We start from the raw sequence: 288,358 nt of genomic DNA, 5'->3' as shown, positions 1-288,358 counted from the left end.
TAATTCAGAACTAAAAAAAATATTGCTCCGTAGTTTCCAGCAAACAAACTGACACTTAATGCTAAGAAAACTAAATACACTAGTTTCCGCTCCCGTTATCGAGATATAAGTAATGAGTCTATTTGCATTACAATAAATTACTGCGTGCTTGAGCAGACGAATGATTTCAAATATCTGGGAGAAATTTTCGGTAGCCATTTAAACTGGCAAAGCCATATTAACTTTGTATGCGCTAAACTAGGATCTGGATGCAGTGCGTTATTAAGCGCTGGAAATTATTTCAAAAGTAGTATTCTCAGAATTCTCTATTTCGCTTTTTTTCATTGTCACCTATCACATTGCATAGATTCATGGGGATGGACTTTTAAAACATATCTAGAAACCTTATGTACACTACAAAAGCGAGCACTTCGAACAATTAACAATGCTAGACATGATCAACACAGCGCGCCATTGTTTCATAATATGGAAATCATACCATTTGATAATTTACGACAGCAAAAAAATTGCACTTACCGTCCATATTGTCATTTCGTATAACCTGCCCTTTCATATAACAGTATTTTCATCCTCTTCCCGCCTTACCAGACGTGCCATATTACATAATTTCAATCTTCCGCCTACTAACAATGTTTATGGAAAACGATTACTACAATTTGCTAGAGTTAAGATCTGGAATAAAATGCCATGTCAAATAAAAGAAAGCAAAAGTTTTTCCTATGCGTGTAAAAAATAATTTCTTCAGAAAAATGAACAGGAACACTAGCACACACTTTGTTGTAATCTCTGCTTCGTTATATATTGATTATATGCCTAACAGAATCATACTTGACATGGTTTCCGTACTTCTGTGTATTTATATTTGCTGTATTTTACACATACAATCCGTTACATGCATGCAACATGTTACACGATAGTGCAATTTACCTATCACATATACGTTTCCTTTTTATATTTTGCTCCATTTTTTTTCTTCTTATGATTGAAGTGTACTTTATATTACAAAATATCTGTTTTGTTAACACAATCTGTTCCTTCAAATGTATATTATTTAGACCCCTTACAAGCCAGTGGCTATGGGTCTAATCAGTGTTGTGTATTTTCATGTAATAAGAGAACTTGAATTAAAAAATGATTGTTTGATTGATTGAATGACTCGCCTCTACGGACACTTGCCAACGCTTTGATGAAGTGGAGACCCTGCAGTGCAGTGCATTTAAAGTACAGCGGTCCGCGGGAGGAACTACTGAGCTGCTACCACACGCACGGGCTGCCGCCGGCCAGTGCCGAGGCACTCCTAAAGGCACGTGGGCAGGACTTAAAGGCTCCCTTTATTCAGGGGGGGGGGGCGCCGCCTAGGGCAGCGACCTCTCTCTCTCTCTCTCTCTCTCTCTCTCTCTATATATATATATATATATATATATATATATATATATATATATATATATATATATATATATATATATATATATATATATATAGCTGGTCCCGTGTTCTCTTTTTTTTTGCATTTTGAAGGCTTCCTTTGCAGCTTGGAAAATGGTACACGTTGAGACCTTCTTTATTGCAAATAATGCAATAGGGGCTTGTAAAGACGGTCTAGAACTTTGCAAATCCCATCCATTTCTTGCCTAAAGTCGGTATTTAGCAATTTAATTAAATAATCATATTGAGAAAATTAATTACAACACAAAAAAATTCTGTAGAGGGCAAGGTGGCTGTCAACTATACCCCCTTGGCACAAGTTAGCTGGCACAAGTGTGTGTGTGTGTGTGTGTGTGTGTGTGTGTGTGTGTGTGTGTGTGTGCGTGTGTGTGTGTGTGTGTGTGTGTGTGTGTGTGTGTGTGTGTGTGTGTGTGTGTGTGTGTGTGTGTGTGTGTGTGTGTGTGTGTAGTCGCCATTCTCACAGGCCACAGATGTTCTGTCTGGGACGATCACAGTGTACTGAAGGAGCCAACTGTCTCTAGAACCGAACAAACGCTTATGAAGGTTATACGAATACATGCATTATTCCTAGCGTCTTTCCGGTATTTATTCAATGTACCCATGCAATGAAGAACTAAAAAATTGGTGGTTTGGATACGATTTTTTAAAAATAACTCGGGATGTAAAGGATTATGGTATGAGGTCAAGTGGAAAAAGCGAAAAAGCGAGTGGAAAAAGCGAAAAGCGGAAAAAACGGGCAACAGACGAGCGAGAGGACAAGGACACAGCGCATTCTTCCAACTAAAGTTTATTGGATTGGGACGCATGTATATATACACACAGGGAAAGCAAGAAAAGAAAAAACCAGGAAGTAAAAACCAAAAGGTGAAATCAAGAAAAGTGCTGATAAGTCACACACGTGTGCCAACACCTTTTCTTGCTTTCCCTGTGTGTATATATACATGCGTCCCAATCCAATAAACTTTAGTAGGAAGAATGCGCTGTGTCCTTGTCCTCTCGCTCGTCTATTGCCTGTTTTTTGCGCTGAACTACATTATGACTGACTCGTTCCAACTCGCCCAACAAGCAACGATGCTGAGAGAGAGAAAATGAGTATTAAGGGGAAAAAAACAATCACAACCACACATTCACACGAGAGCGTTCCGCTCAGAGGCGCTCTGACAGGCCAGTAGATTGCAAGAAGGCTAGTAGTGCTTGTAAAGCCTTCTGCTGCGACGTTATGTCCGGACGATGGCGTAGAAGTGTTTCTTCTGACAGGGGCTGGTCGTTTAACTTGTTGAAAGCAATCAGTATGCTGTGCCAAATAGCTTATTCGAACAGGGTGATAATCTGTAGTGCACAGTGTCTCGGGGAACTGCATTCAGCTCTACGAGAATACGTGTTTTTTTTGTGTGTTTTGCTGACGCCACGTCAACCGAATAATCGCGATTAAATCAAATATATTCGGAAAATTGGGAATTCTAATTTCCCCGCACAAATTACTACTATATATGTGTTATATATGTGGTATATATGTGGGATATATGTGGTATATACGTGGTATATATATAATCCACATATATATGTGGTATATATGTGGATTTAAACCTAGGATTGTTAGTCAGCGCCGATGCCGTAGAGCCGCCGCCGTAGCTCAGTGGTAGAGCATCGGACGCGTTATTCGAACGTCGCAGGTTCGGTCCCTGCCGGCGGCAAGTTATCTTTTCGTCCACTTTATTTTCTTCACATTTATATCCTAATTACTACAAATAACATCCCCTATACTTTCCTTGGCATTATTGTCGGTAAGTTCTCATTAATGTAACCAACCCGTGACACAATCAGCATAGAGTAAAGAAACAGTAACAGCGCAGCAAAAACTAAAAAAAAAATATTCCTCATGCATGTCACTGAAATTCCGTCCGTACGGACTAAAGAAATTCCTAATATACTCCAAAGGTGCCACGCAGTCACTCCAGCCAGCCGTAGCGGAAGAACAGCGAAAAATACTTCGAAGGTGCCACCCAAGAACTCCAGCCCGTGTTTGCGTACCGCATTTCTTTAACCTGCTAAAGCACTCTAATTACTCATACCACGACCAAAAGACCGCCCGCTGAAAGATCCCCGGAGTAGCTTACGAAGTGCGCCCTGCTGACTGCCACGCCGCTTACTTCGGCGAGACGAAAAACTTTCCAGAAAGAATACGCCAACACTGAAACCACGAACGCTGTTTCAATGCCGAACGAAACGCTCTCGCAAAACAGTGAGAAGCAAGACCATCGCATCCACTTCGACGGCGCCCGGACCATTGCAACCGAATGTATACAGTCTCACAAAAAGAATGTACTTGGAATCGTGGCACGTGCAGGCAAGGCGGGGAAACATCAACAGGTCACTTGGGATGCTATAGAGCGCACGTGTACCCGGCATTCAGAAGATGTCGAGGCACACAAAGACCACGGTGGTGGAAAGAACGACGGTGGAGCCCGGGTGTTTTGCCGGATAGTTACCAGTTTTTTATAAAACTGAAAACTACACTTGGCTGGAGATTCCGTTTTTCCATCTTCGACAGAGGTCTGTCGAACACCTCTGTCTTTGGCTAGCTTGGCTGCGAAGCTGGATGCGGGCGTCATTTTCTGCTTTGTACGCTGCGCAGGGAGACGGCCCTGCGTATATACAGGGACAGGTTTCGTTTATTGAGGTTCAAGTTATTTGGAGTCGTTTGAACAAACTCACAGGGTGCCTTGTGTACACACCTAAGACGACTGGAGGGCGAAGGCTATCTTCTTTTTCTTCTCAGTGGATGAATTGATGCTGTGCCGCCACCTACCGAAAGCTTTCTGCACTTATTCTGGTTTTGCATTGCCTCCAGGATCGGAGGCACCTCACCTGGCTTTGCACTGCCTCCATGATCGGCCCACGGTTGACCAAGTCAAAATGCATGTAATGACGTCATCATGTGACGCCACAATGACGTTGTGGATACAGGCAGACAGACGTCGATGCTGTGCGACCACAAATATATATTCTGTCAGAAGCCATTCAGGCAGACGCGAACAAGAGGCGCAGCAATCTTGTGCTTAGCGCGTCGTCGTCGTCTTCTCCTGGTCGGATTCATGTGGCACGTACTAGCACGCTGCAACGCCAAAGTGACGTCACAAATTTTGGCGATCTGTGACGTCAAGAGGATGTCATGTGGTGACGTCATCACGTGATGATTTTTTGCATTACTCCTATGGACGCCGAAAATTGACAACGACGCGGGATGCCGGTGAATTATCGCGTTTGATGACAGATCTAAAGCTTTCGCCTTGATATGCCGGAAGTCGAGTAACAGTCGTTTCCCGCTATTGGTTTCAGTTGATATGACCATTGTGTCAGAAGAATTGACTCGGTGGTCTGTGTCTTCGGAGTGTGCGGCTATTGGGTTGCGATCTCTTGCAAAACTGCGGATGTTGTTGTGCTGTCGTAGTCTTCCTTTGAGATGTTTTGTTTCGCCAATGCAGCTCGACTCGCAGCCAGTGCCAGGAATCCTTGGGCTCACTCTCTCGGTGGCTTGTTTTCGGGAACAGGTAAAGAACGCACAACGGTGTGTTCGTAGGCTTGTGAGCTACTCAGATGCCTTCTGTTCTGAGGACACGGGCGATGGTTTCGCTGGCGCCTCCGGCATGTGAGAGAGTGAGGCATTGCTGTGGTGGTGTTGATTGGGGGGCCTGACGCTGAATTTCTCGGCGTGCGTAGCTGTGCTTTGGAATCGAATTGCTTTCCGAATAAAGGTTCTTGGATGGCCGCTCTTTGAAAATGGTGGACTAATGAACGAATATGTATCGCAGGTGCACATAGGTTATGTAGTATATATAGGCCTTTTCACAGGAGAGAAAAAGCACCGCCATATTGGGCTGCGCGCGAGAGTACAAAGGCTGACCTCACAGCCTCGGTAGTGCATTTTTCGGGAGTCACGTCTATTAGGCGCAGCCCAGAGAGGCTTATGGCGGCGCCCAGGGAGCCGCCTGTGAAAACGTCTATAGAGTTCTTGACAAACACAAGTAATTAATGAACACTCCAGCTAACAAGTCCGTAGGAACATAAATGTGCAGTAGTTTTTCCTTGAAGCGGCAGACCGAAATTGTTTATTACTGTTACTATATTACCATATGAGCTTCAAGTAGTGGAATCTGGTTGAAGGTGAACAGTACGGACAGCTTCATTTTCTAGCGCATCTTTTGCGTTTGTCCTGTTTACACGAGAACACGCGCCATGCGTCAGTATGAGAAACCAGCGCGTTGCGTCAACATAGGTTGGGGGCTGCGTGCTATCCACGCATTTGCCATTACATTCATTCAACTTCGTCACTCCTTCTCTGCAGGAGCGCCGCTCGTTGCGTTGAGGGGGGGGGGGAGGTGATTCTTAAAAGGAAGAAGGAAATGAAAATGGAAATTGGGTGTGGAGTGCACGATAACTGTCTCTCAAGTGAGGACACCTCAACCGATACACTCACGGGGGATTGGGGATTAAAGGGACAGTGAGAGTGAAAAGAGTATGGTAAAAGAAGAAAAAGAAAGGTATGAGTGAAAAAAAAAAAACAGTGAGGGGGTGGGGGGCAGGAGAACGGGCGTCCGAGTCACCGTGGTGAGCGGCTAGAAAATTCGTTCGACTAGGCCGGCATCCTCGAGAAAAGCTAGTAGGGCCGCAAGGGCTGATCGGCGACGGTGTACGTGGCCGGTGGGATGGAGCAAGTCCTGTAGGGTCGCACACGGCAGTCCGACGAGGCGGTACTTCATGGCGAGCCGCTTCCGCGCAGTGTTGAGAGACGGACAGTCAAACAATAGGTGGCACAGGGTTTCGATCGCGCCGCAATCGGTGCAGTTTGGTGCAGCGGCGCCGCGAAGACGATGCCTGCGTTCCGCGGGCCACACAGAACCGGTCCTCAGGGCAAGAAGAAGCGCGCGCTCGCGGCGAGTGAAACCAGTGGCTGGGATGGGAGGAGGGGGGTGTCCGGAGGCGACCCGTGCGTCAGGATGCTCGCGCACCAGCTCCCGGCGAAGGTTGTTGCGTGCCGAGTCGAACGAGCTGGCGTAATCCGTCAGCGAAGTCTCGGCGGAGTGTGCTCGTTTTGCGAGTTCGTCTGCAGCCTCGTTGCCCGCGATGCCGACGTGTGAAGGGAGCCACTGAAGGACCACATCACAGCCTCGTTCCTGGAGGGCCAGCAGGCTGAGAGCGGCACGCTGAGCAAGAAGGGGGCCTCGTTCCTCCCTCGCGAGCTGGCGGAGTGCAGGTTTCGAGTCGCAGAAGATTGCTGCGCTCGTGACGGCCGGCGAATTGCGCAGGAGGTCTGCAGCCAGCTGGAGCCCGACTAGCTCAGCTGTTGTTGAGGATGCACAGTATCGCAAGCGGCACTGTCGTTCCGAGCTGAGCTGAGGGGCTATGCAGGCGGCCGCGGCTGAGCGATCCTGCAGGACGGACCCGTCGGTGAACACCTGCGTCCTCCCGGCCAGGTCCTCATACATCCGCGCCGCGGCCTCCTGAGCAATGGCACTGATGGGGGTGTGGCGTTTGGATCGAATGCCCGGCAGGTGCAAGTTCACTCGAAGGGGCACTCGACGGTGAGGGGGTGGCCAGCGCGAAAGGCGTGCGGGGTCGTCAGCCACAACACCGTCGTACACGTCGATAAGTTGGCCGACACGTGAGTTTGGCACAGCACGTAACCGCGAGAGGAGGGGACCTGCATCAGGCGCTCGGTGGAGACGCTGCAAGTGGCACAATGCGCGCAGGTCCGCCGTGAGCGACGCAGGCCACGCACGAGCCTCCGCGAGGGTCTCGGCCACACGAGAGCCACGAGGCATTCCGTGACACATGCGGATGACTCGGCGATGGTCCTGGTCAATCAGTCGCCACTGTGGCGCCTGGAGTTTGCAGATCGGCAGTGCGTAGTGGATGGCAGACAGAGCCATCGCCTCGTAGATGGTGCAGGCGAAGGCAGCGGGGCAGCCGTTGCCGCCTGCGAGTAGTTGGCGCACGGCCGATTCCACGCGACGCGTCGTCTGTCGTACACGTCGCACCGCCGGGAACCATCGGAGGCGATTGTCTATCGTCAGGCCGAGGTAGCGGACGTTGCTACTCCAAACAATTGGTGCACCATCCAGCTGAAGGCACGGAAGACGTCGTCGGGCTTCAGCACGAGGGTGGACGACGAGGGCCTCGGTTTTCGGCGCCGAGATCGCGAGTCCGATGTTTCTCACGAAGGCGGCCACACATTGGAGGGCCTCCTGCATGCAAGCGCGCACCACCGAGCACTTTCGGGTCGGACCACGCACATACAATGCGACGTCATCAGCGTACACCACTGCGCGAACAGGGAACACAGCCGTTTCTGGTAGGCACTTGACGAGCGGCGCGAGCACCAGATTAAACAAAAACGGGCTGAGGACGCTGCCTTGTGGGACGCCACAGCTGACAGATCGCGGCGCACTTGTCGCCCCGCCCACGCGCACAGTAAACGTTCGGTCAGTGAGGAAGGCCTGAACGTAGTTCAAGAGTTTGCCCTCAACACCTAGCGCGCGCACAGCACTGATGATAGACGAGTGGGGGAGCGAGTCGAATGCCGACTTTATGTCAAGGAGGAGTAGGATGGCCATTTCTCCATCGTGAAGGGCCTGCTCGAGGGTGCTCACGACTGCAGCAATGCAGTCGATGGTCGCGCGATGTGGCCGGAATCCACACTGCTCTGGTGGGAAAGCGTTGCGCACCTCCGCGATCCACTGTAGCCGGTAAAGAGCCATCTCCTCCATAGTTTTGCCCGCCACGGAAGTGAGAGAGATGGGCCTGTATGACGTCACCGATCGCGGCGGTTTGCCTTGTTTGAGGACAGGAATCACAGTCGCGGAACGCCATTCTTCCGGGAGGACAGCACTGGAGAAAACTCTGTTGAATGCATCCAACAAGAGTGGGCGCTGGGAGGCATCCAGGTTTCTCAACAGCTGATGAGTGATTTTGTCCGCTCCAGGGGCGCTGCGCTTGCGCTTTCTGAGGAGAACCCGTTCCAGTTCGTAGAGGGAGAAGTCCTCCTTGCAGAGAGAGCGAATGTCAGCTGAGGTGATGGGATCCACGGGAGGGAGCGGGGGTGCGGCGTTTGTCGTGACACCGCCAGCGCTCCCCGCTCTAGGAGGGGAAGGAGGCGCGAAAGAGGCGGCAAGCAGTTCAGCAAGCTCCCTTTCAGTGATGCCCTGCGCAACGGCTATGGCGAGCACTGGGTAGCGCGACACTTTCGGGTTTATCAGGACGCGCATGATGTGCCAGCCGCGGCGACGTCCTCGTGGATCACTCAGAGAGGAACAGACGCCCGTCCAGCTGCGGTCGCGTAGCCGCTGGGCGTGCCGCTGGGCGTGCCGCCGGCACACAGCGTCGAGTCGGTTGTACTCTGTCCATGCGCCGGGGGCCGAGGAGCGCAGCGCCCGCCGCTGTGCTCGCTGGCGAACTGCGCGGAGGTTGAGCAGCTTGATGTCAGGGCAGGGTGTGCCGGCGGGAACAACACAGCGCGTTGTGGCACGCTCAGCACAGTCCGCGATGCGCGAAAAGAAATCATCACTGCTCTGCACGCTCGCGCACAGGTCACGGAAAAGTGGCCACCGTACAACACTGTATTCACGAACAGCACCACGGCTGGGGTGGCACGGGAGGAGTGTGATCGGGTAGTGATCAGAACCAGCAGTGTCAGCGTGGCGTTTCCACTCGTAGGAGCAGCGTTCTGACACCAGCGCCAGGTCAATCACTGTCGAGGCCGCACTGCGACGGATGAAGGTGGGTTCTCCGGAGTTTAGTACGAGGAGTCCCACCGAACTGATCGCGTCGCATAGGTCCCTACCGCGCGCATCCGTGGTACGGCAACCCCAGCTGACGTGGTGCGCGTTGAAGTCTCCACACAGTACGTGGTCACGCGCAAGCACGGCGACAAGGCGCGGCACAAACGCGCAGCTGGCCGCGACGACTGGGCGCACATAAACACTCGCGACAGAAGTGTCCACGCCATCCACACGGACCGTGGCAGCAACGCACTCACTCGTCGCACAGCATAGATGTTCTGTGGGGACAAGCGCATGAGCGAGTGTGTCACGAATGTACAAACCGGCGCGCGGCTTCCCGGGCGGGTGGGCGGTGTCACAGCACGGCGCATTATTGCACTCAGCGAGCGCACACTGCGTGGAACTGCTGTAGCCGATGTAGCCGGGCAGCGAAACATCCTCCACGCGAACATACGTCTCCTGCAAAGCAAGGACGTCGTAGTCGCGCAGGGGAAGGATCGCTGCGAGCTCTGCTTGTCGGCGACGCAGTGAACGGCAGTTCCACTGCAGTATGCGTGGCCTAGACTCGTGTCGATCACTCGCCATCATTTGTTAACGCAAGGTGGGTGGCCAGCGCTGCAGCACAGAGCGGGCGAACGGGGCAGCCGAGAGGGAGAAAATCCATAGCGGCTGTCAGCGCTGCCGAGAGCACAGCGATCACAGAGTTTCTCTTGTCTGTGGCGGTTTGTGAGCTCTTTGCAGACGGAAGACCAGCGGCCGCCGCGTACGAAAAGTTCTCGCAAACCAGGGGGTGGGCACGGGACATGGTGGTAGAGCCGGGTGTTGCTGGGTCTCCTGTTTTCTGTCCACGCGCGATAGCGAGCGCCTCACGGCGCGAGATTGGGAGCGACAATTCGGCGCGCACTTCCAACAAGCGCCGCTCTTCCTGCCAACGAGGGCAGCGGGGCTCGGTAGCAGGGTGAGCTGCGCCACAATAGAAGCACCTCGCCTTCTTCGCGGTGCACTCACCGAGGGAGTGCGGTCCGCCACAACGCACACATCGCCGCTCAGACGTGCACGTTACGTCCGTGTGCCCATAGCGTCCGCAGAGCTCACATTGGGTTGGTCGTGGACGGCGAGCACGCACGGGCCGGCGCTGTTTGAAAAGTTCCACATCAGGGGGAGCCTTGTTGCCGGCGAAGCGCACAATAACGTGGCGACCAGAGCGAGAGCACTGAAGGACAGGCAACCGTGACGCGATGTTGGCGCGGATGGAATCCTCGTCTAGCGCGGGGTCGACGTTATAGATGACGCCGCTGCAGGTGTTCGTCGACGCCTGCTTCGCGCGCACTGCAATGCCGCAGATGTCAGCCACAGCGAGCAGGGGGTCGAGTGGAGTTCCGGCGGTGACGTCGACCGCGACGACGTTGCGACCGAAATTTACGCGGACGCGACTGACGCCCTCCAGAGGAGCCAAACAGGAGGAGATGGCTTCCTGTGTGGCTGTTCGGAAAGTTCCTCTCCTCACAGCCGGTCTGTAGAGTACCGTCTCCAGCTGGGTGCCGGGGCTTGTGTGCCGTGGGGGCCGGGGGCGTGGGTCGCTGGCAGCGGGCTTCTCAGCACGCTGAGACCGACGCCCGGTGTTGATGGGAACACTTGGTGCGCAAAGCTCTGTAGCGCTCGGGGCTCCAGTGGGGGAGAGGGCGGGGAAATCTTCAGCCGTCAGCTGTCCCAGCACGCGGCTGGCGCGAGGGAGTGGGGAGGAGGGCACGCCATTCAGGGGCTCCTTTCCCTCAAGAATGGGCAATGGCTCGCCTGACCTTGCTGTGCACGTGTGAGCGGGAGCTGGGTTCCCTGAAGTCAGCTGTGCTTCCTCCGTGACGTCAGCAAAGGGGGAAAGGGGCCTGATGGGCGCTCGTGTGGCTTCATTCCACGAAGCTGATGAGGCAGTGATTTCTTCGCTCCCCCCTGCGATGGGAGGGGGAGGGTTCTTGTTTGACAAGGGGTATTGTCCCTCCTGGTTCCCCTCTGGAATGCCAATGCGGTCGTTACCCTCCTGATCCACCGTGACTTGCTCGCTGGAATCTGCCTCGGCGTTAAAATGGCCGACTTGGGAGGGAGGACGAGGGGCCTTGAACGCGCACCAGCATGTTGGCGAGGGGGGAGGTGTTTGGCATCAATTCGCTCGGCTGTTTTTGTTCGCACCATTCCTAGTCTTCGATTTCCTCTTGTCATGAGCTACATTCTGCGCAGTTTTTCGTTCAATTCATCCATTTGTTATTTGCAGTGGTCCTGGGGGAAAGGAACCTTCATCGAGGAATGGAGGGAGGGGGGTGGCCAGCTAACTTTACCAGAGGGGGGGATGGTCAATTACCCCTGTGCCCACCCGTACTTGACGCCTATGTTTTTCTCAGTTTCAGTCAAAATGGCCTTAGTTCTTTTAGAATCCAAACGCCGCAAATATCAAGGCCATTTCGCTGAGTAGCTGGCAGCGTTCGCACCAATCGTCATAATTAAGCTCCCTTATTTGTTTCGGTTGTACCTAAAGGTTTGTTTGAAAAATTTACGCGTTTATGCGGTGCTCAACGAACATGTTTACTTCGCCAGAGGCGCTGTGCAACGACACTAAGGTATTTACAACTACAATTCTGCGCTGAGTTTGATTACACTGTAAGCGGCAGAACGTTCGAGGTAATTCTGTTTTAGTTATAATGTGGATTTTGAACCTCAGTTGTCAGACTATACCTGTACAAATTTGTATCATATAATGTATTAATTTTTATTTAAAGGAACACTAAAGGCAAATGTTATTCTAAAAAGACAGGGCGTGCAAACATGGACACAAGAAAGAAGTCACGACACCACAAACGTCGGCCAACAACTGAAGAGACGCGCAACGGCAAAAAAAAAGAGAGCAGGCACGAAAACTTATCTACGCATGCCGAAGCAATATGCGAACTTATCAATCCGGCACGCGTGGGGGTCTACGTGAAAGGTAACTGTTTATACATTTGATTGCATCTTTATGCAAGTTAATCAACGGTTGGCTCACGCATGCGCTAGCACTATTGTCGATATGTCATGCCTTAATCATCAGGCGCATTTCTTCATTCCTATGCCGGCAAAAAACTGCGCATTCATCTAATTTTGGGGTCCGCTTACATTGTCGTCAATGTGAAGATAGATTAGAAGGTGAGCCTCCGGTTAGAGATCTGTAATGTTAAAATAATCTCTGGTTGATGCAGCGGCCGGTATCTCCTATATAGAAGCGGCCGCAGCTGAAAGGCACCTTATACACCAGACTTGTACGGCAGTCAGTGAAACTGTTGGTGTGTTTTACGAAAGAAATTTCGGTACGCTTCTTGTCTTTTACTCGCATAACCTTTCTCTGCACAGCGGCACAAATCTTACCTAGAATGGCAGCCGTAAAGCCAACACTAACGCCATATCTACTTCCGACTTGCTTTAAGCCTGTGAGATACACCATGAATGTACCCTATACCTACGACACGTTTGTTCCTATCGCTTTCTGGAACCATGCCTGTACTTAACATAACGGACTTCTCTTAACGTTCAGCGACAGTGGCCACTGCAACACGAGGATAACCTACATCTAAAAAAAGCGTAACCGTGCGTTAAACCTATCAATCATTTTGTGCTCGCATGCCTTGGTGAGGGCAGACTTAAGGCAGGGCATGGCTATACCGTTTTTTACAACCTTCGAGTGATTCGACAAAAAATTTAACGGTGGTCTAAAATATCTATGACAACACTACCAGCATACGTGCTCCTTCTGAAACGTTACGGAAATGACTAGAAATTGTATTCCATTATTATGAAGCAATTCTTTACTAAAGTTCAGTCCTCCTCCATTCATTTCAAATTTTTCCCTCATTAAGGTTACCCTAGTTTCAATGCCCTCGTCACTACAAAAAATCGAGTAATCGTCTAAATAACAAAAAACCTTAATAATAGAATTAAGGAAGGCGCCTTCGAAGCGTTTGTCAATATTGCTAAGGTATAATCACTAAGAACCTGAGAAACTTTAAAACCAATACATATACCTGATTTCTGCACATAAACGCCTTCCTTCCAACCTACCAGCGTCGACTTTAAATACATGGACAGAATTTCTAAGAAGTCCGCGTAGAAACACCGCACTTATGGGTGAAAACCTTTTCGTGTCCTTGGTCGCTGACACAATCATTATCAGATTTCACATTTGAACAAGCCCTCATGCGGCAAAGAGTAATGAAGGTCTTCAATGTCCATACACTCTAATCACGGTAACGTTTACGACAACATAAGAAGGCCAGTAATTTATAATTTATAAGTTACATGGCTGTTACAACAATTTTATCTTTGTGTTTCCTTCATTTCCTTCTCCCATAGAGGTCACATTAAGAGTAGCGTGCCATTTTAAAGGCTAAAGCACCGCGATAAGTTTTCTGGCAGCATGTGTTGGGGCCACGTAACGCCAGACGGAGACCACGTGTTGTCGCCTTCAGCAATCGGGTCCATTGAGAGTGGTGGCAGTCCGGCCAGTCGGCGGCTTCGGCGTAGCTCCAGATGTAGCGCTTCCGTGATCGTTCTCCCGGGATTGCTGTGCTGTACCAAACACCTCCACCTATATTGTATCGGTGAGATGCGTGTATTTACAGGAGAAGATGAATGCAAGAGCCCAGGGATCGAGCAGATCACAGTTCGAGCCAACGTCGTTCTCCTCTTCTTCCATGCGTCCCCCCTGTATCGTAGCAATAATAATCTTTTCAAGTTCAATATTTCTCTTCTTCAGTCTATCGTGGACGAAGCTTAGGTGTTCATGCATCGTGGAGTCATTGCGAAGAAGGGGTACTTGTCTTTTTGATGATCCGACTGTTCAATGATTGTCGGGAGGTCCACTTCGGCGTGAGCTTCCCCATTTTTATGAAGGCAACTCATAGTCTTCTGTTCATCGTTTCTGGGTTGTTCGGCACCAAAAATCGTGGGACCCTTAAGCTTCGCCTTTAAGAGTTGAACGCGATCAGGAAATCCAGCCCATAGTGCGCACTTCAACCACTAAGTGCATACTTATTAATGTGTGTTGTTACACACACACGCACGCGCACACAGACACACACACGCGCACGCACGACGTGGTCAGGCCAGGAAAGCGGAGGTCAAAGGCCAACAACGCCATGAAGATTCCTTGCTGAGAGCCAGGAAAGCTGAAATGAAGGGTCGTCGCCGTGATATCGATCCCCAGATACGAGCGCGCGAAGCCGATCACAGGCATAAGCGACGCCAAAATGACGCAGAACTTCGAGCTCGAGAAGCGGAGGCCAAGCGTCAGCGTCGCCAAGACAACCCTCACATGAGAGCGACTACTTGGCATGAATGTCCCGCCGGCACTCATCGAAGAGCAAGGGCTCTGTTGCAGTGGCATGACCTCAGGCTCCTAGATGGCGGTAGAGAAACACGCCGCGCGCCTGCCATCTCGGAGGCCATAGTAGTCGAGACATGATTTTCACAATGTCTCACAGATAGCAGCACATTATCTGCTGTTTGTTTGATATCTTTTCCGTTAGATGGACATAGCTGCCCATTTTGGAGCTGTTTTGTGTTTGTGTGTGTGTGCGTTTTTAGCATGGTTTTTAGCTCCGATGGGTGCACTACACCGGCTTTTTTGAAGCATGGCGTTGCGCAAAAAACGTAGTTTGATGGCCTCGCCAATGCGCCTACAAATTGCCGAATGGGCTCATTTTCGTCGTGACACCTGCCGAACAACATAAAGAAGAATCACTCAATGCTGTGCTTAGTTTGCATGGCACACGGCAAGAAGTCCGAGAGCCGATGGGAGTGCGAAAGATGTGAAGTTTGTCTACACATGTGTACTTCAAAGTTTTTCACACACGAAAATCGCACTGAAACACTTGATGCAGTTGAGTGTCGCCTTCCGCGATTGTGCGCTTCTGCCATGAAGCATTAAATGTAGTCTTTTTTTCCGCATTAGTTGCAAGTAACATCGTGGCTTTGTGGTAGGACACCTGCTTGACACGCAAACCTGCTTGACACGCCCGGGTTCGATCCTCAATGGGACCGAAGATTTATATTGTTCATTTTATTTGCGTCTTTCTCAATTTTTCGGTCACGGACGACTTTTGGCTCACAGCCAACGACGCCGTCACCGACGCCGACATCGGTACTTTTGCGACACGAGCTCTCTAACGCTATCGCGTTAAAATTGTGGAATATGGAGAACAGCAGCTGCAGAATACCTCGCTCCCATCGATATCGTTGAGAGATGCTTTAATACCACTTACCCAGGTCGAGAAGAGCCTGCTAAGGGTAAATAGTCTCTGTTTTCTCCTCTTGTGCTCACAGACACTTGTTTTGTTAATCTGCCGGCGCTTCCAAAGAAAACGACCTCACAAGTTTTACCAATCAGCAGCAAGCAACAAATCATTTATGTTAAAGTCCACTCTAGGTTTTACTGATGGTCGATTCCACGAAAGATCGAAAAACGGTGTATATTTGATGTTTCCGATTTTCCTGATAATTTTGTATGTTGTGCACATATGACTGCACAGCACGAAATCGCAGTTCGTTTTCAAATAAGAAATTTTTTCATCACAGGAAAATTCGACAAGTGTCGCCGGTTGACGACGACCATTTTACGAAGAGTGCGTTTTCGTAAATTCACAATCATGCTGGCAGCTACTGAAGCTATATATTACAAATATCTTTCTTTTTGGCGGAAGTAGAAGTAAAGAGGAAATAGCTGGTATGATTTCATGGAATTCTGAGCAAATTATGTATTTTTAAAAATTCACGAAAAACGCTGCGTTTTTGAAAATCAGTCAAATTTGGGACGCTATGGCTACTTCTGTGAACATCTCAGCTTGTTCATATTTGCAGTATGAATAGGCCTTTATGTGAATAATGAAGCTCTGCATTTGTATTTCTCTAATAATTTTCAAAGTAGTAAATTTTCATGCTCGAAACACCAAAAAGAGAAAAGGGCTCCTCGATTAAAAAATCTATAATAAAAAAAACCCAATCTCAATTTTGTTCAAAGTCCCCCAACATGTTCTCAAAGGACTGCAGAATGATATTATGAAAAAACATGTTGCATCATTTTTATTAGGACAAAAGCAGAAAATGTCAAACATTGTGTTTCCAGAGCGTGGTGGCTACAGCGTGAAGGACATCTCTAGTAACAAGAAAATACAGTAACACGTCTTTTTTCTTCTCTGTGCTTCGCTAAACAACAGTAATGATCTATTGTCGGAAAGTGGGAACTGTTTTGTAAAGAAAAAAAGATCGTTCCAATTAAATGCATTTGCGTGGTTTGCGACTTCACGCCAGTGTTAGACATCCCTCAGTCCACAGTAGGCACTTTCAGTTGTAGCCTCCTTTTCTTTCATCTATTTCAGTTGAGTATAATTCATATCTTGAGTGCTAAAGAACGCATTCCCTCCGTGCGTCTCTTATGATGATGTGGTGCGCCAGAATTGAGAGATTGGTATAAAAGCCAAGGTCTCTTCATGAATGGAAATGAATTTCTGGAAGGCGGTCGCCAAGACGTGTGGTTTTTGTTGGCCCAAATGTGTACGTTGTCAAACCTTATGTGATCAATGCAGAGTTTAAAAAGAATCGATTACGTGAAGATTGGTGGCAGCAATTTTGGCCACGGACAAAACACGTTTTGTTTGCATTGCATCTGCTTTGTTTTGCATCTTCCTTGTATGTCTTGAAGCAGTGCTGGCAGATCTGGTCTCCCTCTTGAATTGAGCGCGCATCCTACTTCATGACCCTCCGCAAAAGAGACTCGATACGATATCTTCTACAAAACGAAAATTCCGCTGCAGCGGAATTTTCTTTTTGTGCACCATGAGGCAGTCCGTACAAAATCTCGGTCATGGCTATAACGCCTACCCATAGCCACCTTCAGAGCGTAGGACAGTGATCGCATCAAGGTGAAGCACAATTTGGATGCTTAACTGCTATCTCAGGTGGTGTTTGGCTGACTGGCACAGCCGTGCTCGTTGCTGTCGTCTGCTCAGGCGGGCGTCTATCGCGCCGCCCTTTGCACCTATCCGCGTAACGCATGCTACTCCGTTAACACGAAGGCGTGTGGCGCGGGCCACTCGATCCGCCACACGATCCGCACGGTGCGGATCCAGAGACCGGGCGGGAGAGCGACGAGCGGTGAAAAATGTATCGTGTAACCAACGCAATCGACACCCCAGCATTTTCACGTGCAGAGCGACAAAGCCTGGCAAACAATGTGTGGCTGCTGTGCTTAGGTTGCATTGCGGTACTCGCCGTTCACCACTGTCGCTATTTGCGATTTCTCACATTCTTACAATGCATGATCGACTCAGCTACACAAATCTCGCGTTTAGCTTCGTTGCTTTTATATAGGTAAGCGCATTTACTTAAAAAAAAATTATCCAGAGGAATGAAAATGTCCGTGCTGCCTGTCGACGAGGAATATAAGTGGTGTCGCAAATGCATTTAATTGGAACGATCTTTTTTTCTTTACAAAACAGTTCCCACTTTCCGACAATAGATCATTACTGTTGTTTAGCGAAGCACAGAGAAGAAAAAAGACGTGTTACTGTATTTTCTTGTTACTAGAGATGTCCTTCACGCTGTAGCCACCACGCTCTGGAAACACAATGTTTGATATTTTCTGCTTTTGTCCTAATAAAAATGATGCAACATGTTTTTTCATAATATCATTCTGCAGTTCTTTGAGAACATTTTGGGGGACTTTGAACAAAATTGAGATTGGGTTTTTTTTATTATAGATTTTTGAATCGAGGAGCACTTTTCTCTTTTTGGTGTTTCGAGCATGAAAATTTACTACTTTGAAAATTATTAGAGAAATACAAATGCAGAGCTTCATTATTCACATAACGGCCTATTCATACTGCAAATATGAACAAGCTGAGATGTTCACAGAAGTAGCCATAGCGTCCCAAATTTGACTGATTTTCAAAAACGCAGCGTTTTTCGTGAATTTTTAAAAATACATAATTTGCTCAGAATTCCATGAAATCATACCAGCTATTTCCTCTTTACTTCTACTTCCGCCAAAAAGAAAGATATTTGTAATATATAGCTTCAGTAGCTGCCAGCATGATTGCGAATTTACGAAAACGCACTCTTCGTAAAATGGTCGTCGTCAACCGGCGACACTTGTCGAATTTTCCTGTGATGAAAAATTTTTTTTTATTTGAAAACGAACTGCGATTTGGTGCTGCGCAGTCATATGTGCACAACATACAAAATTATCAGGAAAATTGGAAACATCAAATATACACACTTTTTTGATCTTTCGTGGAATCGACCTGATATGTTGTCGTCCACTAGTGCGTGTATGATTAAAATCAATCCTTCACCCACTTGGTCTTGTTTCCATTTGCTACACTTCTCGCAAACAACTTCCTCCCCTGGTGGTGACTGTCACTTTACATTCAATAACTTGTACAATATCACAGCTCTCACCGGCCTAAGGAAATCCTCGATCATGTTCTCACATTTAATTTCACATGAATGATACCCGAGCTGACTCAAGGTGCTAGAAATCAGAAGTGTCAAATCTGGGCCATTTGGTTCATGTTACTTGAAGAAAAGCCAGCAAATTCACGGGACATGAGAAAGCAGCACACGCACACAACTCTGGAACTAAGAACAACAGTTGTCAGTTCCAGCGTTGTGTGCGTATGCTTCTTTCTCATGTCCCGTGAATTTGCTGGATTTTCTTCAAGTGCTACAATTCTTGATTTAGTTTCGGTTTCAAGCCCTGGCACTGTTTAATCATTACTGTGTATCGACTACCTAAGTGATCATAAGACGGTGTTATTTGACGTAACTTTTCAGGTAACAGTCAGCTTTCAGCCTAGTTTATCAGCAGTTGCCAAAAAGCAGACTTCTAAAAAAATAATCAGGAATTGGATACTTTTTTACGTCTTTTTAAGCGGTTCGCTTACTCAAGAAGTGTAGATAAAAGGGGCTACTTTATGAACGCAAAATGCTTTTTTGTCACGGTATACGTCCCAATTGTATGTATTCGTGGCAGTGTCCATAAAACATTGTTTGCCAAGTACCAGAAGTTTGAGAACTAAAAAGTTTTAGTTTCAAGCACCTGCACTCTCGAATTGTAATTTTAAAATGGGAGCAGTATTTCGCCTGTCTCTGCTAGTGGAATTATTTGTTGAGACAAATTACGACATTTTTAAATATTGAGCTTCTGGTATCATTTGTGAAAATCTTTGTGAACCTCGGTATCCTTCATGAAATTGTGGAAACCTCTACCTACGAACCACAGTGCTTCTCACAATATAACTTTGGCATGTTCAGATAGATCACATGTGCTACTGAGCACCAATATGATGTCATGAACCCTTATTTGTCTTCTGTTTTAACCCAAGAACACGCCCTAAGTAGAATATCAGTGCCCTTTTTGAATACAGCTATTCCCTTTGATCGCGTGCCGCGTGAATGAACAGTAATCAAAGTTAACAGCTTATGTATCCATTCACTAATCGCGTCCCGGATCTAGTGCTTACTAATTCTTCAATTGATTGGACACTCTCAATCTACAGTCACTGAAGTACCGCAAGGTTTAGTCCTCGAACCGCCTTTGTTTTTAATTTTCACTCATGACCTTCCTTAATGTATCTGGGCACCCATCCGACCCTTTTCCAATGACTGTATGCTACGAGGGTCGCCTGATAAGTGTGGTAAAAATGAATTGAAGATACCATGTTTGCCGCAAACAACGTTTTATTTTTCAACACATGTATGGTTTCCTTCCACCTCCAGTCAATGCTTGCAGCGGTGATCCAATTTTCTTATCCCCTCAGAAAAAAATGATGGCTCCAGGTCCTTAAAGTCGTCATTTACCACTGAGATAACCACTTCATCTCAATTAAATTTCTTTCCACCCAGCCAATTCTTCAGGTTTGAATGGAGAAAGAAGTCTCATGGAGCGAAATCCAGAGAATGGAATGGATGAGGCACGACCTCGAAGCCTAACTCATGCAATTTGGCCATTACAACAAGCGATCTGTGGGGCTGAGCATTCTCTTAGTGAAAGATGTGCTGTTTTCGTTGTAATGCTGGTCATTTGGTGCGCAATTTATTTACAGTTGATCCAGGAGTGCTGTATTATAGGATCCTGCAATTGTTTCGCTATAGTGCAAGTATTCTGCAAAGATTAGTCCTCGTGAATCGCAAAAGACAGTTGCTTTCACCCACGGTGTTAGGAGTATTATAGGTGGACCGACGGCGCCTCCGGAAGCGGCGAACTTCTGTCCGCGGTTTGTGGCGTCTTCTTCACAGGGCCCTAGATGGCGCTACACTACAGGTGGCTCTAAAGTCACTGGAACGGGAAAAGTACTGCGACCATCCTGCGCGCCGCCATATATGGTCCAGCGCGGGCGAAGTGGCGGCGGTGCGGTGGTGGTTTCACGTGGAGTAACGCATGTTTTACGCATTGCGTGCGCTTTTCCAGCCCCGAACGAAGCTTACCGTTGTTCTCTGACTGATTAGGAAAGAAATAGCGGCAGTTTTCACTTGCCTACATGCGCACGCATGCGTACTAACGCCATAAAGAAATGCGAACTGCACGGCGTTTACGCGCTCGGCTGTCTGCATTTATTAAATGCGAAGCATTTCTTAGCGAATTTCTGCGACTTTGTATCTATCTATCTATCTATCTATCTATCTATCTATCTATCTATCTATCTATCTATCTATCTATCTATCTATCTATCTATCTATCTATCTATCTATCTATCTATCTATCTATCTATCTAGCCGCCCCCGACTTTGTGCTCTCCTGGCTGCTTCGTTAATGGGACGTGCACCAAATTTGGTATGGCATAACATGACTGTATGACGAATATAAATTACAGGTAATAACATGAAAATAATGACATGCATGCCATGTACGGCATGAGTTACATGCCATGCTCATGGTGCACTCGCGGCCGCTTCGATAGCTTGATGCGCAACAAAATTTGTATGACATACGTGACAAGAGTGTATGACGAACATAAGTGACTGGCTATAACGTGCAAATCATGAGAGACATGTCATGTAAAACATGATTTACTTGACATGGTCTCGGGGCGCTCGCGGTCGTTTAATGAAATGCATATATACCAAAATTTTTATGACGAGCTATTTCTGTATGACGAACGTTAGTGATAGGTGGTAACATGAAAATCATGACTTCCATGTCATGTACGGCATGACTTACTTGCCACGCTCATGCTGCGATGGCGGCGGTTCGCTAGCTTGAAATGCACCCAAATTGGTATAGCGTGAGGTGACTGTATGACGAACACGAATGACAAGTGGTAACGTGAAAATCATGACTTGTGTGTCTGTATGGCATGACTTGGATGAAGCTTAGAATAACAGAGAGCTGAGCTAGTTGGTACGTATTCATTCTAAAAAGAGACAGGGCGTGCAAACACGGACACAAGAGAGAGATCAGGACACCACAAACGCCGACTAACAACTGAAGAGACGCACAACGGCTGAAAAGAAAGAAGGCACGAAAACTTATCTGCGCATGCCCATGCAACCGGCGAACCTATCAATCCGGCACGCGTGGCGGTCTACGTAGAAGATAACTGTTAAGGCATTTGATTTCATCTTTATGCAAGTTAATCGACGGTTGGCTCACGCATGCGCTACCACTATTCTCGATATGCCATGCTTCAATCATCAGGCGCGTTTCTTCATTTCTATGACGGTACAACACTGCGCATTCATCGAATTTTGGCGTAAGTGCACGCCAAAATTCGATGAATGCGCAGTGTTGTACCGTCATAGAAATGAAGAAACGCGCCTGATGATTGAAGCATGGCATATCGAGAATAGTGGTAGCGCATGCGTGAGCCAACCGTCGATTAACTTGCATAAAGATGAAATCAAATGCCTTAACAGTTATCTTCTACGTAGACCGCCACGCGTGCCGGATTGATAGGTTCGCCGGTTGCATGGGCATGCGCAGATAAGTTTTCGTGCCTTCTTTCTTTTCAGCCGTTGTGCGTCTCTTCAGTTGTTAGTCGGCGTTTGTGGTGTCCTGATCTCTCTCTTGTGTCCGTGTTTGCACGCCCTGTCTCTTTTTAGAATGACTTGGATGGCACGCTCTTGGCATGCTCGCGGCCATTACGTTAGCTTGATATATACCAAGATTGGTATTGCGCGCCCTGACTGTGTGACGAACATGAATGACAGGTGGCAGCATGAAAATAATAACATGCACGACATTTACGGCACGATTTGCATTACACTGTCTTCTCGCGCTTCCGGCCGTTTTGTTAACTGGATGTATAGCAAATTTGGTATGGCATGATATGGGTGCGTGACGAACATAAATTAGAGGTCATGCGTTGCATATACCATAATATACGTACGTTTCATTCACGTTGTGATTCAATATGTATGCATGTCAAACATGCATTGTATAGTGAACCAGATCTTACATGACATGCGTACCATTATTTTCATGTTACCGCTCGGTATTTATGTTCGTCATACAGTCACGTCACGCAATACCGATTTTGGTGCATATCAAACAAGCGAACCGGCCGCGAGAGCATCATGAGCATGGCATGTAAATCATGCCTTACATGACATGCGTACCATTACTTTCATGTTACCGCCTGTTATTTACGTTCGCATTACGGTCACGTCACGCAATACCGATTTTGGTGCATATCAAGCAAGCGAACCGGCCGCGAAAGCATCAGCCATTATTTTCATGCTACCACCTGTTATTTGTGCTCGTCATACGTCAGGCAGTACCAATCTGTAGGAATCAGTTTTCATGGCGCGCTGATCATTATATGTGAGCCCAAAGGCGTCAATTTTACGCCAAACATAATAAAGAGCCGCCCGGCAATGTTATTGTGCATGAACCGCCTGCGACAACCACGCGAAACAAGCTGCACTAGTTCAGGGAAGGCGCAAACATTCCCCGAAACAACATTCGCGAATTCTCAATGAAGCGCTTACCCCACAAAGGCGGGTATCAGTCGTAGGAACAAATTTTTCCCGCCTTATTCTGTGCAGCCACACAGCCCGTCGCTTGGCAACCTTTTTCCCGCTGGGAATGGCAAAGAGGGCCTTGCCCGTTTCCCGCCGGTTGCTGCACCCAAAAGCGCAGCACCCGGGCATTCTTCGATGCCTCGATAGGCTTTCGATGAAGTCTCAAAACAATACGGTATGTCGTAATGTTCCTGCACGCTTTCCTGAGCCTATAAAAACAATCGCCCTCCAAAGCGCCGTGCGTCTGCGGCCGGGAGACACTAGCGCGACGAGCGAGCTGGACCATTTATGTGGCGAAGCCGCCGAGAGGTCGCGGCGGCGAAGAGAAAAGGAACGCGGTACTTTTCCCGTTCCAGTGACTTTAGGTGGCTCAAGAGCGGTATCAGGCGTGGTCGCTTCGGAGCCGCGACCGCCCCTCGAAATGAATAAAAAACTGTGCGTTCGCGCGATAACGAGCGCAAAAATAAATAAATAAATAAATAAATAAATAAATAAATAAATAAATAATAGCTTCGAATAAATCGAAATTTGGACGATACAGCCGCTACCTGTTGAATATGTTGAATTTGCCACCGCGAAGGTTGGCGGTCGCAAATTCAACATATGCTTTCCTCATTCGGACAATTAAAGATATGACAGTGACGTCACGCTAAAATATGACAAAAATCAGTTCCATTTGTAGAAGTATAGTTTAGATAGTTAGAAAGAATACCACATTAGCCGTAGTATTACAACAGAAAATGCACACTGTCTTTGCTGTCGCGAACATTCGAAGTAATTTGCGGTCGTTGATCGCGGATAAAAAAAATGTGTCACGAATACGACTTTTTAGCTGGTCGTGCATAAAATACTGAATTTTAGCGAATGCCAGCAGCTAAGTTTGAGGCACCGACGAAGGATATAAAAAAGCATCCTGGTTTGGCACTGCGAGAAGGGGAGACATTATGAATGGTGGATATGTTTCCGATTCTTCTCTGTTGCCAACTGAGGAACATATTTCACTGTTTATGTCTCGCATAGTCACCCGAAGACAGCGTTACTACTTCGTCTTTCAAGGAACACGTCGATCGCGGTGTGCGGAGTCTTTACGAGCGTAGCCAGTCAACCGCGATGGTACACCGGTTACGGTACTCGGCTGCTGACCGAAGTTCCCTAGTTCGATCCCAGCCGCGGCGGTCGCATTTTGATGGAGGCGGCATGCTAGGGACCCGTGTACTCTACGATGTCAGTGCATGTTAAATAACACCACATTGCCGAAATTTGTGGAGCTCTGCTACGGCGTGCCTCATAATCATAACGTGGTTTCAGCACGTAAAACCCCAGATATTCTCATTGTTAACAAGCGTAGCTTTCGCACGGAGAGAGAAAGACTGCACACGCACGTAGGTGTTAAAAAAAAACGGGCCAACACACGGCGTGAATGAACTCAAGACGATGAACTCAAAACGAACTCAATACTTCGTCGGCACGGCGTCATTAGCCAGAGCCGCCTTTCGTGATGTGCTCACGAGAACGTGCCCTTTGTACACTGCTTCCCACGTCTTCGTTATGTACCTCGGCCCGAAGTGCTTCTAGCACACGTAATCAGTCGACTGCAGCACGCGGTCCTTGCGCGGAATCGCATGGCGCCAAACATTCAGGTGTTCCGCATCTCGGGGTGCAGAAAAATCGACTTTTCAGTGCAGGTCTTGTACACAGAGTTGCACCGCGGCACAAAACACTTTTTGCCCATTTCACGGCTTTCTCATTCGAATAGCATGACCTGCCATCGCACAAAAAGAATTAAACGAGGAAGCAATGTGGCGACAACTGCTTCGTCACCGTGGCTTTGTCGGAAGAGAGGCCGGCGCGCGCCGCTGTGAGCCTCTTGACTGCTCCTGCCATCTCGCGGCGTGAAGGCGCGGAGCAACCGAAGTTCGACGCAGCGAGCGCATGGCGCCGGTGCTGCGTCGTTCCACCTGTACTTCTAACACCGTGCTTTCACCTTTCCTGCTGAACAAACAATCTTTTCCCTTTTAGGGGCGCAGCTCCTTATGCCGTGGGTCTGTCCGTCCTCCGTTTGTTTGTTTGTAGTAGCCACCTCTAGTTCGTATATATATATATATAATATCGCTAGATGGTGCTACTTTTAGTATAGTTCCAAAGGAACCAAAGGAATTGGTTGGAGAAAGCGGAAAAGAAGAGGCTAGAAGAAGAGGTAGAAGAAGCCAGGAAGAATGTAAATAAAATGGCTGAAAGCAAACTGCTTTCGTTGGAACTTTGCATGCCCACGTAGACGATGTGAAACGGGACCCCACACTTACTGCGTTGGACGTTCTCTGTCTTACCGAGACATGGAACGCCAAAAGACCGTATATCAAAGGATACGCTCCAGTCGTGTGCATCGATGATGCAGAGCGTGCTGCAGGTGGTGGGGCAGTATACGTCAAACAAACAGAAAAGGCACAAGATCTGAAACTACTACCAACGACACACAGCCACAACGGTGAATATGCTGCCATCGATTTTGATGGATGCATCACCATGACCATGTACTTTGCACCCAATTTGTCGAGGAGGAATATCAAGACATTCATTGACACGGCATTGTGTAATTATGACAAGTACAAGAATAGACTATTTGTGTTAGCTGGTGACCTGAATGTCGATATTACCGAAACGAACAATGAGTGGTTAATACAACATATGGCAGCCAAATATGCTCTCACGTGCACGTCCTTTGATCATATGAAACCAACGACCATCCGAGGGACGTGTAGAGGCCTGGTATTTTCAAATTTCTGATCGCAACCCATACAGGAACCGCTATCCCTTCATTTCACGGACCATAAAGCCGTGATGATGAAGGGACAACGCAAGCCAAGCATCATCTAATTAAGAAAAATAAACGTTTGATGTTTGTAATATACACACAGTGTTTCTCACTCTTTATATGATGATTGATGGGGCGTTACACGGAAGATTCACGGTTTACCGATGATTTCCTCCGGAGCTTCGCCCCACTCATCATCAATCACCACGTGGATATGCTGTGATTTTTTTTTGGAGTGCCTTCATCAGGCCCAGTACATTCACTTGACTGTTTGACTCTCGAGTGCAATGTATCCACATCTCGTCAACTGTCGCGACTCGATGCCAAAAGTTCTGAGGATTGCTATCAAGCATCGATAAACACTCCTTCGAGGTGTCTGCTCTCATATGCCTTTGGTCGATCGCGAGCAGTCCCGGCACCCAACATGCACAGATCTTCTTCATCTCCAATTTATAATAAAGAATATTATGAATGTTATCTGCCTAGCTGCCTACAGTTTCAGCTATCTCATATGGACCTTCACTCGGCAGTTTTTCATTATAATTCCATGAATTCTTGATACCACTGCTTTGCGTGAATTGCTCTGGTGGTGGTGGTGGTTGTGATGTTGCAGCAGGCGGGGTTAGCCTGGCCTGCATGGCCGGTAATTGTTCCGCCTAAACATCTACGGAAATTTAGGGGTCTTTCACCACGTGTTGAACAGCCCAGTGTCTCGCAGGAAGACCATCAAAATTCGTTGCACGCTCCTCTTCGTTCCCGTGGACCCTTCACGAAAAATGGCATCTTCAATTGCACAGTGCCTTGGATAGCTGCGCGGCGGCTTTCTGCATACTCTGCCTTGACGTGTCATGGTCGGACCGCCTAGATCGTGTCGTTTCGTCCACAACGGTAGAAAGCGCCGCAATCACCTTGGCTTTGCGAAAATCGCTTTCCTTTTTTGCATGAGATGTAGTAGTGCTGACGGGCTCAAAGTCGGCGCTACAACGATTGTATCGCGGCCTACCTCAAGAAAAGTTCACAATTAAGGCAATCTCTGCCGCTCATTAAACCCCTGATTCGCAAGATGTTTAATGTAAAGTTCCAGTGGATCTTATTCCACGTTGGCATTGAAGGCAGTGAAAAGATTGATTACTTTGCATGCAAATCTCGGACATTTGTTCCAAAAGTACGAGGTCCTAAGACTTACGAGAAGAACAAAGATGTGATACGCAATCATTTCAGAGTTTCCACACCAAGCATGTGTAATCGCGAACTTTCTCGAGCAGAAGCGACGCTGTTGTACCGTATAGGAACCGGCTCCGCATACACCCGGCTTGGTTATTCAAGACTGGGCGTACGCTTCCCCGTTTTGCGTGAATTGCTTTTAACTGCATGTCTTTTGTGTTCGAATGTCACTGTATTCCACCATCTGTATCCTTCTAAATGTTATTGTTTTTACTTAATTCAGTTTGTTGGTAACAACTTTATTGGTAGTCCTGCAGAGCTTTTGCCAACCGGGCCTTAGGTCTCCCACGTGGGGATGCCGAGGCCTTGCGCCACCGCCGCCTCGCGTGCCTGCTGGACGCCCCAAAGTTGGTCGCCGAGGTTGGGGCTGCGCAAGGCAGCAAGCCAGCGTCCAATGTTGCTTTTTCGAATGTATACTCACCCTCATGCAATATTTTAACAGAAGCATTTAATGGTCAATAATGATGATGATGATGATTATTGTGACGTGTTGGCATCAAAGATGTTCATATTCACGCTTTCAGACGCACATACTCATCAATGCTGCCAATCTTCGAAGCCGACCTTCACCTAAATTGGACAAAACATTTCCCTAGAGTTCCGTGCATTTTCACTAAATCTAAGTTGATAGCAAAGGTCACATAAAAAATTACACCATTTCCCGCTAAAGGGGACCATGAGGCGATGCGAAGCCGGAGCACTTGCAAGATCGCGTTCCGTGGGCGTTCGTTGGGCATGCTACCGACCTCGCGTCGTGGAACGCGAAGAGGAACACTACGCGCGTCGTGCCTTCCCTCTGGCCTGGCCGTTAATTCTCAAAGGCGCGCGGTGCGACTTCGACGGCATTAGGTCAAAGCAGGTGCCACCGGGTTGGCCCTGACTGCAGGCTCCGAAGTGCCTGCGCGTCGCCCGGCGAAGTCCTTGAGCTCCTGAGATGGCGGAGCGCATCTACTTTCTTGTCGCGCCCAGAACTTTGGCGACCGCACGAAGGGATGGAAACGCCGCGGTGATGACCCCCTGATTGCCAAGCGGTGTCTTGCGGTTGCGCATGAATGGGCCTCTTCCAGGCCCAGGCGTGGCGGTGGCGAGATTTTGTATCGGTTCGGCCCCACTGTTTGCTGTTCGCGCTTCGCGGTCGCCACACAAGGAGCAATAAGACAAAGCGGCCTGCTATTTGGCACCGCGTGGTTGCCAGAGGCGTTCGTCACTGTGTGGCCTGCATCAGGTGGCTCAGACGACGGGCGGGCCCTTGACACTCGAATGCGTGGACGGTGAGGAGCGGGCCCATGTCTCGGGGCAACGGGCGCCCGGTCGGCACCTTTGATGATTGCTTTCGCGCTGGCATTCTTGCAGCGTGGTAAGCATTTCCGCGCTTTTATTTGCAGTCTGGTTCGGCAGAATCACTGGAGCGGAATATAGTGCAACGAGCTTGTAAATCACGTCATGTGTAAGGTTTTACGCATAGGGGGACCAGCAAAGTGGCTCGAGTGTGGTCGGAGAACCCCCAAGACAGGTGGTCTGCTGTCCCTTCAGCCATAGAGTTTCTCACAATAATACCTAGAGAGAAATCTGGCGCTACTGTCTACGCGAATTTCTTAAGGGGCGCTGTTGCCGCGATGGGAATGACGGTATACGTGCCTGCGAGGCTTGTGTTGGCTGGTGTTGAGCGAGGCTTCGGCTAAAAAGCGGATACGGCTGTGCAACTAAAGCTTCTCTGAAACAAAACTTTTATAAACGGATCTCATTTACGCGTAAAATATTCTAGAATAAAATCCCACTCACCTGTACGTCATAACCAAACGTCGAAAGAAAGAAACAAACGACGAGCAGTCGCCGAGTGAACGCTGACCTTGTCGTCTGCCTTCCAAGTTTAGCGGCCGTTCGTTACTTTTTACGCTTCGTAAAATTTTAAATGAACGCATAAGTTCCCGAAGTTAAATAAAACTCGTTTCTGTGCAATGGTAAAAAAGCAAATAGCTTACTAAGTGCACCCTCAGTACGAAATCAACCATTCTGACACAGGGAATGAGTCGAAGCCAGACGCGTCTTCGAGGTGTCCGGGCTCTTCGTGAACGATACCAAACAGAGCCAAGTCTGAAGCGCATATATACCGTCATTCCCATGCATACAACAGCTCACTAGCGCCGGATTTCCCTCTAGGTAATTGTGAGAAACTCTATGCCTTCAGCAATCTGTTTGACATGTCACCACGGACGCTTTTCTTCAGGCAATATATCACGGCACGCGTACATTTAGCACTGCGCACGTGCCGCGCCAGTTGAGTCTGCCCTTGCCACAACAACCTTGGTTTACTGTGTTTTTATTTGCCTATTGCTTGGGGCGAGGAGCATGAGCTCGCATATATGTATAAAAGTGGTGACTTTGGGTGGTACGCAGGATGGCCCGAGCTTCTCGGGCACAGGAGTTGGCTCCGAGCTCGCACTACGGCGGTCATGATATGAAGGCAGTGCGAAGCTCGCGATAGCAGCGTTGATAAAAAAGGCGTCACGAGCGCATTGGCGGCGTTTTCAAACCGCGGTGGTTTGCACGCGGTTTTCAAAGCAACACCGCGGGCGAACGCGTCAGCGCCGCACTCAGTCGCGTTATCTTTTTGCCAAATGAGCATCCCGCGTCCCACAGACGTGCTCGTTGGCGTTTGTCTTCTTTCGATCAAGTTCTTTTGTTCCACCTGCAGCCAAGAAATTTACACTCTCGAGGACAACAAGGGCGCACACGCAGCACTCTCGTGCAGCACGTTTCGCTTCTCTCGAATATTACGGATAAATAAATGGACAGGTTACTGCTACTTACATTACACGTCTGAAGATTTTTCTGCAGTAACGAATTGATAGAATCATTGTCTCCACAAACAAGTAAATAGCAACATTTCTCGTCGCAAATGCCACTAGGGGCGCTTGCTTCATGGCTGTGAGTGGTACGTTGTGAGTGCGGTGAAATTGGATGCGAGATATTGTAGCCACGTGATACAACATTTCGTTCTTGGCGCGTGTGTGCATAGTCTGTGCGATTGCTGTTACATGAATCCTGCCGCTCGCTGGCGTTGCGGCGTGAGCACTGCTCCTCGGCAAGAGCAAACACGGTGGTCGGACCCTGTCTTCGCCGCGGTCGTGTGTCAATCAAACTGATTGGCGCGCGAACTCGTGTACAAACTCGTTGATTGTCAAAAGGCCCGAGTTCAACTCGTGAGTGTCACAGTGCCAGTGTGCCTGTCAAACGTTTCATGCGGTGGACGCTAAGCAGAAGCTTCTTTGCATAGAAAATAATTTGGGCATCTTGCACTACTTGTGCAAGGCTGGAGCCATCGGAGGAGGCTGTGATCACCTAGGTTCTTTCAGCTTTTTATGTGGCTCGTCTACTCAGTCTGCTTCGCAGTGATGACCACGTCAGTTCGGTCTCAATTTTTATGTCAATAATTAGCTAGGTCTTCATTAACATGATATTGAAGAGGTCTGTCTCAATTGGTAGCATTTAATTAACATATTAATTTTCAGGTTTAATTAACAAGGTATTAATCAGTATTGAGCTAATTAGCATAGTCATAACTAGCACGACCCTAATTAGCGTGATCTTCTGAAAGGTCTTAATTTGCTTAGTTTTATTTTGCCATCCCCCATTAGCATGGCGTTAATTAGAATTCTCTTAATTACCTCGTCCATGGCTTTGCACGGTTTCATTAGCATGGTGTCAGTAAGACGTAATTGACTAGCTCGGTCTTACCATGGTTTGCCTTAATTAGCTTATTCATAGCACGTCCTGACTTAATTAGCTAGGTATACCGCCCAGCCAATTAGCTAATCAGCAGAGCGCACGTGCTCGGGGAGCGATCACACGATGAATGCGCTGGAATGTTCGAGCATGTTCATTCTATGTTCATAGAATGTTCTAGAATGTTCAAGCCGCCCATAATGATTACACACGTGGCCTCCGCGATTAGCTCCGACCGCGGTGTCCTAAGGCGCTCGGCCTGAGCTAATCTCAGAGGCCACAGTGCTAATTATCCTAAATGATACTAAGTGCAGACATTAAACTCGTGAAAATGAATTTAAACAGCCCGTGCGTCTAAAAAATATTGTTTGTAAAAGTTTCTTACACGCAGGGGTTGACTTCTGCACTCAGTGGAACGACAAAGGAATGAAAAAAGATGCCTCTGGTTTGAAGACACCACGCGACTTTGTCGACCGCCCTTGACGTGACGCCGCGTTCCATCGTAACCAACGGAACGCAGCGCGCTTAGAGATGGATTTGATCTTTTCGTACTATTAGCTCGTTCAAAAGCGAGTGTCGCCAGAGCTCCGAAAGATTCCGAGTTTCGGCAAACTCGGGCCATCCTGGATAGCACCCCAGGCACGTTGACGTTATCAGAGTAAAGCAATGATCCTGAGGTAGCTACTAGAGTGGCTTGTCCGCCACATGGCAATAAATATGTGAGTCAATCTTTACTTTGCTCTACGCCTAACGCATGACCTAAATTTGTAGATCACGGATGTTTCGTACACCTCTCAGCTGAGAGGTGTGCGAAAAACTGCGTGCACGTAAACACAAGTGTGATAGCGGGTAGATAAATGACAGCGGGATTGGCTGTGATATGAAGTTTGGGGTTTTTCTGAGGCTTACATTGATGCACCGTCTGGTGTGGCCTACGTAAACTTAACCACAACTAAGTGGTATTTTGTGCGCAATACTACTACCACAGGGCGAGAATCTTGAATGTGAAACAGCGAGTAAAAGAGGGACAACATCGTAGAACAGACCGACATAGTACTGGAATAGTGGGAATAAGAAGTGCCATTTCCGTGATGTCGCATGTTCATTATTTGCTATTTTTAGGTCGGGCGATAGCGAAGACTCACTTGTTAATCAGAGCTGCGTCTGTGCTCTAGTTTCTTGTCCTGTTTTTGTATGGTGTTTCACGCTCGGATATACAGCAAATGGCCCGCCTACAATCAGCAAACCCTGAATTGTTCTGGATAAGACAGTCAGTGTTCTGTATACACACGGTCGCGCTGTGAGCCTTCCTCGGAATGCACGCATGTTGCCAACTTTTGAATTTGAAGATAAAACAACTATCTTGTTGTACCTAAAAGACGCGCAATATAGCCCCTTCAGGCGCAATGTCCACATATCTGGACACAACTTGTTTTTGCGTGTCCATTCGACAAGCTCCCACGAAAGGGCAAGAAAAAACGAGATTGGGATTAATTTAACTCTCATCGTATTCAGCTTGCTTTCACTTTCGTTGAATGTGCGGTGTATTGCTGCAGACAGTCAATTTTCTGAAGGCATTACCATATTCCCGTAGTGGTTTCACGTGTTACGCTACGGGAGCAACGTCAAAAATACAATTTTCGTTGACTCGCCGTGAGTAAAACCAGTAACAAATTGCAGACGTATTTCAAGTCTGACTTCTGATTTTTTTTATGACAAAGTATGACATGACTGACTTCAGAATAAACATATATTTAATTACACTGTAAATTGAAGTAAGTACTGAAAATGCACATTTCAACATATAACCACATTCTCTCCCATGCAATACAATATACAGTGCCTCACAAGCGATGTGTGAAGGTTTGATACATTTGTAGACATTGCATCACAACTCGCGCCTGATTGGTCGAGGAGCCCTGTAGCTTCCTCGGCGCTGCACGAAACTCATGAAACAGAAGAGACGCGCGCTCGAGCGTGGACCTCCAGACCGGCAGGGGTTGAGGGTAAGCATTTTCTTTCTGGCAATCTGAGAGAAAAATAAGCGCTGTACGTGACCCAAAAATCGAAAAACAAGGAAATAAAATAAATAATAAAAACTTTGGACCGAGTGAGAATCGAAACCGGCGCTTCTGCGTGGCAAGTAGGTGTTCTGCCGCAGAGGCACGCCATTGCTCCAAATTGCATAGGAAAAAAACATTATATGAAGTTATGTATTGGGAGGACTCTCCTTAACGCGCGTAATATTTCGTGGCAATTGCGGAGAATCGCGCCAGGCGTCAAAATATATGAATTGCGCTATGAGCCGGTGTTTTAAACGCCCACTCATTCCAAAGCGACCTGCCAAATTTAATCACCATCTTCAGGAAAAGCATCAACAAAGTGAGCAGCTGCGTAGGTTCGCGTGTTCCCTTACGGACGCGTAGTGGGCCCTTCGATGATTCAAAATGATGAATAATGACGCAGTGGGCACCTCGCAAGTGCATTTGCAGTAGGAATTTTAGAGTATTTTGAAACTGCCAATGTTACGCGCACAGACGTTCCTTTCCTCGGGACGCGGTTGAGGCATCCACCGAGAACCGAAGCAAGGCTAGCAATGGAGAATGCGATGCGCACGGGGCCCGATTACGCTATCGCGTTCTACTCTTGAAGGCGAAACTCAAACGTCATCCAATTAGTTATTGCGCGGGGAGGTTTTTCTTCCTAATGCATTAGTTTCTTGCACCAATCCATAGAGGGTGCAAGAGGCTCCACTTTATGCTTCAATATACACCACTGCTCCACAGTTGGCGGTAGGAGCTTTCGGTCAACGCACGCAGCGATCCGGGCAAACTAGCCTATAAATGCTATCGTGTGAAAAACAAAAAGAAGAAAGAAAAACCGCGTGCCTCGTTGCTCCAGGAGCTCGAGTTTTGCTGTCATCACTTCGTCCTAGTGGTCTTCCTGCAACTAAAAAAATTAAATAAATACACGGGGTTCGCGAGACTCGGCTTACTGACGGTTACGGAGTAACACGGAAAGAGCGCGCGATGAACGATACTGAGACAGGACACAGTGCATTGTGTGGTTATGCAGCGCCAGAGGAGGCTCGATAAGCCCGAAATAGGGCACAGTGAGCCAAACGACTCGTCGCATCCCGTGAAGGGACGTTTAAATCTTCAATCCATCGCCACTAAAGCTTTCGCCTTCGAGTCGTCTTAGCCATAATACAGAGACTCTCGCATATTTTTCACTTTATCCCCTGTAGATGTGCGCTGCGCTGACGTCACTAGCGCGCACGTGTGGCTTCACTAGCACCGAGCGAAGCTACGCGAAATCCGCATGTGGAAAGATACATCGCCCATCCGTAACCTTTCGTTATAGCTAAAGAATTGATATTGGCATTTACTATTTGACATCGTCGACTAACACATCCGCAATTTCGAGTCCAATTAGCTAAGAAACATGGCACAGGTGGCAAAGCCGACAAAAAGTATTGCTTAGGTGCACTTGACTGAGGCGCAACATACATTTTGTGACAAAAGGAGGGGGGGGAAGGAAAGAGAAGCAAGTGAAGCGCTTCACATTCTAAGGAATGCAAGCACCAACTCGCCTAAAAAGAAGCCTTTTTGGCTGACAACAGCATTTTCCGGATGCCGTGGAAACATATCGCGTGTCAGCATCTGTTTGGTGTTCGGCGATAAATACGTAGCATAACTCATTTGCTAACTCAAAGCACAGGTGTACGTGGCAGCTAAATTTCAGTGCCTTACGAACAGGAAGACGCTTGCGGCTTCCTCCACCTTCTAGAGAGGAGCTGCAAATCGCGAAGAAGAGGAAGAATATACACCATCTCCCGCTAAAGAGGACCATGAGACGATGCGAAGCCGGAGCACTTGCACGATCGCGTTCCGTTTGCGTTCGTTGGGCATGCTACCGACCTCGGGCATGCTACCGACCTCGCGTCATGGAACGCGAAGAGGAACACTATGCGGGTCGGGTTTTCTCTCTAGCCTGGCCGTTAATTCTCACAAGGTGAGCGGGGAAACGCGGTCCACAGGCGCGCGAGAGGGGGGCAGCGTAGGAGAGGAGAGAGAGGGGGAGGGGACACGCATACGCTGGAACTCATCGTGGCGCTGCGCAGGAGAGAATTTCGGCATGTCGAGCCCGCATTTCAGAGGAGTCAATCGAAGCAAGCGCTGGGCTGAACGCGCGCAGCGCTCTACCCGCTTTATATTCACACTTAAAGGAGAGGAGACTAGAGGAGGAGAGTAGCGCATGCGCCGCGAGAGCAGAAGCGAGAACGCAGGAGAAGCGCAAGCAGGTGATGGGAGAGAAGTGGAAAGTAACGCGCAGCTGTTGGAGAGAGGGAAGGAGGACAGTTGCGCATGCGTAGCGTGAGTGCGGACGCCAAGGCCGCGGGACATACCACCGAGCAAGAGATTCTTCTCATCTAAAAAAAAGTGTGACTCGCAAATTCACGGCGCCTTTCGCACGTGGTGGTTAGCGCTTTTAGCCGGTATGTTTAGAGAGAGAGAAATAGATGAAAAGGAAACGCAGGGAGGTTAACCTGGTGCGAGTGACCGGTTGCTACCCTGCACAGGGGTGGGGATATAAGGGTCGGAAAGAGGTATGTGTGAATGAGACACAGAAGTTAGGCGCTTTGGCAAAGTTGGTACTATGCGGGAAATGACAAGCCCGGATTTTCGCCTTCAGTAATTTTATACTCTAAGCAAGATAAGCGCGAGACACGTGTTTGCGATGAACTTCCTGCATTGCAGCCGACGCCTCGCTGGTATGTCTGCTCGTATACAACGCTTAGCGGAGGCGTGCAGTTCTTGAAATAGCCACAAGACACCATGGCAGTCAAAACTTCGGTATCAACTAACACCAAATTAACTCTAGACAGATACGGGGCAAAAACCAAGCCTGTTTTGGTACATTATAGGTGCGTTTGCCAACAAAGCGCATGTAGTTGTCTCTTCAGGCTGCAAATCTCAACTGTGTTTGTTATGGGTATAGATTTTTGCACATATCGCGTTCGTGTTGGCCGCTTCGCCTGTAGCGGCAGAGTTAAGCGAACATGTGCCATAGTGTAGTTGCGTCCGGCTACCATCTGTGCTAAAATTTGCGTTGTGGGGCGACTTTCTCTTGTGTTTTTTTTTGTGTAGCGCACCTGTTGCTTCGCGCGGGAGACGTCGAATTGAACCCTGGCCCTGACAAGGTCGACCAACTTCTCACCATTGTCAGGGATATGGTTGCGTCTAGCGAAAAGTTTCAGAAAGGCATCTTAGGGAAGTAAAAGACGTCCAAACGAACATAACCAAAATAAAGAGGCGGCTTTCCAAAATAGAAGGCCCTCCGGAACGGACGAGGTAGTTCAGATGCTTAAGGACACCCACAACAAAATGGAAAGCATAGAATCCAGACAATCGCAACACTCCACTTTGGTGGTAGACGACTGGGCAGGGCAGTTACTTCGTTAGTGGTATGGTCGAAGGTATATATCGTGTTATCTAGCAGAAGCTTATCAAACACAAGTCTGATTTTTTCACCGGGTTTACGTGTGGAACGAGCGAAATGTCGGAGCTTCGTCCTAATCAGTTGCATTCTCGGCGAAAAGTCTTCAATCCACACGCGAGATGATTCTAACTTTTTCAGTTTGAATGCATTTTTCAGTACGTTATTTTTTTCTTTGATGTTGAGGAATTTCACAATTATTGGCCGAGTATGGCCCGGTCTTTTCTGTCCTATTCGAAGAGCACGTTCAATTTCACCAGCTGCAATCCCTAAGTTTTTAGAAACAAACTCACTTGCCATGTCTCCGAGTCTTGCTCAACGATTCCTTTAAAGATAAGGTTATTTCGGCGCATTCTGTTAAGGTCGCCTACCACCAAAGTGGAGTGTTGCGAATGTCTGGATTCTATGCTTTCCATTTTGTTGTGGGTGTCCTTAAGCATCTGAACTACCTCGTCCGTTCCGGAGGGTCCTTCTACTTCGGAAAGCCGCCTATTTATTTCGGTTATGTTCGTTTGGACGTCTTTTACTTTCCCTAAGATGTCTTTCTGAACTTTTCGCTAGACGCAACCATATCCCTGACAATGGTGAGAAGTTGGTCGACCTTGTCAGGGCCAGGGTTCAATTCGACGTCTCCCGCGCGAAGCAACGGTGCGCTACACAAAACAACACAAGAGAAAGCCGCCCCGCAACGCAAATTTTAGCACAGATGGTAGCCAGACCCAACCACACTATGGCACATGTTCGCTTAACTCTGCCTCTACAGGCGGCAGAGATAAGCAAACTCTACAGTATAGGGGGTGTTATTTGTATTAATGAGGACATAAAAGTGAGGAAAGTAAAGTGGACGAAAAGATAACTTGCCGCCGACAGGGACTGAACCTGCGACATTCGAACAACGCGTCCGATGCTCTACCACTGAGCTACGGCAGGGGTCATCCCCTCGTCCACTTTATGGGGTATATATGTGCATTTATACCTAGGAGTGTTAGCGCTGATCGCAGCCATGGCGGCGAGTGTTGAACAATCTTTGTCTGCCTGTTGGCGTCACATAGCACGGGATCTTTTTACGAGCCAGCAGCTGACCAATAATCTCTCGCGTACTACCTTAAGGCATTTAGTCTGTTAGAACGAGACCCTCGCTATGAATGAAGAAACTAAGGTGACTTTTAAGAGCTCGTTTCCCTTTGTTAGACACAAAATTAACGAGAATTAACCGACAATAATGTCAAAGAAAGTATAGGGGGTGTTATTTGTAGTAATGAGGATATAAGTGTGAGGAAAGTAAAGTGGACGAAGAGATAACTTGCCGCCGGCAGGGACCGAACCTGCGACCTTCGAATAACGCGTCCGATGCTCTACCCCTGAACTACGGCGGCGGTCATCCCCTCGTTCATTTTATGGTGTATATATGTGCATTTAAACCTAGGAGTGTTAGTCAGCACTGATCGCAGCACGGCGACGAGTGTGGAACACTCTTTTTCTGCTTGTTGGCGCCACGTAGCACGTGATCTTTTTACGAGCCGGCAGCTGACCAATAATCCCTCGCATACTACCTGAAGGTATTAGGTCTGCCAGAACGAGACCCTCGCTATGAAGGAAGGAAAGAAGGTGGTTATATATATATATATATATATATATATATATATATATATATATATATATATATATATATATATATATATATATATATATACACACATATATATAGTAATTCCTCGTTACAACGAAGTCAGCGGGACGGCTAAAAATTCGTTATAAGCGGTATTTCGATATAAGCTACCACTCGAGAATAGCTAAAGCAGTCGAGCTTTAATGGCGCTACCACTGCGATGCAGTCAGAACACAATGTATTAAGTCAAGCAAAACTTTATTCAGGTGAAAACAAGAGCAGTCTGGAAAACACAATCACATTGCCAATCACAAAGCGCACCCCATGGAACGCTATGGCGCAGGTCAGCCCGCGGTCTTTTGGCCACTTTTCGGCATCTACGAGACCGTCGTTTTGTGCCGTCGCAAAGCACCAGCAAAACTTTATTTTCGTGTAGATTCAATCTTGGGGGACGCCAGCAATGCGATTACGACCGAAATTAATAGTTCTGACGCGCTGCACTATGGAATTTGACAGCTACCGTTCGCTCCGCAGTACTATCGCCGACCAATTTTGAGGACCTGCAGGGGACGGCAAAATAGCCATAAAAAGTTGTAATACATTAAAATGAAGTGTACTTGGATTAGAGCAGCCTAAAAAATCTCCAGTCATGTTCTGCTTCATGTTACGCTTGGGGACGAGCAGATTTGGTTGTATTCGGGCTAAAGCAACGTCGTCAGAGCGTTGGCGATCGCTGCCACGGACCGATGCTGGCGGCACATTTGGTGGCTCCATGGCACCAAGCACTCAAAATTTGACGCCGGTCACAAAAAGATGCACGTCACGTCTCGTCTGGTTGATGGGATTCAATGACGCGGTGCGGGGTTCTTAAGCCTGCACTGCCATCACACAGTACGCGAGCCTGCAGCATTTCGCCTCCATGGAAACGCGGCCGCGATCGAACCCACCGGTTTCAGGTCAGTAGCCAAGCGCCGTAACCACCGCGACGGCAGAGAAAAACCTGACGCGCACAACGTCTCAGACACACACCTGACACACCACAAGGACGACCACGTGTGGAATGACAAATGGAAAAACAAACGCACAAAAAAACCCTACCGGCGTAATAATCATGACGATAAGGCTGACTGAAAGTAGAAAGTTGAGCCCCGAGAGCGCTTTGCCAGCCAAGGAAGAGCGGGCATGGCCTCCGAAACTGCAAAAATTGTGCGCACTGCCAATCTTGGCGGATACACAATTATCCACTGGAAGCCAAGCCAAACTTCACTCAGGCAGCGGAAAATACAACATAGCGGCTTTCAAAACCGAGCGGTGTGGCTCGAAACGAGTGATTCAGTCCGAAAAATTGAACTTTAGAGCATAAAGTCTTCCGAAAAAATCGGTCGCGAAAATGTATTAGTGCTATGGGAACCATGGCGGCGCAGTTATGAAACATCCACGAAGTCCCCATTTTTGGAGTCCGAAAAATTCATTGGCGATTGTAAACAGCTGGGAACACTGGGCATTCGCTTCGTACCCGTTACTAAGCGGTAATCGGTCGTGGGTTTGGTACCCTTGTGGACTGTTCTGGGCCTCCTTGACACATCGGCGGCATTAATTTGACACTATGCGCAAAAGGGTCGCCGCCGCTCGGCGACACCTCCGCTCGCTACTTCGTTCTAAGCCCGTCAAGCTCTTCGTACGCTTCAAAAAATACGCCTTAATATGCATGCGTTTGGGTCGTGTCCGGAAGAAATTTCGAATAAAGCGATATTTAGAGTAAAGCGATTTCGTTATTGCGAAGGATTACTGTATATGTTATTTGGCAGGAGAGGCTTGTACGGGACGTTGTTGCTGCTTGGACTGGCTAGGCCTACCCCCATATACTGTCGCGTCTTCCAGTTCTTGTTGTCGACCGACACCGTACTTCAATTCTTTGTTATACAAGCACAAAAGCAATGCATGATATACAATGATAAGAATACCGGAAGCGAATGATATGTAAGAATGATTGAAAATACTCTAACGGAATACAAGGTGACATGCGTTAGACAAATTCAGACGAAGCTCAAGGCGTTAAGAGTAAGAGCGATCTGCACAAACCAGCCCTTGCAGCCATTGTCTCCAGACGAAAAGACAAGCACAAGAGACAAGTTAATAAAAGAGCGAAGGTTGCAGAATACGGAAAATAATTATTCAGAAAGATGAAGAATGCACCAAAGGAAACTGACGTCCAAAACAATGGAGCAGTAAGGTGTGCCAACATATTAATACCCTTAATACTAAACACATTTATATGTCGAATAGAATCAATGTTTATCAGTTGCGATAATGGCAAACTCTTCCGGTATATTCCGTATGGTCCGTTCCACCAGGGAGCTACATGTCAAGAAGAAAATGTGTCAGGCATATTGGGCTTCTGACTTATGCCGACACTGGTGGGGGAAAGTCGTCAGCAGTGTTGGCGGTAACGCGTTACAAGTAACCGCGTTACCGGTAACGCGTTACTGTTTTCGGTAACGTTACTATTTAGGAACTGTAACGGGTAACGTACTTAGGTTAATATTTTTCGGTAACGTGAGGTGTCACGTTACTTGTTACTTCTTTTTTTTCAATTATCCCTGAAGTTTTACACAAAAGTTCATCGTCTCATAGGCGCCACTATTGCAGAGCTCGCCCCGAGGTTCTATTGTCGCAGCGGTGTACTCATGCCGGCCTGCCAGTCGTTAAGAATAGCCTGTTGGGCGTGTTGGGCGCAAAAACGTGGGACGAGGCGAAGAAGGCGACAGCACATGCGCTTGCGCTGTAGCCTTCTTCGTCTTGTCGTACGTTTTTTCGCGCTATTTTCATTCATCATGCGTTAAGAGTACCATCAAATGCGTCCTTCGAGTGCCTATTTAGTGTAGGTGCGGACGCATTCATTAAGAAGAGAGGCAATGTGTCCGATGACAGCTTTGAAATGCAGCTGTTGCTTTATTTCTACAAGAAGCTGTAGTTATTAGAAAATTCTCCTTGCAATGATCTAACGATGGTTATCAACTTTGTTTTCAGAATGAAATTTGCTTCTTTCTATCGGCAACTGCGGGTACACGTTTCTATAGTTACCCAAATTTTCAGCGAACGAGGCTGACCTTGAACACTTTCACGTAAACTCTCGCAATTTTTGAGGCAAGTATGCAGATTTTTAATGGGGAAAAATGCATATGTGCGCAAATCTTTTTTTCCCCGAAACTAAGCCATTTAACTATTTCTTTATGACTATTTGATCATCTGTCTTGTTAGTAGAAGTGCACCGTCAGAATTACTGTAAATTTGTTGAGAGTTGTTGTGTTTTCTTTAAGGAGGAGCGTTGATGATGATATCTAATTTTGTGTTTAACGGCACGCTGAGAAAATGGATTTACTAGGTGCTACAGAGATAGCAGCCGTCATATGTAACTGTACAGCGACTTAGGTCACTCCGCTATTGCCAAGCACTGGCGTTGCCGGGGGGGGGGGGGTTCAACCCTCCTCCCCCCTCCCCCCCCCAAAATCTTTCAAGTTTCCATATGTATGTGTACAGGCACACATACAAAGGTACGCACAACTATACATAAAGTATGGCCTAACGTCCCCCGCCCCACCCCCCAAAAAAAATCTTTCTGGCTTCGCTACTGTTGCCATGGTACGACACATTTGTGCAACCTATTCTCGTTAAATCGGTACTTCGCGCAAATATTGTCGTTTGTGATAGAAGTTTTGTGTGAATTAGAAATATCAGCTTTGTAAAACTGCTATTTCGGGTTCCTACAGTGGAAATGCGGTGAATAAAATTTCTGACCATAGAGTAACGGCAGAAGTAACGTCCGTTACTTTTTTAGGGTAACTGTAACGGTGACGCGTTACTTTTTTTGAGAGGTAACGTAGGGCGGCAACGCGTTCCTTTTTTGGTTAGCGTAACGAGTAACGTATTTAGCTACTTTTTTTCGGTAACGCCTACAACACTGGTCGTCGGTGGCAAAAACATAAGTTTTTCCGTGTGGACGGCTTTCTCATTTCTAGTGGACCAGTGCTGAGCAGTGAGGCTTGCCGAATTTTTGTGGCACACACGCGCTAGGAGTTAATGGGCACATGGGACGGAGGAATTTTGGTTTCGCCTATAGCCATGCACAGCTTAGCTGTAAAGCTCCGTTCCCGTGGCTCGACCTATAGTGACGGTTATGGAGTAACGCGGAAACTGTGCGCTGTGGAAGATACTGAGACAGCAGCTAGTGTAATGTGTGGTATGCCGAAGAAAATACGCAACGCCAGTGGAGTTTTAAAGATTCAGCGCAAAAAAATACACAGCCGTCAAAGAAGCGAGGACATGCGCAGCTTCTAACTGTTGCTTATTTACAGCAGCGCACAAATATGTCTTACATACGTGATCACTTCTACATCTCGCTATGCAAGAGAGCGGTGATACAATCTTGTCGCTTATTTGTCTGCTGTGTACGTTTTGGCACTGAGCCTTTTTAATATGGAATACCAAATGGCCCACTCCCACACCTTGCGCCATTGGAGTCTTGACAAGCACGAATATTTGCATGACGAACAAAACGGCTAGTCGGATTCTGGGGTGACTTTTTAAACTTTAATCCATAACCACTGAGGATTTCTTCTTTGTGTGGTCTTAGCGACAGTATAAGATACCTTTGGATTTTCTTTAGTTTATGCCCTGTAGGTGTGCGCTGTGCAGAGGTGCAGAAGTCACTATGAAGCACGTGTGGCTTCACTAGCACCGAGCGCAGCCACGCGAAAAGTCACTCCGTTAGAGTCGTGACATCTGCATGTGGAAATATACATTGCCCATCTGAAAGACATCGTGATAGCTATGAAGAATTGCTGTTCACATTTAAGAATTGATTTCGTGTACTAACAGATTCGCAATTTCGGGACTAGACAGCAAAGAAACGTAGCACAGGTGGGAACGCTTGCAACAGCATTTCTTAGACGCCGTGTAAACATCTTGCTCGTCACCATCTGTTTAATATTCGGTGATGAACAAGTGGCGTAAATCAGTTGATCTCAGGTGCATGAAAGAAGGCGCGTCCTTGGCAGCTAATGTAGAGTGCCTCACGACCAGGAAGACGCTTGTTGCTTCCTTCACCTTCGCGACAAGAGCTGCAAAGCGCGAAGAAGAGGCAAAAAAAGAAATACGGCAGATCCCACGCACTGTGGGAATCGATGTAATGCGAAGCAGCTGGCAGAGAGCTGTTACATCGCCTTGTTTGTCTTTGAGACAAGTGAAGTCACTCATGCCATCGCATCTAGTTCACTATATATCGCATGTTTGACATGCATATATGCATGTACAATCCGGTATATGCCATGTTAATGAAACGTATATTCTGGAATATACAATGCATGACCTGCCATTTACGTTCATGACGCACTAGTATCATGCCATACCAATTTTGGTATATATCCATTTAACGAAACGGCCGGAAGCGCACCACGACAGTGGCATGTAAATCATGTCGTACACGACATGCATGTCATGATATTTATGTTACCACCTCTCATTTATGTTCGCCATACAGTCTCGTCGCGCAATACCAATTTTGGTGTATATCAAGCGAGGGAAATGGCCGCCAGGGTACCATGACCGTGGCATGTAAATCATGTCGTACATGACTTGCATGTCATGATTTCCACGTTACCACCTCTGATTTACGTTCATCATACAGTCTCGTCGCGCAATGCCAATTTTGGTGTGTATCAAGCGAGCGAAACGGCCGCGAGTGCACCATGAGCTTGGCATGTTAATCATGTCGTACATGACTTGCATGTCATGATTTTCATGTTACCACCTCTGAATTACGTTCATCATGCAGTCTCGTCGCGTAATAAAAATTTTGGTGTATATCAAGCGAGCAAAATGGCCGCCAGAGTACCATGAACGTGGAATGTAAATCATGTCGTACATGACTTGCATGTCACGGTTTTCACGTTGCCACCTCTGATTTACGTTCAGCATACAGTCTCGTCGCACAATACCAGTTTTTGTGTACATCAAGCGAGCGAAATGGCCGCGAGGGCACCGTGAGCGCAGCATGTAAATCATTTCGTGCATGACTTGCATGTCATGATTTTCATGTTATAATGTGTCAGTTATTTTCGTCATACAGAAATGTCTAATCATACCAGTTTCGGTATGTATCCATTATTTAAACGGCCACGAGCGTCCCGAGTCTATGTAATGTAAATTATGCTGTACATGACATGCTTGTCACGATTTGCACATTGAGACCTGTCATTTGTGTTCGTAATACACTATTGTCACTCCATACTAATTTTGGTATATATCAAATCAACGAAATGGCGGCAAGAGCCCCAAGACCGTGGCATGTAAATCATGCTGTTCATGACATGCATATCATGATTTTCATGTTCCGACCTGTCATTTATGTTCATAATACGGTCATGTTTTGTCATACCAATGTTGGTATACATCCCATTAATGAAACGGCCAGGAGAGCTCAAAGTCGTAGGCGGCTAGATAGATAGATAGACAGATAGATACGCTCAAAGTCGCAGAAGTTCGCTAAGAAATGCTTCGCATTTAAAAAAAGTCACTCGAAAAGGTGAATTCGCGGCGCCTTTCGCTCGCGGTGGTTAGCACTTTTAGACGGTATGTATAAATGAGACACAGAAGTTAGGTGCTTTGGCAAAGTCGGTACTATGCGGGAAACGACAAGCCCGGATTTTCGCGTTCAGTAAGTCTATACTATAAGCAAAATACGCGCGAGGCACGCGTTTGCGACGAACTTCCTGCGTTGCAGCGGACACCTCGGTGGCATGCTTGCTTGTATACAAGGCTTGGCGGAGGCGTGTAGCCCTTGAAACAGCCACAAGACATCACGACACCCAAAACACCGGTATCAACTAACACCAAAGGAACTCTAGACATGTATGTGGCAAAAACGGCGAAATTCGGCGTTAGTCCTCCGCCATGGTAGCTTATCAGCCTGATGTGTTCCTAATTTGAAGGTCTCGGGTTCGATTCTTAGCCACAGTGGCTGCATTTCGATGGAAGCGAAATGCAATAACAGGCTTGTACGCAGATTTAGGAACATAATAAAGAACGCCAGGTAATCAAAAATTAATCCATAGTTGCCCGTACAGCGTGCCTCATAACGATATCGTGAATTTGACCTGAAGCACCGCAGAAGTTATTAGTGGTGTAAGGCGGCATTTCTATGTAAACAAAAATCCATGATGTTAATAACAGACGAGCTTCGTATAACATTGATTCCCATATGTCGTGGGATCAGTATTCAAAAGCACAATATCTACATCATTAAGGGGAAGCACCTTGAATGCTTGTCATCAGGGGCGGATGAATTATTCGTATATTTTTTTTTGTGAAGTACCTCATCTACGCGGACTTTATGTATCTGCATATTCGAACACATACATGTTTATAGCACCACAGATATCGTCCAGAAATCGGTAAGGGTAGCGATGTGGGCTTGTTGGATGTCATTTTCACTTTGTAATAGTGCACCAAAGGACGTCCTCAAACCCACGAACGACGAACACGGCACCATACATTGAATTTAACCAATGTCCCTGATGTCGCTACCAACCACACACTGCGACTGGCATAGTTACCCCGAAGGTCGTACAATGCTCTCACTGCCACGCCTAACTAAATGAACACCGATAAATAAACGAATTCCTAACTACACTTGCCTAAAGCGTAGGTACTCATACTTGGGCATTTCATTATCAATTTCCCAGATGCTGCTCACTTTGAGTTCAAGAACTCTGTCTTCGGAACAAAACTAGCGTTTCTTCCGTCTCAAGTTCAACGACATGAAAGGTGCTCGCATATTCTTGATATTAGTTCTGCACAAATTCTTGCTCACCGAAATATTCAAGCAATTCACTCTTTCAGTGCAATAAATCAGTAAGATTTTTTTCGAATAGATTTGAAATGGTTGCCAAAATGGCTGGGCCGTTTAACATGGCATGACCCATACTGTAACACTGAAGGACGCCCACAGATGAGATAGACAAAGACTGGACAGACGCTATTATTTTTCAAACTTGCGCTAATCAGGCAGCTTTGTGCAGCTGTCAGCTGACACTTGTTCCAGTCCACAATTTGTGGAGTCTAGACACGGGAATGCTGCTAGCCTAACCAAAATATCCCTGGTACGTTCGTGCTTTTTCGGCCCAGTAATCGCTAAAATGAGGCACTAGAGGTTTAGCCAATCAACCACCACTACGGAATGAATGTTTGCAGCGAGAGGAGTACTATGTTTCTGCCCCCATGAGACGCAGTAACCACGACCTCTCCTATTGACGTGTAGACGGTATTAATGGCGGGAAGCTAATGGTGAGATTCCGGACAACCATCAAATCAAAAGATCTTTTCGTTCCGGTTTTTCTTCTGCGAAAACGGTTTGGAATTATAAATGCAGCGTTCTTGCTACATTTAATAAACTTTATATAAGCACCTTTCTAACTAGCTGGTGCTGGAAGACGTTCAAATTAATGAATAAATATTATTGATTATGAATATTAACACGAAATTGTTTTATGCCGCGGTCCCCAAAGACTTTCATTACGTATTTCTGTCACGGAAATACGACAGCACTATGAACGCCATCAGATGCCAAAGAAAAAATTTGCAGTGGCTTAGCTCGGCTATGCCAGGATATACGTAGCGTTAGCAAAGGTTCGGCTGATTATTCTTAGCTTTCCAGATTGTCTACGACTATTAGCCTTCTTCTGTTCATTCTTCGTACGCTGAACCGCTAATTGCTAGGCAACTACTTCGGCATCCGATGAGATAAGCCTTTGAGCAGCATTTGCGCTCTCTTTCTCCATGGCGTTACCCACCTGCAAACGCCAGTCAGAGGCGCTATCACGCGGCTCCAGCGCAGTGTCAGACTGCGACTGCACAGCGAAGGCGAATAGCTGCGCGCGCGCCGGCGCCAGTGTGTCTACCATGGCTACGACGTCACTCCTCTCAAATGCCCAGACCAGCAGCGGCGAGTCGCGCGCGGCGGTGGCGGAGTCTGCGCGCGCGCCGGCGCCAATGTGTCTCCCGCGGCTACGACGCCACTCCTCCCGAACGCGGAGGCCAGCAGCGGCGAGTCACACGCTGGTCTGCGCGGTGGCGGAGAGCGCGGTAGCGGAGAGAGCGCGGTGGCGGAGAGCGCAGAGAGCGGTGAGCCAGCTGTGTGACATCACTGATCCTTGCGCATGCGCGGCATGGCTCATGAGGATCCACGCGAAATCGGCTCCGGCTAGGCAAGTGTAGCTAACGCTACAAAATAACTGTAAGGAAGAGTGCCATTGACAGGAGTCGAACCAAAGCTCACGGTCCGCGACGACGGCTTGCGGGCATTTAGCCAACTGAGCTACCGACAAACACCCAGCGGAGGCTACATGAACACGCCTTTTGTCTTTCACACGCTCCTCTCACGGTGCTCTCGGATAGGTCGATGGATGCTATGAGCGCCCCTTTTTTAATGGGGCGGTGACATGTGTGCCACCAGGCTCGAAAAAAGAAAAAATAACTTGGACGTCTCCGCAATTATCTCAGGCAGTGCTGGGCAGTATCGAAGATACATGCATCTTAGATACTATCTTAGATACTGCCGCGAGTCTTATATTTCATGAGTGTAAGCTTCACCCACAAAGACTGTGGTCAACGCGCTGCGCAGGCCTCGCCGTGATGTGTAGGAAGCTTCGCGATTGTTTTGGAACAATCTGTTAAGATTGCGTGCCGCACGAGAATGTTCCAGCTTTGTCGAGAGATAACGCCGCCACCAGCGATATCGCTGGAAAGTTCGATAGCGCCTGTATAAAAGCCGACGCGCTTGACTGCTTGTCAGTTGATCGACGGACGACGCCCTGTTCGCCGCTATCATTGTACAGCGTGTATTGCTGTAGTTCTAGTTCTCATTTTCCTGGCCACAAGTTCGGCCAAATAAACAGTTTCATTCTGCAAACGCCGACTGCTGTCTTCGTCGACGTCACGACCACGTGACATCTGGTGGAGGTGCTGCTTCATGATCCGGACGCCACCGCGGAGCGCTGACCCAAGCCCAAGCCGCGAAGAAGACGACTCTAAGGACAAACCCGATCCTCGAACCAGCCGCCGGCAGAAGGGACTGCAACCAGAGTACGGGCTCCTTCCCGAAAACGCCAGGCAGCCGAAGACCATCACATCGACCGCCGAGACGATGACTGACGCAGTGCCCCCTACAGCGATCGTGATGCAGCCACCCAGGGAGCCGCCGACGTTCCGTGGTTCGCCATGTGAAGACCCCGAGACTTGGCTCGAGACCTTCGAAAGGGTCTCAACATTTAATAATTGGAACTGCGAGGACAAGCTGCGCCACGTATACTTCTACCTAGAAGACGCCGCGAGGACGTGGTTCGAGAACCGAGAATCCGCCCTACAAACATGGGATCTCTTTCGGACGACGTTCCTAAGCACGTTCACGAGCGTGGTCCGCAAGGAACGGGCCGCGGCTATGCTGGAGACCCGTGTGCAGCTGCCCAACGAAAATATTGCCATCTACACGGAGGAGATGAATCGCCTGTTTCGACATGCCGACCCAAGTATGCCCGAAGAGAAGAAAGTGAGGTTCCTCATGCGGGGTGTCAAACAGGAACTCTTCGCTGGATTGATAAGGAACCCGCCGAAGACGGTCGCTGAATTTGCATCAGAGGCTTCCACGATCGAGAAAACGCTTGAGATGCGAACGCGGCAATACAACCGCAGCTTCTCGGCTACAAGCTACGCCGACGTTCAAGCCCTAGGACCCGCCGACCTGCGTGAGACGATTCGAGCAATCGTGCAAGAGGAGTTGCGAAAAATCCTACCTCCGTCGCAACCTCAAGTACAGTCCATCGCCGACGTCGTGCGCCAGGAGATCCAGCATTCACTCGGCGCGCCTCAGCTAGCAGAGCCGCAGCCGCAAGCCATTAGCTATGCTGCTGCAGCCCGCCGTCATGCTCCTCCTCCACGCCCCCGCCAAGACGCCACACCGCCGCAGTACCGTCGCCAGACGCCGCCGCCGCCACCGACGCCCTACCGACCACCTGTCGGCCAGCGCAACACCCCGAGGAAGACCGATGTCTGGCGTGCCCCCGACAACCGCCCGCTCTGCTACCACTGCGGAGAGGCCGGCCACACGTACCGCCGCTGCCAGTACCGACAGATGGGACTACGCGGATTCGCTATCAACGCGCCGCGCCCGCAGCCAGGCCAACGGCCGCGCGACATCGACGACTACCTCACCGGAACACAGTGGCAAGAACGACGACCTTCCCGCTCGCCGTCGCCCGGCCGCTACATGTCACCGCACCGCCGGCCGTACACTGGCCCAAACCGGGGCCGGTCGCCTAGCCCGTATCCGGAAAACTAAGGGCAGCAACCGATGGAGGTGCGGTTGCTGTGCGACGAACTACCGAAGATCCTCCGCCGCCGACGACGACGCCGCGACGAAACCTTCGGAACACGACGCGAACCAGACAGACCCCTGACGACGAAATCTCGTGGACTGAAGAAGACCCGACGACGCAAAATGGAAGCAGCGGAACACACCGACGCAGCCGTGACCCCACGCCACGACCTAACTGCAACGCGAGACGACGAACTAGTGACCTCGACGTTCTTATCGACGGCCACAGCGTCACAGCTCTCGTCGACACCGGAGCCGACTATTCTATCTTCAGTGGACTGTTTGCCACCAAGCTGAAGAAAGTAAAGACCGCTTGGAGTGGACCCGAAATCCGGACAGCTGGAGGCCACCTGATAACGCCGATTGGTGTCTGCACGGCGAGAGTCACCATCAATAACCGGACTTATCCTGCGAGCTTTGTAATCCTACAAAATTGCTCTAGGGATGTGATACTTGGAATGGACTTCCTAAGTGACCACGGCGCCGTCATCGACCTGAGGTCTGAGTCGATAACACTAACCTCAGACAAAGCGCTCCCGCCCCACGCAACGCCAGGGAACCATGCATTGAACGTGATAGAAGAGCAGGTGACCGTCCCGCCGCGCTCCAGCGTCATTATTTCCGTTGGCACCGAAAAACCTGCGAACATTGAAGGCGTCATCGAGAGCGATCAGCAACTACTCTTGAATCGTCAAATTTGCGTCGCAAGAGGTATAGCCGAACTGCGCGACGGTAAAGCAAAGGTAGTGCTGACAAATTTTAGCCACGAATATCTATACATTGGTACGACGGTCGCCTACATCGACGAATGTGTGGCCGCCAGCAATGCTTTCGCCCTCTTCGATGCTACCGAACCTGCTTCAACCAATCGAGGTCCCGAACCAGATTTCAACGTCAACCGGAACCTCCCGAAGGTCAAGCAAGACCAGCTGAAAACCCTGCTCCTGCAATACAAGGACTGCTTCTCGTCGTCATCACGAATTCGACAAAGTCCGGTGGCGAAACACCGAATTATAACGGAGGAAAGTGCGAGGCCCCTCCGTCAGAGCCCCTACATAGTTTCGACTCGAGAGCGCGACGCGATAAAGAAACAAGTCGACGAGATGATACGCGACAACATCATCCAGCCGTCCAAGAGTCCGTGGGCGTCACCCGTGGTGTTAGTGAAGAAGAAGGACGGGACACTGCGCTTCTGCGTTGATTATCGGCGCCTGAACAAAATCACGAAGAAGGACGTATACCCCCTCCCACGAATAGACGACACCCTGGATCGACTTCACAACGCGACGTACTTTTCGTCGATGGACCTCAAGACCGGCTACTGGCAAATCGAAGTCGACGAGAGAGACCGAGAAAAGACTGCCTTTATAACACCCGACGGCCTCTTCGAGTTCAAGGTCATGCCTTTCGGTCTTTGCTCGGCACCTGCGACGTTCCAGCGTGTCATGGACACCGTACTGGCCGGATTGAAGTGGCAGACGTGTCTCGTGTATTTGGACGACGTCGTCGCGTTTTCCTCGACCTTCGACGAGCATCTCCGGCGGCTTGAGGCAGTACTTCAAGCAATAAAGGCCTCTGGACTGACCCTGAAGCCAGAAAAGTGCCGATTCGCGTACGACGAGCTCTTGTTTCTGGGTCATGTGATCAGCAAGTCTGGAGTGCGCCCAGACCCGCGGAAAACAGCTGCCATCGCCGACTTCGCGCCACCCACCGACAAGAAGGCCGTGCGCCGATTTCTCGGCTTATGCGCCTATTACAGACGCTTCGTCAAAAACTTTTCACGTATCGCCGAACCACTGACGCTTCTCACGAAGAATAACGTGGAATTCAGGTGGGAAACGGCGCAAGTGCAAGCCTTTCAAGAACTTAAACGACGCCTGCAGACGACACCCATACTTGCGCATTTCGACGATTGCGCCGATACGGAAATACACACCGACGCAAGCAGCGTAGGACTCGGTGCCGTCCTTGTACAAAAGACTGACGGGCTTGAAAGGGTTATCAGTTATGCTAGCCGGTCACTATCCAAGGCAGAAGCAAACTATTCCACAACAGAAAAGGAATGCCTTGCCATCCTCTGGGCTACATCAAAGTTTCGCCCCTACCTCTATGGCAGGCCCTTCAAAGTTGTCAGTGACCATCACGCCTTATGTTGGCTAGCTATCTTGAAGGACCCTTCAGGTCGTCTCGCACGATGGAGTCTGAGGCTACAAGAATTCGACATTACCGTCGTGTACAAGTCCGGACGAAAACACTCTGACGCCGACTGCCTGTCTCGTGCCCCCGTCGACGCGCCGCCGCAAGACGACGACGATGACTCCTCGGAACTATAAGTGCCGACGACTTCGCCGAAAGGCAACGGGCCGATGCGGAACTGGGGGGCCTTATTGAGTACCTCGAGTGCACGACCGCCGTTGTTCCGAGGATATTCAAGCGAGGACTGCCGTCGTTTTTCTTACGGAACGGCGTTCTCCTGAAAAAGAACTTCTCGCCACTGCGAACGGACTACCTTCTTGTCGTGCCCTCATCATTGCGACCAGAAGTCCTCCAGGCCCTACACGACGACCCGACGGCTGGACACCTCGGTGTTTCCCGCACGCTCGCCAGAATACAGGAAAAATACTACTGGCCACGCCTTGCTGCCGACGTCGCCCACTACGTCAAGACTTGCCGAGATTGCCAGCGACGGAAGACACCGCCGACTAAGCCAGCGGGACTTCTGCAGCCAATCGAACCACCGCACCGGCCGTTCCAGCAAATCGGGATGGACCTACTGGGGCCGTTCCCGACGTCGACTTCGGGCAACAAGTGGATTGTCGTAGCGACTGACTACCTCACCCGCTACGCCGAGACAAAGGCCTTGCCCAAAGGCAGTGCCTCCGAGGTAGCCAAGTTCTTCGTGGAGAACATCGTCTTGCGTCATGGTGCCCCAGAGGTCCTTATCACAGACAGAGGTACCGCCTTTACTGCGGACCTAACTCAGGCGATCTTGAAGTACAGCGAGACGAGCCACCGCCGCACCACCGCCTACCACCCGCAGACCACTGGCCTCACCGAGCGTCTAAATAAGACCATCGCCGACATGCTCGCCATGTACGTCGACGTTGAGCACAAGACGTGGGACGCCGTCCTTCCGTACGTGACCTTCGCTTACAACACGGCCGTCCAAGAAACGACGCAGATGACGCCGTACAAGTTGGTCTACGGAAGGAGCCCGGCGACGACGCTCGACGCCATGTTACCCAACGTCACCGACGAAGAAAATGTCGACGCCGCCGCTTACTTACAACGTGCCGAAGAAGCTCGACAGCTGGCCCGCCTGCGCATCAAGACCCAGCAGCACACCGACAGCCGTCGCTACAATCTTCGACGACGCTTCGTCGAGTACCAGCCCGGCGACCGTGTCTGGGTCTGGACGCCAATACGACGACGCGGACTGAGCGAGAAGCTTCTTCGACGATACTTCGGACCGTACAGGGTACTTCGACGTCTCGGCGCACTCGACTACGAGGTTGTCCCCGACGGCATCACGAACTTCCAGAGGCGCCGAGCTCGACCCGAGGTCGTGCATGTGGTGCGCCTTAAACCGTACTATGCTCGTTAGCGCACCTGAGGACTCTAGTGTTTGCTTTCTTTATTAGTTTTCTTTAGTATTGCATGTATTCATGTTCTGTTTTTAAGCATCGGGGCGATGCTTTTTCAGAGGGGGGCATTGCCGCGAGTCTTATATTTCATGAGTGTAAGCTTCACCCACAAAGACTGTGGTCAACGCGCTGCGCAGGCCTCGCCGTGATGTGTAGGAAGCTTCGCGATTGTTTTGGAACAATCTGTTAAGATTGCGCGCCGCACGAGAATGTTCCAGCTTTGTCGAGAGATAACGCCGCCACCAGCGATATCGCTGGAAAGTTCGATAGCGCCTGTATAAAAGCCGACGCGCTTGACTGCTTGTCAGTTGATCGACGGACGACGCCCTGTTCGCCGCTATCATTGTACAGCGTGTATTGCTGTAGTTCTAGTTCTCATTTTCCTGGCCACAAGTTCGGCCAAATAAACAGTTTCATTCTGCAAACGCCGACTGCTGTCTTCGTCGACGTCACGACCACGTGACAATACTCTATGGGTATCTTGTATCTGTATCGCGATACGTCTCGAAAGATGAGTATCTGTATTTCCGATACATTCGATAATGTATCGTGTATCTTAAGATACAAGATACTTCTATCGCAACACAACCGTGCGAAACGTGATCACTGGCCAAGCTCCGCTTCTAAAGCTGGTACTGGTGCCACTAAGCTATCTGAAGAAGTCTAAGGGCTGTGACGTAATTTTATTTTTCCGCCAGAGTCCTCCAGTGAGGGCAGAAGATGACGAAGACAAGCACGCAGACGTCTACGCCCAGCCCACGTACCTTTTGTTTTGTCGATTTCTTTTTTTTAGTTCCGCCAGTGCCGCGACACTTGCTCTTAGCCACTGTCCTGCGCCGCGTACTCCACTGCGTGTAGCGTCTATCGCGCAAATTCTGATGTTGCTACACTGTCGTTATTGAAGATTCTCTTGCGTCTTGCTCCGTAACGAAATGTGATGCGTGCAAGAATGGGGTTGCATTGTGTCTCGTGGATTTTACTTATCAGCGATTTGAAGGATCTCGTGGATGTAAAGCTTGACTTGCATGCAATGAAGTTAACTTAATGCAAATAAGATATGCAAGGAACTATAGCGCCACTAGTACTGATGCTAGATCTAATAGAGCAAGGGTTTACCTAACAGAAAATATCTTGGCGTACCATATTTTTCACTTCCTGCTACATTTATTCAAATAATTTATGAAATCGTAACTTGATTAATAGCACAAGCGCTTTTTTGCTGTCATTTTGCATCCCATACATTACCTAGGTCTCTGTACTGTTTTTCTGGTCTGGTCACTGCAGTATGTCTTTTGTAACGCATTCCGAAAATTAGATCTCTGCTTTATTCTTCTAACTCTCTGCTTTATATTTCTACTACTGTTTACCCATTTACACGTTGCCAAGGCGATTTTGAAAACACATATATAACTATGTAGGCGTCCCTTGAGTTACAGTACAAAGCATTCTGCTTATCGTTTAGGAAAATTGCGAAACTGAGTTTGCGTTATAATAATGGAAATCATTAGGAGCCATCTTAAAGATGTTAGGAAGGGGATTCGAGAAACGTTGTTTTACTGAATGCTCCGTTTTACTCATGAGCGTCCCGACGAGCCGTGTCAGGCGATTTCTCATAGGCACTGAATTTTCTATTTTCTTAATAGGTAAGTTGACGATACTTCATGCTCATAGCTATTAAGGGCGCCGTCTGTATTGTGTTTCTGTACTCATTCAATGCGAATGTTTGATACAGAACCACCTCTCTATTTTAGTTATATTAGTTTTCCTGTTTTAGGCCTTGTTAAATATTTTTCGTATTACTAATCGCCACCTAATGGGATCTATAAGCGGCAATAGCGCGAATAACGGCTGTGTCCTCCGACGCTTTGTGCAACCATACAATACGTCGGAGACGCCTCTGTGTTGCACATGTTTTCTCGTTGAAGAAAAATTGCTCAAAGATTACACGTTAGTGAGGTTATCAACAAAGAATCCTTTACGCCAGCAGATAAGTAGAATATGAAAATTCATTGCTGTTTTACGTCATCTACGTATACACCAGGGGTCTCAAACTCAGCTTACAGCCAGCGGGCCACAGTCTCGAAATTTAGTTCGAAGCGCCGGGACAGTGACGATGGTGGGAGATAGTTTGAATAAAATGGCGTTGCCATTCGAAAGGAAGCCTTTCCCATATCTCATATACAGGACATTTCTGAGGAGGATTTGGAGCCAGGATTCGAGACACATCGATACCGATGTGCACAAAGAGTGAATTCTGGAGGCGGATTCTGAAATATAGAGTTTTTGTTCCACGGTTATGTTTCAGCACATCGTGACCACGTGTTCCTCACGAAAGGAAAGCTTGAGACCTGTCATGTCTGTGCAGCTCACGAACATACTTATCTAGAAAATAAAAACAAATGGGACGAAGATGGTCATGTGTGTGGGCGGGGCCGCTAGCGAAATGTCTCAAACCCCTAGTATACACCATGCGTCCCCCCCCCCTCCACCCCAAAAAAAGTCGCTACCAGCGTTGTTGCTGCTGTGCACCGGTCCGGATATACGGTATTGTGCAAACTGTCTTTTACGGACAAGGCAAAAGTCCACGCCGGTATTTGTGCCATCGTGCGAAGGCTTCTTATAAAAAGTTATTGTTATTATATGGCAACCCGCTAGCTGGTCGGCAAGCTGAGCAGCGACTCCCATTAATTGCAAAAATGACAAGCAAGAACCACTGTCAGCGAACTGTATGAAGAGTTGTCCTGTGAAGAAGCTAAAGCAAATCGCAATAAATTGTTTTGGAAGGAAACTAATGTGCTTTGAGCAAGAAGGGCAAATTCTAGATACTAACAGAGATTTCATTAAAGTGAAACAAAATAGGTCACAGTTAGGAAATTTTCAAGATGACATTTTCGTGCATAGGCGTTCGCTGCTACATTATATGGATCGATTATAACAAATTAGATAATGTATCGAGGTATCTTAAGATACAATTGCCAAGTATCGTATCGGATACAATTATTGAGGCAGTATCTTGTATCGTATCGCGATACAATTTCAAAGTATCTTTTCTCAGCCCTGATCTCAGGGAATTTGCCGTTCTTGCGACCGTCCATTTCGGCGCGTTTCTAATAGGAGAAGTGCAATTTCGTCGACGCTTTAACACACCGCGAGGTGGCGGATTTAGCTCAAGCCTCGCTCATAATGTCCATCCATATCGAAAAATAGCTCTCAGACACTCGCCTGGGTGTCGCACCGCGTTCCCCGCACGTCCTTTGAGTATTAAAGACACGACGCTCGTCGCGTTTCTCTTCGTGTTTCACGAGGCTTTGAAATAGTGTATATCATGTACCAGTGTTTACTATGTGCTTGTTGATGCCATCTTTGTGTGGTATTCACCGCACAAAGGTGACACAAAGGTATATCTTGACAGCTTCAGCCAGCGCAATGGTTAAATCATGATCACGGGTGTTATTCGTCGGTACAGAGATGTGCCACTAGGCGTCAACGTAGGTGCGTCGACATCAAGCGGTGCTGCATCAGCCAAACAACAATAGACATTGTAGAAGCTCTTATATACCAATGCACTATAAACAGTGAACTACTTTTGTGTCGGAACGTTTCACTTTCGCGCTATACCTTCCCTATGACGGAGGGATCAGCCAACTTTTTTTAGGGGCGAACCACCTTAGGGTCTCGGCGTGTCGGCGTGCATCGTCGTCTGCTGTCGTGACGGTCCATTTGCTTGAGCGCAAGGGACGGCGCCACCGCCTCTGCTCTAGCCGTGTGGCGAGAGAGAGCGAACGGCGCGCGTTGATTATGAAAACGCTCTTTCTGCGGTGAACGCTGAACTACCAGCTCGCAAGGAACGAGAACGCGTCGTCGCCCGCGAAAGGCAACGCCGGCGCTGGCATTATCGGCCAGCGAGTTTCTTTATCGAAAAAGAAAAAAAAAAAACGAGTGATCGCGCTGCAAAACCTTTCATCAGCAACCCCGTATATGCAGGCACTAGATCTTGACCTGCATTGTAATGACGGTGGGAGTATTCTCTTGTGCGTAGTTGAATAATAAAGATTCGCAGCGTGCACGTTAACTAAAGCGGGATGCGGTAAGTATGTCTAATCTTTCTTCTGTCTCTCAATACCCATTAGCAGTGACTTTGCTGTGGGAAACACCGGTGGACATTGCATGATTCGCCACTCCACAGGTTTCACGTTAGTGGCGCTGAAACACTCTTCTCTACATGCTTTTTTGTAATGGGAACAACTTACTTACAAAGTGAAGAAACCCAACTCAGCGACCGGTGGAAGGCCGAAACTTCTAGGATATGACGACAATTGCTAAGTGCTAAGGCACCTTTCTTAACTCCCTCTCGCTCTTTATATATATATATATATATATATATATATATATATATATATATATATATATATGTGTGTGTGTGTGTGTGTGTGTGTGTGTGTGTGTGTGTGTGTGTGTGTGTGTGTGTGTGTTCGTGTATAATTCCACCCTACAGAGATTCGCAGGAGAGGTTCCTCCGGGACGTTGTTGCTGCTTGGCCTGGCTCAGCCTACCCTCTTATACTGTCTTTTCTTCCAGTTAGTGATGCAGAATTCTCGATAAACTGATTATCGATAGCATCAATAGTTTTGTTAACACTATCGATAGTGTAAACAAACTATCGATAGTCCAATCGGTGGTGCCATTGGTAATATTACAAGCGATATTACTGCCACGCGTGTTTATTGCTTTGTTTTCCTGCATTCGGGTTTAACCCACAAAGAATGCTCGCAGCGTTTGACGCAGACCACGCCGCAATCTTTGCGAAGCATCGTGATTGTGTGAGATGATTTTATTAAGGAATTCCTTAAAAGGAATTCCTTAAAATGTTCTTTGATTCTAGAATTTTCTCGCATCACTGACGATTATGAAGTTCTGACTCTACGAAGTGATCGTTATGTTATTGGTGTTTTATATCGCTCTCCTAGCGGCAATAAGTCAAATTTTCTAGAATTCTTAGATTCATACCTATGTTGGGCTGGTGACACTGGTTGTAAGGTAGTCCTTGCAGGCGATTTGAATATCGATCTTGCTAGATCGTCGCAGGCGCAGCTTGAGCTGTGTCATATAATCGAATCCAATGGCTTTGCCAATGTTATCACCAGCCCAACTCGCATTGAAAAAAGCAACGCAGTTTTACTCGACGTGTTCATCACTAACATAGAAGCTACGAATTCTTTATCTGGCGTATTGAGCATACCCATTAGTGATCATCTTCCCATATTTATGATGATAAACGAAACAGTGTGTCATGCACAGTCGCAACAAAAACAAGGAGTGGTTATTCAACACATTAATGAGCACACATTGGCTGAATTTCGCAATCAGATATCATTGACTGATTGGTCAGACGTTATTCGTGAGCAGGAACACGATCCTGCCTATAATTCTTTTCACGAAAAACTAACAAGAGTTTACAAGAAATGCTTTCCGTAGAAAGAATTGAAGCCTGCGCGCAGAGCTAAGAAATCTTGGGTTACTAAATCTTGCATCAAGGAAATAAAACGTTAAAATAAATTATTCGAACTGTTTTAGGGGCGAAGCTCCTTAAGGCGGCACCCGTTCGTCCCTCGTAGTCGTAGTCGTAGTCCGTAACCAGTCTTACGCTTTGACCTCCAAGGTGGTGCCGGTGGGAGATTTTTCCTGTGCGTTGTTGAACAATAAAAAAATCGCAGCGGTAGCTAAAAGCCGACTTCTTCTGTCTCTCATTCCCATTAGCAGCCATTCTTTACCTCCAAGGTAGTGCCTGGTGAGATTTCTCCTGTGCGTCATTAAACAATAAAAATTTTGTTCAAAACGCCGTTTATTGATGAAATAAACCAACGAAAGACGCCAGATGTTTTGTAAAAGCAAAACGGAAGAACGCCAGATGTTTCTAAAGCAAAAGGAAAAGACGCCAGCTGCTTAACGAAAGACGCCAGATGTTTTCTAAAGCAATGGTTTTCTAAACAATGAAAATTCGCAGCGTACATGTAAAATTAAAGTGAGCTGCAAGTCGTCATAACTCATCGAACCTTTAGTATAAACGCGCCCTATCTCGCGTCGGTGATGATGTACTGGGCAGAATTCACGGAAGATTCACGGTTTACCGATGAACCTCCGCAGCTTCGCCCACTCATCATCATGCACTCCGTGGATATGCTGTGATTTTTTGAAAAATAAAAATGAACACACGCTAAAACATTTCAAAGAATAAAGAAACAAAGTTAACAGTATGCTGAGTCACGAAAAGCGAAAGTATCTAAGCAGCACTTTCAACAATGACGTAAAGAACAAATCGGAGTTAGCTTGGTCAAGGCTAAATGAGTTTATTGGCCGTAACGGTAACAACTTCAGGCCCACTGAGCTTGTGGTGGATGGTGACACTATATTCGCAATGCTGATTTAGCGAACGTTTTCAATGATTATTTTGTGTCCTTAACAAAGCAAGCGCAAAATCCAGCTTTTACTACATATTTATCGAACAGTACCCTTGAGAGTGCGTTTTTGGCGCCGACAACAGCCAGCGAAATCGCGCACTCTTTCTCATCTGTAAAAAACAGCACATGCTGCGACGCATACGATATCCAGATTAAACCCATTAAGCACGTGCTGGATGTCATTGCTGATTTATTGGAACATATCTTCAACCTCATTTTTTCAACTGGAATCTTTCCACAAAAATTACAAGTCGCGAAAGTAATAGTGTTGTACAAGGGAGGAGATAAGAATTCACTAAACAATTACAGGCCTATATCTGTATTGCCAGTGATATCAAAGGTCTAGAAAAACTGGTTCAGAAACGTATGACTTCTTTTTTAGATAAGCAGCATATCATGACTTCTTCGCAATTCGGTTTCACTAAAGGCCGCACACCTGAGCATGCTCTCTTAGAGCAGAAGGAATTCATATTAGATGCTTTTGAACGTGAACTGCACACAATTGGTATCTTTATAGATCACTCAAAGGCTTTCGACACCATAGATCATGTTACACTTTTACAGAAATGCAATCATTACGGCTTCCGAGGTGTCTTTCTAAAATTACTTGAATCTTACTTAAAATATCGGCAGCAGGTGGTGCTCATCAACAATCACACCTCCAATTTACAAGCAATTTCAGCAGGTGTGCCCCAAGGTAGTATCCTGGGACCCCTTTTATTCTGCATATATATAAATGATATTGTAAACATTGACGCCTCTGTAAACTGTGTTATATATGCGGACGACTCAACCTTACTTCTCCCTGCGCAACACTATAAAGATCTGATTAATGACGCGAACCAGGTATTATTAAAGTTAGCTTCTTGGACATGCAATAATTCTTTAAAATTAAACACTTCGAAAACAAAAGCTGTTTACTTTAGGCCTAGAAATAAACCTTCCCCCTTGCATGCACCGTTAATGCTAGGCACCTCGGAACTTCAGAAAGTACCACGTATTAAGTGTCTGGGTGTAATTTTCGATGAGCACATGTCGTGAAATGCACACATTAAAAAACTGTCTTCGAGTGTGTCCGGGATAACCGGAATTTTATCTAGGATGCGTTTTCTGCTTCCTAAAAAAGTTAAGCTTCTCATTATAAATCTTTGTTTTTATCGCACATAAACTATTGTCATCTGGTTAGGGGCACGACAACCTTAACGAACATTCACAAATTGCATGCATTACAGAAAAGGGCGGTTCGCGCCATTGCAGATGTTCCGTATGGAATTCACACCTCCCCGCTCTTTGATGAAATGAACCTACTAACCCTACGAGATTACTACTACACAAGTCTTATGAAACGCTACCACACAGGATTAAAAAGTGATAACTTTTTGGGCACACTTGCTCGAATAAACCAGCGGACACTTTTCTACAACACTCGTCATCTTCACACGCGGTTTCTTCCATGCACGCGCACTAAATATGGCAAAGAAATGCTGCGCTTTCTCTTGCCGTTTTACCTAAGTCAAAGGACAATATAAAAATATTGCTAAAATACTTATTTGGCTTACATATCGTTTAATAATTTGTGTTTTTCGTTTGTGTGGATTCCTTCAGTTTTATGTTATTACCGAATTAAAGTTGACACATTTTCTTCCCGCTTTATATCTCTCGGTTTAACTTGCATTGCTTGTGGTGTTGGTATGTGCATATATATATATATATATATATATATATATATATATATATATATATATATATGCGCAGTCTGGTTAGAGTTATAAATGAATGTCATTGTGTTGTCTGACTTCTGTTTATGTTTCGATGAAATTTGAACTACATATCCTGTTTTTTCGCTCTGTACATTGTTTTATTGACCTGTACGCGTGCCTATCCCTGTCATTGTGTGCGGGGTCGTGGTCCTAGTCAAGCCCGTGAAGAGGCTTTTTTGACCCCGGCCCTCAGCATCCCAAATTATAGAATGTTGGAATGAATAATGTTTCAAAGTTTCAAAGATCACGCGGCGGACGCCAATAGCCAAGTTTATTTGAGAGCGTACGCGAGCACCAGCGATAACGCTGGAAGGTTCGATGACTGGTGTATAAAAGACGAAGCGTTCTAGCTATTATCAAATTAATCGATGGCCGGCGACTGCTCTCGCCGCTATCAGTGCGCAGCGTGTATCGCTTGTATTTTGAGTTTTGATTTTCTGGGCACAAGTTCGCCCTGCTAAAGAGCTACGTATTTCCCAGTCTTTCTGCAGCATTCTTCCCCCTCACAACCACGTGACAAACTATTCATAGCGGTGCGGATAATGATGCTGTTGCTGGCTGGTCATATTGCCAAACTATTTGTGATAGCCAGCTATCAGCTTCGCTTAATTTATGAGCAATTTTTTGGCGAGAGAAATTGTTTCCGCAGTGGAAATGGCGGAATATGTCCATCAATAAATTCATATTCAAGAGAAGGAAAGAAGTGGAAATTTTAAGGGCTCGTTTTTCTTTGCTATGTACAATATTAATGAGCACTAACCGACAATTATGCCAAGGAAAGTAAAGGGACGTTATTAGTAGTAAATGTAATGTAAATGTGCAGAAACAAAAGTGGACGAAAAGATAGCTTGCCGTAGGTTCGGTCCCTGCCCACGGCAAGCTATCTTTTCGTCCACTTTTCTTTCTTCACATTTACATTACATTTACTACTAATAACGTCCCCTATACTTTCCTTGGCATAATTGTCTGTTAGTGCTCATTAATATTGTGCATAACAAGGAAAAACGAGGCCTTAAAATTTCCAGTTCTTTCCTTCATTCATAGCGAGGGTCTCGTCCTGGCAGACTTGATGCTTTCAGGTAGTATGCGAGGGATTATTGGTTAACTGCCAGCTCGTAATAAGTTCACGTGCTACGTGACGCGAACAGGCAGAAAAAGAGTGTTCCACACTCGCCGTCATGGCTACTGGCGGCGCTGACTGACGCTCCCGCGTTTATATTCATTCATTCTCTCATTCTATTTATTTTCCAAAATAAAACGAAAACATTACATTCTGGATGGTCTCCTGGGCTAAAAGCTGTAATGAAACAGGTTGACTAGGGCCCAGAAGACCAACTACATGGTAACAAGTGACAGCTGAAAATATTTGCACCAAATGTACAAGTCATATCACACATGGTAGAAAAAACATATTTACAAAAACAAAGCATATAACAATACCCGTGTAAGCGTAACAGGGAATGATTTTTGAATAAACACATTTCTAGCAACAATCAACACTAACAGAATACCTCAAATTTATTTACAGAAAAGAAATTGTAATACTACAAGTATAAGAAAAGAAACAGCAATATTACACTTGTAATTCTGGCAGTAAACTACACGAAACAATAGTATCAACACAATTTAATAAAAGAAAAGCATGGTAGTTATTCAGATACAATATACAGTGAAATGTAGTACAACATTAAGAAATAATTGAAATGTATGAACACATTAGTAATTCCGAAATATTTCACGTAATGTATTTAGCGCAGGTTTATGGAAATGTTTAAGCTTATTAAGAATACATGGGAGGTTATATTTCAATGACTGAAGTTTATAGTCATTGCAAAAGCGCGGTAGAAGCCATCCTCCTACATTACGAGTATTGATAGCGTGACTGTTGCGTTGCAGTGCAGCAGTTAACTCGATAAATTGTTTAAATGAAAAAGAACACATGTAAAATGATCGCAGGATGCGGAACTCGTACATATATTGGATTTTATTTATACTGTACTTGCGAAAATATGTCGATGTCGGTGATAAGTAACCAGTGTTGGCAATGTGACGGACAGCTTTCTTCTGCAAAAGCAATATTCTGTTGATGTTACGTTGAGTTGTAGTAAGCCAAACCAGACTGCAGTAATTTATATGTGAATGAAACAGTGCTTGATATATGCTGACTTTTATTTGTGTAGGGAGAATTTCTCAACAACGCGACAGAGCTCCCGCTGCAAAAGAAAGTTTCTTGCACAAATGCCTTACGTGAGAGTTCCAACTTAGATGAAAATGTTACACCGAGAATTTTATGTTCTTCTACAATATCTATTTTTTGGTCTGCACAAATGATATCTTGTTTAACGTTCAGAATCTTATTTTTAGCTCTAAGTATTATTACATTCGATTTCTTAGGGTTAATTTTAAGTTTATTTGATAGTGACCATGAAATGGTATTGCAAAAGAAACGATTACAACTTTCCATCAACCTATCTGTATCTGCGCCGGAAAACAAGACAGTGGCATCAACATCATATATTATGAATTTTACCGACTTGTTGATATTAACAATATCATTTATAAGAATATTTAAAAGAAGGGTCCCTAATACACTTCCTTGCGGGACACCTCTACTGACAGGCAATGAAGATGAGTGATGGTTACCTAAACACACACATTGTGATCGCTTTGCTAAATATGATTTTATTAAAGCCAGGGTAGTGCCTCGAACACCATAGATTTCTAACTTATGAAGTAGCGTGCTATGGTCAATGGAATCGAAGGCAATGGAATAAAGTGAACGGGGGGATGGCCGCCGCGGTAGCTCATTTGGTAGAGCATCGGGCGCGTTATTCGAAGGCCGCAGGTTTGGTCCCTGCCCACGGCAAGCTATCCTTTCGTCCACTTTTCTTTCTTCACATTTACATTATATTTAATGCTAATAACGTCCCCTATACTTTCCTTGGCATTATTGTCTGTTAGTGCTCATTATTATTCAAATGAATTCAGTTACAGCTTGCAATTAACAAACTTAGTTCTTAATAAATTTTTATTTTGAAATCATAAAATGCAATATAAGCTTGATGCCGCGCAGTTCCACCCCATGTAACGGCTTTATTTCCGCTACAGATGAACAGTTCGACATTATGATCATGTGTCAGCAAAATATTCTGGTGGAGAACACAAGCATGTCAATTTTCTTGCCCTTCAGCCTGCTCCTCCGGCTCCACTGTGTACCACGCGCGCGGGGACCCAAGTTTATGCTGCAATGAAGTCGCGCTGTTGATTTCATACTATCGATAGTACCATCGACAGTTCTGCATCACTACTTCCAGTTCGTGTTGTCGACCGAAACCCTAGTTCAATTCTTTGTAATACAACCACAAAAGCAATGCATCTTATACAGTGATCAGAAAAATGAAAGCAATCAATAAGTAAGATTGAGGGAAAATACTCTAACGGAATACAAGGTGACATACGTTAGACAATATAAGACGAAGCTCAAGCCATTAAGAATAAGAGCGATGTGCACAAACAAGCCCTTGCAGCCATTGTCTCCAGACGAAAAGACAAGCTCAAGAGGCAATTTGATAAACGAGCGAAGGTTGCAGAATACGGAAAATAATAAATCAGGAAGATGAAAAATGCGTCAAACGAAACTTACGTGCAAAACAATGGAGCAGTAAGGTGTGCCAACATATTAATACCCTTAATAGTAAACACATTTATATGTCGAATAGAATCAATGTTTATCAGTTGCGATAATGGCAAACTCTTCCAGTATATTCCGTATGGTCCGTTCCAACAGGGAGCTATATGTCAAGAGGAAAATGTATCAGGCATATTGGGCTGATGACTTATGCCTACACTGGTGGGGGAAAGACGTCAGTGGCAAAAACATACATGTTTCAGCGTGGACGGCTTTCTAATTTCTAGTGGACCAGTGCTGAGCAGTGAGGCTTGCCAAATTTCTGTGGCACACACGCGCTAGGAGTTAATGGGCACATAGGACGGATGAATTTTGGTTTCGCCTAGCCATACCCAGATTCGCTGTAAAGCTGCGTTCCCGTGGCTCGGCCTATAGTGATGGTTATGGAGTAACGCGGAAAGGCACTGAGACAAGGCGTGGAAAGGCACAGGAGTAACGCTGTGGAAGGCACTGAGACAGGACCTAGTGTATTATGTGGTAGGCCGAAGAAATACGCAAAGCCAGAGGATTTTAAAATATTTCGGGCCAAAACATACACAGCAGACAAAGAAGCGACAAGGACGAAAACAGCTTCCAACTGTTGTTTATTACAGCAACGCACAAATATATGTCTTACATACGTGATCACTTCAATAGCTCGCTATGCAAGAGAGCGATGATACAATCGTGTCATTTATTTGTGTGCTGTATACGTTTTGGCGCTGAACCACTTTAAAATGGAATACCAAATGGCCAACTTCCACGCCTTGCGCCATCGGAGTCTCGACAGGCATGAAATTTGGCACGACGAAACAAACGGCTAGTCGGATTCTGACGTGACTTTTTAACCTTTAATCCACCGCCGCTAAGGATGTCGCCTTCGTGTCGTCTTAGCGACAGAATAAGAGACCCTCGGATTTTTTTTAGTTGATGCCCTGTAGGTGCGTGCTGCGCTGACGTCACTATGAAGCACGTGTGGCTTCACTAGCACCGAGCGCACCCACGCGAAAAGCCGCTCCGCTAGCGTCGTGAAATCTGCATGTGGAAAGATACGTTTCCCATCTGAAAGACATCGTGGTAGCTATGAAGAATTACTATTCAGATTTAACAACTGACTTCGTGTGCTAACAGATTCGCAGCTTCGAGACCAGGCAGCAAAGAAACGTAGCACAGGTGGCAAAGTTACAAGGGCATTTATTAGACCCATCTTCGTAAGAAGCGCTAAACTACACACAGGGACAGCAAGAAAGAAAGACATTACACTTTCTTTCTTTCTTGCTGTCCCTGTGTGTAGTTTAGCGCTTCTTACGAAGATGGATCTATACCAACTAGCCCGTTACACTTGTTTATTAAGTTCATTTATTAGACGCCGTGTAAACATCTTGCGCGTCAGCATCTCTTTGCTATTCAGCGATCAACACGTAGCGTGACTCAGTTGATCTCGGGTGCATATAAGAAGGCGCGTCCTTGGCAGCTAATGTACAATACCTTACTACCAGGAAAACGCTTAAGGCGCGCCCGTTTGTCTACTCGCCTTTCGTTTTCGTCTTTTGTGTGCGCGCCGAAATGTTTCCAAGAATGTCTTCAGTAATTCTTTACTAGGCGCAAAGCAAGTAACAGACAAGCTAGCAGCTAACTCCTGTAGCATCCAGCCTGGCGTAACTCAAAAAAACGCCGGCGTAAAGAAATATGACCGCTGCAGCGTTCGAAGCGACCTTCGTGATGTCTATGACTTCGTCGCAAAGCGTGCGGTGAGAGCAGCACGTAGAAATATATAAACCGACTGCTGAGGCCTGTAAAGATAAGATGGGCGAAGTGCGGAGCCATGCAGTTGCCCCTCCGCCCCATGGGCCTTTTGCGCGACGAAAGACGGCTGGCGCGCTTCTTCTCGGCCAGATGAGCGTTCGTCGTCAGCGTTCGCATGCTTTCACTCGCACGGACATTCGACGCGAGGTTACCTATTCGGTGCTTTATGCGGAACATCAAGGCGGCGTCGACGCTGACGCCGCCTTGATGTCCTTATTATTACAATGGCAATAAAATGCGGTTAGCGTACAATTTACACGGCACCTGAATATATGTGAACAATTTAATTCCGGCCGAACGCTCCTTTTTTGCATAACTGGGTATGGTTGAGAACCTTCGTAAGAAACCTGGTAATGTACTAGACGTTTAGTTAACTATGCATATCATATTTCACTTTCCAATGATCTCTATTATTTTGTATGCGCAATTTTCCTTTCATCTGGAAAGGACGGATTTGTTTGTGCTTCCTTGCCAATGGCACGTGTGCATGAGAGGCTACGGAAGTAGCATGGTTCATACATCGATCGCGTCAGAAAATCGCACACTGTATTTCTCTTAAATCAATCAATTAATGAAATCAACTTTTATTTTCGCTTCAGACAATACAGTGCATTGTCACTGCGAAAATAGGAAACCGGAGAAAAATGCTGCGCTTGCGCAGCTTTAATAAGATGTCGTTACCCGTACAGCACCAGTATCAGGATGAAACATCTAAACAAGTCTATATAGCCACAGTATATAAAATGCTATAAACAAAGGTAGTTATATAATCTACGATGTTGTACTGAAAAAAATCAATGTATGTTTTAATATACAATCAGTTTAGTAAAAGCGGCTACTGTATATATAAACATGAGTAGCTCCAATGTATTTCAATAAACAGATTCAGTAAGGTTTTACTAGCAACGTTAAGCACATAAACATTTCTTTGGTCTAGTTAATTTAGTGTGGTTGCGAGTACATATTGGAGTTTTTTTTCCCATAATGGGTGCGCGAGAAAGGAACGTGGTATGATGGATATTTCCTCGAAGGTTTGCTGTTGCTTCGAACTGCTCTGTTCTTTCTAGTGTCGCATTTTTGTATGTTCTCAGTGGTTTATGTTGGTATACGTTGTGAGTCTTCATCATTTTATGTTCTTGGTGTTCTTTGTGTTCTAGAAACGAGACGTTTTCTTTGAAGGAAGTGCTTTTTTCTGGATCAAGAATATTTGCTGTATGTGTGATAATTTTTGATAATTTGCTGTAGGTTTGAAAATGTCAGAGAACAGCTAATACTGCAACTGCCAACGTAATAAGGCTCTTAGATTTCGTTTTCATGTCTCCACCCAGTTGCTGTTCTTTCTTCAGTTCAACCAGCCCGGTTCCTATCATCCAAGATGCGCCAGCTTCTCTGCTTGACTATTATATTTTCGTGTGGATGTCATCTTTTCTCAAGGTAAGTCTCGCTCCAGCAGCTGCACCTCATCACTTTTCTGGCAATCTGAAAGACGAGGACAATGATTAATAGAAAAGTTTACAGTATAATATATGTAGCGTCAAGCTACAAAAGACACCTACACAAGTTATCAAAAAGAAAATTGTGTAGCATATGGAACATCCCTGTTTAAATAGAAAGTAGTGCTAGTAATTCAGGCATGTTATTACTTCGTGTCAACACTTTTTCTATTTCATTTGAGAAATATTTTAGTATTTTGGACGCACTTGACAGCAAGCAGTACATTACAGGAATGAGATTGCATGATGTTGCCTTTCTAAATGCAGCTTTCGGAGCTGCGCAGCCCTTCCTTGAGTTTATCTCTCGAAGAATGAGAGAGCTCGCTTTTCTGTGAGTGCGGCATCATTATCCTGCCGCATAGTCCAACCCCGTCGTCACTCTACGGCGTGTTCATCCATTTACTGGCGATTGTTCTTGTTTCCCTAATGTAACATGTATAGAAGTTAGTCTCAGTTGCTGTAGCGTTTTTTTAACAAAGGGTGTCGATATAGGCATTGATACAAGAACATGCAATAACCCCTTTGTGTCTTTCGTAAGCGTGGGAAGAAATGTACCAAGGGGGAGTATGGAGGCCACAGTGTATGAGCACTGATTTTCAGTAAGGAATAAGCGTAGCGCTTCGTGGTATAGCGAGAGGTCTGGTACACCAAGGCTGGTTTTTATGGTCATGACAAAGTGTGACAGGAGTGGATTGACAGCATGAAATGAGTGCAACGATTCGAAATGGATTCGAGGGTAAGGATAAGATCGCACTGCTTAGAGTCTCATATGACACATGAGCATCCATCTTAGGTCTAGAAATGGGAGGTTTATGAGGAGTTAGCTTGAATTAAGCGTGCTTGGACGTAAACATATTGCATAGGTATACGCTATGGTGCTATTAACTGCGCTATAGCTACGCTATCGGCATGTATTTTCTACGAAACATCTGGGGAAGCCAGGATACCATAATTGCTTTTATGAGTCGAGGATGGAATGATAAGACGATTAGGCAAGGAAAAAGGCATTTACGCGCATTCCAGCTGCCCGCTTTATGGTATACATGCGTGTTTTTACAATTGTAGTATTAAAGGGGTAGTGCCATCAAATTTCGAGGCTATAACAAGCCTGTTGTGGGGTTGCTCTGTATGCAAGGACACTCCACCCGAAGGGTCGGACACAGCAAACATTTAGAATATATTTTTAATTCACTTCCAAAGTGTGCCTAAATTCCCATTCTCCCGATCGAGACCCATCGCTATCACGTAGCTCTGTAGGAGGGGCAACGAAAGTTATAGTGACGTCACACCAGATCTGTTGCAGTGATGTGAGTGACCTCCGGACCTCCGCAACGTACGTACCGGCAAAGTATCGGTTGCTACATCACTCGCCGAGTTTCGATCGCTTCCTGGCTATGTACGCCACAGCCTTGTGTGGTCACGTGACCAAGCCCCCCCTACACTGATACGTCACGGCCCAACCTCAGCGCCCAGAAAGCGAAACCAAAAGTTGGCTACATAAAAACACGATATTACACTTCTTAGCTAGAATGCATGAACCTTGGTGCGTGTATCATGCTTCCTGGAGCTATAGGAAACGCTTACAGAAAAGAACGCGCCACCCACAAATTTGGTGGCACCAACCCTTTAAGGTTCGAGAGCAAGTTGAAGTACCAGTTTTGAAGATCCCGGCTGTTGGTAAGAAAAAGACAGTCGTCCACAAACCGCATTACCGTAGATAGCCTTACGCAGTTAGGAACATCAATTATATATATCATTAGAAAGTCCAGTTCGACAGGCTAATGATTATCTGGTGATCGGTTACAACATGACAGTTTTAAGTAATGGTTGCGCAGGCTATACAAGCTGAGACTTTGCTTCCCAAGCTATGACAGCGGGCTCTAGAAAACTTATGCTTAGTAACAGATGTCGTGCATCCCTTACCTTTTTTGATAAAATGTACAGCAATTTGATGGTTGGTGTCGACAGCGTGCCAAGTATACCTATTCGGCCCCGATCTGTAAATGTGAACCGGCGGACAAAGTGTCAGTCGTCATCGTAAAAGTGTAATGCATATAATGGAGGCATAAAAGCCAGGTTGAAGTTCTTCAGTGCTCTCGTGCAAATGCCCTCCGTGGTTGGCTCTCGTCATGTCGATCATGTTGTCGTCACGGCGGCTGGTCTCGAGATATTTAATATATACGGTTCTCAAAGGCCAGCCCGTTAAATAATTGCGAAGAAACCTCAAGCCGTGGTAGGTCTCGACCTGGCTGTCCCGTCGTGAAGTCGGCCCGCCGTGTGCTAGAGCACACGCCCCCGGACATTTATTATTAAAGCTTTTCCAAACCAAACAAATAAACCTCATACATGAGGAGAAATACGCATTCAGAAAATTCTATACTAGTTCGTGCGTAGTTTATTTAAGTTGACTATTGGGCGTGTATTTTTCTTTTCTATCTTTTTTAGTGTACAAGCAGGCTCATGTTCAAGTTCTAAGCCTACACGAGGACCTACTGACCACTGGTGTGTTGGTGAAGTAAGTCTTATTGCGTTCGCATACGCAGACCTGTGGCGAAAACGTAAACGTGCGTAACGTGTGGCATAATATAACCCTAAAGTTACCGCCTCGCACTAAAATTCTCGAGCGCCAAGAACAAAAAAGATGAACAGCGTGGGTTTTTATAGTGCCACTGTCTGTACACTTCTTTGTGTGCTGCCTTGATGATTTAGAAATCATGATGAGTGTATGCTAAATATCCCATGTTTATATACTTATGTATATAAATACTCAGGACGTTTTACGTACAACAATGAATGAAACCCGATGACATATTCTTTACTATTATGTTGCGCGATCGTTAGGGCATTTTAACAGCGGAGCTGTGGAAGCCGAGCGTCATTCCGTAATCTGTGAACAAAAGCTATCATCATCATGAACCGGCACGCGCTCTCTCCTTCCTCTTCGCTCACAGAACACGTGCGCCGATCTTTCCGGCGCACGATTCCTTGAACACGTTCTGAGAAAACAAGTGCAGGGAGAGAGAAAGAAATAGAAGGGTAGCACTTCTTGGCGAAAAATATCTTGAAGAGGCGTAACTCGAACCCGCATACCTAGGATCCGAAAGCGAGCATCGTAACCACTCGGCTATCCGGTCACGCTAGCAGAGCCTAACATAGCCTTGTATGTTATAATACAGCAAGGGGGTAGAAGAGGAAAGTGAGGGTGAGGAGGGGGAAGAAGGAGGGGAGAGAGTAAAGTATATCATAAAGAAGAGAAAGGGAAGAACGAGAGACACAGAAAAAAGAGAAATAGGGGGAATCAAAGATTGAGAGAGAAAGTAATGAAACAGAAGGAAAGAGAGATACGGAAGAAAGGCAAGAAAGATATAAAGAGCGAGAAAAAGAATGAGAGCTAGATGAAGAAAGAAATAGAAAGAAAACAGCACAAAAACAGATAGAAAAACAGTGGGAAAGAGAAAGAAAGAGAGGAAGAAATAGATAAGTAAACAGAAACAAGGCAGGCCGCCTACCTGCGTCGTTCCTTCAGGCTTGGCACCACTACTGCGAAGCTTTCCTAAGTTCTTTTATATCACACATGATTAGTTGTTTAACTAAGATATATTATGCAATATTTCCCACGAGTTATGCAACTACTTCGCACAAATATGACACAGCGTATTTTTCTGCGTGAGGCTTCTGTTTAGCATTGTTATACTCTTAGCAACTCCAGAACATGCTGCTTGTTCTGGTAACACGGCCTAAATAAAAAAAAGATGGCTGCGATATCCAGGGACATGGCGGCACTTTCACTTGGCGATGTGCTGAAGTTTCTGGATTGCGGCATTGAATCGAGGTGTTGCCTCGAAGGCATGAGAGTGCCGATACACCTTATGTTCTTAGGTCTGAAGAATCTCAGTGACAAAACAGGGGAAATAGTTGTGCTGTGCGTGGAAGCATGAAGCCTGTTCGGCGAGACGCATCAGATAACTTTTTTATGAGAGCCTCTCTAGTTTCAAGGTCAAGAAGGCAAGCGTTCGTGTGTAGCAGGCATCCCGACAGGAGCAATCACTTCTACGCGGGGGGAAATTCTGAGTTGGAAGAACAGTGCCCGACTCTTTTACTCACACACTTGAAGTCTGAAATGTTCATATTACTAGCACGCCATTTGTGTGTGAATTAGATATAGATTTAAAAGCCAGGTTCGCATGAGTCATGAAAACATAAATAATACCTTGTCACACGAGAAAGTTTAATGGCATTTGTACCTAACGACACTTACATTTAAGGTAGTTAGCTGGCTGCGTCACGGGGACACCTAGTGCCATTAAATGGGCATTACTTGTGCAAACAAATACGTTTGCTGAAATAATTAGAATGCGTTTTTGTCCCGAATCAATACCCTTCCTCCCACCTTGGAAGAGAGAACAATTTACATAATAAAAATAGATAATTGATTATAATAGTCAATGTGATTTTAGTTTCCAGCGCACTACTTCTTGTTTCCTGCAAAATAATGTTCTTCACCTTTATTATTGTTGCGTCATTATTTTGTATTTGTATTGCTACTTATTTTGTATTTGTATTTGTATTAACCACCCTGCATGGACCACGAGTCCGCAGTATTGAATAAATTATTAAAAGGAAATGAACAAAAAAACAGTTAACCTTATTCGCTCTCAAATGTTTGAGCATGATCATTCCCAGGGACAATGTCAAGAGCATCGCCGGCCATGTGATGCCATGTGCTCAGTAATAGCCGTCAGTAAGAAGTGCAGCTTGCCTACCGCCAATGGCGCCAACGCATTCTGATCAACATTTGCAAGAAACAATGTTTACTAGCACTTGATACGCGTATTATGATTTTTTTCGGATTTGTTGTGACTTTTTTGTTGATTCCTGACTCCACCGCATCGTGATTGTCATCGTCTGCAAACGATATTATCTCCGGTTGGGTAGCAGCACACGGCGCCTAATGTTAATTCATGTGTCAGATGCCATTAAACGCAAATGGCATTACACCTTCCCGTGTGACAGGGGCACGTTTAAAGTGAACGAATATTCAGGGCAAATATAATTTTTGAAATAGCTGCAACAGGCTTGCAGATATTCGTCATCGATTATGTTGATTACATTTATTTGTAGAAGTATAAATGGATCACACGGAAAGGGATCTATTGCAACATATTTCAGTTACGTGCAAAGTGTCGGAATGCAAACTAGCGGTGCAGTGCGCAGGTTGAATGCTGCAAAAGACTGAACAAGAGCTATTTGCATTTGCTTTTAAATTGCAAGACGGCACCGACGGCTACGCTGGATGCGTCCACCATCAACCGGGTAGGGGCGTTACTGCGCGGATAAATATGAAGCCTGTCGTTTGCGACGGCTTTCTTGGCAGCAGTAAAAATGACCTGGGCTTCTGATGACTAAGAAATGGCAGAAGACGGGCTGGTGGTTGACCGTAGGAGGTCGGTGAGAGGTCGAAGCAGTTGTGCGCAGTGCGGCATGAAGCGCCTGCTAAAATTTACAAGCACCAGGAATTGCCGTAACTGGCGCAGTGTTGTAAGCTGATGATAATCTTGGATTGTCTTAACGTGGGACCGTAAATGCATATACCTTCGGATATCTGATAACCCAAAAACTTCAGCTCGGATGCACCGAAAATAGAGTTGGAGACGTTCACAACGAGGCCATACTGCTGTAGACGTTGCAACAGAGCGCGTAGGTATTGCTCATGATCTTCAGGCGTCTGGCTGGCGGTGAGGACATAATCAAGGTACGCGAACACAGCAGGGAGTCCCCGTGTGACCTCAGAGATGAACCGCTGGAAGGTTTGAGCCGAATTGCGGAGTCGAAAAGGCATCCGCGCGGCCTCAAACAAACCAAAGGGCGTTGTGATAGCGGTCTTAGGTATATCGGCGGGCTCGATGGGGAATTCGGTGGTACTCCTTAACGAGGTCGACTTTGCTGAAAGTGGTGCAGCCGGCGAGGAGCGATGTAAAATCCTGTGATGTAGGGGATAGCTGTCGTGGACAGTCTAAGCATTCAACACTCGATTGTCTCCATAAGGACTCCAGTCACCGGGATCATGCTTGGGCACTAGATGCAGCGGAGAAGCCCACGCGCTTGAGGACTGGCTTATAATGGCGAGCTGCAGCATGTGGTAAACTCCCTTTTGGCGATTGCTAGTCGGTCCCCAAACAAGCGGCGTGGTCGATGGCTGCTGGTGGACGGGGGTGCGTCACCGTATGCTCAGGCGGCTGAGTGAGGTGGACGGTTTTATTAACAACGGAAAGCTCGCCAAGATTTTTTCGAACGGAGAGGAAGCTATCAGTATGCGGATGCCCGTAGGGGCAAGGTCGGACAGGACTCCAGAGATGGAAAACGAGTCTGACCGTCTATGAGGCGGTGACACCGCACGCTAAAATCCAAATCGAAGTATGACAGGAAATCGGAGCCGATGATCGGTTGAACAACGTCGGCGCTGACGAAAACCCACCGGAAAATACGGCGAAGGCCGCAGTCGAGGGTAAGAGATCGGAGTCCGTACGTCGCTATAGACGTGCGGACTCCGATTGTTGGCAGCACGAAGTGACTTCCCAGGTGACTTGGAGCGATCAGCCTTAGTCGGGGGCACAACGCGCATTTCTGCACCCTTATCTATAAGGAAGCTGGCGTCGGATAACGCCGGATAAAAAGGCGGCTGGGACGAGAAGCGAGATCACACGCCGCTGTCAGTGATCACGGCAGGCGTTTCCCGGCCACAAGCAGGGAGGTGTGCACGGTGTCGTGGCTCGGTGTCGGAAACGCCTCTGGCACCAGCAGAGAGGTGGACTGCTCGGAATCTGAGCCTGTCGTGAGTGTGGCAGAGTGAGATGACTGGAACGAGGCGAACGGGTCTCCTGGAGAGGAATCCGGAGTGCGGCAACTGAGGCGGCGAACTCGTCGATGCGGGCCTCAGGGCGTGAAATTTCTGCACCTTCAGGCGGTAAGACAGCTGTGACGGATGAGGAGGTTGATTGATGAACCTGATCGGCGAGCTCCGCCAGGCGATCGAGGTTGACGTCGCCGGCTACCGCGTGGACATGGCGGATGGGGCGGGACAGACGTTGTAGAAAGTGCTCGCGAAGCAATGCTGAGTTGGCAGAGACGTCGCGCTCCCCGAGAAGCTGCCGCATTCGGCGCAGCAGTTGGGAAGGGCGCCGGTCGCCAAGCTCCCCCTCCGCCAGGAGCTGCTGGAGGCGAGCTCGTTCTGACAGCAAGAATCGCTTTAGCACTTTAGTCTTAAGATGCTGATATCGCGTAGTAGCCGAGGGATTGGAGACGATGTCCGAGAGCTCACTGGCAGCATAAGGGCGAAGGACTAAGGCGACATGGTAGTAGCGCGTCGTTTCCAAGACAATTCGGTGCACCGAGAATTGTGCGTGAATCTGGTGAAACCAAACTTGCGGGTTCCGGGGCCAGTATGATGGGTGACGCAATTCTCACTGTCGAGACGTAAGGCTTGTTCAGTATGCGCTTTTAGCTGACCGTATTTCGCCTCCCGCTCCGCTCAGCCATTCGGTGGTGGCGTCACTGCGCATGCGCCAGACGGTCAGGCGCTGAGCGTGTGACCGGACCGTCGAGCGAGGGATCACGTGACACGAGGAGAAACAACCAAAATGGCAGCCTCTTGTGCCGCGAGTCCGCGCTGCTCGGAAAACAGCGGTTCGGCCAACACGCAAGACATGACGGCACTTCAGGATACACGAGGATATGTGGCTTCTCCGAGAAGTCGTCGCGGCCAATCCCTTTGAATATCCGCGCATGTGGGATGACGTTCTACGAAACGTCGTTGCAGCGATACATCGAGAGCTGACACTTCGGGCCATGAAGGAGCGTCTCGAGCTGCTTCGTTGGTACTTCCGTCAACAGGACTCCGCATACCTTCGCAAGTCAGCGATTTCATGTATACAATAGTAACAATTTAGCTTTTTAACAGCAGCCACTCTCCCGCCTATTCAGAAACGCTCTTTAGTTTGACTTGCCACAGGGCAACGCGCTGAACGCTGCCCCAGGGCACCGCGTTTCAAACGCGTTTGTGCTGCTTGAAAGTGCTGCCTTGAGTTCAAGCGCTTCTGAATACGGGGGTAAGCGTCTATACTGCGTGAGCTCATCTGAGCTAACTCATACTTTGCATTGCTAGGTCTGGAACGGAAGAATTTTCACCAACTATACCGCCGGCCTTTCTCTGCTGCACTTGGTGATAGGACTGCTATTGCGTTGCATTGCCTTCGTGATTGGTGCACCGAACACAGAGGCAATGCAACTGAACGATGTTATTTGATGAATTCGTAATGTGACGTGATGTAATAGGACAACATAGTGACGCCAAAGAATTTGGCGATCTGTGATGCCATGTCGATGTTCTATTTTTGCGAAAAACTGCTAACGTTGTGTTGTTCTCATAAATATTTTTTAGTGTTGTAGTGCTGGCTGCATGCTCATGGCTGTGCGTTATGTGAGCATTACGTTTTGCTTCCCATTTCGTGGTGCCTGTTCGTAGCAGTGTTCAGAGGGTCGAAAGCACTCAATCTAAAGTCATGGTTTTTGAAGCGCCGTGAGAAGGGGGACGAGCAAGTGCGTAGACATTGTTCATTCTCACTTGCTTTTCTCAAGGTTTGTCAAACTCAATATCAGCTTAATGCGTTATGCGCAACCTAAATTTTCACAGCAGCTCCACACAGGACAAGAAGTATGTTGTACCGGAAGTGATTTCCTCATTGCGAGATTTCATCGCTTATTGGCAATAGTGTTCCGCTGGGTAAGAATTTTTTTTTAAATTCCACTGCATTGCCCTCTATTTTGCTGCAGAAAACCAGTCACCGACATCACTCCTCTTGGGAATGACCGGAGATGAGGAACCTGAGCCACCAGTCCAAGGAAGTGGTGACACTGCAGTGCAGGTGGACAACAGACAAGATGTAACCACAGTCCAAGAGCCAGATGATGTCCAGGCATTTGTGCCGCACCGTCACCGTATCTGTACCCTTGTTCACAATAAAGAAAACAACACCTTTGCATCTCTGGGTTCACTCCCACTTTCAGTGATGTCATTGATCGAAGCAAATTAAATCCAACTTCTGGAGCAGATAAAACACCGCTTTGGAGCGGAAAATGAGCCCTTTCCAGCATTATTAATCCAATACCTTTGAATGTAAATATTTATTTCTGTAACATAAGCAGCTGCTCAGTTTTTAACGAAATGGAATACCCTTCTACCTGGATGCGCGTGCACTTCAGGCAGAAAATGACGGGCCTGCTGTATCTCAGCAGTTAACAAAATGGGTTCAAGAGTTTATAATCGTACTGCTCACTGTAATTACCGCAATAATTCACACAAGATGCTGTCGTTAAATAAGAACTGTAGTTGCACGAAGTATTATGCATAGTGCCTCTACTCCGAACAAAGCTACCCTTTGGGCTGTGTGGATTGTATCCGGTATGAGCAATGCAGCCTTCAGTCTACGAGTACTCGCTATACACAAAGGGTACAGGAGAACACAGCGGCACTTGGGCGGGCACAATGTATACCTAACAGCATCAAGACACCATGCACATAAGATTGGATAATTGTAGCTTATAATGCAGTCCAGCGCCCAGCCAAGCTAACAAAAAAATAAAAAGGCTGATACGTCAAGCACCACCGTAAATCAAAAATAAATCGATTGACACTGTTTTAAAACAGAATTTCCTTTCTTGCTGCAACAAAAGTACAATTTTTATTTCCATTTTCAACGTACTTGTGACTTTCATGCACAGGTGGCGTCGCGCTTGCCTTGACCGAAAGACGCTTGGCTAAAACCAAAAACGCGCGTTGCGCTCCGGTAACGTTGAGCGTTTGAGCGGAATGGGGAACGGACCGCAGAATCGGTCAGCTAAAAGCGCCTAGTGAAGGTTCCGTTCGGATCAGCCATTGTCTTCATCCGGGTTACTACTTGAAGGCTTATGCCACAGAAGCGAAGAAAAGAGACTGCTGAACCAGAATCGACGCAAGCTGGGAACGCGAGCCGTGGCTGGACGTGCCACCGCCAGGCGCCGTCTTTATTTCCCTCTCTTGCGGTCACGCGCTCTCCCCTATTCGCGGCACCCAAACGAGGGCGCTACAAGCATTCACGGTGACGCCACCACTTATGCGCCTACGTTCCTCCTTGGAGCGCTTGTATGGCTCTCGGTCCGTACCGCTGCAACTGGCCACTCTTAAAAACTACTGCCCAAATACAATGGCTCCTACCATGTCACCGAGCGCACATCCCCGGTTAACTGCCTCAGCGAACCCGTCGAAGCACCTTCGGACATGAGCCGTCGAGAGCGATACATTTTCAACCTGGAGCGCCCGAAGACCTACCATGACCCGCCCATGATGACTAGCTGTCAGGTCAGCCGCCGGCTCCCTTTTTGTATCCAGGGTAATTGTAGCGAAGCCTTGGAATGCTCTAGTGGGTAGTCCTCTCCGGCGTCTTCTAGTTGGCGTCCTCTTTGGCTCTCTATGAAGAAATGCCGCTAGTGCTGCGAGTTCTTGCTGTGCCGTGACTGTCACCATTGCACTTCTCCGAGTGCCGTTCATTAAAAATCTTTACAGTTCACCGATAAATGAGCTTGCACCGTTTGATGCGGATATACCTACGTGGACGCCTGGTGGCACATTTCCACCCCGACGAATAACGTCAATGATCATGATTAAACCTTTGTATAGCTCAAGTAGTTTACCCGCGGACACAGTAGACGCTCAGGCAAAATGGTGTTAAAAGGGTGTGTGGCTCGTCCCTTTGGGGACTACTGGGGCTGCCACAACCATTATTATCTTTAAGGACTAACGGCACCGGGTCTAACAGTTAGTCCCCACAGATCACCTCAATGGACTAACATTTAGTCCTCACATTTAGCCTTACCGGCCAACTCTTAGTCCTCACAGATCACCTCAATAAAATTACATTTATTCCTCACATTTACACCTTACCGGACAACTGTTAGTCCCCACAGATCACCTCAATGAACTAACATTTGGCCCTACATTTGTCACATTTACACCTTACCGGGCAACCGTTACTCCTGGCAGTTGCACCTCGCCGGACGAACAATCCTACCACTTAAATACTGCATTCGGATGAACTTTTTATCCGCAGGAAAGATTTTCTACAGTTGCTCTCCTTAACACTTTTTTCGTGTGTTTTCACGGTGAGCAACAAATGCCGCGGAAAAGAAGACGCAAAAATATTTAGCCGTCTGTGTATCACTGCTTTCGCAGTCAATGCGACAGCGACACACAAAAGTGAGACAACGAAACGTTTTATTTTCGTCATACATATGAAGTTTCTACTTCATTTCATTGAATTCACTGTGAAATGTCCAATGCAGGTCCAGCCGCGTTGTCATATCTCGCGCCGTCCTTTTTGTAAAAGTGCTCGAACGGAAGCGGCAGATGACTGGCATTGCACGCGCCAGCGCGCACAGCATTCTGCTCGCTGTGCACGACGGCTACATCCTGCAAAGCACAAAAATATTGCGAATAGTTGATCATACATCCCCGCAGGGGCGTCTGCGTAAGCAGGCGTTTGGTGTGCAGCGACACCACGGACCCGAGCTAACGGGGGGGGGGGGGGGGGGCTTTGACCTCCTCCCACGCCTAGCCGTGCGTGGCTTTGCCATGTCCGGGGAAAAGGGGATCCTGGGGGTTGAGCCGACGCCGGGTGATTGGACCTATAAGGCCCCCCCGGCTGAGGCAATACACCCCTTTGGCCCTGGCTTCACGTAGACGGCACCCCTGGGCTGACCCACCCAGGGGAAATCGGCAGTCGCCTTTTCCTATCTCTCTCTCTCCCCTTATCTTCGTATTTCCCTCCCGCATTAAATCCTTCCTGTCTACTTCTCTTTTCTGTTTACTTCCTCCTCTTCCTGGCGCCAAGGGTTAACCTTGTGTGGCTATCCTATCCAGGATAAACCATATTTGGTTATAGTAGCGGCGTACTGCTGTCGTAGTGCAGACTTTTCACATGTTCTGCCACGTCCCCTTGTTGGGCTCCGTGGTGGGTGGTAGGCGCCGTTGCCGAACAACTCACTCTTCTCATGGGACCTCCGAACCTTTCTCTAACCGATCGTGCCCCGAAAAGGGTACGCACCGACGTAGCCTCTCTTTTTTTGCCTAAAAACAAAGAGACTTTCCCGAAATACCATGTCCTCTACTGTGAACAATCTGCTATGAAAGCAAGAGCAATTTCACCTTTCATTGTGGCTAAGTGCCTGAAAGAGACCATCGGAACGGGTTATAAGGCTACAAAGATGGCAAGTGGGGATTTGCTCCTTGAGCTACAGGACCTGGAACAATACAACAAACTTTCACACCTTGTAGCGTTTGGCAACATTCCCGTCTCGGTGAGTCCACACCGTACCATGAATACAGTGAAGGGCGTAGTATCCGACGAAGACTTGATGGCGTTGAATAAAGAACTCCTTGATGGATGGAAGGACCAAGGTGTAACGCACGTGCAGCGCATCCTAATCAGACGCAGGAACACAGAAATTGCAACGAAGCATTTAATACTCACATTCAGTTCCACCACACTACCCGAGAATCTTGAAACCGGCTATGTGAAACTTAATGTCCGACCGTATATCCCGTACCCGAGACGTTGCTTTAAGTGCCAGAGATTTGGTCATGGTTCTCAGAGCTGCCGAGGACAGCTTACTTGCGCTAAGTGTGGCACCACCGGCCACAGTACTGACGATTGCAGAAATGATGAGGTCCACTGTCACCCCGCATATTCCGCATGGCAGTCACCCCGCATATTCCAGAGCTGGCCCGGCCTGGGAGAGGGAAAAAGAAATAATCACTGTAAAGGTAATGGAAAACATAACATTCCGCGAAGCAAGACAGAGGATCTCATTATTATTTCCACAGAGAACATCCTTCGCCGAAGTGGTGCAACGAGGGGCAGCACCACAACGGCCCCTGGCGGTAGCCCGGACCACGCGTAGCGTGCCCAGGCTAACGCCACTTGCCCCTACGGTGGGAGCAGCCAGTGCTGCCCTGCCCACTCCCAATCAGTCCACACCAGTGGCCTCGACAGGCTCTGGCAGCAGCCGGAGCAACGAAGAGGCCAAGGGGGTCCCATTGACCTCCGGCTTGGTGGGGGCCAAGGCTTCGTCAACCATGGCGAAGTCTACACTAAGCACCGCTCGGTAGAGCGACTGTCTGTCACCCCTCCAGAGGCGATGGACATTACTGGTGCACCGGCGCAGGCAGCGCCGAAGGAGCGGCGAGCATCGCTCGACTGCTCTAAAAAAGGCAAAACTCCAATCACAGGGCCTGACAAAGGCTCTGTAAAATAATTGACTCTTTCTTTGCGACACACAGCACACGTACACTACCAACATGGACACAATATTACAATGGAACGTCAGAGGGCTCTTACACAACCTCGACGATGTACAAGTACTCCTTAGTAAATTGTGTCCAAAGGTGCTGTGTGTACAGGAGACACACTTAAATCCGAAACACACAAATTTCCTACGTCAGTATGTTGTTTTTCGGAAAGACCGCCAGGATGGTCTCGCATCATCTGGCGGTGTAGCAATCATAATAGACCGAAACGTAGCATGCCAGCACTTTCCACTTCGAACGGCACTGGAGGCAGTAGCTGTTCGAGCTATACTCGCTAATAAACTCATTACTATCTGCTTTGTATATATACCCCCACACTACCAGCTACACAAACATGAATTCCAATCATTTATAGATGAGTTGCCCGAGCCTTACCTCCTCCTTGGAGACTTTAATGCCCACAGCAGCCTGTGGGGCGACTCCGGCACCGACGCGCGAGGCCGCCTCATTGAGAATTTCCTGTACTCGACAGGCGCATGTTTACTCAACAAGAAAGAGTCCACGTTTTTTAGCCTCGCGAGCAAAACCTATTCACCCATCGATCTCTGCATCACATCCCCATCCATTTTACTTGATTTTAACTGGGAAGTGGTAAAAAACCCCTATGGGAGTGTCCACTTCCCAATAATCCTCAAAACACACAAACAAAATGAAGCTCCACCCCAGTCTCCTCGGTGGAAGCTTGACAGAGCCAATTGGGAGGACTTCCACAAACTTACTAAGATCTCGTGGGCGGACATTTCTTCTTTTAGTATTGACGCTGCAGTTGAGTATTTTACCGCTTTTATAATTAACGCTGCTCTTAAATGTATACCAGAAATAACTAGGGGAACAAGCAAGCGTCGTGTTTCCTGGTGGAACGACGAGTGCCGCAAGGCTCGGAGGCAACAGAATAAAGCGTGGGGGCTTTTGCGCGATTCTCCCACAGCAGAAAATCTTATCAATTTTAAACAGATGAAATCGCAAGGCCGCGGAACGCGCCGGCAGGCTAGACGGGAGAGCTGGCAGAAGTTCATATCAGGCATAAACTCCTATAGAGATGAGGCCAAGGTATGGAATGGCGTAAAGAAAGTACGAGGTCTACAAGCTTATTCGGTACCCTTAGTGGACACCCAGGGGGAAAGCATAGAAGACCAAGCTGACTCCCTGGGAGCACACTTCGAATTCATATCGAGTTCTACACATTACTCTGAAACCTTCCAAAGGTACAAAACAAGGTTGGAACGAGAGAGGCTGGAAAGAAAATCTACACAAAATGAGGCATACAATGCACCGTTCCGCCTAGCGGAGCTACAGGCAGCACTGAACCTTTGCAACAAGTCTGCCCCAGGCTCTGATCGTATTGTATACGATATGTTAAAACACTTCTCCCACGAAACACAAAAAACACTCTTTTCCCTTTACAATACCATATGGTTTTCCGGCGAGATCCCTACCTCCTGGAAAGAAGCTATTGTGATACCTATTCTGAAAGAGGGAAAGGATCCATCCTCGGTGACTAGTTACAGACCCATCGCGCTGACAAGTTGCCTGTGTAAAGTCTTCGAAAAAATGATAAACTGCCGGTTAATACATTTCCTCGAAGCATACAAATTACTTGACCCGTACCAGTGTGGTTTCCGAGAAGGTCGATCCACAACCGACCACTTAACACGCATTGAAGCTGAAATTCGGGAAGCATTTGCTCATAAGCAGTTTTTTTTCTCAGTATTCCTCGACATGGAAAAGGCCTACGGTACGACTTGGCGCTTTGGAATACTCAGAGATCTCTCACATTTAGGTGTGCGAGGCAGAATGCTGATTATAATAGAAAACTACTTGTCCGATCGCACTTTCCGTGTCCGAGTGGGAAATGTTTTATCACGAACATTTGTTCAGGAAACAGGAGTGCCGCAGGGTGGTGTCCTCAGTTGTACACTTTTCCTGAGAAAAATGAATTCCCTGTGTGTGTGTATCCCGCGTACCATGTTTTACTTCGTGTACGTGAATGATGTACAGATAGGTTTTAAATCCTGTAATCTTCCAATGTGTGAGCGGCAGGTTGAACTTGGCTTGAACAAGGTGGCCAAATGGGCAGACGAGAACGGGTTCAATATAAATCCACGAAAAAGTACATGCGTCCTGTTCTCTAGAAAGAGAGGTCTGCGCCCTGATCCGGAAATAAACCTGTATGGTCAGCGGCTACCTGTCGAAACGGAACACAAATTCCTAGGGGTAATATTAGACGCCAAACTGACATTCGTGCCACACATTAAATACATTAAGGAGAAGTGCATGAAAACAATGAATGTTTTAAAGGTGCTGTCGCGCGCTACATGGGGTAGTGACAAAAAGTGTGTTATAAATTTATACAAGAGCCTCATATGCACACGGCTAGATTATGGGGCCATGGTATATCAGTCAGCGACACCAACCACTTTAAAAATGCTTGACCCTGTCCACCCTCTAGGCATTCGCCTATCTACGCGTGCTTTTAGGACGAGCCCCGTAGAAAACCCATACGTGGAATCAAACGAGTGGTCGCTTCATTTGCAGAGAGCCTACATTTTGTCCGCATATTTTTTGAAAGTCAATGCTAACAGTGAACATCCCGCATATTGTGTTATAAATGATCTGTCTAGTTCTCGTCTCTTTCGTAGCCGTCCTGCATTGAGAGAGCCCTACTCACTGCGCGTACGATGTCTTGCCGAGGAAGTGGGACTCCCACTCCTTGAGCACCGCGTGATGGCTCCCGCTGTACAGCTGCCACCCTGGCAGTGGCAGGTTATTGACTGCGATGTATCTTTTATGGAAGTCACGAAGCATGCACCAGTGACACACATCCGCATGTACTTCATCGAACTACAACAGAAATATCCTTACCCTGCATTTTTACTGACGCTTCAAAATCTGACGAAGGTGTGTCGTACACGTCGCAGTCGGTCCATCCTTCTCAGATGCTGGTGTTCTCCACCCCAACACGAGCATTTTCACAGCGGAGGCCTATGCGATACTTGCTGCTGGTAAACACATAAAGAATCCAAATTACACCACGCAGTTATATACACGGATTCCTTAAGTGTTGTGAAAGCTTTGAGGACTCTCAAAACACACAAAAATCCTGTCGTCGTCACGCTCTACTCACTACTATGCGCAATCTACGCAGCTAAACAGCATGTGGTGGTGTGCTGGGTGCCAGGGCACCGCGAGATTGAAGGTAATGTGTTAGCGGACGAACTGGCTGCATCCGCCCTTCGAAACAACACCGATTCATCCATAGCTGTTCCTGTTGTGGACCTGAAACCCCTGCTGAGGAAAACACTCAGGGCTTACTGGCAGCGGTTATGGGACGGTGAAATACATAATAAACTGCATATAATAAAACTGTGTATTGGAAATTGGCCACCAGTATCGAAGTCACGCCGCACAGAAGTCACACTTAGCAGATTAAGGATAGGACACACACGCAGCACACATTCATACCTTTTGTCCCGTAATGATCCACCCATGTGTGAGAGGTGCGGTGAACCGCTTACCGTGGTTCATATTCTAATGCAATGCGCAGAATTAGACGCTATAATAAGGAAACACTTTCCACTGCCCTACCGGCAACAAGTACCACTCCACCGGTCGATGTTCATAGGTCGGGAGCCGCTGTTTAAACATCAGTCATTGTTTCCGTTTTTAAAAGATGAGGATAACTTTTACGTCATTTACCCAGGTATACGTATCATGGCCTCCTAACAGAGGCTGCTGCTGCGGTAGCTACACTTAACAAAACACCCTCCTCGCATCTCTTGGACTCAAGGGCATTGATGAGGCATTCGTGCTCATGCCATATACCCGCAATTTTATTATTACGACCACTCGCCATTCATTTTCACAACACACATTTCGCATCACTCTCATGGTTTTAATTCTTATACGTTTTACCCGCGTTTTGCGCGAGGAATTTTAAGGCCCATTTACAGCCACTTACCATAACCATTGTCCACATTCTTTACCATGTCCTGGCGCTCTTTGGCCAACAAATGGCCCTTGCGCCAATAAACATCATATATCATCATCATCAGTTGATCATACATGAAAGCGACGGTGAATACGCACGCACACTGCAAATACGTGCCAGGTGAACCAAAACACGCGTCTAAAATATGGCATGCAAATAGTTTCACCCCTGCAAAGCACAAAAATATTGTAAATAGCCAGCGACACGACACAGGGATGATGAAGGCGCACGCACATAGCAAATACGAGCAATGTGAAATAAAAACACACGTCTAAAACATGGCATGAAAATAATTTCACCATGATGTCACAGACCATCAATGCCGCATTTCAAGCCACATAGCGCAACAGTTCAAGTGCGGCAGCACAGCGAGAGAAAGCGGGGTCGCCGCCACGAGCGCCGGCGAACTGCTTGCGAGCGAGCGTCGAGGAAGCCAACGGTAATGGCGGCCAATTTCCGCAGAGTTATGAAGCGCAGCTAAAGTCGGCTAGCTAAAGCACCCACCAACCCAAGCCGGTGAATTTCAAGCACGCGGCATACAATCGAGCTCGTTACCGGCGGCCGCACAGCGTTTTGGAAGAGTCGCAAAACAGCGGCTAGCGACCGTCCGGGTGGCCGACGACCATGGCGGCCAATATCCAGGCGGCCACAAAGCACAGGCGAGCTGACACCCAAGCCGGCCTCAATTCGTGCGCGTGATATACAACGCCATCGAGTCCGTTGCCGCGAATCGCGATCGGTTTCACGCACGCGATGGGTACGCCAGAAGAATGATCGCTTACTTGGGAAAGAATCCAGCGCTGATATCTGCCCAGAGTCGGACTGAAATTGTGGATTCGATAGACGTCACACTCTGTAGTTTCCAAGACGCCTGGCGTCACCTGTCGGAGAAGTATTGGGTAGTACAAAGACCGACTCCTTCGCACAGTTTGCTGTGGGACCAGCTGCAACTAGCGGGTGCGAAACAACGATTGAGCTTAATATCGCGTGTGTTTGCGCATTGAACACTCAGAATGAGAGCTGTGAATTTCTCTCCGCTAGTTGGTCGCGCCACAGAACCGTCATGAAATGCCTGCTGGATCACTCTCCAGAACGGCGGCGAAAACAACAGCAGACGAGACCGCTTCGCACGCTACGAAGAAACGCCGCAATCGACGCTACGGTTGCGTTGTGAATAGCCACGGACGTAAAAGACTGAATAAAAACGTTCAGTTTTACCGATTTTTATAGTTGTCGTACGAAGAAGAAAGGCGAGAGCGCTGGATACGGGCCGTTGCGAGCGTGTTGGGTAAGCGAAGAGCCCTCGTTCTCCACAGCCGGTCGCATGAGACAGTGTGATAATGTGGCTCTGCGGTTGTTTTGCGTAGCCCTGATGGAGAACAGCGGTAACCTTGACTATGAAGCTCAGCATAGGCTCTGACCGCGGTGCACGCCGTGTAACACGAAGTAAGCAGCTATAAGCAGACTGAACACGCGTTATACGCACGACACGATCTCCTATAATCTAAGTTGGTCGTCACCACACAAATCGCGCACGTACGTTTTGAAGGCTCTGAGTTCCGGTTCTAACTAGCGAACACGAGCGTCATACAAGTAAGTCGCAAAATGTTGGTCGTGAGTACCTTCAGGTTTTTTTGCCCGTGGCCTCCGCTGTTGCCGTAGCTATCTCGGTGGCCACGGTTTTGCCTTTGGTTGTATTCCGCGAACGTGGACACGCACGTGTCCCAATTTGCAGTATATGCAAACGGAAGACGACCATCAAGGGACCATTTGAGGATGCGCAATAAAACAGTCCAATGCACAGGAAGCGAGAGATGAATTAGGGAGAATGCAAGTGAAAAGGCGAAATTCGCCGGGGTCATTCGTCCCTAATAAAGCGAGTTTTGTATCACTGATCGTAAGATACGTAGCTAAGTAAATTGATCGTGTATGTGCTTCATCGCTTTGGCATTACGTATATACCCGATTTTAGAGCATTTAGCCGCTAGAGAACGGATGTTGGAGGGCTCGAACTCGATATCGTGCGATGCTCGCTTGTACTTGCGAGTTGCAGCGCGCGGGAATAACTAAAAGTTCTTTTTCATTGTACTCACAGCTCGATTTGATCTTTTTTACAAACGAGCGCTTTCAGGAACACGCGAAGGCATCCGCTATCACATGCGTCAGCTGATAAACAATGGGCGAGCAAGGGTAGCTCACTTCTCGCAACTTGTACTCCGTGACAACCTTCACAGGAATGTTCACTTGCTGAAATGTTGGATTCAGGCTAAGGCTTTCCTTATTCGCCAACAGTTACTGAATTGAAGTGTTTGTCACTGCAACCTCTTTTGAAACATAAATACATTTCCCTTTTCAACGTGATACCGTAAATGGTGTTTTCCCAGAATACACGAGCGTAGTTGAGCTTAAGGTTGCGCTAAATGGTCGGAATTCAAGGTAAAAAGATCGGCGCGCAGGCACGAACGCAAGCACAATAACGATAACCTGTTATGTACTGGAATATCTAGCATAACATCGCGGTTTCACTTTTTTTCAACGCAGTGTGCCTTCTGCCGATGTGTAGTCAAAACAGTACTTTGGTTCTCAGGCTAATCTTATTGGCACCGCATCTTTTGCGAGCAGTTGAACTCTGCGACTGACAGTGCTGCTTGTTTACATGTATACTGCTACATTCACGATTGCCAAGAAACAATGTAAGCTTACATGCATGGCGTGTTTTTTGCTAGTTGAGGTGTCTCGCTCACCTGGCGACATCACGGAAATATTTGTAGTAACCTTAGGCTGCCTCGCGCGCGAATACAACCACGGGACAGCAGTGAATAAACGCCCAGGCCAGCGGGACCACCCGCACCCGCCAGCAATGCGGCAGCCATATTGCCCCAGCGCAATGATGATGAGCGCCATCTCTTGGTCGGGTACTTTAGTTCACAACGCCACCTCTACCGTTATTTTCGTTGCACTGTCAAAGAGACAGTTTCGCTTCTCTAAGTGGTTGTATAAGTGGTCTGTGGGATGACTGACCCGAACGAGGAGGAAGGTCAGTTCCCTTGACAACGGTTTGCACACCGAAGATATCTCTGTACACGGCCTGCATCTCCCGCGCGGTTGATCCCTTTCCAGACTAACAGGTTTGCACACGACACGTATCCCTCTGCGCTTGCTCCTCAACGGTCCATCCGTTCATCGCGCGCGCCTATTCGGCTCCGTTTCTCCTCTTTCGGATAATTTTGCCTCAGAGTGTACATGGTGAACCCCGCGCAAAGATGGCGTAAACAAGCACATAATATACACTCCTACTTGATGTGCGCTTATCGGAAGCGTCTTCATTTTGGGAGAGAAATGGCAAGGTGTGCACACTCCAGTAATTGGATAACGTACACCTCTCCTCATGCATAAAGTTCCGCACAGTGCTTCAGTAACGTGAGAGGCAGTGCTCGTAGCTTGAGCCGTGAACGCGCGAAGGCGTACCGCTTCCTGCTGGCGTGTCTCTCTCTGAACCAAAGCACTTCCTCGCGCGACATTCGCCCACCGACCTCGTTGCCATTCTGTGGCGCTTAATGCAGCAGCCTTCATAATCGGTGCCAAACTTCACTGAAACAAAATGAGAGTGTAAATCGGGAAGCAGGCCTCCGCTGTGCTGACAATATCGAAGCGCTCCCTGTCAGCGCTCGTTAGTATCATGATCCAGTACTTCCGTTCACTCATACATAGGGCGCGTTTGTGAGTCTTTAAGCACGTGTGCCAGTAGCGCAGTAGGGAGAGCGCCTGGCATCTATTAGACAGAGATTGTGGGTTCGACTACCAGTTCATCCAAATCAACGAAACATTTACTTTTTCTTTGTCATCTGTATTTCACTGACGTATATCCGTTATGGCAGTACGTCAGCGAAGTCTTGGTGGATGCCGGCATCAAACACTTCATAACTGTGGCGGTGTAACGCCCCAAAACCACGATATGATTAAGAGAGACGCCGCAGTGGCGGACTCCGGAAACTTCAACCACCTGCGGTTGTTTAACGTGTACCTAAATCTAAGCACACGGGCCTCAAGCATTTTCACCTCCTTCGAAAGTGCGCCCGGTATTCGATCCCGTGACCTGCGCGTCAGCGGTCGAGCACCATAACGTCTAGACCAGCGATGCGGGTGGTATCAAACACTTCTGTGTTAAAAAAGAGCTTTATTACCAAAACACAGCCCTGAGGAACTCCAGGGGAGATGTTGTCGATGTGTCCATTAATAGACATGTTTATTTCTGCAGAGCGCATTCAGTTACTCGAGAAAGCGGCGAGGCGAGACGTCACCGCTCTTGACCACGTTGACGCACGGAAGCGACACAGGACACTCCCAACGCAAAAATAAATAAAGTCGCTGAAATGCAGTCCCAGAGCACTTAAGCAAACTTGATAAATCTGTCCTTGCATATCAGCGTATTAGACGCGTATTAAATGCGTATTAGACGGGCGGCCGCATTAAAGCTAATTCGAGGGCTAAGGCGATCACAAAATCAGAGTTCATGCACGGCCTCGGAGATTCGTGCGGCCCAAAGCGGACATCTGGAGGCTGCGTTCGTTGCGTTGAAGCGCATTCTGTCCCTCTAATCTGTGCCGCGAGTTGTCAAAATTCCGTAACGTCAAAATGACTTTGCGGAAGGAGAACCGGAAACAGGGGGTGCGCTGCACGCCGAACTCCAGCTAATCAGCGGTGGCCGAAATGGACAGTAGATTACATGGACACATCGAGAATAGCTTCCCAGTTGTAATTTCCTGTGCTTGAAAAGTACGCACATCGGTTGCAAGCAAACTGTTTTGTTTTATTATATATAAGTCTCTATACACGTAATAAGATAACATGGTGACTTTGATGCTTCTAATTTTCAAAATTTACAATGTGACGGCCTGTATAGCGCTTTGAAGAAGCAGCAGGTCACTTTATGCGGATCTCTGTGGTAGAGTACTAACCTTAATGCACCATTGCACCTTATCACCTACGATGTACGCTTAACGATGCATGTTTCACAGAACGTTGTTCGCGAACTCAGTCACTGGACAACGCAAAAAAATGAGGGATAAGCCAGCCACAACATTTAGGAATTTTACGTGTTTCCTATGAACCAACTTTTTTTTTAAAACATTGTGTGTCGGTAAGTTCCGAAGCAGCCCTTAAAGTATGTGCTTGCTGCTTTCGACATTTTTTTTTCGACACGTCCTTCATAAAAATTACAAAAAGCGCAAATTTCTCACATCTTCAATTTTTCATATTTTAGACAGATTATTGCGTGAAAGTGATCGCTACTGCTGTAAGAGACGCTAGTACTGTTAACAAGGGAATAAATTTTAGAATTGTAAGGTGTACAGCGGGCCGACGGTAAGCGAAAGCAAAGGAACCACGGAGACAAGCACCGGCGTTCTTGTCCGCCTTTAGACTTTGCCTTTTTTGCGCTGTACTCATTATCGTGGAATAGGTTGGTTACGCACCTTGCTTTAATGATCACCTGGAGGTTTCTTCACGCGTACAAAATGCCCAATACATGAACTTTTCTTGAACACCAGTCATTTCGCAATACGACACGAGTACTGGCAAATTAAACCTTGTACTGCGTAACGCGCAGCAAGAGACGTAACACGTAGCAAGAGGCAAGATAGTAATCAACTGTGGCAAGTTTCCAGCCGCTTCATAGAAAACTGTAGACAAGCGAATACGAACCATAAATGTCCTCATTATTTTTTTTTCTTTTTTGTAGCTCTGCGGGATCGCGGAGTGTCCAAGTCCTTGTAAAAGCTGCGTCAGGACTCATCCATGGTGCAAAGCATACTGTCACATATGATTGTCGTCGCGATGCACAGCACACAAGGAAAATCTGGTGGTGGAATTCCCGTTTCTATTCTCACTGTTTTAACGTGCACAATAAGTGCACTTTTTTTTTTTACATTTGTATGTTATGTCTCTTTAAAGACACTCAACTGTCTAGATAAAAAAAAATTGGTGCCCGTTGGCCAAGCCGTCTTCTATTACGAGTTAAATAAACCACATGTTTTCAAGTGACACATGTATGAGAGAATGAATTATCACGTCATTATGGTCGTGAAGTCATTTTGTTGTCCGACACTAAACATCAGTTATCCCTAACGCAACTCTTCCTGCACCTGTAGTTTTTTATCGCCTAGGCATCTGCTAAATCAACTTTGTTATACGGCATAGACGCTAGCTGTAAATCCAAAGGTAAAAGTACTCCATATATCGTTCAAGCAGAAGACACGTAAGCCACACACATAGCCTGCAGAAGTTTGAAACATCCAAAGTCGGTTACAGCCTAAGAAAGAATGCAAGCTTCGCCGACAGCCATCGTTCTCCCGCCGAGACATTAGTAGCTGCAAACGAACAAAATATATTCTCTAATAGGCCTCTTATTTACTTCCACAGGAAGAACATGCGTACGTTCCGAACGTAAACCAGCTGGCACTACTCCCTTCCAGAGGCGAAGCGCCGGCGCACCACCATTCTGTTTGTGGAGCGTATATTTTGCTCGAAATACAGCACTTCACCTGACGCAAAAGAGGCTACAGGTCAACTACGGGATTTTAATAGTCCCATTTTAATATTTGAAACTGATTGTTGCTAAAAGGTCCAATGGAGCAAAATGTTGCTAAGGTTTTCTACAGGTATTCATAAAAAAAGTAGAGATGTATACGAGGCAAAAGTACATAAACAAACGTTGTTATCAGTGATATAAGTACGTAATTTATTGCTAGTGGAGGCACAAGAGGCAGTCCGAACATACAGAGTACGGGCTGAAGTTATTGCAAGGCACAAGAAACAAATAGAATAAGACTTAAATTAATGCACGCTCTATAGCTGACCTCCTTTAAATGTTTGGGTGACACAATTCACTCCTTCCTGCCACTTTCACATGATGGTTGAAGTGATCACACTAAGCATTGTTCCTAGTAGCAACAACATACACTGGTTTAAAGTTTAACCAATGCAGCAGAAAGCCCTATGCAGGCATTCTCCATACCACTGCATTGAAGCTTAGGCTGCTGTTGATTTGCTTTCTCTTTCTAAATACTTATCTACAGTTTTAATTCATTCGGCAAAAGCACACATAAAATGTTCCTTTCTGTGCAAGTAACTCAAAATTACATATCCAGCAATTTCGGACACGGATTTGGTTCGCCGTGTTTCACACTACGTGGCGTACAGACTTTAAAGATTCAAAATTCGCGCGATGACGCCAACAGCGTAGCGGACACAAAGCCAGACGACAATATCGGCTTTCACGACCGAGCGCGAACCGGCCATCAACGACTGATAACAGCAACGAATACCACGGGCGGGCGACTGCTTAACTGTAAATCAGCAGTTTTGTTGCAAAGCGGCTCGCTTCTTCTTCAAGACGACCAAATTTGGAAAGGGCGTCCTGCCTTTTCTCTCATCTCTGGCCGCTTCAATATGTTTCGTCCGATCGTACTGCCGTTGGCCTCCCCCTGGTTCCATTTAAAGTTGGCGAAAACACCTTTTGTCGCTGCAGTGTTTTGAATCGCAGAAGCTAATTTTGAAAAATAATACCATCTTAAATTATGATGATGGTCGCGTGTATCGGAATATGCATACTCGGGCTTGACCTTCCTGATTTTTGTTCGCGTCAGTTTATAAACCCATTATATTGCACAATTGGGTAAAAGCGCCAAGCCGAGTGTCACAGTGCCTGACAGAGACTTCGCTTTTTAGCAATCAATAAGCGGCAGAACTAAGGCACAAATTTATTGAAACTGATTATTGTTCAGTAACCTTCGTTGAAGTATCTTAATTAGGGCGCCCAAGTTTAAACCGTTTTCCTTTCGTTTCTCAAACTCATAATAAAATGCACCCTAAGTAACTTATGTTCCTAGGCACAGTACACTCTTTACGGCCCATCCTCCCCTTACTTCTCAGTGTTTCTGAAAACGAAACGACATCGAATAAACTAAATAAACCCACCTAAAGGTCTCAGTGGATATCTGCGAGTGTGCAGATATGTACGAATTCGGGAATCGAAACAAGCTACTACAACATGTTTAGAGCACAAAAAAAAAAGAAAACAAAAGGTGTGTAGCGACACGCTCTGCACATTATTCTGCGCAACCTCCGCCTCGCTATCATTCAGCTCGGCGTGACACGGCTGCACGCTGCACTGCATACCGATAAGCCACAGCTCCACCGCAACGTCACCCGAGGCTTCCGTCACTGGCGGTGGCTACAAAACCAGGCTGCCACGTTCGGAAGATTATCATTGCTCCGCTACCCAGACGAGCGTAGCGTCAGAATGCTCGCCCGATGCTGCCGCGTGTTAAATAAACAGTTGTTACGTTTTTACGTTGGGATTCGATCCTTCCGTCGACACGATATCCCACATCTGGTGACCCGGAAAACGGACAGTAACGCACCGCCATGGACGAGCAAGAGACCCTACAACAACAGCTGGAACTACACCAGAGGCAGCTCCGCGCACAGCAGGAGCAGATCCAGAAACAAGAGCAACAGCTTCAGGAACGGCCGCGCCAACTCCATCATTACGTGCAGGAGCATCATGGCGACGCCTCCTCAACTCTCGCCATTCCTTCCGGCTCCGCTGAGGACGTCAGAAACCCTGAAGACAGTATTCCGCACGATGCTCCATACGGCGTCTGGAGCGTCGCTGTCAATCTTCCGCCGTTTTGGTCTGACTCGCCCGAGGTATGGTTGGCCCAAGTCGGGACCCAATTCTCCATTGCTCATCACACAAGACCGGATCCGTTACCCTTACGTCGTCGCCAACCTTGACGCCCGCTACGCCAACAAGGTCCGCCGGGATATCCTTCCCAAACCACTAACGGCCAGCCTTTACGAACAACTCAAGACCGAACCTGTCACTCTCGGTAGACCAGAAGGTGCAAGAACTTCAGTCCGTAGAACTTGCCATGCGCAAAGCTTCGCAGTTTTTCCGGCAGATGCGTGACCTTGCGGGCAACATGGAAGTACAGGAATCTTTCAGGCGAGCAAATTGGCTCCAACGACTTCCAGCGAATGCCCAGGCTATTCTGCAGGCTCACCTTACACAATCTCTTGACCGACTTGCCGAAATCGCCGATCGTGTCATCGAGGTGTCCTTGCCGCAGTTCTCGCCGGCCGTCCAGGCTGTCGCCACACCGCTGAGCACCGCAGAGCTTACGCGCCGTATCAAGGATATCGATCGGCAACTCAGCTCCATTAGAGTGTACTAGAACAGGAGAGTGCCCCGAACGAGCTTCGAAAAGTGAAGCCCAAACAGGGTCAATCTGCTTGCAGCGCTGCGATTGGTAGTCTGCAATGTGTCGTCATTTAAGAGTGGCGCGCGGCTCCGCCGAATTGATGCAGGGGTAGAATGCCCGCTTCTCACTCAAAAGGCCTGGGTTCGAATCGCAGCTGTACATGGTAGGTTCTTAATCTTAATGTCACCTTTTATAGCTGTATTGGTTTTCCTTTGTTTCTTAAAACTAGCTTCAGTTGCTACGTGTCGGTTCAAAAAGTAACGCAAAATGTGAAGTGAAATAGAATACATTTGGCAGTGAGCGCAGTTATTTGCAGCGCCACTGCCCGGGATTGAACAAAAAAGCCCCACCTCTCCGAAGGGGATCGTGAGGAAATGCGAATGCATTTGGGTGCACCCGATGAGTGTGTGATTAATTAATGAAGAGAGACGAGAGTGTGCACGTAGAGGCGTAATGCTCGAGTTGCATTGTGTTACACTTCGTCCTAGTGGTATCGTTGCCGCGAGAGATTCGACTTCACCGACTTCCATCGCTATGAAGACACCAAAGCGCGCGCTCCCTGCATGATATATATAGGTCTGAGCGCGGAGAGGAGGAGCGCCCGAGCTCTCTCTCCGCCGAGCGAGCTCCGCGATGCGAGCGCCCTCACCGTATACACTCCTCCTCCCTTACCCTCCGCTGCTCCGCGATGCGAGCGCCATCATACGCCTGCGCGCTCTTCCTCTCCCTTACCCTCCGCCGCTCACCACCTGCTCCGGTTGCTAGGCGCGGTGCAGCTGTTGCTAGGGGCGAGGAGGAGCGCGCGCGGAGAGATAACAGCTGTGCGCACGCCGGCCAGGGACGCAGGACAACCCCCGACTAAGGAATGCGTTCGCATTTAAAATGTAAAGGATGGCCTCCAAGATTTTCGTGAATACGAGACTTGAAACGAGATTTCACATTTTACGTTACTTTTTGTAGCAACCCGTAGCAACAGAAGCTAGTTTTACGAAACAAAGTAAAACCAATACGGCTATAAAAGATGACACTAAGAATAAAAACCCACCATCTACTGTTGTAATTCGAACCCGGGCCTTTTAAGTGGGAAGCGGGCATTCTACCCCTGCCCCACATTGGAGGAGCCGCGCGCAACTCTTAAACGACGACACATTGCAGGCTACCGATCGCAGCGCCACAGGTGGATTGACCTTGTTTAGACTTCACTTTCTGTACATTGGTGCTGCGGCCATTCCCAGCACTCCCCTGTTCTAGGGCACTCTAGCTCCATTCAGCGGCGCCTGCATGAACACCTTCCAACGCGCCCACGCAATCATAACACTGCCTCGTCGCAGCAGCCTGGTGAGAACGGCCGGTGTTACTACCATCGACGCTTCGGTGACAAAGCCCGATAATGCTGACCACCCTGCTCGGCTGGGCATAAGTGAAACGCCAACGGCAGCTCGTAGGCACGGCTGTGAGCTGCCAACCTGGAGGCCGTCGCACCTTCGACACCGACCAAATCACAAAGCTGCGGTTCCTTCTCAACAGTAGTTCCGATATTTGCTGCTACCCACGAGCCCCTCTTCAAGGTCCTCGTCCGCCGAGCTCAGCGCGGCGAACCGGTCAACAATCAAGACTTACGGCTCGCTCCGCCTGCACATCCAGCTTAAAAACCTTGGAATTTCGTCATCGCCGAAGTCGCCGAGATAATGATCGGCTCACACTTTTTGACACACTACAAACTTCTTCCGGACTGTCGCCATGACCGTCTCATTGACGCGACAACGGGACATTCTTCACCATGCCAGCAAACGACCACCCCCACAAGCATCAGAGTACTCAGCGTTGAAAATCATTTGCCGCAGCACGCAATCCTCGCCAAATTCCCCGGTTTCACACGGCCCAGCGGGCTACCACGCTATTTCCAGCACATCACCGTGCATTACATACGGACCACTCCAGGTCCCGCGGTTTTCTGCCGCGCCCGTCGCTTTGCCGCGGAACACATGCGCTTAGCCCAAGCAGAGTTCGAAGCCATGCTCCATGAAGGCATCGCCCGCCGCTCCGACGGCCCGTGGGCCTCGCCACTTCACCTTGTCCTGAAGAAGACCGAAGGCTGGTGGCCCTGTAGAGACTACCGTTCCCTCAACGCGCGCACCATCCCGGACAAGTACCCCGTTCGCCACATACAGGACTTCCCCATCGCATTCATGGCTGCAACGTCTTCTCCGTACTAGACTTGAAGGCCTAAACGCAGATACGCGTCAATCCAAACGACGAAAACTGCAATCATTACCCCATTTGACTTGTTTGAGTTTGCCTTCATGAGCTTTGGCCTGAGGTACGCTAGACAACCTTTCAACGCTTCATCGACGAAGTCGTCTGCAGCCTCGACTTCTGCTTCGTCTATCTTGACGATATATTGGTCTCTTCTCGTGACACCGAAGAACACCACCGGCACCTTCGTCTACTGTTCCAACGCCTCGATGACCATGGCCTGCTCGTCAACGCCGAGAAGAGGACGCTCGGCGATTCTATCGTCCATTTCCTCGGCCACGAAGTGTGATAGTGGGAATTCGACCCTTGCCTCAACACATCTCAGACCTATAAATTTACCCTCAACCCACCACTGCTAAAGGCCTTCGCCGTTTTTTAGCCATGCTGAACTTTTACAGGCGTTTCTTGCCGCACGAGGCTGACTACTAGGCTCCCCTCTATAACGCCTTGCCTGACCTACAAGGAAACCAGCCCGTCAAGTGGACACCGGCCTAAGCGCAACTTTTGAAATAATGCAAAGCTGCTCTCTGCACCGCCACGTTTCTCTCGCACCGTGTGCCAGACCCTCCCTTGGGGCTCTTCACACATGCCTCCAGCTTCGCCGTTAGCGCCGCCCTCATGCAACGCATAGAAAACACCTGGCAGCCCTTGGCGTTCTTCTCCAAAAAAACTTTCAATCCGGAAAACGACCTCTTCTACGACCAGTCCTACGACGAAACCACGACCACTACCCAGACGATTTCGCCAGCTTACTACAGAGAACTTCTGGCGATATTGGCCTCGAGGCCCACCACTGAAAACGCCGGCGCCACCGTCGGCGTGACGTGCTTGGCAGGATCACGTGGTCTCAGCGGCCGCGTCGGCTGCTTGTGGCGCACTGCCGCGTGCTTTCAAAACGAGTTTCAAGTCCCACATGCGCTGCTGTCTGTTCAAATTCGGAAGTTTTCTCTCATTTTCTACTCAATTGAAACCATTGTAATAGAGTGGCTGCCTACGAAGGCGACGAACATGGGGCTCTACCGCTCGGTGCCGCAGTGCCGCGCTTACGCAAAGGAGCCCAGTGTCAGCCTGCACTGGTAACCGCGGGACAAGAAACAGCGTGAAGCATGGGTTGTAAAGCTAAGAATCGGCAAGTAGCCATCCGCTACGAGTCTTGTGTGCAACAAGCACTTCCGCGACGAAGACTTTTGTTACTGCTTCGGGCCTGCGATGTTCGGTGAGTAGCAGACAGCGCGCACTGAGACGATGGCTCGCGCGCGCTTCCCGCCGGCAAATGATGCTTATCTGCCACAGGATGGTAAAAGCGCTACCTTTTACCACGTGCGATGCCATCTCAGAACCCTCCGATGCGACCTCTTGATCGTCGGCCCCGTGCTCAGCGTCCACAAAATCGGCTGCAGATGCGCAAGTCATTGTTTAGATACGTTAAATTAAAAAACGCACAGGGTCCCTTATGCATTCGTTAAAGATGACTAGAAGGCGAAAGCCACCTTCTTCTTGTCAGTCGGTGTACTGATTCTCCAGCGCCCTCCTCCAAAAGCGTTCTGCGCCTAACGCGGTTTTGCACGGCCTCCGTGACCGATCACAGAGGCAATGCAAAGCGACCATGACGTGTGAATACGTCATCATGTGACGTCACATTATGTGACGTCATAATGACGCTACATATTTTGGCGATCTGTGACGTCATGATGACGTCATATGGTGACACCATCACGTGACGATTATTTTTTGCATCACTCGTGTTGACGCCGCCGACGCGGGACGCCGACGGGCAACCTTCCCATTTGATGAGGCATGTATTGCTTCATAAGCTACATAAATTTTGCATTGCCTCCGTGATCGGCCCACCGGCCAACCCTATGTATTTTCTGGGAGCCTCATTTATTTACGTGGGAAAGATGCCACCCTGTTGGCGTTAGACACGACACTGCTGCCAAAATTGCTGGGGTACATGCCAAATAATTACTATCCTGTTTTGCGGCTGTTGGTTGCTGCAATAACTTCTATTTTATTCACCGCTATTTCAAGTTCATGTGGGTCCTAGTTCACAGCCGAACAAGTCCGCAAACGTTACTGTATTTTCTTTCTTCTCCTAGGCGTCGCATGCTACTACATGCTTGGTCTCGTAGACTGGTTCTTCTTCCACCAGCAATCTCGAAGTGGTGAAACTTTGGTCTATGAATTTGTTGATGACAGAGAGCGGCAAGTTCACTGGAATGCAAACGGAACGATAATTAAGGAGCATTAAAAAAAGGCGTCGCATTTGCTCACGTTTTGTGTGAGCACCAAACGAAACGAATGCGCGGAATAAAGAAACATAAGCAGCGGCATTTGCCCGCTGAGAAGACCGATCAATACGCAGTGCGAGAAAACTTGTCAAATGACATTGAAACGTACCCGAGTTTAGACAAAAAAGAAAAAAAAACACTGAATCGTCGGGACGGCAGGTCACAAAGTTGCCATGCCCACCGAAGCCGCAGTTGTAAGGAAATTGTTTTTGAACTGCTCTGATAGCGTCCGCGCAACAGTAGTTGTTTGTTTACTCACAAATTCTCATATTTTGCGGCCTAAAGTTCACAGCGCGGTGCCAAGATGCGCTCGTAGCAAAAGCGAAACCATCAGTACGAACATACATGCAGACGCTCATGCATGCAAAGGCACCGTCAGTCGTCGCGAACCCGTGCGATCGCTGGCTTGGGGCTTCTTTCTGTTATGCTCCGTTTGGTTATACAGGCAGTCTACTCTAACGAGATATTTCACATAGTTTGCACTCAGCGAGTGACTACCTTTCACGCAAGAAGCCGGTTCAGGAGTCTCCAACGCGGTGACAGCGTGAAGCGGGTGCTCGGTTTTCTGCAAAGAGACAGCGACTGTAGACTATCTTGTGCTTTCAGTTCGTCGAAAATGATTATGTTGACATTAAAGAAGACAGTTCATTTCGAAAGTACTTACAGAAATGCCCTGGAGGGCTTCCGCGAGGTGTTTTTGTAGAGCGCCGACAGCAAAACCTATGAAGAGCGCGCCGGCGGTGTCCTGCCTAGCACGCAATCGAGGCGCGTCCGATAGAGGGCGACTCCGTAACTCCTCGAGGCCAATAGGAAGCAGTACAACATTTTCGCCACAGTCTCGAAGCACAGCATTGCACTGTCTGTGCCGACCATAAACATCTGACCTACGCTTTCTCTCAGCGCCGCGACAAACTCCCGCCGGTCCAGCAGAACCAGCTCTCGTCCATTGCCCAGTTTACCACCAACATCGAACATGTCAGCGGGAAAGACAACGAGGTCGCCGAAGCATTTTCACGTGTGGCAGCTATCACCTCTTCTCAGATAACAGCTGACGTCCTCGCCGAGGCTCAAACTACGGACGCTGAACTGCAGGGACTTGCTTAGGGTGGGTCCTCACTACAGCTGCTGCAGGTCCCCACACCAGGGTCGACAACCACTATCTACTGCGGCATATGGACAGGACAAAGCCGGCCTTATGTGCCCCTTTCCCATCGCCGTGGCCTTTTCAAACAACTGCACAGTCTCCGCCATCCCGGCATACTCGCCTCTTCGTCCTTCAGTCGACGCGACATCCCTCACGTGTTTCTTTACGTGATAAAGTACGTTAAAATGTCCTTCACCAAAACCACTGAAAACATTTATTGCATTTTGAAAGTTTTCTGTTTACTTATGTAAACGAGGGAACTGCAAGAGTCTCGAAATGCATTTGTTCTTGTTCTCTCTGATGAATGTTTGTTTACCATGAGCAAAATGCGCGTCTCATGAAAGACATCGTTTCGATTACACCTAAACTTGTAGGTGCGATCAAGGTAAAGTTTTAACAATAATTACTTGTATACCAGTTAATTATAGGAACAGTTGCAAGACATTTTACTGTCCTGTTACCGTATTTTCAGGAAATCAGCACCACTGACAACTCAGGCAATCTGTGTCTTTGCCTCGGCACGAGTCCGCAAGCAGTGTTTTTCCCCGCTTTCTCGCGCATACCGTAGCCTCAGTGCTTCGTAATATACATGTGTTGAGTCCCGTATGTTTTTATTGCTATTTTGCATTGTGGAACCATTCTAGTGGCGGCACTGAGCGTCTCAGGTTAGAGGGTTAACTGAAATTGCGTGTCAGAGTCAGTGACTATACAACCACTGCGCTACAGTGCGCGGCTTACATTCGCAGAAAGCCCATCTCCCTCAGAAAGGCATGGCCTTCTGTATCCAAATTTTGGCCGCCTTTCTGCGAGGCAGCATCTCGTGTTTTGTAGACACGATCACTACAGAATGAGGTGCGCTGCCCATTTCTTTGCAGTGCGCAATCATAGTGAGAAAATCCAAACTGCATGGGGGGAATGAGGGCATAAGGCAGGCTAGCCGACGTTTTCGTAGGTGGACTTATCTTGGTCAACGCCGTCAATGACCAACCCTTCCTAATCGAATGCGCCTTTGACGAATATGCCACTCATCGGAACATCAGCCAACCTGTATGAGGTCCCTATTATGGCGAAAGCCTTAGGTGCCTCATCAAACGCTAAATTGACCGTCGGCGTCTGCGAGACTTGGCAAGATCATATTTACACCTACGGCTCAACGACCATCCATGATTCGTTCGGAGCAGTAGTTGTCCCCGCGAAAGGTGTAATTGTTAGCTTTAAGACCGACCACCCAACAACATCAACGGCTGCAGAACTCACAGCTCTTCGCGCTGCACTTTGTGTTGTCAATCGCGAACAACCACAGCGATGGTCAATTTTTAGTGACTCCAAAGCAGCCCTACAATCTCTCTGGTCAGCCCTGCGGCGTGTACCATACGAACAACTGGTATTCCAGATAAGACACCTCATTCATACGTCATTCGAGAAGGGACACCAAGTGGCATTTCAATGGTTGCCAAGTCACTGCGGCGTGCTTGGCAACGAACATGCCGATAATGCTGCTCGGTCAGCTTTGCAAGGCGACAAGGAGGAGGCTATACCCCTTTCAAGGTCTGATGCTGATGTCATGCTTCAAAGGATCGCAAAGAATATTTCGCACTCAGCACTGAATACCTCAAGAAGCCAAAACTATCGGCAACTTCACCTAAACGAGTTGTGGCGACTTCAACTGCCATCTGGACTCCGCCGAAGAGAGGCCACTGTGCTATGCCGCTTATGGCTAAGAGTGGCTTTCACGAAGTCATATTCGTTTCGACTACGGATGGCCGACAACGCTCTTTGCGACGCCTGCGGCACCGAAGAGACCTTGCAGCATATCTTCTGCGACTGTCCTCGCTACGCTACGCAGAGGCGATCCCTCATATTCGCTCTCGCTCGTCTTCACAACAGAACGATGACACTAGAAACAATTCTCCAGCGTCATCCTGAAAAGTAATCGAGAATTCAAGCAACCAAGGCATTGCTCAAATTCCTAAGGACAACAGACTTACACGAACGGCTGTAGACTCTTAATGATGCCGCATACCGCACAAGACTGCCGCTCTGCACTGTGAAGTTATGCGTGTGTGTGTTCCCCTCTCTTTCTCGCTTTCTTTACTCTTCTTTCAATCTCTCCCATCCCTTCCCCTGTGCAGGGTAGCATACCGGTTATGCCAAACTGGTTAACATCCCTGTCTTTCCTCTCTCCCGCTTTCCTTTCTTATAAGCGCCTGCCGTCTCGGAGTACTGCGGTAAAGGGTGTGTATATAACGAACGCCGTTAGCCACCTGGACGATCTGCGCTTTGTGGCATAGTGGCTAGAGCCACGCGCTGCGGATCGAGAAGCCGCTGGTTCGATTCCACGCTTCGGAAGCTTTTTTCGGAATTATTTTTCTCTGGGACTTTTATATGCGTATATACATATTTATACATATACGCAGCAGGACGACGGCGACGGCAAAAGCCAGCCAAGAATGTCCATGTAATTGCTATCGCAATAATAACATTCGAACGTTTAAACTGATTCGACGTATTTCATCAGGGCTGACAGCCTAGAACGCTAGGTTAGGTTAAATTCAGATAACTTGTACATATAACAGCTAAAGCACACTGGTATTTAAGCTGTGATAAGACCCTCTTTCGGTCAGTCCAAGAAACGCCTCTGTGATTATCATAAACATAATTATCATCATGCTCAACTTATTCCACTTCAAAACTGAAGTTTTCTCTAACGAACTACAATTGCCCCTATCCTGCGACAACTGATTGCACTCTACTCCTGCGATCTTCTTAATTTCATCACTCCGACCTAACATTCTGCCATCATCGACTTTGTTTCTCTTCTCTTGGTATCGATTCCGTCGCAAGTTTTCAGCACCGTATGTTAGTACTGGTAATACGCAATTGTTGTATACTTCTCACTTTATGTATAGCGGTGAATTGCCTGTCATGATTTAGGAATGCCTGTTTCAAGCGCTCTAGCCCATTTTTATTCATCGGCGAGTTTTCTTTTGATGAGTACGTTACCCTTTAATTATTGGTGTCGATGTGCATGCTCTCTTCCAGGATCGAAACACTGGTCGCTAATCTTGATCTCTTGAAAGAACGCAAAACTGCCGAGCACGCAACACGCCTAAATTTTCAGATGCAGCAAAATATATTTTATCCCCGCTCCTCCAATTTTGTTTGTTTGTTTGGGGTAAGGTGATTCGACACATCGTTTCCTTTCACTGCGGGCTGAATACAGGCAGCAGTATATAATTCCTCGAAAAAGTACTTCAAGAGTCTCGGTTTCATGCAGGGGCGTTTTACATCAATTTGAAGGAAATCTATGCATGTATGGCGTTTTTTGTATTCGCTGAAATGTATGTGAGAGTCGAAAGCCCCGAGACAAAAACTTGCAAGACGCGTAACCTTCGCCTTCAAGAGTAGAACTCGGTAGCGTAATCTGGCCCCGTGCCCATCGCCTTCTACCATGCCGCATGGAAAGGAACGTTTGTGTGGGCAACACCGGCCGTTTCGAACTGTCCTAGAATGCCTACTGCAAGTACAGTTGCGAAGTGCCCACTACGCCACAGTTCTTCTATTTGTAAATTGCGAAGTACCCAATGCGCGTCCGTAAGGTGCCACACACATGTGTGCAGCTTCACACTTTTTAATATATGGGCAGCTTTGAACCACCCACTAGTTGGACAATTCACATGGTTTGACTCCTGGTGCAATTTTATGATTCCGCCACGCAATACTACATGTGTTTAGCCCTTTCAGGCCCAGTGATTCCATTGTAGTACTTGCGCGAAAACAAACGGGGACGAAGAAAGGAGACACACGGACAAGCGCAATCTGACAACTGATTTATTTTTGAAAAAAGCGTTTGCTTAAAAGCCCAACGTGATCTGCGCGCTTCCGCCAGAGAGCACACACCATCCGCGCATATAACAATCAATAGACCACAACTCCCGAGATCATCGCGTCCACACACACAAACACACGACAAAAACCCATCAAAGGCACCTACATCGACAAAATGAAAAGGGAACGTCATTAAAGATACGCGGACAGCAGCGAAATCTCCTTATCTAATAAAGCAACAGATGGATGCCTGATGCACTTGTCTTTTAGTCTATTAATCCAAAGCGCCTCAACTATTTCCCTCGCAGTCTCGTTCCGGTGTTTGAACAGAATGCCAGTGCCTCCAGGCTGAGGTATGCACCCACATTCTTTACAGTGCATGGCCATATGCGTACTAGGGTGACCTTTCAGGCTGGACAAATGCTCCCTTAGTCTAGTGTTGCAGCAACGTCCAGTCTGCCCTACGTACGCATGACCACACGTCAAAGGAATGTTATACACAGCATTAGTCGCGCATTCCACAAACTGGTTCTTGCTCGGATGTTTGATATTGCATTTTTTTGTTCGTTCCTTGCATTTGAACGACTTTTTCACCTTGGCACACACCTTTCCTATTTTGTTATGGGCTGAAAACACCACTTTCACTCCGTAATTTTCGGCTACCTTTTTAAGTCGGTGTGACACGCCGTGCACATACGGAATAACTGAAACCTTAGAAAATGGTTCATTTTTTCTGGGATTAGCACCGCTTAAGTCATCTTCCTGTTTTAATTTCTTCATTAGCCTAGTGCATGAAGCCTGCAGAATGGTGTTTGGATACCCGGCTTCCCGCAAGCAATCAACTTGCTGTAAAAACATGGTGTTCACGGTATGAAAACATGACTTTCTTAACGCTGATATGAAACAAGACATTACAATACCGTTCTTAACAATTCTGGAATGATTAGATGAATAATTCAAAAGCGGCTTCCCCGCTCTAGGCGAGAACTGCCAGCACACATGCCCTGGTTGAAATTCTAACTTGATATCAAGAAACTGCAATTTGCTGCCTACAGGTACTTCAGACGTAAATATCAAGCCTTTTCCCCGAGAATTGAATGCAACAACCACCCTATTCTTGAACCTTTCCTTGTCCTCTTGTTTGCCCAATATCAAATAGTCATCAACAGCTGTATATCTTGTATGTTATACCTTCTAAATTATTTTTGAGATCTCTGTCAATACTTCCCAGAAAAATGCTGCTGAGGATAGGAGCCACCTTAGAACCAATGCACACCCCCTTGGACTGTATGCAAGTTCCATCACAGAATCCTACGTGCGTGTTCTGTAAATAGAAAAGCAAAAGTTCTAGGAAGGATTCAACTGTCATCCCACACGTGTTGCGGAAAGCAACTTCATCGTTGTCCTTTGTGATGCAGTCTTTAACTGAGCTCATGAGGAGTTCTTGCGGTAAGGAATAGAAGAGGTCCTGCACGTCTATGCTAAATCCCCAGTTTCAACCGCTTATACTGTCTGATGCCAAAAACTGAACAAGCCCGTCAGAGTTGTCCAACAAGAACGGGTCCTGTACTACCAAGGAATCCAGCTTTTTCTGCAGGAATCCCGCGACAAGTACCTGCCAAGACCCTCTCTCCGACACAATGGGCCTGAACGGAATTCCTTCCTTGTGTGGTTTAGCGGAAAAAAGTATGTCCAATTTCATTCCTTTCGAGTTCTTTACTTCTAGCGCGAGCGTTTCTTGGTTGCATCCTTTTAGTAGCTCAACCGCCTTCTTTTTCGCATCTTCTACCTTTACGTCACTTCTTTTGAAGCACTTGTGAACTGCTTGGACAGATTTATCTAAATAACACTCATTTAATAAAACCACAAAAAATTTCTTTGTCCGCCTGCACAACACGTAGTCTTTCATCAACCAAATACTTAGCAGTCCTCTCAACATCCGCCGTAGATCTACTGCTCACCTCAACCTTGGCAACCACGTCCATACATTCCACCACGCACCGTTCCTTTTCTTTCTCCGGGACACTCCTGGCAATGTCTCTTGTGAGTGCCAACTTGTCGACGATGCTGAGCCTTGATTCCATGCAGTACTTTGGCCCACACTTGAGGACCTCCTGATGTCTTTTGTCCACCTTTGCACCTTCTAGTATCAGAAGGCGTCCTTCTGGTACGTCTGTCTTCTTCTTCGGCGGCAAGCTTCGACGCACGTCGTTCTACAGAAAGGCCTTCACGTTGAGATGACCCTCGGAAGCAGACGACCAGGCCACCATCAGACAATCCTTGAAGTGTCTGACCTGTCTTCGCTCTCAGATCTCAAAATCTTAACCATTCTTCTTCCATGTCCTGCAGAGGGCGGCAGCCATCCATTCACCAGCAAAACGTCGTTTGGGCACTGACCGAGTTTTAGGAACCAGCTTAACACCCGTGCTCTGCATTCGCAGACCGCTATTAAAGGCACGAGAACAGCTGGGCTTCATAAGTCAAAGTTAGAACAAGTAGAAAGAGGGCCGGAAGAACTAGAAATGAACTGAAGCAAAACTGCTAGCCGGCCTAGTTGGAACGAATTCATTGTAGTACTTGCGCGAAAACAAACGGGGACGAAGAAAGGAGACACACGGACAAGCGCAATCTAACAATTGATTTATTTTTGAAAAAAGCGTTTGCTTAAAAGCCCAACGTGATCTGCGCGCTTCCGCCAGAGAGCACACACCATCCGCGCATATAACAATCAATAGACCACAATTCCCGAGATCATCGCGTCCACACACACAAACACACACACGAAAAAAAAAATTCGGCAGATCCTACGTACCGTGGGAGTCGATGTTATGCGAAGCATGTTGCGGGTAGGTGAGTGTGTCGTAACTTTTTTTACTGACGACACGTTACAAAATGACGCTAAATATTTGTATAACTTTCATACGCACACATATATATGTTGAAGAGCCGCATATGTGTTATATAACCAGTTGTTTACGGTTGGGTAACGCTGCAAATGGCAACGTGGGTATTACCAACACCACAAGGGGTAAGTTGATATGTAATGCTTATACGTGTCCCGAGAACGCACGCACGTTTCACGAACCCGTGTGCATGTGTGCAAGAAGTTCTTGACAGTTCTTGAACAAGGGCATCACCGTGATCAGTGAGCACCAGCAGCTGGTCATGACTTGTTATAGGATCCGGTCGTGATCGTGGTGACGAGGGGTCCATGTGTAGTGAAGTATGTGGTATAGTAGAGCTGTAGGAATTTGTGGATGCCTCGGTCATTTCGTCGACATATTGTCTGTAGAGAGAGCCGGCGACATGTCGGAATCTGAAGCCACCCTTCGTGTTGGTGAAGTATAGGCAGTCGAGGCTGGTAGGCCTGGATAGTGCTACGTAGACCAACATCAGTGGACGGTGTTTGTCGTATTCGTAGACTACCTGGGCGTATGTGGCCTACGTAGGCTAGTCTACAAAGCGGTTGTCAATTATTCTGGCATCATCCTCGGTCAGCATGAGCCCATCGCCCAGCCTCGCAAGAAATGAAGAGGCCACTGCGTCGTCCTGGTGGACGAAGTGCACTTTACGTTGCGGTGATGTTGATATCATATGTAACTTTCGTTAATGTATTCATTTCCTCCGGGGTCGAACAATGCTTCAATATAGCTTGCTGAATCATAGGAATACAAATGTAATGTTTATTAGACTGCTATAAAAGCGGAGCCAACACTTGAACTAAAGACGTTCATCTGATATGACACCTGTATCGTAGGAGTACACATCGTAGGAGTATCATGTAGTGTTTATTGCTTTCTTTTAAAATTGGATGGCCAGCACCACAACTAAAATTGACGTTGCACCGATAGTACGCCTGTGTAGGTCGTTTTTCCAAACCAGTTTATAGACCTGGCGTGGCTCAGTGGTAGAATACCTGATTGCAACGCAGAATGCTTGGGTTCGATTCCGGCTGGGATCCTAATTTTCATTTTTTCCATTCGTTGAGTCAACGCTGCCGATGTTGGCTTTCCTTAACGCTCTAGCATTTAAGTTACCAATGTCTGTTCTCACCGTTCCTGGGTAAATATAAACTGTCAATCACCTGTGGCGCATACCCGTACACCGCGGCCCGTGGTAAACGGGTATGTGCCACACGTGTCTAGTGGAAAGGGTCTGACGACGTACGCGACAAGATTTTAACGTTATTCATGTCATGACCCGGCAGTCATATTCGTCAAATCATCTTACCCTCCCATGCAAATTTTGGTCTACACCAAGTTAGGGAGGCGATCATGAGAGCACCTAGACCTAGGCGGCTAGATAGAAAGATAGATAGATAGATACGTAGATAGAAACGCTAAAAGTGCCCAGAGGTTCGCTAAGAAATGCTTCGCATTTAAAACCCATCAAAGGCACCTACATCCACAAAATGAAAAGGGAACGTCATTAAAGATACGCGGACAGCAGCGAGATCTCCTTATCTAATAAAGCAACAGACGGATGGCTGATGCACTTGTCTTTTAGTCTATCAATCCAAAGCGCCTCAAATATTTCCCTCGCAGTCTTGTTCCGGTGTTTGAACAGAATGCCAGAAATAAATCAGTTGTTAGGTTGCACTTGTCCGTGTGTCTCCTTTCTTCGTCCCCGTTTGTTCTCGCGCAAGTACTACAATGAATTCGTTCCAACTAGGCCGGCTAGCAGTTTTGCTTCAGTGATTCCAATTGGAATCATCAATTTTCTAGGTCACTCATCAATCACCTGCTAAAGATAAAGCGTTGCTCTTTTTCAAGAGCTCATATTTAGCATCTGCTCTACATGTGGTGCCAACCTGGTACATACAGCAAAGTGAGGTCACGTCTGAACAAAGAAATTACAGAAGCGATCATGCTGCTCGCGAATTTCGCTGAGGCAGCTTCTTTCACTATGCAGAAACAGGGCACTTATTTTAGTTTTGCGTCGAAAATTGGAATGTTGGCTATTGGGCATTATGCTATCCCTTCTAAATAACTGTTTGAGAATGAATTAAGTAAAAATAATGACAATATTAATAAATAATAATTAATAATTAAAATTTCGACATTAATTACTCTTCATTGAAAAGTGTGAGCAAAGAGCTCTTTTTTCATTTTTTTAATTAACATGATCATGCACACCTCAAAATTTAAAAACTTGTTGCTTACATTTAAAATAATTAATTTGGGACTGAATGGGTTAGGAGACTCGTTCCACTAAATGTTCTTTACGAAATTGTTCTTTTACGAAGCATTCTTGAGCCCTGTAGCGTGGCTGCGTGGTAGGACACCTCCTTGCCACGCAGATGGCATGAGTTCGATTCTCACTGGGACCGAAAATTTTGTTATTATTCTTGGAAACATTTCGGCGCGCGCACAAAAGACGGAAACGAAAGGCGAGAAGACAAACGGGCGCGAACTCACAACTAAGTGCTCTTGAGCTACCCAGGGTAGCTCTTGAGCTACCCTGGGTTATATATTTCGTGTACTTCCTTCAATAAACTTAGTTGTGAGTTCGCGCCCGTTTGTCTTCTCGCCTTTCGTTTCCGTCTTTTGTGCGCGCGCCGAAATGTTTCCAAGAATGTCCTCAAACCAACTCGCCCAGCTCTCCATATTGTTATTATTTATTTATGTGCATTTATGTGGAATTTTTGCTCATGAGCGACGCCGATTTTCGCTCACAACCAACAACACCAACGCCGACACCGAAATTTCTGCGGCACGAACTCTTTAACGCTGCCGCGTTAAAAGCTTTTTTTAAGCTGCCGAAAGCCTTATGCACAGAAGTGCGCATTTGGCTGCTAGTCTGATTTGGCTGCGAATTTATTTTGGGAGTTTAGAAAAGCGTTTACTTCTAGCGTAAACCTTAAGTAGTTTTCTGCGACGTAAGCTCAGAACTTTATACGTTGTATGCACAACATACCCACCAACATTCAGATATCGGGTTCCAACTGGTGACGTTGGAGGTAGTACGGAATTTGAGCAGTAGGAGCGCTGCACGCCCACAGCAGCGTTACAGCAGCGTTTTTTCGCTGCTAGCCATTGGTAACAGAAGCCGGGGTGCTTGGCTGCCCCTAATTCAAGAATAATTGAGGTTAGCTTCACCAATTCTTAATTTAGTTGCTTCAGTTATTTCATCTAAAGCAGGGGTCTCAAGCTCACCTCAGCGGGCCAGTCACGCCATTTTGTCCTGCAAGGGCCGGGACAGGAAAGAATAGTAGAGCGCGGGGGGGGGGGGGGGGGGGGGTCAATGTCAGCTAACACTGCCATTTGTGAGGCATTTCCCATTTCTCATACGTGGGTCATTTCTGAAGGGGATTTGACGTCAGAATTCGAGAAAATATATCAATACCGTCCTCCAGAACGACTAAAACTCGGCGACGTCGATTCCGAAATATACCTTTTTCTCCGCGGTTATGTTTCAGCACATGGACTACATGGGATCCTCATGAAAAAAATGCTTGAAATGAGTTCCCCCTGTGTATATTACCAGAAGTAACTAATCATTATTAAACGCAATAGGCGAGAAACTAATGCAGGTACCATATATCAAAGGCATAAATCTTTATTCCTTGTGAAGGACAAAATAACGGCTAAAGTTCTAAACACGCTGACTAGATGCCTGGCAACACATAGCTGCAATTAGAGAAGAAATGCCCATATCAACTCTCTTGCGGAGGCGATCCTCGTGGTCGATCGCAGCTATTCATCCTCAACCGGACTTGTTCACCTTCAGCAAGGAGAACAATTGTTCGCACATGTAAGTGATTGCGAACACTGCGTGAACTTAGTAGTCTGTCGACGTAGCAACGGGCCATGGCGGGCCGCTAGCGAAAGGTCCGCGGGCCGCATGCGCCACGCGTGCCGTGTGTATGAGACCCCTGATCTAAAGTGTTGCGCCCCTGCGATTTCTTCTACTTCAGCCATTTCTCCTATTACTCACTGTTGCTGCTAACGGTTATAAAACTGATGGGTAAAATTAACTGGTAGTAATATAAAGCAAGAAGAGGTAGAACTAGAACTACAATGAAAATTTCGCGTCAGATCCTGCGCATTGCGCGAGCCTAAGCGATGGGAATACTTTTATGTGTTTATATAACACGTTTGTGATGTGCCCTAAATTCCGACTCAATATACACGTAAATCGTAGGAGTTTACATTTCTGGGCTACTAATCGGGGTGTTCTTTTAAGGTCATAGCATTAGCGAGCTCGTTTCGCAGAAATTCTCGTGTCGGCGCCGGTGTCGTTGGTTGCGAGCGAAAAGTCGCCGTTGCACTTGAGCGAAAAATGGACACATATGCAAATAATTAAATAATAAAAATCTTTGGTTCGAGTACACTCTTAGCAAACGACCGCTTAAAACAACGCATATAAGGCGGAAAGTAGGTCACATTTTCGACGCTTATAAATGGCTCTCTAAGCGGCCTACTTATACGGCTCTTTCATGCGGCCCTTCTTTATACGGCCTCTGGCTAAGCGGCTCTTTCTTATGCGGCCTAGGTTTATGCGGCTCTTCCATATGCGAGGCCATCTCGTTGCCAGAAGGCCGTTTAAAAGTGACCGCTTAAAGTAACGCATACCGTCGATTTGGTTAAGCGGTATTTCAGGTCAAATCTGTCGGGCTTATATACGGCTCAAAAGGCGGTCGAAATATATGCGGTACTTCTCGCAAATTTTTAGAAAAAGAAAGAAATTCTTCTACATTGTAGTTGATCGTGCAGTGTTCCTCCTTTTTTTGTCTTTTGTTCTTTTCAGCCTTCCAACTCATGAATATGCATTTACACATCACAAAAACACTGCACAGAGAGTCACAAACCATAGCAACACACACACACTCCACCAAGGGGATTTGAACCCAGGCCAACCGCGTGACAAGCAGACACAGTAACCACTACGCCACCGCACCACACGATCTGGGTGGATTTCCGCGGCTTTATATATGCACTTCACGTTATCTTAGACGATTTTGCGATCGGCTACAACGCCATAATTTCGCATCCCGCACGGAGACAGAGGTGAACAATGAACGATGCGTTTCCGAGTGCATTTCCATTTGCCGGCATCATACAGCAGGAAAACGTGCCCTGTTGTGCAACCAGCCGCCAAAGAAAAGTTTTCTGCGATGTTTGACGCAGTACAGGCGGTGGAAGTCAGCTGATCTCATCTCCACTCGGCGAAGTAGTCTCCCACGTCCTTCGCGAGCAGCGCGTTGATGTCGGTGCGTTTATGCGGACAGTATTATGTAGAGGTTCATCTCAGAGAGTCGGATTAAAACACATAATCGCTTATTCGCGCAACAGATGGGTTCGGTGTAGTGCTGCGCGTACGAGGCGACGGACCAGCTTTCAGAACGGGCGCACTCATTTCTCTCCCGAGTATAGCATAGACGATGAAGAAACGTTGTTGTTGAGTCGAAAGAACAACGAGCCTTCGCAGAAAAAGAATGCAGTCTCCCGAGCTCGAGGCTGACGGCGCCGACGAGCGATGCCGTGGAATTGTCATGCTGGGGAGGACGGCGGGTCTGAGGTTGTTCGTTCTCGTGGTTCGTTCGTTGTTGACAGTTGGAAGTGATGCTCCCCTTGGCTTCCACAAACGATGAAACGTAGTGCATGACTGGCGCGGAAAGAGCACGCATGAAATCGCTTGCATCACCCGTTAGAACATATGTTTCCTGCCAAGCGTCGCATCAAAAGAAGCTAGCAATGCTTGAAATCGAATGAAGTCACAATATTATCCAGCTTTCAAGGATAAAACCATTCTATTTCTTCAAAAGTCAGAAGTGGCCTGAAGGATTCAGAAGGATCATGTGAACATTTATACTGAATAATGCAAATATTAACTTGAAGCATTCTAATATTTAATAGGCGCTGTTAAAGCTAAATAACAACTCCAAATTAAATATGCACTTGTTTTGCACCTTGAAGGTTCATGAATGTTAAGCTCTATAACATGCCTTAGTTGACCGCATATCAGCGCCGATGAGCGATCTGGTGGAGGCCCTGTGTTGGGGAACGTGGCAGGTTGAAGGTTGTTTTCCTATTCCACCCATTGTCGACGAGTGAAAGTGATTCTTTCCTTGGCTACGAGTTGTGATCGGAGCGACAAGGGCCAGTATTACTTCACTCCAGGTCATCCAGTCAATTATGCTTTGAGCTTAACGACGCTTTAACGTATAAACTAGCAAAATGCTAGAAGTGGCTGATCTCGGGCAGTAATCTTGACTTCTAGGAATAAATGTTCACCTGTCTTAAAAATGTGCAGTCAGTAGCATCCTGCTTGATTCGCATCATGGGACACGACATGCAAACGTATAATACTGAATAGTAGATATAGAGGAACAATTCTTATACTCAGTAGGTGTCATAATTACAAATAACAGCTGCAGATAAAAAGCACGCTTTCGCACTAATAGCACACCCATAAATGTTGAGCTTTACGTGTCTCAGTCAACCTCCCTCATGTTCGATATCAGGGGCGTAGCCAGAAATTTTTTTCAGGGTGGGGGGGGGGGGGAGTCATCCATGCTTTATGCATGTTTGTGCATGCGTTTGCATGTCTGTGTGTATATATATGCAAGTAAAATTGAAAATTTTCGGGGGGGGTGAGTTGAACGCCCCCCCCCTTTGGCTACGCCCCTGTTCCATACCAGGTAGCTTTACGTGCACCTTTATTTAAATATAAGCTGTCATGCAACATCCTTAGCGTTGGCTGGTACAGCAGCTAATACAAACTGTGCTTGAGAATTCAAGATTTATTGCCAGTACCAACACTAGCTATACACTAGTAAACATATTTGTAGCGCAAAAAAACCAGACGTAGACACAAGTAAGGAACACCTACACAGGACGGGCGCTAGAAAAGGCACAAGAAGCGATCACAAAGAACTTCAAAGCTGCAAAAGTTGTTCCAGCTAAAGCTAAGAGACAGGCGCAAGCACTATGCGAAAAGTTGAATTTGTGTCGCCTACGAAAGAGTGTACTTGCGGCTAAGAAAGGGTCACTTGAGATTTTTTTCACGGCAAAAACTCATAAAGATGGCGTTCCCTTTCGCGCAATAATCACAGAGAAGGGCACGTGGCAGGTTGAGATTTCGAAGTACCTCCAGCGAAATCTGTCGGGTCTGAAGGTCACAGATCCCTTTTTGGTAAAGAATTCTGATGAAGTGATTGAATTTTTCCGGAAATTAGAAAGTCCTTCGGAGGAAATTTTTGCCTTTTCCGTCGATGCCGAGGATCTTTTTTATTCTATTCCTCAGCAAGAAATTCTCAGGGTGGTAAGAGATGCCATCGAGGAGTCGGACCCTTTGAGCTTCCACAGCTCCTCCGGGCTATCGACTGAGAGTTTTTTAGAATTACTATCCTTTTATCTTGCGAACACATATGTATCTTTTAATGACGGGGTTTTTATACAGAGGGAGGGTGTTTGTATTGGATCGAGCATAGCTCCGATTTTAAGCACTTTGTTTTTAGCCGATTGTGACAGACGCATTGCTGCGCACATTGACCAGGCTCCCAGAGCAGTAATTTTTAGATATGTTGACGATTACCTGGTGGTGATAAGGGGGGTAGAACCTATTGCACGAGAAAAAAATGTGTCCAAAGTATTCTAAATGTGTTTAGTGCATGTGCAAAAGGCCTCAAGTTTACGCATGAAATGCCGGAAGGGGGGAGTATACAATTCCTCGATGTGTGTTTTGAGATGCTTGAGAAGCACGTGTGCTGGAGCTACAAACCACGTTCAAAAAAGGATATGCTCAGGTATGATTCGGCACATTCGAAACTAATAAAAAGGGGAATTGCTGTCAGCTGCCTTAGGGCGGCCCTCGCAAAGTCATGTGACCACCTTGTTGGTCAAAGTTTGCAGCGCCAAGTAGAACGCCTCGAGAGGGCGGGTTTTTCCAAGGAAATCATCAGTTCTGTGGCAGAAGTCCTCCTAAATGAGGCGAAGACTGAAGGGCGGGCTCGATCCAGGCCCTCTGGCAAGCCAAGTGCGTGGCCTGTAGCCTTGCCGTACATTCACCGCTTCTCCCATCGGCTAAAGAAGGTGGCAGCAAAATGCGGTGTGTCGGTGGTTTTCTCTGCTCCAGAGAAGCTGGCCCGTATGTGCCCTGTGGTGAATGGTCGCAAAGAAAAAAGTGCGTGCTCCAAAAAGCACGCGACACCGTTTGTACCTTGCGAGACGGGTGTCGTGTACAAGATACCCCTTACTTGTGGCAGATGCTACATAGGACAAACCGGGCGCTGTCTTAATGACAGATTGCGAGAGCACCGTGCGGCAGTTGATGCTCAGGCAGCGGGGGGACATTTGGCGGACCATTGCCGCCGGTGTGGCTGTGCTCCAGAACTCACCACTACACGTGTGCTTAAGAAAGGCAAGGACCAGGCAACGCGAGAAATTATAGAAGCGTTTGCTATAAGTGAGAATGAAAGAAAATGTGTCAGTGTTGCGTCGATAGCCTTGTCTCGTAAAGAGCTTGACTATCTGAAAGGAAATCTTGCGCATGTAAAGTGGTAAAACGTGGTGACGCAGGTATAAGGAAGCACCTTGGAGTGTGATGGTGCGCATGCGCTCATGTCCGACGGTTTTTTGGCTTTTTATGTTGTCTGTAGTAATAAATCAGTTGATGTCTAGCGCCCGTCCTGTGTAGGTGTTCCTTACTTGTGTCTACGTCTGTTTTTTTTGCGCTACAAATATGTTTACTAGTGATTCAAACCAACTAGCCCGCATCACCGCCTTGATAGCTATACACAATAACATTCTGTAGTAGTTCAAGCGCAAGTGTTGCAGCTTTTTTTCAGAATTAGCAGCTCATATAGCGCTCACATAAGCATGCAGACATACACGTCTAAATGTGCAGCTATTATTCTTTACGAAGAACTGCGCGAAATAAACTGGCACAAGGAGACGCACGGACAAGCGTCTTCCTTGTGCCAATTTATTTCGCGCAGTTCTTTGTAGTCATGAATTACCAACTTGCCCAGCGATCAATTATTCGATATTATCCTTTACATGCAGCCCACTTCCATGGCAGTTACCACGGCACACCATCTGTCAGGCATCGTGCCACATGAAGCGTATTCGCATATAGTACTAGACTTGTCCTTCACTAAATGTTGAGACCTGAAATGTATTTGTTCTTTTTCTGGCATCATTTCAAAACATGACCTTTCCCTTGCAGTGTTGAGACATATCCTTGCAGTAAGTTAGGCATTGTGTCCAAATCCATCACTGTGCCAGCCTGGCACTTAATTATGTATGCATGGGTCCCTTATTTCCATTCTGTGCTCCAAGCCCTTTCCTTCACCCATTACTGTAGAACTGTGGAATTTAGGTGTTTCATCTGGCAACGCTAATTGTTGTTACATTTTGTGCCATTTCTTCGAGTACCCATGCCAGTATTTAGTGCATTAAGTGAATGAAGGAACATGTTATGTTGCTGCGCAGCTGCACACTCAGCAGAACAATGAGATGCAGAGCCATGAAAGAAAATATAGAGAACATTGTCACGGTACAACGCAAACACAAGACAGTGAAAAGTTCTACAAGAGTAGGACAGCTTGTTGACACAAAAAAATGGCAGGCACAAACATGTCTAACAAGACAGAAACTTGGGCTAGTTGGTTGTCCTTCATGATGAACCAGCAGCACAACCACACACGGACAGAGGAAAGGTACACGAAACACAGCACTCTGTTGTGTGCCTTCTTTCCTATGTCCGTGTGTGGTTGCACTGCCGATTCACCATGAATGACAAACATGATGTTTTCGGCAAAATCCCGAAGACCCACTAGATCTTGATGTTCACTGATGTCCCCATTGTCTTTCTCGCCTGCAGAGCACACGCGTCAATACATATACAGTAGGATGCATCGTAAGGGTTCTTCACCTATATGCTCTATTGTTGGAGTAATAGGGCATTGTGTCAACTAAATAATCAATGTAATAATGAAATCACCCTAAAATATATGCCATATTCCTTATTGCTCAATTCTCAACCTCCACGTATTCCACTTCAGCACCTGTGAACATAATGGCCCCCTAAAGGATCTCGGCAGTAGTTTCTCTGAAGTAGTTTTCAAAGCTGTTATTGGATTAGATTAAGCTAACTGAATCTCATGAACTTATCCTTTCAAAACAAATAAGGGGGCAGTCCACTTGTTATTTTCTAGCAAGCTACCTTAGCAATTTGGCCTTGAACGTGTGCACTTTCCTTGCAGTTGTGTCCCAAAAGCAGTCAGTGGCCTATCGGTTATCAGTAAAAATTTTCTTTATGAACAGCCTTACAAGTTCAGTAATGCAGCATTGTAATGGATGTATCATTCTGACATATAGTTTATGCATTCAGAACCCTTCAGTTGAAATTCCTAACCAGTTTCTCTATCAGTAATGACCACAATTGCTATGCGACTCTCGGTACCATCATCTGCATGCATGGATTGATGCATTCTGCAATGGTTTAATCATGCATCTTATCACTGGCCCTGTGATCTCACAAGTCACCTGTGTCCTTGTCTAGACAGTAACAGCTATAAATATTTTGCATAACTTAACTAGTCTTTTTGCCAAACAGCATGACTTACCTCTATTTGCACAGTCAGTAAGCCTGAACACATAGTGCACGCTTTTGTAAATTGACATATTTTATTTTCAATTACAAACAAAACTGAGCAACAATGTATACACCAATAGAGCGTTTGTAAACTAATAAGTGAATCTTACACTTTTACAGAAACAAGGTAAAAAAAACAACTGCGAAAGAGGTGATCAAATAATTGAACAGAACGATTGTTGTTTTTCTATGCTTCAAGGGTTTCAGGCCTTTTCATCTGGCTAGAATTGATAATGACCTAGCTTGAGTTTCAGCACGCCTATACGTAGAAAAAACTCTACTTTATCGCAGAGTGCAGGTCAATACATACATAGAAAATTGCACTACATAAATGGCAGGAGCTACCTAAATGCCTTCAATTATAATAACTTTACTTAAACACAATAAGATAACACAGAATTGACTAGAGTAACAAAGAAGTATTGAAAGTAAGTGGGCCTTCATCGATGTCATATATGTAGCCTTGGAAACAGACGAAGGGCTTGAGGTGTGCTTCCTGCCTGTTTCTGGCACTTAATTTGCAATATATGAGTAGAATACACAGTGAAAAAAATTCTGTTCTATATCATGAGCTGTGTAGTGCACGTAGGTACTATGATTTATCACAAATGTATGACTAAACTAGATGCCCTCTATATTAGTAGGCCTGAAGTTTGAGGACGCAGCTTTTCTGTAGGTAGTGGCTAATAAAATTTCAAAGCATAGGTACCAGCTGTGCATGAACGACAAGTGATATGCTAATATAATGCCCTAATAAATAGGACTTTTCATAGTACATGCATCAGAAATAATATGATGACTGTATGTTATACTTCGAGGAAAACTACAAAATGAACAATGAATATGTATATATGAACACACACACACATACACACACACACACACACATACAGTTATTATTGCACATGATGTCTGCCACAGATTCCAATGCTAGTGTACCTGCTACTCAGGTATTCTCAAAAGAAAGAGCATTGAAAAGTGCCATGGACATAAAACGAACTTAAATGTCTCTAAAGTTTGTGAAGATTCAGCTAGCCAGCAGCCTTATCTACCCAGCCTAACAATGTAACAAAAAACACAAACAAAATAAAACTGCACAAAAAAGAACATAAGTTAGGCGTTGTCCTTGAGCTTGTCGAGAATCTTCAGCAGATTATTGCTTGCCCAGCAACGTGGAAAACTCTCTTCCTTGTGGAGTAAACTTTGAATTAGTCCCAATGTTTGGGCGAAAGCAGACGGGTAGGTAACATCCTTTATGTTATGTACGGTCAAACATCAGACAAGTGCCTTCTCAAGCGTGCAGTCATCTTTCAGGGTAACACGCTCGTCCTCACCACAAAAAATAAGCTTTGTTGCCGAGCTCCAAACAATCATGGGCCCTGGCAACCCATGGACATCTGCAAGATACTGGAAAAAGGTAATAAAAACTAATATATATTTTATGTTCTGCACAGCACATTTTATACAAAAAGCTAACAATTCAGAGGTTGGATGGATGAATGCCAGCACTAAAATATTACAAGCTTTATATGCAAAACCGTGCATAAATTGAGATTTTTGTGGGCGTGGTTTATGCCACAGTAAATAAAGCAGTTTCAGCAGCCCCGATAGACAGCTATAGGTGCCACTGCTTGAAATTTTGCTAATGCATTCAAAGCAGCCACAGGTACAATGTCAGATCTCACAAGTGTATAAGCAAGCGTTTCTTTGTGTTTCGCACGCAATGTTCATATCATATATCTGTTCCATGAAAATGGGTAAAAACAGCAGCCAAATGAGTGTACTGAGACCACAAGTTATGGAAAGCAGAGCCTTGGCTTGCTTCAATAGTAGGCTGAAGCCACCTCTCAGTGATGACATATCATAGGTGGTGACAGATGGCATGTGTGTAGGGCATGTCCTTTTGCACTAGACTTGAGTGCTGTAGTGTCAAGCTCACAGGGCAAACCTGGAAATACCTGGTTTCTGTTTCTGTTAGGAAATGGAAGAACCACAGGAGAATCAAAAAGGCCCGAATGGATTGCCTACATTGACTTACATGATTGCTTATGTGTGTACGCCTTTGTGCATACAGATGTATGCACAAAGCCCACGCCTAGCCGTGCGTGGCCTTGCCGTGTCCGGGGAAAAGGGGATCCTGGGGGTTGAGCCGACGCCGGGTGATTGGACCTTTAAGGCCCCCCCAGCAGAAGCAACACACCCCTTTGGCCCCGGCTTCACGTAGACGGCACCCCTGGGCTGACCCACCCAGGGGAAATCGGCAGTCGCCTTTTCCTATCTCTCTCTCTCTACCCATGTCTTCGTCTTTCTCTCTTATTTTGATCTTTCCTGTCTACTCCTCTCTTCCTTTATTTCACTTTTTCCTGGCGGCAAGGGTTAACCTTGTGTGGTTATCCAACCTAGGGTAAACCATATTTGGTTATAGTGGCCATGTACAGCTGACGTCCGCGTTTCCTTCCGTGTCTCGCTGCGTCCCCTCGTTGGGCTCGATGGTGGGCGGCTGGCATGGCTGCCGAACAACAACCTCTTCTCATGGGATCACCAAACCCTTTCTCCGTTGATCGCCCCCCGAAAAGGTGGCGCACCGATGTAAGCCTAGATTCCCTCGTGGAAAAGAAAGACAACTTCCCCAAATACCACGTCATTCACTGCGAAAGCACCGAAAAGAAAGCCACCAACATCTCACCGTTCTTGGTCTCTAGATGCCTAACTGACGCCATTGGCAGTGGTTACAAAGCCACCAAAATGGCAAGCGGGGATCTATTAATCGAAGTTAAGGACAGACCACAGTGCCAGAAACTCAACAACCTAGTAGTGTTTGGGGATTGGCCCATATCCGTTACACCGCATCGAACCATGAACACAGTGAAAGGTGTAGTCTCAGACGACGACCTCGTGGATCTCACAGACGAAGAACTGCTTGATGGGTGGAAAAATGAAAATATTTTACATGTGCAGCGTATCAAAATCAGGCGCAACGACAAGGAACTTCCTACCAGACATCTAATTCTCACATTTGGCTCTAGTACACTCCCGGAAACAGTCGCGACAGGCTATCTAAAACTACGTGTGAGAGCATATATCCCAAATCCCCGGCGCTGTTTTAAGTGCCAGAGATTTGGCCACGCGTCCCAAAGCTGCCGAGGGCAGCTCACTTGCGCAAAGTGCGCCACTACAGGACACTCAACCGATGACTGCAAGACTGAACGGAGGCCCATTGTGCGAACTGCGATGGCGCCCACCCCGCATACTCCAGAACATGCGCAGCGTGGAAGAGAGAAAAAGAAGTCCTCACAATCAAGGTGACAGAGAATATAAGCTTCCGGGAAGCGCGACAACGTGTCTCACGAGCTTTTCCTCACAAACCATCATTTGCCGATGTAGTGCAACAGGGGGCAGCACTACAACGCCCACAGGTAGTCGCCCATGCCACGCACAGTGTGCTGGGGCGACGGCCACCCGCCCCCGCGGTAGGAGTAGCCAAGGCTGCCCCGCCTGTCCCCGTGGTGGCAGCAGTCAAGACTGCTCCACCTACCAAGCCACTGATACAGGCGACTCCAGGGTCGTCGGGTCAAACGACCACGCCTCGCCAGGCGAGGTCGGAAAAACGAACAACCAGCTCGCACACGCGGGCGTCCAGTGTCTCAAACGAGGCAATGGACACAACTCCGGTACCCCTGGTACCGAAAGAGCGGCGTAGCTCCTTGGAGCGCGCAAAGAAAACGAAAAAGCCGATAATGGGGCCCGAGGACGGTCCTGTTACTTGAGCTCCAGCTTGCCACTGAAACCACAGCCACTTCTTTTCGTACACACAGCACCACTTTGCTTCCAATATGGAAACCCAAATTATACAATGGAACGTCAGAGGACTGCTGAGAAACCTCGACGATATCCAAGAAAGTTTACACAAACATACACCAAAAGTGCTGTGTGTACAAGAAACACACTTAAAATCCAAATACACTAACTTTCTACGCAGTTACATTATTTTCCGAAAGGACCGGGATGATGCCATCGCGTCATCCGGTGGTGTAGCAGTGATCGTTAATCAAGGAGTAGCATGCACACACTTACCACTCCAAACGTCCCTCGAGGCAGTGGCTGTTCGAGTGGTTCTTCTGAACAAACTCGTCACCATATGCTCTATCTACATACCTCCACACTACCACCTTCAGAAACATGAATTCCAGTCATTAATAGATGAACTTCCAGAACCGTATCTGGCACTTGGGGACTTTAATGCACATAGCTGTCTATGGGGTTATTCTCGCTGCGATGCGCGAGGTCGTCTTATTGAACATTTCCTTTTCTCTTCCGACGCATGTCTTTTGAATCAAAAAGAGCCAACATATTATAGCCTCGCCAACAATACCTACTCGGCCATAGACCTCAGCATCACATCTCCATCACTTGTACCCCTACTCAAATGGAAAGTCATTAATAACCCTTACGGAAGTGATCACTTTCCTGTAGTTCTCAGCACACCAATAGTAAATGAATGTCCTCCACAGGTTCCCAAATGGCAAATTGACAAAGCAGATTGGGAACATTTCGTAAAGTGGCTCTCTTAAGTTGGAACGACATGTGTGCTTTAAGCGTGGATGAAGCTGTAGAATATTTTACTGCTTTTTTGATTGATGCTGCAACTAAGTGTATACCACAAACAAGTGGACTGCCCGGCAAAAGACGTGTGCCGTGGTGGAACACTGAGTGCCGAAACGCGCGCAAAAAACAAAACAAGGCATGGAGGCTGCTTCGGGACTCCCCGACAGCTGAGAATCTGGACAGCTTTAAGAACATAAAGTCCCAAGGCAGGAGAACGCGCCGACAGGCCAGAAGGGAAAGTTGGCAGAAGTTTTTATCGGGCATTAATTCATATACACAGGAGGCCAAAGTCTGGAACATGGTTAGCAGGGTAGCAGCCCCCCCCCCCCCGACAAGCACATTCACTTCCTCTAGTAAACACACAAGGCGACAGCTTGGAAGACCAGGCGAACTTCCTAGGTGCACACTTCGAACAGGTGTCGAGCTCGTCGCACTATAGTGAAGCTTTCCAAAGATACAAAACAAGAATCGAAAAACAGAAATTAGAGCGCAAATCCACAAAACACGAAGCATACAATGAACCTTTCTGCATTGCTGAGCTACAAGCATCGCTTAACTGCTGCAATAATTCCGCCCCAGGCTCCGACCGTGTTGTATATGAAATGTTGAAACACCTGCCATCTGAAACTCAAAAAACCCTCCTCTCACTGTATAATGCTGTTTGGTCTTCCGGCGAGATCCCCTCGGCCTGGAAGGAAGCCATTATTATTCCGATTTTAAAACAGGGCAAAGAACCATCCTCCGTTACGAGCTACAGGCCCATTGCACTAACAAGCTGCCTGTGTAAACTTTTTGAAAAGATGATAAACCGCCGACTTATACATTTCCTCGAAGCAAACAAATCACTCGACCCATACCAGTGCGGTTTTCGAGAGGGTAGATCTACCTCTGACCACCTTATCCGTATCGAGGCACAAATTCGCGACGCTTTTGTCCACAAGCAATTCTTTCTTTCGGTGTTCCTCGATGTGGAAAAGGCTTACGACACCACATGGCGGTTTGGCATACTGCGAGACCTCTCACACTTAGGTGTCCGAGGAAAGATGCTGACCATAATCGAAAGCTATTTGTCCAATCGCACGTTCCGTGCTCGAGTGGGTAATGTCTTGTCCAGAATATTTGTCCAGGAAACTGGAGTGCCGCAAGGTGGTGTCCTGAGTTGCACACTTTTTATTATAAAAATGAATTTGCTACGTCTGTGCATTCCACAAACATGTTTTATTGCACATATATGGATGGCGTGCAGATCGGTTATAAGTCGTGCAACCTTTCAATGTGTGAGCGGCAGGTCCAGCTGGGCTTGAACAAGGTCTCTAAATGGGCAGACGAGAACGGGTTTACGCTGAATGCACAAAAGAGCACTTGCGTCTTATTCTCCAGAAAAAGAGGCTTTTCTCCCGATCCAGACATTGACCTACATGGTCAGCGTCTGTTGGTAAAAACAGAGCACAAGTTCCTAGGGCTAATTCTAGACACAAAACTTACGTTCATACCGCACATTAAGTACATAAAAAACAAGTGCATTAAAACTATGAATATTCTAAAAGTGTTGTCACGCACTATGTAGGGTAGTGACAGGAAGTGCCTGATGAACCTTTATAAAAGCCTTGTACGCACGCGCCTAGATTACGGGGCGATAATCTATCACTCTGCGACACCAAGTGCCTTGAAGATGCTTGACCCAGTCCACCATTTGGGCATTCGTCTTTCTACGGGCGCCTTTCGCACCAGCCCCGTGGAAAGCCTCTACGTCGAATCGGACGAATGGTCGCTACACCTTCAGAGATCTTACCTATCTTTTGTATATTTCCTCAAAGTGAACGCAAACAACGAACACCCCTCACACACTACAATCAATGAGTTGTCTGCTTCTGAACTTTTTCACAACCGTCCCTCGATGAGACAGCCGTACTCACTTCGTGTGAGGGGACTAGCTGAAGAAATGGGTGTGCCACTTCTCGAACACTGTCTAATGGCTCCCGCTGCCTATCTCCCGCCGTGGCAGTGGCAGCTTATAGATTGCGATGTTTCTTTCGTGGAAGTTACCAAGCATGCGCCACTTGCACATATCCGTACACACTTCCTCGAATTACAATACAAGTACCCACACCCTGAATTCTTTACAGATGCCTCAAAGTCTAATACTTCTGTGTCGTACGCAGCCGTTGGTCCATCCTTTTCCGATTCCGGTATTCTGCACCCCGAGTCCAGTATCTTCACGGCAGAGGCTTACGCGATACTTGCGGCAGTTAAACACATAAAGCAATTAAAACTACAAAAGGCAGTGATATACACGGATTCATTAAGCGTAGTGAAAGCTTTAAAAACTATGACAAAACACACAAATCCGGTCCTTGTCTCGCTCTATTCTATTTTATGCACGATCTACTCTCTTAAACAACATGTCGTAGTGTGCTGGGTGCCAGGGCACCGCGAGATACAAGGCAACGTGTTGGCGGATCAGCTAGCAGCATCCGCCCACGAAAACAGTCCCAATACGTCTGTAGCTATCCCTCCACTAGACTTAAAACCATTCCTCAAAAGAAAGATCAGGGCCTTTTGGCAGAGCACATGGGATAGGAACACACAAAATAAACTGCATGTTATCAAGCCGCAACTAGGTAATTGGACACCAGTATCAAAGTCACGCCACTCAGAAGTTACACTCTCCAGACTTAGGATTGGCCACACATACAGTACACATTCATACCTTCTGTCCGGAGGCGATCCACCTGTGTGTGACCATTGTGGCGACCCCCTCACTGTACTCCACACCTTACTGCAATGCAGGGAACTAGACGCTCTCAGAAAAAAGCATTTTTCATCTGTATACCTGCAGTACCCTCTTCATCCTGCTATGTTCATTGGCAGAGAACCCCTTTTTAAATATCAGTCCCTCTTTGAATTTTTAAAAAGTGTACATAATTTCAACGTTATTTTTCCAGGCGCTCCGTAGCACGGCCTCATGATTGAGGCTGCTGCTACGGTTTCCATCAAAGGAAGCACCTGCCTCCCGGCCTTTGGGATCAAAGGCCTTGAGGAGGCACTCGTGCTCTTATCCCGTTTTTCACTTGTAAATACCATGATCACTCGTCATTTATCCCACAACCATAGATCACACCACTTGTCACAGACATAATTTTATACTGTATACACATTTTTTACGCTTCTTTGTAGCGCGTGATTTTAGGCCTCTATACAGCCACAATACACTCTGTCATCGTAATCATGGGTCATCGCTAACACCACATAACAGACATGGCGCTCTTTGGCCACCCATGGCCCTTGCGCCAAAAACCCCACTAATCATCATCATTGAACTATCTTAAATTATTTTAAACAAAAGAATTGATTGGACCCTATTCAATGGCAGAAAAGGAACTCTGCTACAAACAAGGTGGACGTAGCGACAGAGTCCACATTGAAAAAACTAAAGGCCATGTCCACACTAGGATACACAGCAGTTCCCAGTCATCATGTAAGGTGGCTACGCATGTAAGGTGGCTACACATGGGCTAATATCAATATTCTTTGCAGCACCAAGGAAACAAACTTCAATCTACATGGATGTTCTAATACTGAAATTTGACATATAATCGTTCGTTGAGTGAATGATACAAATTACATTCAAAGTCAATGTCAGAGTACTTTAGCATACTCAAATGGCCCACTTTGTGTACACAGATGCATGCAGTGAATGGTGCTGTTGTATATAGACTAATATCACAACTTTGCAGGTCATTTCGGCTGTCAATGCACACGTCTGAGAGTGGCGCAACCACCTGCTTATTGAATATTGTCTTTCTTTCATTGAAATTAAAGCTCTTTTGCAGAAAAACATTCTTGTATTCAAAAGTATTTTGTGTTTCCATACAGCATAATTGGGCTTAAAATTACCCTGAATATCTCCTTTAAACGTAGTCTTGACAAACATATGTATTTTTTGTCTGGTGAGACATAGAATAGCTTTTTTTTATTTCATATGCTGCGCCGAAAATCGCTGCATAATTGTGACAAAATTGTCGTACGAAAGAAAATTCTTCAATGGAATGAGTTAGCTATAGACTTAATTGTAATTTATCAACTCTCCACCAGAAACAAATATCTATGTTTTATCTGTTGCAGTACCTTAACGCAGATAAATAGTTACATTGTTTACGAACGTTTTACGATAGTCACGCAAGTACAATACTGATTCCGTTTTTGAGCAATACAGGGTGTTTCAAGAAATGTGTCCAAGCTTCTCAAAAAATCAGGAAAATACGATATTTGCTCGGGGCTTTCAGAATTGCTTTTCCTGTAGCGGCAGGAATCTTAAGGTAGTTAATGACATCATTTAGGACAGTAATTAAGAATGTTACATTATTTACTTTTTAATTAGTGGAGTTCGGTGATTATGTCAAATGGGAGAATTGAAGTTCTTCATGCGAGGAACCCATCCGCGCTTTGAGATTTCGAAAAAGCGTCCTCTAGTAATTGTTGTGGCGTAATGAAATTCAACCAAATGCAACGGCTTTCAACAGCGAAAGCCATCGAATTCGGTTGAATTTCATTACTTTGTTATTATTACTAGATGCCGCTTTTTCGAAATCTCAATGTTGGGATGGGATTCTGGCACGAAGAACTTCAATCCCCCAATTTGAAACAGTCACCTAACTGCACTAATTAAAAAGTTAATTAATTTAACTTTCTTAATTACTGTCTCAAGTCATGTCTCTAACCATCTTAAGATGCCTAGCGCTGCAGAAAAAGCCATTCACTCATTTTGGACGTCTCAGAAGACTATGGCAGTTGCGTTCTTTCGTGTTTCTGTTTGGATTTCACCATTGAATTTGGTTGAATTTCATTACTTTGTAATTATTACTAGATGCCACTTTCTCGAAATCTCAAAGTTGGGTTGTGTTTCTGACATGAAGAACTTCAATTCTCCCATTTGACACAACCACCTAACTCCACTAAAAAAAGTTAATTAATTTAACTTTTTTTATTACAGTCCCAAATAATTTCTTTAACCATCTTAAAATCCCTGCCACTACAGAAAAACCAATTCTGAAGGCAGCAGTCAAATATCGCATTTTCCTGATTTTTTTTAGAAGGTTGGACACATTTCTTGAAACACCCTGTATATGCGAGATAGATCCGCCTCAGGTGCACAATTGCAGATGCTGCTTGATATTGTTCTTCATTCGCGAACCACATAATAGTGAGCAACAGTGTTTCGCTTTCTGACAATTTGCGACTTTCATGCATTTCTAAGAAAAGGTCCGAGCAAGAGGCTCTTCCGATGCGCGTTTCACAGATCTATAGAGACTCGTTAGAAGCGGTGCTTTGTTTCTAACAGCGCAACACAAGATTGGGAGCATCGAAATAAACTCACGCAGTCGTGCATGGTTCACAGGGCAGTGCCCGCAGTAGGAGCACCAGGTAACTTGATGTGGCACGCCTGGTTCCCCTGGCTGGCGGCTGTACGCGAGCAATCTGATGCACTCACACTCACATCGCACTGACACACTTTGCACTCACACGTGCCATCATAACTGCACGCTCCTCTCTGAATGTCTTTGACGTCGGTAGAGGTGTACATCCCACGTCGCACGGCCTGATCGGCACTGCCGAAACGTTGAAGCACGCCAAGACGATCGCGGGACCGAATTCTCAACGAAAACAGAGAGACCACGCAAGGAGGGGGCGCAAAAGAGACGGACACCGCTCGACGCGCATGGGAGAGAGAACTGTAGGGGGGATAAGTCAGCAGCGTGAGCAGGAAGAGAACGCGATCAAAGGTGAAAACTTCCTTCGCACGTTGAGTTTGTAGACGTCGCGGGCGTTGTTTGCGTGACAATTTTGCGTATTCACGAGTAAACAGACACAAAGGCACGTCTACAATACGAACTTGTATACTTTAAACAAAAACGGTGCGAGGCGAACGAGGCAGCATGAGGCGACTGACGTAACTCGGCACGGCCGCTGCGTTTCCAACGCACGTGCTTCGCACGAAATCAGATATGAATGCCAAGGTCAGGGAGGCGCTGGCTGTATTGGCTGTATGCTGTATATCGAGTTCACCGGCCGCATCTGGCGCCAACACAGGAAACACTACACGACGTCAACGTGGACTTCGAGCCTTGAGCACGCTCGCTCGGCGCTCTCTTGCTTCTCGCCGCGGCGCCGATCTCAATTTCCCGCATAAAACAGCGGGCCCTGTATAAGCGTTGCGTCCGCTCGAGAAATTTTCGCGTCAATAAACCGCGGGCTCCATATAAGCGTTGCGTCCGCTCGCGGCCGCAAATAGCGGGCCCAGACCGTCACCGCAGAATTTGTCACGCTTAATGGCGATTGAAGGGCCACTTATATGGAGTACCTTGTGGTGGAATAAAAATGGGCCGCTTATGTGCTGGACGTTATACGGGACTTGAATAAGAGTGTAGGAACCGAACCCAGGCCTGCTGCATTGGAAGCAGGCGTTTACCTCAGAGCCCCGCCAGGGCTTCAAGCAGTTTCAGAAAAAAAAAACTTGGAGAATGCTTGTGCTTTCGCTTCAAGAGTAGAACGCGATAGCGTAATTGGGCGCCGTGTTCATCGCACTCAACCGTGGCGGAAGGAAAGTTTGTGCGCGTAAGATTGGCTGTTTCAAGTTATCTTAGATTGACTACGGAATATTCAATTGCGAAGTGCCCACTACGCGTCCGTAGGGCGCCACGCGCGCCTGCACACTTTGTAATGATGGGCAGCTTTAAACCAATCGCTCGTTGCACAATTCACATGTTTTGACGCCTGGTGCGATTCTACGATTCTACCGCTCAATATTACATGCGTTAAGCAGACTCCTCCCACTACATGACATCCTTATAGCGTTTTTCTTTTCTTTTTTTCTTACGAAGCAGGCTCCGTGGCGAAACGCCTGCTTTCCACGTAGAGGGCCACAGTTCGATTCTCCCCCAGACCAAACATTTTTATTTTTAAATGCGAAGCATTTCTTAGCGAACCTCAGACACTTTGCCGTTTCTATCTACGTATCGATCTAGTATATCTGTCTATCTAGCCGCTTACGTCTGGGCGCTCTCCTGGTCGTCTCCGTAACTTGCAATATACCAAAAGTGGCGCAGCTGCGGATCAGTGAACGACGAACACGATTTACTGGTCATGACATGCATAACGCAGAACGCCTGTCGCGTACGTCATGAAACCATTTCCCTCAGTCACGTGTGGCCCATACCCAGTTAACATGAACTGTGGTATGCGGGTATGTGCCACAGGTGATTCACAGTCTCAATCAACACAGTAACCGCGAACATACACATGGAAACGCAAGGCAACTAAGTGAACTGAAGACAGAACACTCCTGGAGGATGGAAGACGCTCAACTGCCCTCCACTCGCCCACGTGGTTCACCAGAATGAAGAAGTATTCTGTTCATGTCTTATGACGCTGGGCGATGGCCTCACGCTGATCGAGGATGACGTCAGATTGATTGAGAACCGCTTTGCCACACGCGAAAAAGCTGCCGCTAAGTTCCCTGAGAGCATTCGGCTATACCACAGCAATGCGGACGTCGACCGCTCTAATGCAAGTTGCCTCGACGCTGCGGACAACGTGTTATGTCATCCCGCATGCGATAACATAATTGGCCATAAGAACAAGCAGGTACACAGGGATGCCCTGGCCAAGGTGGCCAAGATGAACGCAAGGGACATCGGTGGCCTGCCGGCCTCAATTTGCCTTAGCATCGGCAAGCCGTACATGATCACTGCCAACATCGACGTACGCGATGGCTTCGTTCGTGTAAACATGGGCACCTTGTGATACATCGAGAATGACGAACATGGCAACCTCATGCGACTGTGGCTTGAATTTCCTACGTCCACGGTCGGCCATTGTCGTCCCAGCCAGGTCGAAGTACATCACTAGCGCAGACACCTCAATAGAATTGAGAAGGGTGCCCATGGGACTGCGAACCACTGCAACCACGATATACGCCAGGCAAATATCTCGTGTAAGAAGACACAGTTTCCCCTTACGCAGGCAAATGCCGTAGCTATATACGCCCGGGTAGTCCACGGATACGATAAGTGCCATCCACTGAAGTTGGTCCACGTTGCACTTTCCAGGGCAACCAGCTTGACAGCCTACACCTCACCAACGCAAAAGGGGACTTCAGGTTCCGACATGTCGCCGGCTGTATCGACAGACAGTCTGTCGATGTCGCAAACCGACTAGCAAACAGGCCTCTACACGTTGTCTTGGACCGGGCTACCACCTTCATTTGGTGCCACAACCACAACAATCACCTCATGCCCGCCGCTCTCAACGTACAGTCTGCACGCGCACGAGCTCGAAAAAGACGCTGTGCTCCCAGAAATTGGCGTATGAACACTGTCCAAACCTGGAGCGATGAGCCCACTGAAGTCAAGGGATTCCTGTGCCTCGTCCACAGCAAGCATTGGAGATGCAGTGGCGTGGGCACATATTACAACACGGCGATTCGAAACGTCATCGTAGGCCGAATACCACTTCGCCGGCCGCCGGATACCGAACACACACAGACAAGCAGCGGAATCGGCGAGGTCTGTGTTACGCAGTCAATCACAATAACAAAGACATTGCCCTCCCCGCCATCTACCTGAGAACTGTCAAGAACCCCTTCCACGCATGCGCAATAGTTCGTGAAAAATGCATTCGTTCTCTATCATAGCCGACAAGTATAAGCACTGCATACCGCACACGCATGTGGTGTTTGTAATATCCATCTCGTTGTTGACATCGTTCCGCAACTGTAAACAACTTGTTATATAACACATGTGCGACTGTTCAATATCTGTATGTGCGGAAGCATTTGCACATTACTTTAGCGTAATTTCGTAACGTTTCGCTCAATGTAAAAATTACGCCACTGTCACCTTCCCGCCGCATGCTTCGCATAACAGGATTCCTATGGTACGTGGGATCCGCCGAATTTTTTATGTATTTGCATCTATCTCGAACGTTCGCCCAGGCAAAACGCCGGTTTTTCGCTCGCAACCAACGACGCCGTAACCGGAACCGGAATTTCTGTGAAACAAGCTCTATAACGCTATCGCGTCAAAGAACCATGTAAGAATGTCATGTAGTGCGAATGAAGGAATGAAAAAATTTATTGGTGCAAAGAAATTCTCCCGGCGAAGGTGGAGCCCTCAGTCCAGGGCCCCTGTGGCCTTTGCCATCTTGCGAGCTCTGTCGATCAGCATGAGCTGTTCTTCAGGCTTCGAGCAGGACAGCACAGCCTCCCACTGCTCCGGTGTTGGTGTGTTCTTTATTGGCACATCCTTTGAGTGTTGGCAGGCCCATGTAACATGATAAAGTTCCCCGCATAGCGGGCTTTTGTTGTCGTATGTAGTCGGATATATTTTGTCAAGTAGACTGAGATTTGGGTATGTATTAGTCTGCAGCTGTCTCCAGGCAACCGACTGCTCTCTACTGAGGTAGTGCGAAGAGTCTCCTCCACGGAGAAAGAAGTATTTGAGGAGGAGAAACTGCTCGGGCGCCGCAGCGCGCGAGGACGGCACAAATGCGCCACGGAGGAAATGCGGTTTTTGGCCGCAGCACGACAGATGACGCTTCCGGAGCGTTGCCATCGTTTACATTAAATCCCTTTGATCTAGAAAAGTAACGACACTCTCCTCCGCGCGCGCGTTTCCTCCTCGATTTTCCTCACCTGCCGCCGGCGCGCGCTGCGCACGGCACCATTTTTCGCCGGCGCTTCCGCGGGCGAGCCGCCGCAGAAATCAATGAAGGTGCGTGATATCGGGCCACTTTCGAGCCCCGGTGCTGTATAAAACTTTGAAAAATGGTGATAACAAGATCGAGGACACTGAAATGAACGTTTATTAAAATACTCGTTTTTTTTCCGAAAGCCGTGTAAATGGGGCATGGTAATTTAAAAGGACTTTTATGGAGCGTTCCATCAGGCAGGCGTTTTTTCTGCCACATGATAACATGTTTTACATTTGCGTCTGATATAGTTTAGCTTGCGTCATGTCCGCTTGTGTCCGGACTTTTTGTCTCTTCCCTGTGGGCGCATGTACAACAAGGTACTTACAGCGTCGCATCTTGAAATGACTTCGTGGATAAACATTGTCCATCCATGTGTTATCTTGACGTGAAATTAGACTAGCGTGGTGTCTCCAAACTGAACATGACGCTTGCGCAGTGTCACTACGATCAAGCGGCGCCAACAGTAACTCATCTACAGCAAGAACAGAAGCGCCGGAAAAAGATTTTTCAGAATATTATTTTGACGTTCGTTTCAAAGAAACTAGCACTTGGCTTGCCTGTGAGAGGAGACACTCCGTATCTTCAGGATAAGTAAACGCCTCTAGTAACGTATTATGATCGTTCATACGAAAATGCCGTTACAATATGTAGTAACAGAGTTGCAATTGTGATTTTTATTAGCAAAAAAAAATATAAGAGCCAGAATCAGAATGCAATACCAGCAGGATATTTTGTTTTCATGCACGCGCAAATCATTGGTTCATACGTAACCAAAAAGAGCATCGTATCATATTCAGCACCAGAATCATTGCTAGCGCATAACTAGTTTGAGGTTTGAAGTTTATTCTTCATTGAAGCATACATCTTATTCCAGTGGTTTAACGGTAAGGGGCGGCGAAAAGGCAACTAAATGCCTGACAATCCGCCGATCCCCGCCCAGACCAAAATAATGCACAACACTCAGTATGTCTTTAGAGCATGAACACAAATTCAATACAGTGAAAATACAATAGGTATAGATTTGTAGAAAGAAAACAAAGATACAGCGAAAATAAAGAGAGTGTAGAGGAAGAAAGAAACAGAAATTCTTAGACACTGATACATGCACTATTTAAACAAAAAAAACCTTTATTAATACAGTCGTAGTTTCGAACAGTGACAGGTCGCGAAGTGAACAGGACCGTGGCTGGCTTGTACAAATTTAAGGTGCATTACATTTCCTATATCTCTTTAGAACTCTTCCGCTACCTCAACTATTCTATCCATATTGGTTGTGACCTTGCCTTCCTTGTCCCTTAATGCATACATCTGATTTTTGCCTATGCACAGTTGTCTTCAAAGCTTTGAGGCTTCTTCCGTTCTTTAGAGCATGCTCAATTCTCTCCATATTATACCTTCTTATGTCGGCTACTTTACACCTATTGATTAACTTCGAAAGCTCCGCCAGCTCTATTTTCTCTGTTGCATTTGAAGCTTTCATGGCTTGACGTTTCTTAATGAGGTTTTTCGTCTCTTGGGATAGCTTACCAGTGTCCTGTCTAACGACTGTACACCCAGTCAGGATGATAACGTAAGAAGCAGTAATAGCCCAGAGGAATCTGACATCCCACCATTATTGACAGGAGGAGTAAAAAAAGCCCTAAAGGGAATGCAAGGAGGCAAGGCCGCTGGTGAGGATCAAGTAACATCAGACCTGTTGAAAGATGGTGGAGAGATTATGTTAGAAAAACTGGCCACCCTGTAAACGAAGTGTCTCTCGACGGGGAGGATACCAGAATCTTGAAAGAATGCCAACATCATATTGATCCACAAGAAAGGGGACGTCAAGGACCTGAAAAATTACAGGCTCATCAGCTTACTGTGCGTTGTCTACAAGCTATTTACAAAAGTAATTGCTAACAGAGTTAATACGACATTAGTGTTCAATCAACCAAAGGGCCAGCAGGCAGGATTTCGTACAGGCTTCTCAACAATAGACCATATTCATACTATCAATCAGGTGATAGAGAAATGCCCGGAATACAACCAACCCCTATACATAGCCTTCATAGATTACGAGAAGGCATTTGATTCGGTGGAGACATCAGCAGTCATGCAGGCACTGCGGAATCAGGGCATCGACGAAGCCTATAAAAACATAATGGAAGAAATGTACAGCGGATCCACAGCCACTATAGTCCTCCATAAGGAAAGCGACAGAATCCCAATAAAGAAGGGCGTAGGGCAGGGAGACACGATCTCTCCAACGCTATTCACCGCGTGTTTACAGGAGGTGTTCAGGGCCCTAGATTGGGAAGAGTTAGGGATAAATGTTAATGAAGAGTATCTTAGTAACCTGCGATTCGCTGATGACATTGCACTGATGAGTAACGCGGGAGACGAATTACTGATTACTGAACTGGATACGGAAAGTAGAAGAGTAGGTCTGAAAATTAATATGCATAAAACTAAAGCAATGTGGAACAATCTTGGCAGAGAACAGCGCTTTGCGATAGGTGGCGAGACACTGGAAGTTGTAAAGGAGTACGTCTACTTAGGACACGTAGTAACCGCGGATCCGAACCATGAGAGTGAAATAACTAGAAGAATAAGGATGTGGTGGGGCTCATTCGGCAAGCATTATCAAGTCATGAATGGTAGTCTACCACTATCCCTCAAGCGGAAGGTATATAACAGCTGCATCTTACCGGTACTTACCTACGGAGCAGAAACCTGGAGACTTACAAAGAGGGTTCAACTTAAATTGAGGACGACGCAGCGAGCGATGGAAAGGAAAATGATAGGTGTAACCTTAAGAGACAGGAAGAGAGCAGAGTGGGCCAGGGAACAAACGGGGGTTAAGGATATCATAGTTGAAATCAAGAAGAAGAAATGGATATGGGCCGGGCCCGTAGCACGTCGGCAGGATAACCGGTGGTCATTAACGGTTACAATCAAGCACCTGTTGTGGACATGCCCTGGCCTGAACCAGATACGGCGGCGCTACCTGAGAACAGTCGGCCTTCATCCGACAAGACCACCAGATTATGATTTGTGGCTCTATGGGCCCCACCATAGAGCATTGTTGATGTATATAGCGGAAGCCGGCCTCTACCTGTATATTTAACTATGTATGCCGTTGGGCAAACTCTCGAAATTAAAAAAAAATTAAGGGTAACTGACTGGATTCCAAGAGATGGCAAACGCGTGAGGGGGAGACAGAAAATTAGGTGGGTAGATGAGATAAGAAGTTTGTAGGTATAACGTGGCAGCAGAAAGCACAGGACCGGGTTGATCGGCGGAACATGGGAGAGGCCTTTGCCCTGCAGTGAGCGTAGACAGGCTGATGATGATGATGATGACATTTCCTAGACAGCACACGAGATGCCCAATCTTACACAGAAGAACAAAACAGACATATCATGTTTGAAGCGAGAGTATATAAGCATGTATCTTTTCTTTATACTGTTGTTGAACCACTTTCTTTCACTGTGCTGATAACCATGCTGATTGAAGTTAGAAATCAAGGAATCAGGTGTGGTAACTTCTTTCTGCCGTATTTCCTTCGAATCCTCTCACTGTAATAAGTGGTTTTTCTAAAGCTATACGTTTGCAGTTTCTGGGAGTAAGCATCCTTAAACTGATCTGCATTCGTTTTTATGTGATCATAGATGACTGAGGCGAGCTTTTTATAAAATATGTTTTCAAATTTTAGGATTCCATGCTAATCAAAAAGTGGAGCAGAAGGCGCTCGACGGGGAACATTTTCAATGGTATACGTAGCATTCTTTTTTGCAGTTTGTCAAGAACCCCAGATTAACACGCAGTAATGTATGCGCGAATAAACCAGAGTGTAGTAAAGCTGCCTTGTCACCCAGAGAGGTAGTCAGCATCTTATTTTTCCAATTACCCCAATGAACCGTGATGCCTGGGTACGAAGTTTATCTATGTGATTGGACCAATTCAGCGTTTCGTGAAAAATCACGCGTAGGAACTTTTGAGTCTCATCTCGCTCAATCAAAACTCCTCTAAATGTGAGCTGCGTATTACGGAAAATAGAACGGTTTCGCGGGTGAAAAATAATGTACTCTTTTTCTTAATATTTAATTATCACTGATTTGTTTACAACCATAGAGACACATTGTCAAGCCACAAGTTTGCTTGTTTTTCGAGATTCGACATATCACCGGAAAAAATACGATAGTGTCGTCTGTGTACAATACAATGTCTGGTGTTAGAGGTACATTTACGATATCATTAATATAGAAGAAAAACAAGCGGTCCAAGTATGGAGCCCTGTGGGACGCTGTAGTTCATTTTGCCCATTTGAGACTTTGAGTGCTTCATATCTCTATACTTATATCGATTAGAAAGGTAACTTCTTATTAAATTAAGAGACGAGCCCCTTATACCATATTCATTAAGCTTTTGTAGAAGAATTTCATGTTTAATATAATTAAACGCTTTCTTAAAATCAAGGAGAAATTGAGCGAACAGGAGAAAGTGCCTCAGACAGGCTGGCCGATGTTTCGATAGGGGACCTATCTTTGGCAAAGGCGCCTTGTCATCCCTGGCGCGTTAGTTTTAAGGGGTTAGTGATGACGTCGTGTCCAGCGGTGGCGCGTCTGTTGAACTACAAAAATTTGCAATTCGTATATATATGACACGTACTACAATTTTTGAGACAGTGGGCAAAACAGAATTGGGCGTATAATTACTCATGTCATTTTCATCACCACCTTTGTGAATAACAGATACTTTAGCTACTTTTAGTTTGTCCCGGAACGTTCCAGTTCTCAACATAAGGTTGCAGATATGGGCAAAGGATGTGCTAATATGCTCTGAAACTGCTTTTAAAGGTTCAGCTTTTATATCCTCAAAACCAACAGCACAGCTAATATTTAAATTTTTTATCAGTAAGGCTGCTTCCGATTCATTCGTGGGAGTAAGGAAAATGTATTTCGGGATGCATGCTGTAATATATGATTTATAAGACTGGGCGGCACCACTTGAAGCATCGGAAGCTCCTGATCTCAAAAAATGTTCATTGAACATATTGGCAAGTACAGTACCGGAACAAGATGTGCCCTCTATTTGAAGTTCAGAAATGTTCTTAGTATTCTTGCTTTGCAAAAGATCGTTGACAGTGTTCCAAATGGCTTTTTGATATCCGAGTATACTTGCAAACTTATTTTCGTAGTAACTAATTCGCGCCTTTTTAGTATCGCACGCTAGTTTATGTCTGACCTGCTTGAACTCAATTAGGTACTGTAAGCGTTTAGTTTTTATAAATTCAGTGAATAAGTTATCTCTTTCTTTCATCCTTTTTAGAAGTGTAGCATGAATCCATGGTTTTCTTGCCTTCTTGCTTTTTTATATGTAACAATTGGAAAGGCTAGATCATAAAGTTCTGGTAATTTCGCTATGAATATGTCGTATGCGATCACAGGGTCAGTGTTATCAAAATAAAATTGCAGTTCGTTTCTGCAACAACTTTCTGGAAAATCTCAATGTTTTCTTGGTTAATTTTTCGGCAAGGGATAGGGTTTACTGGACTTTGTTGCTTTACTGTCCAGGTTAGAAATGCAAAAATTGGCAGGTGATCGCTCACTCCCGGTGTCAAAATCTCCAAGTTTTCGGAATTCTCCGAAATTGGGCGACAGCAGTTCTATCCGGATTAATGCCGTCGCCACAATTCTGGTCCGTCTTCCATGCTTGAGCTGCCAACTCTATGCACTTTGCGTACCCAAATCTTGACTCTACGTTGCTAAATAAACTGAGATGATGGTGCGAACAATTATATTGAAGTTACGGTGTAATTCGAACGAGCTAGTGGGGTTTGCATGTATAATCTATCTTGGCATTCCTCGTCACATTGCAAGCACTTGCGAATTAATTTGGTATCTAGCATTTGTATACTACGTGCAGTTCTCCCAGTTTTAATCGTCACTTTCTTTGCTTCCAGGAGAGAGTCACGAAACCATACTACAAGGTCCTCACCGTCTCCATGGCCATTCTATTTGGCAATACATAGATTCCTGGGATCACTGCCTGTGAATGATCGTTCTCTTATTCAAGAGAGCTCTTGCACTACTGATGAAACTGTTGAGATGTAAGCAGTGCGAACACATGTGATGCTTTTACCCTTTGTGGAATATCAGCCATAAAATTTAGATTTCCTGCTTTTCTCACGAGTGCCGATATTACTTTTTAAAGACATGTTTCGCTAAAGAACTATGCAAACTGAGCAACCACCATTTAATCAATGGGATATGTTAGGCGTGTTGAGCTAGCCATTTGCAGCAATGGCAGGCGCTTTGTCATGTCTCTTTCACACAAGGTTACATTTGTGCTTGATTGTAACTGTGACCTGGGGTTATGCAAACTTGTGTACTATAGTAGAAATTGCAGCTGTAATTGCTCACAGAAAACTCCTACAGCATGAAAGACTGCATAGTATGTCTTGTACTTGTGAAGCCAGTAGAAAGCTGTTAATCTCTTGTTGCATGGCAAATACCTACGCATGTAAACGGCGCTTAGTTTTGCTTTTCTATTATTTTGCACTCAGAAGAACCAAAGAAAGAAATGCTGTTGAAGTCAAACCTTTATTTCATGAAATACAAAAGGTCCACCACCGTGTAGAACATGAACACCAGCTTCGAGTAGTGAAAGTGGAGAGTTTTTTATTAAGCCGTCGAGCTACCTTCCCCAAAGACATGTACGCATGAGCACAAGACGTTTGACCTGGTACCATCTGGAGAGTAGCTAGAATCTGAAAGCTCACTGGAGCTTCGAAAAACACCGATATCAACGGCAAATACCATTTTGTACACCTGTGTAGACCAGAAACACAAGGTCATAACGACATTTAGTTTGAATATCACTTTCCGAGACTGAAAATAGATGTGCTGTGCATCGGAGGCTATAAAATACTTCGCTCCGGTGTCCTTAAACTTATCACTGTAAAATCTATCTTTTTCTTATGAGACCAAGAACTGCAACATTTCATCTTTTTTCCCCTGAATCTCTCTTTTCATACTAATGTGCAAATGACAGCTGCTCAGTTATTCAAGGTATTGAAGGTTTGAGAACTCTAAAAGCTGCTAGTCGTACTTGCACTTCGTGAATGCTGGTAGAGTGGCACTCTATAGAAACAGAAGAGGAGTGGTTATTGTCTGACAGATTAGCACAATGGCTTTGCTGGCAAGTGTGTAAGGATGTCATCATAACGTACTTTTTAAAAAAAGAGGTAGTTGTGCGTGGGTGGCACGAATAATATTTTATTTATTCCAGATCATTTCAAGCATGGAGTCTGGCACATCTGGGGATGAACAGACACATATTCCTTCAAATGACATCGAGGACCGCACAACAACAAACAACACAGAAAGAGCAAAAAGTGCACCAGAGGCACAGAATGCACAGCCACAAAAGCGCCGTCCGGCAAAACGTAAGAGGACGTCTGCCACTGAAACGTTTCGCAACACCCTGTTGGAGCAGCAAAGCAAATTAATAGCTGCCTTGGAGGATGCCACCAAATCGGAACAGGCTTTGCGAGAACGGCAAGTCAACGCACAGGAGAAGTTAGTGGACCTGACGTCTACATTTTTAAGTAAATAAAGATCGAGCAATAGAACTTTTCCGCATCCTGTCTTGACTATTGGTTCATCTGTTGACGGAAGTGCCTGGCAAGCGCAGCTCAAATGTTCTTGCCAGTAGCAATGTGTGCGTCTGTGGTGTGCGCTGGTTGTGGAAATACTGCGTCATGCAGCTGTTCTTCGTTTATTCATTGCTGTGGCACACTGTCACTGTAGTGCTCGCAAATACTGTTGAGCACACAGCATGCCCTTATAATGATTGGTACATGGCTGATGTCACCCTCCATCCGCTTCATTATGAACCTGAAACGAGCTTTCAGCCGTCCAAAGGCATTTTCTACTATTCTGCGTGTTTTTGATAATTTGTAGTTGAAATTTTTCTGCTCGTCAGAACAGCCAGTGCTGGCAAATGGCTTTATTAAGTTCGGCGTGAGGGGAAATGCTTGATCACAAAGTAGCAGTGGCGGCACAGCAACGTTGCTCAATGTGGTTGTAGGCTTCCTGAAGGTAGGTCTTTCAATGAGGCGCGACAGATTTGACTGATGATACACATGTGCATCGTGACATCTTCCTGGTGACCCAACGTTGATGAACCGGAACATGTAGTTGTGATCCACTAGTGCGAGCAGTATCACACTGTACCTGCAAGACAATGCAGTGTCAATGTCAACGGACCATAGCAAAAAAGACTGGACATCTTATGCTGGAAGCACCCATGGCAAAGCAGCGTCTTTTAGGAAATAAACAGCATCAGACAGCAATGAATAGTTCATTCTGACTAGCATGGTGAACAAAACATAGTTACCAAGAACGTGTCAGGTATGTGGAACGTTATCTGGATTCAAAAACTTTCATGTCTACATATTTCATTTCAGTGAAGGCAGTATTGGGTAAAAGCCATAGGAAACTCAGCATACACGGTATTGGTATTTGACTTTTTTTATCAGGTGTGGGCATATCGAAATAGATGTTAGTGCCTGAGAGCATTCGAATAAAAATTACCCACAAAGCAATGATTCGCTCATGTGCTTACGTATCAGTAAGACTTGTGCTCATGCACGCACGTTGTCACTGTCCCTATCACTGTAAAACACGGAACCGATTACCATAACCAAACAATTCATCATCGCGCTTCACTGTGGAGGGCTGAAACAATCCCCATAACCAAAAATGAATCAGTGTACAAGGATGGGTCATGATAGCAAATGTGGAATGCTGCACTCTCTACTACTAAAAAATAGCGCTTGGGAACAAAACCAGAGCATGCACAATTGTATGCCACACAGCTGCTTTACTCTAGTGCAGCGTCGATCGCTCAGTCCACAGTTATGTGTTGGCACATTTCCTCTCGTTAGGTGGCGCAAGGGAACACTTGTGTGGCTTAATATCACACATGATCTAACTTAGCTCAATAACCTATTGTGGCGACGCTCACCCCTCATTCGTGCACTTACCAGCCTTTATAATTGAAGTAGTCATTGACGTATTCCTTCTGAGGAGAAACCGGAAAATGGCATCCGTCCAGAGCGCCCACACATTGCGGAAACCCGGTAGAAAGCTGCAACTCTGTAATGTGATCCTCCATATCAATTCCAGTTAGCGTTTTCACCCATTGGTATTCCAGTAATTCCACCACGGCTTCACAAAACTCGCGATAAATAACATTCACATTGGACCTGCCCAGGTCGAAAAGGTTAGTGATTGTTCTGTCCTCGGCGGACGAACAAAGCTTGTAAAGCGCTACGGCGACCCCCTTGTGCACTGGAATGGCTTCGCGCATGTTTGTAGTCTGGCGTTCCATCGTAGGCCTGCAAACATCCACCAGGTATTTGAATGTCGTTTGCGACACGCGAAGGGATTACCGGAAGTTCTGGTCCCCAAGGTTGGGTATCGTCTGCTCGAACCAACGTCCATGCCGAGCGTAGGCCCACACTTACCTTTGTCCGCGGAAGGAACACGATGCCAACGCATTAATGAAAAAGTGGTTAGCGTTTATTTGGCGCTTTATCGCTCGTGCTCTGCCAACCGAGGCTTCAATCTCAATGTCCGCATCAGTCACTGTGGCCATGGCGGGCGCGATCTTTCTTTTCATGTCCTCAGCTTCCTCACTTATTGTGCCACGAACACACACAATTTCACAGCGCACAACTATATTCTAGGCACTATAGCACAACGAAGACGGGCCGAACGATGCACACCGTGCTGGCCTCCCGTCCGCTCACCCAAAACAACAGCGCAGTGTGGCCAGCATTGCTTTTAACTTCGCCATGCTTGCGAAACACATTATTTGCAGTAACATCGCATATTTTCTCGATTTAATTTTATTTGATTACATGCTACACACACACAAAAAAAACACGTTTTGTTGCTTTAAAGGCAACTACACGCAAAAAATTTGACGTTTCTACGAGCGCAGCAGCGCTGTTTCTGCTCCATGCAGCAACCGTCGAAATCTTGCACCGAGCCGTGTAGCACGGCCGCAACTCCTTTCTCGTTAAGCTCCATTAAGGAGTTCAGTGCGGAACGGAGACAAACGGAGTTCGGTGGTGGCCGTGTGACAGGGGTATAAATTTCAGCAAGGAAGCAGTAGTAGAACTTATACAAATGAAAACACACATATACACAAGAATCACAAAATAATACATGAATCAATGGTATCTACATAGAAGTAAACTTAAGCCATGTTATTTAAATACTTATTATGAAGTTCTTCTCGAGAACAGGAGAACAAATCGAAATCAGTAAGAGCATAGCTATTAGGGAAAGACGGAAGAGTATAATTAAGGCGTTCTTTTCCAGGGTTAAGTCGAGGTGTCGGTACCATCCATTCCTCGCCATGTCTCGTTGGATAGCCCGCTGCTTTTTATATATACACTGCTTTCAATATAACAGCTCCTATATCGCGGCAGGTAGCGTCTGTGTGCAGGAGAGTCGGTGCGGTCTCATCAAAATGGCAGAGTACACGGTCTGGCGCGAGGGCTCCCTTCAGCAGGTCGAACGCCGATTGACATTCTTCGGACTACACAAATGGTACATCGGAAGCAAGTTGCTTGTGAGTGGCGCAGCCATTGAAGCGAAGTTCCGTATGAAACGACGAAAATAGAATGCGGGATCAAGAAAACTTCGCAAATCCTTAGGCCTTTCGGAGCGAGGAAAGTGAAGGACCGCAGCAATCTTGTCAGGGTCAGTGCGAATTCAGTCCTTCCTCACGACATGTGTTACGTTAGAGCGCAACTGCTGTGTTACGTTAGTCTGCAACTTCCCTTTACGGGAGAGTGGCGAACCTTCAATGGAGACGCAACGCAGCAGAATCGGGCCAGGAAAAATCCGGCAGATCCCACGTACTGTGCGATTCATTGCGAAGCAGAGAGCAAGGAGCTCCACAATTCGCTTTGTTAGTCTGAGGGAAATTAAGTAATTTATTTCGTGACGTATGGTTCACTATAGCATGTTTATCATGCATGTATACATGTAAAATCTGGTATGACCATGCTAATGAACCATATATTCTCGTAGGTACAAAGCAATTTCATTTATGAAATTGCAAGTGAGTTATGTTCCTCACGCAGTCATGTCATTCCATACCAATTTTGGTGTATATCCAGGTAACAAAACGGCCGGTAGCGCACTAAGATAGTGCCATATAAATCATGCCTTACATAACATGCATGTCATGATTTGCATGTTAGCACCTGTCATTTATGTTCGTCATACAGTCGTGTCACGCCATAACCAGATACATATCCCGTGAATGAAATGGCTGCGAGCGCTTCGAGAGTGCGTCTTATCGAAACAATCCCGTACATAGCAGGCATTTAACTATTTTCATGTTACGACCTATCACTTGCGTTCGTAATGCAGTTACGTAGCACAATGCCAATTTTGGTATATATCAAGCTAGCGAAACGGCCGCGAGCGCACCACGAGCGTGGCATGTAAGTCATGCCGTACATGACATGATTGTGAGGATTTTTATGTTACCATCTGTCATTTATGTTCGTCATGCAGTCAAGTCACGCAATACCAATTTTGATGTATTCAAGCTAGCGAAACAGCCGAGAGCGCACCATGAAGCTGGTATGGAAGTCATGCCGTACATGACATGCATGAGACGATTTTCATGTGTCCATCTGTGATTTATATTCCCCATACAGTCACGTCGCACAATACGAATTTTGGTGCATCTCAAGAGAGCGAAACGGCCACGAGCGCACCATGAGCTTGACATGTAGGTCATGCCGTACATAACATGCATGTCATGATTTGCATGTTTCTACCTGTCATTTATGTTCTGCATACAGTCACGCCGCATAATACCAGTCTTGTTGTATAATTTAGTGTTGTACACGTTCCTCTAACACAGGAACGAAAGCTCGTTCCCCGTTCTTTCCCAATTGTGAAACGAATTCCCGTTACAAGTTCCCTTAACGCGAATGGAACGCGTTCCAGTTACAATTGGAAAATTGGAACGTTTCGTTACATTAACGTTACATTTTACTTTTTTTATCACATATAGTTTCGGACAATCCAGCGGTGCAGTAAAGCTAGCAATTTAATACTACATCGAATTGCACATATTATGCGAATTCGAACATCGCTGACAGCATATTATCTGAAGATGAAAATACGCTCCAAGAAAAATATTTTTCATGTAGCACCGCATAAACTTCCGACATGTCTAACTGCAGCTTTGGCGCTCGTCTATTACAAGTGCAACGTGCATGAAAGTTTCCACATCAATCTTCAAGTGCTGAATCAATTTGAAGCAATCTTGAAATTTTGAAGTGCAAATAGAAAGTAACTCACAAGCATCAATATAACTTAATTTATTGCACTAGAAATTACATCGAAATAAACAATACACTGGCATTTAGTGAATTTTGTACGGTATGAGCGCGAAAAAAATATCGAGAATACATAATTGAACTTGAAAAGTTTATTGTTGGAACTCAGCAGCAGTTGCATTTCGATGTTGTTGTCCGACAGACGGAACCGTTTTTTCATAAGCACTTCGTTGGCAATGTTGAATAGCCGTTTGACTGAAGCGCTTGAGGGTACTGCCGTGTTGTATTTGAGGAAAAGTTCCTTCAGTACCTCAAAGGTTTTCATTTGAGACAGCGGGTAGTCACCTGGTACCAGCAAGTACCTCGACAGCTCATCCTGTGTCTCGGCTGGGAGGGTTTGGAGCCCGAACGAGAAGAGATCTTCAGGCGCTGACGAGGCGCCAACATCTGCCCTGGCTGGTTGGGAAACTGCATCCAGTTCTGTTGTTATGTTCATGGTCGCCTGGTCTCGCAATAGAACTGTCTGGAATCCATGACAGCATAAACTTTGGTATTAAGCAGCTGGCGATAACCAGCTCGCGCTTTACTCTGAGGTGTCCAAACCTGCAATCCCGAAGAAATTATTAGAAAACGAACCTATTTAAACTCTGATGCAGACATCGCTTACCTCTTCTCAATCCCGTCGAGAACAGCACTAGCTAGAGGGCCACAATATCACAGACCCTTCATAGCCTCGTATTTAATTCGCTTCTCCAGGACGGCCAGGGTTGGAAGCAGGTAACCGATGAACATGTGTTCCTGTCGCTGAAGTACGTCCAGCGCACAAGAGAGTGGCTTCATCACCTGTGAATGATATTAAATTTTGCACTTTGTTAATTCATCATGAAGGAAATAGCTAGACGGGGGCAAGTGCATGCGGCATTCTAAACTGATGTGAACGTCGAATAGAGGAACGCACATATTTGAGAACCAACGACCTGCGGGAGCTTAAAACTCGTTGGTGTCGCATTTTCTTTTTTTTTTTAGTAGGCGTTACTGCAAACAATGTGAAAAAGCCAGCTTATAAAAACAAAGTTTACGCCAATTTTCTTCAATTCAGCTTAACTCCTAAGCATAAATGCATTGCCGGGAAGACAATTTTCCAAGAGCAATATAATCCATCTTGTATAAAGATATGAAGGTTTTTTGTTGCCCCGCGGCGCGCGCGTGTCAAACCGGGGCTAAACGCACAGCTGGCGCTGAAGCCATCACACCAGACATGCAAGGGAAGGGCAGCCCCCCCCCCCCCCCACCCCGAAAAAAAAATCCTGGCTACGTGCCTGCATCACACCTACACCGAATAGCGTAACTAGGTTTTTTTGGAAGCATTGGCGTGCTTGTAGGTCACAGCTTTTATACCTCACTGATTATCAGCATACATTCACCAATAGGCGATGGGCACTTACATTGCAGTACTCTTCCATAAATTTGTATTCCCCAGGCAGGTGTAGGACCTGCAGTTTCAAGATGCAGAACAGTCGCTCGATGTCTTTCCCTTTGTTGTGCAGCTTAAGCAGGTGCTCCATGGCGTCATGAAGTGAATTCCACCTTGCTGGTACTGGCCCTCTCAGGTAGAATCCACACTGACTCTTGATTAAGTCAGCTGAAATGTTCGACTGACCCTGCTTGCTCCACAGTGCAGAACACTTCTTAAAAACAGATTTCGTGACTCTCGAATATTGTGCGTCAAGTTCAGCTGCAGCAGAGTCCGAGGTTGCGACCAAGTTCAGTGTGTGGGCTGCGCATCTAATGTGTGGCGGACGCACACATTCAGACCCGTCCGGTGTATTCAAAATGCCTGTCAGGTCCGCTGGTCGGATTTTACTTTCATCGTCTGTTTCGTTCTTCTGACTTTCGACAAACACCCTGGAGGGCAGAAAAAAAAGAAACATTAATTATGCAACCAGCACTGGAAGTGGCTAAACGTTTCCATTATCATTATTTAGTTTAGGAGATTTACCTGAACACTTTAACGAAGTTTCATCCATTGTCGGTTACCACGGAGGTTACCTTACCGTGGGTCCCGTATTCTGCAAATACCGAAGACAGCACTTCCGCCAGCTTATCATACCTTGTGTGACCGATGGCACGTCTGAACGCCAGCGCGGCAGTTTTTCTCCAGAGAGTGCTAGGATCCAACCACAAGGCAACAATGCCAATGAAGCTCCTGCAAAAATTAGTAAACAAACAAATATAGACAGCGGGCAATATAATGCCAAACAGTATACAACCAGGCAGTATAATGCTCATGTGAAGAACAGCTGCGGTATAAGACACACCTGTGAAAGCTCGACCAAAGGTCCGCTGAGACAGCGACGTGGTCAACGTTGATCAATTCCAATGACAGTTTCTGCTTCATGTCTTCAAAAGAGGCGTCAAGGCGGTCAGTCAGCATTCGTCGAGTGAGTGTTTTTCGCCATGGAGCGAGGTGTTCCACGAGATCCTTGAAGGCTTTTTCTTCGACAATAGAGAAGGAGTGCAGGCCTTCCACAACAAATGTCGTGACAAGTTTGTCGAGCGTGTGTTGAGAGACAGCTTGCTTGCTGGGCATACTATTCAGGCGCAACTGCTTCTGGCGTTCTTCAGCTGATTGTGCCTCTTCAGAGAGGCGTTTACGGCCTCCTCTTTTCATTAGGTTCTCGAATTCTTGAAGCTTGTGCAGATGTGCTCTCTAAAAAAAAAAAAGAATGTAAATTGTGCTACAAGTGTCGGCCTTTGCTTGAAAAATTCCTTAACAATAATACCACCTTACATAGAACGACCTATATTTAAACACAGAAAGGAATAACCTGCTCAACCTGACACAAACGTAAAACCAGACGCACGCACAAGCGCAGTGTGTGTGTGGTTTCGCGTGTGTGTCAGGTTGAACAGGTTATTCCTTTTTGTGTTAAGATGCACCAAAGCACTACTTCTCCACCACCTAATTGGAGGTTTGTGCGAGATTTCAAAAATATGTGGCTCTAATCGTTGCCACACCATTAAGCTTCTATGCGAAAGATAAGGCTTGAAACATTTTTATAGCAGGTGACGTTTTAACGTGCGGGCATTTTTGACACTCTCTCGCTTTTCCCTCTTCTTCTTTCTTTAGCCACTTTTATCACGTTTTCAGACATTATGTTCATATACGACAGGCCATTCGCACTTCATGTTTTTTTTCCACCTCTTACTTGCTGTTTCTGTGAAGTACATAGCCGTGTGGGCTTTACCAGCACACATGATTTGGTGAAGTACGGCTAAAATAAGTGCAGGAACCACTAACAAACATGTTATCAAAACTCTGCAACATAATCATAATATCTGGGGTTTTACGTCCCAAAACCAGGATATGATTATGAGAGGCGCCGTAGTGGAGGGCTCCGGTAATTTCAACCATCTGGTGTTCTTTAAGGTACACTTACATTGCACAATACACGGGCCTCTAGCATTTCGCTTCCATCGAAAATGCAACCGTCACGGTCCGGATCGAACCCGCGAAAAACACTGCAACATGAAGAGAGCCCAATCCCCGCATAAACGTACAAGCGTGCGTTTACTGAGCGTGCAGTTAATTCATTGCAGATCAAAACCTGGCACACACAATGTTTAACGTGAATGACACTGTAACGTGTGACTGACCCAGACTTAGCGTGCAGGACTCTTTCGTTATGTGAACATGAATGAACAAAAAGTAATCCTTGCCTTCACGTGCTTCTTCATATTTGCCGCCGATGTCTTGGATGCGCCAATCGTCTTCTTCGATGGAGCACAGGTCAAACATTGGTATGCGATGTTTACATTTCCTTTGTCTTCAACCGGTTTAAACATCGGTGATAGCCATGACCAGGGACACTCTACATCGACACTCATTGCAACAGAACCCAGATGCCGAATATGGGGTTTGATTACTCTCTAATGTCAAATAGAAGTTCTCCGTTTAAGGCAAGATAAGGCAATTTATATGTACAACACATGGCACAGGACTTACATCTCAACCGGCTTAGACACCAGATGGAACACCGGGGCCGCTTTTTATTGCACCAGTGCTCGCCTTAATACCACAGCCGGCCAATCGTCGCTGGTTTGCCCTTTGACTGGTGTTGTGGCACATCTCTTGCCCTCATGCAACCTTTCTTCCCACGGGCAGATCGGTCAGTCGCCAGAATTTCGGCGAACCCTTTTCTCCCCACCGACGCCATTACTCCGCAGTCCCGTGGGAACAGGTCCTCCTTCAACTGTGCCGTGACAGCTCACGACGAGCGGTCCTCATTTCTTATCATTTTCTGAAACGCTTGTCCTCCTGTTCCCAGATGCCCAGCCGTAGTTTCGGTTTCACGGAGCGCCGAGTGAGATGAGACCCAGAACCGCGTTCACCTGAACACGGCGCAGACAACTCTTTTCAGCGAAGTGTTGCAAATATGCGTGGTCCCCCTAAAATGCACCGCAGAGGTAAAGGCGTCGGCCTTTGTACTCCTATGCAAATCTGGCCCCTCTTTTCGTTGAAAATGTCTGCTAGGAGGGAGCGCTCGCAAGGATCGTGGCAGCCAACACATGCTCGTGATGCAGGTGCTGGATGGCTGTTTAGACGAAACCCAAAGGGCGCGTTTCGCGAGCATTGACGCGACACGCACTGTAAAAATCATTTTAGATATGTTCGAGGCTATATTATCCGTCCATATTTCGTAGATTATGCTTGTGTGTCCACAAAATCTATCCGACAAGTTATCTCGCCTTCATAGTATTGTGTCAGTACTTCTTTTAACTGACGTTTCATTCGTTGCCTCGCGTTCCCTCCACGGCTGTTAAGACATCTTCATCCCACGGTAAGGAAGTGCACTTGCGTATAAGGGGGCGGGGGATGTTTAAGCTGGCACGGCACTGTCGAAGAAGGACCTATTCCCACTGAACCGCGTTCTAAATGCGCTGGTGCAGAGAAAAGGTTTCGCCGAAAGTCTGTAGACTGACTAATCCCTCTGTAGGACGGAGTGTTGCACGTGGGCAGACAATGTGCCAGAACAATCGTCAACGGGCTAACCGGTGACTCGGCACCCGAGGTACGACGACCCCGCATTTCATTGCACTCACAAAAGTATGCACCATGCTCACATGAAAGGCAAGCGTTAGTCTTCGCGGTACACGTGGTCACCCATCCGCTTTGCATGATGTGCTCCGTACGCGCGTGCGTGGAACGTTTACGGAAGGAACGTCGTTCCCTATGCCGTTCCCTCGTAAACGTAACCAGTTCTAGCGCGCATCCCTATATTCTAGCGCATATAGCCAAAGAAAGAAATAGGCACCAAATATCGCACGCTACACGCACACGATCCGCTGGCTGGTGCAAGTGAGATGACTTGCCACTTTCCACGTCACACTACAGCCGCTACGCGCCTTCATTCGAAGTGCATCAGTTGGTGGAACACAGCGGCCGCATTTTCTGTATGCCCCACCTAGCGCGTTCGGTTTCGATGTCGGGGCGTTTTATAGATCACAAATACGTCAAATCATATGTTCCACTTTTAAAATTTCTAAAAATCTAGTACTATAAATTATGACGCCTTACAACTTTCCCATACACGCAACTGTCCATACGTTAGTAATAAAAAAGCTAGCGAGTTTTATTGAGTTAGTTACTTCGAAGTTACTGAGCGAGTTTATTGATGTAGTTGCCTTATCAGCAGCAGTGCATTTCCGCACAAAAACAAGACGAGCCTAACTCATAAAACTTTTTACAAAAAAAATGTGTATTCTAAAGAAAAAAGAAACACGCCGTAGACTTAAGTTGCCTTTGCGCCATACTCCACGCGTGAAAGAAGCTAGACTTAGTTGCCTTTTCCCACGTTCGCGTTAAGCGAAATCCAGAGATACACCTCCCTTTTTATCGCACTGCCCCCGAGTGTTTATCATAAACTGGACTGCGTCTACGAGGTACGCCGTGTCTGCTTCTAGCCCCATAATGACGTGCGACCACAAAAAAAAGTGACAGGGCCCCGTCGGCAAGCTTCCATGCCTGCTGAAGCGACTTCCTGGCAAAACATGCGAGTTACGTCATTGCGCTGACACAGTAGAGAATAGAGGGCCGTTCACGACCTGCTTCTGCGCTTTAGTGCAAGTGTATGCTCGTTTCTACCAAGAAATAGCTGCAAGGGCAGATAAGGAATGAGCGTTTATGACACCAATTAGTGGTAACGTCTACTTCCTTGCCGCAATCAGAAAATTGTTGAGGACCTAGTTGCAGCACGGACCGCGCAGTTTCCATCTGCGCAGTTGTTTGCAGGCGCAAGAGTGAACCGTGAGTCCATCTTGTGGCCTACTATGCTCTTCTAGAAGTTCTGTTTTTCATTTTCCATTTCTTTTCCTGCCCTGTTTTTACTAATATGAGTGAAAATTTGCCTATGTGAGAGAAGTATAAAATCATTTCCTCTAAGAAATACAGTTGCTCCGTTTACATTTTGTCAAAGCTTTATATTGTTTTTTGAAAATGCGCCGCATTACATTTGACAGCCTATGTTGGTTGGCTTCTCATTTATCGTGCTCACTCGTAAAGATGATGACGTAAGCTAGGACATAACATGCATTAGTACAAGTTATGCTGCATAAAAAAGAAGAAGAAAAAAAATCTCCGTAAAAATAAATAAGCCTCTTCCTTTAAACTCACGCATATATATGTACGCATAATATGCGGCACACTTCGTGGCTTGATGATTTAGATTTACTCGTGTTTATTGCATAAAACAGGCACAGAAACGAAAGAACTCATTCTGCTGACGTTCGTCACAAGAGTTTATCGCTGTGTTATACTGATTTCGTGCATTCTTCTGGTTTCTACCGTAACGTCTGGAACGTCAAGTTCATTGTCGAATCGTTTTATAAATGCAGCCGCCAGAACGTCATTGGTTTCCTAATTCGCACTCTGAAGACTCCATTCCATTAGGGAAGTTATGAAATGAAAATGAAGTATTTCAGGCAGAAAAGCGAGTAGGAAGTAAAACACCAAACAAAAACTCATCTATGACAAAGACGTACCGCTGTGACACCAAGCAGGCCATTGCGGTGTATATTTGTTGTTGTCTATAGACTTTGTTCATCGTGGTGCGCTCTGTTGTACAAATGAGGGTAGATGTTTGCTGTCTACTCGCCGCCTTGTCTTAAAGGAACCCTGCAACGTTTTTTAGACTGCATTATGAAACATTGGAGTGTGCGCAGTATTGAATAGCGAGATGAACGCAAAAAGAATTACAAAAATTGATGCAGGGGAACTGAGCTGCTTGGCCATCAAAGTTGAAAATCCAAGAAGACGACGAGAGACATTCCTTTTTCGCATATAACCCTGTCTGTGACGTCACTTGCTGCTTTCAATCATCCAAGCTCTTATTAGAATTAGCGTATTTTCCTCATCTCAACCTCACCCTTGTCCTGCTCCTCTTTTTACGAGGCGTACGGTAAGTCTCGCCTCATGGTGGCTCTTGCAAGCTAGGGTGCCTCGATGCGTACAATGCGCATCAAGGTACCCTATTTGCAATCTGTAGTACAGCGCACCTGGTGCTGTGCTGCAATTGTTTTCGAAGTATGTTATTTAGGAACAGAAATCTTTTTGTATCGAATAAAGTATGAAGGATGTTTTCAGAATTCTGTGTGCGCCATATTATGGCCTAGCTGAGATCATACAAATGCTGCGTGCTACTTGGCTTGCCATGCCAATATGAACACACAGCCATTGTCGTAATTGTCACATGACGTAACGCCACCTCCGACGCCAAAATTTACCGTTGTTTGTGTCGGCAATAGCTGCAGCGGGCCGTTTCTCCGTTCAAATAAAATAAAATTATAACTGCTCCGTTCAAGGCATTCCTACTTACCTTGGGTACCACGGTCACCTCCGAGTGCTTCCAGGCTTTTGGTAGCTCGCCCATAATCCAGCAGTCGTTATAATGCCGGAAAAATGCCGTCAACGCCCTGGGTGGTAGCTAGCTTTGGTGCTTATAGGTGACTCTCTATTGCGTGTAAGCTTAGCGAGGACCGCGTGTAAATCTCCCTGCGTGAAAGGCTGATCTAGCTATTCGTTCTTTGCTCATTGGTACTCCTTGGGGGTTGGAAGGTTGTTGTGTTGTTGAAGCTAACAGGTTGACAGGGTCACGTAACTTTGCCTGAAGTTCCTGGAGTAACTGGTCTTCTGTGCCTCCATAGGTGTGGAGGAGCCGTTGAATTGTATGTCTTTGTTGGGTTTTGGTGTGGGTCTCGCCGATCAGGGCTCGAAGATGTCTTCTTTGTACTCAGTGTCTGATGAAGTTGGTCGCAGAAGGACCGCCAGTTCTGGCTCGCAAGCTTTTCAGCATGCGCCTGTGCATGCACAGTAAGTATTGCAATGCGGCGTTTGAGCTTGTAGTTGAACTTTTGCCGTCGCCATCACTTGAGAAGCGATCTTCGAGCCTCCCATAGGTGATAGAGATGATTATCTATTGCAGGATTGTCCTTGACTAGTTGCATCGTATTGGTATGGCCGTCAGCAACCCCTACGATCTCAGACTGGAACGCGCACAGGAAGGGGAAATAGAGGCAGCAATAAAAAGAGCATGTTGCATAAAAACAGCTAAAAGAGAACTGTGCATACGAAAGGCCAAAATTCCCCTACTAAAAGATAAGCAGGGGTAACTTATTACCAACAGCATACAAAATTCTGCTCGGAAATGTGCACTTCGCAGAGAAGTCATTATTCCTCAAAATAAATCGTAGGAGCTCGATACGCTAATGAGGTTAGAAAAGAGACTGGAAAAGACGGCTTAATAAAAAACGTAGCGGACTTTATATTACAGAATGTTCCGGCACTCTATACTTATTTTTTCAAGACTCCAAGTGCGCCAGCGAGCTGGAAGAATGTCATCATTATATTAAGACGCAAGAAAGATGAAGTTAAATATTTCAAGAATTACAGACCCATCAGTTTGTCTTCAGTGCTATAAAAAAACACTTACGAAGGTAATTTTAAACAGGATAAGAGAAACACTATACTTCAACCAACCTAGAGAGCAGGCCGCTGTCTGGAATGATTATCTACAATGAATTACAGCAACGTGATCAATCAGGTAATAGAGAAATCTACTGAGCACAACAAACCTCTGTATGTAGCTTTCATAGACTACGAAAAAGCATTCGACTCAGCACAGATATCAGCAGTCCTGGAGGAGTCAAGTCACCGGGAGTACTTGAAACATATATAAATACCCTAGCTAACATCTACAGACTCCGCAGCTACCCTGCATATCGACAAGAACAGCAAGAAAATTGCGATCGAGAAAGGCGTCATGCAAGGATGCACAAGCTCTCCAGTGCTATTCACTTCAAGCACAGAATAAGTATTGAAACGACTGGACCAGGAGCAAAGAGTAAAAATATTAACAGAGGATATCTCAGCAACGTAATATTTGCAGATGACGTAGTGCTCTTCAGCAATGATGGCGACGAATTGCAAGAAATTATTCAGGACCTAAATCGAGAAAGTATTAAAGTAAGGCAAAAGCAAAAGAAAAAGCGATTGAAAGTCAACCCTTAGTCTGTACAAGAGCATTTATCCTCCTCAGTCCTTGGGTACCCATACAGGCACACTTGAAAAACGTGCGCTTTGCTCCGATTAAGCAAATAACGACGACATGACGTCGTAGGTCCATTCATGCGCTCTCAGTAAAAACAAGTGTGGCGGCGTTACGCAAAAAAAGCGCACGCAGGCGACCAGGTGAGATCAAAATTTTCTTCATTTACGAAATACTGAATTAAAGGAGTGATGACACGATTCTGAGGCACCCCACAAGGGACATCTTTCGTTTCGAATGTGCGCACTATCAACGCCCTCGACACACTGGAGCTAGACAACACGTATAAAATATTTTACTTTACTTTTAAATGTTTTCGTCGCCCAGCATCTGCAAGCCAGCCCCACCGCAATAGCTATTATCACGACAAGTCAACACAGTTCACTGGGTTTGCGAAATCTGCGTCCTGCATGCAGCCTCAATCGCAAAAATCGCTAGTAAATTCCCACACCTTCTCCCCACTGCCTCTTGATTCCAGAGCAGAGCTCTCTCAGCGGCGTAGCCGCTGTCAGTTGCAGATGGGAGTGGAAGGTTGGCCGTAGCTGCCTTGCCTCGTCGTAGTTGCTGCTACCTCTCAAGAACGGAGACGACTCCTTTTCTTAAAGCAAAACAACTCGATATTTATATACAGTAATATATACAAGGTTAAATGGCAGCTATGTACATTGGAACTTTCGCAACATCATTCGGCAGAGCCGACAAGTGCATAGCACTGCTCCTGCGACAAGAACCCCCGTGAGGAGCCGGGAGCCAGGATTTAACACCATCATTGCTCCTCCCAGTTTTCCCCACGGCAAATCAAAATCACTCAGACCGCTTATTGGGTGAAATGTAACTTGGTCAGCCGGAGGCCTCCACCCTCTCTCTCTGAAGCCTTTTGAGCCCCCTGCCTGAGGGAGAGACGTGGAAGACGTCCGGCAAACGACATTCTCAGAAGTGCACTAAAGAAACATACACGATGGTGGCGCCGTTCAGTTACCCTGCTCGTGTTCATACACTGTGCGGCCGGTTAACTAGCGGAGCCATGCCATCCCTCCTCGGAAACCTCTCGTATCCGTTGACAGGCTTTTAACAGACACTTTGCGAGATTTACTGGGCCACGTGCACCGTACTCGGCGACATCTCGTCTCTGTCGACAGGCGTTCACGGATCCTATGCGAGATTTATTGACGTCCCAGTCTTGGCTCCCTTCGCACTGCTTCCCAGACCCCCCGCGGGCTGCGGGCCGCTGCGTTGGTCGTTAAACCGATGGTCAATAGGGCGCGTCTTTTTGTTCGAATGGTTATGGGCAGCTGGGGAGTGTTCTTTTGTCCCCGCGCCTCCTACTAGAGCACTGCACAGGCCCGGGCCGGCCCGAAAGCCCGGGCCCGGCCCGGCCCGCGGGCCGGGCCGGGCCGGGTAAGGGATTGTTGGATCGGGCCCGGGCCGGGCTCGGGCCCGTGATGTTCGGGCTCGGGTCGGGCCTGAGCCAGGCCCGTATTAGGCCCGGGTCTCATACGTATCTGTATAATCACGCTCCGGACACCCGACACGTCACGTCGACGGGGATCGGGTTCACTTCGGCGCTCTAATAGACAGTTGTTTTGGAAGTCCTTAGTCCGGTCTCGCTTTAAGGCGTAACATTTCCAAAGATCGAAGGCGGTCACACGAAGACAACGAGACAGCCATCTTCAGGGAACAGCGAGGACGGTGGCTCGCTCTCTAACGGGTGTGCCTCGCTTTGACAGATCTGTGGCACTGCGGTGGCGGTGACTCGGGGAAGAAGGGTGGGACCAAGAACGTTCTTGTTTTGAACACGAAAACGTTGTGTACGTTGGGTGCAGTTGCCTGCCGAGGAGTCAACACGACAGCTTTAATTTTTGTAACGCTGCCCAGCCTGGTGTATTCCTACCAGAAGCAGCTAGAGCACGATTTTTTTTAATTGCATTGTGCAATAGATGAAGTTTGCAGACTTGCTACTTTTACTCAACAGTCCTAGCTCGTATGCAATTGATGTAAAACTTAAACTAAAAATGTCTGCCATGTTTTTTTTTTCAGTTTATGGAGGTATATTTTGTAGTCGTTCTTTGAAATGCAAAAAAATAAGATTGCGTGGTTAGCACTGCGTGCGTACATGAAACAGCCAGCTATGACTCCAATTATATTTTATATTGCCCTGCAATTATTTCGCAAGAGTGTTACGGGCGTAATTAACCGAAAGTATACACAGTACCAGTGAAAGTCGTGACACTGAAAGAAGTTCCCTAAACAATCTCTAGAAAATATCTTGTGTGTGGCAGGTATCTTCACAATAACCGAAGGTTAGACAGTGCCTCCTTTATGCTCAAGGCATAACTAGCTGAAACGGGTCGGGTCGGGCCGGGCCGGGCCGGGCCCATACCTTTCGGGCCCGGGCCGGGTACGGGCCACATTTAAGAACACCGGGCCGGGCTCGGGCGGGCCGGAGCATGGCGTTTTCGGGCCGGGCCGGGCCCGGGCCCGAAAAATCGGCCCGTGCAGTGCTCTACCTCCTACATCCGAATCGAGCGTCGCTGCGCTTCGACCCTCGACCTCGAGGCTGGCTTCTTGGAAGCCGCCTTCTGGGGTTAAGACACAACTATCCCCCCCGTTCTCGACACGCCGGACCAACATCGCTGTCAGGGTCTCCGGACGACAATTCAACCGTCGTCGTTTACGTGAACCACGTGCGACTGGAAGCAAACTGACAGCCGTTGGTTGCATGTCGCCAGTTGCAGTCTTCCCGAGACATCAGACTTGTGTTTACATGTCACTGCGAACAGCCCCCCCCCCCCTGATACCAAAACTAAAATTGCTGTTTGAAGGTAGCGGTATTACAAATATATATTCAATGCATGCTCAAGCACTACGACACTCTTTAGGGTTCTCGACAGCCGTGCTTTTATTTAGAGCAACAACCCGCAAATATTTAAAATTCGTGTCAGTACTCCTCTTAATTGTAAAGTTGTGAATAAGAACGATCGCGATGGACTAGAAAAGGCGCTTGAAAAGTTCTGGCGGACAGGTACAGGTCCAATTACAGGACTAAGAGTCGTACGAAGAGGTTGATCATTAGGGCATTTGTCCACTTACTGGTCCTAGCGATGCCAAATTCCTCGATCGAATACAGGAATGACGGCAAGCTCATGGATGTTGCAGCAAAGAACCTTCTCGAGCAATTCGAGCTTACGAACAGCTGTGGAAGCGCTGATTCGTGCACACGTGAAGCAAATGCAAGAAGTCGAAAATGCAGTAGGCCTGGATGTAGAAATTCGCGAGTCTACTGCAGCCCCTATACGTGCCAAGGTCATTTCAATAGCACCTAATAAGGCCCTATTTTACATGCATGGGCATTTTCCAGACCATGGGCCCCTACAGTACCTCATGAGGTGGCGCAATTAAGGTTGCAGCTGAAAAACCCGCGTTAGATGCGCTAAATGTGACCTGTTTCTTTGCCTTCTAAACAGATATTGCTTTTTTGATTTTCACTCAGCTTAGTCCATGTAGCCAAACGGGTACCACCATCTTCTCCTCGAAAATTGCAGCTTTCGTGTTTTCTCCTTTTGAGAAGAAAACACGAAACCTCGAAGGCTTTCCATGATGCAAAAACGCGCATTCCACAGAGGCAAGGACACTACTGCGTCTTCAAACCAGGACATCTATGGATATCTGTTGAAGAGAATTACACCTGTAAACGCTAGCACAGAAGACGAACACGGATACACATCTCTGTTATACACAGCCGGATATACACATCGAGCTACACATCGAGATAAAACCAAATAAATAAACAATAAAAATTAGCTTCGGTTCGAGTGCAATTCTAACCGAGATCTTCTGCGTGGTAGTCAGGTGTTCCACCGTAGAGTCACGCCAGTGCATGAAACTGCTTCTGAAAAAAAACTATATAGCCTCGCGTACTGCCAGGAGTCCCGTTAACGCACGTAATATTATTGCTTGGCAGAAGCGTAGAATCGCCACGCGTCAAAACACGTGAATTGCGCAACGACTGGTTGGTTTTGAAGGCCCACAAATCATAAAGCACATGGGCATAATAATCATTATTATCGGCACCATCAACCAAGAAGGCAGCTGGGCGCATTGTCTTGCGGAGGCGTAGTGGGCACTTCGCTGATTCCCAGTATTATGATGAATTATGGCGTAGTGGGTACTTTGCAACTTCACTTAAAACGGCCAATGTTACGCGCACAGACGTTCCTTTTGCTCGCGGGAACGTTGAGATGTCAACTGAGAAGTGAAGTCTGGCAAGCAAGTGAGACGATTACGCTAATGGCGCGCGATCACGCTATCACGTTCTACTCTTGAAGGCGAAGCTCAAGCATTTTCATTATTTTTCCCTCTACGTACTCTGAACAGACTATGAAATCAACCAAATAAACGCATTTTTTGGGCTTATATGAGTGTGTGCAAAAGTTTGTTAAACTGTCGCTTCGTTTAATATAATTGCTGTTACAAGGATTTTCTGATGTAGTCATTATGGTATGAAAACTAAGCGTTTCCGTTTGTCATATGTTAGATAGTAGGGAAATTCAATTTCCAAAACACCTTCCATCTCATTGGCTTTGCACCAGTCCAGTTTCACCTCTATGTTTTTTTTCAGCAATGATTTCATGGTTGTATTGAAGCCTCGATATAACTTAAACTTGACAGAAAACAGAAAAAGTGAGTAAACAAAACAAGCAACGAGTTTACTGTAGTGCCCGCTACTGTCAAAGGGCCGATGCTTCAATGAGTGCAGAAGAATGTGTCGCACATGTTGTGTGTATACAAGGAGTCGCCAGTGAGCACGGGCATATTAAAATCCAACAGCTGTTGGGCGCTAAAGACCATAAAGATAAGATTTCTGACACGCTACAGGAGGTCAGTAGTGCGAAGAAAAATGCGTGCAGGTCCACGGACATCATAACTTCGCTTAGGAAATCACTAAGGCTCCGTGTCAGATAAAGCTCTTAAAAGACGACAACCCCATTTAGATAACCTTGCCTAACACTGCTTTCTTCCTGGTGGTTGTTTTATTTATTTATTTATTTATTTATTTATTTATTTATTTATTTATTTATTTATTTATTTATTTATTTTTATTTGGTTATTTATTTATTGGTCGCCTTCTGATTTTCACATGACAATTGGGCATGTCTTGTTGGCGGTGACTTCGCTGAGTACGTTGAAAGATGCATGACAGGAGAGGGGCACGTCTTGAACAGGAATGGGAATCGAGTCCTTCGCTGGTAGAACGAAGATTTCACATAAGTTATAATGCGAGATGCATGGGGCTTTATAGACTTTCGGCGGCTATGACGGTATACACACCCTTGAAAACCACAACTTCTTATCGCTACCTTGGTGTTAACCTGTGTACTAAATTATAGAAACTTAGGTTACTTGAAGAGAACCTTCTGTATTGCCCCCCTGTCACTAAAACTGTTGCTTTACACTACTCACGTTTGGTCCCCGCTAGAATGCGCCTTATCTGTCTGGCACCCACATAAATCTACATTAATACAGGGTATTGAGGCACTGAGAAATCGCTCGGCTAGCTTTATTTGATATCACTGTAATCGCAATGCCATTGTCACGAACATGAAAGCTGCTCTTAATCGTCCTTCCCGAAAAACGCGTAGAAGAATATCACGCATTTGTCTTCCTCACAAAATGTACTACCACCGCCCCGCTCTTCGGTCTTTGTTTGTACGCCCAGTTCCATTTTGCTCACGCCGACTTGGTCATCACCATAAGGTTAACATACCATAATTCTCAACTACTGCAGGCTCGCAATCATTTGTTCCCAGAATATCACGGGATTGGCATCACTTACCTGCCTTCATAACTGACATAAGTGATCCAACTGCATTTAAAAATGTCCTGTCAAGCCTACTGTAGCAATACATGTCTGTTTCTTCAATGTCATTTAGTTTCCTTAACATTTGTTATTTCCTTCACTAGATATTTGCTAATTTGCTTTACTAGATGTTTACCCGAAGGTCGCGGGGTCGAATCCCGGCTGCTGCGGCTGCATTTCAGATGGATGGAAGCGAAAATGTTTGAGGCCCATGTACTTAGATTTAGGTGCACATTAAAGAACCCCAAATGATCAAAATTTCCAGATCCCTTCACTACGGCGTCCCTCATAATCATATCATGGTTTTCGGACGTTAAACCCCAACAATTATATCTAATATATATTACTAGATGGTTGTAGTTATTCTGCATATTGCTTCCCTTTTACTGTTAATACCGATGTTAAAGCATTTTTTTTTGCTGTGTATACCCCCGCCTCCCCTCTTCAATGCATTTTTACATGGAGGGTACTACATATAAATAAATAAATAAATAAATAATTAATTAATTAATTAAAAAAATAAATAAAGTGTGATGCGTAGGCGTGGTGAACATTTTACGAAATGGTGAGTAAGAGAAAAATGAAGTGGGATAAGAGATGTCGGCGTTTATTGAGGTGAAAGCCTTAGATTGCTCATCAAACGCAAAAATTGACCGTCGTGCGTCCCGCTGCGTCGGGGACGAGTGATGCAAAAAATCAACATCACGCGATGACGTCACAGATCGCGAAAATTTGTGCCGTTATGATGACATCACTGTGCCATCACGCCACGTTACGCCACATAATGACGCCATCACATGACATCATAGCTTGATCAAACGTGGTCCGATCTGGGAGGCAGTGCAAAATCACGTTAGCTGCAGAATGCTTTCGAAGTGTGGCGGTGCAGCATGAATACATCGACTGAGAACAAAAAGAAAATGGCCTTCGCCTTCGAGTCGTCTTAAGTGAATGCATAAGGGATGAGTTGTTACTTTCCTGAGCCATTCTCTGTAGATTCTCGGGCTGTTGAGCGGTTAGATTGTTATGGGTCCCAAGCTAACCATGCATCATAAAGCTTGGGCCGGATAAGTATTCAATATGCTGGAAGTTTGGAGGAGCGAGACTTAGATTGGGGGGGGGGGGGGGGTGTAATATACCACCTGAGTTACTTTGTTGTTAATGCTGGATATGTGAAGGTGGCCGCAGATGAAGCAGAATGACGGTGCAGATGAGCACCATCATTCGCTCATCTGCCGAGCCATTGCAGGCAGTGCAGGTGCACTCCCGCAATGACAACGCTAGCATTTTATTGCGATAGCAATTATATGGACAGTCTCGGCTAATTTTTGCCGTCGCCGTCGCCGCCGTCATGCTGCGTATATGTATAAGTATGTATATATACATCAATATCCTAAAGAAAAATAAATCAGAAAAATGCTTCCGAAGCGCGGAATCGAACCAGCGACCTCTGAATTCGCAGCGTGGTTACTCTAGCGTGGTGCGCTAAGCACTACTCCATAAAGCGTTCATCCCTCAGGTAGCTAACGGCGAGCGTTATATACACACCCTTTACCATTTGCAGTCCTCCGAGACGGAGGCGCTTATAAGCGTTTCTTCATTACCAGCGAGATGGCGTTAGGAGCGCGACGGGCGTAAACTTTAGACGGGCGCACTTAAAGGCGTCGGCCAGCTCTCTCGCTTCTTCTTGCACAAGGAGAACCTTGCCCTTGCGCTGTCTGCTCGCGCGGGCGCTCGAACAAGCTACCGCAATGTTCATGATTCTCAGCAGATGGAGCTACGTGGTAGCTTTCACTAAGGTCCCTATATTTAAAGATAGAGGGGCTTTAGCTTTCACTGCGCGTCGCATACGTGTAGCTAAAAGCGTTTCATATGTCGTGCACGTAACGTACGTGTACTTTTCACGTTTGCGTATGAGAAGTCCCTACGCACGTCAAATTAAAACTGTCTAGTAGCTGCCGGGTAGTGATGGACGCACGGTAGTTGCAGCGCGTCCATCACGGGCCGCTTTTCTTGCTATCGCATTCATTGCTTCGCCCTTGCGGCTAAACTGTGACTTTTTTTATTGTTATTTTATTTACAAATACTGCTGTCTCAGTTATTGAGACATAGCAGGAGTGGACACAAATGTTCAACACAATGAAAAAATACAATTTAACAAAATACATTATTACGCAACTCCTTTTTCAAATTGCTGAGCATCGAGTCTGCGCAGAGATCCATCAAGCTCATTCCATGGATGCACGGTCCGCCGAAAAGAGGAAAACTGAAAACAATTAAAGCGACACTAAAGAGCAAAACGATTTTTCTCATATTAGTAAAGTACTCTTTCACAATCCGAAAAACACCACGCTTGCTGCGAGGAGGCGCTTAGTAAGCGAGAAAACGCGCAAAAAGAAAATGTGGGTGGCGACGCCAACTTCAAGTTTCCGCACCATTTGCCGCGACGTCACGACGGCGACTACTAGGGACTACGTAGTTCTTAATTGGTAAAAATGAAGTACATTGTCCTCTGAGGGGGCCATTACACATAACATACCAAGTTTGGTGTAATTTGGTTGAATCAATGGCACCGAAATACGATAAATACACTTTGAAATCAGTGACTTTTGGATATGAATTGATGATGGATATATTCCGCCGTTTTCATTGCGGAAATAATTTATTTTTCTCGCCGAAATTGCTCCTAAATTAAGCGGAGCTAATTGTAGGCTATCCAACTATTTTGGCAATATGGCCGGCTAGCAACAGCATCATTGCTCACACCACTATCGATAGTATTGTCGCGTGGTTGTGACGGTGACGAATGCTGCAACAAGACTGGGGAATACTCAGCTCTTTATTTGGGCGAACTTGTGCCGAGAAATTGAAAACTTAAAATACTAGCGATACACTCTGCACACTGAAAGCGGCGAGAACAGTCGTTGGCCGTCAAGTACTCTGACCATCGGTGGAACGCGTCGTCTTTTATACATTAGTCATCGAACCTTTCAGTGTTATCACTGGTGCTCACGTAAGCTCTTGAATGAACTTTACTATTCGTGTCCGGTGCGTTATCTTAAAGGGGTCATGAACCACTTTTCCAAGTAATGATCTAATGACCTCAGTATAGGAGTTTACTGCCTCCCGAATCGATTGCCGCAAAAATTTCTCGAATCCGTCAAGAATGAGTGGAGTTACGGTGGTTACGCTATCAGCGCTTTCTCTCTTTTCTCGTGCCGACGAGCGCACTGGAAGCTAGACAGGGAGCGATGGCACGAGGTAAAGAAGTTACGTCAGCGCGCGTCATGAAACGCGATCGCTCTCCCGCTGTGATTCGCATGCGCGAGTGCGGCTACCGTGTAAAGTTAGCAGACTGAGGAGTGCGGCGCGGGCAAGTGGCGGCATCCCGTGGCAAGAAGCGCATCTTATCCGGCTATCGGCCAGTAAGCATGCTATATCTCTTGCGATGTAAACTGGCAGATCCGCGACGTCAACGTGCAGACGCCCCGCCCACCGACGAGAGTGAGAACCGGCCTCTGTTTGAAAAGAGGGCGCCTGAGGAAACGGCAACTTCGCGCTCCGCTTGTGGCCTTTACGCGGCGCGCACGACTGTAATATTTGGCAGAGCAGTTCATAGTCGTGTCAGCTTTCCGCAGGATGTGTTTTTTCAACAAGCCCAAGGGGTGCTTCATGACCCCTTTAACAGAATGATCTCAAACAATCGTGAAGCTTTTTAAACATTACGGCGCGGTCAAACGCTGCTTTGTTGGTGAAGCCCGAATGCATCAAAACAAAGCAATAAACACGCATGGCAGTAATATCGCTAGTGATATTACCGATGGTACTACCAATTGCACTATCGATAGTTTGTTTACACTATCGATAATTCCAAGAAAACTGTTGATGCTATCGATAGTCAATTTACCGATAGTTCTGCATGACTAGTACGATGCTCTAGGCTGCCCTTGGAACGTCCGTATTGGATGTGACAACTAAAACTTCAGTGTACAAGAGTTTCCAGCTTTAGTAATAGTGTGAACAAATACTCAGAAGAGCTCGTAAGCTATATATTTTTAGTTTGTTTGGGCCTAACTTACATATGTCATGCGGTCCTGTACAAAGGATTGGCATCCAAAGACTACTTGAAGTATTGGCTGGTCGCCCGGATGTCTGGTTTTGTACGGCCGGATTTCCTCGTTTAAGGCCCGGATAACAGCTCTTCCTTTTGGCTCAAGGTCACTTGACATGTACATGTGAAGAAGCAAAAGAATACATAGGACACGTCCTTCTACACTGCAAAAATTATGCTGTTCCCCGTAAAAACTTCTTAGAAAAAATTAACAGATTGGATAGACGGCCGTTATCATTAGCAAAAGATTTGGGTCCATGGCCAACAGAAACCTTTCAAAACATTGCTGCACTCGCCCTAGTACAGTTTTTAGACGAGTCGGAAATATAAAAAAATACTGATTCACATTTGTAATTATCCTTCATGTTGAGATACTTCTGGTCACATGTTTCGCGTTGCCTCTTGTGATTCAAGACAGCTGTGTTGAAAGTGCGGGCAAGGACCCAGTGACTGTTGTGTGATCGCATTATACAAAGGACTGTGAGATGAACTCTTCGGCAAAGTGCGAACGTTTCTTGTGTGTGAACATTGTTGTCGACATGTGGACATTATGCATGACGTGAGAACATTCCTTTTAAAAGGTCATTGCCGTGAGTGAGTTTTACAATACTCTACTTTTATTTATAAGCTCGTGATGCAAATTAATAAGTAAGGGAAGAGGAGTAGCCGGAGCCATGTAAACGCGCCAACCACTCCTTATACACATTTAATTAAAAAAAAAGGTCGCCGATAGCGGGAGCTAAAAGCATTTCATACTTAAATGGCCTCGCCAGTTGCACGCCGTGACAACCTTCGGAGAGCGAAGCTGCTGCCCCTTTCATTCGGTCCCTTCAAGTCTGTTCATCCGTTTTGCCCAGTTGCTTGTAATTCATTTGCTCTTTTCTTTATTTAATGGAAAGCCAGGTCTTTAGGTCCACGCCACGGCTCTGGTCGGCGTGGGTTTCCCTAGACTCTCATCTCTTTCTGTTAAGCCTTTTTCTGTTGCCCCCAGTCTACCTTCCGCCATTTCCTGCGCAACAGCTCCCCTCTCATTCCACTGTTCGAATTGCCCGCCTTACTTAAGCTTCATCACGTGACCCTGTTTCCCTCTCCTCCTGACATCAGACCCCGCTCCCTTTTCCACCCCGATTACGTGACCTTTATAAAGGGGCCCTGCAACACTTCTTCAGCGCGTACTGAAACGCCGCCGATCACTAGTCGAGGCTCCGGAGAACATGCGAGCAGGAGTGAGAACAAATACTAGAAGCAGGTGCATGACACTGCAATGGGTTCATCTGTATCCGTCACTGTCGCGAAGCTTACACACTGGAATCTGTCGACAACCGTGCTCAGACTTCATTTGTTGCTCCACCAAAAATTTTTCTTTGATATCTGTATGACTGCTTTTTTTTCTTGCATCGTCGGGATTCCCTACCGCGATTCATGGAACTGCTCAATTTTATTGAGGACGCAATACAGTTAACTGTGCAAGAGGAATCAAATGGCGTCATTTCTTCCTTAGCGTCCTTGTGAAGCGGGAGGGTAACCGCCTGAAGTTCTATGTTTGCAGAAAGGACACACGTACCGTGCGTTTCCGAAGTATTAAATATGTGCATCCTTCCTGCCATAACCACTCAGTTGTGAAGACACTTCTGCAACGCGCCCAGCGGACTTGCTCCAAGGAACAAGCACACCAGAAAGATGTGGACATTGCGTCCGGCGGAAGCTATATATTTGCGGGTACTCGACTTCATTCTCGAACTCGATGCAGCCGCAACTGTTGCGCCCATCTGAACTAACACAAGAAAGCATGCATTGGTGCCTTGTGTCTGAGGCTTCAGAGAAGCATTCGCCCGGGTCCTGCGCTGCTATGACGTCAAAGTGTGAGACATCCCGACACGGAAGCTCAGGGGCAGTCTAACAAATGTCAAAGATAAGTCGGACAGAGAAGACTTTCCAGGAGTAGTCTACAGAATTCCTTGCACGGACTGCGAATATGTACGTACATACCGGTTAAACGCGCATGTTCTAAACAAGCGTCCGTGAATGTTTTAGTCACGTAATGATGAACAAGAAAATTGCTTTTGGTGCTCTGGCGGAGTATGTGGTGTCCAATGGCCACGAAATTAATTGGGATAACGCCTGCATCGTTCGCATTCAAAAATGCTGTGTTAGCCCGCCGTGATGACTGGCCCCTGTCGAAATAGCCAGTACAAGAGTTTCGAACTGAACTATTGTCGCACCGGAAATATATTAAGGTGTACTGACACAAAAAACTTACATCTTGTTTTTTCTGGTGCAATAACTAGCTAACAACCCTCTGACAACGGCTGGAAACTTCGTTTACTCAAGCGCGCGACCGTTTGCAGACGGTTATGTAGCGCCCAGTAGCAGTTTCGGTTATAGTGAGGCGAGACTCAGAATGGTTTTAACCTAAACATAGCTGGTTACGTGAGCACACAAAGCCGCGTTCATATCATCAAAGCGTTCACAACTCTTTTCAGCGAACGTCTTCTGGGTGCTGCTATAATCCGCTCCGGGATGTTGTACATATGCGTTACCCCCCAAAAATAAACTGTCCATGCAAGGACGTCTGATTTTGTACTGCCGTGCTAGTCCATAGAGGAGGTGCCCCCTCTTTCTGTTGAAAGGGTCTGCTAGGATAGAGCGCTCGCAAGGATTATGGCAGCCAACACAAACCGTGGTACAGGTGCTTGTTGGTTGTTTATATTAAAACCAAGTTGGTGTCAATGGCCTGCCGTGGGGCGTTTCGCGTGCAACCGCGCAACACGCACTTTAAAATTGATTTCAAATGTGTTCTTGGCTATATTAACCCTTTATATTTTCATATTGTTCATATTGTTAAGCACGCAACTAGAACGACGGGGACGGGACATGGAGTAACACACACACACACAAGCGTTTGTGTGTGGGTTACTCCCTGTCCCGTCCCCGTCGTTTCAGTTCCGCGCTTAACAATAGGAATATGTCGCACCAACAAGGCCAAAAATCCACCCTTGCTATGTTGATATTTTGCAGATGATGCGTGTGTGTGCACACGAATCTATCCCTCAAGTTACCTCAGCTTCGAATCTTTGTGCCAGTACTCCTTTAAGGCATCCTTGAACTTTTTGGGTGGTAGTGGCCTATTGGGCAGGCTGTAGCACTCCCGCTCCGCTCCTAACTTTGTTTGTTTGTTTGTTTTGCCTGGACTTCTGTCCGCTCTTCTTTCCATCCTTCTCCTTCCCATAGTGTAGGGTAGCAAACCGGATGCTATAATTCTGGTTGACCTACCTGCCTTTCCCTCTTTTTGTCTATCGCCGTTCCCGCCATTGCACTTAGAATCTTTGACCGTCCAACCTGCTGCGCGCACACTCAACAGAAATATCATATGTCTCCCCCCGCCCTCCGTACATGTGCGAGCGCACTCTGCCGTTTGCCATTATTGTGAACAGAGTATCCGTGCGGGAGATGAAACGTCTTTTTTTTTTGTGTCTTACCTTGGTCGGCGTTTAGTTTTATTTCACTATGTTTGCCCACGACCAGACCGGATTCCGTCAGACTCTTGAGTACTAAAAGGTCAGTTACGATTGTTAGCTGTCACGAACTGGGAATGATTAACTGGGAAGACTCAATCTATTATGGCAGGTTACGTGCGAGGTTTAGCTTGATTGTTTTAGAAAGTAAAAATTTATGGCTTACATTCAAAATGCTTTCGAAAAGTAGAAAAAAATGCGACCGACAAGGGACGAGCGGTCAAGTATCCGCTAGTGTACTTTACGAGTAAAAGAACGAAGTGTCAGTCCTATTCTCTTTGTTTGTTCCGTATAATATCTGAACATTTCTGCCGTTCATAGCGACGGTGTTATACACCGTGAAACCAACCCATTACGCACCGAGCAACGGAAACACAAGATAACCTTTGAAGTGCACCTTACTTTATCGGCCAAACTGCGTGCTCCCAAATGATGGATGTCTCAAGGAGCACTGCAAAGTAAAAACAAAAAACTACAAGATAGCGCAGTCTCAAACACGAGAGATATCGATTGGAAAAGAGTGCGCAATGCAGAGGTGTTATCTTCCAGGATCTTCACCAAGTGGTGTTTCTACTCAGTGCCGTGTGGCTGGCTGTTGGACGCAAGCAAGAAGCCACAAACCTTTCTCTTATCCGAGCTGGTGTGCAGAAGCACAGAGCTGTTGGAAATTGCCGTTTACGGTCAAGCTATACGCCCGTCATCTAATACTCGAATGTTTATTCCTATTCCTCGCAAGACTGCTTTGGAAAATATCCTGTGTCCGTGAGTTACGACCTCAATATTTCATTCTAAATGTGCCTGTGAAGTTATTAGGATAATATTTTAGAACAATCCATAAGCCAATGGCAGGTGGGAGTGTCCGATGGGAGAGATAAAGTGCGAAATGAAGAGTTTTTAGAAGCATTCAGGAAACAAGCTTTGCAAGGTGCTTATTTTCTTGCGTTTTTTTTTTGCGGCTGCAATTACATGCATGTTTACAAATTGCAGACAAAAGAATTTTACTACAAACAATGGTCAGTACCGTTATGATATATTTCACGCCGCAATTATGATAGCCCTTACTAGATAAGCTGCTCAACACTGTGTTCGTTAGGATGATACAGCCTTTTGCCCAATAGCTCTTATCGAAAAACAGCGGCCAAATCCGCGAGGCTTCAAACCCATAAAAACCCATAAAAACCCATAAAAACCCATAAAAAGATGACCGCTTTTTTTACCCTTCACGATTAGGCAACCCGCGTGTTTGTGTAAACATCGCTGAAAAATCTGCTTTTATACTCGAGCGCCGATATTACCATGTGTGTCTTGTGCAATTTACGGTGTATAGCAGTAGTTATTGTTCGTACTTATGAAGAAGAAATCGTAAAACATGTGCAGAATCCGAACCGAACATCTCGAATTGATTCTGTCTTAGAGGAGACGAAAATATGCTCAACTGGTGGGCGGGTGAGCAGTTCTTCAAGCGAATAAAGTTGTCGACTCCTATTACTTACAGGGATGAAGTCAAAGGCGAGACCAGCGCACATTGAGCGACGTTTTGCGCATTAAGGGTGCTCACGCCAGTGGTGCAGCCAGCAATTATTTTCGCGTGGGGGGGGGGGGGGGGGGGGGCGGTGGAATGTGTACATCTCTCTCTCTGTCTCTCTCTCTCTCTCTGTATATATATATATATATATATATATATATATATATATATACACACACTACATATTGTTCCCAGTAGACTGGAGTAGCCACCACTATTTTTTCTTTAATGATGTTCAATTAATTTGTGATAATTGCGTTGATAACTCGACAAGTGCTCACGTAATTATCAAAGTGTCAATGAGGGATATGCAGGCATGGTCAAACGACATCTAACTGTGCTATTTTCAACAACGTGCTAATGGCGTGCTCATTTTTTCCGGCTGATAAACAACGCCCGCGAAATATTAAAAATAACACGTGACTACGCTCCCATCCGCAAATAAAAAGCAGCGCCCTCAAATAAAACCCCAGTCACACTGTGAAGTTTAGTGTCATTTTGAGCGAGTGCACTCACGCCTCCAGAAAGACACTTTGGCAGCGCTCTGCTACACGAGAAAGGGAAGTGCACTTTGGAAATGATTGTAATAGCGATGGGCACTTAAGTAACACAACAGATATTTGTTATTTCAGGCAATGTTTCTTAAGTAATACTGTTTTACAGCTATAACCAGCCCTTAACATAAAATATACGTACAAACGCGGCGGCTGCGGCCATTGCACGGCCTGCGCGGGGCATGCCCCTGGCGGTCGGGGCTGTAAACTGCCCGAGAACGAGAATAGCAGAGTAGTTATTTTGTGTTATAGTAGGTTTTAATGCATAATAACGAGAACGATAGTTTAATAATGCTATGAACTCGACTTGGGATAATAACTTATTTATTCTCGAGCCAGGAACAGACCTCAGCCCTATATAGGCTTATAAGACGCGACGCTGCAGAGCTGTTCTGCTGCTGGAAATGAGGTGCACAATGTTCCGCCGCATGACTTGTGAAGTGCTCCTCTTCGTCACTTGTTTGCCGCTTCATCCCAAATAGCCGGTGATGAGATCGCAAAATGGTGTCTTCATGAGTTAGTGGGACAGTGTTGTACCACTTTTTAAGAGCACTCTGATCAGGCAGCGGGGCATATGTGTCCTAGTTTTTTTCAGTAGAGTACTGGCTTGATTTTGATATATTTGCTTTATACCACTCTTTTGTAGTTTATACCTATATACCACGGCCGGTTTTTATGTCAGCGTGTCAAAAATATAGGCGAACAAAAAAGGGTTAAGAATGACTTAAAATTAGCTTAAATGCTCGAAAAGTGCTTATTTGATTTGTGTCCACTTGGTTTGGGTTTGTGGTTATGGTGCTCGGCTGCTGAGCCGCCGGTCGCGGCATCAAATCCCGGCTGTGGCGGCCGCATTTTCGATGGAGGCGAAAAGGCCTAAGGCCCGTGTACTTAAATTTAGGTGCACGTTAAAGAACCCCAATTCGTCAACATTTCCGGAGCCCTCCACTACGGCGTCTCTCATATTCAAATCGTGGTTTTGGGACGTTAAGCCCCTAGAATTGTTAATATTATTATTATTATTATTATTATTATTATTATTATTATTATTGGTTTTGTGCTTGATCAAAATAAATGTTTTGTATTTCGTGCATCATCAGCGTAACACGTGACACTGGTTACAATTAGCGGAGCGGAAGTAAGTCGATTTGCCAATGTGGTACCTCTTGCTTTTATTTTTTTTTGCACTACATTATGATATCACAAGAAGGCCTACTTCACACTTCTTTCTTTTTAACGCGATAGCGGTAAAGAGTTCGTATCGCAGAAATTCCGCCGTCGGCGTCGGTGTCGGCGCCGTTGTTTGTGAGCGAAAAATGTTGGGTCCGAGTGAGAATCGAACCCAGGCCGTCTGCGTGGCAAGCAGGTGTTCTACCACACAGCCACGCCTCTGCTTGGAGGTCCACTGAAAGTAACTGTCATGCTTCCAAAAAATACGCGTCCTGTATACAGGTGTCACAGTACGAGATGTAATATCGCAGTAATATTGCGTGGTACAAGCGTACATTGCCATCGGGCGCCACACCATGTCAATATCATAACGACTTGGTGGTTTAAAGACAGCCACCCGTTACAAAAGGCACACACATTACTGCGCGTATTCCCTTAAGGCCACGTAGTGGGTGCATCGCAGCTTCGAAACAGGTTCTCGCGCATAATTGCTCCTGGTTTAAAGCATGCTACTCATTACATAAGGCACACACCTTAGTGCGCGCATTCTGTTAAACACTCGTATTGTTCGAAGTGCGCACTAGGGGCAGGATATCGCCATCGCGTTCAACTCTTAAATCAAAGCTTAAGCGTCCCCCATTTTTTTTTGTAGCTTCATACCACTAGAACTAACGGTAAACATATTCTTGCCCCATAGTTGCCACTTCATTTCTATTGACTGCGACAATCCGCAACTCCAATAGCCAATAACGTGCGAGAGACGAACTTAGAGTTAAAGGGACACTAAAGGCAAATAACAATTTATGTCAGAGTGAAAGCTCAATGTATGACAACGTCTAAAACGGCAGTATGAATAACAGCAGTGCCCTACTTACCGAGAAATTAAGCTAAATGTATCACACGATGAGCGACACGAGCGGGACATTTCAGAAATGATACCGATGACGTGAGAGAGTCCGACTATACAATTAATCACTCGTAATCAAACTAGCTGCAATAAAAAAAGAACCTTCCGTGCATCAAGAGACGCAGTAAAATGCTGCTTGTTCGTTTCTGTTTGATCCATGGAAAAAAGAACCTCTTCGACGTTGCCATGGGGAACGGCGCGCGGGTTCATAGGTTCCGTTTTCGCCGAACTGCGCTTCGCCCGGCGCCCTGCTTCGCTCGCGCGGTCGCGTCTCAGTGGGAGTTTCGGTAACGCGTACTGCCGCGTGTGTTTCGCGCGCTCGTGAAAGTCGCTATGACAGAAAGTTCGACAAAATGCCGCGCGGATGTGATGTTGCCGTATGCCCGAATGGCGCACGCCGCCAGTGCACGCCACCGCGCACTAAAGGCGGGCAACGTTGGGCACGGCAACAGTGACGTGAGAAAGACCGCTTTCAGGCGGGTGATTTGAAGTGCGCTAACGCGATGCGGACCACTAAAACGTGATTTTATTTCAATATAAGCATTTCCTTGGCACAAAAGTAGCACTACGAGGTTTCTGGACCGCTATTTCAACAGTCAACGTTGACTTAATATTTGCCTTTAGTGTCCCTTTAAGTCACCCAGAATAAATAAAGTTTTTTGTTTGTTTGTTTGTAAATTTTCATTGGCAAGAACTCGTACGCATTGGGAAGCATCCTCCAGTAATTATATATGCAACACCTGTACTGGCTGAAAATCCGTAACCGAAAGCTAGACAGCATCCGGATGACTTTTCTAAGCAGCCAAACAAAGGCATATTGAATCAATCATTTTTTTTATTTACTGCTTCAGGAAGTAGAGGGCATGGGAAGTAAAAGCTCTTGTGAGTTTGACTCGGCTTCCCAGCCGATTACACTTCAGCATGCAGTGACGGTATACAAAAAACTGGCGTACATAAGTATAAACAAACAGAGAAGCATACATTATTCTTGCACGTAGTCACCAATAAGAACCGACCAGGTACACGCCATTCAGCGGGAAAAAAAAAATAAATAAAACATCAAAGATAAGCTCAAAACTGATATTTTAGATATGAGCTCACGAAAAAAGCATGAAGGGCAGGCCTGCAACAAGAAATATCAAAATCATTTTGCGTTAAAAGATTTAAAACAGAGGGAAAAGTTATTCTTAGCATCTGGGCCCCGTAATTGGTGCACGGTGTTCTTGTTTCGTACTTTCTCACGAGCCGTAAGGGATACGAAGAAGAGTATTCGGCTAACTCTGCCAAATCTGCAAGCATTAGAATATCGTTCTTTATTTCATATTTATATCTAAGAACAAGGCGTAAGTTATAAGCATTAAAAACCGTTAGGATATCGGCAGCTTGGAAGAGCTGTGCATAAGGATGATCTCTGGCTAAGTTATAAATGATGCGTAAAGCTTTCTTTTGTAGGACGTAGAGTTTCTTCAATGCTGTGTGCCTGCCAGTGTATCACACAAGTTGGCAATAATTCACTTCAGACATAAACGCAGATTTGAAAAGCAACAATTTGATATTACTTGGAAGAACGCAGTTATTGCGGTATAAGAGACCAACAAAACGCGAGACTGCTAAACACACGTGGTTGACATGCACATCCCACAGCAACTTTTCCGTAAACCAAACACCAAGGGTATTAAATGCTGATACGATTTCTATGTTTTTGGAGCTTTAAGTCAATGATTCGCAAAATGATGCAGCTTTACCCTTAGGGCGGAAAATTATCGCTTTCGTTTTAGCTGCATTAATTTCTATTGCATTTAGTTTCGACCAGCCTTTTAGTGTGGCAAGCATTTCGTTAGCTTTACTTGTCAGTTCGTCGGGATTTTTACCGCTGAAAAATACACTGGTGTCATCCGCACATATAACATACAATGAGTTATCATGAATATTGACGATGTCGTTAATATATAACTTAAACAGGAAAGGCCCCAGTATACTTCCCTGCGGCACACCTGAGGTAATACCTAGCGTTTCTGATGAGTTCCCATTAACATTAACGTATTGACGTCGATGTGACAAATAAGAGTTCATGAGTTCAGCGGCACGTCCTTGAATCCCATAGCTTTCAAGTTTGGCAAGAAGTATTTCATGATGTAAACTGTCGAAGGCCTTCTTAAAGTCAATAAAAAGGGCTAATACTAGGCGTCTTTCTTCAAAGTTTCGAAGAATGAATTCTTTCTGTGCCAGCAACGCAGTTTCAGTCCACCTATTTTTTCTGAAACCGTGTTGGAATGGCGTCATAACGTTATGTTGCTCAATGAAACTGGATAGACGTATTAAAATGGCTTTTTCTAAGCCCTTGGAAAAAACAGGAAGTAGTGATATCGGCCTATAGTTAGCAACGTTATTCTTATCACCTTTCTTGAAGACCGGGGCGACCTTAGCGACGTGCACTTGAACAGGAAAGTGGACGTCGTAAGGCAAAGGTTAAAAATATGGGTCAGTGCGGCTGCAATGAGGTCGATAGAATGTTAACAGGCAATATCTGTAAGTCGTCTCCATCCAACGAAGTGCTGTTCTTTAGGCTACGAAATATGGTGGTAACTTCTTGGCTATCAACAGGAGAAAGAAAAACGCTGCCATGGCCACTCGGTAAAATAAATTTCAATGCGTCTATACTACCAATGGACTGGGAATGCGCAAGGAAAGAGTTATTGAAGGAATTAGCAAGCGAAGGACCGCCCGTTTCAGTTCCGTTGCAAATCATTTCATCAGGTATTTTACTTTCACATCATGAGCAATGATTCTTACAGCCCGTTTTTGAAGTCGTCTAGCCGGGTCCAGGTAAGTTGTGTACGTGCCGCCCCAAGACTCAATGCAATATGAGATGTGACAATGAATGAAAGCATAATAAAGTATTCGAAGAGTAGTGGCATTAAAATGTTGACGAGCCTCAGTAAGTGCATGACACCCTGAGGCTAATTTGGAACACACATTCTGAATGTGCATCTGCCAATGTAAGTTATCTATAGTGACACCAAGATATTCAATTGTGGTCACTTGCTCAATCACAGAATCGTTAATTTTTATGTGCATATCATTAGCATTAATGAATTTCAACCTAGACTGATGTGATGCATTTAGTCTTATCGGTTTATTATTCGATAACCAATGAGCAACCTTTTCCAATACGACATTGGACTTCGATTCAAGATCACTTAGATTTTTACCTGTTACTATGACACAAGTATCGTCAGCATACATCAGTATGTTAGAAGGCTGTAATATCTGCGGAAGGTCATTAATATACAAGGAAAAGAGCAATGGCCAGAGCACCGAGCCCTGGGGAACACCAGTACTCAAGTGGCTCATAGAAGACATGAAATCATTAATTAATACAGCTTGTTGACGAACTTTCAGGTAATCTGAAAGTTGGAATATGGTCCCACGGAAACCACAATGTGGTAATTTACTTAGCAGTATTCTGTGGTCTACGGTGTCAAAGGCTTTTTTGAGGTCCAGATAGATAACTGTTACTAATTTAGTTTCATTCAATGCTGTGTTTTTAACTTGACTAAGGGTCATAACGGCGGTAGAGGTAGAATAATTTGGTCTAAATCCGTGTTGCTGATGGGAGAGCATGTTATATTTTGCCATGAATTTATAGAAACGATTGGCAAGAATTTTTTTGAAGATATTGTTAATTATGCTCAAAACGGAGATTGGCCTGTAGTTTGACGGTTGAGAGTGATCGCCGCTTTTATGTATCGGAATAACTTTTGCGATTTTTAAACAAGATGGGTAGATGGCTGCTGTCACAGAATGGTTAAATAGGCGACACAAAACCGGTCCGAGGACGTCTAAATTTTCTTTGAGAAGCCTTACAGTTATCCCATCTAGGCATGCCGATTTATTCATTGGCATTCCTGACACAATAGATCTGATTTCCTCAAGGTCGATGTCATACATGACAAAAGAATTCGGATTGGAATCTGAGAGACCATGTTCAAGGCTAGGTTCCTTGAATTTTTTAGCTAGTGTTGGACCAATGGAGGCGAAGTAAGTGTTAAACGATTCAACCGTATTGGAGTCGATGACATCCGGAAGCACCTTAGACGCGGGAGGGTTACCGGCAACGTCATTTACAATTTGCCAAAGTTTTTTCGAATTACCATTCGCCTGCTCTATTTGTCGTGCATAATATTCTTTTTTACTCATCCTCATCAAGGCTACTGATTTATTACGCATTGTTTTATACTGGCGTAAATAAAACTCATTATGCTTGCGCCGTTTCCATTTGTCGTGCCAGTAATCCTTGCTTCTTATGACTTCCAAGATTTCTTTGTTCATCCAGGGACAAAAAAAATTATTAATAAATGTTTCATACGTTGTATCTGCTTTTACTGCGCAGTCATGCCATGACGCATTCCGTATAGCAGCACGAAATGATTCAAGGCTGTTATCAGTTATTGACTGATCGTATCGAGCACACTGTAATGGACGCTTACTGGTTTTGCCCCAGCGCACACAAACATATTCCCATATGATCGCTGAGGTGATAGCAAACAACACCAGATTTTGTAATTGACAATTCGACATTCGTTATAAATGTATCAAGAAGTGTCGCCGACTGCTGTGTAACGCGAGTTGGCAAAGTAATCACATGTGCACATGCATTAGAAGACACCGTGACATAAAAGTCAAATCGCAGTGCACCATCACCCAACATATCAATGTTGAAGTCACCACCACAAAAAATAGTGTAATTATTTTCATTGACATACTGAAAAAGACCAGCTAAGCAATTTATAAACTCCAATGCAACACCATTTGGAGGGCGATAGACAACAAAAAATATGGTTCAGTTGGAACGAAGAGAGAGCACTTCGCAATTATCAGACATAAAAGAAAACTCGGGAATCAAGTGACATTCGAGATACGAACGAACAAGCACCGAGACACCACCACCTCTACGTCCACTTGGACGGTTAACAAAATACGTCTGATAGACTGGTAATGTGAACACATTGTCGTCTGCATACCATGTCTCAGATATCATTATCACATCAAAACATAAGCCGAAGCGATTTACCAGTACAGTAAACTCATCATATTTGTTGCACATTGAACGAGAATTGATATGAAAGCCCTTAACGGGACCGCAAGATAGGAACTGAGAACCGATGTAACCTTTAATCTGCTCAGGATTCACGTAGTCAACGGACCCGAGTGTAGGCATTACAGAGCGAAAATTCGGAAACGTTGGCCACAAGCAGCCACGCATGCGTACAACTGCTCAGTCTCAGGCCCTGCTGTCGAACTTGAGGCAATAATGCGATCAGCATCTGCCAGCAATACGATGTGCAGAACAGGTGTCGAATCTCCTCGACCTGCAAGCACTCTGCCATTGCTGCTCCAGACATACTTCCAGCCAACAACTTTTTTACGAGAAATGGCAGTGCCAAGCAGCTGCTTGTTTTTGCGTGTTAATAATAATAATTGTTGGGGTTTAACGTCCCAAAACCACGATTTGATTATGAGAGACGCCGTAGTGGAAGGCTCCGGAAATTTTGACCATCTGGTGTTCTTTAACGTGCACCTAAAATCTAAGTACACGGGCCTCAAGCATTTTCGCCTCCATCGAAAATGCGGCCGCCGCGGCCGGCATTCGATCCCGCGACATGCGGGTCAGCACTCGAGCACCATATCCACTAGACCACCGTGGCAGGTGTTTTTGCGTTTAGGTGCTCGTTTACAAAAATGGGTCTTGATTGGCCTTCGTACTCGATGGACTGAGTAGGATGTAGAAGAGTGGATAGCTAATTCGATAATCAAAATGATTCCGAGTGGTAACAGCAGGGCAAGTAAGTGCTCACAATATTTGGTTTCGTGTAACACAAAACGAGGAGTTCTTGGTAGATCGATTTAGATTACGGTGGCATGTTCATACATTATATGCTCCCTTGAATCGTGAGGACGTATAATTATGTATTCGCGTGGAAAGTTGACCAACTATCCATGATCTGCATAACTCTCAAGTCGTAGCCCATGGAAAAATTAGAATGTTTTGTCATTGCGCCGCAGTTTCGTTTTCTCCCGTCCCTATTCGATCAATAACCGTCCCATCCAATGGAATGTTCGCTATTTGTTGCGTCAAGTATTTGACTCGGTGATGAACAGATGGTTGGCACCGACGACATATTCAAGAAACTCGGACCATGGCACTACCCGGTGTTGGCCTTCTGCTTCTTGCGGGGATTTCCTGCAGCCTACCACGCCATGGCGCCAACGTTCACCGCGCCACAGCTGAAGCACTGGTGCGCGAAACCTTCGCAACTGGCAAACTGGTCCACCGAGCGGTGGCTCGAAAATGGAGTGCCCTGGGAGGAACGTGAGTACTGAAGACGGCTTTGCTTTTAAATGCGAAGCATTTTTTTTTTTTTACACAAGGCACTTTCAGCGTTTCTAGCTATCTATCTATCTAGCCGCCTACGTCTGGGCGCTCTAATGGTCCTCTCCTTAACATGGTAGAAACAACATTAGCATAGGAGGACATGAGTGTATGACGACCGCGATCGACAGGTCACGAAATGAATAACATGATATGCTTGTCGCGTACGTCATGAAGCCCTTTCCCTCAGTTACGTGTGGCACTATCCGCATACCACGGTCCGTGGAAGGCGGGCATGCTCCACACGAATCCATGAACTCATAAACGGCGAGCAAAATATTTGGAAATGTTAACAGGAAAGCATTAAGGAGCCCGTGTCACAGAAAATGTCGGTAGACGCAAACAATAAAAATTACGGTTCCATAAGACTGGTAAGTTGGGCGAGTTGGTAATGATCCATAATGTAACTGCGCAAAATACGGACGGTAGCAACAGGAAGCGAACCCAGGCATTCTGAGTGGCAGACTGGTATCCTGACGCAGAGGCACACCAATGCTTGAAAGTGCAGCGGAGAAAGCTCCTCTACAGTAGTCAGGTCACGGCAACGTCAATTGTGGCTGCTATGTTGGCTAACAGGGCCATACCCAGGAATTTTTTTCGGGGGGTGTTTGCGTGTACAACGGTTAACTTTGGCAACTGGGGGTCGCTGTGAAGGCGTGCAAGTATTTTAGTGTCACCCTAAAAGTGAAAGCATGAAAAAATTTCGGGGGGTGTCAGAACCCCCTCAACCCCCCCTTAGTTATGGCCCTGTTGGCTAACCACTTTGATATCAACCTGACAAGCATTACGTATGTACTACTATGACTCTGAATGCAATAGTCCGGCGTCGCTCGACCCCAGAGAAATATGCCAACGATCGCTACGTATGATGGGCACCTCAGCACACAACAGCGTGCACTTTGTTTTGATAATACTGATGTATACTTTAGCGTGGGTAGCGATCTTACATCGGATCATGAGCGACCCTTTAGAAGCCAGTGAGCTCGATGTGCCTCATAAGCCCTCGTAATGCCCACAACCACTCAATTTTCAATTTACACAAAGGGGTCGACCCACCTCGTAAAGCTTAGCTCAAAGCAAAAAAAAAAAAGAAAGAAAGAAAGAAAGAAAGAAAGAAAGAAAGAAAGGAGGAAAGAAAGAAAGAAAGAAAGAAAGAAAGAAAGAAAGAAAGAAAGAAAAGTGTACTCGCTGGCTCCCTCTCGCGAACTCGATTCCCAGAGTGCGTGGGATCTGCCGGAATTTGTCTGGCACCAGAGCTTTATGTGATGCAAAAAGGCTCCATCACATGGAAATATTGCTAACTTTGGCTCGTTCGTAAGCGTTATAACTGAACAGTACAGCACGCCAATAGGCGCAGTCTTTTCATGCTCTGCTACTCTATACCATCAGAGCATCCGGATGAAGAATGAGTTTTAACGTAGTAGTTATGACATTAAGGTAGGTCGACAGGCTAGTACAAAGGAGGAAGCATGCGCACTGTGATAGCTGTTGAGCTGTCTTAAATACGTAATGAATTTGTAGCAAATTGAGCCGAAAGTCGCCATCCTTACAATTAGCTATCAAGAAGTCAACAACACGAATTGAGAAAATTTGGAACCTAAAGTTCTGCGTAAGTGAGCAGAAAAGCTTCCGAAGAAATTCAAGCATGGTGCGCAATTTCAGCCGCGAAATGCGCCAGTCCCTAAGAAACGTTTTGCGGAGCCCCCTTACTGGTCCAAGGTATCACACAGGCACAAGAAAATTGAGCAACGCACTGGCTTTGCTGTTGTTGTTTTTTTTTTCCGCTTCGGAAAAGCTACCAAAGCTATGTAAGCTTGTGAATGCTACAACTGCGAATCGAATGCGATGCCCTATCCGTGAAACACAGAACGCGTTTTGTGCCCTGTGCTACCGCCGTTGTATGTCTTATTTCGTTGTCGCGTGGGAAGAAATGCATAGGGCAAACGGAGGTGTTTGAACGATCGTTTAAGAGTGCAGCGCAATAATGTGCACGATGCGGTTCAAGGCCGCCTCGGAATTCGCTGCCGTGACTGACTGCGGCTCCGTGCCCCTTTTTGAGCGTTGCGAGGTATTAGCCGAGCACCGCTCGCACATGACGCGACAGATTACTGAAGCTTATCACATCAGAAAGTTTGATAGCTTCTGTGTAAGCTCCTCATTAGTTGCGCTGTTGCAAACAGAGATTGCGTATCTCAATCAATTTTCAATTTTGTACTGTCCTCGAGCAGAATCAGCACGTGACAAGCGATTTCTTGTGTTGCAGGCATCGACGTGGTTGATAGCGGCGCCCTCTTTACGCATGCCTTCCTACGATATATGTCGAGTGTTCGCTTTGCTAATAAATGTTTAAAGGCAGCGCTGTGTGCGTGTTCTTCGGCAGTCCTTGTCTGTTGCGCTGTGTTCTCATTTATTAAAATCAATGCGTTTCAGTAGTCGCAGGATCCAGTGGGGCGTTAATTCACTGAGCAACATTCTACCCACCATATATACATGCGTACGAGTTTGTCGGCAAGACCTGTCGAATTATGTCGTGCATCATAGGAAGAGTCTGGTGCTGGACTTGTTGGTACATAGTACGAACGAACGACGCACTGAGCCTTTAAGGATGCGTGCGCAAGATGAGGAAATCGGCAAACTCACACGATGGGACTAGTGTCAGCGCGTGATTCTGAGTAATTTGTTGTCTTGTGTAGGCATCCTTAAAGACTGGGTGCGTCGTGCTTTCATACGTGATATGAGGCTGGTGACATGTGCGCTCCTCCAAATTATTTGACTCAATATATCACAATTTCAATAATCACAATGTCTCTTGGTTGTCCTTGTCTTTTGTCTCAATAATCACAATGTCTCTTGCTTGTCCTTGTCTTTTGTGCGCGCTAAAAAAGTTAAAATTATGCACACAACCAGCTGCGCTCAGATTTCCGATTAGGAAGTATCGTAATCATCAGTGGAATTTTCTTGCGTACGTAAACCTTGCCGAGTTAAGTCAGAGTACACGCAGCCTTACGGCCTGCTTATGTTGAACGAAATAATTGTGGGCGATTCGGTAAGGTGGGTCGGTGTTGTGCTCTCTCACTGAGGGACGCCTTAATCGAAATGGGGGTTTATGTCTTCCAGGAAAAGGATTGCAGAAACAAAGCCAGTGCGAGATGTACGCCTACGAAGAAGCCCCAGACGGCTCACTCACATTCTTCAACGACAGCCGAATGAAGTGCTCGGCCTGGGAGTACGACCTCGGTGACCAAACATACACTCTTACAGACACGGTGAGGTTGCAAATGAAAAATAAGCTAAAACTTGGCACAACTGCAATAGACTTGCGATGAGACCAGTGATATGCTTGGAAGCGCAAGTCTTTCTCTGGCCTAGAAAATCGGTTTTGCGGAAAGCCAGGAGATTGCGGCTGCTCTTGGTGGTCAGTGTGCGTGGATTAAGAAAGTTCAATTAATTAACTTTTTATTTGCGGAGTTAGATGGTTTTGTCAAATAGGAAAATTGAAGTCCTTGATGCTCAGAACCCATTGAAGCTTTGATATTTCGAAAAAAATTACAGCATATCCACGGGTGAATGATGAAGAGCTTGGCCGAAGCTCCTGAAGCAATCATGGTTACACCGTGAAATGTTCAGTGGTTTCGCCCAGCAGTAATCAAAGCGATACCCCGCTTTGATTACTGCACGCCATGTAGCGTGCAGGGTGCCGCTGCTTTTTCTTTCTTTTTTTTTCTTTTTTTTTGCACACATATTGCACAGATCTCTATGGGACAGCGCCATCTAGTATATAGTCACCCAACTGCAGTTTGCATGCATCTCTATAGGACAGCGCCATCTATTGAATGATACGGGAAACGCGACGGCGGGGACACGCCGCATGGAGCGACGACCGACCAGGTGATGCTATAAGGAGCTTCGCCCCTAAAAATGGCGTCTTGTAATAATTGCGAAGTATTGAAATTCAACCAAATTGAGTGGCGAAAGCAAACCGAAACGTGAAAGAGCGCAAGTGCCACATTCTTCAGAGACGTCTAGAATGAGTGATCGCCATTATATCAACCATCAACCGAATTCGTTGCGTGGGTGTGTGGGCTGCGCTTGCAATTATAGCAGGCATGGCGCACATACGTTAACGAACGCGGAAGAACTACACCTCTGTAATCATTGTCTTGAATAGTGCCGTCATTCTGATCGCCTGCTTCTTGCGCTCATCGGTGTTTCGGTTTCGTCGTTAAATTCGGCTGAATTCCATTACGCCGCAATACTTACTAGAGGCCGCTTTTTCGATATCTTTAAGCTGCGATGGGTTCTTCGCATTTCTCCCATTTGACATAACCGTCTAACTCGACTAATTAAAAAGTTAATTAATTTTAACTTCCTTAGTTACTGTCCCAAATGATGTCTTTAATGATCTGAAGATGCTTGCCGCTACAGAAAAAGCAATTCTTAACGCAGCGAGCAAATATCACATTTTCCTGATTTTTGAGATTTTCGGACTCATTTCTTGAAACACCCTGTAGGAAATTTTTTAGACAGTACAGTATTTTCATAAAAATGCTATGGCACTCAGGCCCCCGTCGTCTTCGCAAATGAAGTCTACGACGAGGCGGAAAAACTTTGCTGCAGCTAAAGTTACATTCGGGTGAGTAATTAACAAAAACTCGTCAACTAAGTTTTTTAATTATCAACTTGAGCGCCGTTGTTTTATAGAAGACTTGTGGGAAGTGACAATTCATGGCACGATCACTTTTTCAATAATAAAAGAAAATCCACGTAATTTGAGATGAAAATCATCGAAATTGAACGCCCCGATCTAGGCGATACCGAAACTGAGCGCACCGGGCGCGCAGGAAGTAGGGCAGCTCTGTTACGTCACACCGGAAGCTCATGTGACGAAATTTCAAAAAAAGACACGTCGCAGCAGAATCTGCTCGGGAAAAACGGCAAGGCGTCTCAAATAGCCAATTGGACCGCTTATTCTTAGCGTTTGGTATGTAGTGCTTATCCGTTGAAGAAATGCAAAGAGCACGTTCGCTTGTCGGCGAGAAGTAGCGCCGCAATCTCTGCCGCCGAGTTTTAGGCTGTGCGGTGAAAGAAAAGGTGGAAACTGATGGTACATTCCACTGGGCGCCGCCACGTTCTGACTCAGATTGCTACGACACCTGGGAAGCTCGAGATCGGAAACGGAGAAATCTTTTCCGAGCCGAACGTACAGCGTCTCGCTGGTGCAACCAGAAACCGAAAGCGGAAGTACGTAATTCAAGACGTTAAAACCTTGCGAAACTGCTAACGTACTGATAATAAAAAAAACAAAGTATTGTACTTTTGTTTTTGTTTTTTTTTGTAGTCTATTTTGTAGTATTTATTTCAGTTCATTGCTTACCTTCTTCTCAGCATATGTCCGGACTGCGCTTCCAACATAATTCATGACCGTGGGTATCCTTTTTGGGGGTCCGGACAGTTCATCAAACTTGTCTTCGCAAGCGCTACGGATGTCGTCGGAGCCGCTGCTGCTGCTCCCGTCGTCTTCGGCTTCCATGACAGAAAGCAGCACCGATGGCATGGCTAAAGCCTTCTTGTACCGTTTCTTCGGCATGCTTCGTGTAGCGTGCGTCCTTGAGGTTGCGAAGCAGCGTACTGCAGAACACGAAGGCGCTCGCACGGAACTTCTGCTACAAACTCCGCAGCGGATGACGCACTGACGGAAATCGTCAAACTCACGTGACCGGAGCTGTGCCAGATCTCGGTCGCACTCCGACTTCAAAGAGAGAGCGCCTGAGAGCGCTCTGAGATGGAGCGTGGTGCTCTGAAAGAACCAGCCGAACGTATTCAGAGCGCTCGACTTCGACCAGCCGAACGTGACGCGCGTCGCGAGTGCGCTCTGGAGCGCTTGAAAACAACCAGTCTAATGTACCATGATCTTTTATTGGGTACAGCTCAAAAGAAACGGATAAGCACTGCACACCAAACACAAAGAATAAGCGGTGCATTTGGGTATTTGGGACAACGTGCCGTTGTTCCTGACCAGATTCTGCTGCGATGCGCGTTTTTGCAAAGTTCGTCGCATGAGCTTCCGCTGTGGCGTAAAAGCTGTCGTACTTCCTGCGCGCGCGGTGCGCTCAGTTTCGGAATCGCCTTGAGCGGGGCCTTCAATTTCGATGATTTTCATTTCGAGTTACCTGCGTTTTTCACAATTTTTAAAAAATGGGCATGCCATAAATTATCACGTCCTGAAACTGTTCCATATAAACAACGGCCCTCAATTTATTAATTAAAAAGATAACTAACGAGTTTCTGTTAATTACTGATTTGGATATAACTTTAGGTGCAACAAAGTTTTTCCGCCTCGGCGTAAAGTTTATGTGCCAAGACGACAGCGGCCTCACTCTCATAGCATTTTTATAAGCAACATGTAATGTTAAAAAAAAAAAAAACACCCTGGATAAAAAAAAAAAATAAACACCCAGGTTGTTTCTCGACCATCTCCCGTCTCGCTGAAAAAAATCACGTTGTTACACCTGCATGTGGAAGCAATTACTGACGCGTCTTTCTTCGGTGAAAAATTTTCGGGGGCCGTCAGGGCGCTTTGGACTTTACGCACGGAAGTGAAAGTGTGTCATGCAAATTAATTGATACAAAATTATTATCTTGCGCTATTATTAGCGCATGATTTTTTTTCTTATTTTGAAGTCACTGACCTTTCATGATTACGATAGCGTGTTCATCTTTTTATTTAATTTGTATATTTTTTCAGCGTGAGAAAATATTGCAAAAAGCAGCAATTTTAGGAATTTTAGGAAAAAAATGATGTTCTTTTCGTGAGAGCTATAATCACAATATCGACATTGCAGGCACGTGTAACCACGGAAAAGATGCTGCTTGAGCAAATAAAGCTGAAGCTCGTGACTACATTACAACAAAATTTGAAAGAACTGCAACTTGACCCAAATTACGACATAATTTTCGCAATGTAGCGGTCCAAGTAAAAATATGGCCATGGCCCATAAAAAAAATTTGTTGTACACATCGTTAATAATTTATACCAAAAGTTGCAAAAGGCCAAGTTTTGTTTTAAGCGAGAAAAGCACTTTTGAACACAAGAAGCCTTTGTTAGTTTTCTACTTTGCGACGACAACTATTGTGCAAGACAATAGGAGCAGTGGGCGCAACGAATTGGCCCCAACCTCCCCATATATAAATTTAATAAAAAAATAAAAACAAAACCACATGGCCGTGCGAAGCCACTTTTTGTTTCGCTCTCAATGCACAACGCGTCGGCACCGGATTGGAGCGTGTGCCCTTTCGCCGTCGCCCAAGGTTGCGTACTGCAATTAATGCAAGCCTTTCCATATTACGAATACGGATACTTCTTCTACTTCCGGTCCCTTTCATGCCTACTCACAAACTACTGTTGACGAATCATCGCATCATCTTACATTGCTGAAATGACATGTCACTTCTTTTTCTTTTCTTTTTCGTCGTTTATTTTTGTACTATCTTTCAGCATGTAATCACCTGAAAACTGTTTAGAAGTTTTGAATTACCTTTATTATTTCATCATCTCTAATCTTGGCTTTTGTTTCCTCTTTTGCTGCTTTCTGCCGTTCTTTTTCTTATGACGATCTCTCTTTTGCCTGCAATGTCTCTGACTCTGACTCAAAGAGCTGGCCGCCACACATTTCAGTAATCTCGCTTCATGAAACGAAACGTTGGCGCACCAATACCACTAAAACGATGGAACACGGTATCGGGTCACCGATATGCCCGAGAAATCAGAAGGATGCATAGAACCAATCTGGATTCGGCGTTATCGCCTTGTTCTTTGTGATCCAAGATAACAGAAAACGGGTCGAGCCGATTGTCCGGAGGACACGTCTGGCACCTCGTCAATGGCTTCTCGGAAATCAGGCACTTGAATTTGCGCAATAATTAGAACTGTGTATGCATTCCATTGTTCTATATTAGTTAAAAAAATATCTTTGTGGACAGTGCGATGTGTTCCGGTGAGCTGACGAAAACAGATACCCTTGGTATGCATGTTCAAGGTGATTCCATGGCTTTCCCGTGAGAGACACCAACGTTTGCCGTAGAACGGGGCATGTGACTCGAGCCAACGTTTCGAGAAGTGAATGTCCCATCGTTAGGGCAGCAACTGCGTTTCTCTTCTTCCTCACTTTTTGTCCGTTGGACAGTGAGCAATGCGTGCATAAACATGGTGTATGGAAAGACGGCGGATAGCCTGAAGAAGACAAGTGACCTTGTTGGCAAGATTTCCCTCCTGTTCGACGCCTTTTTTGTTTCATAACTTCAAGGCCGCATATTCCTCGGGACGTTTTTGTTTTAATGAGTGGCGCTTGTCGGTAATACTGGATGGCGAAGCTGCTTTCTGTCACCTAGCCATCCTGGAGGTCGCACCTAGAAATGCCACAGTACCACCTATTCACCACACATGATATTATTTTCATGATATTCATCACACATGATATGCTTTATTTTCAGGTGTTCAATTACCGCACTGCTCTCATGTACCGAATTCATGCCACAAAAGTGTCTACGAGAAACGCCGGTACATCGAGAGTGAGAGAACTGAATGACGTTGATCGCGGGGCTCTGACGCAGGTATATCTATGGTATCTGTTTTCATCAGATCACCGGAACACATCGCACTGCCCGCAAAAATATTTTTAACTAATATAGAACAATGCAATGCACATGAGGTAATATATATTGCGTACATTCAAGTACCGGATTTTTCAGAAGCCATAGAGGACGTGCCAGACGTGTCCGGCGGACCATCAGCTTGATCATATTTCTGGTATCTTGGATCACCAAAAAAAAAAAAAAGACGACAACGCGGGCACCAGGTTGCTTCCGTGCAGCCTTCTGATTTCTCGGGGAGATCGGAGACCCGATGCCGTGTTCCATCGTTTTAGTGGCACTGGTGCGCCAACGTGGCGATTCATGAAGCCAGATTACTGAAATCTGCGATAGACAGCTGTTTGACTTATATTAATTGCAGCACGCAACTTCAACATGACGCCTCCATAATTGCTCTCAAATAATGGATAGCGCGAATTCAATGGAGGACTAGGAAAGAACTCAGAAGCACAGGAAAAGAGCTACTCGCAACTAAGCTTTATCCAGAAAAGTTTCCCGACATATATACACAGCAGTGTTAGCACGCGCAGGCACACTACACGCCAGAGTCACACAACCTTCATCAAGATCGGAAGATCAAGACCAATCAATGAAGTCATAACCATCTTTCTGAGAACTGTCTCTGTTTGCTGCGCAGCAGAACGGACGTGTCACTGATACAATTGATCTTTTTCTTTCTAATGTGATGAGCGTCCGTGACCTTTGTGCAAGCGCAATCCCACTTTTTCCCAGAATTCTGTCCCGTATTTATTATCATGAACCATAGAGTTCCTTAGTATAATACCTAGAGGGGAATCTGGCGCTAGTGTCCATGCGGGCTCCTTCAGCTACACTTGAGCCACCATGGGAATGATGGCAAGTACAGGCTTCGGATCCGCTTCGGATGGCTTTTGTTCTTGAGACTCGCAACGCTTGTTTGCCAAGTGCAAAGCAAAGTGATATAAAGTTGTTTCCATTTAAAACTTGCTTCATTCTTTTGTACGTAAAACTTATTGCAAAACGTTTGCCTGACCGGAAGATGGAAGTGAAACCTGGAAATTCAACCACCACATTGCTCTTCAATTATGTTCCAGATCTGGCATCACGATATAACGAATTATTTTTACAACACTTAAAAGAAACACTCTTGTTTGTCCCTCTAAAGTACACATTGTCTTAATGGAAATAACAGTACTGTATTGAGTGAGAAACACTTAACGTATCGTCTGCTGCGATGCCCGGTGCGTCTGTCCAAGTGGACTGCCCCTAATGCAGATCTCTCGTTTTGTTGTGAAGTCAAGTCAGAGGAGCGTGACGGTGCGTCTACTTAGCTTCGCCGTCTTTTTGTAGTCAATATGAAAGAGTTTTGACAAGTAGCGCTTATCAAAAAACGTGAACTCTATGCAAATTCCTGCACTGGCGTGGGGCGCTACATCATGCGCAGCGGTGAGTGCATGACGCGTTGGTAAAACTGTAAAATACCGCCTGTAAATCTGCAACGTCGCAGAAAAGCAAGAGATCTAGCGGTCTTCAGCCTCTTTGAACAACAACGGCGCTGCTTGAGTGCTTTTCAACGCACCCCCCGTACCCACTCTGCGCAAAGAACGAAACTAAAACTCTAGAAAATGATCCGTAGACTGTTCGCTAGCTAACGCTATCCATTTCGAAGCCTGTACTTTCTATCCTTCCCATGGTGGCTACACGATCGCAGCGACCATTTCCTCTCTGGGTTATTGTATAAAACTCTGTGTTATGAACCAACTAGCCGAGCAACAAACTTTTATTATTGATTGATTGCTGTCCACATGTAAATAACATTTTTTTTCAGTGAGACTGGAGGTGCTCGAAAAACAACCTGTAACACTTGATGTGGAATGACCCATATTTACAGGGTGTTTTTTTTTTTAAGTGAAGCTGCTTAGGCTGGCCGTAAAGTGTCGACTCTGCCGCAAAACTATCATCATCATGAACGGGTATGTGCTACAGGATTTGGGCAAATCCCACTACTCACTGCTACGGCATGCCTGTAATAACCCTGATGAGTGAGAGAACGAGTACAGAGAGAGAGAAAGAAAGAAAGAAAGAAAGAAAGAAAGAAGAAAAAAAGAAAGAAGGATATAAAGAAAGAGAAAAAATTCTTGCCAAAAAAAAATTCTTCACGAGGAGGGATTCGAACCCGCGCACCCTCGATCCGAAGGCGAGTGCCCTAACCATTCGGCTATTCAGGCACTTTTTTTTTCTTTATTGACGGCACTTTTATTTTCTTACACGGTGTTTATTACAAATGCGCTAAATGTATACGCATAGCGTACAAAACGTTCAAAGCCACCTCTATAAGCCCAGAATGACCGTTACACAGAAATAATTTTTAAATGACACCGTGTTCTAAAAAGGTATTAGAGCAGTGCACTTCATCAACAGTGGATACCAATCCAGCTGAAACTAATTGTTCATAAAAGTCTTTTAGCTTAGAGTAATTTGTATGAAGTGTGTCCGCGATGATACCATTGGTTCTGCATGCCTGTCTAACATTCGACGTTTTCATAGACTGTGCATACACACTTAATGAGAGCCTGTCAACAGGTATAGAATTGCTTTTGAGTGGCATAAGATAACGTATGCTATAAGAATTTAAATCAAGTTGTTTTTTAAAAGCTTTTAATAGAACGTCCCAAAAGAGGATGGTGTCCTTACAGCTGATGAAACCATGTTCTATAGTTTCGGAAACTTCACAGAGGCGACAAATAATTGAAGATACAAAGATGCCTTTATGCTTAACCAGGCTTTTACAGTCAGTCTTTCTGTATGCATTTTGTAGGAAAATGTCTTCGATATTAGCGAAACAGGCATTTTCTTCGCACGCACAAGCACCTCATCTCCAGGCAATCCAACATATAGGGAGCAATACAATTATTACTGGAAATAACATATCTAATATATCATTATATAGATCTTTTATTGAGCTGGAAAACAAATGAGTGTAACGCCCCCGCAACCTTCGAGCGGTTTATTGATACCATCCTGCGTAGCCTCAAATGGGAGATTTGTATGTGCTACCTCGACGACGCTGTGATTTTTGGGCGAACGTTTAGCGAACACAAACAGCGTCTCGATGTTGTGCTGGCTTGTATTAAGAACGCTGGGCTTGTTCTCAATTCAAAGAAGTGCCATTTTGGTGAGCGGCAAGCACTCGTTTTAGGGCACCTTGTAGATAAAGATGGTATCCAACCTCACCCGCAGAAGACTAAGGCCGTCAAAGAATTCCAGCCACCACGGTCTGTGAAGGAGCTGCGTAGTTTCCTAGGACTATGCTCATACTTTCGTCGTTTTATTAATCGGTTTGCTGACGTTGCTCATCCGCTGACATGCCTCCTGCGAAGGGATGCACCGTTCCATTGGACAGATGAATGTGACGCCTCTTTTCGACAGCTGAAGCATCTCTTGACGTCACAACCGATTCTACGGCACTTTGACCCCTCCGCCCCAACGGAAGTTCACACAGACGCTAGTGGTGTGGGCGTCGGTGCCGTACTCGTTCAACGCATTGAGGATAAAGAACATGTCATCGCTTATGCCAGCCGCTCGCTGAGCAAGCCGGAGCGGAACTATACTGTGACCGAACAGGAATGCCTTGCCGTAATCTTCGCAGTTCAAAGATTTCGGTCATACTTGTACGGACGGCATTTCACGATCCTCACAGACCACCACTCCCTCTGCTGGCTTGTGAGCCTACGTGATCCATCTGGCCGACTTGCGCGCTGGGCCCTCAGATTGCAAGAGTACGACTTCACTGTATCTTACAAGACCGGCCGGCGCCATGCCGATGCTGACTGCCTTTCAAGACTACCTCTAAAATCCACAGACTGCGAGGCAGAAAACTTCGATCGTTACCTCTCTTCCCTTGAACCTGCTTTTCCCGACGTGGACGTGTTCAAGGCTGAACAGCTGAAGGACCCAAAGTTGCAGCCATACTTTTCTGCCGCTCAAGATTCTCAGATAGCGCGTCAGTTCTGTGTTCGCAATGGAATGCTATATAAGAAGAATTACTCTGCAACTGGGCATTTACTGCTGTTAGTGGTACCGGAAAGCCTCCGTTCTTCTATATTACGCGCCATGCATAATGACCCCACTTCCGGCCACTTGGGATCGGCGCGGACTCTGTATAGAGCTAAAGAGCGTTTTTATTGGCCGCGAATGCGTCAGTCTACCGAGCAGTATGTCGCCAGCTGCACGAGGTGTCAGCGTCACAAGGTCCCACGAAAGCTCCCGCCGGTCAACTCCAGGCTGTGCCGCCTGCGTGCTCGCCTTTTGAGCAAGTGGGAATTGATCTTCTAGGTCCTTTCCCACGATCCTCCACCGGTAACCGCTGGATAGTCGTGTGCATCGATTACCTCACTCGGTACTGCGACACGGCCGCCATCCCCTCTGCGACTGCTGCTGCCGTCTCTTTATTCTTGTTACATTCCGTCATTCTCCGGCACGGACCGCCCCGAGTGATAAGCAGCGACCGTGGACGCCAGTTCACTGCAGATGTTGTCAAGGAATTGCTACGCTTGTGTGCTTCTACTTTTCGACATTCAACACCCTACCATCCTCAAACAAACGGACTTACCGAGCGTGCAAACCGGACCCTTACGAACATGATTTCAATGTACGTGGCATCCAATCATAAGAACTGGGACGAGATTTTGCCGTTTATAACATACGCGTTCAACACAGCAAGACACGAAACGACATGCTATAGCCCATTCTTCCTTCTATACGCGCGCCCACCTCGTTATACTTTGGACACTATCCTTCCTTTGACCACCGCTGATAACCTATCAGTAGCTGAGACTCTCTGTCGTGCTGAGGAAGCTCGTCGACTAGCGCGACTCCGCACGCTAGCTTCCCAGACCACGTCAAAGGCCAGATACGACAGTAAGCACCTCCCTGTGAGCTATGTCCCTGGCGATTTTGTGTGGTTGTGGACACCAGTACGGAAGCGCGGTCTATGCACCAAGTTCTTGGCGCACTATGCTGGCCCGTTTGTCATCATCGACCACTTGAGTGAGGTAAACTATACGATAGCGCGCCTCACACCCAGCGGCCGACGTTCTCCAAGAACTCAAGTTACGCACGTCGCCCGGCTAAAGCCATGTACACAACGAGAGGACACCTGACTCGCCCGGCGGGCTTCGTCTGCGCGAGGAGAAGTGTAACGGCGCCTCTGGTGCGAGAAAGAGGAGTGGTAGGAGAAGACGACGACGAGGACTTTGTTGCTGCTTCCGTAGCCTCACCCCATCCAGTGCTCTGCCGCTGAGCGTTCTCAATAAACGCCTCCTGACTCGTAACAATATATATGTATATGTATATATATTAAGCATGGTAGGTGGCACTTCAAAGAAACCTTCATTTATTACGTCGACGTAATAAGTGAAGCTTTCTTGAGGTGCCACCTCTCATACTTATACGGCAACCAAAGGCAACCACTCCTCCAACTATATATATATAGACAGCAAGGATGAACATCAATCGATCTATCTGGTGGAGGAAAATTCAGTTGAAAACCAGGATGACATACGTGCGAGACACAAGTTTCATCACATGGGCCTACCTTCATCGGAGTGAATCAATGCGCCCACACTAAAAGCGAGCGCAGCACACAGGATTTGTAATCTTTGGCATTGATGTAACCAGAGCTTGACGCAAGCAAAATATTCGGTTCTAACAGCAAAAAAAAAAAAAATGTCAGGAGGCAACAGAATACGGAAGCATACGCATATGATGCGGTAGTTGTGACTATTGCAACATATTCATTAGCCTGGTGTATACAGTGACCTCCTGAGACTTAACTCAACGATAGTGCATTGCAATCTATCGCTGTACAATCCATAGCACATTTGGTGATGTCTGAGAATTTGCTTACAGCTACAGCCTTAGCGCGCCTTCATAGTGGCTCATATGTACGCGTGCGTACCTACGAGAATTCAACATGTGCATTGGAAGTCAGAAGATAAGGAGCTATGATTGTAATATTTTGACACATGAACTCTTTTCCACATTTCGTGCATTTTTTGTACGCAACTTCTTTTATTTTTTGTATTTTTGTAAAAAACGACACTCTCTACCCCCAAAACAAACAAAAAAAAAACATAGGATCACTTGTCCAACTTACTCTTTGCGATATTTCGCGTGCTTTTATAACATTTTCTGCAAGTCCCCAAAATTATCCTGTATGTTTCGGACATCGCGCCTTAAACGGCACACTCTTGCAAGAAACAAAAAATCCTGTAGTATGGTTTCTTCTGACGATACACTTGGTAAAGACAAGCTGATACAGATTTTTCTGCGTTTCTTTTTTTTTTCGCAAACAGTTTGATTTGGTGTGCGACCGTATCTGGCTGAGGGCAGCCTCTCAGAGCATTTACATGGCCGGAATTATGATCGGAAATACTGTGTTCTCCCATCTATCTGACTGGTAAGTTTGTCTGTTATCTCTATTTGCTCGAAATTTTAGTTATCAGAACACTCGAAAGTAGGGAGTTGTTAAATCGATATTTTCGCACCAGCTGAGCGATTCCCCTGTATGCTTTGCCGCGCTACTTTCATAAACTCTTTCCGTTTGCTCACTAGTAATATGATTGTTCAAAATGCTTCACAACCCCCTTTCAAAACCGTTCGTGAACTTTTTAGCTGAACCTTGTGTAATATGGTATAGGTGGTTTGCCGATTAATGGTTTGAAATTGATGTTTATGCGTTCTGTCCGAGGATCCACACGATCATATTTCGTGTAGCTTGAACGATAACTGTAACAACAATAATTAATTTGAGGGAAACAACAAAAATATCAAGGATTGAGACAATATTACCCACCGGGAAAAGACTTAGTATAAGAACGACAATAGCACGTAACCAGAGTTGTAATCCTATTGAATTTTTTCCACCCTAAAGAATAATCAGCTTTCCTGTTTGAATGGTCGAAAGAAATCAATGCGTATGTTCTTTTCTACATAGGATCACATTTGGTGAAAGCTGACGACAGTGTGCCAACGTAAACTTCACGTGTTTTTTGTTATGCTAATCGAGATACTTGTAATTTGGGCTAGTTCGAACAAATTATTGATGATGATACTAAGCGGAAGAGCACACTGCTCGAGAGGTATACGTTGATAACTATTTGAAGCGCTGCGTCTTTGCATCCTTTGTCCCTCATCTGCGTTTGTGCTTAATACCAATATAGATCGTACTACCCGTCAAGTAGTATAAGCACAAGCGTTCCTCGAACTACACGGCTTAAGAGTGTAGTGTCGGGAGTCATCACAGATCTTCAGCGTGCTGACAGGCGCCATCTCTGATGCTCGACAGAAACCGCGGACGGCGTCGAAGATGCCCTGCGGTTCCTCTGCGACGGATTGCATGTGGAGAAAGTGACGCTACGGTCTCAGGTGGCAGGGGCTTCAAGTATCCATGATGCGCGTGATCTACCCGGGGGCATTAAACGCTCGACTACCATCGCGGCACGACGCATATATGGCGTCACCCAGTCATGTAGCGTTAGAGCTTTGAATAAACCACTTTGATAATTGGACTCTACAGCGCATCACCATAGAACAATGAGTACTTGCGGCCATTGTCGTCGGTCACATAGTGACCAGCCAGTAAAGCTCCCAGATCAGCCGTCTTTTCTCACCAACCTGATTGAAGAGTTCGGTCATCGATCTGTCTCTCTTATGCAGCACTTGACAGAGGTACAATCATATAAACCAGAACCGCAACGGAATCAAGAGAGCACATGACATGCTTGCTTTCATAGGAGCCAGTGCACTTAGCTTTCACTACCACGTCGCGTAATCCTGATATTATACGGCGCCGTCAAAATGAGCGGAATACCACACTGCCCACGTCAAACAGACTCCAGGCGTTGTTCATCATACACGTCTTCACTGCGACAGCAGTTAAATACTCGAATGTGCGTTTTCCATTTGTGTCCGTCCATGCTGTTGCACTGACGACGACACCGAACGGAGACTTCTCTCTTCGCTAGATTGGCAATAATAATAATAATAATAATAATAATAATAATAATAATAATAATAATAATAATAATAATAATAATAATAATAATAATAATAATAATATTAATATTAATAATAATAATAATAATAATAATAATCAATCAAACGTTTATTTAACGTGCCCAGGAACAACCATAAGGTCTTTGTACTGGCGCACGAAAAACAAAAAAAAAAACAAACAAACAAAGGCCAACATTCATAATAAAATATCAGGGATAAAAAAACGTTATAAAATTGCACATATACAGCTATGCGCAGAAAAAAAAAACGTCGACAGTGTACGAGGCTATGTAAGTACAGTGCAAATCTCGGAGCAGAACAACGACTGGGAGCTGTGAAAAACATCTAGCTCCAAAAAGTAAGCATTGTAAAGACGTTGTATCCTGCGAATGGTCGAATGTTCACAGAGGCAGGCGGTTACATGAAAAGGTCTATTCTCTCTGGTCATCTTACGTGGAATTCGGAAATCAAGACAGTTGAGCAGTACAGAGCAGGATATGATACCATGCACAAGCTTGTAAAGAAATAACAGGTCAGCGCGATTTCGTCGGCAGCAAAGTGATGGCAATGATAATAATCCAGCAGCGTTAGAACGAGATCCAGAGTCATTTCTAGCGAAACGATGGTTGTAAATGCTTAGGAATTTTTTCTGGACTCGCTCAATGGCATTGCTGCTGGAATTAGGAATGCCATTCCAGATCACAGATGCATACTCTAGTTGAGGAAGACATAGCGCGGTGTACAATTTTCGGAAGGGCACAGGAGAATGGAATTCTCTAGACATTCTGCAAACACAGCCTAGGGTGCGAAGACCCCGCAAAGCAACACGCTTAGCGTGAGCAGAAAAGTGTAAGGTGCTATCAAAAAGAACACCTAGATCATTGATCTCACATACCTTACACAACGACACAGAATTGACAGAATATAAAAATGGCACACTAGATGTTTTTCGAGTGAAACTCATTACCTTGGTTTTCGAAATATTTAAGGAGAGGTTATTTCTCCTGCACCATTCAGAAAAAGAACACAAATCAGATTGCAGCAAGCGACAATCGATAACTGAATGAATTTCCTTAAATATCTTTATGTCATCGGCATACAAAAGGAAAGAAGAATTCCGAATGGCAGAAGAAACATCATTAACATAAATTAAAAAGAGGAGTGGGCCCAGTATCGACCCTTGAGGAACCCCACTAGTAGCTTTATACAAAGAGGACGTTTGGCCATTAACGGCAACGTAACATAATCTATCAAGAAGATAGCTATGGAGGAGATTCACAATTGAAGAATCAACATCAAAGTGTGCAAGTTTATCCACAAGCAGCGAATGGCTGACAACATCAAAAGCTTTGCTAAGGTCACAGTAAATAGCGTCAACCTGTCCTCTCTGCGAAATAGGCGTGGAGACTTGCATCATGAAACTGGCAAGATTAGTGACAGTTGAGCGGCCATAATAATAATAATAATATTAATAATAATAACAATAATAATATTAATAATAATCAATCAATCAATCAATCAATCAATCATTTATTTAACGTGCCCAGGAACAACCGTAAGGTCTTTGTGCAGGCGCACGCAAAAAAAACAATAAAAATAAACTATACAATACAGACAGTCTTCAGAAATAAAAAGAGCAAATACACGTAGACAAAGAGAAATGAACACAAAAGGGGAGGAGTAAAATAAGACAACACGAGAAATGTTGAAGGGGAATGAAAAATTAGATTGCATATATACAACTATGCGGAAAGACGGAGAAGGGAAGACTTTGTACATTGTGCCATACTATGTCAAAACAGTACAAAGCTCGGATAAAAACAATGATTGTGGACTATGAAAAATGTCAAGATCAAGAAAATTAACATTATAGAGACTTTGTATTCTGTGAACGGTAGAGTGTTGGAAGAAGCAGGCGGGTACATGAAACGGTCTGTTCTCTCTGGTTAACTTACGCGGAATTCGAAAATTAACACAATTGAGAAGTACAGGGCAGGATATGATACCGTGGACTAGCTTGTAAAGAAACAAGAGATCAGAACGATTTCGTCGGCAGTGAAGTGATGGCAATGATAATAATTCAGCAGTATTTGAACGAGATTTTTTAGCAAAGCGATGGTTATATATGCTAAGGAATTTTTTCTGGACTCGTTCAATGGTGTTACCGCTGGATTGAGCAATGCCATTCCATATCACGGACGCATACTCCAGTTGAGGAAGACATAGCGCGGTGTACAATTTTCGGAAGGGCATAGGAGAACGGAATTCTCTAGACAATCTGCAAACACAGCCTAGGGTGCGAAGACCCCGCAAAGCAACACGCTTAGCGTGAGCATGAAAAGTTTAACGTGCTATCAACAACAACACCAAGATCACTGATCTCATAAACCTTGCATAAGGACACAGAATTGACAGAGTATTGAAATGACACGCTAGATGTTTTGCGAGTGATAGACATGAATTTTGTCTTCGAGGCATTCAGAGAAAGGTTATTAGCGTTGCACCATTCGGAAAAAGAGCGCAAATCTGACTGCAGCAAGCGACAGTCGTTAACTGAATGAATTTCCTTAAAAATCTTGATGTCATCGGCATACAAGAGGAAAGAAGAATTACGAATGGCAAAAGAAACATCATTAACGTAAATTAAAAATAGGAGTGGGCCTAATACTGACCCTTGAGGGACCCCACTAGTCACTTTATACAAAGAAGACGTTTGGCCATTTACCGCTACATAACAATATCTATTGAGCAGATAGCTCTGCAGGAGATTCACAACCGACAAGTCAACATCAAATTGCGCAAGTTTAACCATAATCAGTGTGTGGCTGACTACGTCAAAAGCCTTGCTCAGGTCACAGTAGAGTACGTCAACCTGTCCTCTCTGAGAAATAGGTGTGGAGATCTGCGTCATGAAACTAGCAAGATTTGTGGTAGTTGAGCGGCCAGCGAGAAAACCATGTTGATTAGGAATCAATGAGCTTTTAACACTAAAAGACAATATTTTGTGAAGAGCCAGCTCGAAGATCTTTGATGTGGCACATAGTAGAGAAATCGGGCGATAATTAGAAACATCTGTTTTAGAGCCCGACTTAAATACTGGGAAAACACGAGCAGTTTTCCACATGCTAGGAAATGTGGAAGTGTCCAGGCAGTTATTAAATATCGTAGTCAGTACTGGGACAAATATACTACTATAAGCTTTTAGTATGGCGGAGGGGATGCCATCTGGGCCACATGATAAGGATGGTTTTAAGCACTTAATGCATTCGCAGATAAGATTTTCATCCAGCGACAAAGCACTGGGTGAGCGAACTGCCTTAGGCTGTCTGATATCAGTGCTAGAGTCTGAGGCCTTATAAACGGATGAGAAATGTGCGGCAAAACAGTCAGCGACGGCATGCACTTCTACCCCATTTGAGTCTAGTAGTCTGAAAGACTCTCCGCTTTTGCTGGACCGTTTACGTACATACTTCCAAAACTCAGCTGGCCTGTCAGAAGCGCTTTTTTCTAAGAATTCAATATACGAACTATGATCCCGTTTATATAGGCGTTTAGCGAGAGTTCGAAAAAAGCTGAACTCTTCCTTCCACTCGCTCGATGGAGAACATTTAGATTTCCTGTGTGCGCGATCTTTATGCTTCAGTGCACTGATAAGTTCAGATGAGAACCAGTGGGGATATTTACGTTGTTTATGTGTGTATTGGGGAATAAAATTACGCATGCTGCTCAGTACAAGCTCCGCAAACTGATCAACCTGGTCATCAACATTCGGTTTGTCAGTAACCTGTGACCAGTCAACGGTGGACAAGTGATGATAGAGGCCCGTGTAATCACCTCGCTTGAACGCAAATCTTGGAGATTTGTTTACGTAACTGCTGTAGCTCGTTGTTTCGGCTGATGCAGATAATCTTACGTTAAGTGGTGGGTGGAATTTGTCCGGACGTACAAGAGAGATGTTGGAGCGGGAAACTTCAAGGGGTTGATCGTTTGACACACACAGGTCTAAGACGTTGCCACTGGAATTGACGACTGAATTATGTTGCACTAGGGAATTAAACGCCAGAAAGTCCAAGAGCAGGCTGCACTTTTTCTCTGTGAAATGATTGTAATGAGAAAAGGTAAGCGTGCTCCAGTCAATTCCAGGTGCATTGAAATCCCCAAGAACAATAATTCTGTGCCCACTATGAGAAGATATCACAAGTTCAATAGAAGACATGACATCGTGAAACGAGGCAGGGGAAATGCTGGGCGGTAAGTAGAAGCATCCAATAAACAATTTTTCACGGCGCTCAAGGTTGATTTCTAGCCAGATCGATTCTTCGATAGTTTCTAGGTCTTTCTGTCTAACGGATTTCAGTGAATTGTCAATGGCAATCAGCACGCCACCGCCTTTCTGTTTGGTTTCACTGAAATCTCGGTCACGGCGGAAGGTGGTGTAGGTCGGGGGAAAAAAGTCCGATGAGGGAATTTCAGTGCCGAGCCAGGTTTCAGAGATAGCAATAATAGGAAAAGCAGACGAAAGAACATTAGAGAAAAACTCGAGTGTCTTGGTACGCAGACCCCGAGCATTTTGGTAGAATATGTCTACGTCACACGGCACTTTGGATTCCAGTCACTATCTCAGAGGGATGAAGCATGTCATCGCGCAGCTCCCCACGAAATGGCTTGAAGAGGCATCCGAGGGGCCACATCGAAGGGTCATTCAGGCGTTGTAGTGTTTCCTCGTCAACTTCAATATAGAATGAAGAATATGACTGGAACTTTGTTTGAAGTCGCCGGCAGGAGATGGGAGACAGATCCAATGAAGCAATATGTTTCTTAATGTCAGCAGTAGTGGTGTCCGGGCTCAGCTTCGTAACAAAAATGGCCTTTGGCCATTGTGGCCTTTGTGGCCGTTGAGCTACAGATATAGTGGATGTTTTCATAACTCCAAACGAGGCGGGTTTCTTCTTTCTTTCACCCTCAGTCACCGCTGCAGAAGAGGCTGTCACAGGCATCACACTGACACGCTCCGACGTGTCTACGTCAGCTGGCGGTGAAGTCGAAGATGAAAGAATTTTGGAGAGGGGTTGTTCGGAGAACGCAGGTTGCTTGGAGGTCACAGACGGGTCAACGGTCACATGCGCTGGGGGTTTCACAGGTGCCTTCACTGCCACGGCGGCCGTGCGGCGCGTCAGCTCCTCACGCAGGAAGCGGACCTCTGCACGAAGGGAGGCGACCACGCGAGCTTGTTGTTCAACACCGCGGGAATGATCCTTACGGAGCCGCTCGTTGTCTTCGCGTAGTTGGGATACCTCGTCGCTGAGGAACGAGATTCCCTCCAATGCGTCGAGGAGGAGGCGGCACAGCCCGGCGAGTTCGTCACCCGGAGGGGTACACGTGGAGAGGGAACCGGTTTGAGAACTGCAATGCTCACCGCTGCACCCCGACGAGTTGCTTTCGCTAGGCTTACCAGAAGCACGACTCAGATCACATAAATTGCAGCAAAATGAGCGCGATCCAGACTTCAGGAGTTGCAGCTCTTCATCAGGCCAGGTTACACATTTCGCATGAACGCGTTTAGAGCAACTTTCACAGCGGAAAAACTGCTGCTTACCGAAAAACGGGCAGGAGCATAGCAAGCATGCATCCCGACTGGGCGCCATGGTAATAATCAAGCAATCATTTATTTAACGTGTCCAGGAACAACCGTAAGGTCTTTGCGCTGGCGCACGCAAAAACAAAAAAACAATAAAATTAAACAATACAATACAGACAGTTTTCAGAAATAAAAAGAGCAAAACACGTAGACAAAGAGAAATGAACACAAAAGGGGAGGAGTAAAATAAGACAACACGAGAAATATTGACGAGGAATAAAAAATTAGATTGCATATATACAAGTATGTGGAAAGACTGAGAAGGGAAGACTTTGCACATTGTGCCACACTATATCAATCAATCAAACGTTTACTTAATGTGCCCAGGAACAACCGTAATGTCTTTGTACTGGCGCACGAAAAAAAGCAAAAAAACAAAGGAAACATTCATAATAAAATATCAGGGATAAAAAACGTTATAAAATTGCACATATACAACTATGCGCAGGCAGAAACAAAAATATCAACAGTGTACGAGGCTATGTAAGTACAGTGCAAAGCTCGGAGCAGAAAAAAGACTGGGAGCTGTGAAAAACATCGAGCTCCAAAAAGTAAGCATTGTAAAGACGTTGTATCCTGCCAATGGTCGAATGTTCACAGAGGCAGGCGGTTACATGAAAAAGGTCTATTCTCTCTGGTCAGCTTACGTGGAATTCGGAAATTAAGACAGTTGAGCAGTACAGGGCAGGATATGATACCATGCACAAGCTTGTAAAGAAATAACAGATCAGCGCGATTTCGTCGGCAGCAAAGTGATGGCAATGATAATAATCCAGCAGCGTTAGAACGAGATCCAGAGTCATTTCTAGCGAAACGATGGTTGTAAATGCTTAGGAATTTTTCTGTACTCGCTCAATGACGTTGCTGCTGGAATTAGGAATGCCATTCCAGATCACAGATGCATACTCTAGTTGAGGAAGACATAGCGCGGTGTACAATTTTCGGAAGGGCACAGGAGAACGGAATTCTCTAGACATTCTGCAAACACAGCCTAGGGTGCGAAGACCCCGCAAAGCAACACGCTTAGCGTGAGCAGAAAAGTGTAAGGTGCTATCAAAAAGAACACCTAGATCATTGATCTCACATACCTTACACAACGACACAGAATTGACAGAATATAAAAATGGCACACTAGATGTTTTTCGAGTGAAACTCATTACCTTGGTTTTTGAAATATTTAGGGAGAGGTTATTGCTCCTGCACCATTCAGAAAAAGAACACAAATCAGATTGCAGCAAGCGACAATCGATAACTGAATGAATTTCCTTAAATATCTTTATGTCATCGGCATACAAAAGGAAAGAAGAATTCCGAATGACAGAAGAAACATCATTAACATAAATTAAAAAGAGGAGTGGGCCCAGTACCGACCCTTGAGGAACCCCACTAGTAGCTTTATACAAAGAGGACGTTTGGCCATTAACGGCAACGTAACATAATCTATCAAGAAGATAGCTATGGAGGAGATTCACAATTGAAGAATCAACATCAAAGTGTGCAAGTTTATCCACAAGCAGTGAATGGCTGACAACATCAAAAGCTTTGCTAAGGCCACAGTAAATAGCGTCAACCTGTCCTCTCTGCGAAATAGGCGTGGAGACTTGCATCATGAAACTGGCAAGATTAGCCCTTTCAGTCACGAATTATGATGCACTGTCTGCAAATGCATCAAATTTCCATGGCATGATTTCAAGGCACCCAGTATTACATTCCAAGAAATAAAATGGAGGAATGTGTTGTTTTGTGAGAGTTACAGTAATTAATGCTAATTAGCGTGTAATTAGATATCTAATTTTTCTGCAATCACTCAGCTTCAATCTTTGCACAAAAGGAATCATCTATTACGCCCAAAATGCCTGCACAGTTTGTTTTTTGGTTGTATGCTTTTCGAGCGAAGAAAAAAATACTCTTGACGTTAGTCCTGGAACGTCGCACGTCGAACGATCGTCGAAAGTGGTAGTGTCTCTAGCAAAGTGATCATCTGCAGCAACATACAGCATAATGAGGTTAAATAAGTTCTAGCAGTCCCCTCAGGAAGCCTGTACGAATGTGCACACTAACTTTCAGGTCATTTGAAGAAACACGCAGTGCGTGATGCGACTTCGAAGTTGATGTGTACGATTGTACACACCGTGACTGAAAGGGTTAGTGACAGTTGAGCGGCCAGCGAGAAACCCTTGCTGATTCACAATCAATGAATTTTTTACATCAAAAGACAATATTTTGTGAAGAGCAAGCTCAAAGATTTTGGATGCGGAACAAAGAAGGGAAATAGGGCGGTAGTTCGAGACGTCACTTTTACAGCCAGACTTAAACACTGGGAAAACACGAGCAGTTTTCCACATGCTAGGAAACGTTGAAGCATGCAGAACACTTATTAAATATGGTAGTCAATACTGGTACAAGTATACTGCCATAGGCTTTTAGTATGGCAGAGGGGATGCCATCTGGGCCAGCTGAAAAGGATAGTTTCAAGCGCTTAATGCATTCTGAAATGGAAACTTCATCTAGCGACACAGCATGAGCTGTGCCAACTGCCTTGACCTGTCGACCGTTACTAGCTACAGAGGCTGGAGACTTATAAACAGATGAAAAATGCATGGCAAAACAGTCAGCAACCGCTTGAACTTCTACTCCATTATGGTCCAGTATCCTGAAGGACTCGGCACTTTTGCTCGACCGTTTGCGCACATACTTCCAAAACTATAATAATAATAATAATAATAATAATAATAATAATAATAATAATAATAATAATAATAATTATTATTATTATTATTATTATTATTATTATTATTATTATTATTATTATTATTATTATTATTATAAGTTGACAAGGAAACACTACAACGCCTGTATGACCCTTCGATGTGGCCCCTCGGATGCCTCTTCAAGCCATTTCGTGGGGAGCTGCGCGATGACATGCTTCATTCCTCTGAGCAAGTGACTGGAATCGAAAGTGCCGTGTAACGTAGACATATTCTACCAAAATGCTTGTGGTCTACGTACCAAGACAGGTGAGTTTTTCTCTAATGTTCTTTCGTCTTCTTTTCCTATTATTGCTATTTCTGAAACCTGGCTAGGCACTGAAATTCTCTCATCTGACTTTTTTCCCCTGACCTACACACCTTCCGCAGTGACCGAGATTTCAGTGAAACCAAACATAAAGGCGGTGGCGTGCTGATTGCCATTGACAATTCACTGAAATCCGTTAGACGGAAAGACCTAGAAGCTATCGAAGAATCCATTTGGCTAGAAACCAACCTTGAGCGCAGTGAAAAATTGTTGATTGGATGTTTCTATTTACCGCCCAGCATGTCCCCTGCCTCGTTTCACGATGTCATGTCTTGCATTGAACTTGTGGTATCTTCTCATAGTGGGCACAGAATTATTGTTCTTGGAGATTTCAATGCACCTGGAATTGACTGGAGCACGCTTACTTTTTCTCATTACAGTCATTTCATAGAGAAAAAGTGCAGCCTGCTCTTGGACTTTCTGGCGTTTAATGCCCTAATGCAACATAAGTCAGTCGTCAATTCCAGTGGCAACGTCTTAGACCTGTGTGTGTCAAACGATCAACCCCTTGAAGTTTCCCGCTCCGACATCTCTCTTGTACGTCCGGACAAATTGCACCCACCACTTAACGTAAGATTATCCGCATCAGCCGAAACAACGAGCTTCAGCAGTTACGTAAACAAATCTCCGAGATTTGCCTTCAAGCTAGGTGATTACACGGGCCTCTATCATCACTTGTCTACCGTTGAGTGGTCACAGGTTACTGACCAACCAAATGTTGATGAGCAGGTTGATCGGTTTACGGAGCTTGTACTGAGCAGCATGCGTAATTTTATTCCCCAATATACACCTAAACAACGTAAATGTCCCCACTGGTTCTCATCTGAACTTATCAGTGCACTGAAGCATAAAGATCACGCACACAGGAAATATAAATGTTCTCCATCCAGCGAGTGGAAGGAAGAGTTCAGCTTCTTTCGAACTCTCTCTAAACGCCTATATAAACGGGATCATAGTTCGTATATTGAATTCTTAGAAAAAAGCGCCTCTGGCAGGCCGGCTGAGTTTTGGAAGTATGTAGATAAACGGTCAAGCAAAAGCGGAGAGTCCTTCAGACTACTAGACTCAAATGGGGTAGAAGTGCATGCCGTCGCTGACTGTTTTGCCGCACATTTCTCATCCGTTTATAAGGCCTCAGACTCTAGCACTGATATCAGACAGCCCAAGGCGGTTAGCTCATCCAGTGCTTTGTCGCTGGATGAAAATCTTATCTGCGAATGCATTAAGCGCTTAAAACCATCCTTATCATGTGGGCCAGATGGCATCCCCTCCGCCATACTAAAAGCTTATGGTAGTATATTTGTCCCAGTACTAACTACGATATTTAACAACTGCCTGGACACTTCCACATTTCCTAGCATGTGGAAAACTGCTCGTGTTTTTCCAGTATTTAAGTCGGGCTCTAAAACAGATGCTTCTATTTATCGCCCGATTTCTCTACTATGTGCTACATCAAAGATCTTCAAACTGGCTCTTCACGACATATTGTCTTTTAGTGTGAAAAACTCATTGATTCCTAATCAACATGGTTTTCTCGCTGGCCGCTCAACTACCACAAATCTTGCTAGTTTCATGACGCAGATCTCCACACCTATTTCTCAGAGAGGACAGGTTGACGTAATTTACTGCGACCTGAGCAAAGCTTTTGACGTAGTCAGCCACACACTGATTATGGTTAAACTGGCGCACTTTGATGTTGACTTGTCAGTTGTGAATCTCCTGCAGAGCTATCTGCTCAATAGATATTGTTATGTTGCCGTAAATGGCCAAACGTCTTCTTTGTATAAAGTGACTAGTGGGGTCCCTCAAGGGTCGGTATTAGGCCCACTCCTATTTATAATTTACGTTAATGATGTTTCTTTTGCCATTCGTAATTCTTCTTTCCTCTTGTACGCCGATGACATCAAGATTTTTAAGGAAATTCATTCAGTTAACGACTGTCGCTTGCTGCAGTCAGACTTGCGCTCTTTTTCCGAATGGTGCAACGGTAATAACCTTTCTCTGAATACCTCGAAGACAAAATTCATGTCTATCACTCGCAAAACATCTAGCGTGTCATTTCAATACTCTGTCAATTCTGTGTCCTTATGCAAGGTTTATGAGATCAGTGACCTTGGTGTTGTTGTTGACAGCGCGTTAAACTTTTCTGCTCACGTTAAGCGTGCTGCTATGCGGGGCCTTCGTTCTTTCGGATGTGTTTGTAGAATATCTCGAGAATTCAGATCTCCCATAGCCCTCCACAAATTGTACACGGCAATATGTCTTCCACAACTTGAGTATGCGTCCGTGATATGGAATGCATATTGCTCAATCCAGCGGTAACACCATTGAACGAGTCCAGAAAAAATTCCTCAGCATATATAACCATCGCTTTGCTAAAAATGACTCTGGATCTCGTTCAAATACTGCTGAATTATTATCACTGCCATCACTTCACTGCCGACGAAATCGCTCTGATCTCTTATTTCTTTACAAGCTAGTCCACGGTATCATATCCTGCCCTGTACTTCTCAATTGTGTAAATTTTCGAATTCCGCGTAAGTTAACCAGAGAGAACAGACCGTTTCATGTACCCGCCTGCTTCTTCCAACACTCTACCGTTCACAGAATACAAAGTCTCTATAATGTTAATTTTCTTGATCTTGACGTTTTTCATAGCCCACAATCATTGTTTTTTATCCGAGCTTTGCACTGTTTTGACATAGTGTGGCACAATGTACAAAGTCTTCCCTTCTCCGTCTTTCCGCATAGTTGTATATATGCAATCTAATTTTTTATTCCCCTTCAATATTTCTCATATTGTCTTATTTTACTCCTCCCCTTTTGTGTTCATTTCTCTTTGTCTACGTGTTTTTGCTCTTTTAACACGAAAGTGTTTTATGCCGGGGTCCACCAAGTACATCCGTCACGGATATGACGTTGATAAAATGGAGGCCAACGGGTGAGAAAGAAAAAAACCAAGAAAAAGATACCCCCGCTGGGAATCGAACCCACGACGTTGCGGCTACGACGGCAAGCGCCCGACGTACTACCGACTAAGCTAACTCGGGAGATGCTAGACACGGCGCGAACGCGCCTTATATCTTTCACACATTCTCTTTCGCGGCGGGCGGAGCGGGACGGTGCCGCCGTCTGTGAGATGTGAAAAGAAGTAATGCTTCGCGCTCGACACTAGCGCTTACTCCGAGATTGCATGCGATATCGGAGGTCATGGTTAAAGCGTCTCGATGCCAGAGAGCTAGACTGGCCGCGCTGGCGTCGCCGAGGCACGCTTGACGCAGTTACGTTCTTTGCATTTGGCTTCGTGTTAGCGTGCATCGGCTCATCGGAGTAGTGCAGCTTCTACGTGCACCGACGGGATTTCTCCGCCGCCGACTGCTTCAATTGCGAGAGCACCGACTAACAAAACTGCTGCAATATGCGTCGCAGGAAGGGCGTGATTTCGACGGGCGAATGTCGTGCCTGGAGCGAGAGCAGCGCCTGCGAGACAGAGGCCAGCGGGGCGCACGCGTTTGCGACTCAGGCTACGAACCTCTACCTCCCGTGTTGCTGAAGCGCAGTGTGTGTTATGTATGCATGAGCACAGGCGTCGGCTACCCATTACTAGAAAGCGCACGCCGTGCCGTTTCTCTCCTTAATTGACGACGCTTTGAAGAAGTGCATACCGGGTACCAGTGTTGATTATGAGCTTGTTGATATCATCCTTATGCGGGATTCACGATTCGCTGTGTCCAAATATATGTTCACATCGTCAGCTACCACAACGGTTTAATCACGATCATGGGCGTTAGTCGTCGCGATAGAGACATGCTGTCAACATGGGTGCATCCACGTCAAACGGTGCTATAGCTGCCAAACACGAATAGACATTGTACAAGCTCTCATATATCACTACACAATAAGCACTACTTCTGTGAAGACACGTTTCACTTTCGTGTTATACCGATTCCTATGTGGGAGGGATCAACCATGTTTTTTTATTTATGAAAACTGTCTGTATTGTATTGTTTATTTTTATTGTTTTTTTGCGTGCGCCAGCACAAAGACCTTACGGTTGTTCATGGGCACGTTAAATAAATGATTGGTTGATTGATTGATTGATTGATTATTATTATATTATTTTTTTTGCGTACCAAAACCACGATGTGATTATAAGGCACGCTGCAGTGAAGGTCCCTGGAAATGTCGACCATCTGGTGTTCGGTAACGCGCACTGGCATCGCAAAGTACACGGGGCTCTAGCATTTCGCTTCCGTCGAAATGCGACTGCCGCGGCCGGGACCGACCCCGCGTCTTTTTGGTGAGCAGACAAGCATTGCAACCACTGTAGCACCGAGGTGGACTCGCCAGATTGGCAGCTGCCAAGTAGGTGCGAGAGAGAAGTCTTCACTACAGCAGCCTTCGAGGCCCACCGGTGAAAAAAAAACATGGTTGATCCCTCCCACATAGGAATCGGTATAACACGAAAGTGAAACGTGTCTTCACAGAAGTAGTGCTTATTGTGTAGTGATATATGAGAGCTTGTACAATGTCTATTCGTGTTTGGCAGCTATAGCACCGTTTGACGTGGATGCACCCATGTTGACAGCATGTCTCTATCGCGACGACTAACGCCCATGATCGTGATTAAACCGTTGTGGTAGCTGACGGTGTGAACAGATATTTGGACACAGCGAATCGTGAATCCCGCATAAGGATGATATCAACAAGCTCATAATCAACACTGGTACCCGGTATGCACTTCTTCAAAGCGTCGTCAATTAAGGAGAGAAACGGCACGGCGTGCGCTTTCTAGTAATGGGTAGCCGACGCCTGTGCTCATGCATACATAACACACACTGCGCTTCAGCAACACGGGAGGTAGAGGTTCGTAGCCTGAGTCGCAAACGCGTGCGCCCCGCTGGCCTCTGTCTCGCAGGCGCTGCTCTCGCTCCAGGCACGACATTCGCCCGTCGAAATCACGCCCTTCCTGCGACGCATATTGCAGCAGTTTTGTTAGTCGGTGCTCTCGCAATTGAAGCAGTCGGCGGCGGAGAAATCCCGTCGGTGCACGTAGAAGCTGCACTACTCCGATGAGCCGATGCACGCTAACACGAAGCCAAATGCAAAGAACGTAACTGCGTCAAGCGTGCCTCGGCGACGCCAGCGCGGCCAGTCTAGCTCTCTGGCATCGAGACGCTTTAACCATGACCTCCGATATCGCATGCAATCTCGGAGTAAGCGCTAGTGTCGAGCGTGAAGCATTACTTCTTTTCACATCTCACAGACGGCGGCACCGTCCCGCTCCGCCCGCCGCGAAAGAGAATGTGTGAAAGATATAAGGCGCGTTCGCGCCATGTCTAGCATCTCCCGAGTTAGCTTAGTCGGTAGTACGTCGTGGGTTCGATTCCCAGCGGTGGTATCTTTTTCTTGGTTTTTTTCTTTCTCACCCGTTGGCCTCCATTTTATCAACGTCATATCCGTGACGGATGTACTTGGTGGACCCCGGCATAAAACACTTTCGTGTTAAAAATGCACATTTTTTAGTTGAACGTGGAAGCTACTTGAATATCGCGCAACAGATTGACAGCTTCTGCTGCAATATCGTGCGCCCTGTACAGTTACGCGAACACAGGCGTCATTGGATGTACTTCTGGAGGCCAGAACAATCACTATATATTTTCACGTGGTCGTGACGTTGACGAAGTCAGCAGTCGGCGTGTTCAAGACGAAACTCTTTCTTCGGGCGAACTTGTGCCCAAGAAATGAAAAGTTAAAGTACAAGCAATGCACGCTGTACACTGTATGGCAGCACTGCAGGCGAGCTAGCAGGCCAAAGAGGATGATAGGCACGCACACGCTGGCAGATCGCGCTCGCCAGCCGCGGACGGCCAGTCGCTGCCGATGCTTCGAGGAATAAAAACGCATTCCATTGCTGTGCGTGCCTCGTCTCTGAAGGGTTCTGGGTGGCTGCTGGCCCAGATCCCTTCAAGTATTTTGCGGCAAGCACTGTCTTCGGTCACCAGTAATTTGATCATCGCTGGAACACGTCGTCTTTTATATATCCGTCATCGAACCTTCCAGCGTTATCGCTGGTGCTCGCATAAGTTCTCGAATAAACTTGACTATTCGTGTCCTGCGCGCAATCTTAACAGAATGATCTCAAGCAATCGCGAAGCTTCCCAAACATTGCGGCGTGGTCTTCGCACAGCATCGCTAACAGTCGTTGTGGGTGAAACCCGAACACATCAAAATAGTGATAAACGTGCGTGTTTAAACATCGCCCCGATGCTTAAAACAGAACATGGAAGTGAATGAATATATGCAATACTAAAGAGCAAAATTAAAGCAAGCAAAAACTAGAGTCCTCAGGTTGCTTAAAGCGCACGACATGAACGACTTCCGGCCGTGCGCTGCGCCGCTGAGAGCTTGAAATACCGTCCGGAACGACCTCTTAGTCCAGTGCGCCGATCGTCGAAGAACCTTGTAAGGGCCGAAGTATCGGCTAAGAAGCATGTCGCTACCCTCACCACAACCTCAACTGGACTCGATTGCGGAAATCGTACGGGAAGAAATCCAGCAGACAGTTCGGTTTCCTGAGACGGCACAGCCTCAGCCTGAAGCCATGACTTACGCTGCTGCTGTCCGCAGTCGCTGCCCACCCTCGCGACAGCGACGAGACGCCGCACCACCTCCGTCCGTCGCTAGCGCCAGCCGCGCCGCCGTCATCACTCCCGTCTGTCGGCCAGCGCTACACACCCAGGACAACCGACGTATGGCTCGCCCCTTACCACCGTCCGCTATGCTATCATTTCGGAGAAGTTGGTCACACCTACGGCCGCTGTCAGTACCGACCGATGGGGCTGCGTCGCTTCACCATCAACGCAACACGGCCCCAACAAGGTGAATGATACTCGACACAGCGGAGTATCTCGCAGGAGCGCAGTGGACACCTCGACGAGCTTCCCGTCCTCCGTCGCCAGGTCGCTACATCTCACCGCAACGCCGGCAGCACACTAACCTTATAAGGGCCGATCCGCAAGTCCTTATCCGGAAAACTAAGGGCTTCAACCTATCGATGGGCGCTTGCTGTACGGCAAGTTACCGAAGATCCTCCGCCGCCGCCGACGACGCTGCTACGAAATCTCCAGAGCACGCCGCCAGCCCAACGACGCCCCGTAGACAGAACTTCGCCACCGAAAGAAGTCTTGACGATGTGACGTAACAGCAGCTTAGCAAGCCGACGCAGCCGTGATCGGACGCCGCGACCTAACCGTAACGCCAGACGACGAACTAGTGAGCTCGACGTGCTTCTCGACGGCCACAACGTCGTCGCTCTGGTTGACACCGGCGCCGACTACTCCGTCATCAGCGGGCCTTTCGCTACAAAATTGAAGAAAGTCAAGACCGTCTGTGAAGGCCCCGAAATCCTCACAGCTGGAGGCCACCTAATAACGCCGGCTGGAATAAGCACAGCAAAAGTCACGATTAATAACTGGCCTTATCCTACGAGTTCCGTAATCCTGGAGCAGTGCTCGAGGGTTGCCATCCTTGGCATGGACTTCTGAAACCTACATGGTGCAGTCATCGACTTAAGAACCAAGTCGATAACGGCATCAACTGACAAAGCCACGCCGCTGCATACATACATGTGTGACCGTTCCTTGAACGTGCTCTAGAATCAAGTGACGATTCCGCCACGCCCCAGCGTCATTATACAAGTAGGCACAAAAGCAGCAGGTGACATAGAAGGCACTATCGAGATTCATAGACACCTGCTGATAGACCATGAAATTTGTGTCGCCCGCGGATTTACTCGAATACATGAAGGAAGAGAAAGTGTGATACTGACGAACTTTAGCCATAAGTACGAACTCCTCAATAAGGCCACGACGATAGCGTATCTATCAGAAATTGTACGCGTCAGCGATGCCTTCGCCTTCTCGGATGCTGCCGAAACTGAAAAGGGGAGCCGGACACATGACCCAACATTCGACATCAACCCGAACCTTCCGACTAGCAAAAACGAGCAGGTCTGAGGTATTTTCCCCTAGTACAGGGACTGCTTTTCGTCGTCGTCAAGGGTTCGACAAACGCCACTTGCGAAGCACCGTATCATAACGGAAGAAAGTGCTCGTCCACTCCGTCAGAGTCCCTACCGAGTTACGACGTGAGAACGAGAAGCCATAAGACAAGTCGCGAGATGCTGCGCGACGAAGTCATACAACCATCCAAGAGTCCATAGGCGTCGGCTGTAGTATTTGTGAATAAGAAGGGTGGATCCCTGCAGTTCTGCGTCGATTATCATTGTTTGAACAAATTCACGAAGAAGGACATGTACCGCTTCCTACGGATAGACGACACTTTGGACCGGCTGTGCGAAGCAGGATATTTTCTATCAATGGATTTGAAGACGGGCTACTGACAAATTGAAGTCGCCGAAAGGGAGCGAGAGAAAACCACGTTCATCAGGCCAGCCTGTTCAAATGGATGGCCATGGCGTTTGCACACTGATCCGTATATAGAACGTTCAAACGCGTGATGGACGCAGTACTGGCAGGTTCGAAGTCGCACACTTGACTTGTCTACTTGGATGACGTCGTCGTCTTCGAATCAAGCTGTGACAAACACCTCTGGAGCCTCGTAAGAGTCCTTCAAGCAATCAGGTCATCCGGGCCTACACTGAAGCCGCTAAAGTACCGCTTTACATACGAGGAGCTGCTCTTCCTAGGACATGTCATCAGCAGGACTCGAGTGCGCCCGACCCCCAGAAGACGGTTGCCATTGCTACATTCCCGCCAACCGGTGACAAGAAATCAGTACGCCGATTTCTCGGTCTGTGTGCCTATTACAGGCGCCTTGTAGAGAAGTTTTCCCGCAACACACCTAACAGGGAATATAGACGTCGAGTTCAAATGGTAAACGCCCCAAGAAGACGCATTCCAGGAACTCAAACGACGTCTTCAGTCACCGCCGATACTTCCCCACTTCGACGCAGACGCGCACACCGCAATGCACACTGACGCAAGCAGTGTAGGCATCAGCGCTGCGTTAATTCAAAGAAAGAATAGACTTGAAAGGGTCAGAGGTTATGAGCTGGTCGCTGTCAAAGGCGGAAGCAAATTATTCCAAGACAAAAGGAGTGTCTTTCCATCAGTTGGGCAACGTCGAATTTTCGCCCCTAATTGTACGGCAGGCCCTTCATGGTCGTGAGCGACCGCAACGCCGTGTTGACTAGCAAACCTGAAAGACCCTTGAGCTCGCCTCACAGGGTGAAGCTTCAGACTGATGCCGACTGGTTGTCCTGCGCACCTGTTGACCCACCGCTTCTTGATGATCTCGATGAAGAAATCTTCCTGGGAACAAGTTCGCTCGAACAAAGAGTTTCGTCTTGAACACGCCGACTGCTGCCTTCGTCAACGTCACGACCACGTGACATCTGGTGGAGGTGCTGCTCGTTCATGTTCCGAACGCCCCCGTCAAGCCGTGAACCTAGCCCGTTTCGCGAAGAAGACACCGACACCATCAGGGACAGTCGAGCCAGCCGCAGACTAAAATGACTACCCTCACAATACGGACTCCTAGCGAACAAGCCAAAACCTAAGGCAACGAAGAGAACAGGCGTGATGACGGCTTCAGTGTCCCCTGCAACGATCGGGATACAGCCGCCCAAGGAGCCGCCGACCTTCCATAAATCGCCAAGTGAAGACCCCGAAACCGGGCTCGAGACGTTCGAAAGGGTCTCAACATTTACCAACTGGAACTACGAGGACAAGCTGAGCCACGTGTACTTTAACCTGGAAGACGCAGCAAGGACCTGGTTCAAGAATCGGGAATCCACCCTTCCAACCTGGGACCTCTTTCGGAGCACTTTCTTGGGGAGGTTCACGAGCGTCGTCCCAAACCAAAGGGCCGCAACCTTGCTGGAGATACAGGTGCAACTCCCTTACGAAAACGTTACCGTCTTCCTGGAGAAAACGACACCACTGTTCTGCCACACTGGCATGCCCGAGGAGAAGAAACTCCGTCTCCTCATACCAACAATAAAGCAAGAGCTATTCGTTGAATTGATGCGGTACCCACCCCCGACAGTTAAAGAATTTGTCTGAGAAGCGACGACGATTCATAGGACTCTGAAAATGCGAACCCGCCCAACAATCGCCGATTGATCCAAGACAGTGCCGCTCTTCATGCTCTCGGCGCTGACGACCTGCACGAAACGAACCGAGCGATCGTGAGGGAGGAGCTGCGCAAGCAGTTACCAGTACCTCCATCAGATATCACAAAGGCAGCAGTCGGCGTGTTCAAGACGAAGCTCTTTATTCGGGCAAACTTGTGCCAAGGAAATGAAAAGTTAAAGTACAATAAATACACGCTGAACACTGATAGCGGCAAGCACTGTCGTCGGTAGCCGGTAATATGATCATCGGTGGAAAGCATCGTCTTTTATACACCAGTCGTCGAAGCGTCCAGCTGGTGCTCGCGTAAGTTCTCGAATAAACTTGACTATTCGCGTTCCGCGCATTATCTTAATCGAATGATCTAAAAAAATGGCAAAGCATGCGAAGCATTACGGCGCGGTCTCCGCCGAGCGGCGCTAAGAGTCTTTGTGGGTGAAGCCCGAACACACCAAAACAGCAACAAACGCGCTTGGCAATATGGCCATGTGCTCGAGTATTTGATATTGTGCACTGCATAAAACTTCTGGCAACACGATGACATATTTCCGTGAAATTCCGCATTAATATTTAAAAACTTGTAGAAGGCGTCGTCGCCACACAAAAAGGAAGCTTGTACATGGCAAACATGATTGGGGCCTGAAATGTGGCACATACTAAGAAATTATTACGGCGGACAAAAAAGATTCGTCGTCATACGCGTCTTTATGACGTCATCACCCAAAATATGGCACGTATCTTTAATTGAGGATGTGCCAGTAATGGCGCTGAATGACGGACTATAACATGCGTGGCGTTTCTGCTAGGAACAACGTCTCAAGAGCACGACACAGTTATTTCAGATATACATTTACTTTTCCGCAAATATTAATGGGCAAATATCGTGAGGGTACGCGTTTAGCTTTGAGTCCGTGATGCGTTTATTAAAGAACTAGCGCAGGTGAAACGACCAGCAGTCCGAAACGGAGCAAGCATGAGCACTAACAACCATCCTCGTCTTCGTCTTTCACGGGTACTCTTGTCTGCGCCGTATTCATTCTACAAATCACTCCCCCGCAGAAAAGGAGCCATCCTGGCGACCTAAGGAACAGGTACGACTGATGGGTCGTAGTGTGGCTTCAGTCGGTCGACGTGAACAGTCTCGCGTCCACGGCGCCGCTGGTCTGCGGATGATTGAACAGGCTCGACAACGTAGTTGACCGGTGATGCTTGGCGTAGGACGCGGTGTGGGCATTCATACTTAGGCAGCAGCTTTGTGGAAAGGCCAGGAGCAGAGGAGGAACGCGAAGCCACACCAATGTTCCAGGCGAATATGACTAGAGAGGCAGGTTTGCGTCATGGCGGACCTTCTGGCGTGCTTGGTCTTGTGCGGTTAATGAACGTGCGAGCTGCCTGCATTCCTCGGCATAGGTGGCGACTTCAGATAGAGTTGTGGACTGAAGCGTCCGGGCGGTACAGAAGAATGGTGTCCATAAATGAGAAAGGTTCGCGGCCGTAAAGAAGAAAGAAGGGAGAAAATCCTGTCGTAGACTGAGTGGCGCTATTGTAAGCGTACGTAGCAAAGGGTAGTATGCGGTCCCAGTTGGTGTGGTCAGCGGAGACGTACATAGACAGCATGTCGCCTAGTGTGCGGTTAAAGCGCTCAGTCATTCAGTTGGTTTGTGGATGGTATGCGCTGGTTGTCCGATGCACAACGTTGCATTCACGGAGGCGGGCTTGTACGGCTTCAGGCAGCAACGTGCGTCCGCGGTCGCTGAGTAGCTCGCTAGGCGCGCCGTGGCGAAGAACAAGTTTGTGAAGTATGAATAAGCCGACTGCACGTGATGTAGCCTCTGTCAGCGCGGCAGTCTCAGCATAGCGTGCCAAGTGATCAATAGCGTCGATCGCCCAGCAGTTTCCTTCTGGTGCGTACGGAAGGGGGCCATACAAATCAATTCCGATGCGATCAAAAGGCCGGGAAGGACAAGGCAACTGCTGGAGCGGTCCAGTGACTATACGCGGTGGGTTCTTTCGGCCCTGACACTTGGAGCATGAACGCTCGTATTGGCGGACGAAGCGGTACATTGCACGCCAGTGGTACCATAGCTGGATGCGTGCATAGGTTTTGGTTACACCAGCGTGGCCGCATTGGGGATCCGCGTGAAAGGAGACACATATATCGGCATGTAGATGGTGAGGAATGACCAACAACCACTTGCGACCATCAGATAGATAGTTCCGGCGGTAGAGGAGCCCATCGCGCATGGTGAAATGTCCAGCTGTGCGCCGCAGCGAAGGAGTGGCGATACGTGATGACGGCTAAGATAGGAACTTCATTAAAGAGAATATCCAAGGATACTGACGCTGCTCAGAAGGCATGTCAGCGCATGTAGGGGACGCAGAATCGTAGCTGGGAGAGACGCACATCCACAGTCATGGGGAATTGGAGAGCGAGAAAGAGCGTCTGCATCTGAATGTCTACGGCCTGACCTGTAGACGACGCGGATGTCGTATTCTTGGAGACGTAATGCCCATCGAGCTAGACGACCCGATGGGTATTTTAGTGACGATAACTAGCAGAGGGCGGGGTCATCAGTCACGACATCAAATGGGCGGCCATATACGTAAGGTCTAAATTTTGTGATAGCCCAAACGATCGCTAGGCATTCTTACTCCGCGACCGAATAATTTTCTTCAGCTCTGGTGAGAGTGCGACTTGCGTAAGAAATTATGTACTCGTCGAAGCCAGATTTGCGTTGAGCAAGAATAGCGCCAAGGCCGGCTCCACTGGCGTCCGTGTAGATTTCGGTAGGGGCGTCTGGGTGAAAGTGACGGGGAGAGTCGGTGGCGATGTCAGTAGATGACGTCATTTCGCGAATGCGTCGTCGCAACCGAAAGACCATGCAGTGACATCTTGGCTGCCAGCAATTGGGCGTGTTAAAGGGGCCATTATGGATGCGAAATTACGAACGAATCATCGAAAACATGAGCATAGGCCAATGAAACTCCGGAGTTCTTTCAGGGTCGACGGCTCGGGAAACTCGGCGACAGCGCGGAGCTTTTGCAGGTCGGGTAGAACGCTGTCCTTGCTGACAACATGCCCTAAGATGATGAGCTTTCCCCTAAATGAGCATTTCCCACTAAATGGGGCCATGAGCCGATGCGAAGCCGGAGCACTTGCACGATCGCGGGGAATTGGAGAGGGGGAAAGGGGGAGAGAGGAAGTGGAAAGGGGGAGGAGGTGTGTGGAGAGGAGGTATGTGGAGAGGGTTTGCGCATGCGCAGTAAGGGTGGTCACGCCGCACACCACCACCGGTTTGAGCTCCGCTAAAAGATGCTTCGCATCTAAAAACTGCGACGCCGTCCAGATAACAAAGGCACGTTTTCCACTTCAGACCTCGAAGGATGTTGTCCATAAGACGCTCGAAGGGGGTGGGCAAAGGCCAAACGGCATCACGTTGAACTCATACACGCCGTCAGGAGTTACGAACGCAGTTTTTGGGCGGTCAGCTTCATCCATAGGTACCTGCCAGTACCCCAATCGAAGGTCCAGCGAAGAAAAGAATGGACGCTGACGCAGGGGTGCATGGCTGCCTGTGTGTATATGATGAACGATTGCAGACGTTCGGGCAAACTGGTTTGCTTGTAGTCTAAAGACATCCGAAAGCGGTTGAGAACCTTCAAGAGTTGTGTGCGTTGAGCAATAGGAAGGTCCGAATCAATTAGTGGAAGGAAGGCGTCTAAGGAAGGTGTGTTGGACGTGGTAACGAGATTAACGCTGACCACCTAGAGGCTTGTTGTGCGATCGGGCAATTGGCTAGCGCAAACAGAATCAATGTCCTCAAGCCGCCCTATTCATTCTCTGCGGAATACTGCGGCTGCGACCGATAGCAGGCTCGTGCCATAAATGCTTGAGCAGGAGTTTTCGTTCGTGACAAGAGCAAAGGCGTGACTTTTGCACACGCTAGAACAAAATAAAATCTGAGAACACATTTTTCTTGACGAAAAGCCAACAGAGCAAGGTTTTGCTGCAACAGAATAATTAAAACTGAGATTTACGCACAATGCAAGCTGATGACAACAATCAGTCGCACTGAAATGTGCACACACAGCAAGGGTCATTTTGGCCAGTTATATCTCGTAAGCAAAGCAAATGAGGACATATGATATAAAAACGGTGTGTTCAATGACATAAGCGCTCTTCGATAAAAAAATTGTTGTCAAAATTGAGACCGGAGTTTTTTTTATTTTATTTTTTGAAAATGTACTTTTCTGCAAAAATTTGCTTCTTTAACTATTTTTTTTCTTTTTTTGCGGTTTCAAAACACTTCATCGAGGCTAAAAGGTAGGCCCTCGAATGATCGCAGCAATTCTTGGCGAAATAAACGCGTCGCACACACCGAATAGGTGAATATAACTCCTTCAAGGGGGAAGAGTAGCAAACCTCTGATACATATTCTCGGGGCGGGACGTTCAAAGACATACAAATGCTTAACAACGAGACGCTTATTCCAAGGATACGGCCGCCTGGTGAATGCTAGGTACTGACGCCGACAGCAATGATGCTTCGAAGGATGTCGATTGCATATGTGCCAAAACAGATCCGTAGGACTCTTCTAAACTTATCTTACCGCTACAAGAAACCGCTACATTCGCAATTAATTAGTTCAGCTCCAAAACAAATCGCTGAGGTCTGCTGTTTCTTATTACGTGCATTTGCAAAGTACTCTTTCAACATTGTACGCATACCATGCGTATCCTCCAAAATTTCTATGTGCGCGAAAGAAATGCGTTGGTACCATCACTGTACCTGTCATAGTACTCAAGAATGTTCGGTAAACATTAAGGAACACATGACATCGACAGAGATTTAGGTGAGAGAATGCATAGGGGACGTTCAGTGTTCTTCCGAACTCAATATCCATAAACATGTCAGGCAGGCTGTTCACGCACCTATGTGGCTTTCTTTGATGTCTCAGTGTTATAAAGCAGTACGCTGACTGAGCAGAGCATGTCCCAGTTATCATCATCATCGGCTTGACTACGCTCAATGCAGCGCGACGACCTCTCCTATGTTTCGTCAATTAACCAGGTCCTGTACTTGCTACGCGCACGTTATGGTCGCAAACTTCTTACTCTCATCTGCGCACCTACACCTAACTTTCTGCCTCCCCTTTGCACGCTTGCCTTCTCTTGAAATGATTCCAGTCTGTTACTCCTAATGACCAGCGGGTCTCTTGCCTTCCGCTACATGCCCTGCCCATGCCCATTTCTGCTTTTTGATTTCCACTAAGATGTCCTTAACACCCGTTTGCTCCCTGACCCACTCTGCTTGCTTTTTGTCCTTTAAGGTTTTACCTGCCATTTTTCTTACCGTGGTTCGCGGCGTCGTCGTCAATTTCACTTGAATTCTTTCCGTAAGCCTCCAGGTCTCTGCCCCGTAGGCGAGTGCCGGTAACATGCAGCTGCTATATACCTTTAATAAGAGGGATACTGCTAAACTACAGTTCATGATCTGAGAATGGCTGCCAAATGCTCTCCACCCCATTCTTATCCTTCTAGGTACTTCAGTCTCATGGCTCGAATCTGCGGTCGCTACCTGCCCTTAGTAGGCGTATTTGTTTGCGACTTCCAGCGTCTCGCTAACAATCGCAAAGTTTTGTTCTCTTCCGAGACTGTTGAAAATTGCTTTAGGTTTCCGCATATTAATTTTCAGACCTACACTCCTGCTTTCCCTGGCCAATTCAGTACTCATGATTTGCAATTCGTCCCCTCAGTTACTCAGCAAGGCAATTCCATCAGCGAATCCCAGGGTATTCAGGTACTCTTCATTAACTACTATCCCTAACTGTTCCCAATCCAGGGATCTGAAAACCTCCTGTAAGCACGCGGTGAATAGCATTTGAGGGATCGCCTTTCTCTGCCTTACATCCCTCTTTTTTAGGATTTTATCGCTTGCTTTAGGGAGGGCTATGGTGGCTGTGGAGCCGCTGTACATTTCTTCCAGTATTTTTATATTTAGTCAGTCTACAACCTGATTTCTTGTGCCCGTACCGCTAGTGCTGGCTTGGAAATTTCTTCATAACATGTAAGCAGGGCACACATGACGCATGCTGTATCATAGGTTTTGGTAAGGCTGATAAATATACTTTAAGAGAGTTGACTGTTGGGCTAGTTGGTGTTCAGACATGGGAACCATCGTTAAAGGCGCAACACCACACAACACAAGAGAAGACCAGACGAGCACAGGCGCAAACTAACAACTGATTTATTGAAGGCAGATCTCCAGGCATATATACCAACAGGCTGCGCAGGCGCCTTTAACGATGGTTCCCATGTCTGATAAATAATAACGATATTCAAAATGTCTTGTTTTCGCATTCTCAAAGCACGTATCATAGATGTAGGGTGCCGCATACTATTCCGACTTTGTAATGCAAAATTGCGATAGTGCTGAATATGTTCAGCCATGCGGCCATGAAACTATTTGGTTTCAAGCAAGAACTCGCGGTTGAGTTTTCGCAGTGTAGAATACCCCTTCTTTCCGCAGGTACGGCCGTAGGCAATCGCTGCTCTTCGCTATGCCCTTGCCCATCGTGGCGGGTCTTCTTACAACGTTTGCACCAACATTTTGGTTATACAACATTGGACGTCTCATCGCGTCCATTGGTGTCGGCGGCATCCAAAACGCCACTTTCACTATAGGTGAGAAATATACAGAAAAAGAATATTATATCAAAGGCAAATTAAATAAAGCGCATCTCATTATTTATAAATTAATGAAAGCGCTTTTTCACTCCTCTAGAAATCCAGTGAAATACAAAATCGCATGTTGTGGCAAGTAGTTATTGTACATTCTCACTTGATAAACTAACGGTGTTATGCTTCCTAACGCCGAGGCGTGGCTACTGCAAAATCAAATACAGCTGGAAACATTTTCGGAGATGCAGTCTCCATAGATCATCAATGAACTAAATTGACGCTTGCAGTGTCGTTATTAGTGTAAGCTCAAGCGATGGTGCTGGGTTGGCCTTCCGAGACGCTGGTTAAACGCAAATGCAAACAACCGAAAGGGAAGCTGCAGTACTGATCACTTCACCGTTGTTGTCAAGTATGTTTTATTCGGTTTTTTTTCTGCGAATTATGAGAGTATACAACGTGTCATTCGAGCCGAGGTACACCCAACCGTGTCCTCCGGCCTGATTGCAAATGTAAAATAGACGTAGATAGGGCCTTTTTTAAATGCAGTGTAAACTCGGGCTGTCAGGAATCTATGCTACAGAAATGCGGATGCAATGCAGATCTACAGAAGTACATATGCAGATAAAGCCATGCCGGTTTAAGGTTGTCTGTAAACTTTCTCTTGACGTGCCCGCGGAGGATTTACGAAAACCTTGCGAAATTTTTACAAGCCTGTGAGCGCTCTGCTTTATTGCTGATGTGTAGAAAAAAAAGGCAGCTGTAGCTACCAACAGAAAGGTACGTCAAGGATGAGAAGTTTCTGATTGCCAAATACAGCTCCAACGGTAAAAAGGTAGGACAATACTTCTGAGGCAGTTCATGCAGCTTAAAGACGTTTATTTGCAAGGTATTATGAGGTAGTGGTTACTTCCGCTGCTAAATTCGTAGAAAACTTTGCGGAGACACGGTAAAGCTAATAATAATGACTTCATTATTGAGGGTCGTCGCACATGTACCGTCACGCTTCACGGTGGAGCCAAGAAGGAGAGAAGGTAGAAAAGCGTGCGAGAAGCGCGCCGTTGTGTGGCTCACAGTCCTCTCCCTCGCGCTGCACTTAGCATATCTCATCTTGTAAATAACTCCTTTTTACTTTAACAGCTTTAATCAATGTGCTTTGAGGTACGCGTTTGCTTATTCATGAACTGCAAAAGCACGCACAGCGCACCGCATTACTGCTGAGACCACGGAGAGTGAGAGCCAACTGCTAATGGAAAAACAATGGGTATTAGCTAGCGGTACATGCGGCCGTGCAAGGCCAAGCCAGGTTGTTTGGAACCTCAAGCTTCAGGACCCGCCGGGGTAGCTTAGCAGGTAAGATGTGGCGCTGTAAGCTCTAGGACATAGTTTCAAACCCCGGCTACGGCGGCCGCATTCTGATGGGGGCGAAATGCAAGAACACCCCAGCATTTGTATTTAGGTGCGGAATTCCAGGTGGTCAAAATTAGTCCGGCGTGCCCCACTACGGCATTGCCCATAATGATATCGTAGTCTGGCACGTAAAACCGCAGAAAGTACTCCAGTCCAACCTGACTCTTTCGAACTCGAATAAATCGAATTATCCTTTACATCAACCTATTTTCGGACACGACGGCGCTTTAACGTCAATTGAAAGGCAAACATATTGCTATATCAAAGAAAAATAGCAGTAACGCTTCACACAAAGAACATCGGGCAGCGTGGAACGTCCCACAAAGTTTACCTTCCCTCTCAGGAAGTAGGTATTTTCTCACAGAAAGGGGTTTCCGCGCATGCATTTGGGAGAGCGAGCGCTGTGATTGGGAGGGCACCGCGTGGAGAGATCAGAAATTACCGCTTGCCATCATGCGCTTTCTCCCATGATTCCTTGTCGTCGCGCATATTCTCTATGGTTGCGCTCGTCGGCCCATCGTGCACAGTCGCTGGGGTCGTCGCTCGCTTCTTCAGGACTCTCCGCTCCTTTTTGTTGTGATATCACTTATACGAGCATTTCTGGCTGTTGTTTGGTGTCGCCGTTACGTTTTGTATAAAATCGAAATCGATAACATCGCCCCCCGCATCGTATATTCTACGCCAGGGGTCGCAGTATCACCTCAACTAGCGGGCCGCAATCACGAAATTGTTTCCCGCTAGTGTAGGTACAGTGAAGAAGGTTGGAGCGGGGAGGAGGGGAGTTTGAACTAAATTTGCAATAGAGCGAATTTGGGCATGTTGGTGTAGCATAGTGAAACACACAGCGCGAAACAACGACGGGGACACAGAAAGGAAACACACACAGCGCTGACTTACAAGGTTGTAAGTCAGCGCTGTGTGTGTTTCCTTTCTGTGTCCCCGTCGTTGTTTCGCGCTGTGTGTTTCACATTGAACTAAATGTCAGCTAACGTTTCCGTTTGAAAGACGGCCTTTCCCATATCTCATATCTAGGTCATTTCTGATAGGAAGTTGACGTCAGGTTTCGAGAATCATATGAGTATCTATACTGTACTCCTGAATGACTGAAATCTTGACGCCGATTCTGAAATGTAGGGTCTTATTTCAACGGTTATGTTTCAAGACATGGTAACCGCATCGGGTGCCTCACGAAAAAAAAATGCCTGAGACCAGTCACGTCTGTGTAGCTCATGAACATACCTTATTAGGAAAACTAATACAAAAAAGCATGGGACGAAGACAGTCATATGTGTAGGCCGGGCCGCTTGCAAGAGGTCTGCGGGCCTCGTGTTTCAGACCACTGCGCTACGCGATAGTAAAAGAACGCGAGCTGTGGGGACGACCGCGGCTGAAGCAGAGAGGAAACTAGACGGCCATCTCCGTCGCAAGAAGGGCGCATTCGATAACATCGTTCCGCGTGCGAGGCCTGTCATCGGTGGCTCCTGAAGCAGAGGGGAAACGCCCCGCCAGTCTTTCGTCAAGGAAGGAGCAGGAAGGGGTGCCGATGGGGTCGGGGGCGGAGGGGGCGGGGCCTGCGTCGCTCGAGCAGCAACTGCGAGCTTTGATCATAAGCGCACGTTATCCATTTAGTTATCCATTTCTCTGCATCGTCGTAACATTCACGCAGTAGACACTCATGCTCTGCCGTTCGTTAATAGACGTCATTACTGAAGCTCGAAAAAATACCATGCAGAGGTGTGTATATTTTCTCTAGTGCATTGATTGTGGTAGCAGCTATCACATTTTTAGATGTGTCTTGTTCTTTACGTGTGCCCAAACGGCAACTCATTTCTATTTCAGCAATGGAGGTGCTGTCCACCCGCCACCGAGCTATAGGTATGCTGGTCGCGAGCGGTGGATGGACGACGGGCCTCGTCACCCTGACTGGCATCGCGTGGCTCATAAGGGACTGGCAGCACATGCAGATCGTGATATCGCTCGCCTACTTGGTCAACTTTTTCATATGGCTGTGAGACGAGGCATTTTCTTCTTTTTCTGTGATTTTCTTGCTTCTGGGTGTATGCTGTGGGTAGGAAGACGTGTTTCGCAGAAAACCCCTCTTGCTTTCTTGAAAGGACACAAAGAAAAATACATGTAACTTTACATTATACAGTAAAAGCTCGTTCATTGCTATTACGCGGGAACGGAAAAAGAATGTCCGAATTAACCGAACTCCGAATTATCTAACGTATCAAGAAAACAATAAACAAATATTTTTTACAGCAATAAACTTTCATTTGCTTGATGAATACGTAAATGCTGTACTTATTTTGCATAAGACCAGCGGAAAACCCGCAATTTTCGTAACCCTGCGACTTCTTTCACAACTCGACCGCGGCGCACGACCCCCATGTCTTAATTAGACAGAAACGAGCTATGCACCCCCCCCCCCCCCCATTAATTACTAGCGCCAACACCACCACCCACCATACCCTTTTTCGCCGGTAAGCGAAAGGAAGTTGCCGCAGCCGCTCAAGCCTTGGTCGCCAATAACGAGATTGTGGATGGAGAACAAGCCTTTTCGCACACCCGCGGCCAACGAGGTGTCTCACGCGGTGGTAAACGCAAATAGGCTGACGCGTTCTAGCTTTCCGGTCGTCACAGTGTGGTTCGCAATGATGACCATGGCGGTGCGAAATGCGCCGGCTCGTTTCGGTTGTCCGCGAACGTCTTTTCCGCTCTTTTGCAGAGCGCATTTACTGCGCTTTGCGTTCGGCGTGCTCTCAAGATCGTCCGAGTTAAGACAAAGTCGGCGCACCAAATGACTGCAACATTTGCTATCAAGGAACTACCTGGATATACTGTAAAAGCTCGCTAATTAGACCTACGTTAATTCGGTAAATAAGATAATTCGGACGTGTTCTCCGGTCCCAGGCAGCATATACATTCTTTAATGGAATCAAACTCTCGTTATTCGGTCATAATTGGCGGCAACCCGGTTAACGAAAAGTGAGCGAGAAAGGAAGGCCTGTGGCGCCGTAAGCGCGAAAATCTTAAGCCGGTTCGTTCATTTCGACGTCTGAGATTTTCCCAGTCCATTTGAGGAAAAAAAGACTAGCATTTCAATTACGGGCAACATTTTTCAAATAGATAATTGTTTTAAGTAATTCAGCGAACATAACCATTGAATTTAGTTTGTGCTAGGGCAACGGAAATCACCCAATATAACTCTAGTTTGCAATAAGGGCGCGTTTACTGCAAAGACATTCATACGTGCATTTGTGTTCCACTTAATTCATCACATGACACAGACAGCAGGTCGTCAGCTTCTTCTGTTACCAAAGTTTTCTGCAGTATATCTTTTAATTTCGTAGCGTACATAAGCGTAAACAGCCTTTTCAACACCGACTGCAAGGACCGCGTGAACATATGGCCAAGCCTAAACATATATTCTCTTCTGAGGCCTACCGACTTGATCTCGTCAACCCAGAAAGGTATGTTCATATTTTAGCAACGACAACGCAGCAGAAGGCGAGACTGTTAACATCGAGCTCCACGTACTGCATTGTCTATGGAATTGTCTACTGGAGTGTCTACTAGTAGATGCAAACAATGTCTGACTTGTACTATGTATTCAGCACCATAGACTGGTTTCCTATGCAGAATTTCGCTTATTTTTACTGTCCTTAATCTTTGTTGGTGCGCGGACATAACCCTCACAAATATGTGTGCTTATCAGTGCGATTACGGCGTGGTGGCTTCTTTCTGCATACTGGCAATTACAAAAGCAAAACTTGTTTTGGTTTGCCTGTATTTCCTTCTGTTATCCTACATCAACCCTGTCTAGTTGTAGTCGTTAGAGTTCCCCGTAATGCGGCCTCATCATTCATAGTTACACATTGTTTGAGGACGAATAGAAAATAATGTTTATCCACCGCTGTGAATGCACAACTGGCGCAGCATTCAATACAAGCCAAGCAAAGCGGCCTATTCGAACATTATATGGCATATTGCTTTCACCATGAAGTAGTGCAAGAGCTCGCGTGTGAAACAAAATAGTAAATCACCTTATTTTACCTCTGCATGCTGTCATCTTGAAGATCGCTGAAGTGCACATTGAAGTTACAACAGTGGACAATGAGAGTCAACATTTTCAATACACAGGACTAACACCAATGTTGTTCAGTTGTCAAATCTGAACATCAGCAAATGCGCCGACGGCCGCTAAATAGGCCCTTGTAATGTGAACTCTACCCACAATTGAGTTTCTCACAATGATACCTAAAGAGATATGTGGCACCGCCATATATGCGCGCTTCCTAAGGGGCGCTGTACCGTCAAGGGAATGACGGTACATGTGTCTGCAAAGCTTGTTTTGGCTGTCCTTGAGCGAGGCTTGGCCTAAAACGTGGAAGAGGGTTGCAACGTGGGCTTGTTGGTTACTCATTTGAAAGGCTTTTGGTGTAGCGCGAAAGGAAACACGGACACGAGAAGGACACATCGCACAGCGCTACTAGCAACAACATGTTTGTTGCTAGTAGCGCTGAGCAAGCCATCGATAACATTGTCACCTAAAGAGTTGGGGTTCTTGCGCAAGCGCTGATTTACAGTTTTATCCTGTCATGATATTGCTTAGTGAAGTGGTTTTTTACGCACTATCTGAGTGATCCCACGTGTTCAGCTTTCTGCCTGATTTTGATGGTATATAAGCGGTCTGGTTCTTGAAAGTAAACATGGTGTTGCTAGTAGCGCTGTGTGGTGTTCCTGTGTGCCTTCTCGTGTCCGTGTTTCCGTGGGAATAGAAATGACGGTGTCTATTTATTGCATGTTCTGTGTCAGTACGAAGCCGCTTAGCTGAGCATGACGTCCTGGCTTCGCTTGCGGGCTACTTCGGCCACCTTTTCGTTGGGCTTCGATGTTTCTATCATGAACAGAAAGAAACAAATAAAGAAAGAAAGTCCTCGCGCACGTAGGCGCACGTAGAAACTGCGGCCAGTTAGAAGTCATCCTATGCGCTTCGCTACCGTAGCCGTTGGAGCCTCTGTGTTACTTTGGGTCATTGAACAGATTTCTTTAATATATTGTAGCAAAACAGCCATTTGTGCTAGTTGGTAACGGTTCATATCTTAAAGCAAATAGGCGCACTATGGGAACAAGGACAAAAGGGAGGAACCGACGCTTTGTGTCGTCGGTTCCTCCCTTTTGTCCTTGTTCCCATAGTGCGCCTATTTGCTTTAAGATATGATTTCTTTAAATTGACATGAAAGCGTGTTCAAAGGTTTGCGTCAACATTGCTCAGGTTCATACCGGAGTCTCCGCTATGGCTGCTTGCTACGAAGCACTACAAGAAAGCGGAGAGTATCCTGAAACGGGCCACCACTAAAAACAACGTCACCAACGTTGACGTGAACCAAATTATAAAATCTTACGAGGACAAGATGGAGAGAGTGAGTACCTATGTTCAAATGTGTGCGGTTTTTTTTAAGTTACCATTGATTCGCTCCCCGTCTCCTTAGAAGTCAATTAATGTGAACAATAATAATATTAATGATATCTGGGGTTTTGCGTCCCCAAATCACGATATGATTATGAGAGACGCCGTAGTGGAGGGCTCCGGAAATTTCGACCATCTGGGGTTCATTAACGTGCACCTAAATCTAAGTACACGAGCCTCAAACATTTTCGCCTCCATTGAAAAGGCAGCCTTCGTGGCAGGGATTCGATCACGCAACCTTCGGGTCAGCAGTCGAGCGCCAGAACCACTAGACCACCGTGGCGGGGCAATGTGAACGTTGATAAAAACTGGTAGTCATTAGATACGAATACGCCCGCTCTCGGAGAGATGGTAGTACGTTTTCACCCTCCATAAAATACGATAAAATCTGATTCAGAAAGGTGTTGACTGTTGTAGAATCATTTAAAATATCTCAGAACATTATCCAAGATACTTCATACAGGTTTGCGTAACATTAGTTTAAAGGGGTACTGACACCATTTTGTGAAGGTGAGTTTACTCTGGCATACAAATCTCCTGCACGAAGAGACGGCTCTGAAGAACTGTGAAGCTCAGAAAATGCTGATCAGATATTTTATTTTCATAATAAACTCATTTTTCGCATAATAATGCAATACATATTACAAGATCCCTGCTTTCAGCTTCCTGCTTTGCAGTTTGTAGACGCTCGCTTCCACACGCTGCGTCACCTTTCAAGCTTATTTTTCTGTGGTGGCATTCATTATCCCATATTTTGCTTCAAAGCGGGCGTATCTATACTTTTCGCGAAGACTGTGCGATCGCAGCTAGCTATCTTTCGCTCCGGCGCATGCTTGATTGCGTAAACCGTATTGAAAACACGATGCGTCTCAACTAACATTGTATCAAACTGTGCCATCCCATGGTAACTCTACGCCGTCGATCATGACAGGTTGAATAATAGTTAGATGCTCTATGAAGCCGTACGCACGTCTCTGTATCATTTATTCGTGTTAGGCTTCTACTTATTCGCCACTGTGGTCTAGTGGTTATGGTGCTGGAATGCTGACCCGAAGGTCGCGGGATCGAATCCCGGCCGCGGCGCGTGAATTTTCCATGGAGGCGAGAATGTTTGAGGCCCGTGTGCTTAGATTTAGGTGCACGTTAAAAAACCCCAGGTGGTCGAAATTTCCGGAGCCCTCAGCTACGGCGTCCCTCATAATCATATCGTGGTTTTGGGACGTTGAGCCACAGATATTATAAATTATAATGAGGGATATCTTTAACACACAAGTTACGCGTCTTTTAGATGTAGGTTATCCTCGTATTGCCGTAGTCACTGTCGCTGAACGTTTAAAGAAGTCCGTTATGGTTGCAGGAAGCGATAGGAAGAAACATATCGTAGGTATACCGTACATTCATTGCGTATCTCACCGGCTAAAGAAAGTAGGAAGTAGATACGGCGTTAATGTTGTTTTCACGGCTGCCAATAAGTTAGGTAAGATTTGTGCCGCTGTACAGAGAAAGAATGAGCTAGAAAAAGACAAGAAGCGGACCCGATATTTGTTTCGTAAAACACACCAACAAATTCACTGATTGCCGTACAAGTGTTGTGTGTAAGGCCCCTTTCAGCTGTGGCCGCTTCTATGTAGGACACACGGGCTGCTGCATTAAGCAGATATTATTGGAACATAAGAGGTCGCTAACAGGAGGCTCGCCTTCTAATCTATCTTTACGTTGCCGGGAGCGTAAGTGCACGCCAAAATTAGACGAATGCGCAGTTTTGTACCGGCATAGAAATGAAGATACATCCCTGGTGATTGAGGCATGGCTATCGATAATAGTGGGCTATCGATTGAGGCATGGCTGTCGTTAGACGTCGATTAACTTGCACAAAGATGAAATCAAATGTCTTAGCAGTTACCTTTCACGTAGGCCCCCACGCGTGCCGGATTGATGGGTTCACCTATTGCACGGGCATGCGCAGTTAAGTTTTCGTGCGTTTGTTATTTTCCGCCGCTGTGCGTCTCTTCAGTTGTTAGTCGGCGTTTGTGATGTCGTGACTTCTTTCTTGTTTCCGTGTTTGCACGCCCTGTCCTTTTAGAATGAATACTTACCAAGTTAAGAATTCAAAAACTTTTATTATCTGTGACGTCATCACGTGATGATGATTTTTTTCATCATCAACGTGGGTCGCCGGCCAATTTTCGCGTTTGATGAGGCATTTAAGGCTTTCGCCTTAAAAACACATGAACTACCTTCTCAAGGGGAGAAATTCGGTCTTGCTGGTAAGACATGAAGCGATTATGAGAGCAAAGTAACACGAGGACGGGAAGGGAGGACACAACACGTGCGCTAACTGTCAACAAAATGCACTGTTTTTTTGGATTTTGTTGAAAGCTAGCATTTTGTTGCATTTTTTTTGAAAGTTAGCGCACGTGTTGTGTCCTCCCCTCTCGTACTCACGTTACTTTGCGCTAAATATCGCTTCATGAACAACCTTCTGTTTGGTTGTCGCATGTACGGCGCCTCTCAAATCTGCGTTTCTGAGCAAGAAAATCAAGAGAGGTCGCTGACATTACTTATAACGTCAAAAAGAAAGAACGCACCTGCCGTCATCCAGTGTGGTGTTGCGGTAGCGTGTCGGACTCAGTCTAAGGTGCGTGAAGAGGTCGTGAGTTCAAATATCGCTCGCGCGTTTTATTTACTTTTTTTTTGTCGGAGTGTTGGTTATTTAGTCATAATTATGATCTGAGCATGATGCGAATTTGCAAAACCAATTTTAAAGAGCAATTTTGGCCCGAGTTCTGCTATACTACTATTGGCTTTGGAAGGGTCTATCTAGTTGGTCTGTTTCGGGAAGACTCATACTCTGTTGAGGTGCAGTACTCTAACGTTGTCTGGGAGCATTACAATACTCTGCCTCAAGAAGTGATTTACTCCGGAAAAGAGAGTTAAATATGGGACAAAATATGCATCCCCAGTGAGAGCAACCGGTGTGTTTTTAGAGTGTATAGATGAGTGGGAAGCATTCCTCGTGCCTCACTGTCGGCACTAAAAGTCGCCGGAATGGCTATCTTTGAGTTTTATGGTGTAAAGTGAAAGGAACGCTGAAAACGGCGCTTTTCTTGCGCAGAGCGGGAAAACTGCAGATGACTACCGAGCGCCACGTATAAAGCATAAGCGATTCACTTATGCACGTGTGATGACTGGTCGCTTCCCCCCAGCAACGCATACAGGGTTCTTTCCGAAGGGGGGTCAGCTTTAGTGAACACAAAAGAGTATAGATTCTAAAATTAAGGAGCGGGGGTCAGTACAACCGGACCCCTCTGGACCCGCGCGCGCTTTCCCCCGCAGCACACTGCCGCTATGCGACTTCAATCAAGTTGCGGCGCTTATCGCCATGTTGCGTTGTGGTATGGCGTAATGTAAAGTCCGTAACATGAAATCTGCACGACCGGCAGGGTCCCTTCCTAGAATATCAGATATGAATATCCCAAATTACATGCGAGCTTTTCGATTTCAATGAAAGGTGCATGCCAAAATTTGGACGCGTTTCAACTTTTCCAAATAGACACCTGCCCTTAGTTTGACAAAATAATTGATTAGAAAGGTTAGGTAATTAATGTGGTTAAAGTAGCTTTAATAGCGGCCAAGTGTTTCCATTTCGATGTAAAGTTCGTATGTGAAGGCAACAGGTGCCTTATATGCTAATGAAATTAATTTTCATTAAAAAATCTGTGATGTCTTAAAACAATACTCGGTATGTATGTGATTGATCATGTATACAAACATCTTATTTTCAGGAGCGGACACTGAAGAAGCCCACTTTTGCCGCTCTGTTTCGTTACCGATGTTTACGCAGGACGTCCATTATCCTGTCCTTCAAATCGTAAGCTGATGTTTGTGGTCTTGCTTTTATTCTGTACTATGATTCGTCATGCCTTCCAGCAGCAAACCATCAATTTAGATTTGTTTATGCATATGCGGCGATTCGCACATAAATGTTGCATCCAATCATGTAAGTTGTAATGCGAGACCCTTCAGAGGTTCTCTTAGTCACTAATGCGCAACCTGACAGCTCTCTCGCTGTCAACCTCGAATGTCCGGCACGCACGGAGATATTTCTGTAGAATATTATTTTCATGTGTTATGGTACCAAGCTGGTTATAAGGGGAACATCATATAGCTCGTGGCGTAAAATCTGGTGTTTGGTGGTATAAGCACGGATTGTAACAAACATCACGTGGGCAGATCCCTGCGGATGTGCAGCAATAGGTGAGGCGAAACCATCAGTAGGGAAAGGGGAGAGTTGATGTAGTGAGGTTATGCGAAGTAATTAGATATGATAATTAGTGCATAAGCTGAATTAAGGTGAAACACATGTGACTTAAAGTTAATTAAATGTGAATCAAATGATAAAGGTAATTAAAGGTGGTTTTAATGGGAATAAACACGTCCTCTACTAAGGCTTAGCAGGTAGACCAACTTGTGGTAATGCCTAAACGACCAAGAGAGAATAATTGCGAGTGTCAATAAAGTCAATGGAGAAGGTCAAAGGAATTTAACGAGTGTTTCCTGAGAGCATAGGTTTTCGCCTGAGCTCTCCTTAGCACTGCCTCAAGAGAATGCATCGTTTCTAGCCACATGTTCATTCCACACGTGACGTAGAATGGTACGCATACGCAAAATCGGTGGTTTGCTTTTTGCAGAATATTTTCAACGCTGCTGTACTACAACTTGACCTACACCAGCATCCTCTTGGGCACCAATCCGTACCTCAGCTTCTTCCTGATGGCTTGCATGGAGTACCCCCAGAAATTCATAGCTATATTTTTCATCAACTCCATGAAGCGTCGTACTGCCTTCGCCTTCCTCTACTCCTCCGCCGCCTTGTGCTCCCTCGCCAGCATCTTCATTCCATCAGGTACCAGACTGTTGTATATGTCATGACGCAGCGTCATCACCCTGTGGCTGTCGTTATTAAACCTATTCTTCTATAGAAGTAATACGGCTATGGGAACTGCGTTTGCCAGCTACTGCAGTTCTTAGGCCTCTTCGTTGTCCTCAGCTGTGGATGGCAAAAACGATGGACAAAGAAAGAAAGAAAGAAAGAAAGAAAGAAAGAAAGAAAGAAAGAAAGAAAGAAAGAAAGAAAAGAAAGAAAGAAAGAAAGAAAGAAAGAAAGAGAAATCGGCAGATCCCACGTACAGTGGGAATCGATGTTATGCGAACCATGCGGCGGGAAGGTGAGTGTGACGTAACTTTTTACATTGAGCGAAACGTTACGAAACGACGCCAAAGATATGTGCAAACGGTATACGCACACACATATTTTCAAGAATCACACATGTGTTATATTACAAGTTGCTTACAGCTGCGTAACGATGCAACAGCAACATGGGTATCAACAACACCAGACGAGGTAGGCTGATATGAACTTGTCCGTTATGATGGAGAACGCACGCACGTTTCACGAACCCGTATGCATGTGTGGAAGGGGTTCTTGAGAGTTCTGAGTTAGATGGCGGCGAGCGGAATGACTTTGTTAATGTAACTGATCTGCGCAACGCAGACCTCACCGTTTGCGCTGCTTGTCTGTGTGCGTTCTGCCTACGCCTCCGCACCTGCAATGAAGCCGCTTGCTGTGGACGACACAGTGTGCTCATTGCTCCAGGTTTCAGAAAGTGCTAACGCGCCATTCTCTACGAGCAGAGCGTCTTTTCGAGGTCGTGCACGTGCGCATGCAGAGACTGTACGTTGAGAGCGGCGATTGTGAGATTAGTGTTGTGGTTGTGGCATCGGAGGAAGGTGATAGCCCCGTCCAAAACAATGTCTAGAGGCCTGTTTGCTAGCCCGGTCATGTCGTCGGCAGATTGTCTGTCGATAGAGCCGGCGACGTGTCGGAACCTGAAGTCACATTTTGCGTTGGTGAGGTACAGGATGTCGAGGCTGCTTGCCCTGGAAAGTGCTACGTAGAACAACTTCAGTGATTGGCGCTTACCGTATCCATAGACTACCTGAGCCTATGCGGCCCTTTGTGACTTACATACTATAGTTATCGCGTTTGCTTGCGCAAGGGGAAAGTGTACCCTCTTACACGATATATATTTCTGGTGTATATCGTGGTTGTGGTGGTTCGCATTACCACGGGCATCTTATTCAATTCTTTTGAGGGGTGTGCAGTAGTGATGTGCTTCGTCCGAGGAAAGCAGAGGAGTAGGCCTGAAATTTGATATGCAGAAAACTAAAGTAATCTGCAATAGTCTCGGGAGAGAATAGCGCTTTCCGATAGGTGGCGAGGCACTGGAAGTGTTAAAGGAAACGTATACTTAGGACAGGTAGTAACGGCGGAGCCGAAGCATGAGACTGAAGTAACTAGAACAATAAGAATGGAGTGGAGCACATTCTGCAGGCATTCTCAAATCATGGTTGGTAGTTAACCACTTTCCCTCAAGTTGAATGCATACAACAACCGCATCTTACCGGTACTCACCTACGGAGCAGAAACCTGGAGGCTTACAAAGACGGTTCAACTTAAATTGAGGACGACGCAGCGAGCAATCGAAAGGAAAATGATAGGTGTAACCTTAAAAGACAGGAAGCGAGCATAGTAGGTCAGGGAACAAGCGGGTGAGAAGGACATCTTAGTCCGTGGCTTAGGCAGGAGGGGGGAGGGGGGAGGCTGACCGGTCTGACCGGGCTATAGCCTCCCCCCCCCCCCCCCCCCCCCCCCCCCCCGAAATGTTTGTGTGCTTTCATGTACCGCCGACCACAGCAGCCAACTGCGCCTGAAACCATCTAGATATTATTCTACAATTCCTTTCCACATTCGAAAAGACAGTTCACTGCGAATATTGCTGATTTTGGCTGGCTGTCTTCGCTACGCCTATGACGGCCCTGTAACACGCCGTGCAGTGCATGACCGTCAGAAATAACCTGCAAACAGAGGCGTGGTGCCATGAATTGCATTTTGCGACGCAGCGACACGCTGATTAACGGGCTCCGCCGTCCCACGGTGAGTCGTGTTACCGCGAATAACTATTGCTGACTAGCCGGACGCTCCGGATTAAACTATAGAGACACTATTGTGAATACACCGTTGCGGCGGGGACATCTTGAACATGAAAGGATTATCTTTTGCTAGCGGAGGGCCCAAAAAGGGGTGGTCATCTTTGACAGCTGTCCAGGGACGTTTCAATATCTTGCTCCTGTAAAGAGAGTGGTTGGTTGGTTGGTTTCTGGAACAATGCCTCAACCTACCACGGTGGATAGGCCATGAAACGTGCGGCAGTAGATTTCGTCAAAAAAAAAAACAGAGAAGAAAAGATAAGCGATATGTGAAAAAGATCATTTACAGGGAAGCAAAATATTTGTCGTAATTTTGTTTCTTCCTGAAATGCTCATTAAACAAAAGTTAAATAATAAAATTCTTAACGGGGTATCGTTTTCGACACAGTCTTCCTCGTCTTTTTAACTAATGCCCCTCAAACACGGCCGAAAAGTACAATACTTCACAGTAAACATAGTTCGTTGCTCTGAAGCACCCTTTGCAGAAAAGTTGCGCCGATAACACTAACTAAGTTCCTCAGGTGGTTCGTGGCCTCCGTTTCACGGAGGCTTATCTGAGAAACCACGGTTTCTCAGATGAGCGCCACAAAAAAGAGAGTGAGAGAAAATAAATAAGGAGTATGTACTCGTTAAATCAGCAGCAGAGAAAACATTAAAAAAAAAACACGCTATGTAGTTGCGGATTTTGTTAACGGTGCCCACTGTGCAGACTAAAATGTACCACACAATTTACAAAGCAAATGACGCTGCTGGAATTCACACATGACGGCGCGAGCGACTTCTCTAGACTAGCTAAGGCCTCTCCACCTCTCGCTGACGTCATCACATTACGACGGGGGCGGACGACGCGTTTTCAGAAATGCCCATTGTTGTGCGCTCGTTCGTGTACTTAAAGGGACACTAAAGAGAAACCATGAATTGGTTTAGATTGATAAAGTGTGCTCGGAGAACTCTTGTGTAGTTTATTTCGCCACCGTAGGTTTAATATTAGAGGAGAAAACCAAGTTCAAAGTTTCATTTTTAAATTTCGCGCCAAACTTTGTAATTCGTGACGTAAAAGACTTAAAAGAGCATTTAACGTATTTTGGCGCCACTGGCTCGACGAAATTTCCACAAAATCGTCATGTCAAGTCTCTGGCCCCCTCAGAGGACAATGTACTTAGATTTAACCTACTAGGAACTTCGTAGGCCCAAGCAGGCGCCGTCAAAAATATGTGACGTCGCGGCAAATGGTGCGGGAATTCCAAGGTGGCGGCGCCACCTGTATTTTCTTTTTGCACGTTTTCTCGCTTATTAAGCGTCTTCTCGCAGCAAGCGTGGTGTTTTTGGTATCGTGGAAGACTACTTTACTAATGCGAGAAAAATCGTTTTGCTCTTTAGTGTCCCTTTAAGGGGCGTTGCGAATACTCCTTTGTCGGCAGCGATATACTCCTTTGTCGTGTGTCTATCACGGATTGCCATTTTTGCGACCCGATGTCATGCCGATTAACGGACGCCGCGCTCCCTCGCTGACCGGCGGGACCGCTTGACCATGAAAGCGTTGCCTTTAGAGCCGCGAAGAGCTGAAAGGGGTGTTCTTCGAACTTTCCCCGCTGACATTTGATCCTTCGCACCTGTACCGGCGGCAACGGCAGGGTCGTTGAAGGCCGCGGCGTACCCCGAGCCAGGTATAGACTGCAAGACACACCGGCTGAGAGCCAAGGAAACGGACTATTCTTACGCGAAAAAGTCTAGGTGGGCAAGCCATATGAGACCGCCTTAACTCTCGCTCAGCTCAGAACCTTCCACTAAATAAAAAGGGGTGTGGTCAATATATATTTAGAGCGGAGTTGGTAACAATGAAACGAGCATGATCGGACCCATGGGGAAGTCCCTTTCCCCCGGGAAGAGAAGCGGGGGACACGAAGGGTTACTTAAGCGCAGGATATCGTCCTGCTAGCTAATCAGTCTAGTTGCTTGTCTAACATGGTGTACAAGTAAAACATGTATTCTAGAAGTTTTTAGTGTGGCTCTGTATCGGCTGGCCACCTAAACTTAGCCGTTCCGTTCGTCTAGTTGAGACGCGTAATTGACGTCTGCAACGTAGGCATCGGAACTTCACTCTCATGTTAGCTCAACTTGCCTGAGATCACCTTAAAACACTAGCCCCCGGAAACATCAGCGATGCAACTCCAATGCGACGACGTTGGCTCGTAAACATAGGTGGGGCAAAAAAAGCTTCTGGAATGGTGGTTCATTCGTCTTAAACCACCGGCTTGCGACAACAACCGCGGCCCCCTAGCGGAAGTTTGGAAGGACGTATGTGACACTGGTCTATCTTCGTTCATTTCTTGTGAGTGTAAACTGAGAGCGGCCCCTGCATATGTGGCGAAACTGGACTCGCGAGAAAAACTGCTCTGCAATCCCATCCGACGCAAGAAGACTCGCCAGCACTCTGCGGGACTGCTCGACTTCTTTGCTCTCGGGGCTTACCAACCTCACCTGATCATTCGTATGCCAGTTTGTTGAAGATTGAACTTTTGGTAAAGTTAGCGACTGTTAAGCATATGGTTTTGAACTGCTAGCATATATATATATATATATATATATATATATATGTTAAATACAGGAAAGAAGATGACTCTTAATGGCTCGTATTTTTTTGTTAGACACAATATGTATGAGAACTAACAGACATTAATGTCAAGGAAAGTATAGGGGACGTTATTTGTAGTGATTAGCATATAAATGTGAAGAAAGTAAAGTGCACGAAAAGATAACTTGCCGCCGGCAGGGACCGAACCTGCGACCTTCGAATAACGCGTCCGACGCTCTACCACTGAGCTACGGCGGCGGCCATCCTTCGTCCACTTTCATGGGGTATATATGTGCATGTTTATACATACATACCCGATAAAGTGGACGGGAGGATGACCGTCGCCGTTTATACATATATATCACATAAAGTGGATCATCACATGAGTGATGATGATGATGATGGAACATAATGGCCACGAAAAAATGCGCCTGCAGTGCCGATGTAATTGCTGTCGCAATAAAATTGAAATGCGAGGAGGGGCGGGAGTCATACAATACGAGCGCTCATGTTGTTTGCAGCTCACTTCTCGTCTCTCACGCTCTGTTCCACTGTGAAACGTCCTAAGTTCTGCTCTTAATTTTGACCGTTAAAACAGCCATAGAACGTGCTTATTGTGTTTTGTACTGTGCCATTTTTCTTTTCACCTAGCGCACTGACTAACAGGATTATGCCCAGAAAGAGAGCGGCTCATAAGTCATAATTAGCTCATTTGTATAACGCGCACTTTTGAAAGAAACGGCCCGCATAGGAACTGAATCCTGCTTGGGGACCCTTCTTTTACGCATATTCTAATTTTTTAACGTAGGAAAAAAAGAACCAATACTGCACAAGGGCCTGCCGCGCAAGAGGCGTGACAACAGCGTTTGTTTTTTACATTGCCAGTTCCAGATGGACCTCCTGCGAGTCGTTTCTCGATTAGCCAGGCGGCTCGATCATTAAGCAGAGTTTTTCCGCAATACAACCAGCGTTCGGAATGCATAGGAAGTTAATGCACCTATCAAAATGTCGGGTTAGCGAGCGGTGGCTTCCTACGAGTAAGTGAATGTTATTTTTCAGGACGTCCTTAAAGATGGAATTACGTGAGCACGCTATTTTAGAATTCCGCATTTCTGGGTCACATTCTGGAACCACGATGTAATCCATTTGCGTCACACGGAAAAACAACTACCGCACTTTGGCGAAACAAAGCAAAATGCATGCCCATTTCGCATTTCAATACGTCGTTTTAGTTATCTTTACATCAACCTTCCAACATTTGATAGTATGTGTGTGTTTCTTTCATTTTTACTTATACTCCTTTCCAGCTTCCGCCCACATTCTTGAGCCCTAATGTCTCACTTTGTTGTACGCAGGATTGTGGTGGTTGCAGCTGTTCTTTATGCTCATCACGAAGGTGTTTACCTCTTGTGCCGGTTCCGTGAAATTTGTCCAGATATCAGAAATGTACCCAACTCAAGTGAGGACGCTGGCCTCGGGGTGGTCAGTGACGACCAGTCGAGTGGGCGCCATAGTTGCGCCATTCACGAAAGAGTTGGTGAGTATAACCAGTGGTGTGTATTCTTCCAGACACCGCATGCGCACATGCACAGTCACCGAAGTCAACGCTGAATGTTTGACAACAAAGTTTCCCATGTCATATCTAAAGTGATATCTGAAGTATTTGAAAATATCATTACTACGCGTCTCGTTAATTTCATAAATAAGTATCACGTAATAAATGAAGCGCAGTACGGTTTCCATAAAAATAAAAGCACTGAACTAGTTTCATTACATGTAGGATAAAATACTGTATGACATTGAAAACAAACTTTACAGTGCTGGTCTTTTGATTGATCTAAGGAAAGCGTTTAATTGTGTTGTGTTAACCATGACATTTTCCTATTTAAACTTAATGATTACGGTATTCGCGGTGTCGCCTTAGATCCTTTAAAGAGTTATCTTCCTTCCAGAATGCAGTGTGAAAATTGGTGATGTTATCTTCCCTACTACCACGATAAAACAAGGACTGCCCACGGGGGCTATCCTAGGACCCTTGTTATTTATATCATATGTAAACAACCTATTTGATATTCCTAACTACCCAAAGTTGGTAATGTACGCTGATGACACTAATATATTTTTCCCCCGCACATTCACTTATTCATCTACAGAAAATGATAAATGACTATCCTATTCAGCTAGATTATTGGCTTCATGCAAATAAATTAGCCTCAAATATAAAGAAATCTAATTACGTCCTATTGAAGCCCAGCAACAAACTTTGTGACACTGAACTTGCGTTAATGTTTCAGGACACCGTTTTAGAACGCGTAAGACGTCAAAAATTTTTAGGTGTATGGTTCGAAGAAAGCATGTCGTCGAATACGCACATTAACAAACTAAGCAGATCAGTTAGCTTAACTTTCACATTGTCGGAGCTAATTCCTTTACACATAAACAAAGGTGATATATCACGCGCATTTCTATTCCCGTTTGTCATATTGCACCCTACATTGGGCGCCACAACGGCTACAAATTACAAAAAGCTGCAGACAATGCAAAAGAAAGTGCATAGGCTATTAGGGAATTATTTTGGTCAACCAAGATACTTATAAAGAAATTCTTTGTTTATTAAGCAGAATTTATTTAATGCGAGTAAATTATATGAACATAAACTCCTCTTGCACTTACATAAACATAAACTGTTAGACATTGCAGATGCAACATCAGGACGTTATCCGCTACGTAACAAGCAGATATGAACACTGCGAGCGCGTACAAATTATGGAAGGTCAGTCCTGACTTATTCAATTCTCGCGCTAATAAATCGTGTACCTTCACAAATCAGCTTCGATATGCCTTTCCATAAGTTCAAATCACAAATAAAGCTTTTTCTAACAAGTGAGTGTAGAGCGGTTACAATATAAGCCTATTTATGTTGCTACACAATCATTTTTTCATTGTCAAAGTTTCTTTATGTACGCTAAAAGCCGTCTACATTTCCTGAATGTGCTCTTTGCTGTATATGGGTGCATTTTACTGAAGTGTGCATTTCGCTGCAATGTGCATTTTGCTGTATATGTGCATGTTGTTGTATCTTCTTTGTATTTAGCTTGCTTTGTTTAAACTTCTGCTTTTTTAATTACCAAACTATATAAGTCATATCGCTTCTTTTCTGTTACTATTTATTTCGCTGTCGCTGTACGCTCCCTCAGGTCCTTTCAAGGAATTTTCGACAGCTTTCTTGCGTGGGGGAACCCCCAACATTTTTTTTGCGTTGCAAATAAAGTTCAAAGTTCAAGTTCAAATGATCCTTCCGGTCACGGCGGTGACGCGAGAACCACAGGATACGTTGCGAAAAATTGCAGTCTTTTGTGCAAGCCATAGTGCTTCCTTATGGCGACTCACCTTCAGTTCCTTCCGAAGCCATCAAGAGCCGACGTTCCCCTGTTCATATGCCACCTTTCACGAAACGTTAGAGGAGCGTTAGACGAAACTACAGTCGTACTTGATAGATTACAAAGAAAAAAACAACAATTGCCGCAATCGATTCGTGAGGCAATAAACTCCGATAGTGACGGCATTGCACAATTACTTCGAAAAGCATGCCAGAGCGCGTATGCCGCGGCGCTCGGTGGGACGTGTTTTAGCTTGCAAATAAACGTCAGTTTGCACTCCGCTTTCGAGGTACCAACATCCGTATTTCTAGCATCTGGTAAAACCAGCTCCTCATCAAGCCCAAGCACCAAGTTGGCAGTGGAAACTTTAAAGAAAAGAAAGCAAAAACAGTCATTGGTTTGGAATTGAATGATGTCAATGTTGGATTTTCAGTCTGTTTGAAAATAAAAACGAAGCTGCGGCCTTTAATGTGTCTCATTTTGTTTTTCTTACTGTTTATTTGTTAGTGAGATCTTTTTGTAACGTTTCATTTTTGTCAATGTTTGTTTGTTTGGGTTTTTGTTTTGTTTTACCTTTTGTACAGAAATGTGACCTAGGAAGAAGCCGTTACACAATGTGGTAGCTAGAGGCGCAACAATATATTGTCTCGTCTAGCAAACGAATTCGCGGTGCAGCGACAGCGGCGAGTTCGTTGATAACCTGGTCACTGGTGAAACTTATCGGCTTTCATACTTGCACGTCGTGCATACACTATGAGCAGAACAGTCGGCAGCATTCAACGTGGTTGCCGTTGAAGCGAGGCCTGCGCCGAGCGGTGACAAGCGTAAGGAATTTCAATGGTGCAACTAAGACGCCATGAGAATCATGTACGCGTGTCTATGCCACCTCTTGGAATAGCGTGGTCCTGATGCTGATAACAAAAGTCCAAGGCGAAGAAAGGAAAGTACCTGACCGTAAGGCAAACGCAAAACCAAGTACAAAATAAAGTTCGAAATGTTCGTTAGTGCACGTCGAATCGATCAAAGCGCTCTACGTGACCATATCATGTTTTCAGAGATAACCTTCTAGTCCTGTAAGCCAAGAATAGTGCTAGCGCTTACTGATTCCCAGTATAACATTGATCGTGGATGTTACTGACAGTGTGATGTGAATTTCAGGCCGTGATAATAGGGCCATGGGCTCCTAAAGCTGTGGACTGCACCGTGTGTGTGCTGTGTATAATATTGTCCCTGATGCTACCAGAAACATTCAAGATGACGCTTCCGGACACTGTGGATGACGTCAAAAGACGAAGGTAAGAAAATTAAACTTTCGCACAATAAAAACAGTGTCAAAGGAACACATTTTATGGTTTCTAGCTTCATTAGCCGCACTATTTCGTTTATTTATTTCAGAAGTGCTACCGGCCTCTCATATGAGGCCTTAGGCATGGGTGGGTGATACATGAAAGCAAATAGATATGGAAATAAAACAGAAAAACCAAATATAACGCAGAAGTTCACCATCGAGAACTAGGGCATAGAACTCAAACGGCAGCAGTAGTACAATTCATAAGTTTTTCCGCGTATACACACAGAAAAAAAAAGAACAAAACAATATTAAAAAGCGAAGACGACAAACATTTGTTCATAAATATCTCTTAATTGAGTAACATCCAAAAAGCAAACATCATAAAAAGGGGACAAGATCAGCACTGACATCGCACAGCACACGGGCCTGTAGCATTTCGTCTCCACCGAAATGGGACCGCCGCGGCCGGCATCGAACCCGCGGCCTTCGGGTCAGCAGCCAAGTACCATAACCACTGCTCCACCGCGGCGGAACACGTGACGTCTGCTTTCAGTGCAGGGTTGCGTATTTAACAGCACAAGTTCTTATGGGATCACAACAACAGGCAATATTGGTGCCGTAGTTGTCCGTCGCCGCCAGTGTCCGTAACCGCTATCGCGCGAAATAAGAAAAAATGAAATGAGAAAGAAATATCCAGGATCGAATGGGGTTTCAAGCCGGGCCTCTCTGCATGGCAGTCGAGTATTCTGCCACAGAGCCACGCCCGTGCTTGAAGCCCCTTCGCAAAAAGCAGGCGCCATGTCGGGCAAGGAATCGCGTTCACAATATACGATAGCGTGGTAATAATAATAATAATAATAATAATAATAATAATAATAATAATAATAATAATAATAATAATAATAATACTTTTTATTTCTTTACATAAAGCAGTACATGTGTCTATGCCTGCAAAAGCCATCGGTGGCCTCAGTGGCAGAGCCTGGCAGGCAGCAAAAGAAACCTAATGCGTTACAAAGTAGCGGTACAGGGCATAAAAGACATGATAGCGCAGAACACAAACGTACGCTTTATATTAGCGGTCAAATAACAGTAGCAAAAGCAGAATTAATAGTAAAATAGCAACCAAGCATCACACAGCGCGAATTGCGCAACGAGTGGGCCGTAGATTGCTTCCAACCTATTACAAAGGGTACAGACATAATTCTTCATCGTCATCAGCCGCAGCAGAAACAAAGAGCACATTATGCCTTACAGATGTGGAGCGGTACCACGCTTCTCCGCACAATGAAGAACAATGACATAGTGGGTGCTTCCCTACTGCACAAAAATTACGATGATCTATGGCGCAGTGGCCCGGGTACCCTGCAAGTGTACGTTTATTAGTTGCCCGAGAGAGTTTACAACGGACTTAAGAAAGGCCGCTCTTCGAGCTTTCGCTGTGACTGCGCTGCGTGTTCCGCGCAGGCCTGGCGAACCTTTGGCACTTTGAGCGTTTCTATCTATCTATCTATCTATCTATCTATCTATCTATCTATCTATCTATCTATCTATCTATCTATCTATCTATCTATCTATCTATCTATCTATCTATCTATCTATCTATCTATCTATCTATCTATCTATCTATCTATCTATCTATCTATCTATCTATCTATCTATCTATCTATCTATCTATCTATCTATCTATCTATCTATCTATCTATCTATCTATCTATCTATCTATCTATCTATCTATCTATCTATCTATCTATCTATCTATCTATCTATCTAGCCGCCTACGTCTGGATGCTCTCGTGAGCGCCTCCTTAACTTGGTATAGACCAAAACTAGCATGGGAGGAAAAGAGGACTTGACGAATACGACTGTCTGGTCATGACTTGAATATCGTGAAAATCCTGTCGCGTACGTCGTCAAACCCTTTCCTCGAGAGACCTGTGGCACATACCCATTTACCACGGGCCGCGCTGTACACGTATGCGCCACAGGTGATTGACAGTTTTACAGCGAAAGCTGTTATGAGATCATTTCACCGGCCGTTTTTGGTGCCGTACACTGTAAAAAATATTTTGTGAAAAAAACAGAAATTGTCTGGCAGCTCTCTTGCCACAAAATTTCTGTAAAGCTATGTTTTCTATTTTGAAGTTCTCTGTGTTTTAACAGATTTTTTCCGTTCTACTTTACAGACTTTTTCTGCATAAACACAATGTTCAGTCTTGTGTTACAGAAAAAACTTGGTTTTCTGTTTGTCTTCTTTCTGTTATTTCACTGTTACTTTCACTTTTACAGTACAGAAATTTTATGTTTAAAAACACGTTTCAGTTTTCAGACACTGAAAAAAACTGTTTTCTGTTCTCATTTATCTGTTATTTCGCTAATAGTGTCTGTTATCGTTTACAGAAACGTTATCTATAAGTACAAGTTCGGATATCGAGTCACAAAGGTTGTGTTTTCTGTTACTGCCCTCCTGCTATTTCATTACTGCATTTTAATTCTGGAACATATTTTTATGCATAAAGATGAACTTATATATATTTTCTTATAAAAGCATTCCTCAGTACTAAAAAGTAGTTATGTCACTTGTACAAGCGATACGCAAAAATATTTTGTTTAGCCAAATGCAATGGCAAAAATACCAATATATTGCGTTTGCATAATCCAAATATATTCCAATTTTTTAAAAATAATATCTGGGGTTTTACAAGCCAAAACCACGATATGATTATGAGGCGCATCGTAGTGGAGAGCTTCGGAAATTTCGACAATCTGGTGTTTCTAACGTGCACTGACATCGCACAGTACATGGGCCTCTACCATTTCGCCTCCGTCGAAATGCGACCGCCGCGGCCGGGGTTGCACCCGCGACTTTCGGGTAAGCAGCCGAGCACCGAGCGGACATTGTGAACTTCTTGGAGCTACACCCGCGAGGTGTTGCCTCCAGCACTCTAGTAAATAACGCAATAAAAACAGGCACGTTTCAGTAGATTCTCCTTTCATGATAAAAGAAACGAATCTTTATTTAAGCACAGGAAATGCTGCATGTAAACAGCTTCAAAATAATGAAAACTGCGTACATGTTGTCACCGTAGATTCAAACTGGTTTGGAAATTGTGTAGATATACCGTATTTACTCGAATCTAGGCCGTACTTGATTATAAGCCGACCCGCGAAATTCGCAAGGCCAGAAAAAAAAAACTTAATAATTGTACTCGAATCTAAGCCGACCCCTCCTCCCCCCCCCCCCACACACACACTTTCGCACATCGTTTTTTCGAAAAAAAAAACATCGGCTTAGATTCGAGTAAATACGGTATATTCATAATGACACTGCAAATTTTTCGTTGTAACACTTAGCATTCATAGTCTCGCAGAGCTTTGATTAAGTTGGTCATTTGTGGTGTGAGGCGGCGCTGCTTCTTGACTTCTCGACCTTGCTCCCTCTGTCAGGGTTGACTGCTGCGGCTGCCCTAAAAACGAATAATGATATTTTTAGGTGCACCAGGCTGTCGCATGACTATGCTGAACATAATGGACCACACTGAGAACAACATTGATTATGTTGGTAGAGCGCTCAAGAAACCCTCGCATTGCCACTTTAAGGTGTGTGTGGAATCAGTTAAAAAAACCTCATGATCCAGATGGAGATTCATTTCTATAAAATGCATTATGGCTCATACAATGTCATTTATTGCAGTGTAAGGACTATTAAAGGAAATAATGCTCCTCACAGAGCAAGGTTCACGTGCTTTTAAACACTCAGCCAAATACAATAAAAGCTCATTAATTCGCATTTCACGGGCCCGGAAAAAACATCTGAATTAACGGAATGCCCAATTATCGAGAGTATCAAGCAAAAAATAAACAAATGACTATTATATCAATGCATTTTCTTTTTCTTGATGAATGCGCAAATCCAGTACCTGTTTTGCACAAGAGTAAAAGCCACAATTTCTGTCATTAGGTCTATCGTTCACAATGAGACCGCGGCCCAAGACCCCGTGTATTAAGCCGAAACGTTTTCTCAACCCATCCCTTATTACGTACCTCCGCGAGCAACATCACCACGCCCACGTGATGATCATTTTGTCGCCAAAAAATTGGTCGGCAACTGATCGTTTGTCCGTTGGAATGTAACAAGCGAGTTTTATGTGAACTTGCGGAGTGCAGCTGAAGGTCCTCACCTTCAAAAGCTTCCACCATGTATGAGCTTTGTGACATTGTGCGCGCATAGCCCAAAGTCGAAACAAAGCTACCATGCTATTAAACAAAACAAAGGTGTTATTAAACAATGCATGTGCTTGCTGGGACCTGAGAACACCGCCGAACTATCCGATTTTTTAAGTGCACACGCATGATTGCATGGTAGGCACTATGGGTTTCACAATTTAGATCTGCTAAAAAAACTTGCATTGAAACCATTGTAGCGCGATAGACCCGGACAAAGTGGATGATGGGACACCAGGCACAATTTTCACCACGGATTTTATGGCATTGCCCCAGACAATCAGGAAAAGAACATAATCATCCTGAAGCGCATGCGTGCACATGTCCTCCATTGCAAACAATAAGAGATACGAAAAAGTCGTGTGTAGCTATAGATGCCAAATAAACTTGTAGACGTGTTGCTGGTGCAATCTGTGCCCATTTTGCTTACAGGGAATTCTCGCTTGATTGCACCAATCCTCGTCGGTCCTTTGTTTATTGTGTCTCTCTTTCTGCGTTGTGCTCACAATTATGGTATACCAACTAGCCCGGACACACACCTTGCTCCGGCAGCAGAACTGCATAAAAAAGTGCTAGCTCTTATTTAGTATAACGAAAATTGTCGTGTTACTTGGTGCCCCTTCGAAATCCTCATTAAACAGTGTTTAAAAATATTTCACACGTCAACCGTTCCATATACTAACGTTATTACTTAAAATCTTTCATGACCGCTCAGGATTCCCGTAGAAAGTTTTACACTTAAGCTGAACATTTCCATTTAGTCATACCCTCCATCAGAACCCTCATTGACTTAGCCAAATGGGAGTGTAGTATCAGATATTGGAAATTCCCCAGTACTTCTCTACTTTTGTACTATCTAATGTGGCTTTATCTAAGTTAGTTGCATGAATCTTGTTGAAAAAGTCAGAAAAATCATAATAAGTTTTACCTTTGTGTGAACACCAGGGTTAGGCTGACCTCCTTGCGGTATTCAATAGTAAAGGCGAAGTGTGTAAAGAGCATCAACTTGAATGCCTGGCACCGTGTGGTGGATTCGACCACAGCATGGGTATCAATACAGATGGTAAATACCCCGGCAGTCAGAAAATTCTCTCCTGGAACAAAATATTTCCTGTTCAGAAATATTCAGCAATATATTGCAAATATCCATAACAATACCTTCGGCAATGATGAAAGGGGAGCACGGCACGTCTCCGACATTATCTGCACTTGTACTTGCCTGCAATAATAAAAGTTATGAAGTTAATTATGCGATAAGTAGTCATTAAAACTCATGTACCCTGGAGTTCAAACAAGCATACGAAGACAATTAAAAAGTTAGACAATATTTTTATTGAACTACAGACATTGTAGATGTGATATAAAATAAAAATAAATAAATAAATTCTCTCAATAATAGAAGGTAAATTAAAGCAGCGAACAATTTCAGGAGCAGGCCATTGTCAAATTATTCTCTTACCTTCTGGTAGCTCGAGATGCAGCACCACCTTAGGGCACTATGACACCTTAGGGCTTCCATGACACAAAACCATATAAATCCTTTTGGACTCTTCGTTTTCTCTACAGTCCTATTTTCGTCCTTGGTATCTCGTATCTCAGAGAAGGAACTCTCGGAACACTTTTCTGTGCTGTTCCAATGGGCACTTCATGCAGAATAGCTTCATGTTTTTGTGCAGTGCGGCATACTTCATGAAACGTAGCACAGTCGTCTTGGTGGTGCCAGAGAGATTGCAGACATACATCGCTGAAATAAATAAAAAAACTGCAATTACCGAAAGAAATAGAAGTCTGTTATAACGGTAAGCACTTCTTCAAAGCTCTAAAGAGAAAGGAAAGGAGGCTAATGCCTGACTGTAACAGACATTTTTGCCAATTCAGAGAGAATGAATCTTTAACATTAAATGCTATACCTAATTGGAACATATTCCTAATGCTTTCAAAAAGCCTTTAAAGGCATGCGCATTTGCACGGACGTGAGGCTAAGCATGCAGACGAATAACACCAGAGCACGTCTGCGCGCTCAGTGAACCTCCATTGCAGAAAGTGTTTACGCAAGGAATTAACAATGCATGCGCAATGACGTTCGCAATGACGGTTGCTTCGCGTCGACTATTGCATTATTTGGGCTAGCGAGCCACCAAGTCGCGATTTCTGTCACACTTTTTTCGTTACCAGGAACCCATTTATGGAGGGCACCTGGTGGGATAATTTGTCCAATGATCTGTATCAATCTGGGAAAACTTGCCACCTGAGATGGAGCAAACTGTCCTTCGTTTTATGAAAAGCAGAGGGTCAATTGGTTTATATTTGTACTGAAAAACTCCTTCGAGTTGGGCTAAGCCAGAAGACGAGTTGCACTGCCTGCAGGGCCGTAGCCAGAAATTCTTTTCGGGGAGGGGTTCAACCGCTCTTTATGTAGTATGTTCGTGCGTGCATATTTACACATGCTAAATCTAACAATTAATTGGAGGGGGGGGGGGTTGAACCCCCACCCTGGTACGCCAATTCCTGCCTATTACGTGCTGTAAACTATACATAGCATGAAATTTGCTTCTCCGCAAAAGAGCAACACAATATATATGTTCCAAATCTATAAAATATTGTGAATGTTTACAAATCGCCGAACATTTCTAATTATCAATTCGCTTCATTCAAGGAGTGATGCGCTTAAAGAAGTAGTTGTTATTTTTTCAGTGGTAATATTAGCGTAATTACAGTTAGTTTCGCATGGCGTCATTTGGCAGGAAACAACACCGTCAAATAAACAAAGCCCATCTGTCGCGGTAGCGTGGCTCGCAAAACACACAGACCATTCCGTCATATGCCAGTCGTCTGAGCAGTTCGGGAGCCGCTGTCATCTGCCAAGCTGCTCTTTTTGTGGCCTACATGTCGATAGGGTGGAGGTATAGAACGGATGTCCTTCTAAAGCTGTCGACCAAAACGTGCGCATGCTTTTTTTTTTTTCAGACGCCCTAAACCTCACGCGCGACAGAACGTGCGCCTCAAAGAGCTAAAAAATTTTGCGTTCAGCGGCGAACACATCTCGTACACACATCTCGAACACACTTGGTTGCGTCATTCAAAATTTGTGTCGGTACTTTTGTTCGACGATGGAAGTCGAATAACTACTGCCGCCAAGCACTGGTGAACAAAACGGGCGAGAGCCAACGAAAGATTCATTCGCCCTTCAATACGCCACTAAAAACAAAGTCCGTCTCTCCGAAAACCGGGATTCTTTAAAGGTAGTCACGGTCGATGTCCACAATAAGCCTTCACGCACGGCTAGAACAGCGGCGTCGGCTTTGGTGCTCACTGAGAGATCACATGTGACATGTGCCACCGCCTGTACTATACGAGCGCACTTGAGCCCACTTTCCAGAGGTGTTCACGGCTTCACGCCGTTGTTTGTAAACCACGGATAACAACCGCGTATCTAACATGAGCTTCAGCAGGGAACACGCCAATCCGAAACGCGCCGAGTTTCTCCTACCGAGGAGAAGACGTGCTCCACCGCAACGCAGACGGAATGCGATGACGCAAGGTAGCGCGTGTACACGTCAAGCCCGTGCCCCATTGACTAGTCAATCGAGTATCAGTTTACCGAGTGGATGTGCCCCACACGTCCATTCGGTAAACTAGGTTTACCTAGGTTATCTATCTTCCGCCAGGAACTTAAAGCTTCGTAAGGAAGGTCATCCAATGATACTACGCCAAGAAGCTATGCGTTCGCACATTCCCGCCAGCAATGTTCAAGATACACAGCATTATACATTATACAACCAAGCAGAACTTATCATGCAATGACCACTACAAAACACTAAACGCCGTACACCAAGCCACAACATCATTGCTCAGGGCCATGTTCACTATGCAGGAGAAAGCTACCTATTACACGTAGATAAACACACACACACAAAGGAAACGTTTGCACTTTCATAAAAAAAGAAAGTATTATATGCTCTGTAACGTCGCTCGGTTAGCTGAGTTGAGTTATACGCACTTCATTAGTTTTTAAAGGAAGTCGGTCCAAGCATCAAGAAAAAAATAGGTGCAGAAACACAGAATACACATGTTTGATGTAATAAAGAAAAAAAGCGGGTAAGGTGAACAAATACCTCTCATTATTCTGTACAGCGAAACCTCGTTAATGGCTGCCCGCAGAGAACGCACATGAAGTGCGCTGCGAACGCTGTAGTATGCGCTCTGCAACCGTCCACGTACAAACTCGCATACCTTGACGTACGCTGCCGCTAACAGCAAAGAAATAAACGGGGTACAACAGCAGGCGTTCCCTCAAGCACCCACTTACAAGGCCTCTTCAGTATTTCTACCAAAGCATGGAAGGAATTCCGGCTCTCGCACAACGTTGTGGTCGCGCGCGCTGCCGACGCAAAGCAGAATTAGAAACTACGCGAGAGCGAATTTCGAAAGCGGGCAGGCATATCAACGAGTTCTTGTTGTAAGGAACTCTAGTTAGAAGCAAACCACTCACCTTTCAATGACAGACGCACGAAAAGCAGAAGCAGGACGGTGCCGTAGCCGCGCTTTACACTGCAGCCATGCATACAGCCGCGCTTCGACGTGAGCGGTAGCCATCTTGTAAATGTAGGGGCCCGCGAGGCATGAACGCAGAACCGCAGAAAAGGCTCTGATTATTAATAAATCAAAATAGCATTGTGGGAATAACCAGAAAAACATGAAATGTTATTTCATGGACATTTGTAACCTTTGAAGTATTTAAAACTGTGGAGGTTCAATTTTGAGTCGTTTGTTTTGCTGAAGGTCACGAATAACAGGAAATTTCGGTTTCTCTTTTTAACAGATTTCCTTCATGGCACATTCACAGAAAGTTTCTTTCGCGGTACAGAAATTTCATGTATTTTATCTGTAAATTTACAACTATTTTTTACAGTGTAGTTGTCCGCCGCCGCCGCCGCCGCCGGTGTCCGTAACCAGTATCGCTCGAAATAAGAAAAAAAAAACTAAAAAAGAAAAAAATTCCAGGATGGAACGAGGTTCGAACCTGGGCCCTCTGCGTGGGAGCCCAGTATTCAACCTCTGAGCCATGCCGGTGCTGGAAACTGCTTTGCAAAAAGGTCCTATACAGGCTTCATGTCGGGAAGGAACCACATTAGCATATGCAATATAGCGTGGTAAAAGAGTAGAATAAGCACCAAGCGTCGCACAACGCGAATTCTGTAACCAGGCGTCACACAATGCGAATAGCGCAACGAGTAGGTTGTTGAATGCTTCCAGCCCATTACAAAGAGCTCTGCCATAATTCTTCATCGTCATCACGCACAGCATCAACAAAGTGCGCATAATGCCTTACATGCGTTTAGCAGGTACCACGGCTGTCTGTAGAATGACGAAAAATGGCACAGTGCCTACTGCCCTACTTCTCAAAAATTACAATGATTTATAGCGTAGTGGGTTCCTCGCAAGTGCACTTCTGTTGGTTGCCAAGGAAGCCCATAAGGCTCCCATGATCCATTTCCTCAGGGTCTCAATAAAGTCAATTCTCTCTCTCTCTCGCTGTACGTTTCTCCGGTTAAAGTGTGTTATAAAGCGTGGTGGGACAGTTAAATAACGACCGGGCGTCACACAATATGCATTACGTAACTAGTGGGTCCTTTAAAGCTTCCTTACCATTACAAAGGGCGCAACCATAATTATTCATCGTCATCAACCGCCGCATCAATGAACTGCACATAATCGCTTACATATGGTACCTCGCTTCTCCGCAGAACAACGAATAATGTCGTGCTGGGTGCTTCCCAACTTCCCAAAAATTACGCTTTGTGGCGTAGTGGGTACGTTGCTAATGTACCTGTATTAGTAGCCACAGGAGAGTTTATAACGGGCTCTAGAAATGCCGCTCTTCCAGCTTTCGCTGTGACTGTGCTGCGCTTTCCACGCAGGCCTGGCGTTTTTTTATCTACCCAGGAACGGCGAGAACAGACATTGGGAATTTGAATGCGAGAGCGCTAAGAAAAACCGACGCCTGCAGCGTTGACAGGACGAATGCAACGAATAAAAATCAGGATCCCAGCAGAAATCGAACCCTAGCATTCTGCGTGGCAGTGAGGTATTCTACCACAGAGCCACGCCAGGTCTGGAAACTGCTTTGGAAAAACACCCGATGCAAGCGTAATGTCAGTGCAACGTCAATTGTGGTTGTGATGCTGGCTATCTAATTTTATAACAAAGCAATAAGCCAAACATATGTACTCCACGATGCAGGTGTGATGTGAGGTTAACTTCTGTGGTTGCAGTGTTGGCTCCGCTTTTATAGCGGTCTAATAAACATTACCTTTGTATTCCTATGATTCAGCAAGCTATATTCAAGCGTCGCTCGACCCCGGAAGAACACGCTAACAAAAGTTACCTATGATATTCAGATCACCGCGCCATGAAGTGCTCTTCGTTTCGATCATACTGACGTATATGTTCTAACGTGAGTGCTGACGTTACGTCAGACCATAGTTACCCTTTAAAAGCCAGTGTTGTCAATGAATGCAGCATAGAAATACTCTCTGATTGCTTCGAATGACACCGATTCCCACAAGACGTGGGATCTGCCGAATTGTTTAAGCTTCGTTCATCAATACTGACGAAACTTGGCAATATTTGTGAGCATTTGTCCAGAAAAGGACAAGTTAGAAGATATTTTCCATACTGCAACCACCGAAATGTTTTTTAACAGCAAAGCTGCTTAGCAAAGCGTTCCTTGTGCGTCGATCGCATAAAACTATTATCTTAACGGGCATGTGCCACTGTGCGGCTACCTGAGAACGAGTACAGAGAGAGAGAAAAAGAAAAAAAGAGTGCAACAAACAGAGAGACGGAAAGAAAGATATAAAGAAAGAGCAAGATAAAAATACTTGTTGAAAGCAGTTGTGCATGAGGCAGGATGCGAACCCGCTTACCATCGTCCTAACCACTCGGCTGTCCAGGCACGCTGGCATAGCATAGCTTAGCCTTGTATAGTATAGTGTGGCAAGGAGGTGGGAAAGGGAAATGAGCGTGAGGCGGAAAGATGTCATGGCGAGTAAGAGGGAAAGCAGGAGCGCAGAGGTAAAGCGTAGCGCAGAAAGAATGAGAAAGAGAGAAATAGAGATGAAGAAATACAGAACAAAATAGAGAGACAGAGAGAACGTCAACGAAAGAGAGAAAGACGCAGAGAGAGAGAAAAAAAGATTGATAGAAAGAGGAAGCAAACATCGCGTCGTCTAGCAACCAGGTACCGCACCGCCTGGCCATGCCGCGCATGCGCAGTTGGTAAGCCACGCCCACCGGCGCAGACATCGCGCGCAGCCTCCGCATAGCCTGGCTACGTACATGCGTACTCCCGAGGAGGAAGCCGCGCATATCGAAGCTAGACGCGTCGGTCGACGGGGAGTGGAAGCGGCGACGGGTCGACTGTGCGTCGCTGTGCCAGCCTTTGCGCAACTTATTGCAAACTGCCGGCAATTTGTTTTTATTGCGATAGCAATTATATGGACAGTCTCGACGGGTTTTGGCCGTCGCTGCCATGTCCTTCCGGTATGAAGTTCAAATTGGTAATATCCCCCCGCGCATTGTATGTTCTACCGCGGGTAAAAGCGCGCGAGCGGGGGCGACGAACGCTGCAGAAACAGATATCAAACGAGCCGGCCCATTTCCGTCGCTCGGAGGGTGCATGCGATAACATCACCCCGCTCAGGTGGCTTGCCCCCGAAGCTGACAGGAAACGCCCCGCCCTACTTTAATGACCATGAAAAGACGAGAGGTGGCGGGCGGGGGGGGGGTTGTCGCGCGAGCAGTCACTTTCAACTTTGAATCTAAGGGCGCGGTCGCGATCGCTGGTGCGCGTGCTATCTCGAAAGCCATCACAGCGGGCGGCTCGTATACCCTTCTACGTGCCGCGCTCCCAACGCGAAGTGACTATGCAGAGAACATCTCTCCCTGGAGCGGCCGTGTTCTCATACACCAGCGTTTTGTAGTTACGAGAGATCAGATAACAAACAGTTAGCTAGCAGCCTCACTTCTTGTAACACGACAATTTGTTCCGATCGCATTCATTGATTCGCGCTTGCGGTGGAACTGTGACTTTTTTTGTAAAATACAACACATTGAATTTAAAATCAAGGATTCCGTCAAGAAGATAACTTTGTGTTTCAAGACACTGAACTTGAAAATGTGACTTGATCCCAAGCTAAAGCATACACTTCTTAACAGTTGTTCACCATTTTTTAGACGTGTGCGTGCTTTCGTGATTTGTAGAGATGAGCTGTTGCTTTTTTCTTGCAAATAAAGAAGTTATTATTATTATTATGATTATTATTATTAAATGACACCCTAACGCTCACATTGTGCTTGGGCATCTTCGTGAGAACTGAATACTCGACTGTATGTAATTTTACAACAGTATGTTTCTTCAACGACGGATTCGCAGTAATGCATGTCGTCATAGAATAAGCTAAAGCATGCAGACCCGGGAACCATTGAGATAGACAACACATGTGTTTGTGTGTGTTCGCCTAGCTTTCATCTAAGATGACTCCGTAAGAACTAGCTGTGCTTTCTGTCGTTGTAAACTCTGGATCACGGTAAGGCCGGCTTGTTATGAATTGGTGGATGCTCACCGGCATTTTCCTTTTTTCATGCAGCATAAAGGACGCCACTAAGATAGAGCCAGATGGCCTGGACAAACTGAACGAAGAATTTCCTTGCGTAACATCCACCGAAGAGGATGATGCCGTTGAAAAAGTGTCACTGGACGGAGAAAGAAGGCCATGATAGGCAACCATAACAATAGACAACTATTTTATATGTCGTTGTGGGCGTATCCTGCGAGTGGTGTAAAAGACTACCGTAAAGAGGTGGTGTAGCAACACGTGTGGTCACATGCTTATTTCCATAAGTGTGCTTGGAAGAAAAAGTTATTTTCTGTACTCATGCCTGAAGAGGCACAAAGACACTTCGCGCCATGGGAATAAACATTGCTTTTAATAATCTTAAAAGCATTTTCATTCTATTCATTCCTTATACAGTTTTCTAATCCTTATTGCAGTTTTTTTCTAACGTTATCTTGGCCCCTTCTCTAGTTTGCTAATACGTTCCATGCTCCTGCGAAGTCAGTGTTTCTTTTTCCGCCTATTTTGTGACGATGACAGCGGTTTGGGTTACTGGTGCGTCTAATGAGTAACAACAGCCTGATGTGCATTCTAGCTTCCAGGATTTGTACGAGGCGACCAAGTGTAAACATCGTAGCGTTGACTAAAGGCCTAGCGACATAAATGGACAAATTAAAACACGGTAATCATTCTAACACTGCCGTAAACAAAGCGCAATTGCTTACCTTCTGTGTCGAAGAGCATCAATACACCGCCGCCGTCGCTCTTGCTCGTGAAGCAGCACCGGAAACTTGTAGAAGCATGTTCCTGGCGAGTTTTTGTACGTGTTCGAGCAGCGAACAGTTAGTTTCTCGGCATTGTTGAAGGCTGACAGAAGCGTTAAATAGGCAATCGATAACGCAACTATCCCAGCAACTACAGCACTCGCCTTGACGCTCACGGGAACACTGCTCGCCCGAGCCCACGTACGCTTCCGAGCCGTGGTGACAGGAGGCGTTGTTGGCGCTTTGCGCAGGCCTATACCAAACCAGGGCGGCGAACATACACTTTGCCAACCAGGCCCGTAGCCCGAAATTTTTTCGGGGGGGGGGGACTTGCTGAAAACCTTGACTATTTGAGAAAAAACGCCTGTTTTCATAAGTTATTTTCGATAAAACACCATGTGTCATCAAAATTTCGAGGGGGAGGGCCCGGGACCCCTGCCCCCCCCCCCCTGCCTACGAGCCTGTTGAAAACGATAGAGCAGTTTGCGTGGATTAAACAAGAGAAAGGCATGCCATATGTTGCAGTTGGCGATTTTATTGTAGAACCTAAACGCTTGCATCATGTACTCTTCCTATGACTCAACAAGCTGCAGTCTAGCGCTGCTCGTTACCGCAGGAATACGACAAAGAACGCTCCTTACACTTCGTTTCGTTAAGACTGACGTCCGTGCTGTTACGCGAGTGCCGGCGTTACGTCAGACAAAGGGCTACCTTTTAGACACCAGCGTAGCCAACGAGCCTGGTAAGCCTACTATATGCACACTACTGAAATTACGCAAAGACGTCGATTCACTTAGTAAGATTTGGCGCGAAGTGCGGAAAGGGGAGCTACTCGCTGACTGCTTAGCATGAAATCCACTCCTGTTTTGCCCGGGATCTGCTGGAATGTTTTGCCTTTTTTAAGCACTTATGCTATGTCTCACAGCCATTACTGAGAGCTTTCCATTATAGGCGAAGCCACAGGGCTATAATTATACACCCACATTGCAAAATTACGCGGCGGCTGAGCAACGTTGGCTCGAACGTTTACTGTGAGAACTAACCTGACAACGGCAACGGCACTGACAACGGCTCATGTATGCCACTATGCTGATATACCCCATTTTGTAGGGTGTTTCAAAAACTGCCTCCGAAAATCGTCAAAACGAAGGCCTTGATAATCTCATTTTTTTTAGCGGTAGGCAGCTTAAACCTCTCATGCAAAGTGATATCATATTAGGACTCCTAAATAGAAATTAATAAGTGACATTGAATTCTGATTATTCCTTTCATTTCCATGATGTCCTCCAGAAAGGACAGAAGCAGGTTTTAAAAGCATATCATAGATTTCACTAAGTGTCCTTCTTATGTTTTCATTATTTACCCTCGCGAAACGTCAGGAAACCTCACAGAAGCAGTCGTCGAAATAGAAAAAAATTTAAACAGCAGAAGCGCTCGTTTTCCTGATATATTTTGTTGGTTTCAGGATGTTAAGTCTTACCTTAAGAGGCAATGATGTCTTCGATCTTTTTTACTGACATCCGATAGCAGAAAAAATGGCTGCGGCTTAGCTCGGCTAGGCCCGGTTATGCAAGCGAAACCTTGTTTACTTGGTTATACTTGTTTATCCTCGTAGCCGAAACACTGTTTGCCAAACGAACGACATGACTAGCCCAACGTTCTGTACTGCGTGCACTCACTACTGTCGTTTCGTCAGTTTCCGAAGCCGTCGCCGCAGTCGACGCGAGAAACGCCAGGGTCCAAAACCACCAACAGACGCTCGCGCTCGCGTGCTCCTCTGCTAGCAGATACGCGCGCTCCTTGAGTTTTCACACTGAGGAAGGGCATTCGGAGAGGCAGAATGACGACCCGACAAACGCGTTCGCTATAGACCAGAACACAGCGAACTCCATGCGTAGCGCCATATTGGCATCGCGCGTCGCGCCATCTATCGTACACACTACGAAACAACATGCAAGGGCTGCCGCGCCAGCAGACGCTACACAGAGCAAGCACGGGACTCCCGGAACTGAGCCCGTCGGAGAACGTGTTTCGCGTTTTTTCTAGCCTGGACATTTTCGCAGTTTTTATTAGAACATCAAGAACACCTTGCTCATGCAAGTCCACAATGCATACGCTATATATACGTGCTCAGCAGGCTGCGGAAGCAACCTTGTCAGGTAAGTACGCTGTCACATTTGTAAATAAAACGTCCTCGCTGCAGTACGCGTGAGTCGTAATTGCAATGCAGCTCGCGAAAGAGTGAAACGATGCTTTGTTCCCGCATATTACAAGTTGCGCACAAAATCTTGTGAAAACTTGTCATTTTAACATGCATCGCGTAATAATTAGAGTACGCTTTGCGCGTATTTCGCGGAACGTAATTTTTGTTCCACGAGCGCTCTTACAATAATGAGTCTTGCTCACAAAAGCGTGCTATCAGAGAGTATCACCTGCAGTGACGTTCATCGATCCCTTTTGGAAGCTATCTGCACGGTTTTGATTCTGTAACGATGATGATTTACACGCGAAACGATGCTACACTTAGTTAAGCCGATATTGAAATGGGCGGAATCCAGCTGTCTCTTATTAAATGTGTGCTGTGTAAATATGCTAAAAATTTAGCTGCTTAAGCTAGCGCTGCGTCTGCGACGTAAAGGACACTGGCGCGAGTACTGTTTACTTACATGCCAATATATGTATTATGTGCAGCTGGAAGCCCCGTGTCCAAATAAATTTGGGAACATCAAACACTGAAATGAAAGCACGAAATTCTGGCCAGCTGTTGAGGAACACCGTACCATTTACTACCTTTTAAAGGCGAAAGCCTGTAACCTTGAAGGCATGGATACCATCAAAAGCACTAAAACTTGATACTACGTTGAAAGTGGCAAAGCACGCTGATTGCTTGTGCTTGAAAGCACTACCTTGCACTACATTTTCGTCAAAGAAAACGCTTAAGGGTATGAAGTGAACCCCCACACAAAGCTCGCGCCTGCCTTCAACCCAGCTGCGTGTCACGCAAATTAGGTTCGTAAAATGAAATAGGTGGGCATCACACTGCAGAATACACGCAGTTAGTGTACTTACTCGCGCATTTTCACTCGGCTCCTAGTTTTTCTGCTTGAATCACAGTTATCCATTCGCGGCGAAGCTCAAAACACCGCGCCGGCGCTATTCCCGTGGCGCGTCGTGATCGCCGAGCGTTGTCAGCGCTGACAACGCTAATATCCTCCTGTTGCGCTGCTTGTTTTGGCATCCAAAGGCGACGCAGTAGTGCCCAGACGAGCTCTTATACGCTGAAGCGGCGTGAACGGGTACTTTTTCGCACTTTAAAGCCTCATAACTACAGCTTGGCCTGTTTACTTAGTGCAACCCGCGCGCGCCTCGGCAGTCCGGCCAGCCCGGCGTCTGGGTGCGAGAGTATCCGCTCGGCTCGCCAGCAGCCTGGGTGCGAGACAGGCGTGCTCTGGTGTATAGGCTCCTGCAGAACCGCAACGCCGCAACTAAACTTCGCGCGGCTTGCCACGGGGTATCCGTTCTTCGCTTCAAGTCCACGCGGATATACACAGGGAAACTCGCTCCACTAGGCCAGTAAACATTTCGCTTTAAAGCGCACAATTGTAGCTGTGCTCATTTGAGGACACTATGCGGCAGGTGTTCCGTTGTGTCCTAAGATTTAGACGCATTTCTTTTAGTAGCAAGTTTTGAAAAGCATTTCAGATTCTAAACTGAAGCCCCTGAAAGCACTCGAATGTCAAGGACGGAAAATCACTTCCGTGCGCACGTCGAGTCATAACATAAAATGGCTGAATAACTACCTTGTTCATTTTGTGTGGAGCTACGCTGACCGGCAGCCTGAAGGGGCGGCGATGCGGTACAGTTGCAAAGAAATATGCATAATTGAGATGCCGAGCCCTTTGTTCAAAGAAGCATATCAAATACACAAGGGTGGAGTGGACTGCATGCAATCTATTGTCGCCCTATAGAGGAATGAAGGAAAGAAGATGACTTTTGAGGGCTCATTTTTTTTGTTAGACACAATATAATGAGAACTAACAGACAACAATGACTAGGAAAGTAAAGGGGATGATATTTGTAGTAATTAGGTTGTAAATGTGAAGAAAGTAAAGTGGACGAAAAGATAACTTGCCGCCGGCAGGGACCAGGAATGACATTGGAAACTTGAGGACTCTACCTCAGGATGCTTTATCACCTCAAAGCAATTGTTGTAAACGCATGAATTCTGCCAAAGTCGCTGAAAGGAGATGAAAAGAAGACGGAACCCCTCGAGTTCTGCAGCAGGGTATCCACAGCTCTCGTCTATCGCGGTGAAGTAGCGCAAGAACGCAAACTACGGGGGCGTCGTAGCGAATGTCCTCTTATAAAAAAAGAGGTCCCAGACGTGAGCGATGAGATAGGATTTTATTTATTATCGCGATAGCAATTATATGGACAGTCTCGGCTGGATTTTGCCGTCGCCGTCGTCGCCGTCATGCGCCGTATATATATAAGTATGTATATATATAGAAAAGCCCCAAAGAAAAATAATTCAGAAAAATGCTTCCGAAACGCGCAATCGAACCAGGGACCTCTTCCTCCGCAGCGAGTGGCGCTAGCCACTACGCCACGAAACGCAGATCCTCCACGTAGGTAACGGCGAGCGTTATATACACACCCTTTACCGCTGGACGGACTCAGAGACGGCTGCGCTTATAAGCGTTTCTTCATTACCAACGAGATGGCGTTAGGAGCGCGACAGGCGCATTTAAAAGTCGTCGGCGAGCTCGCTCGCTTCTTCTTATACTTGCGCAGGGAGAACCTTGCCCTTCCGCTGTCTGCTCGCGCGGTTTTCTTGTGCTGAGGGGAAGAGGGATGTTTCACGCTTTCACCGTGATGTCCGCGCTTATGTTACGGAGCGTACGAAAGCCACTCGAGCTTCGGCGAATGCACAAGGGACCTTGTGAATTTTCAGCATTGACGCATGGGCGCCAGCAAGTGGGTGCAAAAAAGGCACCGCCTCCCTTCCCCCCGTCCCCCCTCCCCACCAGCACCCCCGACGCGATACAGCACACGTTCCTCCTCCCCCTCCTTCCCAAGACAATGTCCTTGCGATGCCCAAGCATTGCGCCGCGGTTGTATGCCGCGGCTTTTGTCTGTCACTTCTGCTGATTTCAAGTGCAACGTTTTATTACCATCAGGACCATAGGTTTGTGGCTGAGAAGAAAAAGAGGCTGGCTTTCGCCTTCAGAGAATGCACAAGGGACCTTGTGAAATTTTAGCATTGAGGCATAGGCGCCAGCAAGTGGGTGCAAAGGGGCACACCAGCCTGTTCGACGCATTATACTCCATTGCGTCGATCCCTTGCTAGTATGCAATCAGGTGTTGTGGGTCTTTTACTTTCAGCACAGCTGATCTGACCATGTGACACTTGTTGTTGTTCTTAAGCTTCTGTTTTAAGTGCGAATGCACTTTATAAGCGACCCTGAATCCGCCGTCCCATAGCAACGGCGCGAGGAGCGGAGAGGAGCGTCTGTAGCAACGGCGCAGCGACGTCACGCCGCACGTGACTACGCGCGCTCCGCCCTCCGCTCCGTGGCTGCGCGCGCCCCGCGCATTGCCTGTGGTGACGAAGGCCGGCGGCGAGACGCCGAACGAAAGCGTGCAAAGCGAGCAGAGCACCCCGAAGCCGATCTGGCCCGGGCCCTCGAATTCGATCGGCCGGACGCGCGCGTCAAGCGAGACTTCCTGGACTGCAGCTTTGGATATAGCTGCGCGGTGTGCGATCGACTGTGGTTCGACAACAACCTGAGCCCCATCTCGGGCGTGCGCAACGCCGCCAACAAGTTGAACGCGTTGCGGGTTCTTTGGAACGAGTTCGGAAGACAGATCATCATCATCAGTAAAAGTGCTTTGCACTTAAAACTTAAAAACGGCCAGGCCTCCGTGGGTCGGCTGGCGCGTGCTCTCTCGCTGCCGTCTCCTTCGCTCGGCTCTGCAGTTTAGTCGCGCGCGCCCCCTCATAGCATCACCCCGTGCTTCGCACTTCCTCATACTCCCCTTCGGGGAAATGCGGGGTTTTTTTCTGGGTTACCCTGGTTCATTTAATGGCTCACTTAGCACGAGGTGGCCATCTGCGCCTTCGGCCAACGACTGCTCTTGAAGTTGCGGATGTAGCTCCGACGAGTGTGAGATGTTGCTGATGGCCATGGACTCGTCCCTCTTCTGGATTGGTAGCTTGTCAAGCACGAGAGGAGCCGGCGCATCCAAGTCCCCAAGAGAAGACGAGCTTGTGGCCCGCGTCACCAACTCCCGGGAATGGAATTTAGCCTCGGCTTTTTAGAATAGTGGTCTGGTGTCGGACACCGGCGCAGTGCCACAGCACTGCGTGAGTCCAGTGTTTGTACGAGTGGAGGATGGGGAGCTCTCTGTTATGCTGCACTGCGCAGTTACAACCCTCGGAGAGGTGGCCTTCCTCAGGTTCGTCCTCGGTTAAGGTCATGTTGGACTCGCTGGTGGCGTAACGAATAAGGCCGAAGGCAGCAATCAGATCTGCACTACAATCCGGCCATGACTGCCGCTTGATGCCGTAGTTGTTGTGTCATGCCTTGGCTGCGCCTCGGAGACGGTATATCGCAACGAGCCATTTATGATCGTCAGGCCAGCCATGACGAGAGCCGAGCGCATTGACTGTCTCTACCCGAGCGTCGGCATCGTCCTGCAAACCAGAGAATTCCGGAAGTTCCAAAAGCTCCGGAGATGGTTAGGCGGCAAGCCGGAAGCAGGAGCTCAACAACGCCAAGCGGTCAAGTTGTTGCGTCATTTGCGTAATGGCACGAATGAGCTCCGCGACGGTGCCGCGCGAGGCGCTCGCATAACCAGGTTTCACGTCCGCGGGGTATGCGGTGGTAGCAGAACTTACGGCACCGAGATCTACGGCAAAGGAAGCCTGGACGGCGTCCCTTGGAGGCTCAGACGTTGCATGAGTCCTGGGCAAGAGGATGTCGCAACGTGAAGTGTGAACGCCATTCCCGGGCAACAGAACGCCGTGCGCTGTCTTGGCGACTCCAGGATATGGCTGCCCTTGGGCCACATAGGGGGTCTGGACGCCGTCCTCAAATGGTGGCATGGGAGCTTCCGGCGGTAGTAGGGCCCTGGTTTCTACGATCGAGGAACGGCGTTGCTTGGATGGACAGACCCGCAATACCTACGACCCACGAGGACGTACAGGCGCCTTCAGCCTTAAGGTTCACGTGTCGTAGACTGCGCCATTGTAATGAGCGAGACAGGGACAACACCCGTGCTTCGGGCAAGCTGTTCTAACCTGCCTCGTCTTTCTCCGCTTTGCACTAACTGCGCGCGCGCCCGAACCCCGGTGTCGTTCTTCGTTACCACTGTGGGATGGCGTGCCGATGGAAGGACGCATCCCAACAGAAAACGTAACACTTCTTTATTAACGAAGTAGCAGCAGCGGGGCGAGCATACCGACGCTGCGCCCGGTCGGGTAGCGACGGAATGATCTGTTCCGAGCTTGGCAGCTTGGTTTCATAGCCACCGTGGGTGACGTAAGCCTCCCGTGACGCTGCGGTGGTGCTGTCCCTTATCTGAGGCGTGGTGTAGCATGCAGCCGTGTCACGCCCGTCTAGATAGTGACGAGGCAGAGGCTGCGCTGGTTTGTGCGCACTGCGTCGCCACATCACACCCCCCCCCCCCCCGCGGAGTGCAGAGCCCTCACGGTCTGTAGAAATCTGGGAGGCGTACCAGACGTCCATAGCTAGTCGTGACCGGAGGGGGCTGTGACGTCGGCGGCTCTGGATAGATGACTGTGGTTGGGATGGCGCTGTCCGGTTCGTTCGAAGCGATGCATACGGGCTTGAGCCGGTCAATCGAGACGCGAACGTCGTTTCCGTTCAGGCGCAGGGTAAAGTTCTTGTTGTCGCGATGGACGACCAGGTAGGGTCCGCTGTAGGGTGGCTGGAAAGGCCTGCGGACGGTGTTGTCGCGGAGGAAAGCGTGCGTGCACGAAGCTAGCTCCTTGAACACGAAAGGTGTAGGCTTGCAGTGGTGGGCTGCAGGTGACGGGCGTAAGGCGGCGATGGTGCGTCGGAGTCGGGCGACGAAGTCGGTGGGGTCTTACGTCGTAGTGCTCGATGGCAGTGCGGCGAGGAATTCGCCTGGGAGACGGAGTGGTTCCCCGTACACGAGCTCTGCTGGTGTAGCGTGGATGTCCGGCTTGAAGGTGGCGCGAAGACCGAGGATGACGGCTGGGATGGCCTCGAGCCAGGTTGAGTCCGGGTGGCACATAATGGCTGCTTTGAACTGTCGGTGGAAACGCTCGATCATTCCGTTGGCACAGGGGTGGTAACTGGTGGTCCTCAAGCGTTCGAAACCGATGGTCAGCCCGAGGAGCCTGAAAAGGTGCGACTCGAACTGTCGTCCTTGGTCGGTGGTTACGCGGTGGGGGGCGCCGAAGCGAGCAATCCAGCTGGTGAAGAAGGCAGAGGCGACGTCTTCCGCGGTGATTCCTTCGAGGGGAAATGCATCGGGGCATCGAGTGTACCGATCGATGGCGGTGAGGCAATAGCAATAGGGTCCAGCAGGGGGAAAGGGTCCTATGATGTCGAGGTGGACGTGCTCATACCGACCGGAGGGCTGAGGGAATGTTCCGAGTGGTGACGTGACGTGCCTGGTGACTTTAGCGCGTTGGCATTGAATGCAGGAGCGCGCCCAGGTGCGACAATCCCGCTGCATGGAGGGCCAGACATAGCGGTCAGCCACGAGGCGTGTAGACGCGCGTATGCCTGGATGGCTGAGGTTGTGGAGCTGGTTGAAAAGCCCACGGCGATGGGACAGGGGCACATAGGGCCTGCTGCGTCCAGCCGACATGTCGCAACAGATTGTGGTTGTCGACCCTGGAATGGGGACTTGTTGCAGCTGTAGTGAGGACCTGCCCTTGAGAAGTTCCTGCAGTTCGGCGTCCGTAGTCTGAGCCTCGACGAGGACGTCCGCTGTTATGTGCACAGAACTCATTGCTGCAACACGTGAAAGCGCGTCGGCGACCACGTTGTCTTTCCCGCTGACATGTTGGATGTCGGTGGTGAACTGTTCAATGAACGAGAGTTGGTTCTGCTGTACAGGCGGGAGTTTGTCGCGACGTTGAGAGAAGGCGAAGGTGAGAGGCTTGTTGTCGGTATAGAGGGTGCAGTTCTGTGCTTCGAGAATATGGCGAAAGTGTTGCACTGCTTCGTATATCGCCAGAAGTTCTCTGTAGTAGGCTGGTAAATTTGTCGGGGCGGTAGTCGTGGTTTCGTCAGTGGAACTGGCGGTTGAAGGGGTCGTTTTCTCAGCTGCGAGTTTCTTGGAGAAGAACGCCAAGGGATGCCAGGTGTTGTCCACGCGTTTCATGAGGGCGGCGCCGATGGCGAAGCTAGATGCGTCCGTGAAGAGTCCCAAGGGAGTGTCTGGCACGGGATAGGTGAGGAGCGTGGCGTTGCAGAGGGCGGCTTTGCATTCTTCGAAAGTTTTCGTTAACGTCGGTGTCCACGTAACGGGTTGGTTTCCTCGTAGCCCAGCCAAAACATCATGAAGGGGAGCCTGGTAGTCGGCTGCGTGTGGCAAGAAACGCCTGTAAAAGTTCAGCATGCCGAGGAAACGGCGAAGATCTTTAGCGCTGGTGGGTTGAGGGTAACTTGGCCGGTCCGAGATGCGTTCGGCAAAGGCCGAGTTCCCTCAGATGAAACTTCGTGGCCAAGGAAGTGGATGAGGGAAGCGCCTAGCGTACTTTTTGGGGTATTGACGAGTAGACCGTGGCCATCGAGGCGTTGGAACAGCAGACGGAGTTGGCTGTGGTGCTCTTCGGCGTCCCGGGAGAATACCAGTATGTCGTCAAGGTAAACGAAGCAGAAGTCGAGGCCGCGGACGACTTCGTCGATGAAGCGCTGAAAGGATTGTCCACCGTTCCTCAGGCCGAAGCTCATGAAGGGAAACTCGAAGAAGCCAAAGGGAGTGATGATTGCGGATTTCGGGACGTCATCCGGATTGACGGGTATCTGTGTGTAGGCCTTCACCAAGTCTAGAACGGAGAACACGTGGCAGCCATGAATGCGATGGGCGAAGTCCTGTATGTGGTGGACGGGGTACCTGTCCGGGATGGTGCGTGCGTTGAGGGCACGGTAGTCCCCACAGGGCCGCCAGCCTTCGGTCTTCTTTGGAAGAAGGTTAAGTGGCGAGGCCCATGGACCGTCAGAGCGGCGGGCGATTCCTTCGCAGAGCATGGCCTCGAACTCTGCTTTGGCTATGCGCATGCGGTCCGGGGCAAGGCAACGGGCGCGGCAGAAAACCGGGTGGCCTGAAGTGGTCCTGATGTAGTGCACGGTGGTATGCTGCACTTTGCATGGCAGTCCGTTGGGGCGCGTCAATCCGGGAAATTCGGCGAGGATGGCGTGGTACGGCGAATGGTTGTCAACACTGAGTACCTTGATGCTTGGCTGTTGGGTGGTCGTTCGCTGACCTGGTGTGGAATGTCCCGTTGTTGCGTCGATGAGGAGGTCGTTGCGGCAGTCCGGAAGGAGGTTGTAGTGGGCCAGGAAGTCTGAGCCGATGAATGGCTCGGCGACGTCGGCGATGACAAAGTTCCAGTGAAGGTCACGGCGTAAGTTTATGAGCTGGATGTGCAGGCGGAGCGAGCCGTACGTCTTGATTGTGGAGCGGTTTGCCGCACTGAGCTCGAAAGATGTAGGCGGACGAGGACCTTGAAGATGGGATCGCGGGTAGCAGCAAATGTCGGAACCGCTGTCGACAAGGAACCGCTGCTTCGTGATTTGGTCAGTCACGAAGATGCGACGGCCTCTGGGTTGGCAGCTTGCGGCCGTCTCTACAAGCTGCCGTTGGCGTTTTCCGCATGCCCAGCGGAACAGGGTGGTCGACACTGCCGGGCTCTGTCCCCGAAGCGTCGGTGGTAGTAACACGGGCGGCCGTTGTTATCGGGTTGCCGCGACGAAGTAGTGTTGCGGTCGCGGCTTTGCGAGTGGCAGCGCTGGTGCATCGGAAGACCTTCACCCAGGCGTTGCTGAATGAAGGTGAGCTGCCGGTCGATGTCGTTTATACGGCGTGCAAGCTCGGTGGTGTTTAGCGGTGAGGCGACAGCCTGGATTGTGGGCGACAACTGCGGCAAGGAGACCTCGATCACGCAATCAGCGACCTCGGCAAGTTGGTCGAAAGGTAGCGTCAGCTGAGCCCGCAGAATCGCCTGAACGTGCAGTGGAAGTCGTTGCAGCCAGAGTGATCGCAGGAAAGATTCCTCGACTTCCATGTTACCCGCGAGAGCACGCATGTGGCGCAGTAACTGCGAAGGTTTGCGCTCGGCAAGTTCTGCGGACTGAAGTTGTCGCACTTTCTGACAGCCGGCGGATGAGTTCGCTCTTGAGGTATTCGTACAGGTGGGCCGTTGGTGGGTTTGCGAGGATATCACGGACCTCGTTGGCGTAGCGGGCGTCCAGGTGGGCGACGACGTAGCCGTAGCGGGTCCGGTCTTGTGTAATGCGCGCCAGGGAGAACTGGGCCTCGACTTGGGCGAACCATACCTGGGGCGAGACCGCCCAAAATGGTGGAAGCTTGACAGTGACACGCCACACGTCCAGGTCGGCAGTGGCCGCAGTGGTAGCAGCATCTGCGTTGAGAGCGACCGTTGGAACGGAGCTTTGGGGGGCGTTGTCCACAAGAGGCTGTGCGGAATCGTCGGGCGAATGCGGTCCATTTTGCATGCGCTGCTGCTGTTGCTGAAGTTGCTGTTGAATTTGTTCCACTTGCTGCCGAAGAGCGGCAAGCGCTTCCGGGTCGGCCATAGCGGTGCGGTTTGTTCGGTTTCCGGGTCACCGGATGTGGGATGCCGTGTCGATGGAAGGACGTATCCCAACAGAAAACGTAACAACTGTTTATTAACGAAGTAGCAGCAGCGGGGCGAGCATACCGCCGCTGCGCCCGGTCGGGTAGCGAAGGAACGATCTGTTCCGAGCTTGGCAGCTTGGTTTTATAGCCACCGTCGGTGACGTAAGCCTCCGGTGACGCTGCGGTGGCGCTGTCCCTTATCTGAGGCGTGATGTAGCATGCAGCCGTGTCACGCCCGCCTAGATAGTGACGAGGCGGAGGCTCGCCGGTTTGTGCGCACTGTGTCGCCACAGTCTTATAGCGGAGTTCAATCCGGTGGTGGTGGTGTGCGGCGTGACCACCCTTACTGCGCATGCGCAAGCCATCTCCACACACCTCCTCTCCTTCTCCACACCCCCTTCTCGCCTCCCCTCTCCTCTTCCCATCTCCACATCCCCTCTCCCATTACCCCCCTCTGCGCTGCGCTGGTTTGTGCGCACTGTGTCGCCGCACCACGATATTTCTTTAAAGCCAAAGCTTTGCTGGCCTGGTCGAGCGAGTTTCGCTGTGCATCTCCGAGTGGCGTTGAAGCGAAGAACGTACGCCGTGACAAGCCGCGCGAAATTTAGCTGTGGCGTACAGTTGTGCACGAGCCTACAGCGAACGCAGTATCGGCTAGTCTGTCTACCCTTCCGAATACCACTCCGAATATCCTTCCTCCGCGTCTGAGGTGAAAACACAAGGAGCGCGCGCATCTGCTAGCAGAGGAGCACGCGAGCGCGAGCGTCTGTTGGTGGTTTAGGGACCTGGCGTTTCTCGCGTCGACTGCGGCGACGGCTTCGGCAACTGATTAAACAATGGTAGTGAGTGCACGCAGTACGGAACGTTCGACTAGCACTATCATTCGGTTGGCACAGCAAATATACCAAGTGAACAAGCTTTCGCTTGCATAAGCGCGCCTAGCCGAGCTAAGCCGCAGCCTTTCTTTTTTTATTCATTTACAGATACTGTCAGCCCTTACACAGGGCTATTACAGGAGTGGATAAGAGATGCATAACAATCATTCATTAAACAGAACATAATTATCTTGTGTTATCAAAACTATGGGCTGTCCAGAGGGCCCACGATGCGGCGGTCGGGCTTGGCCTGACTGTCCCAATGTGGGAGCGCCCGCTGCGCGTTGAGTCGTGCACCTCAGGACTTACAATAAAGTTTCGCATCCATCCATCCATCAAAACTAGCAGATAAAGTACAAAAGGAGTTGCATCAATAGTCATAACCATATAATAAAACTAAATGCACCAGATCATATAGAGAGAAATTATTCTATCTTATTTACAAATCACAATATGAGCTATTTGTTTTAAGAATAAATGCGTGAATGAGTATGAAATGGCTTCTTCCGTCAAAGAATTCCATTCACTGATAGCTCTTACAAAGACGCTAAACGAGCATACCACCGTGCACTACATCAGGACCACTTCAGGCCACCCGGTTTTCTGCCGCTCCCGTTGCCTTGCCCCGGACCGCATGCGCATAGCCAAAGCAGAGTTCGAGGCCATGCACTGCGAAGGAATCGCCCGCCGCTCTGATGGTCCATGGGCCTCGCCACTTAACCTTGTTCCAAAGAAGACCGAAGGCTGGCGGCCCTGTGGGGACTGCCGTGCCCTCAACGCACGCACCATCCCGGACAGGTACCCCGACCACCACATACAGGACTTCGCCCATCGCATTCATGGCTGGCACGTGTTCTCCGTACTAGACTTGGTGAAGGCCTACACACAGATACCCGTCAATCTGGATGACGTCCCGAAAACCGCAATCATCACTCCCTTTGGCTTGTTCGAGTTTCCCTTCATGAGCTTCGGCCTGAGGAACGGTGGACAAACCTTTCAGCGCTTCATCGACGAAGTCGTCCGCGGCCTCGACTTCTGCTTCGTTTACCTTGACGATATACTGGTATTCTCCCGGGACGCCGAAGAGCACCACAGCCACCTTCGTCTGCTGTTCCAACGCCTCTATGACCACGGTCTACTCGTCAATACCCAAAAAAGTACGCTAGGCGCTTCCGTCGTCCACTTCCTCGGCCACGAAGTTTCATCTGAGGGAACTCGGCCTTTGCCCGAACGCATCTCGGACCTGCAAAGTTACCCTCAACCCACCAGCGCTAAAGATCTTCGCCGTTTCCTCGGCATGCTGAACTTTTACGGGCGTTTCATGCCACACGCAGCCCACTACCAGGCTCCCCTCGATGATGCTTTGGCTGGGCTACGAGGAAACCAACCCGTTACGTGGACACCGACGTTAACGAAAACTTTCGAAGAATGCAAAGCCGCCCTCTGCACCGCCACGCTCCTCACCCATCCCGTGCCAGACGCTCCCTTGGGACTCTTCACGGACACATCTAGCTTCGCCATCGGCGCCGTCCTCATGCAATGCGTGGACAACACCTGGCATCCCTCGGCGTTCTTCTCCAAGAAACTCGCAGCTGAGAAAACGACCCCTTCAACCGCCAGTTCCACTGACGAAACCACGACTACCGCCCCGACAAATTTACTAGCCTACTACAGAGAACTTCTGGCGATATACGAAGCAGTGCAACACTTTCGCCATATTCTCGAAGCACAGAACTGCACCATCTATACCGACCACAAGCCTCTCACCTTCGCCTTCTCTCAACGTCGCGACAAACTCCCGCCTGTACAGCAGAACCAACTCTCGTTCATTGCACAGTTCACCATCGACATCCAACATGTCAGCGGGAAAGACAACGTGGTCGCCGACGCGCTTTCACGTGTAGCAGCCATCAGTTCTGTGCACATAACAGCGGACGTCCTCGCCGAGTCTCAGACTACGGACGCCGAACTGCAGGAACTTCTCAAGGGCAGGTCCTCACTACAGCTGCAACAAGTCCCCATTCCAGGGTCGACCACCACAATCTGTTGCGACATGTCGACTGGACGAAGCAGGCCCTATGTGCCCCTGTACCGTCGCCGTGGGCTTTTCAGCCAGCTCCACAACCTCAGCCATCCAGGCATACGCGCGTCTACACGCCTCGTGGCTGACCGCTATGTCTGGCCCTCCATGCAGCGGGATTGTCGCACCTGGGCGCGCTCCTGCATTCAATGCCAACGCGCTAAAGTCACCAGGCACGTCACGTCACCACTCGGAATATTCCCTCAGCCCTCCGGTCGGTTTGAGCACGTCCACCTCGACATCATAGGACCCTTTCCCCCTGCTGGACCCTATCGCTATTGCCTCACCGCCATCGATCGGTACACTCGATGGCCCGATGCATGGCCCCTCGAAGGAATCACCGCGGAAGACGTCGCCTCTGCCTTCTTCACCGGCTGGATTGCTCGCTTCGGCGCCCCCCGCCGCGTAACCACCGACCAAGGACGACAGTTCGAGTCGCACCTTTTCAGGCTCCTCGGGCTGACCATCGGTTTCGAACGCTTGAGGACCACCAGTTACCACCCCTGTGCCAACAGAATGATCGAGCGTTTCCACCGACAGTTCAAAGCAGTCATTATGTGCCACTTGGACTCAACCTGGCTCGAGGCCATCCCAGCCGTCATCCTCGGTCTTCGCGCCACCTTCAAGCCGGACATCCACACTACACCAGCAGAGCTCGTGTACGGGGAACCACTCCGTCTCCCAGGCGAATTCCTCGCCGCACTGCCATCGAGCACTACGACGTCAGACCCCACCGACTTCGTCGCCCGACTCCGACGCACCATCGCCGCCTTACGCCCGTCACCTGCAGCCCACCACTGCAAGCCTACACCTTTCGCGTTCAAGGAGCTAGCTTCGAGCACGCACGCTTTCCTCCGCGACGACACCGTCCGCAGGCCTTTCTAGCCACCCTACAGCGGACCCTACCTGGTCGTTCATCGCGACAACAAGAACTTTACCCTGCGCCTGAACGGAAACAACGTCCGCGTCTCGATTGACCGGCTCAAGCCCGCATACATCGCTTCGAACGAACCGGACAGCGCCATCCCAACCACAGGCTGGGAGGCGTACCAGAGGGAGGCGATCCAGAGCCGCCGACGTCGCAGGCCGCTCCGTTCACGACACGCTCTGGAAGTCTGGTACGCCTCCCAGATTTCTACAGAACCTGAGGGCTCTGCACTCCGCGGGGGTGGTGATGTGGCGACACAGTGCGCACAAACCGGCGCAGCCTCCGCCTCGTCACTATCTAGGCGGGCGTGACACGCTGCATGCTACACCACGCCTCAGATAAGGGACAGCGCCACCGCAGAGTCACCAGAGGCTTACGTCACCGGCGGTGGCTATAAAACCAAGGTGCCAAGCTCGGAACAGATGATTCCTTCGCTACCCGACCGGGCGCAGCGTTGGTATGCTCGCCCCGCTGCTGCTACTTCGTTAATAAACAGTTGTTACGTTTTCTGTTGGGATGCGTCCTTCCATCGACACGGCATCCTACAGGACGCTTCACATCTAATAACCTGCATCACCTAGGTAAGGGCTAGAAACAACCTAGAAGCAACCAAAGTATTCTTCAGAGTCGTCCAGTTTCGCTGTTTCAAGCCTTGCGCGGCTTAGTGCCAGCTTCGTCAATTTTTGGTCCAAGCAACGTTGCTTGTTGGGCGAGTTGGAACGAGTCAAAATACTTCCGAGGTCCAAATACTTCTACCATTGCTAAACACAGGCAGCATATATATTTTAATTTTCCCAGCCAACATTGTTCGAAAAAGAAGCTCAAGTAATATTTAGCAAGGTTACTTGAAATTTCTTTCATCAAGAATAATAAATTATGGTTTTGATTTAGAAGAAAATGAAATGTGGATTCATAACCTCAGATCAACCAAAGTCCACTTAGAATAGTTGGAGAACCATTTTACAGGAGCAGAGTAATCGGGTTAGCATTCTAATTGGTTATTTCAGGCCACCAATTTCAACCTTGTTGGACAATGGTTCACACCAACTTTGGTCTGTTGAGACCAAAGAAATTTCCAGTCAGTGTCGATAGGTTTTCTTCTCTTTTCCTTTTCTTTCCATTTTTTTTATGGAAAGGCTCTTTTCAGGTGCTGTGTACTAGCTAGGCACCAGCGGGCAATGTTACCATATAGTCCATGCCCTGACTAAACGAAATTTTTCTGAAAACAATTACAGAGTAGAATACCGATGCTTAAAAGACAAGCAGTTACGCATTGCTGGAAGCCACTGGCAACTTACAATTAAGCCCTGACATTTCGCTCCTGGGTGGAACATAGTATTTACTCGAATCTATAGGCCGGTCCAATGGTAAGCCTACCTGTGGAGGCTGAAGCTAAAAAAAGCTTGCCTTGAATGTACACAGATGGACAAGAAAAGGAGAAGTAGAAAAAAAGAGGCCTCGGGCCGCGCACAATAGGCCCGCAGGCCGTCTACAATGTGAGCTTGTTTGCGAACAATGTCAGCACTCAACTTTAAAGTTGTAGGAAGTGCGGAGCAGTGATTCGCCGACCCTTCAGCGCCGCTAGCGTTCGCGGGCAAGCAAGCGCTGTCGTTCCAAACGTGCAGCCAGCTCGGCGTCTGTGGCGGGTAACGGAACCTTCATTTGTGATGCAGTGGTGACCTCTCCTCCTTTTCTTCCACGTCACTTCCCTTTTCCGTCCCCTTGCTATGCTATAATACACACGGCTATGCTATGCTCTACGCTCCCTCTCCTCCTCACCCTCGCTTCCCTTTCCCTATCGCTATGCTGTAATACATATGGCTATGTTATGTTTACCCTCCCCCTTCTTTCCCTACCACACATACCACACATGGCTATGCTATGATTTACCTTCTTCCTTCCTCAATTCTGTCCTCCGCACCTTCACTTTCCTGTCCCACCTTCTTGCCATGCCATACTATACATGGCTGTGCTATGATGGTTTTGCCTGAGTGACGGCATAAATGGCTATGCTACACTCTGGCCCCCTCCTTTCCCTCCTTCTCGCCCTCACTTCCCTTTGCCCGCACCCTTACTGTACCGTACTATACACGGCTAACGCAGTGAACGACGTTTGGCCAGTTGGTGCCGCATAACGAAAGGAAAAAAATTGGCCGTGTATCTGCGTGCTTCGCTGCAAATAACGTCGAAAGACGATAGTCTTCTGTCGGCCGCACTACACCAGTCCTCCTCCTGTATGTTGAATCGCCGCATCTGGCTCATAGCGTCGCATTTGCAGCGCATCCCAAAAGACACTAGCATTTTCAGCGCAGCCTAAGAAGCACTAGGGTCTTTAGAATTACGTATCTATATATTTTCTAGTAAAGTAACACACAACCTAATAGTTAGGTATTGATGTTGTGCCTCAGATATGCGTAACATTTGCTTTTTGATCGACAATGTTTACAAGTATGAACGGCGCTACCAGTTCAAGATGGCTGGGCGTTCAGCAAGTGGTTAAACTTTGGCCGGGTGACTCAATCGGGTGACAGACAGAAAAACAGAAAGACAGACAGACAGACCAAAATTTCTGCGTTTAAGTTCCCCTAGTAAAACTATCGTCTTTAAAGCTGCGCTTAAACGACAACGACACAGAAGGAACGACGCACAATGCGCGCTGTGCGTCGTTCCTTCTCTGTCCTCGTCGTTTAAGCGCTCTTTTGCCTTTCGTTATGCATGCTGTACATGTTGTACATGGTTTTCCCTGTGTGACGACGTACATGACTGTGCCATGCTCTGACCTCTCCCTTCCTCCCTCCTCACCCTCACTTCGCTTTCTCCCACTCTTACTATTCATGGATATGCTATACTTGGTTTTGCCTGCGTGACGCCATACATGGCTATGCTATGCTTTACCCTCTTCCTTTGTCCTTTCTTTCTTCCTCACCATCACGTTACTCCTCCTCACCCTCACTTCAATTTCCCGCCCGCTTACTATGCATGGCTTTGCCTGCGTGACGCCATGCGGCATGAGACGACGATGACAGCATACGACAGCCCGGACCCCTAAAATGCTCCGCACTTAAAATGCGTCTAGACGAGTAACTTCTACGTTTGTTTTTTTTTTAATTTTTCCTGCGCCTCACGTAAAGTAGGTGCTTCACCAAAAAACAGTACAGCGTACAAGTTTGCAAGAAAAAAATAAAGATAATGTAACCTCACAAGAATTCGGAGGTACGAAGAAACGAGGACAGGAAAATACAGGACTAGTGCCAACTAACAAGGGATTTATTGGAAAAAAACATTGCATCCGGGGCAACCTCAAGCACATTCGCGAGTCACATAGATAAGCACCGTTGCAAAATGACAGGTACCTTTAGTGATCAGTTGTTGTCTAAAAAGTGAAATTCGTTGCGATATAAATTCAAAGACGGCGCACTGACACATTGTGCGCCTTTCGTATTCATGTAAAATGCCTCCAAAAATTCTCTCGCCAACTGGTTGCGACTTTTTCTAAGCACTTTGGCTTCGACAAAACGGGGAGCAAATGCGCAGAACTTGCAGTTTGAAGGCAAGTGTATCCCTTTGCATCCCGGCGTCCACATATATGGACAAAACATATCAGTGAAGTTACATAAAGCTAGCCAACGCCTTGTCTTAAAACTCGATTTCAAATGTTGGCCTTACTTCAGCATTTCATACAAAATTTCACCGACGATTGCGATACTGCCTCATGCTAATTCTGAGTGCTCCTTCGTCTTGGGGCAAGGCTAACTGTGTTTGTAGTTTTGGCTTTCCGCGAGGTATCGGTTACGCATAAATCATAATTTTTATGAAGTAGGACGTCACCCACTACGCCATTATTCTTCTTTCTGCGGATAAGCGAGGTACCCGCTACACATCTGTAACGTATTATGTGCACTTTGTTGATGCTGCATGTGGCTGATGATGATGAAGAATTATGACCGAGCACTTTGCAGCAGGTGGGAAGCAATAAACCACACACTCATTGCGGAATTAGCATTGCGCGATGACTGGTTATTTTGCTCTTGCGCCACGCTATATATGGGTTAACGCTATCCCTTGCCCGACATGACGCCTGTATAGGGTCTTTTTGCAAATGAGTCCGAAGCACTAGCGTGGCTCTGTGGTAGAATACTCGACTGCAACGCAGATGGCTTGGGCCAAATCCCGTTCGATCCTGCGTATTCTTTCGTCATTTGATTTTTTCATTTCTATCGGCTACGCCACCGGCGGTGACGACGACGGTGACGCCACTCAACGCAGGAACGGGCGCCCAAGAGCTGCGCTCTAAAAACATCTAAATGTGTCAACTTATGTGAACAAACAGCGGTAAGTGCACACTGAACAATGGCATTTTCCTCAAGTCGCCTGTAGGAGTGTGTGCAGTGTTGGCCAGTATCGAAGACACATGAATCTTAGATATTATCTTAAATATTCTTCGGGTATCCTATATTTGTATCGCGATACGTCTCGGAAACGTGTATCAGCATCTGTATTTCCGACTCATGAAATGAGGGATGTTAAGATACATGATAGTGCTAGTGCAACATCACCGTGCAAAACAACAAATGCTAGCTGAACTACGCTTCTCAAGCTGCTACTGCTGTCATTAGGCCACGTGACTAAAGCTAAAGGCTGCGATATTCTTTCATCTTTCCGCCTGAGTGCTCCAGCAAGGGCAAGCGATTGTATGCGCGCCCCTATTGGTGGAGCGGAGTCAAGTGGTGGCGATTTCGCCGTTTCAACAAAAACAAGTCTACGCCCGACCAACCTTTTGTTTTCTGGATATTTTTTTTATCCTTAGTTGTGTCAGTGCCATGACACTCGCTCTTAGCCACTGCTCTGTGCCGCGTACACCAATGAATGCGGTGTATACCGCGCAAATTCTGATGCCGCTATAGGGGCATTATCGAAGGTTCTCTTGCGTGGCGCTTCGTTACGAAGTCCGAATAATGCAAGGATGGGGTTGCTTTGCTTCTCGTGGCTTTCACACACCAGTGATTTAAAGGATCTCGTGGGCGCAAGTTTGACTCCCATGTGATAAAACTGACTTGCACGCAAATGAGATTCCAATTATCGCGCCACTGGTACCGATTCAGGATGTATTAGAACAAGCATTTACGTAACACAAACTATTTTGGCGTACAGTATATTAACAGCGAAACTGTTCTAGCTCGGTGTAAAATGTGTGGTCGTGCCTGAAAACTATCGTCATCACGAAGGGGTATGTGCCATAGAATTTGGGATATCCCACCACTCACCGCTGCGGGGTGGCCTCTAATGACCATGATGGATGAGAGAACGAGTACATAAAAAGAAAGAAAAGAAACAAAGACACAGATACAGAGAGACCGAAAGAATGATATAAAGAAAGAGAAAGATTCTTCACGGGGCGGGATTTGAAACCGCTTACCCTCGATTCGAAGGCGAGCGTCCTAACATCTCAGCAAGAGTTACAAGGGGGCCACGCATGTAGCTTACGTCGACGCAGCAGAGTACCCGCGACAACCGGCCATGGCGCTCGCTGTCGTCATGGGGCAGAATCATGTAACTACCACTACCAGCTCCTTACTCACCACACAACCCGAAGAGGGCGAAGAAGCTGCCATCGCTTTAGCCTACGCGACGACTACCGCCTCTTGCATCGTTAGTGACAGCAAGACAGCTATCTGCAACTTCACCAAGGGCCTCATTTCACCGCAAGCGAACCGCATACTTGCAAGAACATCCCCATCTCGTCGCCGCCAAGTTCATTTAATCTGGGCTCCGGGCCATTCGTGCCTTGCCGGGAACGAAGCTGCTCACGACGCTGCCCGAGAAATCGTCCACCGGGCGCGTCACCCGTCAACAGAGCAGCTACCCTCCCGACGAGCCCAGCAGGCTGAGGACGAAGAAGCCGAGTCCTGGTGCGGCCACGCGAAAGAAAGAATGGCCACGTATGGTGAAATTGTCATGCATTACCGCAGGGCAAGATTGAAGTACCCGCCCCCTGACAAGTCGCTAAATAAGCAACAGTCGACAACATGGCGATTATTACAGACGCGAACATTCCCTACACCCACGCTGTACAGTCGCATATACCCCGACGTTTACACACCATAATGCAAAGCTTGCGGGGTGGCTCGCGCCAACCTCGACCACATTATCCGGGCATGTCCCGCAGCGACACACACCATCAAACACAGCAAGAACCCTAAACTTAAGATAACCACGCCCGAGCAGTGGGAGGCTATGCTGCTCAGCGCGTTCCCGGATGACCAACTCTGGGCTGTCCGGCTGGCCGAAGACGCCGCCAAGACCCAAGGTCTGGCCGCCGCCTGAGGAAGGGGGGCTCCGGTAGGGCTAGTCTCCCGGCCCCCGCCTCCCTTGACCGCAGCAAGGACACAAATAAAGTTATGTCTCTCTCTCTCTTCTAACCACTCGGCTATTCAGGCGCACTAATGGAGCATAGAATAGCCTTGTATAGTATAGTGTATCAAGGGGGTGTGAAAGGGAATAGAGCGTGAGCACGAGAGAGGTGATGGTGAGGAAGAGGAAAAGGAGGAAGGAAAGGGTGAACGGAGAGAATAAAGCGCAGCGCAGAAAGAATAAGAAAGAGAGAGAAAGAAATGCAGAAACAAAAAGGAAGAGAGAAGATCAACGAAATAGAGAAAGAAATAGGGAGAGAGAAAAAAGATAGAAAGAACGAGGAAGCAAGCATCCGCCGTGTAGCGACCAGATACCACACCACCTGGCCAAGCCGCGCATGCGCAGTAGCCCTCCGACGAAGACATCGTGCGCAACCTCCCAGTGCATATAGCCTGGCTCCGCCCGACCGTGTCCAGAGAGTCATGGGGCGTCATACGAAAGTGCGTACTCCCGAGGAGGAAGCCGCACATCTCGAAGCTGAACGTGCCGGTCGACGGTGAGTACGAGCGGCGACGGGCCCGTGCTTCGCTGTGTCAAACGTTGCGCGACTTAGTGCAAACTGCCCGCATTTTTCTGCTTCCTGCGATACTTTTTTCAAAGAGTATGTTAAATCATGATTTCATTCTTTCCTCAACTGCTTTCTTAGCCGTTCTTCCTTTGCACGCCACACAGTACCTAGGTCTGTATAGTTCTTTCTCGTCTATTTAATGCAATATGCCTTCGTACCATGCTGTCAAAATAAGTTCTCCGGTTTATTCTTATTTTTAGCTGTCTACGTCATTCCTACTATTTCATATTTATATTCCGCTTGAGTTTATTGTTATGTCAAGGCAATGCTCCGGACAAACATGACAAAAGATCTGGCCGTGCCTGGAATATACACTAATGAAAATTCTGTTTACGTCTTAGTAAACTCGCGAATTTCAATTTGCATTATAATACTGGGAATTAGAAGGGAACATCCTAAACACGTTGGGCAGGAAATTCGAGGAACATTTTAATACCCTATACTCCATTTATCATGTGCTAGTCACCGCGAACCGTTTTATGCTATTTTCCATAGACACATAATTTTTTATTGTCTATCGCTGACAGGTAAATTCACGATATTCCACGCTTAATTGTCACAGCCATCGGGGTGGCTGCCTGCATCGTGTTTCTATACTTATTCAACGTGATTGTATTATACGGAACTGCCTTTCTATTTTACTTAGATGTACTTGTTTTTCCTTTCTAGGTCTCCGTACCTTTTTTTTTCACTGTTACTAATCACCAAGCAATCGAAGCTGTACGTGTCAATAGTGTAAATAGCGGCGGTGTCCTGCGACGTGTTGTGCCCAAAGGTCGGCAAACTCACTCATGAGTCGACTCACTCAGACTCACTCAGACTCAAATCGGGCCGTGAGTCTGAGTCTGAGCGAGTCCGGGCGAGTAATGTTTCGGTGAGCTTGAGTCCGAGTGAGTCCAGTTGAGGAAAATATTGGTGAGGGTGAGTGCAAGTGAGCCCTAAGCGCAAAATATATTTCTTGAGTGAGTCCGAGTGAACACCTTTTGTTGCCGACTTACGGTCCTACTACTAATTTTCAGCATTACTATCAGCCTTATATTGGCTTACGTTTATACTCAAATCTATATATTCGTACATATCACAGCACACTACCATTCATGCGCCTCCTCGATATTTATTAATCAGAGGCGTGAGTTAGGGTAAGGGGTGCCGTGACCTACCCCCGCAAACTGTTTCATGGGAAGTTCTTGATAAAAATAACTCGTGTGAGTCGCCTATGTCATATAAAATGTCCTTACTGAATTGATATATAATAATGATGACATATGATATATGCTGATAACTCGTACTTGAAGGTACATAATCAAAAGGAGTATCATAGAGCACCAATTATGTGATATCCTGGGGTTAAATAGGATTACAAACATGATCGCAAAAGCTAATGTCACGCCAACGGACTCATGAGTCGACTCACTCAGGCTCACTCAGACTCAGGTGAAGGCGTGAGTCTGAATCTGAGTGAGTCCGGCTGAGGAATATGTTGGTGAGTCCGAGTCCTAGTGAGTCCGGTTGAGGAAAATTTTGGTAAGTCTGAGTCCGAGTAAGCCCTCAAAGCAAAATCTATTTCTTGAGTGAGTCTGAGTGAGCTCCAATTTTTTCGCCAATCTATGGTTGTGCCATTGAAAAAATAGGTCCGATTCACTTGTTTAAATTATCTCGTTGAAGGAATTTGTTAAAACATTGAACCTTAGTGACTATGTTGCTAAGGAACACCTTAACGAGCAGATATGCAGAATATAAAAGTAATTGCAGTTTTATATCATCTATGTTTTATTTAGAACATACTGGCAATCCCAAGTGAGATTGGCAGTATGTGATAAGTAAGCGAAAAATAACTGTATACTTGATACGCCAGGAAAATTGTCGCTACCAGCGTTGTCGCTTCAGTACGCCTGTCCTGTGACCCGGTATTGCGTAAACTGTCATAAGTTGTTTACGGACAAGGCAAAACTCCACAGCCGTATTTGCGCCACCGTATGGAGGCCGCTAATTCACGATCTTGTAATCAGATGGCAACCGGCTAGCTAATCAGCCAGCAGAGCAGCTACTCTCATCAATTACAAAAGCGGCAAGCGAAGAGAGCTGATACGCAGCGTATAATGTCCTGTTCACCAACCAAAGCTGCCCCAATAACTTGTTTCAGAATGAAACTAATACACTTTAGGCAATAAAAACAAAAGTTTTCAATTACTAATAGACAATCATTCAATTGTAACAAAGGTAGTCGCCGTTAAGAAATTGTGAGCAAACATTTTTCTGCATGGGTGTTTGCTTATTCTTTATACATATATTTACGAATGTAAATATCGTATAAGGAATTTACGAATGTATCGAAGCATCTTAAGATACAATTAACACGTATTTTATCGGATACAATTAGTGCCGTTGTATCTTGTCGCTATGTCTCAACTACTTGGTGCCAGAGTATCATGTACCGGGTCGCGATACAATTTCAAGGTATATTTGCCCTGCCCTGGTTGTATGCCTATATTTTTGTATAAGTTCACTGTAAATTCGTAATAGAATTTAAATTATTCGGCTTTATTCGAGAAAATGAAGGGGTTATCTTGTTGTTTTGTGAGTTTTGTTCCACTATTGCGATCAAAGCTTTATAAGTGGAGTTGTCGCTGCGACGTCCACGTTTGTAGATGCCAGGCATACCATGTTCGTGTAAGAATCAGCTATGCACAAAACGTTATCTCTGATTTAGCTAAATACGCCTTGTAGAAGTTATTTAGAATTGCATTTGCTTTTTTCGGGACGTGGATTAAGTGATGAAGACATACATGCCACAATTTTCTAGCCAAATAGCGGGAGCGAATGCTCCGATTTGGAGAGCACCGATAATTAGCGCTTTGTAGCAGAGCCATCAACAAGCAAAGGCCTCTTGAACAATAATGCTGCTTATGATGAAAGCCTTCAGTTTGAACGTAACCATGAAGGCATTCTTAATGATGATCAATGACGATGAACATGATGAAGAACACGTTGAAGTATAGCTGTCGGCAATCAAATGGCCCTTGAATGGTGGTAATGCTGGTGATGATGAAAGTGTTGAACATGAGGATTAACGTGTTAATGACGGCGACAATGAATTGTAATGATGAAAGCATTGAATGAGAGCGCGGTCATGCACAACGGCTCCTGGGTCCAGTCAAGCTGCTGACGGCAGGTTTTAGCCCCGGAGGACAGTTCTAGTCTGTACTAGATGAATAATAAAATTTGAAGTTAAAGTATGTCACAGACGGCCTTATTCATTTGCTCCGAAACACCGGCGCATGGCAGGGAGAGCTTCTTAACGGCAGAAAATGCCACTTGAACATCGTGTCTACTGCCTACCTTCTTCAGGTTGTGGGCGACTTTGTGCAAGTAGGTTAATATTATGGCCTTTTGTTACGCTGTGTAGGCTCCACCATTTTGCGCGTGCCTTTCAATTTCTTGAGCAAGCTCTCCGAAACACTGGTTATGACTGAGCAGGGTAACCCAGCCGATTGCAGAATTTTGAATCAGCAGCATCTAAGAATGTAAAGAGACGCATTGCCACAATGTGCCTGCATTCGGCACTAAGCAGATCTTGTGAACACATGATGGCTCACAGTTTTGATTATCAGGTGTCAGGATTATAAATGCTAGCGGCTGGTTGGGCTGTGCTACGGGGGCTCTTTTAGCTAGTGTTGATTCCCTATCTAAGTTACATGCTTCAACCTAGACATAAAAATGACCCTAACATTCACTATAACCAAATACTGAATTGCGCTTCCAAACACACGTAATATCATCCGCAATTATTATCTAACCTTAGCAAGCAAGGAGCGCCTTAGAAAAGCGTTTTCTGAAGTACCAAAGGTCGTGTATCGCCGAACTAGGAATTTTAAGGACATGTTAGTGCATGCAAAGAAAACCCTCATTCTACTGCCCACATAACACCTTCTTCTCGCCCAAGATCTAAGAGTAGCAAACACCTTCAAGATGACGTTATAGTCCAAAGCACTGGAAGTGATCACGTCCCTCCTATAAAATCTAGTTTTACCTGCACTAGTTCGAACGTCCTCTACATGATTGAATGTGCATATTGTCACATACGGTACATTGGCGAAACGGGACAGCCTTTTAATGATTCAGCTGGCATCGCGCAGACACGGCGAAGAAATTACCGAAAGCAGTGGCGCAGTATTTTAATGTAGCAGGGCACAGTTTCGACGACCTCAAACTTTACATCATTCAGTCAAACTACCGGTCCCCAAGAGACATAAAATATACACAGTCATACCTTATTAAGTGCTTCCTTCTGACAAGCATAATTCAGCGAAATGTGCAACCAACCCTCTTTCATTTTCTTTCCAGGGAATGTCTCTTTCCTTTTCACTCACCCAATTCGTCCCGCCGGATTCTCATTATCCCCCGCCCCTACCGTGCTTTCCTAGTTGCCCTCTCCTCCTCCTTTGTTTGGATTGGGGGAGGAGGGACGAGCATATACACACAAGCGCTAAGGAAATCAGTGGCAGCCTTGAAAAGGACAAGCCCACTTGTCGAAACGTCGGCTGCAGCAAACAAACTGTTTACCAGTTTCTCATCGCAAGCTTCCACCTTCCCCTTCCTGTCTTTTTCTGATGCAGTAGTATTTATTTCCTGACTATTTCTGGTGGTACGAAAAAAAGGGCGTGCGATCGCGTGATGAGCCATCCAATTTAGTCAACATCGAAGGACGCCAAATCGATGACATATAAAAATATGAACATATACACAAACGCAAACACACACAGCAATTGCTGAATGAACACCACATAAACTGACTGCTCGCGCTGTTTCTTTTTTATTTATTGCCTTCTTGACTACAAGTCAAGGTTGCCTAATAATCACACATCATACCCGTTTCAGGTCCGTTAATGCATCAAACACTGATATCACCTCCTCACCGCAGCCAATCGTCTTATAGACACCTCGCACTTTGACAACAATTTTCACGAAACACTCATGAACAGAGGGAACTTTAACATCACAGTGTCTATATGCTAACATGCTGCGTCGTACCGAATGCAGATGAAGTAAAAAAAAATAACATCCAAATGTTGAACAGAACTTTCAAAAGGCAAAACAGAGCAGAAATTTCAAACGACAGCTGGCGATTACAGAATGCATCTCCTGTGCAATTTTCGTCCTCGTTAATTTAGACGTAAATGAAGAATATGTGTTCGCTATTCGCGGCGTCTTACGGAGCGATGTAGTTACAATGATGACAAACCAACAAGCCCAAGTCGACACCATTTTTAAGTTCATTTCTAGTTCTTTGGGCCCCTCATTTCTTCGTTCCTGTGACCATCATACCACTACCGCACTCATTGCCCTGACAGTGTGCAGGGCAAGAACTTTGGGTTTTTGCCTCTAGAACCGCATATTACCGGAAGAAGTCATCGCTCGGTTTGGTGGACTCTCGCCGTCGGCACGGCACGGAGGAAAGATGTGTAAAATGCTCAGGTCCGTGGTCACTCGACAACCGCGGCTATACAGGGAACCCCGGTCTGTACAGATTAACCAGACACTGCCACCAATCAAGGTTAGGAGAGTCCTGCGGGAACCTGAGCTCATCGGGGATCGTAACACAGAATTTCTCTCGCAGCTACAGCTGAGAGTACTCCGTAGTCGGATACGGAAGGAAGAAGCGCCACCGACGTGTTCTGTCCACATGGCCGAAGACGTGGAACTGCCGGACTATGATCGTCGCCTGCTCAGTCGTGGGCCAAAATTCGCCGTGCAAGGAAAGAAAAAACCGCCGGAACTACTTTCCTACGTCAGACAAGTCTCCCAGTTTGCTTCAGAAGACGAAGCCAGGAATTGCATCTCCCAAGGTGTGGATGTTCTTCGGAGGTGCAATGTAACGAACAGTTCACTCCCTGTGAAACGCGCGGTGCGTTACCTGACTGACCACGACTTATGTGTGTTGCAAGCCGACAAACAGGGTGGTTTCGCTATTTTGACCTCCGGAACATACAGCGAAAAAGCCAGGTAAGCTATTTTAAAGTGTTCATTAAAGGTCATCCTACAAGAAACTATCAAGGTTTTTCAATTCACATCACTGATTTGTTTTACAGTTTACCTCATGAGGGTTTACCAGGTAGCGTTCAAAGCGCTATTGACAATTTCGGCGACGTAGCTTTTCAAAATGCATCCGGTGTTTCAAGCGGCCACTTTCTGGAGCCGCTCCAGTTTTATCTTAAATCTACCTTCATCGAATGGGAGGACGGATTCTTTTTGCAGAAAAAAGGTACCTGCATAGGTTCGTGTATAGCACCCGTCCTGAGCGATCTGTTTTTAGCTCGGCTTGACAAGGCACTCGCTTCTGATCTGTCATCCACGAAGGTGGTAAAAACTTTTTGATATGTTGATGATTTGTTGTTTCTTTTAAAATGTGACCCGGAAGGATTTAATCGGGAAGCAGAAAACGTTCTTTCTGATGCTAGGAGTTGCTTGAAGCCCTTACCCATGAACTTCCTAGCCAAGGTAGCATCCGTATCCTAAATATCAGGCTCTTCTTTCAAGGAATCCACTTATGCAGGGACTATGAGCCCCGGGCCAATAAACCTGTTCTGCCGTTCAGGTCGGTCCATTGGAAATTAGTCAAGACAGCTGTCGCGAACCTCTGCATGAAAAATTATTCGGAAAAGTCTTGCCCCCACCTAAAGGACCAGTGCTTGAAGCAGCAGTTTTCACGGCGTTTAGAAGCAGGGTATCCGAAGCTGTTAATTGTGTCGGTAGTGGAAAAGCTCCTGAGGAATCTCAGGGCGTCGAGCCCGTGCGACCTTCCCACTTCCCGAGAGGATGAACAAGAAAGGAAGTAGTTCGCGGTGATTCCGTATGTCCACCAGGTTTTCTACAACATTAAAAAGACCGCCCAAGGAGCAGATGTTACAGTAGTTTTTTCCGCTCCACAGAAACTTGCAAAGGTATGCAAGATGACATACCCAAATCGTAAAGATAAGAAAACCTGCACTAAGAGCCATCAAACGAAATATGTGAAATGCAATGAAGGCCTCGTATATGAAATTCCTTTAACATGCAGCCGTTTTTACGTAGGTCAAACGGGTCGTTGCATAAACGACAGGCTTCGTGAGCACGCCAACAATGTAAAAAACAAAACGGGGCGATGGCTTGCAATTCATTGCAAAACTGTGGCTGTCTTCCGGAGTTTCACAAGTGTAACATAATCGCAAATAGCAAAAACGAAATGTTGCGCTTGATTATTTAGGCTCAGAAGATCTCGGGCTTAAAAGAAAAATGCGTCAGCCAAGCGTCTATCTCACTTTCCGACAAGGAAATCGGGTATCTCTGTGGCACAACACGTGTATATTGAGTGTACCGTGTGTTGGTATGTACTTGCTGTCATGCGCATTGGGTTTTGCCAGGTATATAAGGTCACGTCGCTCTGCTAATAAAATTTGTTGACACTGTGTGCTCCGGGTGTGTCTTTTTGTGTTGCCTGTCTACGTCTTTCACGCGCAACAGTTTACGATAGTTACAGCGAACGAGACGGGCACAGTCCGGATTTTCACTGTGCTCGTACTCGCAGTGCACCGGCGGCCGCACGTTGCTTGAAGTCTGCCTCGCATCGGCGCTCGCATTCGTGCTAGATATTTCGCTCGCGAAAGGCACAATTCAGACTGTACTTTACTCCAGCAGACATTATTTTCTGTGAAACAAAATGTATGCGACGCTTGTTTCACCTGCTCCGGCGACTGACTAAAGGCCGAGACAGACGGTACGATTTTCCATCTGATGCGGCATGCGGCGTCTGATGTCCGGTATGCGGCGTACGACGTTTCGAGACACATGAAGCCAAACATTGCCGGTTTGCCGGACAGTTCAAGCTTCGCCCTTCGCAGGGTTGCCTGACTGGCAATGTAATAACAAAATAAAAGACACAAAAGTGATCGTTTTTACGGGCTTTAACGTAATCAAATATTGAAAAAAAGCACAGCTGCAGTCATTGTAATCTATTTTGATAAATATACTCAATTCGTACACGCAGAGCTGCGCAACGGTGACTCAATTTAGAGTGATTCGCTTTGAGATGTTGGCAACGATCGCAGTCAGCGGTGCTAGGCGGTGCTTTTGATTGCGATCGCCTCTTGATTCTAGCCACTGTCCTTCTGGGACGTGCTGGGGTGCGCTCTTTGTGTTTGTTGAGCATGGTGTTGACAAAGCGCCACAAGACTCCTGCTGCTCAAAAAAAGACGATATTAATTCAAAAGATGCTTGAGGAGTGCTGTCTCTTGGGCGAGTTGGAAATTCATACTTGGAAAGGTAGCGCTAGTGCACACAAACTAGAGGAAGACACACGGACACACAGACGGAGGCGCTTTCGTCTGTGTGTCCGTGTGTCTTCCTCTAATCCGTGTCTACTAGCCCTACCCTTCCGAGTATGCTTGAGGACGAACACCAGAGAAGATGGTGGGTTCGACCCTCGTGGAGAACGCGCCACACCGAGAGTGAATTCTTCGCTACGGTATGTATGCTACTTAAGCACATCGCTAGCTGTGCACGCATTACTGAAAACATTCTGCTGCGCGCTAAAACAAAACATCAGTCAAAGACGAGATGGTTCCTCAAACGAGCAATAACTGGGCATGTACGATTCGATATTTTCTGAAAGCGTGTTGACTGAACAGGTTCTCGTCTCCTTTGTTCAGTGATTTTATGTCGGCACGTTCCTCACAAATAACTCGACCTTCGAAGGTGCTAGTAAACTGCCGATTTGGAAGTGTTCATGAAGACAAAAGACACACGACAGCCCTTCACTCCTAGGGTCAAACTAATCTTTGTTGTGACTGCTATTAATTGTTTCGTCGTCTCTGCCACCTATCGCCCCGCCCCCCCTTTTTTTTCACCATATTGCACGGCCCTCGTCTGCCCCATGCGCTGCTTGCAACAAAAAAAAAATAAATATCTAATGCATAACTGCATTTCACAAATCTTCGTCCAGGAAATGGAACCGCCGTTTTTCGTTCTTGATTCGTAATTGTACAGATGATTTGAACTTGCATGGAAGTTGCATGTCGCCGACCACTTTTCTTAGAGTGAAATTTTGAGCAATCAGTGCACAACAGTTTTTTTAGATGATCAAATGTGCTTGTGACTGCTAGAGCAATGATTCTTAATTGAGTCTCCTGAGACTGGCACTGGAGCATGATATGTGTAGTTCACTTAATTTGGATAGAGCTTGTAAGCAGCACATACGCGATACACACGACAAATATTTGTAGATGTGCTGAGTTAGGAATATGCTACAAGCTTAAGTGGCAGTCAATATAGTTTTTATGACCTTTGCTCTCGTAGAAAAGAAAAAAAAGTCACAGTTTCGCCGCAGCGGCGAAGCAATGAATGTGATAGCAACAAATTGGAATGTAACGCGAATAACGGAAAACAGCTCGAAATTGCCAGTGCGTCGTTCGAGCCCGAAGGACGCACAAAAAGAGCGCACACAAGACGAGCGCGAACTACAATGCGTCACAGCTCTCTACTTGAAGCTCACTGCTGAAACATAAAGCAAGACGCACGAAACGAACGAACAAGTACACACAGGACAAGCGCGAACTAAATGACGCACTTGTTACTTATTTCTGTTTGAACAGCGCGCTCCTTTCGCAATTGCGGCCGCTGCAGCGTGCGAAGTGACCTTCGTACGCTCTGTGACTTTAGCGCGGACATCGCGGGGAAAGAACAAGACATACAACCCTCCGCCCTCCCCCTTTCTTTCCTCGAGATAAGCGCACGAAGGCGACCACGCCCTGTAGGGCGAAGAGCATCGGCGTTCGCAGGAGCGGGGCGAATACCTTTAAAGCGCGACCCGCGCGCTCTTCGCGCCATCTCACTGGTGGGTAAGAAAGCACGCTGAAAGACGGTACTCTTCGTGGCGTAGCCGTCTAACGCCGCGCGTTTCGGAGCGAGGAGTCGGCCGTTTGATTCCCCGCGTCCGAAAGTATTTCTGATCGTAGCGCGCTGCTGCTACGATCGTCGCTCTCGTAGAATCCTCAATAAACCCCCCGTAACAAGTGGTGGAGCTGCGGGGTAAG

At 46.6% G+C, this 288,358-nt stretch overlaps 2 protein-coding genes and 1 non-coding gene across 4 annotated transcripts; 1 reads left to right on the top strand and 2 right to left on the bottom strand.

The window, feature by feature from the left end:
- Window positions 1–139,764: 139,764 nt before the first annotated feature.
- Window positions 139,765–142,202, bottom strand: LOC119390871 (uncharacterized). The gene is made up of 2 exons (XM_037658579.2): window positions 141,545–142,202; window positions 139,765–140,732 (listed from the first exon to the last, which is right to left on the bottom strand). Exons 1-2 carry the CDS (start codon window positions 141,889–141,891, stop codon window positions 140,279–140,281), a joined length of 801 nt encoding a protein of 266 aa, XP_037514507.1. The 5' UTR covers window positions 141,892–142,202; the 3' UTR covers window positions 139,765–140,278.
- Window positions 142,203–150,968: 8,766 nt separating this feature from the next.
- On the top strand, window positions 150,969–255,152 carry LOC119390852 (organic cation transporter protein). 2 transcript variants are annotated; one of them, XM_037658572.2, is made up of 12 exons: window positions 150,969–151,181; window positions 178,275–178,485; window positions 181,663–181,811; window positions 193,530–193,633; window positions 220,631–220,785; window positions 224,029–224,197; window positions 227,468–227,615; window positions 231,448–231,533; window positions 232,354–232,568; window positions 238,643–238,824; window positions 241,826–241,962; window positions 254,834–255,152. In XM_037658572.2, exons 2-12 carry the CDS (start codon window positions 178,275–178,277, stop codon window positions 254,961–254,963), a joined length of 1,686 nt encoding a protein of 561 aa, XP_037514500.1. In that variant the 5' UTR covers window positions 150,969–151,181; the 3' UTR covers window positions 254,964–255,152. The 2 variants fall into 2 exon arrangements, with proteins under 2 accessions (XP_037514500.1, XP_037514495.1); XM_037658567.2 differs by lacking the exon at window positions 150,969–151,181 and adding an exon at window positions 168,672–168,721.
- Trnat-cgu (transfer RNA threonine (anticodon CGU)) lies at window positions 237,474–237,545 on the bottom strand. The gene has a single exon. It is a non-coding gene; the product is annotated as a tRNA-Thr (tRNA).
- Window positions 255,153–288,358: the final 33,206 nt, after the last annotated feature.

The sequence above is a fragment of the Rhipicephalus sanguineus genome, chromosome 1 (genome assembly GCF_013339695.2).
Source record: "Rhipicephalus sanguineus isolate Rsan-2018 chromosome 1, BIME_Rsan_1.4, whole genome shotgun sequence".
NCBI lineage: Eukaryota > Metazoa > Arthropoda > Arachnida > Ixodida > Ixodidae > Rhipicephalus > Rhipicephalus sanguineus.
This window is presented reverse-complemented; position numbering and strand designations above follow the sequence as displayed.

Excerpts from the sequence above, each read along its gene's own strand:
- LOC119390871 (XM_037658579.2), bottom strand. The coding sequence starts at position 141,891 with ATGGAACGCCAGACTACAAACATGCGCGAAGCCATTCCAGTGCACAAG. Across the intron at positions 140,733-141,544 it reads TACTTCAATTATAAAGGCTG|GTACAGTGTGATACTGCTCG; the intron begins GTAAGTGCACGA and ends ATTGTCTTGCAG.
- LOC119390852 (XM_037658572.2), top strand. The coding sequence starts at position 178,275 with ATGGTTGGCACCGACGACATATTCAAGAAACTCGGACCATGGCACTAC. Across the intron at positions 224,198-227,467 it reads GTCAACTTTTTCATATGGCT|GTTCATACCGGAGTCTCCGC; the intron begins GTGAGACGAGGC and ends AACATTGCTCAG. Across the intron at positions 231,534-232,353 it reads ATTATCCTGTCCTTCAAATC|AATATTTTCAACGCTGCTGT; the intron begins GTAAGCTGATGT and ends TGCTTTTTGCAG.